Raw genomic sequence first — 288,358 nt, 5'->3', positions numbered from 1 at the left:
CAGCTGTACCTCCAGGTTACTTATGCTTTGGACCATCTCTTAGAAAATTATTTGGAAAATAAGGTCCCGATCTGAAAGAAAAAAAATGAGGAGTAATGTCCCAAAGCCAAAAAGTGAAGGGAAGAAGATTCACCTCTGGAATGTTAATTTTGAAGAAGGACTGGGAGGCAGGGATTGCCATCAGTTCCTAAGCTGTGTTGAAGTCTCTTTCCTGTTACATCAACCCGTTCCACCTGATGATGCATAGAGGGCATGTTGCAGACCCCATCAGTAAGAGAAATCTGTCTGGTGGGGTCCAGGAGTTGGGCCTTCTCTGCAGTGGCTCCCGCCCTCTGGAACATCTTGCCCCTGGAGGTGAGGCTCACCCCATCGCTCCTGGCCTTCCCGAGGAATTTGAAAACCTGGCTTTGGACGTAAAAGGATTGGAAATGGCTGCATTCTTGGAATATCAAGATCAAAGACAAGATTTAAGCCTCAAGGAATGGAAGGTCCTTGAAGATGACTTGGACTTTACAAGGCAAGTCAAGGATTGCAAGAAGAAAGCCTTGTGTGTAACAGTGAGATATATAAATCCCTTAGTTTACTTTGAAGTGGGTTAACGGTTTAATTGTATTTATTAGGGTGGTCTTTTAAAAGTTTAGACAGATGTTTCTGCTTTTGGGATAATAAATTTACCTTGGGTAAAAGGATATTAATAAGTTTATTGTTTAAATATGTAATGGTGGAGATATAATGTTTAACTATATAAATGCTTTGGTTAGGAGTAAAATTGAAATGAAAAAGGATAATATTTGTTTATCTGTCTATTAAGGGGGGAATTTTTTTTTATGTTATAAAAATAGTTTTGTGTGTGTGTATGTGTACATATGTATGTATGTATTTATGTATGTATATGTGTGTGTGTGTGTGTGTGTGTGTGTGTATCCATCCATCCATCCACCCATTTATTTCAAGGGAAAAATAGTGTTTTAGAGGAAATGTTATATTGAAAAGGGAAATGTTTTATAGAAGTAATGTTCATTCCAGTGTGAACTAGGGTAAGAGACTGAAATTGACTTATTTATATCTTTGTTGTAGAAAGTCGGAAGTTAGTATGCATGTATTATGTAGTATGTAGTAGTCTTATTTTGTATTTTCACGCTTTTTAGTTCCTTTTTTCTCTTGTAGTATACTTTACCTAATTTCTTGTAGTTTTATGTATTTGTTGAAGAACTTAGTTAAGCTTTATTAAAGGAGAAGTGTTTCAAAGGAAGAAAGGTAATGTGTGTATTTTTAAAAAGAATCCAGAATGTGAAAGGGAATGGTTTTTTATAGGATACTTGTGAGGGATATGAGGTTTGTTTTGTGTGAACTTAGGGGAAAATCATTTAGGGTGATGTTGCCTTTTGAAGGGAATAACACTGGAGAACTTAAATACAAAAAAATTAGGATTCAGAGGTGATTTGGGAAAAATTATTGCCTTCCTATGAAAAGTGTTTTGCTGCAGTTGGGTATGCAAGATGTACAGTATGTTTATCTCCTACCTGTCCCAGTCTGCTTTTTTTCAGAACAAGTGTTCTGTTTCGATAATAAATGTTTGCCCAAACCACATGGCAGCCATTTCGTGACTCCACATGCCTGCACTGCAGCCATATTGTCATTCCCTCTCCTCCACACCCAATTCTATAGCAGATATTTCTCAAAGCTCCATACATGGTCATCGGCTACAAAAAGTTAATGTCCCCTACCAAATGTGATCCTGATGTTAACTAATCTGGCTAAAATGCCTTAGGTTTTCAATAATGGACTAGAAATTCTCTCACAAGAGTGCTATAGAACACTGATCCCATCTCAGTGAATAAATGAATTGCACCATAATAAAAAAGCAGCATTGCCAATGGCAGCGGTCTGTTAGGTCACTGCAGTGGAAAATTGCTTCTTTTTCCATGTATCCTGGGACAATGCACTGCTTCCTGAGTCAACCATGTCCGCACCTGGAATGCTTTGGCCTCTATTCTATACAGTGCTGGGTGGGTTTAGAAATAAAAACCTGACAAGTTCACAGCCTGAGGTGGAATTGCTGTTTTATCACTCAGTCCTTGCCTCAGCGCATCTGTCTTTGAAAATAATCCAGATCATCTTCCCAGCTTGCTCTTTTCTTTTTGTCTCAATAGGTTCTTTTTCATGCCTTGTTAGCACAATTTCAGCCGGTTTGAAGAATGCTTTGAAGGGCAGGCTGGCCACGGGAACCTACATGGCTACCCTCTGATGTTAATCCCAGCTTTATGTTTCTACATGACATTATTGTGGCCAGACTGGTGATCTCTCATCACCTGGCAGGCACCATGACTGAGCACGTGACTCCATCAATAATGCTGAGATTCCTGCAGTTTTTCTTTCAGTTCATGGTTGAGAAGTTTAAGGGGATAGATGGGGTAAGAGGTTACTTGTTTGTCATTTTTCCAGTGCTATGCTGGCTGGAAGATTATGGGGGCTGGGGTCTTAACACACTTAGCATTCACTGGAGGAGTCAGATTTACATATCCAAAGTTCCAGTAAATCCAAAAGAAAGATTCTTGTCTTCTTGCAGTTGGAGAAAAAAAAGAAGACTATTTTTGGATAAACTCATTTATACAAGATAAATTAACATGAGCATTTGCAATATTTTTTCTCTCTCTCTGTTTAACATGGGCCCAATTAAGTGCTCCGTAATTGACTGGAGGAACAGAATTGTTCTGATCAGCAGTGGTAATAATTGGTCAAGTAAAAACTTTTTTTTAATCATTTAGGTCTTGTTAAAATTCTTGGCTTCAGCAAAGGATCGTTACCTTGTCGTGGTGCTGGAGCTTGAGCACCTCAATGATGCCATGAGCTAAACTGTGAAGGGCCACCCAAGACGGGAAGGTCATGACAGAGAGGTCAGACTAAATGCGATCCCTGGGGAAGGTAATGGCAACCCACCCCAGTATTCTTGCCGTGAAAACTCAATGCATCAGTACAACCAGAGATATGTTGGTATACCATCGGAAGATGAGACCCCCAGGTCGGAAGATGGTCAAAATGCTACTGGGGAGGAACAGAGGATGAGTTCAACTAGCCCCAGACGTGATGACGCAGCTAGCTCAAAGCCGAAAGGACGGCTAGCAGCCGACGGTGCTGATGGTGAACGGCGAATCCGATGTTCTAAGGATCAACACACCATTGGAACCTGGAATGTAAGATCTATGAGCCCGGGCATATTGGATGTGGTTATTGGTGAGATGTCAAGATTAAAGATAGACATTTTGGGCATCAGTGAACTGAAATGGACTGGAATGGGCCACTTCACATCAAATGACCACTAAATCTACTACTGTGGACAAGAGGAGCACAGAAGAAATGGAGTAGCCTTCATAATTAATGGTAAAGTGGCTAAAGCAGTGCTTGGATACAATCCAAAAAACGATAGAATGATCTCAACTCGAATTCAGGGCAAGCCATCTAACATCACAGTGATCCAAATATACACCCCAACCACAGATGCTGAAGAAGCTGAAGTAGAGCAGTTCTATGAGGATCTGCAGCACCTACTGGACAACACGCCTAAAAGAGATGTTATTTTCATCACGGGAGACTGGAATGCTAAGGTGGGCAGTCAAATGACACCTGGAATTACAGGTAAGCATGGCCTGGGAGAACAAAAGGAAACAGGACATAGGCTGATAGAATTTTGCCAAGACAACTCACTCTGCATAACGAACACTCTCTTCCAACAACCTAAGAGACGGCTTTATACATGGCCTTCACCAGATGGACAACACCGAAATCAGATTGACTACATCCTTTGCAGCCAAAGGTGGCAGACATCTGTATAGTCGGTAAAAACAAGACCTGGAGCTGACTGTAGTTCCGATCACGAACTTCTTATTGCACACTTTAGGATCAGACTAAAGAGATTAGGGAAGACCCACAGATCAGCTAGATATGAGCTCACTAATATTCCTAAGGAATATGCAGTGGAGGTGAAGAATCGATTTAAGGGACTGGACTTAGTAGATAGGGTCCCGGAAGAACTAAGGACAGAAGTTTGCAACATTGTTCAGGAGGCGGCAACAAAATACATCCCAAAGAAAGAGAAAACTAAGAAGGCAAAATGGCTGTCTGCTGAGACACTAGAAGTAGCCCAAGAAAGAAGGAAAGCAAAAGGCAACGTGATAGGGGGAGATATGCCCAATTAAATGCAAAATTCCAGAGGTTAGCCAGAAGAGACAAGGAATTATTTTTAAACAAGCAACGCGTGGAAGTGGAAGAAGACAATAGAATAGGAAGGACAAGAGACCTCTTCCAGAAAATTAGAAACATTGGAGGTAAATTCCAGGCCAAAATGGGTATGATCAAAAACAAAGATGGCAAGGACCTAACAGAAGAAGAAGAGATCAAGAAAAGGTGGCAAGAATATACAGAAGACCTGTATAAGAAGGAGAACAATATCGGGGATAGCTTTGACGGTGTGGCCAGTGAACTAGAGCCAGACATCCTGAAGAGTGAGGTTGAATGGACCTTAAGAAGCATTGCTAATAACAAGGCAGCAGGAGATGATGGCATCCCAGCTGAACTGTTCAAAATCATGCAAGATGATGCTGTCAAGGTAATCCATGTTATATGCCAGCAAATTTGGAAAACACAAGAATGGACATCAGACTGGAAAAAATCAACTTATATCCCCATACCAAAAAAGGGGAACACTAAAGAATGTTCAAACTATCGAACAGTGGCACTCATTTCACATGCCAGTAAGTTAATGCTCAAGATCCTGCAAGGTAGACTTCAGCAATTCATGGAGCGAGAATTGCCAGATGTACAAGCTGGGTTTAGAAAAGGCAGAAGAACTAGGGACCAAATTGCCAATATCCACTGGATAATGGAAAAAGCCAGAGAGTTTCAGAAAAACATCTATTTCTCTTTTATTGACTATTCTAAAGCCTTTGACTGTGTGGACCATAACAAATTGTGGCAAGTTCTTAGTGGTATGGGGATACCAAGTCATCTTGTCTGCCTCCTGAAGAATCTGTATAACGACCAAGTAGCAACAGTAAGAACAGACCACGGAACAACGGACTGGTTTAAGATTGGGAAAGGAGTATGGCAGGGCTGTATACTCTCACCCTACCTATTCAACTGGTACACAGAACACATCATGTGACATGCTGGGCTTGAGGAATCCGAGGCTGGAGTTAAAATCGCTGGAAGAAACATTAACAATCTCAGATATGCAGATGGTACCACTTTGATGGCTGAAAGCGAAGAGGAACTGAGGAGCCTTATGATGAAGGTGAAAGAAGAAAGTTCAAAAGCTGGCTTGCAGCTAAACCTCAAAAAAACCAAGATTATGGCAACCAGCTTGATTGATAACTGGCAAATAGAGGGAGAAAATGTAGAAGCAGTGAAAGACTTTGTATTTCTAGGTGCGAAAATTACTGCAGATGCTGACTGCAGTCAGGAAATCAGAAGACGCTTAATCCTTGGGAGAAGAGCAATGACAAATCTCGATAAAATAGTGAAGAGCAGAGACATCACACTGACAACAAAGGTCCGCATAGTTAAAGCAATGCTGTTCCCTGTAGTGACATATGGCTGCGAGAGGGGGACCATAAGGAAGGCTGAGAGAAGGAAGATCGATGCTTTTGAACTGTGGTGTTGGAGGAAAATTCTGAGAGTGCCTTGGACTGCAAGAAGATCCAACCAGTCCATCCTCCAGGAAATAAAGCCAGACTGCTCACTTGAGGGAATGATATTAAAGGCAAGACTGAAAAACTTTGGCCACATAATGAGAAGACAGGACACCCTGGAGAAGATGCTGATGCTAGGGAGAGTGGAGGGCAAAAGGAAGAGGGGCCGACTAAGGGCAAGGTGGATGGATGATATTCTAGGGGTACGGACTCATCCCTGGGGGAGCTGGGGGTGTTGATGACTGACAGGAAGCTCTGGTATGGGCTGGTCCATGAAGTCACGAAGAGTCAGAAGCAACTGAACGAATAAACAACAACAAAATTCTTGGACATTGGCCCAACTTCATTTAAGCACTCTAGGCCCATTCCAGTCTCAATTGTATCAAGAAACATGATTTTGCTTTTTCTGTCTGGCCCTAGGACAACACAAATCATTCTACTTCAAGATTATGAATGATCACCATTTGTTTATTTGGCAAGCTTCCGCTATCCTGAACAACTGCACAAACAGAAAGGTTGAATGGGTGGCATTTTCTGTATCATTGTATCTAATTATCAGAAAGCCATAGTTCCTGTTGTATTTTACCTCTCAAGTCTTCATTGATTATGTTGGCCTTGAAATCCAAGACCATTCTCAACTTTTCCCATAAGAAGTGGCAGGCCTTTAAATGTTTCAGTGCTGAATATAAACTCAATAAAATTATTTGCAGCATTGGATATTTCTATTTTGCAGGTCAGTAGATCTAATTTACATCCTTTCAGATGTCCAAATCTAAAGCTTCCATCATCTTTTGCTATTGACTGTGCTGGCTAGGACTGGTGATGATTATAGCTCAAATTGAATGGATTCAGTTTATAGAATACAGCTTTAAACAGATGATAGAAGGAGAAGATGGCTGAGAGATGATGGAATATATATTTTTTCTGAATTACTTTAGGATACGGAGCAACTAAGCAAACCTCGGATGAAAGCTTGAAGCTCAGCAATACCTGAAAAGTCATAGTTCCCCACCCTTAAATAAGTCATAGAATAGGCACATAGAAATCAAGCTGTATTTCAGGCTGGAGAACAACATATCTATCAATATGAATCAGGGGTGTCCACAGGGTGTGGTCAAAAAAGCTAAGGTGGTGGCTTCAATGGTGCAATCAAAGCTCTCCTGTTTTTATGTTCACTGGGCAGAGCTTTGCACAATCATGGTTACCTTCTTGACTTTTGTGACCACACCCTGTGGACACCCCTGATCTCTATTTTTCATTTTTCCAATTTTTTAAAATACAATTCCTTCTATTTCCCATTCAGTTTCAAAAATGCCTCCCAATTTTTATATTTTAATGTATTTTTCCTAAGATTACTCATTTTTCTATTAACTATTTCCTTTATGATCATTCATTATTTCCAATGAATACTTACTTTTTAATTTAAACTTTCCTAACATATGCCTTTTTGTATGCTTTTTGTAAACAATGGGACACTTGTATCATAAAACTGAGAGAAAAGCTAATTTTGAAAATTGCTATCTTGTATTTCCCACATTGATCTAGAAGTGTGAAATTGGCTCAATTTCTGTTACATTGCAAACTGAATAAATTTCTCTCCCCTTTCTACTTACAGCTATTTACAATTTGGAGTCCCCCTCATACATTGTCCTTGGGGAATCCTGTTCCAAGAAGCATCCAGTTATTCCTATCCTCTATGTCCTCTCATTTAGCCAGTTTCCTATCCATGGAAAGACTTCTTCTCTTACCCACAACTAAGCCTTAATTAGAGACTTTGTCAACAGCGTTTTGAAAGCCCAAAGACAGTTTCACCTGGATCATCTCTTATCTTCTTGCCTGCTCACACAGTGAAATAATATATGCTGTTCCCTGCCTCTCTCATCCTCTCTTGGCATGGCAGGTGGCAAATGGGATAGAAAAGGGTGGGGGAATGTCTACAGGACTTGCTAGTAGAATGCCCTCTTGGTCCTGGACAATGGCATTGGGGCCAGGGTGGCAGGGCAGTATGTTTCACAGCCCCTCCTTAGTCTAGGAGGTGGGCAGTGGTGGCATGGCTGAGCAAGGGTTGGCCATCTGCTAGGCTGATAGCCACAGACCCTTGGTTGCAATGGCCTGTGTGTCAGGGGCAGGCACCCAGTCCAGCAGGGCCCAGGTCAGCATCCCTCAGTGATAGCTGCTGGAGCAGAACATCTTTCTCTCACAATCCTGAATCTCTACAGCATTTGCCATCCTTGCTTGCAATGCCACCCCCCCCCCCAAAGCTTCAGCCAAGGGTTTGCTGTGTGCACCATTAAGTGTACAATCTACCTCTACTTTGGTCAGCTTTCAAAAGAACTTTTCAACTTATCTCTGCTTTTCAACCTTTTCTGCATAGGAATTTTGTGATTCTTAGTCTGTCTCATGGTTTTTGTAAGATTCCTTTGTACATGCATGCTGTTTATTCTAATTCTAATACATTGTTTCTGTTGTTACCTGCTGTGGGCTGGCTTTGCTGGGAGTTGTATGGTATACACATTTGCTAAATAAATATAAATCAATGTCCTGTCCCACCATTTTGCCATTGCTGCCTGGCCTTGTGCATTCAGGCTGTGCAGGGAATAAGGCAGGAGCTTTTATTGTTGTTGGCCCAATCAGGAATGGTGCAGGTGCAAGGGGCTGGCAGTGGCAGCAGACAGGAGATCACTGTGGTCATCAGACAGCAGGGAAGGAGGGATGGTTGGGAAATGTCAAGGCCCCTGAATAGGGGGGAACCACTTTTCTGGCAGCCAACGCACCCCCTTACCAGCTCAGCTTCTTAGGAAATAACTAACTGTAAACACGGAGGGCCTTGGGATCTTGAAAAGTGCCTGTAGATGAAGCATTCTGCAGTTCTGCAGATCCTATTTCCTGACTCTGAACCCTGCACACCACACACATTTACATACACTTATAACTAAACCATGGTTTTCAAAGAACTTTCTAAAAGCAGTAGCTATGGAAGTAGGCTCAAAGGGTATGAAGGAGTGGTTCCTCTGACATCTTTTAGTTTAAGCATTGTTTCAAATCCTAATCTGGCAATGAAAACTGGCTCCTTCCTTCTTTGTCTTGAAGGGTGTGGCAGGCAATCCTCCCCCCCCCTTTTTTTTTTAACACTCAGTGTATACAGCACCCTTTGGATCCATTTGTCTTGACTTCTGGGCAAGATTAGTAACTCTAATAAACAATTCCAGGGATTCTAGTCTTAAACTGCAGCATTTACTATATTATGACAAAAGAGTAGAAAGAAACAAAATTTGGACAGCTGGTGCAATAAGCCATGTGACCTGTTCTTAATAACCTCATGAGTGCTGCTGACTTGATACCAAATTATCTTCTTTCTTCCTTTTTAATTTGCTCATTACCTTAAAAACTGGCTTCACAATAGCATAAGCCTCATTGACTTGACTGCTCTCCTTACTCACTTCCAAGTCTGGATCCGTGCAGGTTTTGTTGCTTAGGAAACACAATAGACAGACCGACCAGAGATGTCTATTCTGTCAAGAGAAAAGCACAATAACATTTCATGTAACTTCTACTGACAGTGACAGCCTCAAACCTGAAGGGGATTGAGGGCAAAGAACTAATTTTGCAATGGGATGATATCCAGTTTTTCTATTATTATGCTAGGTCAGAAGATCTCTCTTTGTCAAAGCTGGCTTTGGTCCTGGTGAAAAGAGCTGGATAAAGATGTGCAGAAAGAAACAGTGATGATTTTTACAAACCGAGAAAGAATGAGAGAAAGGCGAGTTAACACAGGCAGGGGTAATGGAAAAATGAAAAGGTATGTCATTATTTCTACACTCCACAAGAGAGCTTGCCAACTCATGCAAGGTTGCTTTGGGGTCACTTTTAAAGAGATTGTTAAATAAAAATCTAACTCAGCTACGTTATTGCTATATTTACACATATATGTTTCTGTATGTATTTATATCTTATATAAATTTTAAATATTTTTATATTTTATATTATTTTATATTTATATGATGTACTTGTTTTTATGATTTTAATCTCTTGTTATTTTAACTGCATTGTAAACCGCCCAGAGTCGCTTGCGAGATGGGCGGTGCAGATATGTGAGAAATAAAATAAAATAAATAAATGTGATCAATCAATCTATCTATCATCTATCCATCCATCCATCCATCCATCCATCACCTAACTCGCTTTTTAAAAGTGAAGTATTTTATGCTCTGGCCAGTTATGCCTTTTAAGTAGTTATAATAGTCTTTCCCATGTTGAATTCCCAGGACAGCTTTCATGCTGGTCAGATACTGATGAGTATTAGCATTCTTCTTAAATGGTATTCTTGCTCAGACCAACCTTGAGCTGAGACCAAACCTTCTCCAACTTGGTGCCCTCCAGGTCTGTTAGGCTATTTTCCTCCAAATTCTAGCCAACAAGATAGTTGAAAGGCCAGCATTTCTGGAGGGCATCAGTTTGGAGAAGGTTTATCTGAACAGCTTAGATCTGTCCCAATTCTCTCTCAAACAAAACAATGAGCCCTACTTACCTAGTCTATAGTATGCTGATTAGGAATTCTGGCAGACATCTGAAGGGTTCGAAGTGAGAAAGACTGGTTAAAACACCCCTTCCTTCACCCACACTATCATTTGTCCAGATCAGCATCTGGAAACAGATCAGATATTAGTGATAGGCCCTTTTAAAATGAAAAAGTAGTAATCCTGTATCCCAAAATAACACAGCTATGGAACTATGGGCAAGAAATATATTGTGGATAGGATGCACAGCATGTGGGGGGTGGTCTTAATTGTTTTGCTTAGAAGCATTACTTTTGTTGAATCTGTTCAGCCTCTGGGATCTTGTGGAAGGCAAGCAATAACTTTCTATCTCTGGGCTATTGGCTTAAGATAAAGGAAAAAAGCTCACTGGGTATTTGGGCCAGCCATTCTTTCTCAGACCCACCTGCTCCACAGGATTTCTGAAAGGAGAAAGGAGTGCTATGGACACAGCCTTAGGTGTGGAAAGGAAAGATGGGAAAGAAATCTAACAAGTAAATAAATTTCAAAATGATGGAAGCCACAAAAATGTAGTTTAGGCTATGATGATTTTGACAGCTAATTTACCAAAATTCTTCAGGCAAGTCATGTATTTGCCATCAGAATGCATCAAGGAAAGTATGGTCTATCAATCATTTTCTCAATGTATTCCAGAGGGAAAAAAACCCAACGTACTGAGAAGGATTGGACAGCAGGAACGGAAGCATGCTGGCTCCCAAAGAAGTACACAAGAAAAAGAGCTGGGAAATTTGCCATCTAAACCTTAAGAAGATACAGAGCAGATATTTTCCACGGCTAACAAACATCAATATTAGAAACTTGTCCTTTTTTACTTTTCTTTTTTAAAACAACAGTCTTATCTCTAAAAGCTAATATTTGGTGATGGAGTTCTGCTGTTCACTAATAAAGGTCAAGCTTTTTCCTTTGCTGGGAAAAACCATTAACCTTTTTTCTCCGATAGAAATGTATTAGGTAGGAAAGAATGCAGATGATGCTCCATTGGAAATGATAGAACAGCTATTTTAAATGTATGTGTTCAAGCCAAAGGCTTATTTTCTACTTTTGGGAAACAATGATTCACCTTCCAGTCTAGTTTCCAGGTACTGTTTCTAGAAAGGATCCCCTGTCCCTCAGCTTTCTTTGCAGTTAAAACCCCAGGAATACAGATAGTCCTCATTTAGCAAACACAATTGGGACTGGCAACTTGGTCATTAAGCAAAGAGGTTGCTAAGTGAAACTGCAACTGTTCTTATGATCTTACTTCAGCTTTCCTTTGCTTTACAGACCCACAAAGGTCATAAATAAGAGGGTTGGTTGCAAAGTTACTTTTTTCATCACCATCATGACAGCAAACAGTCTCTATCCAAGGCAGTTGCTAAATGAGGTCTACCTGTATGAATAGGCACAATGGCCAGTAGACATTTTTCCCCACAGATCTATTCATCATCTTATACAACTTCTCTGTGCAAAATTTGTATACTGTCTTTAATATGACAGTATTGTTTAATCAACTATTGGATTCATGTTCTATATTCACGTAGTAGGTTACTATTTAATATATAGCTATATACAGTTCCCTGGCACTGCTCCTAATACGAGACTGTAGCAGACTCTTTCCTGTATTAGTATTCATATTAGCAGGAAAGGAGAGATAATCTGTAGACTGGATTGTTCGTATGGGTAATAATTCATTGTATAATGGAAACTTTTTATTGTATCAGGAATTTTTTTTTCTGGAGGGTGACTGGTGCGTCTGCAAGTTCAGCTGTATGCCACACTCTTTCATCTTGCACCATCCTTACCTGAAACTGGTGGAGTATCTTATTATCACATGATAATCCTAGACAAAGCCGACATCAGACTGAATAAAATATCTTGTCTCTCCAAGAGGCTAATACAGTGAAATCCAGGACCTAAAAGAATTGAAATTTGCAGATGGGAGTTTGAAACATTAACACTGCTTTTTCTCCAGATTATTTGTAAAAGGATGAAACATTTACATGCAACAGGTGTGAGAACATAGATTTCGTAGTATCCAATTGTCAAGAAATTTCTGTCTGTCCCTTCTTTTTAGACAGAAACAGAAATCCTTTCTTCATCAGATGAACCATATAAGAGTTTTGTTTTGTTTTGTTTTCTGTTCCAGTGACAGATCATCTCTGCCAAAGAACTTTCACTGGAACAGAAGCACCTTTAAAACAAGCTGTTAAGGACAAACAAAATATTGGTTCTCCTTAGATGTATAGTGTAATGCCTTCTACAGAACAAAACTTTCACAGTTCTTTTCCCTAGTCTAAGATGACTGTATCTAGCCATGTCCATGAACTAAGTCAACCAATTATAACTAGAGGTGAGTTACACAAACACTATATATTATCTCAAGTGGCAGAGTCAACCATCTCTGAAAGAAAGTTGGTTGACTTTGCTACTTAAGATAAAATAAACTGAGAATAGAATTAAGGCTCTAAATCCCTCTGAAATAACAAGCCCTAACACTATCCTAAATGTTTGCTTAACACTGGATTCTATAGTAGCAGTCCCAGTAAGCTTGGAAGATATTAATGTAAAAAAAAACTGTGGGGGTAGCATGAGGAAAGAGAAACTGTTCTCTATTACTAATTTCTTGAGCTAGAAACAAGCCATGATCCCATGCTGACCTGTTAAACAGCAGTGGTCCTGTGCTCCCCTTTGATCACTTCTTCAATCCAAAATTTGTGCCATGAGCACATTCCCCATTCTGGAAATCAATTCAGAATTTTAAAAACATCAAAGCCCCTTAGTTGACTGGTTTGCCAGCCATGACTGTTCTTTTTCCTCCAACCCATCCACCACCCTTCACTTCTCCATTGCTATCCCTGCCTCCTTTTCTGATTTGACTGGTGGTCCAAATGAGTCAGTATTCAAAAGAGCATTGAAAATACACACAGAAATGCTTTGGGACTAATATATACAATCAGAACATGAGGGTGGTGTAGTGGTGAAGACACCATTCTTTGTCTCCTGTCAGAAATGATGTGTCTCAAGGCCCCTCTTGTAATTTTCCCAATCTCCTACTCTTTCCTCTTGTTTTAATTGGAAAACACTGGTTTGCTTGTAGTCCTAGGGGGAAAAAAAGCAGCAAACACTTCATGCATTTCAAAGAGCTGTTGTCAAAGTAACTGTGCTATAATCTAGGTGGGTTCATTTATCTGTATTCTCCACTTGAAAAACTACTGTTGAAAAGGATTTTCAGGGTATAAAATTAGCTAACGTTATTCCTCCCCTTGCTGCTACTCAACCAATTGCACTCCCTCCAACCTCTTGGTGAAGCCTCAATGCTGAGAAGCTTGATGATAGGCCTGCTTTTGGCCTTTTCGGCAGCCTACAGTGTGTATGATTAATGAGCAGCCTCTGGCAGAAACAGCTTATCTTGAGAAGGCACAAAGGCAGTCAGTAAGCAGGCATGAAAAGTGCACGTTTTTCACCCACAGCCCTTCTGCTGCGCAGAGAAGTAGAAGGCAGACATTTTTCATGCCTCTACCATGGGACACAACAGCACATCTGCAATCTGAAAAGGCCTCTTCTCACTGAGCTTGAGGAAGAGTTTTCAAATGCAAGGGGAGATTCAACAGTCACCTTGGGAATGCAAATAGAGGAAACTGGAAAGCAAACTTGCCTTGTGCATTTCCAGATCTACAGTCTGCAAAGGATAGTGTACAGAAGAATCAAAATCAGATTAGAAACCCAATAAAATTGCATGTGGCAGCAGGAGATGACTGGTTGAAATCAGAGTAGTTAGGAATTGGGTGAAGTCTAAATCAGTTCTGTATGAAAATGAAAGCCACTTTCACTATATAACACAAACACAGTTAAGAGGAGAATGGATGCTTCCACATACAATGTAACCTCACAAATTCTTGAGGGATACTGGTACATTGGAAAGCCACTACAAAAGATACCATTGTCATATCAGCCACAACATTCTGCCTCTATCTTTGGAATATAAAATCCTTATTCTGTTCAATTATAAACCAAAGGAACATGAAATCTTCAAAATGAATTAATATATTGGGATAGGATTCTAAAAGAGACTTTGATCTTGACATTGAGCTTTACTATGAGTGTTCATGGAGATTAGGGCAAGCAAAATTTTGGAAAACCTGTTGCTACTTATTAGAAAGATTGATGGATATGTGGAGTTCTAGTGAGGAATAACATAGGAGACCATGGAAGACATAATATCTGAGTGCAAAATGCCTATTCTCCCCTTCTCTGGGAAGATTGGATACTATGGATTAGTGATTTGTGAATCTGGGACAGTATCAATGGGTATACTGTATAATGATAGGGTATTTAGAACAAATGAGTTATATTTTCCTGAAAATACTACTCCATGGGAATTATAGTTGCAATCTCTCCTTTCTAGAACAATTATCACCAGAAATTGAAAATATTGGATATTCATGCAAGCATTAGTAACAACTCCAACCTGGGAACTATGTGATTCATGACTAGACTAGACTATACATATCCTGTCTATTCTCTCTCTTCAAAGAGAACACGAGTGGGCAACTTTCTCATGTCCAGAAGCTGTACTTTATTTCTGGTTTATTATTTTGGCCTTTGATTGCTGTAGAAGTGTGTATCACAGTGGCATCATTGTGTCCTATGATATAGTCAGAACCTGGGATGGGCCACAAATACAGTATTTAACCTTTTTGTTTGTTTCCTTTGAGTAGGCAAATTTTGTCCATTAGGTCTGGTGGAAGTCTGACACAACCATTTTGAGTGTTTTTAATTTTAAAAATATGTAAAATCATACAACTGAAAATAAGTTTTTCCATCAAATATCAGCAGTGCTGTCTGAAGAGACATGTGGGGTGGAATGGGGAGATCACGCATATAGAGCAGCCTGAGGCAAACTGTGTTATGCAGTTGTCTGAACTGACAGCAATCTGTTTCTACAGAAACTGTGCAGAACAACCAGAGATTAAAGTGATGTTTTTACAAATCCCTAAACAAAGCTACATTAATTTGTTAATTTCCAGCATGGGAATTACACTCTCTTTACAGGAAAACTAGAAACACACAAGAGAGGAGCAATGCTGATAAAAGAAGTAAAAGTATCATTGCAACCTGCATACACATGCATGCACATACAACAATATAATGGATATGTCTATATACATACCACACATGCTAGGGCTGTCAAAATACATAGTCCCTGTCCCCAGGGCTTACAAATGGTAATAAAATTTCCAATCCTTCCCTGTTTGGACTTTACTTATATTTTAATTTCTATTATTTAATGTCAGCAAGCTGTTTTTAATAAAGATAAGTGGCTTGCCTTAAATGTGATTAATGAACACTATGGTTAATGTAACTTCTTGACTGACTGAAATTGTCAAGCAAGATTAAGGGATACACCCATCATATCCTACATTCTTGTCAGACTCAACTTTTTAAGCAAAACATATTTGGGATGCTAATAAAAAATAATTGAACTCATTAATATTTTACTTTTTTTTTTGCGGCTGTACCCTATTCTTTCTCCTGGTCATCTACAGACTGACCATTAGCTCCTCAACTGTCATTAATTTGTTGCTTGAAGTCACAAGGGCCCTCAATTTTCATACACACAAAAGGCTATAATTAGTCTGGAGAAGTGGAAGATGTGAGTGCAAAGGTTATCCTTCATCTTCTTCTCCCCATTTCTTTTTGTCCAAAGTAAAAATGAGAATAAATTTATTTTTAATGCATAAATGGAAGCAAGTCTGCTACTATGCAGAAGCTGCTACAATACTGTTTAATAAATTTCATCTGACTTTTTAAAGGAATGGAAAAATCTAAACATTATTTCACTCTACTTTATTCCCTTCCCCTTCTAGTCATCTTGCTTTTTCAATGCACTGTACAAGAGGAAGCAGGCCTAGCTGTTGATATTCTGCAGCACAAATATATTACTAAAGACCATTATTGAACTAATGTTTAGACAAAAAATATTCAATAGATCACTGAATCTCCCTACAGCTGTTGTATCAGCAGGTGGCCAACCTTATCAGGACTTGGAAGCTAAGCAGGACTGGGCCTGCTTGGTACCTGGATATAAGATCTGTATAGAATCCCAAGCCTGTAGTAGAGTGACAGAAATATGCAAGAACTGTTACCCAGACAAAAGGGATGAAATGTTTTTTAAGCCCCAAGAAATGGGATAATATTCAGAAGTGACTCAGGCAGATGCCTCCCTAATTCACTGAAGTATAAAAGAGGAAGGGGAGGACCAGCACAATCAGACTTGCAAGATTCTGTTTTTATAGACAATCTCAATAAAATAAGTTTTAGCCTTCCCATGGAGTTTATTTCCTGGTCTGGTCTACCTAGTGGGGTTGGCATCAGTCTTATAAATCTGATTGTGCTGTACCTCCTCCCCCTTATTATGCTCCTGGGAATCAGGGCAGCATCTGTCTAAGCCACTGCCAAATGTTATCTCTTTTCTCCTTTTCAGCCCCTTTTGCCTAGATAGCAGTTCTTAAATGTTTCTGTCAAGGTTAGAGTTAGGGTTAGTGAGGCTTCTTACAAAAGATAACTAGAATCACATTTCATTAAAAAAAGGGGTGGGTGGGAGAGAAAGGATGTAAACTTTCCTTTTTAACTTGAGTAGTTCCATGGCAAACTATTAATGGTGGCAATACAGAGCTGTGAAAACAACAGACACCATTTCAGAAGGGCTTCTTGTAGAAAGATATATCAGAAAATATGAGACTCTGAGCAGGCCAGGTCTCTTACCTAAGATACACAAGCATTGGATTTGTAAAAGAAAATACTCACTAGGGACAATAAATTAGATAACTTCATATGCAGTTTAAAAAAAGTAATCTTATATAATATTTCTAGCTAAACTTGTTATCTGTGCCTGATATTAAAATCCCTCCTTGCTTCCATGGATTGTCTTCCCAACTTCATGTAGATTTCCCTTTACCAGAGGCTCAGGAAGGATCTTTCCTAATCCCAATATCCAACTTCTTGCTCTTCTCCTTCCCTCCCAGATTGCTGCCAGTAGTTTCCAAAGAACAAAATCTTTTCTACCTGGAGAGGAATCTAGGGGATCTGTTCTTTGGCTGTGGACTAAAACAACCTTCAAGAAGTTCCTGCTTGCAACAGAGGGATGTATATTCTCTGTCTGGGGAATACCAGCCAACACTGTGAATGCCAGGTGGCACCACAACTTATGCATACAAGAAGTTCTTGCTTATTGACATGGGAGAATTTGTGTGAAGCTAGGCTGAACAAGGGCAAAGGAGAAGTATAATTCTTTTGTGCATTATTTGCCTTGTTGTTAGGGGAGGTTGCTGTAATCCATACATGGATTATAAAAATGATACCAGCAATTGCTTCATTTCCATCTACTTTTCCCCAACCTTGGTAACAATAAAAGCCCTCACTATGCGGAATACTTCTACATAAGTTTGATCAGGTAAGTGCAACCTATGGCCCACTATGTTATGTTATGTTGCTAAACTGCATTTCTCAGCCTCTCCAGAAGCATGGCCATTGAACAAGAATACTAGATGGTAGCTCAGCAATTACGATATTTATTTCCAACTATAGTCTTGGTACAGGGGAATTACCAACTGTAAAATTACTCACACTAGAACTCATATAGAATTATAAATTTATGCACAGCTTGATTAAATGTTGCAATAGGTAAGAGTGGCATTGGTTGTTTTGCTGTTCACAAAGGGTTTTTTTTTACCCTCACAACAGCTGGATTCACAAGATTTGCTTCTGTACATCCATAATTTTTATGAGAAATCCTTTCCTCTAGACATTTGTAATTATATACCCATTTTAAAAGCTCAGGTCAGATACAACAATGGAAGAAAGAAAGAAAGAAAGAAAGAAAGAAAGAAAGAAAGAAAGAAAGAAAGAAAGAAAGAAAGAAAGAAAGAAAAAAAGAAAGAAGGAAGGAAGGAAGGAAGGAAGGAAGGAAGGAAGGAAGGAAGGAAGGAAGGAAGGAAGGAAGGAAGGAAAGAAAGCATTAACTGCTAACCAAGCAGCTGGCTTCTTGTTCCCACAGTTCTAAGAATGATGACCTCACAGTCAAAAACAGTCTGTAAAACTTAAATATTACCCATTTATATTACAAGTAGAATACCATTTTCAAGAAGTAGGTTTCCTTTGAAAAGTAGTTGAAGACTATAGTTTCTACACTATTAGTACTCCCAATGTCATTGTTACTTTCAACTGCTCAAATGTCAGAGTGAATTTAGACAGGTTGTACTCAATTGTGTCCATCCACCAAAACAAGAGATGCTCCTGGCACATCAGATACCACCTCCTCATGCCAATCCCAGACTGCTGTTGAGAGTGGTGACCCCCAGAACAGATTTAGTGGGTTGTGGGATATTGGGGGTGGAGTAGGGGGTGGGAGTGAGAGATGAAGCACAAAGGAAAGCTTCCATGAGTGGGCAGAACTTAGAAGTCATTGGACGTAACCCATGGTTATTTATAACAGAAAAAAATATATAAACATTTTCTCTGACATTTTTTAATCCAGAAACTTATTCATAGACATGGGTCAGATTTATAGCCTCAAACATAACCTTTTTCCACCCAGCAGTTTCAGATATTTTGAATCACCAAGGACTCAATCAAAATACAATTTCTGTGTAAAAGACTGGTGGGTGAAAGTTAGAAAAAGATGAATCATTCATATCATAAATGGTTGTATAAGTTGACTTTTGTAGGAAAGAGCACATAAATACATGAGGAAGCCATGGCCCTTCAGTTCTCCTCCCTGAGGGAAAGGATGCTGTTTGTTAAAGGATGAGATTAAAACACATTTTTCTGTGAATCCAATTTCTGCTTTTCCCCCCTACACATTCTTGCATAGAATTATACAGTAGTGCTGCAGATTGCCCTAGCTTAGACAGATCACCACCAGAAAAACCTTTGGCTGGAAATTCCATTCAGAGTTGTAAATAGAACTATTATGGGAATTTTGTAAAGGAAAGTACCTACAAATTAAATGGAATGGAATGCTCTTGAAAACAGTATGTTTTCCATATTGTTCAGCTTTCTAAATAATGTTTGGATTCTGTGTGACCTGTCTTTATGCACCTGATGAAGTTACGCACTGGTGAAATTTATGGCTTTAGTGAACTATAAGGCAAAACTTCGCATGCCTTCTCTAATCTAAGCTACTCATCTGAACATCCCCAAATACTAACATGGTTTATTTAGATCCAGAATGTGAAATATTAATGCAATGCATTTTAGTACTGGAGTGTATCATGAGTAAGGATGGCGAGCAGGGGGCTCCCATCCAGACTGTCAAGCGCATGCGTAGCACTGATGAATTGTTCAGCCATTCAAAGAGACACAGATCGGGACCGCCTTAACCCCTGGGGGTTATATGTCTGGGTTTTTCCCACGTTTCTTCAGTTTGTTAGGATTCCTGTTAAGTACTAGCAATAAATATTAGAGACCAGTTCATTGTCTCAGTGTGTTTCCTGGTTGTTAGGACAGAGTGTCTGCTGTGATGCCCCAGATACAAGCATGCCAGTGACCCCCTTTTCTGACTTTTTAAAATCTATCTAATATAATAATTAAAAGAAAAAATAACTGTAAAGTATCATGCTGTAAAGCAAAGTGCCAGCAATATTAGCAACTTTATTCTTAAAAATAAAAATCTGCATCCTCAGGAACCTAAGAAACACAAATAGCGCTGGTTCTAATTCCAGCCATCCCACTGTTCCCAGAACTTAGTTTACCATGTGGTAGGGTTAAAGAATGGTAGGTTAATTGACGTCCATGAATGCTGATCACTAAACATGTTACAAATCCCATGAAATTAGGATCCATAAGGAACTTTATAATTACTAGAATGAACATCCACATAAGTTAAACAACACCCTTTTCTTGCAATAAGTGGCAGATACTGTTGGCAGAGTGCTAGAAAGCATTTGGCCCAGGAGAGATCAGAAAAGTCACACACCAGGCATTTCTATAAAAAAAAAATTTATTTACGGAAAACAAACATATTTAAAGGCTTTTTGCTGAGAGGAGAAATTTCTCAGCTGCATACTCTCTGCAAGCCTACACAGAAGGGAAACTGAAACTAAAACAAGTCCAGGCAAGTTCTTCCCCCCAGGTACAAAAATTAACATCCTAAAAGGGGACAATTAAATTCAACCTCTTCACCCAGCCAAAATGGTTAGTTATCATAGTAACCTTAATCTGTAGTAGAAAACATATTAACACTCCCCTTTTTATACTACAGAATAAGATGCAAACCAATTTGCTTTGTTAACTCTTTGTGTCTTGGTACAGCAAGAGGTTTGGTTAAAATATCAGCAATCATGTCTTTTGATCCACAATATTTCAACATCATTTCTCCTTTGCTTATCATATCTTTGATATATTGATATCTAATATCGATATGTTTTGTCCTATTTTTGCAGGCTTCAGTTTTTGCCATAGAAATGCAAGCTTGATTATCCTCATAAACAGTTATAGGCTGGTTCACTTCCATGCCTATGTCTTTTAACAAATGTTTAAACCATATAACCTCATTACAGGTTTGTGTCAGAGAATAAAACTCTGCTTCTGCAGTGGAAAGAGCAACAAGTGTTTGCTTTCTAGAATGCCAGCCTAAGCTAGACCCAGCAAATTGAATTAAAATCCCAGAAGTGGATTTCCTGTCACTGACATCTGCTCCCCAATCAGAATTGGCAAAAGCCTGCAATTTCTCGGTTCCAGAGGCATTTAGTTTCAGGCAATAATTCTTTGTTCCTTGCAAATACCTCATTAACCTCTTCAATGCTGCTTTTCCAATAGATGTAGGCTTCTCTATCTGTCTACTTAAAATGGCCACAGAATTTGAGATATCTGGGTGATTTGCAATGTACAGTAAACTTCCAATTGTAGATCTATATTTCTCTGCCTCAGTTAATTGAGTTTCTCCTATATCTTTCTGAAAATCTGTTGTCATCGGAGTAGAGACTGGTTTACAGTCTTGCATATTAAAATCCTCTAGGAGCTTTTGAATTTTACTACGTTGGTTTAACAGAAAGCTACCATCCTTCTTCCTGTGTATTTCCAAACCTAGGTAATTTGTAACAGTTCCAAGGCTTTTTAATGTGAAATGGCTTTTCATGCAGGCTTCAAAATCAAGCCTTTGTTTTTCTGTTGATGTGAACAGCAGCAAATGATGATTTTCTGATGATGTGAACATAAATGCACAGATACATACAGCCTTGTTTGTCTTTCTTCATATATACACATGGATCTGCTTTTCCTTTTTCAAAACCAAAATTCTGCAGTTTTTCATCTAATTTTTGGTTCCAGGATCTAGCAGCTTGTTTTAACCCATAGATTGACTTCTGCAGTTCACAGACTAGATTCTCCCCTTTTTCATAGCCAGGGGGTTGCTGCATGTATAATTTGTGGTCTAAATCACCATAGAGAAATGCAGTTTGAATGTCATAGTGGTGAACTGACATTCCTTTCAGTGCAGCAATTTTTAACAGTAATCTAATTGATTCACCTTTAGTAACTGGTGCAAAAGTCTTGTCAAAGTCTAAATCTTTCCTTTGAGTGAACCCTTTTGCAACCAACCTTGCTTTATATTTTTGGATTTTGCCATCAGCATCCCTTTTCAGTTTGAAAACCCACCTACAGCCTAGACAGCATTCATTGGGAGGTAGATTTACCAGTTTCCATGTTTTATTTTCTTTCAAGGATGCTAACTCCTGTTGCATGGCAGAATGCCAATTTTGTGCAATCTCAGGTGGTAAAGCATTCACTTGTTCTAAAGACTCAGGTTCCGTGAATATGTGAAAAGCCTTTACTGTTTCAGCCTGAAAACGTGATGGAGGAACGCCTTTATTACTTCTCTGAGATCTGCGAGGTAATACAGGGCTTAAATTTGGACTCCTATCACTTTCCTGAGAAGCTTCTGTCTCATCAGACAGATCTTCAGTTTGCTTTTCTGGTTTAATGTCCTCATCGGGCAAAAGATCACCATCAGCAAGTCTTTGCTGTTCTCTTGTGGTGGTCAGATCAACTGGAGAGCTAGAGTTTAATCTCCCCCAGTTTTGTTCAGCAAAAGAAGCGCTTGTGCTAATTATTAATTTCTCTCCCATTATGAACCTGTAGTTCCTTTGGCTTTGTTCATAGCCAACAAAAATGGCTTTCTTTGTTGTGGGGCCTACTTTCCTTCTCTGTTGTTTTGGAATATGAACCCAAGCAGTGTTACCAAACACTCTAAGATGGTTTACCTTTGGTTTCGCACCATAAAACAAATGGAATGGAGTGTCCTGAATCACAGAGTTATACAATCTGTTTTGTACATAACAGGCAGTAGATATTGCCTCTCCCCAATACTTAAAAGATAAATGTGAATCTTTAAGTATGCATTCCATCACATTGTGCAAGGTTCTGCCCTTTCTTTCAGCAACACCATTTTGCTGAGGGGTGTAAGGGTTAGAAAGAATTTGTTCTATCCCCTTTTCTGCTAGGAACCTTTTGAATTTGTGAGAAAGGTACTCTCCTTCTCTATCACATAAATTTCTCAAATGCCTCATCTTTATGTTTTAAGATGTAGATAAATGTGTATCTTGAGAAATCATCAATGATGGTCATTGCATACCTTGCTTGTCCAAGACTTGGAGCAAAAGGACCAATAATGTCAGAGTGTACAATTTCCAAAGGTCTAGTTGTAACTCTGTCACTGTGCTTACTCACAGGAGCTTTTAGTGTTTTGTATTCTTTGCAAACTACACAATCTAAGTATTTGTCACAGGGTTTTATCTTTAGGTCAGCACACAACTGTGGCATTTGTGCTATCTACTTGAAATTAGCATGACCAAATCTCCTGTGCATCAGGTGTACACATTGGTCATGATATGGCGTGTTGCCAACTGCAGCCTTGCAGCTTGGCTTCCTTGCATTTTGCACAATGTACAAGGAGTCTTTTAATATACCAGTAGCACACAATTTTCCATGTTTACGTATCTCAAAACCATTTTTCTTAAATGTTATGACATACCCTGTTGTAGCCAATTGTGCCACAGATAAAAGGTTTGATTGTAAATTTGGCACATACAACACACCTTTTACAGTTTCTCCCAAGCAGGATAAATACAAGTCACCTTGTCCCATAATTTTGGTCACAGACCCATCAGCCTAAGATACACTTTGTCTTTCAGTTTTAGACAGTGACACGAAAGAGCTTTTACAATTACATAAATGACAATTGCCCCCAGAATGTAACACCCATACATCAGAATTACCCTTCTCAGCAACCTGTGCAATTTGGCTTGTCTGAAGAGCCTTCTTCTGTGTTGCCCTTGTGTTCTTCTTCTCTGTCTTTCTACTCTTGGGTCTCGCACAGTCTTTCTGCAAATGTCCAGCTGAACCTCAGGTGAAGCATCGCTGGCTGGCTAGCGCTGTAGCCTCAGCTTCCTTTCCCTTCTTTTCCTTCGTTTTCTGGTACTGCAGCTTTCCAGAAGAGATGGGGGGGGGATCTTTCCTCTCTCTTCTCCCATTCAGCGAATAAGCGCTGTGTAACATACGATGGGGTGAGGTCTACTTCAGGCATAGCCTCCAGGGTCCAAATCAGCGTGTCCCACATTTCATTCAGTGAGGGCAGGAGGATATAGGATTTTGTGAGAGGTGTAAATTCCATTCCTCTCTCCTGAAACTCAACGAACAGCTGCCGAATATAATGCAGGTGCTCAGGAAGGCTATCTCCTTCTGCAAGGTAGGCTTTGTACAGCTTTTTTGTCAGGGTAACTTTACTCCCTGCTGTTGCCTTTACATACAAGTCTCTCAGAGCGTCCCAATGTTGCTTTGCAGACTGCATACCTCACACGTGGACTAGCTGATTGTCCTCAACTCCCAGGATAATGGTGGCTCTAGCCCACTCATCCTGTCTAAGCCATTCAGCACTGGGATTTTGGGGGGTTTGCTCACCAATTGGCAGCCAAAGATTCTCTCTGCGAAGATACATCTCAATCTTCAGGGCCCAATTCAAATAGTTGGTCTCTGATAGGTGCTCCAGAGGCCTCACGGAGGGCTGGGAGGTAGCCATGGCTTCTTCCTTCTTTTGCAAGTCACCTCAGCTGGCTTCTTTGGCCTGTAGACCAGCAGTTGCTGGAAAATCTCCAGGTGGCTCCAAAGAAAATCTTCACAGGTCTTTGCTACCTGCCTTTAAATTGTGCATGAGGTGTGGAGCTGATCTCTCTATTCTCTCTGGGGTTTTACTGGGCTTACTAGGTTTACTGGGCTGCTTACTGGGCCCATAACCTGTTGGCAGAGTGCTGGAAAGCATTTGGCCCAGGAGAGATCAGAAAAGTCACACACCAGGCATTTCTATAAAAAATAATTTTATTTACAGAAAACAAACATATTTAAAGGCTTTTTGCTGAGAGGAGAGATTTCTCAGCTGCATACTCTCTGCAAGCCTACACAGAAGGGAAACTGAAACTAAAACAAGTCCAGGCAAGTTCTTCTCCTTAGGCAATGCAACAATTAACACATGAAAAGGGGACAATTAAATTCAACCTCTTCACCTGGCCAAAATGATTAGTTACCATAGTAACCTTAATCTGTAGTAGAAAACATATTAACAGATACTGCTTAAATGGGTAGCCTTTTCATTAGCAAGACCCTTGCATTCAGTCTAATAATCAGTCGTGTAAGCCTGCAATTCTATCCTCACCTACTTGGAACTAAGCTTCACTGAATTCAGTAGTCTTCTGGGTGGAACATGGAACCTTGTTGAAAATAAAATTAAAATGGATTTGCCAAGGAAGCTTATTTCCTACAGAGTACTTTCTAAGATGGTACCTTTCCCGTGGTAGCATTTTCCCTTGGCCACCCTTACCAGTTTCCGTTTACTCATATCAAACTCATGGATGAAATTGCTTTGGGGTGCCACTGAAACTTGTTGCAACAGGAGAATCAATGTTCGCTAGTCGAAGGGTTGCATCAGACATTGTATGGCATGTCAAGGACCACATTTCAAAAGTGAACAGAGCTTGGACTCATTTTGGGAAAGCTGAGGAAGAGCTGAAGGGATGAAAAGGGGTACCTTCTGCTTTAAGGCACCCCAGAATATGAAAAAAAAGTCCCAATCTTTTAGCCCCATCTATTCTAGGGGCCATAAAATGAATGCCAATTGGCTGCAGATTCTGCACACTTATCTTAGGATAATTATTTTTGCAAGAAGAGACTATATAAGCCTTAGGAATAATTTTTGTCTATTGCAATGACTAATTTTTTTTGCCAAGGTTATCATACCACCTTCAGTTCTTTTTCTTTCCAATATAAGCAAATGCAAATGATTACTTAATTAGATAATGCATGAAACCATTCAAACAATGATAAGCTACTGGGAGTATAAACTGCTTGCTATGAGATAGGATGGCACGGTGGTGCTGACATAACCAAATTAGAATTGCAGGCCATAAACTAGAGTATTCGTGTATAATTTCTTATGCCCTCTTGACTCTGTTTTCGTTTAGGTTGCTCTCTTCAAGTTGGATACAAGCACTAATAATAATAATAATTCAAATTTAATAGTAATGATCATGGTTAATAATTGGAATAGCTCAATAGCATAGCAGAATAAAGGCTCATTTCCTCAAGTATATACAATATATCAAGCATTTAGTATATCAACAGCTCAGCAACAACAGGAGGCAAATAATTAACTGCAGACTGTAAAAAATCTCAGCACTCCCTATAAGCATCTGCATGCAGTTAAGTCCAACACCACTGAGAAGTTATATTAATATCAATTAAGCAGCATTAACAGCTTTCTACTCCATTTGCAGCAACACAAGTTTGAGATGGTTTCCAGAGATGTTTTCAGAACTGATGAAATAACCCTCACCTCTGTATATATCTCTGACACAGGGCCGAAGGTCCTTTTAGAATTATTAAGCATGCGTATCCTTTTTTCCTGCTTGCCTTAGGATTTGCATGACAGACATATGGAAACATTTTGGCCAGCCCAAAAATCTAGGAGAACATGTTTGGTTTCCTCATCCCTTCCAAAGATGGCCAGCCCTAATCAAAAGAGAGATGAGAGATAAGGACTAAAGTGCCAAAGAAGGCTTCATGTTACTAGAGAAGGCAGAAGATCTAGATTAAACAGCAATAAGAATTCTGAATAGTTTTTTTTAAAAAAATGTCTATATAGGTGGTCCTTGTTTAGCGACTGCCTCATTTAGTGACCATTTGCAGTTACAGTGGTGATGAAAAGGTAACTTTGTGACCAATCCTCACATTTATGACCTTTGCAGGTTTGTAAAGCCAAGGAAAGCTGAAGTAAGATCATAAACACAGTCGTGATTTCTCTTAATGACTGCTTTGCTTAATAACCAAGTTGTTGGTCCTAATTGTGGTCCCTAAACGAGGACTACCTGTATGTGCTGTTCTTAGTACAGGATATGAATACAGATGATACATGGTGCCCAGGTTTGTATAAAATATGCAGGGCCTAAGTTCATCAAGCTGTGACCAAAGCTTCCTTGATCACATGCCCTCATACCTCAGTTAGGTGGCTATGGAAATTTTTAATTAACTTTTTTTCCCTGTGGTTTTAGTCTCTTCTGCCTAATGGCAGTATTGATATTTGTGTTCATGTTCATGTTGTTATTATTGTTGGACAGGATCCTAGGGACTGTGAGCTTGGCCACTTGTGTGTTGAATCCATCATCCCTCCTGGCTAGTAAAACTCTCCCAGGAGGTGATGTGTAGGTGGGTACTGGTAGTGACTAATGCATCTCTGGAGGAGGGAATTGTGCCCCAGCCTTTTAAAGAGGCTGTGGTTTGCCCCGTCCTTAAGAAGCCATCGCTGGACCCACCCTGATGGACAGTTTTCAACCTGTCTCCCACCTTCCCTTTTTGGGGAAGGTTGTTGAGAAGGTGGTCATGCTGAAGCTCCAGAGAATCCTGGATGAAACAGATTATCTGGACCCCTTTCAGTCAGGATTCAGTCCTGGATATTGGTCGCACTTTTCAGTGATCTCTGGCAGGAGTGGGATGGAGGGTGTGTGACCATCCTGGCTCTACTTGACCTCTCAGCAGCTTTCGATACCATTGACCATGGTATCCTTCTGGAGCAGCTTTGGGGGTTGGGGGTGGGGGGCACTGTGTTGTCCTGGTTTACCTCCTTCCTCCGAGGCCAATTCCAGTTGGTGTTGATCAGGGGTGAGTGGTCCTGCCCACGGACCTGGTCCCATCCCCCTGCTTTGTGGGATGCCTCAGGGTTCAGTGTTCTCTCCACTCCTGTTTAACATCTACATGAAGCTGCTGGGTGAGATCATCTGTCACCATGGGGTGAGATATCAGTATGCTGATGATACCCAGTTGTACATCTCTGCCATGGTGAGTTAAATGATGCTGCAGCTGCCCTCTCCCAGTGCCTGGAGGCTGTTGAGGTCTGGATGGGGAGCAAGAGGTTGAAGTTGAACCCCAGCAAGCCAGAATGGCTGCGGGTTTGGGGCTCTTTGGTTTCCAGAGAATTACCATCTTCAGTCATGGATGGGGTTGCACTGCCCCAGACAGACCCTGTGCATAACCTGGGGGTTCTCCTGGACTCATGACTCCTGCTCAAAGAGCAGGTGGCAGTCGTAGCCAGGAGAGCCTTTGTACAACTGCATGTTGTGTGCCAGCTATGCCCATTCCTGGACCAACAGGCCCTTCTCATAGTCACCAATGCCCTAGTGACCTCCTGTTTGGACTATTGTAATGCTCTGTACATGGGGCTGCCCTTGAAAAGTATCCAGAAGCTTCAGTTGGTTCAAAATGCAGTGGCCCACATAGTTTTGCACAATCCTAGACTTACCCATGTGTCACCTCTTTTGCAGGAGCTGCATTGGTTGCCGATTTGCTTCTGGGTCCAATTCAAGGTGCTGGTTATCACCTTTAAAGCCCTACATGGCTTGGGGCCAGGTTATTTGCAGGACCACCTTTCCCCAGTTACATCCACCCCACCCACCAGAGCGGGGAGGCAAGGCATGTTGCGGGTCCCTTCAGTTAGGGAGGTACATCTAGTGGGACCAAGGAAAAGAACCTTCTCTGTAGTGGCTCCCTCCCTTTGGAACATCAGTCCCCCAGATATAAGATTGGCCCCCTCCTTGCTCCTGTTCTGGAAGGCCCTGAAGACGTGGGTCTGTCAATGGGTCTGGGGATCCCAAGCTTCAGAGCCAATCAAGTGGCTGGTATGAATGTGTTTGCTGCCGCTGGTGTGTGTGTGTGTGTGTATTACATTTTTATGGTTTTGAATTCTGTAAGCCACCCAAGTCACCATGTGTGAGTTCGGCAGCCTTATAAATCTGTTTAATAAATAAAATAAATAAAAATAAAATTGTTGCTGTAGCTGTCATTGTTACCTTCTGTATTAGTTATATTTTAAACCAGTATTTTCACTTCTACCTTTAGTTTTTAAAGTGTTTGTAAGGAGCCCTGGGAATTTCTCTGTAAATTAAAGCTAAAGTAAAGAATTGCTTCTGCATTTGCACCTAAAGAAATAATAGGAATCATAGAATGGAATCAGTAATTGAATGGAAAGGAAATTGGCGATCAGCCACTCCAACCCCTTCATTACAGGAAGCCATCATCATAGCATCACCAACAAATAGCAATACAGCCTCTGCTTAAGCATCTCCAGCAAAGGAGAAGCCACCACCTGCAAGGCAGTCCACTCCATTGCTGAACAGCTCTTCCCTTTAGAAGAGTCTTCTTGATGTCCAGCCAAAATTGACTTCCTTCTGATTTAAAGCCATTGTTGCTTCTAGAGCCACTCTGAACAATTCTGTCCTGTCTTCTGTAGACAGCCCTTCGGGTATTTGAAAACAGCTATCACATCTTCCTGTAGTTTTTCAGGCTCAACATACCCAATTTCTTTAACCATTTTGACTAAGTGTTTCTTACGGGCCTCTTAACACCTCGCTTTCTTCTATCTAGAAACACTCCAATTAGTAAATGTTCTTCCAAAACGGCTACCAAGACTTCAAGTTTCTTTTCTCGTATGCTTCTGCCCAGTGTGCTCTAAGCCATTCCTACCAAAATCAGAGACTTTACTATTGCCCCTGTTCAAATTCATCTTGTTGATTTCAGCCCATTGTTCCAGTTGGTCAAGATCCTCCAAAATTTAGATACTGTCCTGAAAGTAGTTGTGCCATCTGTAAATTTTATAATGATATTTTATAAAGCTTCATCCAAGTTATTTATAAATATGTTGACCAATACTCCACTCAACATTTCCAGCTTGATGCAGAGACATGGACATACACTTGTTAGTTGCAGGTGTTCAACCAGTTCTCTATCTAATCAAATGGTAGAATAATGGAGCTCTCATTTTGCCATCTTCTTCAGTAGGATTTCCTGGGAGACTTTTTCAAATATTTTGCTGAAATCAAGATACACTGTTTCTACCACATTCCCACTGTCAACTAAACTTGTCACTACAGAAAAGGAGATCTTGATAAGCCATGCTGACTTCTTCCAAGCTGTGCATTCTTTTCTTAAAGCTCACATTAAAAAAAACTAACTGCTTAATAATCTGTTCTAAAGTTTAGCCAAGTATTGACCTCAAGCTGGACAATCTTGTAGTTACCTATGTCTTCTTTTTCCCATATTTGAAGATAGGAAGAATATTTGACTTTCTGCGAACCACTGATACTAAGCCCTCTGTGTTTTCTTGAAGATCACAGAAAGAGACTCTAAGAGATAGGTCCTCAATCCCTCCCTCTCTCCCTCCTTCCCTCTCTCCCTCCCTCTTTCTTTCCTTTTTAAAAAAAAAAAATACTAACATTAGCTTCAAGGGAAGGTAAAAGCCATTTTGTTGCTCTTAGCTTCCCTTAGGACCCTAAATCTCTTTTGTGCTTTAGCCCTTACTACTTTCTTCCTGTCTTTATTAGCCACTAGCTGGTATGCCTCTTTGGTAATTACATCCATCTTCCATTTCCTGTACATGTTGCTTTTAACTTTTGATTAGTTGAAAACTTCATATGCGTCCACAATCATCTCCCTAGCTGACCCTCATCTCTTTTGAATGTTATGTAAATTATTTACCCACCATTTACACACCATTCAAAAGAGACAATAAAAAAGCTAAGAGGAAAACAAAAAGACCGGAACACATCCTCTCCAGCAACCAATGCCCAGTTAAGCGGGGATCAACACCAGACAAACAATTAGGCAGAAAACAATAATCAAGAACCTTCCAAGGAGAAAACCACACCAACATGGCAGGGCAAGCTACTGTATATAAACAGGGAGCAAACCCCACACTCACCAGCACTGAAGATGTTGCCTAGTCAGGCAATGAAATGTCTGCAAGGAAACAACCAAGCTCAGAGAGCACCAAGGACTCCACAGTTCAACCTTGAGTTGCATATATTCTCTGCTATTGGAAGATGAAGTATATATGTTGTTTTTGCCCCCTCCATACCAATATGTTTATAGGCCAGGCAAACCTTTAGCTTAAAAATACTCTAGTTCAAGCCCTTACCCCCCCCCAAAAGAACACTATTTAGAGCCCACAATAGTAATTAATCCAAACATCAAATCTGTTCCTAGCTTCTGCTAATAGAGAGATGGCACTTTTCAGTCTTGTTTTATGTACACAGAGAGAGGGTAATAGGTTGAATTACATTTTAAAAGTGAACTTTTTACCCACAGCTTCCCTGTCCTCACCAATGGCCTAAAAATCCACAAAAAGTATAAACTGGACATAACTGAACATTCAGAGTGCTACCACCAAAATTAAAGAGTCATTGTTGAGATGGGCAGTGGAAAAATGTGATAGATGATGATAGATAGATAGATAGATAGATAGATAGATGATAGATAGATAGATAGATAGATAGATAGATAGATAGATAGATAGATAGATAGATAGATAGATAGATATAGAGAAAGATGGAAAGATAAGAAAGAAAGAAAGAAAGAAAGAAAGAAAGAAAGAAAGAAAGAAAGAAAGAAAGAAAGAAAGAAAGAAAGAAAGTACAACTGAATCCCAAAGACTTTGTTAGCCCCCTTGGCAGGTGGTTAAGGGATGCTATAAAGCACCCTGACATCACACAAGAGACCCAAGCATTCTCCTTTCTTTCTTCCCTTTCTAAAAGTGGTACAGCCAACTTTGCTTAGGGCATTTTGGTAATACTCTATAATTGCATCTTCAGACTTTTCACTGTGATTAAATAGATTGAAGTGTCACTTTGTGCAATTTAAAAGAACCCTAGCCTTTGATTTTAAAAAGATACTTAATGAAGGGGCTGTAAATGTTCCTTACGAAAGCTCTCATTTGATTTACTAGCAATCAATAGCCCATCTTTCCAGAACATCCACCACATCAAAGTTTGTGGACCCCTTGACTGATAGGTAATCTAGCCTGAAAGATTATATCGATTGTTAGCAGCTCGCCAGACGTACCTTGCAGCAGTCATTGGTATGGGATGATCAGCTTCTTGTTTAGGATGTGCATTGTTATACAGGGACCATACATCAGGCCCAGTATGCAAGTGAGATCTTTTAATGAAACAGTATGGAAAAACTACATGTCCCAGAGTAAATATGGACCCTGAAGATGGTAGCCACAGACACTCTGGGTTTGAATTTTATTGAGGAATCACAGAACAAAAGCACGTTAGTGGCAAATGGCAGGGAGGGAAAGAAACAACACTGGGGAAATAGCCTTTAATGGGGAAATAGTGTTTAAGTAGTACTGAGGGAAGAGCCAGGAACAGTCCCTTGGGGGCTAACAGCAGCCTGCCCAGCACAGTTTTAGGGGAGAAAGCAGGTCCATGCTTGCTTTTTAATAAACATTTTGCCATGCGGAGGCAGAAGGAACATGAGTTTTATAAAAATGGGGGAGCTGCACAGGCCTTAGCATTCGGAATCAGAAATTCTGAGGAAAAGGACAAAGGGGAATTAAGAAGTCAGTCTGTATATGGTCTAATAGGCAGAGGAGAAGGGAGAGAAGCCTCTGCCTGTTTCATGGTTTCACTGGGCTGAAATCCAGTCTGTTAAGGAGACTAAACTTGCCAGGAGAGAGAAAACTCAGAGCTGCTGCAAGTTCCCTTGAGTGACTTGAGCTAAAGATGGAAAGAAGGTCTCAAAACGAAGTGGTTGTGTGTGGCTGGGTGTTTCCCCTTCTGGCTGGCTGGCTGAAAAGTCAGGGTTTTGATATTGTGTTGGTCCAATGAATATTATTATTCAGAGGGACAGCTGAGGTCATCCCTTCACCCAAGTACCCAAGATTTCCCAGTCTTGGGTCTCCTTGTAATATTACCCCTTCCTCTTAAATTCAAGGTGGCCAGCACTGATTGGATTTGTAATCCAGTCAGCCTTCCAATGAGGCCCTGTAATGCTTGCTCCATCTGCCCCAAATGGAGGTTTTATCTGATCAGCAACACTGAGCAATAGGCCACATTTATAAAGGGGAAGAATTAGAGAAGTAGAAGTGGTCTCTGCAGAAATACCATCTCTTTTCGAATGACTGTTGTGCTAGAAATGCTTTGTAGTGCAGAATTGGGATTTAGGAGATGAGAAGCTCTCAGGATCAGATGAAGGGCAGGTTTCTGATCCAGCTGGGAACTTCATTTCAATATATTACAATATAAAATGGGAATATAAACATGGAATCATTGGTGAGTTTGATCTTTTGAAAACTCTCATATATTACTGTCTTCTAAATCAACATACTGCCTTGAGGGAGTTGCTCATCTATGCAGCATTAGGAAATTCCTCTAAGTAATCAAGTTGATATTGCAGTTATATTGCATCAAGCAAGCTAAGTCTGCTGTTTAGAGAGGATGGGGAAAATCAACCTCCTAACTCATTTCTAACCATATAATTAGTCTTCAGGAACACTTTTCTTGCAAACAAGGCTTAGAGTTCTCAGGGGGACAACCAAGGCTGAAAGGAAATAATGAGGCTAAAATGGTCCTCATGCTAGAATACTTATTCTCCCATATCTCCATGGGATGTCCAGGTCTTAATAATAGCCCACATGCACTTGTTTTATATCTAGCTGTGTGATATGGCTGCAAATCAGCAACAGCCACTTGCACTTGAATGCGGAGACAGCTGGGAGCAGCTTCTGAAGAAGCCGCAGAAGCCTTTTACAAACAGCCAGAGCCATCCACAAAGGTTGTGTGTGTGGCATTGTGCATGCAATGTTCAACAGGGAAGGGCTTTGATCTTTATGACCACCATTTGCAACTCCCATCAAGCATGTGGCTGCTATTACAATTTGAAAGCAAGCACCTAAGTTGCAATATACCTCTTTTGTAGGCTATCCAGAGACCAATGGACCACAAAGCCTCTACCTTACGAAGTGGTAGCATTTCAAAAGTACTTTTTTCAAAGGAAAAAAAAATGAAAATCCCAATTACCTCTTAGCATAGACATCAGATTAATTTCATATCTGCAGTACATGCTTAAGCTGCTCCCACCCTGGCTGGACTTTAAGCCAGTTTAAGAAAACTCTGTCTAGACTGAGATGCTTCAGCAATAATTTGCCAAGTGTTCAGTCTGGACTACTGACTACTGTATCCTCTCCCTGGGAACTTCCCCTGCTGCTCTGCCCTCTCAACTTTCCATGCAAAGGAATCAATTACCAATCATTTTCCTTTCAGTGTGCAGGTCTTATTAGACATATATACTTTTATATATGTAAATACATACATATACATATATACACACATGCACAATTAAATTTATATGCACAAAGTTCAAGCATCAAAATGCACATGTATGCAATCAAAACAACCTGCTTAAAATAAAAAATCCTTTCTTGCATTTTCTCATATTTGGCTCAGTACGGTCTGCCATAGAAACACCTTAGTAGGGTTTGTGTGTGTGTGTCTTCAGGTTAGTGCTGACTCCTGGTGACTGCCTGGACTATCCCTGCAGTTTTGTTGGTAGTGGTTATAACCTTTGTCCGATATGCAGACCATTACTGGTTTGAAACCAGCAGAAATACTTTTTAATTGCCATTTTATTTTCCCTGCTTCATTTTTTCACCCAAGCCAGTTTACCAGTGGACTTAGAATTTTTATAAAATCCCAGTGGAAAAGTAGGTAGCCAGGGAAAGAAAATCAGTAATGTTAAAAAGTTCTAGATTTTGGACCAGTAATCCTCTGCATGTCAGTTAAGTATTATAACCCTTGTGCTATTCTAACACCACTGGCAACAGTAGCCATAGCAGAGACTACACTCAGGATGTGATCACTGACTCAGGTAAGGGGGTGCTCCTGTCTCTGTAAAGTAGCTAATCAAAGGGCAGGCTTAAATACCACAGGCAAACCAGACAGCAACATTTGAGTCTGTGGAAGCCAGACTACTTCTATACTACTTTAGAGTAGAACAGGCAGAGATTGCATTGATGATGGACTGGGGGTGACAAAAGGACAACATCATCTGTTTCTGCCCTCTAGAAACTGTTAGTGGCTCATATTCATAATGTGTCAACCTGGCAGTGTAGGTATACCTTAGGACAGTGAAAACACAATTTCAAATCTACATTTACCATTAGGTTCACTGGACCAATTGCTGTCTTTTAGTCTAACCAAATTCATAGGAGGATAAACTTGTGTGGAAAAGAAGAATGCATACATCCTAGGGATTCTGGAAAAAAGGCAGGATACAAATGAATGAATGAAGTAAATACAGCTGCTGAGACATCCTTCTCCTGTCGAGTCCTTGGTGCTCTCTGAGCTTGGTTGTTTCCTTGCAGATGTTTCATTATCTGACTGGGTAACATCTAGGAAACCCAGCTATAGACACCCCCACCAATACTGGCAGGGCAAGCTACTGTATATAAACAGGGAGCAAACCCCACACTGGCTAGCACTGATGATGTTACTTAGTTGGGTAATGAAACATCTGCAAGAAAACAACCAAGCTAAGAGAGCACAAAGGACTCCACAGTTCAACCATGAGCTACATGTATGCTCTTCTATTGGAACATTCTTCTCCATTTCTGCCCCTGCAAATGCAATATCAGCTCAGCTTTAAAAAAAATCAAATTCACTGTGACTAAATTCTAACTCAACCAGAAAAAAGAGCATGAACCCAGAGTGATTACTGTGCAATCAAGCAAAACAACAAAAAACTTATTTCCTAATTCCCTTTTCCATTACAGTGTTTTCCACAAATTATTTAACTGTAAAGTCATGATTAAAAACATTTCTTGCCCTGATGTATGGCAAATGCTAAAAAAGGTAAGAATGGAAAATTTCTGTATTCATAATAAAAGCTTGATTCTGACAGTGCTGAAATGTTAATAATGGCCAAAGTTACAATCAGCTTTAGGTAATCTATGGTAAAATATATTTGTTGTTTATTCGTTTAGTCGCTTCCGACTCTTCATGACTTCATGGACCAGCCCACGCCAGAGCTTCCTGTCGGTCGTCAACACCCCCAGCTCCCCCAGGGACGAGTCCGTCACCTCTAGAATATCATCCATCCATCTTGCCCTTGGTCGGCCCCTCTTCCTTTTGCCTTCCACTCTCCCTAGCATCAGCATCTTCTCCAGGGTGTCCTGTCTTCTCATTATGTGGCCAAAGTATTTCAGTTTTGCCTTTAATACCATTCCCTCAAGTGAGCAGTCTGGCTTTATTTCCTGGAGGATGGACTGATTGGATCTTCTTGCAGTCCAAGGCACTCTCAGAATTTTCCTCCAACACCACAGTTCAAAAGCAGATAAAATATATGGCGAGTCAGAAATGAGAAAAAAGAATAGATGTTTCTTCAATGTTTTTGTATAAATAAGATTTGTTTATTTGTTTGTAAGTTGATCCTGAATGAAGTAGTGTACAACTGGAACAACTGTCTACCAAATATGAAATGCCCTTCAGATACTTGAATACAATTGTCATGTCTCTCCACAGCTTTCTTTCTCCTGACTATACGTATCTAATGATTCTAGATGTTCCTTGTACATTTTTCGTTCAACAGACTCCTTACTTTGATTTCTCTCATCTGGAAACGTTCCAGTTTGTTAATGACCTTCCTAAACTGCAGTGCCCAGAACTGAATGCAATATTCTATATGTGGTCTGTCCAGTAAGAACAGAGAAGACCAATGATTTCTCCTGTTCTCAAAATTATACTTCTGATGAAGCAGCCTAGGATTGCATTTGCTTCTTTTTGATGCTGCATCACACTGTTGGCTCAAATTCAACTGTGATCATCAGGGCACCCAGTTCCCCCCCCCTACATATATCCTGCCTAGTATGGTATGTCTTTTATGTTTTTCCTACTGAAATGAAGGGCTTTGCTTTTGTCTCTGTTGAAATTTATCTTTCAGACTATTGATCCAGTTTGTCAAATTCTTTCTGAATCTTAATATTGTCCTCTAAAGCTATCCTCCCTACTTCTGTGTCATCTGCAGATTTGATAATTGCATTTCAGAATCGCTCATCCAAATCATGTACAAAATGTATAAATAAGTTGAATGACATAGGACCCAGAATGGAGCTATTTTGTTGTTTATTCGTTCAGTCGCTTCTGACTCTTCATGACTTCATGGACCAGCCCACGCCAGAGCTTCCTGTCGGTCGTCAACACCCCCAGCTGCCCCAAGGACTAGTCCGTCACCTCTAGAATATCATCCATCCATCTTGCCCTTGCTCAGCCCCTCTTCCTTTTGCCCTCCACTCTCCCTAGCATCAGCATCTTCTCCAGGGTGTCCTGTCTTCTCATTATGTGGCCAAAGTACTTCAGTGAATGGAGCCATGCAGTATTGAATACTTCCAATTTAGATACAGTGCCACTGATGTACACTTGCTGGGCATGATTGTATCTATCAAGTGGTAGTCCACATTTTGTCATCTTTTATTCTAGAATACCATGGAAGACCATCAGATACTGAATACCCTATGTTCATCCCATTCCCACAATCAATTTAACTGGTTATGAGAGAGAGAGAGAGAGAGACAGATCAGGCTTTCTTGGCATGACTTGTTCTTAATAACTCCATGCTAGCTCCTGTCAAACAATACAATTCTTTTCTAAATACTCACAAACGGACTGCTTATCAATCTAGTATAAACACCAGTTGATCAAGTCTGCAGTTACAAGGGTCCTCTTTTTTCTCCTATTTGAAAATAGGAAGAATGTTTCCCTTTTTCCAGACTTCTAGCAGTACATCTGTCTTCTATCATTTCCCAAAGAACACAGAAAGGGGCTCTGAGATCACATCCCAAGATCCTCCAAGATTCTTGGATGTAATCACTCTGGTCCTGGGTGATCCCTAACCAACTCTTTCCTAACTTTAGGTTATCACTCCTTCGTTTTAATTATTATGTTTGGGTCCCTTTAAATGTAGTTCGTTTCTGAAGCAAAGTAGGAGTTGAGGAATTCTGCTCTCTATCCATCATCTGTTACCATCTTACAATTACCTTGAAGCAATGGACCCACCCTTTCCTTTATTTCCTCCCTTTTAGTAATGAAGAGTGCCTTTTGATGCTTTTCGCTTCTTTGTGAGCTACATTCCTTTGTGCCTTACCCCTTCTGACTCTCTTTCTGCAGACACTAGCTAGTTGCTGGTATGCTTCTTTGCTGATTACACTCCTCTTTCATTTTCTTTATATGCCTCTTTTAACTCCTAGCTCCTGGGCTGCAACTGGGGGGGGGGGACTGGGGCATGTGCCCTGGGCGCCGCGCTGGTGGGGTGCCAAAATGAGTGCTGGGGGGTGCCAAAATGGGCACGGTATCCATGTTTGTCCTGGGTGACACAGACCCTAGTTGCGGCCCAGCCTAGCTCTGTCGTAAGCTCCTAATGCATTCATGATAGTTCCTAAGTTGACCTCCATTTTAATTCTCATTAGAACAGTCACTGTTTTACAGTACTTTCATGTGGAGTCCTCGGTGCTCTCTGAACTTGGTTGTTTACCTCAGATGTTTCATTGCCCGACCAGGCAACATCTTCAGTGCTAGAAGGGAGTGGAGTTCGCTCTCTGTTCATATACAGTAGCTTGCCCTGACAGTGTTGGTGGGGGTGTTGTTCTCTCCTTGGTAGTTCCTTGATTAGGCTGTTGTTTGCTGCTTGCTTGCTTGACTTAATAGTTCCTTGATTAGGGTATTGTGTACTGCTTGATTGTTCATCTGGTGTTAATCCTAGAGTTAATCTTTGCATATCTGGGTGTTGATTGCTGGCAGGGAGGTGTTCTGGTCTTTCGGCTTTTCTATTGTCTCTTTTGAATGGTATGTAAATGTTGTTTACCTCTACGTGCCTGTTGATGGCTGACTTGTCTGAGTGCCAGGCTTCCAGGAATTCCCTAGCATTTTTGGATTTAGCTTGGTCTAGGATGCTGACAGTTTCCCAGTTGAAACTGTGGTTGAGTCTGTCCATGTTTTGGGAGATTAAGGAGTTTTCATTGTGTCTTCTGACTGCTAGTTGGTGTTCATGGGTGCGCTCTGCTAGTCTCCTGCCTGTCTGTCCTACACAGTGGCTGCTACAGTCCTTACACTGTATGTTGTAGATGACTCCTGTTTTTTTCTTCTTGGGCTACTGGGTCTTTTGGGTTACTTAGGATGTTTTGGAGGGCTTTAGTTGGTTTGTGTGCTATGGTGATGCTGTGTGGTTGTAATAGTCTGTTGGTTGTTTCTGAGATGTTTCTAATGTATGGCAGTGTTATCCTTTTCATGGCTTGTGTTGGTTGTGCTGTAGTGGGTTGAGTGGTCAGGAACTTTTTGATAAAGTTGAGAGGGTATCCATTTTGTTGGAAAATGTTGTATAGGTGGTCTGTTTTCTTTTTCTGGTGTTCTGGGTTGCTGCAGTGCGTTTGTGCTCATCTGAATAATGATCTTGCACAGCTCCTCTTGTTAGAGTTTGGGTTGTTGCTTTGATACTGGAGCACTTGGTTAGTGTGGGTAGCTTTCTGGTAGACTTATGTTTCTAACTTGCCATCATTCCCTCTGCTGATGAGGATATCCAGGAAGGGTAGTGTGTTGTTTAATTCTTCCCTTGTGAATTTTATACCTCTGAAGAATTAGTTGGTCGTTTTGTGTGTCTTTGCAAGTTATTCCTTTTGTATTATGATGAAGGTGTCGTCTACATACTGGATCCATACTTTTGGTTGTATGTGCGAGAGTGCTATAGTTTCTAGATGCTGCATTACGGTCTCTGCTCTGAGTCTTGAGAGTGGTGATCCCATGGGTGTTCCTCTGATTTGTTGATATGGTGTCCATCAAATTGAAAGTAGGTGGTGAGGCTCCCACACTTCAGTGGATGCCCCAACACTCCTCTCACGCTTCTGTGGACACCCCATAGCCATGTATTAACAATGGTTAGTACTCATATGATCTGAAACCAGGCTGCAAGCAAATCCCATTAACACTAACCATAATCTGGTTGGTTGTGCATGAAGAAAAAAGATTAGAAGTGGATGGGCTACTGACAGCTGCCAATTCTCAAATCATGATTTTGTAATTGGGCACCTGAATTCACTGAATGTCTGGAATTGATTTAACCAACAGCCCTGTGAACTAGTAAGAGCTGTTCCAATATAATGAATGCCAGTTTCTTTAAAGAACCTGGATACTATAGAAGAACTGCAACTATAGAGGAAATGTGCTGATCAATTGGAGAGTGAAAGGTTCTTTACTCTCTTCTAGCCATCCATATACAGTATACTGTATATGACAACTCCAGCATGGTTACAGTTATGTTGCAAAGGAGCTATGTCCAGATGGGAGTCAGTTTTCATTATTGGGCTTTCTTCATCTAAACATGTATCATTTTATTATGGTGGTGGAAAGGCTGCAGGGGACAACACTAGGAAAAGCAGCCCATCTTCCTGTCCTCATTAGAAGATCATTTGTTACCGTAGCTGTTGCTGTATCCTCACCAGCAATTTGCAGGGGACTAGGGATTGATGCTGTTAGGCTCCATTCTTTAAGGGCAAAAAGACAGCTGCACAAGGATTAAGCCTATGAATTGCCATTACTGAGTAAAGTATGTCTTGGTCTGCCAAGAGACCACTAATCTAAACAAAAGTTAGAAGGAGATTAAAGGCTCGCTTACGTGAGAGACAGAGCATCCAGGCATATGTGAATGATTTTTTTAAAAAAATATTATTACTATACTGGCTGCCTTTCCCCATTTGTAAAAAAAAAAAGGTTAAGAGATTTTTCAAAAATGAGCTGCAATTCTTCAGCTTTGCCCTAGCAAAAAATGTCAACAAAAGGGATGAGGGGGAGGAAAGCACAGAGGAGAACTCTAAATGCGTCATTATTGGCAACTGTTTACTGGTGTAAATAGACCAGTTGGAATATAGCCAATACCTACTTTGAATACAATTACGAAGGGTGTAATTAGAAATGGAGTGTACATAATGGAGACGGTGCATTCTCAGAAAATGTTGGAGATATCCAACAGATACACTAGTGAATTATGATAATTCCCTTCCCTTTAGGACATGTCTATTGTAGCAGCTTAGTTTTATTTACAAGATCTTAAATGGTTTTGAAGTAACTGCTCTCAAAGTGGTGTACAAAAAAATTCTATAAAGCTTCTTTAAATTACATGTGACAGTGATAATTCCTATAATTATTCCAACGGAAACATCATTAAGCAAAGTATAGAAATAACTTTCTCACAGTATCTGCTGTTGGACAGAACAGATTGTTCTGGAAAGAGGCATATTAGATTACAAACAAAGGCTGGAAGGCCACCTCTAAAGGTTTCTAAATAGACACTGGGGGGAGAGGGAGAGGGCGAGAGACCCATGCACAGGCCTTTTAGGGCGTGTACAATTGACACAAACAGAAGCAAGCCTTGAAGGAGAATCATACGGTGGATGGGACTATTTAGGCCATTGACTCAGTGCCAGAAATTAAGCATTCCTGACTGATAGCTGTCGAGCCTTTGCTTGAACACATCCAATGAAAGGGACCTCACTACCTCTCTGGGAATAGGTTCCATTGTCAATCTGCTCTGACTGTTACAAAGGGTTCCTCCCCACCCCCCGCAACAATTGAACTCTGTCTTCTTCTAACATGTATTCATTATTCTGTGTCTTTCACCATTAAGGTTAGAGAGCACATCTTGATCTTGCAGGTATTTGAAGAATGTGATCATATCAGTCTTCTCTTCTCTAGGCTAAACATGCCTAGCTCCTTCAAACTGTAGGATTTAGTTTCTAGTCCTTGTTTAACTTTTTTTTGAAGCTGCTCCACTTTCTCTGAACACTTTTTCAAGTATGCTGCCCAGAATTGGATACAAGGTAGGGTCTAACCAGTGTAGAATAAAGTTTTCCTTCTCATTATTTGGAAATGATTTCTGAAGGTGCAGCTTAAGATAGCATTTTCCCCTTTTTCTTTTTGCAGCCTCTTCACATTGCTGATTCATATTTAGTTTGCATTCAATCACTATCCCAAGATCACAATACATTGACTAAGCCAGGTATTCCTTATTTTATACCTGTGCATTTGCTTTCTATTTTGTAAGCAGAGAAATTTGTATCTTCATTAAGTATCATTGTATTATTTTCAGTCCTTTTCTCTGACCTATTGTCAGACTTCATGCCAGGCTTGGCAATAAATCTTGAGTCTCCAGACACTTAACTTCATATTCAGAGCCTTGCTTACAGCAGAAGTTTATAGATACTACATGGCTAAATAAATTTTAGACAAGACAGAAATCATACATAAGCATCAATCAATCTCTCTCTCACCTTTCTACCATGATCCAGGGTTTAAATCATAGGCCTTTTCAAGTCAACAGATATGCGGCCATTCTCTCCTTGGCCTTGAGATTGGGAGCCATCGCCAAATGGGTTCTGGTTAGTTTGGTAACCGGATAAGGTTAGTCTGATATAAGACTAGATGACCGGATAATAAGGTTCCTGCATTAATAGTTTCAGCTCTTGCAGCTGTCAAGAGAGTTTTGAATTTCTAAATTTCTGGAGCATTAGCTATCTCTCCCAATTTGTCGTATACATATTTGATAAACACATTTTTTCACATCTTCATTCAGTGAATCAATTAAAATGTTGAAGAGAGCTTAGAATTGAATCTTGTGACATACCACTCTGCCCGTCTCCAGTTTTATGAGGGATGGTTTTCAAGCCAATTAGGTATTAATTGCTACCATTTAATTGCTACCTGTGGGCTGGATCCTTGCCCTCCTGGCTCCTTTCAGCAACTGGAAGGGGGATAGTTCCCTGAGTCCAGGAGATTGTTAATGTATCACTGTGAATGGAAACATTGTTGGCTGCCTCAAAGGAGGTTGTGGTGCACACCCTCCCTAAGAGGCTCTCCCTGGATCCAAATGTGTTAGATAGGTACTACCCCATCTCCAACCTTCCTTTTCTAGTAAAGATTGTTTGCCCAGGTTTGGCTGGTGCATTAGTGGTGGCTTTAGCTGGGGTGAGAGAACCTTGTTAGTGTGACCTTGCTAGAATCCACCCACTTGGATTGCTGCAATGTACTCTATGTGGGCCTACCATTAAGGACTTCAGCTGGTTCAAGTTACAGTGGATGGATTCACCCATTAGAATCAACTCAACCAATTCACTCTTGCTGGGAAAAGCAGCTGGAAGTTCCCCACTTCTGGGAGATGTGGGGAAATAAGGCTTGGAGGCACTGCTTCCCAGTAGCAACTCTGGGCCTCTGGAATGACCTCTCACTAAAGGTCACTGAGTTAACCTTGACCTTAACTGCCTTCCAGTAGGAGCTAGAAACGGAGCTCTTCTGGAGAGTGGTTGGGAGAAAATGCCAGGATTTGAGTTTATTTTATATGTTTTAGGTCTTTTCTATTTTCCATTCTGAACCATGGATGTTTTAATTGTTTTAGTACTCCTGTAACGTTAAAAGAATTCTGTGGGACTGCAACAGGCTGTAAATATACTAATAAAATTAAATTAAAGGAATAATTGTCCTGCCATCAAGCCTTACTCAACTACTTTGGTAATCAGAATGCCATTTTGCCAAATCCTTTGCTGGAATCAAGAGATATAATGTCTAAAGCATTTTCATAATCTATTAATAAATTACATTGTTATCTTTCAGTTATCTGGAACTTCATTCATACTCTTACGATACTTCAAATATCATAATAAAACTTGGGATAAACAATCAGCTAGTTACTTTTGTGCCCTACAATGCAAGTCACCTGACCACAGATACTTAATCTCATTCAGAGTAAATGGGTATATCCTAAATATGTTTCTATCAATCTCAATTTCCAATCCAGTAACTTCATTCCATTCTTCACAATTTGACAAAATAATTACATTCTTTTTTGGAGAAAGATAAACCAAAATAGGAACTGAACAGCTCTGCCTTTTCTTTGTTATCTGTTAGGATTTAGTCTTCACTGAGTAGTGGGAATAGTGTTTTTCCTGTTATTTTAAACTCACCTTAAGCCCTTAGCTTTCCTGACATCCACTGTTTAGTTCCAGGCTACATGTATCTGCTCTCCCTTGGTGACTTGGTCCCATTTCCATTCCTCCCCACCCCCCATTCCTTTCCAGTTCCTTACTAAGGTTTTTTTGGAGCCATAGCATCGAGATGCTCTCCTCAGCAGTGCAAATTCATTCAGTTGGATTTTGGAGCAGGAGTGCATAGTTTTAACATTCAGTGCTATTCTTTCTCCCTTTCTATTCCTACTGTTATTTTTTTAAAAACAAATTGTATCCTTCACCTGTTGTATTCCAATCATAGGATTCACCTCACCAAGTTTCTTTTATACTATTAAATCATATTTGCCTTTCATCGTTGTTCATGTTGTTCATGTTGTTTATTTCCCATATTATTTATTTCATGTTGTTTATTATCAGGTCATGTTGTTTATTTCCCATATTCTGAGCAAGAACGTACAGAAAACAAAGGCCATGAACTTTATAAGACAATATTTTCCCTCATTTTTCACTGTTTTAATAAGGCCCCATTATAGCAACACTCTGGACGTCCTTCTACAGCACATAAGAGTATTTGTCTCCACCAACCACAGGATTCAGTTTAAGCCTCTTAATCAGACTTGCCATCTTTTAACTAACACATTTTTACCAGTCCTTCTGAGATGCAGCACATCTTGTGCCAGATGTGGAAGATACACTGGGAACAAGAGTTTCCCAGGGCAGGAATGTTGAGAACATCAAAAATGAACTGCCCCCTAGCATTAAACATGAAAAGTGCATAGCTGGATTTCCTTTAAGAGGCAGGAAGGTTGGGAGGAAAAGATTTCTAGTTTAAACTTAAGTGAATATAAGGAGCTAAAACTAATGGATGACCTGACCCAGTGGTTTCATGTAGGTATTAAACAGGAAGGGTGAAAGCATTGAGCCCTGAGGCATCCCACAAATGAGGGACCATGGAAATAACCTCTCCCTTCATCAATACCCAACCCACCTCATAGAGTTGTTCTTGTGGGGAAAATAGGAGGCAGGAAGATTATGTATGTTCACCACCTTGAGTTGATGGATGGATGGATGGTGATACTGACTGGAACCTACCATAGAGAAAGGAGGAGAGCCACCACAACATGGTGCCTCCCATTACCACACCCGATAGCTGGTCCAGAAAGATACCATGGTAGATAGTATTGAAAGCCACTGAGAGATCAAGGATGCACTATCCCATCTCAGCTCCACCAAAGGTCATCAACAAGCAGGACCAATGCTGTCTCTATACTGTGTCCTGGTCTGAAACCTGAATGAAATGGCTCTTCATCTTTATTCAATAGTGCTTTAGGCATTTCTTCTGGCATTTCATCTGCTGGAGCTCCTCAGAAAACTGAGGTGCACAGGAAGGGGCCACGTAGGAACATTCTGGTCCAAGACCTCCAAGTCACACCAATTCCAGGCTGCACCCAAGGACTCAGCTGAACTGAGGAAAGGGTGGTCCCTCTGGCTTTCCTCAAGAGGCCATCACTGAGCCAACTCTTTGCACAATTAGCATCCTATCTAATTATCAAAAGTGACTGCAATAACTGAATCTTGCAAGTCTGATTGTGCTGTACCTCCTTCCCCTTTATTATACTTCTATGAATTAGGAAGGTGTCTGTTTGAGCCACTTCTGCATATTTTCTGTCTGTTCTGGACTGTCATGCGCTGCCTGCCTCTGAATAATGCACAGACACTGGTTCGATGGATCAGGCTCTGGTTTATTCACAGCGCAGTTACAGCGTCGGAAGAAAAAAGCTGAGAGTGACAGGAGCGCGCCGGTGCGGGGTTTAAATACCCCGCGCCGGTCAGCGCCCCCTCACTCGCGGTCACGTCACCCCCCTTTGTCCCATACGTTGCCCTGCCGGTGGGTGAGGGGTTGTGAGGCCCCGCTGGCGTTCCGGGATCGCCCATCATCGGGTTTTCTATTCATCCGGTGATTGCTGTCAGCTGGGCGATCTCCGTTGTATTGGCGCTGATGGCTTGGGTGTGCTCCGTGATCCGTTTAGTTATTGTTTGTTGGCCGTTAGTCGTTGTGAGTTGATGGCTACTTATCTTGAGCCCCTTCTCCTATTTCCTTGCTATTGTCATGTGTGCCATTGCGCTGATGACTTCAGCTCAACGGCACTCATGACATACTGCCCCCTGTCCGAATAGTGCTCCCCCCCGGTTTTCTGGTTTTTTTTTTTCGAAATTCCCGCCGGAGTAGTTGTCGCCCCTCCCTTTGCTCCTCCCTCTACCACGTGCCTTCCCAGGGTGTGTCCATAGTGCGCATGCCCGGGTCACGTCCTGGCGTGCGCATGCTCCAGCCACACCCTGTTTGTTTGGCTCAGTTCGGCGAGGAGAGAGGCGTGGCTGGTCGGGTGCTTATCAGCTCCAGGTAGGACCCTTCTTTTTTTTATTTAAAGTGCGTCGCCTTTGTTATAGCTCCTGGGCGTTGCCCCCAGGTTGCCCTGTTGACTTGCTTGCCACTCCCCCGCGGCCGGGGGGCAGGGGGAGGGTGCTGGCGAACGCTTGTCACCGCCTCGTGGGCCCGGGGCGGGGGGAGTGAGTCCCGGGGGGGGGAGGTCCACCCAAGTCGCGGGCTTGGGGGGGCCCTTTCCCTTGGGGCACGGGAGGCGGGGGGGGCCTGTGGGGGTTTTTTTTTTGCAGGGGACGGCTTGCTGACCTTGGTTGTGGCTTGTCGGGGTATGCCCGGTGAAATGCTCTGGTCAGGTCAGGCGCGTTAACGTTGTGCGCCGCCACCCATTCCGGGTGGGGGAAGTGTTTCCACCTGACCAGATAGTGTAGAGTTCCTCGTTGCTTGCGGGAGTCGAGTATGTCCCTTATCTCGAAGTGGTGTTGCCCGTCGATCATCACCAGTGAGGGCTGTGGTGTGCTTGGGTGCCATCGAGAGGTGGTTGCCGGTTTCAGGAGGCTGGTGTGGAACACCGGGTGGAGTCTCCGTAGGTTGTGTGGCAGGTCCAAGCGTATTGCTACCGGGTTCACTATTTGGGTGACTCGGAACGGCCCGATGTACTTAGGCCCCAGTTTTTTCGAGGGTTGGGGTGACTTTAGGAACTTGGTGGATAGGTAGGCCATATCCCCCGCTTGGAACGTCGGTTGTTGGCGCCGGTGCTTGTCGGCCTGCTCTTTGTAGGCTGCCTGTGCATCCTTCAGCGCCGCCGTGATTATTGGCCATGATTCTGCGATCTTCTGTCCCCAGTCGCTAGCGTTCACCTGGGGTTCCGGGGGTTGAGGTAGCTCCGGTATGGGGACGAAGTCGCACCCCGAGACTACTTCGAACGGAGTTTTCCCCGTGCTCGTGTGGACGGCGTTGTTGTATGCGACTTCGGCGAACGGGAGCAGTTCAGCCCAGTCGTCTTGGTGATAGTTAGTATATGATCGTATGAATTGCTCTAAGGTGGCATTAAGAACCTCTGTGGCTCCGTCCGTCTGGGGGTGCCAGGCCGTAGATAGGGCCTGTTGGGTCCCCGTCAGCTTTAGGAAGGCCCGCCAGAATTAGGAGGTGAACTGTGTGCCCCTGTCGGTCACCACACGTGCGGGACATCCGTGTAGCCTGTACACGTGGATGAGGAAGAGTTTGGCTAGCTGTTGTGCGGATGGGACCAACGTGCAGGGGATGAAGTGGGCCTGCTTTGAGAAGTAGTCCTTCACCACCCAAATGGCCGTTTTCTTCTGGCTGGGTGGGAGGTCCACTATAAAATCCATAGAGATTTCCTCCCATGGGCGGGAGGGTTCTGCCACCCGTTGTAATAGCCCCGCGGGTTTGCCTGGTGCCCGTTTGGCCCTAGCGCACGTTGGGCAGGACGCTACGTATGCTTTTACGTCTCGCCTGAGTGCGGGCCACCAGAATTGACGCCGTGTTAGGTGTAGGGTCTTGAGGAACCCAAAGTGTCCCGCTTGTTTGGCGTCGTGTGACCTATGCAAGATCGCCTGGCGTTGCGAGTCCGGGACATAGATTCTGCCTTCCCCCCATGCCAGGTCCTGTGCCATCGTTACCTTGTCGGGGTTTGCCAGGAACCAGGGGTCAGTTTTGAGGGCGGCGGCGAGGTCCGTGCGCATTCCCCTTGGTAGTTGCGGTTGGCTTCTTCTGGTCGCAGGTTTTCCCGCCGTCGGCTGCGCCGTAGAGTCGAGCTGCCTCCGAGCGCTGCTTCGGGTGGTCACGGCCATCCCCAGTTGCGAGGCGGATAGGACCGTCCCAATGGTGTCTGGGGTGGGCTCTTCGTCTTGGGGCAGTCGGGAGAGGGCGTCGGCCAGGAAGTTCTTTTTGCCCGGCATGAACTTCAGCTGGAAATTAAAGCGGCTGAAGAATTGGGCCCATCGGACCTGTTTTGGGCTAAGGCGTCTGGGCGTTCGTAGGGCCTCGAGGTTCCGGTGGTCGGTCCAGACCTCGAATGGTTGGGTGGCTCCCTCGAGTAGGTGTCGCCATGTCTCTAGCGCCGATTTTACCGCGAAGGCTTCTTTCTCCCAGACGTGCCATCGCCTTTCTGTCTCGGAGAACTTCCTTGACAGGTAGGCGCATGGTTTCAGGAGTCCCGTGGGGTCCTTTTGGAGCAGGATGGCCCCCAGGGAGAAGTCTGAGGCGTCGGCTTGTACCACGAACGGCCGTTCTGGGTCCGGGTGCGCGAGGATTGGCTCCGTGGTGAACAGCGCTTTCAGCTTGTTGAATGCGGTCTGGCACGCGGGAGTCCAATTCAACACTGTGCCCGGGTTCTTGGCGCGTCGGGTGTCCCCCACCCCTTTGGTTTTGAGGAGGTCCGTTAGGGGGAGGGCTATCTCTGCGAACCCCCGGGCGAATGACCTGTAAAAATTCACGAATCCGAGGAAGCTCTGGAGTTGGCGTCTGTTGCGGGGGCGCTCCCAGTTTAGCACCGCCTCGACTTTTGCGGGGTCCATTTCTATGCCGTCCCTGGAGATTCGGTACCCCAGGTAGTCTAGGCGCGCTTTGTGAAACTCGCACTTTGTAGGCTTGGCATAGAGCTGCGCCCCTCTGAGCTTGTCGAGGACTTGCCTGACTAGGGTCACATGTTCCTCGTGCGTTTTTGTGTAAATAAGGACGTCGTCGATGTAGACCAGGACCCCTTTGAACAGATGTTCATGCAGTACCTCATTGATGAGCTGCATGAACACCCCAGGGGCCCCCGCGAGTCCGAAGGGCAGCACTTTGTACTGGAAGGCGCCTAGGGGGCAGTTGAACGCAGTCTTCCATTCGTCCCCCTCCCTGATTCGGATGCGATAGTACGCCTCGCGAAGGTCCAATTTGGAAAAGACTTTGCCCGTGGACAGGTGGGCGAGCATGTCCTTCACCAGGGGTAAGGGGTATTTGTTGGACAGGGAAGCCGCGTTTAGGCCCCGGTAGTCGGTGCAGAGCCGTAGGGTGCCGTCTTTCTTCTCCCGGAATAAGACGGGGGCTCCGACCGGTGAGCATGCTGGCTCTATGAATCCCCTGTCTAGGTTTTTATCGATGAACTCCCGGAGGGTTGCCATCTCCTTCGGGGTCATCGAGTAGATTTTCGGTCTAGGTAAGGGGACGTCGGGCAGCAGGTCGATCCGGCAATCCGTCTTGTGGTGGGGGGGTAGTTGGTCAGCTTCCGCCTCTCCGAAGACCTCGGAGAAGTCGGCGTATTGTTCCGGTAGGTCTGCTGTGGTAGCGGCGTTGTCCTGTGTAGTCGCCTCCGCTCGTCCTACAGTGGGGTTGGTTCTGCCCGCTGGAACTGGTGCCCGATACTCGCCGTCGCCGAATGTGAAGGTGCGGGTCTCCCAGTTGATGCGCGGGTTGTTTGTCGCGAGCCATGGCATCCCCAGGACTGCAATGGGCCGTCCGATGTGAGTGACGACGAACGATGTGCGTTCGGTGTGAGTGCCCATTTGCAGGGTGACCGGCTCGGTTTGCAGCGTGGCTGGTTTCCCTCCCGCTGTAGAGCCGTCCAGCTGGTGGAATGCCAACGGCGTGGGGAGGGGGAAGCAGCGGAGGTCGAGTTTGGCGACTAGGTCGGGGTGGATGAGGTTTTTTGAGCACCCCGAGTCCACTAGTGCCGCGGCCGTGGTGGCTCCGTTGCCGGCAGAGAGTTTGATTGCCGCCATTATTACGGGGCTTTCATCGTTCCGTCAAGGTGGTCCGTGCTGCTGTCCCACCGCCTGCCTCGCAACGCGTTTCAGGGCAGGCGGGGAGCTTTTCCCGCCGGCTGGTCGGGGTCTACGTTATCCTCTTCCCCCCAGTAGGCGTCCCAGCCTTCCTCTGGTGTCGCTGTGGCCACGGTCATTCGGCGGTGAGGGGGCGGCCCCAGGTTGGGTGGTTTGGGGCTAATTTTCGGGGTGGGTTTAGGCGCACTGGTCGGCGGTCGGTTGGCGAAGCAATCCACCGTCTTGTGCCCTAGTTTGCCACACTTCCCGCAGGGCTCCCGATTGAATTTCTTTTTTGGGTATATGGGGCCGGCCATCCCCACGTGTGGTGCGGGTACCTTTTTGCCGGCATAGTTTGTGTCTTCCGTGGTTGTCATGAGGAAGGTGCGGTGCGCGTGTTTGGCTTTCCCCGCGAGGTGGATCCACCCGTGTAGCGTTTCTGGGTCGTCGCGGTAGAGGGCCCATTGGAGAACGTCGCGATTGAGCCCCCTTTTGAACATTTCCAGCAGGGTGGTCTCGGACCAGTCGCTGACCTTCCCCGCGAGGGCTTTGAACTCCAGGGCGTAGTCTGGGACCGTGCGTGTGCCCTGTTTAAGTCTTTGGAGTGCGCTTTTCGCCCTTACTTTGGCTAGGGGGTCTTCGAAGTAGTTTTTCATCTCATTGATGAAGGCAGGGAAGGTGGCGAGGGCGGGGGAGCTGGACTCGTACAGTTGGACGTACCAGTCCGCCGCCCTGTCTTGTAGTTTGATCGCCACGGCGGCGATCTTGTCGGCTTCGGAGTCGTAGGAGTGTCCGTGCCTCCCCATGAACTCCCTGGCGTTCGTTACGAAGAACGAGAGTTTCGTGGGGTTCCCATCGAAGAAGATGGGGAAGTCCTTTGGGGCCCGGGCGTTTTGCGTGGCCCTGCCTCTCGCTTCCCGGCCTGTGGTGTCGTCCGCCTGGGCCGTCTGCTGACCCTCCGCTGGCCCGTGGGGGTTCGGTGCTTCGCTCGGGGTGTGGGCCTGTGCGGGGACGTCGTTGGGTGGCGCGGGGGGCATAAGCGACTGGAGCATGGTCCGGAGTTCCGTCAGTTGGGCCCGCATGGCCGCGAGTTCAGCTCGTGCCTCCTCGTCCACGGCCCGCGCCGCCGCTGGGGCCGGTTCCGTCGGTGCGTCGGCGGGGGTGGGTTGCCGGCGGGGTTCATCCTCCCTCTGCCGCTGGTCCGCTTCCTCCGCCGTCTGCTGGGTGTCTCCATCGTCCTCCTCCGTGTTGACCGCCGTTGGGCTGTCGCTCCACGCCCGTTGCTGGGGTGCGATGTGGGGCGCGGGGTCCTCCGCTGGTTTCGGAAGGCATGTTGCTCCCTCCCGCGGTCGGGTTGCCTCCGTCGCCATCTCCCCTTGGGGTTGGAGCTGAGGCTCGGGTCGGGTGGGGTGGGCGTCCATGGCTCCGGGAGTCCGCGGTGCCTCTGGCCTTGGTCGGTCCTCCTCTGTCTCTTGCCGTGCGGCTCGCCCTCCTTGCCCGCGTCGCTCCGGCTTCATCTTGCTGGTCTTCTCGCCGTCTATTCCTCCCGCGGCTCGTTGTCGTCCGGTGGGGCTCGGCGAGGCTGAGTTTATGACTCTCAGCTTTATGTCATGCGCTGCCTGCCTCTGAATAATGCACAGACACTGGTTCGATGGATCAGGCTCTGGTTTATTCACAGCGCAGTTACAGCGTCGGAAGAAAAAAGCTGAGAGTGACAGGAGCGCGCCGGTGCGGGGTTTAAATACCCCGCGCCGGTCAGCGCCCCCTCACTCGCGGTCACGTCACCCCCCTTTGTCCCATACGTTGCCCTGCCGGTGGGTGAGGGGTTGTGAGGCCCCGCTGGCGTTCCGGGATCGCCCATCATCGGGTTTTCTATTCATCCGGTGATTGCTGTCAGCTGGGCGATCTCCGTTGTATTGGCGCTGATGGCTTGGGTGTGCTCCGTGATCCGTTTAGTTATTGTTTGTTGGCCGTTAGTCGTTGTGAGTTGATGGCTACTTATCTTGAGCCCCTTCTCCTATTTCCTTGCTATTGTCATGTGTGCCATTGCGCTGATGACTTCAGCTCAACGGCACTCATGACATGGACTTAAGATATGTTTCCCTGCTTGTTGCTTTGGTAATGGAGCCTGCATATCTCTATCAAGGTTATCTTCCTTAATCTCTACACCACATGGCAAATTGAAGTCCTTAAGAATACAGCCTTGGGGTCTGCTAAACTACCCAGGGAAAGAATCCAGCAGCTTAAGCAGGGATGATACCTTGGGGTACAGCAGCAACAATCCCATCTGTTTCCTAAGGCCTAACTTCAACTAGAGAATCTCACAGCTGGTTATCTGTGGAACATTACCTCTGAGAGCCTGCAATGACTCACAGAGAATGGTGGCCACCCCACTGCCTCTCCCCTGCAGTTCCAATGGATGCAAAATCCAAAACCTGAGTGGAATATTTCTGAGAGGGAGACACACCGCTGTGAGCCCACCCAGTTCTGTTATACATGCCAGGTCAGCACCTTCAGTAAGATCCTGGGTGAGAGTGGATTTATATGAATCTAATCGCCTGCTATCTGAAATGCATACCGAGAGCCATATATCAGGATCTCTCTCTAACAGCATCTCCAAGTGCAGCCTGCCTTCAGACTCTCACCATGCCTACCCCTGCCCATCACAATCTCTATGGTATTGCCTGCCCTCCCACCTCCCTCTGATTCCCTCGCATTCCCAGTTCCCCACTCACTGGCTGATTCAAGATTTTCTATTCTTCTGTATTTCTTAATTTATCTTTACTTCAAATATAATGAAGGTCTATTAGCGTTCATTGACAGTAGGCTAAACGTCTACCCTGCATCCAAGACAACTATATTATAAGCAACATTTATTTTACTTTTTAAATGGGATGTTCTGCTACATAATTACTCAGTATTCTTTCAGCACTCTGCTTACGTTCAGGAACATATACTCTAACAAGGGCTCTTGATTAATTCAAACCTCTAACAGGAAACGGAAATATACAATTAGAAAAAGGGATTTATTTTAAGAGTCCAAATCCAAGTATTTCAACAGAAATATACATATATACAGCTTAAAGACAATGTATTGTATTGTAGAAAGGACATGATTGAATGAGCACAAACTGAATTCAAATAAAACAGTACCTTAGAATCACACAAAACATTACTTTAAATACACAATTAACTGCTACGCCTTTTTGCCTTTACTCAAAAACCATCATGCATCTCCAATCCAGATGAAACTCCCCCAAAAGAAAGAAAGAAACACCTTTAACTTTTGTTGCTAATTCAGTGCCAGTTCAAATCAAATAGCTGGGGCCTGAAATTTGCATTACTGAAGACCTTAACAAATTAGACATCTTTGGCAATTACAATGTCAGGGCGTAGGCTCCTGAGCTGGATTGGTCACAAAGGTGGGCAATGGATTAAAATGCCCATTCTGTGCTCCCAATAAGGACTACGACTCCTATACTTATGTTTGGGTAAAACAAAACAAAAAACTTGCTGCGTTGCTTTTAAAATCATTTGATTCTTATTTCACTGATTTAAAGCTACATGAATAATGTCCAAGCACTAATAATTCTAAAAGCTGATTCACACCATTTCAAAAAGGCATGTGGGCTGCATGCACCAACAGTAAAGATAAATGATATGGTATGTATGAGAGGTGCATGTTTCTAAATATATAGGGAGAAGTGCTGGTATCTACCTCCACCTCATACTTACAATTCAAATAATGGAGTATATGTAGCAAATAAGCATGCTATGTAAGGAATGAATCAATCCTATGAATCAATCCTATGATTTTTCAACAAGGAAATGCTATCAAGATACCATTTTCTGTAAGACGTTTCAGTCTCATAGTATGAAAGGTATTCCCCAATACGTCTAATAAGCTTTAGCTCTGCAAATTGATATATAAATTCCAAGGCACTCTGAATATCTCTCAAAGAGATTTGTACATCTATCAAAACAGGTAGACCAAATGAGCCACCAAATTGTCAAATTATACCTATGCACGACAGAGTGCTAAAATCTGGTTCACTCAACTTCTAAGATACACATACTAATTACAAAAGAGTACAAGGCAGACGTTCTCATTCTTCACTATTAGGAAGAAAGCTGAAATGAAGCACCTTGTGATAAGCAGATGAATAAGAATATGAGAGCCTTGTGCCATCAGGCTGTAGGGCTATGTAGTCTCATGTTCTGGATCATAGAACAGAATGATTTGGGGAATCTCATACCTGGACTAGGAGGAGATAGCCTCCAGTACATTAGGCACGCCGACTACGATTCAGGAGAAAATAGATGACCACCAATAAAAGCAGGTATTGATAGCCTGACCCTCCATGAATCTGTCCAATCCCCTTTTAAAGCCATCCAAATTGGCTGCCATTACTCAACTGCTAGCAGCAAACTCCACAGTTTAACTATCAGTTGTATAAAAGAGTAATTCCTTCTTTGGATCCTAAATCGCCCTGCATTTTGTGTCAATGAATGAGTTCTAACACAGAGTGAAGGAGAAAACTTTTCTCCAATCACGTTACCTATGTTATGGACGATTTTGTAGACTTCTGTACTGTTTCCCTTATCCTCCTTCATTTCAAGCTATAGTTTCTCCTTGCTGGGGAGCGGCTCCAGCCCCAAATAATTTCAGTTGTTCTTTTTGCACCTTTTCTATCTCTGTATCATTTTAAAGTGCTGTGAGCAGAACCACAGACAATATTCCAAGTGTAATCACAACACAGATGTATATAAGGACATTATCAGCAATTCTGCTTCAATTCCCTTTCTAATGATTTCAAACACGGAATTCCTTTTTTTCTTTTTTAACAGCAGCTGCATACTGGGTTGGCATCTTCATTGAATTGTCCACCATGACTCTAAGATCTATTTCCTAGTCAGTGACTGTCAGCTCAAGTTCCATTAATGTTTAGGTGGCTTAAAATCCTTTTTACCCCCACCCATGAAAAATTATGTTAATTTTTCTTACTGAAGTAATAATAGTTTACTTCATAGCAGAGTCTGTGATTTAAACACAAAACAGGTTAAACTGTGCACATGATATTTCCCGTGACTCTTCGGGGCTTCATTTTTCTGTTGAGAGCATGGACTTCCAGATGCCATCAGCAACACAGTCAATACTTGCATAATGCAAGCTTCATTTACTATTATTGTTATATACACTCTTACAGTCATAAATAAGAAATTTAAAAAGCACACAGAGCTCATTTGAAACACTGGCATGTATCGAGGCACATGTGTCTATATTTGATTTCAATACATGAATTCCAGTAAATACCTGATATGCTTTAACAGCATGTTATGATGGAGAGCAAGTGAAAATGAACTGACGTTCTCAATTGTTCCAACCATTTCACAATTCAGTAGTTAAATCTAGCATGACTGAGGCCACTGGCACCTTCTCTTGCTCATTCTCCCTTGAAATGATTGAGGGAAGTTGTTTAATGTGAGTTCACATAGCTCTTGTTCCTTTCATAATAGCACTTGCAATCATCAAGTAGAAAGAAGCCAAATGACTTGGGACTTCTTAATTTCAGTACAAGTTCCAGCAGACATCCATAAAAATGTGCATAAATGTTTACAGTTCTCAGACAGAAACTGAGTTGATCAGAGAGTCATTTTGCTCAGCTGTAATTTCACACAGTGTACTGTGATACTCCATACTAGCAAAAAGGCTTCTTGATGGACCGCTGTCCACAATCTCTGGACCTCTTGCCTCTGTAGCATCTGTGCTTACCACACTTCCAGTTCGAGAACGATATGGAGGGAGGCCTAAATGATTCTGGGATCCTGTTTCTGAGGAATATGGAGGTGGAGGAAGATCAAACCATGGGGGTCTGCTGCAAAATATAAATTAGATGCCAAGTTACTGGATGCATGAAATAAACTGCATTTGAATTTTGCTTCACCAAGCTATAAAGGCAGAGATGGACCCCCATACCACACATGCTGTCCACCATCCCATTTGTGATACCTAGAAGGCCATTTTGGAGGAGTTTAAGAATGGAAATGGGATTATTTTGCCTTTCAGATGCTTCAAATCCTTGGAAATCCAGGGAAAAAAAGGCTCAGCTAATCCTATAACACCACTACTCTTCCAGTAACAGGCCTACTTTGGTACCATCCCCACAGATCCCCACTATTATTAAACTGCAATTTTTAGTGTGACTGGAAGAGAAAAATAATGTGCGTGTTAAATTTTAGGAATTTTACTTTTTGATGTGCAGTCCCTGGCACACTACTTCAAGGCCAACTGCAGCTCTCAGCTCAGGGAAATCGCACATACCCCTGAGTGAGGTTGTTCAAGCTAAACAAGGTTAGACATGCTTATGATTTGGATGAGAGACCCACAGGAAATCCAAGGGCTGTTAACTAGATTAAAGAGAAGAAAAACACATCAGAAGGTGGCAAGGCAATCTTGGGGCCAAGAAAACCACAAAGGCTTCCTCAGGAAGCAACCAAGAGTCAGGGTCCTTGAGGGATATTCTGGTATTTCACAAACGTACTATAATTGTTTATACTTATGTGTTATTGTAGAAGACGTTGGTCTTACCTTGCACTAGAAAGAATAAGGAGGAGTGGAGCAATCCTGTTTAAAAGTATTGTGTCTACCCTTATCTCACAAAATATACTTAGAATGGCTTCTCCCCATATGAAAACATAAAATGATTTGTGTTTTTTGCAACAGATGGCATGGGACCAGAAAACATTTTATTCAGTACAATGCTGATTGTTCTTCCTACACGCAGGGTTGCAATGATATAGAATTGGACTGCGGGACCAAATTGAGGACATATTAGAAGTTGATCAGCATTACAAAAGCTGCAGCCACCCATCCCCATAATCACCACTGAAATCAATAAAAATCTTAGTAACAAAGCCAAGAAATTAATGGACTGGCTTCATAAGTTAAAAACAAAAATAAAAAACCTACAGCTTAGTTCCCACAACTGACTGCAGACAAATAATATTGAATTAGTATCTTTGATGAAAGAGACTTCTCATTGATTTTCTAATGCTACATGTTAAAATCTTGGGGAGTGAAATCAAATTTTTTAGAATGCATAAATGCATCAGTCAATCATGAACTATTAATTGCCATAGTTTAGGATTTATCCCAACCCAACCCGTTTGAGGGGGGGAGACAATATAAATGGATTTTTAATTTTCCTCAATGAATCCGGATCCTTCTCCCAAGGTTAGTATTCTATATTAGGAATGCTACATATTTCTTAAAGTACAGACTTAATATATCGTTACTAAGAAATACATCTGGTTGTCCCTAAAGTGGAAATTGTGATCAGTTTGTAAGAATCTCGTGAACATTAAGTGATGCCATTAATGGTGAAGTGAATTTGTTTTTAAGTATTTATGCTATGGTGATAAAGCAGTTCCCAGGCAGTACCAATGAAGTGCAGAAATGCCCACTTTATGTGGCATTGGAGGGTAAACTTTGAAAGCAGGTATGTATGTGTTTTCCTCCTCCCTCCAGGTTCAGGCACCCATGGCAATAATAGCTCAACATTCTGCATAATTTTTAAAAAATAGTGTTTGCTTAGGACTCTGTTCTTCACTATCCTGGAAGTACTATACCTACCTGCCTCAGATTTTTTTAAAGATAGCAGCAAACACAAGTGAAAAGTGATCTTCTCATGGGCTGCAAATGGCATAGTGTTGGCTCAAGTGCATCTTGAGTAATGAACCAAAGGGACCATTAATTGAAAATGGCCTCTACACTGAATAAACCCCAATTCATTTTGATGAGTCAAATCAGTAAGTATGACCAAAGATGTTGTTGTTGTTTATTTGTTTAGTCGCTTCCGACTCTTCGTGACTTCATGGACCAGCCCACGCCAGAACTTCCTGTCGGTTGTCAACACTCCCAGCTCCCCCAGGTACGAGTCCATCACCTCTAGAATATCATCCATCCACCTTGCCCTTGGTCGGCCCCTCTTCCTTTTGCCTTCCACTCTCCCTAGCATCAGCATATTCTCCAGGCTGTCCTGTCTTCTCATTATGTGGCCAAAGTATTTCAGTCTTGCCTTTAATATCATTCCCTCAAGTGAGCAGTCTGGCTTTATTTCCTGGAGGATGGACTGGTTTGATCTTCTTGCAGTCCAAGGCACTCTCAGAATTTTCCTCCAACACCACAGTTCCAAAGCATCGATCTTCCTTCTCTCAGCCTTCCTTATGGTCCAGCTCTCGCAGCCATATGTTACTACAGGGAACACCATTGCTTTAACTATGCGGGCCTTTGTTGTCAGTGTGATGTCTCTGCTCTTCACTATTTTATCAAGATTTGTCATTGCTCTTCTCCCAAGGATTAAGCGTCTTCTGATTTCCTGACTGCAGTCAGCATCTGCAGTAATCTTCGCACCTAGAAATACAAAGTCTTTCACTGCTTCTACATTTTCTCCCTCTATTTGCCAGTTATCAATCAAGCTGGTTGCCATAATCTTGGTTTTTTTGAGGTTTAGCTGCAAGCCAGCTTTTGCACTTTCTTCTTTCACCTTCATCATAAGGCTCCTCAGTTCCTCTTCGCTTTCAGCCATCAAAGTGGTATCATCTGCATATCTGAGATTGTTAATGTTTCTTCCAGCGATTTTAACTCCAGCCTTGGATTCCTCAAGCCCAGCTTGTCGCATGACGTGTTCTGCATACAAGTTGAATAGGTAGGGTAAGAGTATACAGCCCTGCCGTACTCCTTTCCCAATCTTAAACCAGTCTGTTGTTCCGTGGTCTGTTCTTACTATTGCTACTTGGTCGTTATACAGATTCTTCAGGAGGCAGACAAGATGACTTGGTATCCCCATACCACTAAGAACTTGCCACAATTTGTTATGGTCCACACAGTCAAAGGCTTTAGAATAGTCAATAAAAGAGAAATAGATGTTTTTCTGAAACTCCCTGGCTTTTTCCATTATCCAGCGGATATTGGCAATTTGGTCTCTAGTTCCTCTGCCTTTTCTAAACCCAGCTTGTACATCTGGCAATTCTCGCTCCATGAATTGCTGAAGTCTACCTTGCAGGATCTTGAGCATTACCTTACTGGCATGTGAAATGAGTGCCACTGTTCGATAGTTTGAACATTCTTTGTTGTTGTTTATTCGTTTAGTCGCTTCCGACTCTTCGTGACTTCATGGACCAGCCCACGCCAGAGCTTCCTGTCGGTCGTCAACACCACCAGCTCCCCCAGGGACGAGTCCGTCACCTCTAGAATATCATCCATCCATCTTGCCCTTGGTCGGCCCCTCTTCCTTTTGCCTTCCACTCTCCCTAGCATCAGCATCTTCTCCAGGGTGTCCTGTCTTCTCATTATGTGGCCAAAGTATTTCAGTTTTGCCTTTAATATCATTCCCTCAAGTGAGCAGTCTGGCTTTATTTCCTGGAGGATGGACTGGTTTGATCTTCTTGCAGTCCAAGTCACTCTCAGAATTTTCCTCCAACACCACAGTTCAAAAGCATCGATCTTCCTTCGCTCAGCCTTCCTTATGGTCCAGCTCTCGCAGCCATATGTTACTACAGGGAACACCATTGCTTTAACTATGCGGGCCTTTGTTGTCAGTGTGATGTCTCTGCTCTTAACTATTTTATCGAGATTTGTCATTGCTCTTCTTCCAAGGATTAAGCGTCTTCTGATTTCCTGACTGCAGTCAGCATCTGCAGTAATCTTTGCACCTAGGAATACAAAGTCTTTCACTGCTTCTACATTTTCTCCATCTATTTGCCAGTTATCAATCAAGCTGGTTGCCATAATCTTGGTTTTTTTGAGGTTTAGCTGCAAACCAGCTTTTGCACTTTCTTCTTTCACCTTCATCATAAGGCTCCTCAGTTCCTCTTCACTTTCAGCCATCAAAGTGGTATCATCTGCATATTTGAGATTGTTAATGTTTCTTCCAGCGATTTTAACTCCAGCCTTGGATTCCTCAAGGCCAGCTTGTCGCATGATGTGTTCTGCATACAAGTTGAATAGGTAGGGTGAGAGTATACAGCCCTGCCGTACTCCTTTCCCAATCTTAAACCAGTCTGTTGTTCCGTGGTCTGTTCTTACTGTTGCTACTTGGTCGTTATACAGATTCTTCAGGAGGCATACAAGATGACTTGGTATCCCCATACCACTAAGAACTTGCCACAATTTGTTATGGTCCACACAGTCAAAGGCTTTAGAATAGTCAATAAAACAGAAATAGATGTTTTTCTGAAACTCCCTGGCTTTTTCCATTATCCAGCGGATATTGGCAATTTGGTCTCTAGTTCCTCTGCCTTTTCTAAACCCAACTTGTACGTCTGGCAATTCTCGCTCCATGAACTGCTGAAGTCTACCTTGCAGGATCTTGAGCATTACCTTACTGGCATGTGAAATGAGTGCCACTGTTCGATAGTTTGAACATTCTTTAGTGTTTCCCTTTTTTGGTATGGGGATATAAGTTGATTTTTTCCAGTCTGATGGCCATTCTTGTGTTTTCCAAATTTGCTGGCATATAGCATGCATTACCTTGACAGCATCATCTTGCAAGATTTTGAACAGTTCAGCTGGGATGCCGTCGTCTCCTGTTGCCTTGTTATTAGCAATGCTTCTTAAGGCCCACTCAACCTCACTCTTCAGGATGTCTGGCTCTAGCTCACCGACCACACTGTCAAAGCTATCCCCGATATTGTTATCCTTCCTATACAGGTCTTCTGTATATTCTTGCCACCTTTTCTTGATCTCTTCTTCTTCTGTTAGGTCCTTGCCATCTTTGTTTTTGACCATGCCCATTTTTGCCTGGAATTTACCTCCAATGTTTCTAATTTTCTGGAAGAGGTCTCTTGTCCTTCCTATTCTATTGTCTTCTTCCACTTCCGCGCATTGCTTGTTTAAAAATAATTCCTTATCTCTTCTGGCTAACCTCTGGAATTTTGCATTTAATTGGGCATATCTCCCCCTATCACTGTTGCCTTTTGCTTTCCTTCTTTCTTGGGCTACTTCTAGTGTCTCAGCAGACAGCCATTTTGCCTTCTTGGTTTTCTCTTTCTTTGGGATGTATTTTGTTGCCGCCTCCTGAACAATGCTGCCAACTTCTGTCCAGAGTTCTTCCGGGACCCTATCTACTAAGTCCAGTCCCTTAAATCTATTCTTCACCTCCACTGCATATTCCTTAGGAATATTCGTGAGCTCATATCTAGCTGATCTGTGGGTCTTCCCTAATCTCTTTAGTCTGATCCTAAATTGTGCAAGAAGAAGTTCGTGATCTGAACTACAGTCAGCTCCAGGCCTTGTTTTTACCGACTGTACAGATGTCCGCCACCTTTGGCTGCAAAGGATGTAATCAATCTGATTTCGGTGTTGTCCATCTGGTGAAGTCCATGTATAAAGCCGTCTCTTAGGTTGTTGGAAGAGAGTGTTTGTTATGCAGAGTGAATTGTCTTGGCAAAATTCTATCAGCCTGTGTCCTGCTTCATTTTGTTCTCCCAGGCCATACTTACCTGTAATTCGAGGTGTCATTTGACTGCCCACCTTAGCATTCCAGTCTCCTGTGATGAAAATAACATCTCTTTTAGGCGTGTTGTCCAGTAGGTGCTGCAGATCCTCATAGAACTGCTCTACTTCAGCTTCTTCAGCATTTGTGGTTGGGGCGTATATTTGGATCACTGTGATGTTAGATGGCTTGCCCTGAATTCGAATTGAGATCATTCTATCATTTTTTGGGTTGTATCCAAGCACTGCTTTAGCCACTTTACTATTAATTATGAAGGCTACTCCATTTCTTCTGTGGTCCTCTTGTCCGCAGTAGTAGATCTGGTGGTCATTTGATGTGAAGTGGCCCATTCCAGTCCATTTCAGTTCACTGACGCCCAGAATGTCTATCTTTAATCTTGACATCTCACCAATAACCACATCCAATTTGCCCTGGCTCATAGATCTTACATTCCAGGTTCCGATGGTGTGTTGATCCTTAGAACATCGGATTCGCCGTTCACCACCAGCACCGTCGGCCGCTAGCCGTCCTTTCGGCTTTGAGCTAGCTGCGTCATCACGTCTGGGGCTAGTTGAGCTCATCCTCTGTTCCTCCCCAGTAGCATTTTGACCATCTTCCGACCTGGGGGTCTCATCTTCCGATGGTATACCGACATATCTCTGGTTGTACTGATCCATTTAGTTTTCACGGCAAGAATACTGAGGTGGGTTGCCATTACCTTCCCCAGGGATCGCATTTAGTCTGACCTCTCTGTCATGACCTTCCCGTCTTGGGTGGCCCTTCACGGTTTAGCTCATGGCATCATTGAGGTGCTCAAGCTCCAGCACCACGACAAGGTAACGATCCTTTGCTGAAGGAACATTCTTTAGTGTTCCCCTTTTTTGGTATGGGGATATGTTGATTGTTTCCAGTCTGATGGCCATTCTTGTGTTTTCCAAATTTGCTGGCATATAGCGTGCATTACCTTGACAGCCTCATCTTGCAAGATTTTGAACAGTTCAGCTGGGATGCCGTCGTCTCCTGCTGCCTTGTTATTAGCAATGCTTCTTAAGGCCCATTCAACCTCACTCTTCAGGATGTCTGGCTCTAGCTCACTGACCACACCGGCAAAGCTATCCCCAATATTGTTATCCTTCCTATATAGGTCTTCTGTATATTCTTGCCACCTTTTCTTGATCTCTTCTTCTTCTGTTAGGTCCTTGCCATCTTTATTTTTGATCATACCCATTTTGGCCTGGAATTTACCTCCAATGTTTCTAATTTTCTGGAAGAGGTCTCTTGTCCTTCCTGTTCTATTGTCTTCTTCCACTTCTGTGGATTGCTTGTTTAAAAATAATTCCTTATCTCTTCTGGCTAACCTCTGGAATTTTGCATTTAATTGGGCATATCTCCCCCTATCACTGTTGCCTTTTGCTTTCCTTCTTTCTTGGGCTTCTAGTGTCCCAGCAGACAGCCATTTTGCCTTCTTGGTTTTCTCTTTCTTTGGGATGTATTTTGTTGCCGCCTCCTGAACAATGTTGCAAACTTGTCCATAGTTCTTCTGGGACCCTATCTACTAAATCTAGTCCCTTAAATCTATTCTTCACCTCCACTGCATTTTTCTTAGGGATATTAGTGAGCTGATATCTAGCTGATCTGTGGGTCTTCCCTAATCTCTTTAGTCTGATCCTAAATTGTGCAATAAGAAGTTCATGATCTGAACTACAGTCAGCTCCAGGTCTTGTTTTTACCGACTGTATAGATGTCCGCCACCTTTGGCTGTGAAGGATGTAGTCAATCTGATTTCGGTGTTGTCCATCTGGTGAAGTCCATGTATAAAGCCATCTCTTAGGTTGTTGGAAGAGAGTGTTTGTTATGCAGAGTGAGTTTTCTTGGCAAAATTCTATCAGCCTATGTCCTGCTTCATTTTGTTCTCCCAGGCCATGCTTACCTGTAATTCCAGGTGTCATTTGACTGCCCACCTTAGCATTCCAGTCTCCCGTGATGAAAATAACATCTCTTTTAGGCGTGTTGTCCAGTAGGTGCTGCAGATCCTCATAGAACTGCTCTACTTCAGCTTCTTCAGCATCTGTGGTTGGGGCGTATATTTGGATCATTGTGATGTTAGATACTTGCCCTGAATTCGAATTGAGATCATTCTGTCGTTTTTTGGATTGTATCCAAGCACTGCTTTAGCCACTTTACTATTAATTATGAAGGCTACTCCATTTCTTCTGTGGTCCTCTTGTCCACAGTAGTAGATCTGGTGGTCATTTGATGTGAAGTGGCCCATTCCAGTCCATTTCAGTTCACTGACGCCCAAAATGTCTATCTTTAATCTTGACATCTCACCAATAACCACATCCAATTTGCCCTGGCTCATAGATCTTACATTCCAGGTTCCAATGGTGTGTTGATCCTTAGAACATCGGATTCGTCGTTCACCACCAGCACCGTCGGCTGCTAGCCGTCCTTTCGGTTTTGAGCTAGCTGCGTCATCACGTCTGGGGCTAGTTGAACTCATCCTCTGTTCCTCCCCAGTAGCATTTTGACCATCTTCCAACCTGGGGGTCTCATCTTCCGATGGTATACCGACATATCTCTGGTTGTACTGATCCATTGAGTTTTCACGGCAAGAATACTGGGGTGGGTTGCCATTACCTTCCCCAGGGATCGCATTTAGTCTGACCTCTCTGTCATGACCTTCCTGTCTTGGGTGGCCCTTCACGGTTTAGCTCATGGCATCATTGAGGTGCTCAAGCTCCAGCACCACGACAAGGTAACAATCCTTTGCTGAAGGACCAAATGATGACCTCTATGTATTTCCACGGCACACTTCAATTCTGAAAGAATCATTTTGGAAATCAGAGTACTCTGCCAGCAGAACTTTAAAGTGGATTTCTGTATTGAGTAGGAAGTTATGCTCAGTGGCAAAATGGTCCCTTCCAATTCTGATTCTGTGAAAACCGAAGTCCAAATTGTAGCAACTGTGACTTGCCTTAATGATAGTAAATAGCCAGTCAGGATATCTGGGTCTAAATACTGACATAAACATCAGTTTATGAGGCATCACCCGAGCAAAATCAATGCTAATGAAGCAAGGGTGGTGAAACTGTTAAGGAAAATTATCATGAACAAGATGCATTGGGTGTACACAAAGCACAACAAAGGGTTGAAAACACAGGTGATACTCCACTGGTTACACTACTGCATATACCTTTGATCTAGCACAGCTTCTGAATAAGATGGTGGTGAATCTAAATCTGGCGGCCTATGGTAGCCCTGGTTAGACATATACTGGACCCCATTGTTAACATTGTAGGTGACATTGCACTGATGCGGATGATCAAGGACGACAAGTCGAGACAGGAGGACAGGATGCTGCAGTCGATGTACGGGAAGTGTCACAAGGTTGTTGCGTTTTCGCTGATGGTGCAAAATCAGGGCAAGGAGGGCTACTACCAGCACAAAAATAGCAGAGCTGCCGATGATGGCATAGGTAATGCTGGGATAGAAGATCAGCTGAGGCTCTGTAGTCACATAATTCTGACTGCTGTCAGATTCTGCAAATGAGAAGAAAGGAGAAAGATACAATTAATCCCCGAGAATAAGATGCTGCACTTCTTTTCTGCGGATGTCTTCTCTGCTAATTTAACACTGATTGGCAGGCTTTTCATCAAGCTTTGCTCTTTCTTTAGAAAGTGTGGAAAATTAGCTTCTCAAAAACAAAATGAGTATCAGCTAACTTAAACTGCATATTTCTTCCAGCCTGTCTCGGACGTTTCTATTTGGAACTGACACTCTGACTATGGAGGAAAAGGAAGCTTAATACAAACACAAGACTTCTTTCCTTTATTGATGTTTGTGATTTAGCTTTGTGTAAATGGTAGAATGTAGAAAGTCACATCCAGTTCCATGCTCTAAGATTCAGGCAAGAATTCAAATCATATGCATCTCGTTGCATTGCTGATTTACAGAAACCACAAGACCATTTATCTATCACTTGCCTATTGTATAATTTCTTAACCCAGTTGCCTGGAGGTGACTCTTCATAATAAGTACAGGCAATCAAACGATCAACTATTCATATTTCTGCATTATATATTGGTTCTGATTATGCAGTAACAAGCTATTATCATCTTCCCCAGAAGAAATGATATGTTGCATTGTAAAAACAATACAAAACCTGAAAACTTCAACTTATTAAAAAATTAGAGGGTTTTATTTTATTTCATAGAAAATAACTATGGATGATTTACTTTTTTTTTTGCACTATAGTGTAGTGAGGCAGGAAGAACGCCAGGCTGCCGATTTATTTTATTAAAGCCCTTTTGATATGCTGATAAGCAACAGGTTGCAGGGTATAGATCATGCAGTTGACAGCAGGTAATAAAGAGAAATCTGGACACATCTATGATAATGTAAACATTGAAAATGGTGTCCTGAGATTCAGCAAACATATATCCTAAAGCCAAAATCTACCTTCCTTCTCAGTTTGGACATTTCAGCACTGCAACACATTACATGTTAAATGCAAGCTGCCTATTCTATGACACTTAAAAAAAAAAGATCCAAGTCAGAGAAAATAATAGATTTTAAACTACTCTGTTAATTACATCCAAATATCTCTATTTAGATAATGCCTGGCTTGCCAGCTAAGAAAGAAAGGAAGAAGAGGACAATTAAGGAACATAAGTCATAGATTGTTCCACTGTACTTGAAGTCATGTTAACCATAGTCACTGAAGTTTTGAAGTATTATTCCTGAAAAATGTCCTAACTCCTACAGACCAGGCTGAGGCCCTCTGAAAGAAACCAGCAACTCCTGATCTCAATGTCCTCCTTTGACATAAAATGATTTTAAGTAAAGAAACTTTAGTGTGCAGTTCATCTCAGCATCTCCATTGGGCTCACTGCTTATAATCCCAGTAGCATGTTACATCTGAAAATGGGGAAAGGAAAGGAAAGGAGACTTGTAATCATATTTATGAACAGGACCAGCTTAGTCAGCAAAGTTTAGGGCAGGAGAATAGGAATCATGTCTACAATGGCTGAATGCATGAGACTAAGAACAGAGCCTACAATTACACAGCTCTTCCCCCATGACTTAGACCAACACCAACAATTTGACAAAATTAATCTTTCCTGGTGGAGACTCAAGTATGATGACCAAGAATATTGCTACTGTCAGAATCAGCAGCAATGAACATTTGATAAGCAGTATACATGATAGACATGAGTAAGCCAAGTTGAATAATGGACTGAGCGTAGTAATTATATCAGGAAGGCCTACGTTTAAATTCTTGTTTGGCCATGAAGAACAGTGAGTGACCCTGAGACAGTCCTAACCTACCACACTGAGTCATGGTGAAAAAAGAAAGGAAGGAAGTAACTATAAATGCAGCTCAAACTTTAAAGCATGGGATACATACACATAATACACAACGTAGCAGATTTTTTTGATAGGCATAGTCAAAGTGATTAAGAACATCAGAATTGCAAAAAAGAATATATACTGTCCAAATACCCTGAATCTGTATAAAATTAGATTCTTACAACTTAGAAAACCAAAGAAATCCCCTCTATTGATGTTTTGTCTCCTAGGAATAGGGTGTGAACATAGAAAATAAATGCACACTGCTTATAATTCTACTATATGCAACCTGCAGCTTTCCTTTTTGTCATAACCTGTCATGAGTGGCGTTGAGCTAAAGTCATCAGCGCAATGGCACACATGACAATGGCAAGGAAATAGGTGAAGGGGTGCAAGATAAGTAGCCATCAACCCACAACGACTAACGGCCAACAAACAATAACTAAACGGATCACGGAGCACACCCAAGCCATCAGCGCCAATACAACGGGGATCGCCCAGCTGAAAGCAATCAGCAGAGGAATGGAAAACCTGATGATGGGCGATCCCGGAAACCCTCACCCATTGGCAGGGCAACGTATTGGACAAAGGGGGGTGACGTGACCGCGAGTGAGGGGGCGCTGACCGGCGCGGGGTATTTAAACCCCGCACCGGCGCGCTCCTGTCACTCTCAGCTTTTTTCTACCAACGCTGTACCTGCCCTGCAAATAAATCAGAGCCTGATCCACGAACCAGTGTCTGAGTGTTATTCAGAGGCAGGCAGCGCATGACATAAAGCTGAGAGTCACAAACTCAGCCTCGCCGAGCCCCACCGGACGACAACGAGCCGCGGGAGGAGTAGACGGCGAGAAGACCAGCAAGATGAGGCCGGAGCGGCGCGGGCAAGGAGGGCGAGCCGCGCGGCAAGAGACAGAGGAGGACCGACCAAGGCCAGAGGCACCGCGGACTCCCGGAGCCATGGACGCCCACCCCACCCGACCCGAGCCTCAGCTCCAACCCCAAGGGGAGATGGCGACGGAGGCAACCCGACCGCGGGAGGGAGCAGCACGACTTCCGAAACCAGCGGAGGACCCCGCGCCCCACATCGCACCCCAGCAACGGGCGTGGAGCGACAGCCCAACGGCGGTCAACACGGAGGAGGACGACGGAGACACCCAGCAGACGGCGGAGGAAGCGGACCCGCGGCAGAGGGACGATGAACCCCGCCGGCAACCCACCCCCGAGGACGCGCCAACGGAACCGGCCCCAGCGGCGGCGCGGGCTGTGGACGAGGAGGCACGAGCTGAACCCGCGGCCATGCGGGCTCAACTGACGGAACTCCGGACCATGCTCCAGTCGCTTATGCCCCCCGCGCCACCCAACGACGTCCCCGCACAGGCCCACACCCCGAGCGAAGCACCGAACCCACACGGGCCAGCGGAGGGTCAGCAGACGGCACAGGCGGCCGACACCACACCCCGGGAAGCGAGAGGCGGGGCCGCACAAAACGCCCGGGCCCCAAAGGACTTCCCCATCTTCTTCGATGGGACGCCCACAAAACTCTCGTTTTTCGTTACGAACGCTAGGGAGTTCATGGGGAGGCACGGACACTCCTATGACTCCGAGGCCGACAAGATCGCCGCCGTGGCGATCAAACTCCAAGACAGGGCGGCGGACTGGTACGTCCAACTGTACGAGTCCAGCTCCCCCGCCCTCGCCACCTTCCCTGCTTTCATCAATGAGATGAAAAACTACTTCGAAGACCCCCTAGCCAAAGTAAGGGCGAAAAGCGCACTCCAAAGACTTAAACAGGGCACACGCACGGTCCCTGACTACGCCCTGGAGTTCAAAGCCCTCGCGGGGAAGGTCAGCGACTGGTCCGAGACCACCCTGCTGGAAATGTTCAAAAGGGGGCTCAACCGCGACGTTCTCCAATGGGCCCTCTACCGCGACGACCCAGAAACGCTACACGGGTGGATCCACCTCGCGGGGAAAGCCGAACACGCGCACCGCACCTTCCTCATGACAACCACGGAAGACACAAACTATGCCGGGGAAAAGGTACCCGCACCACACGGGGGCATGGGCGGCCCCATATACCCAAAAAAGAAGTTCAACCGGGAGCCCTGCGGGAGGTGTGGCAAATTAGGGCACAAGACGGTGGATTGCTTCGCCAACCAATCGCCGACCAGCGCGCCCAAACCCACCCCGAAAATTAGCCCCAAACCACCCAACCTGGGGCCGCCCCCTCACCGCCGAATGACCGTGGCCACAGCGACACCAGAGGAGGGCTGGGACGCTTACTGGGGGGAAGAGGACAACGCAGACCCCGACCAGCCGGCGGGAAATGCCCCCCGCCTGCCCTGAAACGCGTGGCGAGGCAGGCGGTGGGACAACAGCGCGGACCACCTCGACGAAACAACGAAAGCCCCGTAATAATGGCAGCAATTAAACTCTCTGCCGGCAACGGAGCCACCACGGCCGCGGCACTAGTGGACTCTGGGTGCTCAAAAAACCTCATCCACCCCGACCTAGTCGCCAAACTCGACCTCCGCTGCTTCCCCCTCCCCACGCCGCTGGCATTCCACCAGCTGGACGGCTCTACAGCGGGAGGGAAACCAGCCACGCTACAAACCGAGCCGGTCACCCTGCAAATGGGCACTCACACCGAGCGCACATCGTTCGTAGTCACGCACATCGGACGGCCCATTGCAGTCCTGGGGATGCCATGGCTCGCGACAAACAACCCGCGCATCAACTGGGAGACCCGCACCTTCACATTCGGCGACGGCGAGTATCGAGAACCAGTTCCAGCGGGCAGAACCAACCCCACGGTAGGACAAGCGGAGGCGACCACACAAGACAACGCCGCTACCACAGCAGACCTACCAGAACAATACGCCGACTTCTCCGAGGTCTTCGGAGAGGCAGAAGCTGACCAACTACCCCCCCACCGCAAGACGGATTGCCGGATCGACCTACTGCCCGACGTCCCCTTACCTAGACCAAAGATCTATTCGATGACCCCGAAGGAGATGGCAACCCTCCGGGAGTTCATCGATAAAAACCTAGACAGGGGATTCATAGAGCCAGCATGCTCACCGGTCGGAGCCCCCGTCTTATTCCGGGAGAAGAAAGACGGGACCCTACGGCTCTGCACCGACTACCGGGGCCTAAACGCGGCTTCCCTGTCCAACAAATACCCCTTACCCCTGGTGAAGGACATGCTCGCCCACCTGTCCACGGGCAAAGTCTTTTCCAAACTGGACCTTCGCGAGGCGTACTATCGCATCCGAATCAGGGAGGGGGACGAATGGAAGACGGCGTTCAACTGCCCCCTAGGCGCCTTCCAGTACAAAGTACTGCCCTTCGGACTCGCGGGGGCCCCTGGGGTGTTCATGCAGCTCATCAATGAGGTACTGCATGAACATCTGTTCAAAGGTGTCCTGGTCTACATCTACGACGTCCTTATTTACACAAAAACGCACGAGGAACATGTGACCCTAGTCAGGCAAGTCCTCGACAAGCTCAGAAGGGCGCAGCTCTATGCCAAGCCTACAAAGTGCGAGTTTCACAAAGAGCGCCTAGACTATCTGGGGTACCGAATCTCCGGGGACGGCATCGAAATGGACCCCGCAAAAGTCGAAGCGGTGCTAAACTGGGAGCGGCCCCGCAACAGACGCCAACTCCAGAGCTTCCTCGGATTCGCGAATTTTTACAGGTCATTCGCCCGGGGGTTCGCTGAGATAGCCCTCCCCTTAACGGACCTCCTCAAAACCAAAGGGGTGGGGGACACCCGACGCGCCAAGAACCCAGGCACAGTGCTGAATTGGACTCCCGCGTGCCAGACCGCATTCAACAAGCTGAAAGCGCTGTTCACTACGGAGCCAATCCTCGCGCACCCGGACCCAGAACGGCCGTTCGTGGTCCAAGCCGACGCCTCAGACTTCTCCCTGGGAGCCATCCTGCTACAGAAAGACCCCACGGGACTCCTGAAACCATGCGCCTACCTGTCAAGGAAGTTCTCCGAGACAGAGAGGCGATGGCACGTCTGGGAGAAAGAAGCCTTCGCGGTGAAATCGGCACTAGAGACATGGCGACACCTACTCGAGGGAGCCACCCAACCATTCGAGGTCTGGACTGACCACCGGAACCTCGAGGCCCTACGAACGCCTAGACGCCTTAGCCCAAAACAGGTCCGATGGGCCCAATTCTTCAGCCGCTTTAATTTCCAGCTGAAGTTCATGCCGGGCAAAAAGAACTTCCTGGCCGACGCCCTCTCCCGACTGCCCCAAGACGAAGAGCCCGCCCCAGACACCATTGGGACGGTCCTATCCGCCTCGCAACTGGGGATGGCCGTGACCACCCGAAGCGGCGCGCGGAGGCAGCTCGACTCTACAGCGCAGCCGACGGCGGGACAACCGGCGACTGGAAGAAGCCAACCGCAACTACCAGGGGGAATGCGCACGGACCTCGCCGCCGCCCTCAAAACCGACCCCTGGTTCCTGGCAAACCCCAACAAGGTAACGATGGCACAGGACCTGGCATGGGGGGAAGGCAGAATCTACGTCCCGGACTCGCAACGCCAGGCGATCTTGCATAGGTCACACGACGCCAAGCAAGCGGGACACTTTGGGTTCCTCAAGACCCTACACCTAACACGGCGTCAATTCTGGTGGCCCGCGCTCAGGCGAGACGTAAAAACCTACGTGGCGTCCTGCCCAACGTGCGCTAGGGCCAAACGGGCACCAGGCAAACCCGCGGGGCTATTGCAACGGGTGGCAGAACCCTCCCGCCCATGGGAGGAAATCTCTATGGATTTTATAGTGGACCTCCCACCCAGCCAGAAGAAAACGGCCATTTGGGTGGTGAAGGACTACTTCTCAAAGCAGGCCCACTTCATCCCCTGCACGTCGGTCCCATCCTCACAACAGCTAGCCAAACTCTTCCTCATCCACGTGTACAGGCTACACGGATGTCCCGCACGTGTGGTGACCGACAGGGGCACACAGTTCACCTCCAAATTCTGGCGGGCCTTCCTGAAGCTGACAGGGACCCAACAGGCCCTATCTACGGCTTGGCACCCCCAGACGGACGGAGCCACAGAGGTTCTTAATGCCACCTTAGAGCAATTCATACGATCATATACTAACTACCACCAAGACGACTGGGCTGAACTGCTCCCGTTCGCCGAAGTCGCATACAACAACGCCGTCCACACGAGCACGGGGAAAACTCCGTTCGAAGTAGTCTCGGGGCGCGACTTCGTCCCCATACCGGAGCTACCTCAACCCCCGGAACCCCAGGTGGACGCTAGCGACTGGGGACGGAAGATCGCGGAAGCATGGCCAGTAATCACGGCGGCGCTGAAGGAGGCACAGGCAGCCTACAAAGAGCAGGCCGACAAGCACCGGCGCCAACAACCGACGTTCCAGGCGGGGGATATGGCCTATCTATCCACCAAGTTCCTAAAGTCAACCCAACCCTCGAAAAAACTGGGGCCTAAGTACATCGGGCCGTTCCGAGTCACGCAAATAGTGAACCCGGTAGCAATGCGCTTGGACCTGCCACACAACCTCCGGAGACTCCACCCGGTGTTCCACACCAGCCTCCTGAAACCGGCAACCACCTCCCGATGGCACCCAAGCACGCCACAGCCCGCACCGGTGATGATCGACGGGCAACACCACTTCGAGATAAGGGACATTCTCGACTCCCGCAAGCAACGAGGAACTCTACACTATCTGGTCAGGTGGAAACACTTCCCCCACCCGGAATGGGTGGCGGCGCACAACGTTAACGCGCCTGACCTGACCAGAGCATTTCACCGGGCATACCCCGACAAACCACAACCAAGGTCAGCAAACCAACCCCCCCCCCGCAGGCCCCCCCCGCCTCCTGTGCCCCAAGGGAAAGGGCCCCCCCAAGCCCGCGACTTGGGTGGACCTCCCCCCCCCGGGACTCACTCCCCCCGCCCCGGGCCCACGGGGTGGTGACAAACGTTCGCCAGCACCCTCCCCCCGCCCCCCGGCCGCGGGGGAGTGGCAAGCAAGTCAACAGGGCAACCTGGGGGCAACGCCCAGGAGACACAACAAAGGCGACGCACTTTAAATAAGAAAAAAGAAGGGCCCTACCTGGAGCTGAGAAGCACCCGACCAGCCACGCCTCTCTCCTCGCCGAACTGAGCCAAACAAACAGGGTGTGGCTGGAGCATGCGCACGCCAGGTCAGGACCCGAGCATGCGCACCATGGACACACCCTGGGAAGGCACGTGGTAGAGGGAGGAGCAAAGGGAGGGGCGACAACTACTCCGGCGGGAACTTTGAAAAAAAAAAAAAAAGTGGCGTTTTGACAGCTCCACGGGAAAAACCCAGAAAACCGGGGGGGAACACTATTCGGAAAGGGGGCAGTATGTCATGAGTGCCGTTGAGCTAAAGTCATCAGCGCAATGGCACACATGACAATGGCAAGGAAATAGGTGAAGGGGTGCAAGATAAGTAGCCATCAACCCACAACGACTAACGGCCAACAAACAATAACTAAACGGATCACGGAGCACACCCAAGCCATCAGCGCCAATACAACGGGGATCGCCCAGCTGAAAGCAATCAGCAGAGGAATGGAAAACCTGATGATGGGCGATCCCGGAAACCCTCACCCACTGGCAGGGCAACGTATTGGACAAAGGGGGGTGACGTGACCGCGAGCGAGGGGGCGCTGACCGGCGCGGGGTATTTAAACCCCGCACCGGCGCGCTCCTGTCACTCTCAGCTTTTTTCTACCAACGCTGTACCTGCCCTGCAAATAAATCAGAGCCTGATCCACGAACCAGTGTCTGAGTGTTATTCAGAGGCAGGCAGCGCATGACATAACCCTTTTCAGGAAGAGGAAGAGCAGGACCACATGTGAGTTGTTCCCTGCTAGCTGCTTGTGCTGGATGGTGGCAATTGTATATAGCACACTATAACAGGAGATGGATTTAAAGTAGGGCTATCATGTCTGGGCTGCAAAAATCCAGATACCTCTTTGCTACCATCTCATGGTCATCTAGATTTTTGCAGCTCAGGCCTGGTAGCCTTCATTTAAAGGCTTACACTATTTTATTTTGATACCAAAGGTAATTTTAGAAAAAAAATAGCTTTTTAGTTCTGTTCTGGTAATTTTTAGCAGATGTTTGTACAGCACAGACCAAACCACAGAATTAAGTTTCCTGGTAATACAAGTGAAGCAACCTTCTGTGAAGAGCCAAATATGACATGGGGAGATTAAAAAATAAAGCAAGTAAAGTTATTCAACAGCTAAAAGTGTGAGCAAGTTGAATTAACTCAAATATATGCCACTCCCACTCTTGTTCATTTTTTTAAAAAATGGCTTAATAGCACTAGGTAGAATTAATTCATCAAGAACATGTTTCCCTATTAAACTCCATTACTGAAAATATGCTGAGTATGCAAACCAAATAAGAATAAAAATATGGAAAAGTAGCCTGCAGATAATTAACATTGAACAGAAGGCTGGCAATCAAAAACTTTAGAGGGTGTACCCTAATGTTTATTAACCATGAACACTATCTTAGAGTTAATGCAAATGTCTAGGACCGACTATATTAAACCACTTAGATTCTGGAACTGGAAAGACCATTACTTCGTCTCTCTCAATCTTGTGCAGCAGTCCAGCTGTTCCATACATCATCAGGGCTAAAAGCTTTTGAAACACATCATTAGAATAGGCATGTGCAGTTTTAATGAAGAGAAGTAACTGTCTCCAACAGAAGAGAACCACTTTAATAACATATTTACATTCGAAGAGGATATAAAATGTGATGCTTAGAAGGTTACAGAAGATGATGAAAATTGAATGGCTAAGACTGCTGATTAGCACACTTAAAATGTGATCTGATATGTGTAAAGTTCAGCATGGCCCTATAACGTTCCACCAGACAGCAATATCCAAAATCTACAACTTTGTGCTTAGCAGTAGGTAGAAGTCATTGTTAGTCAATATAAGAATCCTAAAACAAATCCTCATCAACTATCAGTGGCCACTGATGAAAAAAATCTGTGGAAAAACAATCGGGTTTATACTTTGAAGATATCATCTGGGCCCTTTGTTCCATGTTTGAGGCAGGGGACTATACAATTAAAACATTCAGAAGCAGCCTTTCTTCTTACCATGTACAATGTTTCCAAGTTACGAACTCTAATTCACAAGAGCAAAGTGAATTGTTGTACAGCTCATTTTGGCAATTGCTTAGCACTGCAGGATGATTGCATACTAACTCATCAGATAAAGACCCAGAACTTCACCTCTCACCTTCTCTCCTTTTTATTTCTCACAATGCTGTATAATTATCTTGAGCACCTCTTCTGTCCTAGTTTCAGTGCCCCCCCCAAAAAAGGGTGGGGGGGATCAACTTGAGAAAATAAGCTAAGATCACATGAATATTAAGCTGCAGTTTTAGAATTAATCTTATGAACTGTAAAAGCTTTTGATAAGTTGGCCACAATGCATAAAATACTTTAATGCGTTTAAATCTTGTTTCCTGTCAAGGATTGTATGCCCTTTAGGACAATCACTGGGGACTATATACCAATGATGGGTTGTGATGGAAGTATACGGTGGGTAGAATCGGAGCCAAAAATGTCTGAAATCTCTTTTCTTTCTTTTTTTGACATGTTCTTCCCTCTTTCCAAGCAACAGAATGCCAGGAAATAGATGGAAAATTTCTTATCAGGGGTCTGACATGATCTCTTATAGAAGACCTTTGAAATTAGGTCAATAGCCTCTTGTGATCCAAAGACTGCAGGTTGCTTGCCCCTGGCTTAACTGATTGATCAACACAAAAAATATTGTTAGGCGGCTAAGGCCAAGGCAGCAGTATCATCAGGACAGGCCATGCAATCATCTTAACTCTCCATAGTTGCACTTCAAAAGAAGTTCATCCTGGTTTTATGCCGCAGCATCCATAACAAGTCATGAGGCGTTGAGGGTTTTGAAGAGGCTTAAGAGATGTCTAGAGTGCCGCTGGAGGAAGACAAAGACTGAATCCAACCAAACACAAACTAGAGCCACTATTATGGCCTACCTTGTGGTGGTAAGAGCAGTGAAACATCAGTATTTCTCCGCTCTTATTGCATCCGCAGAATGCCGCCCGACAGCCCTGTTTAAGATCACACATACAGGGCCATGTGGAAGAGTTTTCTGAGCATCTGCAGGATAAAATCACTCGGATCCATTCCACGCTGGACTCCAAGCGTGAAGCAGGGTCTGTGGAGATGCCGAAGGAACGTTCTTGCCCTCTTATCTGGGAACAGTTCAATCCAATAAATTGTCATTTAGATCCATGCCCCTCCTGGCTGGTGAAGGCAGCTTGGGAGGTGACATGAGGCTGGGTCCAAGCAATGGTAAATACATCCTTGAGAAAGGGTGTGTTCCCGTCTGCCTTTAAGGAGGTGCTGGTGCACCCCCTCAAGAAGCCATCATTGGACCCAACTATGCTGGACAACTTTCGTCCAGTCTCCCACCTCCCCTTTTGGGGGAAGGTGGTTGAGAATGCATAGATGAAACGGATTATCTGGACCCCTTCCAGTCAGGTTTCAGGCCCGGTTATGGGATAGAAACTGCATTGGTCACACTTATGTATGATCTCTGGTGGGAGTGGGATGGAGGTAGTGCATCCACCCTTGCTCTTCTTGACTCTCAGTGGCTTTCGATACCATTGACCATGGTATCCTTTTGGGTCAGCTCAGGAAGTTGTGGGTGGGCAGTGTGGTTTTGCGCTGGTTCGCCTCCTTCTTCCAGGGCTGGTCCCAATTGGTGGTGATAGGGAGCGAAAGATCTGACCCTCGACCCCTCCACTGTGGGGTGCCACAGGGTTCGGCCCACTCTCCTCTCTTATTCAACATCTACACGAAACCACTGGGTGAGATTATCCGTCACCACGGGATGAGCTATCATCAGTATGCTGATGATACCCGATTATACATGTCCATCCCAGATGAGGTAAGTGATGCGGTGACTGCCCTTTCTTGGTGCCTGGGGGCTGTGGGGGTCTGGATGGGGAACAACAGGCTTCAGCTGAACCATGGTAAGATGGAGTGGCTGTGGGTTGACGGCACCTCTGCCTCTGGGAATTTGTCATCTTTAGTTCTGGATGGGGTTGCACTGCCCCAGACAGACTCAGCCCGTAACTTGGGGGTTCTCCTGGACTCACAACTCCTGCTTGAAAAGCAGGTGGCAGTCGTGGCCAGGAGGGCCTTTGCTCAACTTCGGGTTGTGTGCCAGTTACGCCCGTTCCTGGAGAAGCCCTCCAAACAGTTACTCATGCCCTGGTCATCTCCCAGATAGACTACTGCAATGCGCTCTACATGGGGCTACCCTTGAAAAGTATCTGGAAGCTTCAGCTGGTCCAGAATGAAGCCGCATGGGCTATTCTTGGTGCCCCTAGATCGGCACATATAACACCTTTGCTGCGCGAGCTGCACTGGGTGCCAGTTTGCTTCCAGGTCCAATTCAAGGTGTTGGTTATCACCTTTAAAGCCCTACATGGCATGGGGCCATATTACCTGAGGGACCGTCTCATCCCCATAACATCAACCCACCCCACCTGATCGTGCAGAAAGGGCATGTTACGGACCCCGTCTGTAAGAGAAGTTCATCTGGTGGGGTCCAGAAAGCGGGCCTTCTCTACAGTGGCCCCCACCTTTTGGAACATCTTGCTCCCAGAAGTGAGGCAGGTCCCTTCACTCCCAACCTTCCAGAAGGCCCTGAAGACTTGGTTCTGCCATCTTGCTTGGGGTGGGAAGGGGGGTTGCCATTCTTGGGGGTGGCTTGCACCTCAGAGCCCCGCCTACCAGATTGGAATCTTTAGAGCCAGTTGGATTTTATATTTATTTATATTGTATTTTATATTTGTAACTTGTTTTTATTTTTATGGGATTTTAACGTTTATTGTTATATTAGTTTTATTGTAAACCACCCAGAGTCCCTCTTTTGGGGGAGATAGGTGGCAACAAAATTTGAATAATAAATAAATAAATAAGTAAATAACATCAAAATGACAACATAGAATCATGAGGTCATCAGGCAAATAACACAATTCCCTAATTGCATTATAATGTCTGACACAAGTACATAAGTCATCTATTTGTGCAATGACATAATGACACACTTGTCATTTGCTCCTCCCTGCCATGACAATTATAATGTGTACGTCTGTGGCCAGAGGCTGAAGTTAGTCCAAATTCTGCATGAACACTTTTTTAATATAGATAATCCAGAAAATGCCATGATTAATTAAGGAATTATAATTAGTTTTCTCAGGTCCATATAGCTGTCTACTGAGATGCACAGATGGCTGTAATAGCTTTACAAATGACATAGTTCTTATCTGGAGAATGCTGATATACAAATTCAGCAGTGTGCAGGGGCTTTCTTGCTGTCACTCTGAAAAAAGGTAGCCCTTAAAAATGTAAACAGGGACCCCCAAACATTTGTCTGACATGCAAAACTAATACTGTGCAACAGATACAGAAGTGAGACAAACATCTGTACAGGAAATTCAATGGGTGGAGGGTGGGTAAGAGTTAATCTTGCCCATCCACCAGCTTTTACCAGTAAATATTTACTCCCTCAATTATTTAACCCATATATCCTCCAGCAAGGAAGCCTGGCAGAGATCATGAGAATACTGGGAGAGTCAGCAGGCAACAGAAGGTTTTATTATTTCCTATCTGCTGAATATGCCCCCATCCCTATCCCCAGCCCTTATCCCTTCAGCAAATGCAGCTTGGAAATACATATTCGTGAAAATGATAATAGGTCTATACCCGCCCTAGAAATCTTCTGCCCTGGAAGCATAACACTTCATGTCCCATAGATACTTTGAGTGCTGGTATTATCTAGAAAAAGCAATTTAAATAACAGAAAGATATCATGTTAGTACTACAAACTATTGGTTTACACTGGAGGAAAGGCAGAATGCTAATAAGACTCAGTACTGTCCAGGAGTTTAATGAGTTTGTGAGTCAAGATGCACTTGGAAAAAAAATATGCTAGCTTAAGCGTGAATTAGATGTACAGTGTAAAGTGTATTTTAATCCACTTCTAAAATGTAGCGTAATCACAGAAAACTGCATATCTTCTAAGGTCTATTTTGAAAAATCTGCTAGTACAACATCTAGCACCTCATAAAAATTGCTTTAATGATTGTCATTCTTTTAAAGAAATGCTCAGAGGAAAAGATAGTCAGATAAGCAGCTGATACAGTTTCATTCTCTTAAAAGATAGTGTCTGAATGATTTAAAATACTATAGATTTCTGTGACCAAGGTTGAAAACTCAGACTACAAAGCAAAAACAAAATAGGAATTGGTAACAAAAATGAGCAGGCCCTCAGAATTGCTGAGAGAAGTCACCCAGAGTTTGCGTCATGCCATACAGAGAGTCCATAGTTTACCTCTTCTTCTGCTGTAGTATACCAAAACAGTTGCAGAAATCCTAAAAAGGTATCTGGAGGCATTTTAGGATTCGTGATAATACAAATTGAAGTCTAATCCAGATAAGATAGAGGTACTAGAAAAGACCCTTCATAGAGTGTTCCCTTGTTGTGGTGAAGGGATTTGAGCATCCCAGTGATACTATAACCTATACTACTGGGAGTGTCCACTCCCAGAAGGGTCACCCATGATGGACAGGTCATAGAAAGGGATCAGGCTAAATAAATTGCATTGAAGAATGAAATGGCAAGAATATCAAACTGACATTCACAATCAGGATGATGTCAACATGATACTGGAAAATGAGTCCCCAACGTCAGAAGATATCCAATGAGGTACCTGGGAAAGTAGATGGGAAAAGTAGAGAGTAAGTATGAATAGCCCTGATGCTTCTGATGTGGCCAGGTCAAAGCCAAAAGAATATCCAACTGCTGATGTGACAGGAAAGGCAGACATTTGATGTGTGGAATGCCAGAACCATTAACCAAGGCAAATATGATCTAATCATAGCAGAAATGTCAAAAATGAACACTGATATTCTGGAAATCAGTGAACTGAAATGGACTGGAATGGATCATTTCATATCAGAGGAGCATCAGATCTGCTGTGGACAATAATGGTCAATCATGTTCTGTGAACAAGAAAATCATAGGAGAAATGGAGTAGCTATTATGATTTTATTTAATCAATGATCAATATTCAGTATATAAACAGTAATTAAAAGTATCAAAGTCAGTGCTTGGATACAACCCTGCCCCCATGATAGAATGAACTCAATTTGCATCCAAGGCAGGCCAATAAGTATTACAGTGATTTAACCACAGATGCAGAGGAAGTGAAAGCTGAAGAATTCTACAGCAACTTGCAACACTTTGTTGATCCAACACAGACATCATTAAGGATAAAATAAAGAAAAATATTGCAATATGCAAAAAACAGGAGACAAAACAGCTGTCTGCTGATATGCTGAAAAAAAGCAGAAAGCAAGAGTCCACAGAAATAGAAGAACATTTGCCAAACTAAAAACTAAGTTCCAGAGAAGAGCAAGAAGAGACACAGACTTATATTTATATACAGTATGCAAGGAAACTGCGTATAATCAACAAGGGCAAGTCATTTATTTAAGAAACTTACATAAATCAAGGGAACATTATATGGGCACTCTAAAAGACAAAGGTGGCAAAGGTCTACTAGACAAAAGAGTTACAAAGGAGAATTGGTGAGAACATACAGAAAACTGTACAAAAAGATTCCTAAATCAAGTATGCATTTGAAGATACGATCACTGAACTAGAGCCAGACATTCTGGAAAGTGAAGTTAAATAGGTCCTAAAAATATTGCTAACAATAAAGCTGCAGAAGTTGATAAAATACCAGCCAGGCTCTTTAAAGCCTTGAGAAAATATGCAGTTAAAATGTTATTTACTGTCTTTAAGCAGGTATGGAAAAATAGTGTTGCCCAAAGAAAGAGCAGCTGATATTCTAATTCCAAAAAGGGCATTTCTAAAGAATGCTCAAACTACTGAGCAATTACACATTCTAGTAAGAAAATGTCCAAGATTTTACTATCAACTTCAAAATACTTTGAATGACAATTGCCAAAGTTACAAGCTCGATTCAAGAGAGGCAACGGGTCCAAAATCACATTACTAGTAACTGCTGGATTAATAGAAAAGGTATGAGAGGCACCTTGAAAGTCTATTTTGCTCGATTGATTATACTAAGGTTTTTTTCTAGACTACAACAAATTGTGGATAGCCCTTAATCACCTGGAAGTACCAGGCCACCTCATTTATAAGAGTTAGGATGGAATACAGAACAACTAAATGGTTCAAAACAGTGAAATATGTGCCAAAGTTGTATACTATCACCTTGTTTATTTAATTTACATGAAAAAATATATCATGAGAAATGAGAAGGAATAGAAATTGGAATTTAAATTGCGGAGAGAAGCATCAACAACCTCAAGTTGTATTGGCGATATGACTTTGTAAGAATGTAAGAATGCAATACGTAAGAAATTTCTTGTTGAAGGTGAAGGAGAAGGCAAGAGTCATTAAAGACCCCTTGATTGTAAAAATGGAAGGGTATTAAAAGAGAGGTTGATAGAAGACAAAGTGGCTATAGACTATCCCTGATGATACAAGCAGGAACTTACATGAATTCAAAGAAGCAGTTGCTGACAGGCAAACCTAGTGAAATGATACACAAATTGGAAATGACTAACAACTGAACAGCAACTGTGAGATAAATCTGCAGATCAGAATGAAGTGTGCAGCTAGGCCTGAATGAAACTTCACTCCTTTGAAAGATCAAGTTCACAGTCTGAATATTCTCCTGATCTGTGTTATCAATAGAAGGGCAGATGACATTGCTTAAGGACTCCCACTTCCCTAGACATTGCTTAAGGACTCCCACTTTCCCTCATATGAAAGAGCCAGGGCTCAGGGAACTCCCACTATTGTTTAGTGGGTTAGATAACTTTTCTTTCTGCCAATCAGCATAAGGCTAGAGAAATTTTTTAATGTGCATTGTAAGATCTAGCGCTATCATACATTGTTGAAGACAAAGCAGGCACATGATTAGGAAAAAATTGTTCAGTATCCCCAGCTTGGATGAGAATACGCCACACGATATAAGGTTATTTTATTAAATCTGTTTAACAAAATAAATAAATGATTGTGTTTGCGGCTGCCAAAGGGAGTGGGAGGCTGATGGGTTTTTGTATGTGGATTTTAATTCTGTAAGCCACCAGGAGTCACCATATGTGAGTTGGGTGGCCATATAAATTTGTTTAACAAACAAACAAACAAACCAATAAAAGTCAAAAATATTCAGGCAACTGGAGAATATTGCATATGACATACAGTATCTCTGTAATATGCAATATGGGAGTTCTAACTCCCATGCCATTGGTAGGTAATGGAGCACATTCTGTCCTGACAAGTTAAATAATAAGGATAGATGTAATTTTGGATGTTCTGGGTAGAATGGCCATTCCATTTTAAGAAGAGCAATTGTGTTGTGGACAAATTTGTCCGAGTTGTGGGCAGATCAGCTGATATTCACGGAACCCCAACTGAGCAACAGGTGGTCTCAGGTCTTCTACCTATTCTCCGCCTATTTTCTCCATGGTCCTGGGACACTGATTCAGGCCCAGGAGCTCATTTGGAGGCATGAGTGCTAGTGAAAAATTATAGGCAAGAAAAAAATGGTCAGTATGGAAGAAAGAGCACATGAGTCCTGGGATCTTTAAATCCTTTTATTTATTCAAACCTTCAAAATGAATATTATTCTACACAGATAATCATAGCAATCATGGCACCATAGGTTTTGTGGCTTTCTCTATTAAAGAACCTCTAAAGCTGCTTCATTGATGTAAATCAGCATTTTTATAGAAACTCCTATTTTGAAAACCAAGGAGGCCCTTTAGTGGAAATAAGTCCTTAGTCTTGGCAGGATTGTCTGCTCAGATTCTCTTCTGCCCAGGGACTATACTGCTACTAAAAATCTTGACTGCTAGGTTGCATACTACTGACAGTACAGAAAACAGATTTTTGTAATTTATTATCTCCCATCTTTTGTAATATAAAATTAGCTATCCACAGAGAATGAAGCTATCTATCTACCTACCTACCTATCACTGAGTTACAAATATCTCATATCTCATATTAAAACCTTGCAAACAGTTTTCAAATGCCTGACACATGAGATGCATGGAATCATAACTAAATATTAAACCAAGAAACTATGAAAATTGCACAAGTATGCACAGCTCATCTTTATGATCACATTACATAACTGATTGTTTCAGAGCACATTTGTGCACTTAAATCAGTTTCTTCCCTGAGATGAGGTGGGTGACAACTGAGTAGAAAGAACATTTGGAACAGTGAGGTCTTCTGCAGAATTTTGTTTGCTCACTTGATACTTATACCTTAAGACTATTAGAGAATTACACTGTGGGTTTTCAATACTTTTTTGCTGTTAGGTTCACCTGCTGCTTTTAAATACAACTTTTTTCATTTTTATTTTTTGTTCTCTATATTGTAAACATTCCTGAAAATATTTATTATGAAGGTTAGTTACAAAGACTGATAAAATAAAATAAATTAAATTAAACCATGCTAGTCAATCTATTAACATTATTTTCTTCTTAAATTATTTTAAAATCAAGATAGGTTTGGGTAAAAACAGGCATAGGATGTACTCTCCAGTTCTAATACTGAAAAACTTCTGCTGAGAGCACATGCTAAGAAACATCTCTGTAATTTTCTGAGTCACTGCTTAACAGGAGAAGTTTAACAGGTACATATCTTAGTCCACTTTAAAATTAAATTAATGAAAAACCACTTAATTCAAGAGTAGTATGTAGTAAAGCTCCTGTATTGCAATCCAATTAGTCAGGTAATACTAACCCCTGTCCTGCCTGCTTATGAATCCCAGATGTACTTACAATTGTCAAGCTGAAGGAAAAAATGCTAACTCTTGCTTCTGATATTAAGGAATTCGTATTATTGTTCCACCTTGCTACATAAGCAATATAACTGTACAGGGATGCACACTTTTAAGACAATGACATAATTCAGAATCCTTCTAGGTAGTGCCAGTGCCCTTAACTACTGAAAGCCATCTCTGTTTCTACTGGAAAATCAATTACTTTGAACCCTGCCAAAAGGCTGCACTATCTAACTAACCTTCTTTAACTTGTCACCCTGGCTTAGGATGGTTTTGTTTGTTACTTAGTATTTCTGGTCACGTACATGAGAATGGATGCTGCTGGAAAGATTAGCAGCAAAGTCACTCAGGCTCCTGCTATGCTGGCATACCCAAATAAGTAATGCAAACTGTAGATGCTGCTAATATTACTGTATCAGCATGAGTTTTTATGAAAGTCTGAGCAGCAGAGCAGATGTGCCATTAACTTTTCACTATGTGTGTGCTGAAGTATAATTATGCACTGATAGCAAACCCCCTTTTCTCTAAAAGATTATCATTTATCAGTTTGCTAATTAAGTGTATAAATGAAATATTAGAAAAATCACCAACATTTAATATATCTTCAACCAGCAAAAGAGGAGGATTCTGTATCAGATCAGGTTCAAAATGCCTTCTGTTTAAACAGTAAAGGAAGTATTTCTATAAGCTTATCTCACTGCCAAGTTCATTAGACCTCTTATACTCAGTTGGCAATTCCATAAATTTTAAAACTTTACAAGCAAATCATAGGCACATAAAAATACTTGCCTTTGGAAATGATATGTAAAGATAACTTGGAATTCTTTTATAGATGGATTCAGTGAAGCATCCCTGGCAGTAAATCAAGATATTACAATACCTGGGAGTCTATCCAAGTTTTGTATTCCCCATTTCACATATATGTTGCAATGAAAATGCAGTCTCACTTCAGTGAGTTTTTAGAGGAATAAATTAAGCAAAAGATTGTTTTAATTACAGAATGGAGAAAACAGCTTCACTTGGCAGGAAGTTTATTTTTATTCTTCATTGCTGACACTGAAAAGTTGATTGAAGTGAATATATCAAAGTTTGTTCCCTTGCAGGGAAATGCTTGCTTGCTTGCTTGCCATAAAACGTACTTGACATCATGAAGGCAAAGTGCTGAGTCAGGTGGATCTTTGATTCAGACCCCAGTCCTTTTTGTGTGTGTGATCTCAAGGGAAATAATTACCACACATGCAATAGACCTGTAAAATCTATGGCCCTCACAAGCTGAATTCTGTGGATGGGTTCCCACATTTAATAGGCCTTAACTTGTAGGAATATGGTTGGTTGAATGAAACACAATAGGTTGGGTTCAAACAACACACTAAGCCAATGTTTCTCAACCTTAGCAACTTTAAGATGTGTGGACTTCAATTCCCAGAATTCCCCAGCCAGCCATGGTGGCTGGGGATTTCTGGGAGTTAAAGTCCACCCATCTTCAAATTGCTGAGGTTGAGAAACACTGCCCTAGATCATTAGTTAGCAATTCATTTATTGCTTTGTTGTTGTTTATTCGTTTAGTCGCTTCCGACTCTTCGTGACTTCATGGACCAGCCCACGCCAGAGCTTCCTGTCGGTCGTCAACATCCCCAGCTCCCCCAGGGACGAGTCCGTCACCTCTAGAATATCATCCATCCATCTTGCCCTTGGTCGGCCCCTCTTCCTTTTGCCTTCCACTCTCCCTAGCATCAGCATCTTCTCCAGGGTGTCCTGTCTTCTCATTATGTGGCCAAAGTATTTCAGTTTTGCCTTTAATATCATTCCCTCAAGTGAGCAGTCTGGCTTTATTTCCTGGAGGATGGACTGGTTTGATCTTCTTGCAGTCCAAGGCACTCTCAGAATTTTCCTCCAACACCACAGTTCAAAAGCATCGATCTTCCTTCGCTCAGCCTTCCTTATGGTCCAGCTCTCGCAGCCATATGTTACTACAGGGAACACCATTGCTTTAACTATGCGGGCCTTTGTTGTCAGTGTGATGTCTCTGCTCTTAACTATTTTATCGAGATTTGTCATTGCTCTTCTCCCAAGGATTAAGCGTCTTCTGATTTCCTGACTGCAGTCAGCATCTGCAGTAATCTTTGCACCTAGGAATACAAAGTCTTTCACTGCTTCTACATTTTCTCCCTCTATTTGCCAGTTATCAATCAAGCTGGTTGCCATAATCTTGGTTTTTTTGAGGTTTAGCTGCAAGCCAGCTTTTGCACTTTCTTCTTTCACCTTCATCATAAGGCTCCTCAGTTCCTCTTCACTTTCAGCCATCAAAGTGGTATCATCTGCATATCTGAGATTGTTAATGTTTCTTCCAGAGATTTTAACTCCAGCCTTGGATTCCTCAAGACCTTGTCGCATGATGTGTTCTGCATACAAGTTGAATAGGTAGGGTGAGAGTATACAGCCCTGCCGTACTCCTTTCCCAATCTTAAACCAGTCCGTTGTTCCGTGGTCTGTTCTTACTGTTGCTACTTGGTCGTTATACAGATTCTTCAGGAGGCATACAAGATGACTTGGTATCCCCATACCACTAAGAACTTGCCACAATTTGTTATGGTCCACACAGTCAAAGGCTTTAGAATAGTCAATAAAACAGAAATAGATGTTTTTCTGAAACTCCCTGGCTTTTTCCATTATCCAGCGGATATTGGCAATTTGGTCTCTAGTTCCTCTGCCTTTTCTAAACCCAGCCTGTACATCTGGCAATTCTCGCTCCATGAACTGCTGAAGTCTACCTTGCAGGATCTTGAGCATTACCTTACTGGCATGTGAAATGAGTGCCACTGTTCGATAGTTTGAACATTCTTTAGTGTTTCCCTTTTTTGGTATGGGGATATAAGTTGATTTTTTCCAATCTGATGGCCATTCTTGTGTTTTCCAAATTTGCTGGCATATAGCATGCATTACCTTGACAGCATCATCTTGCAAGATTTTGAACAGTTCAGCTGGGATGCCGTCGTCTCCTGCTGCCTTGTTATTAGCAATGCTTCTTAAGGCCCACTCAACCTCACTCTTCAGGATGTCTGGCTCTAGCTCACTGACCACACCGTCAAAGCTATCCCCGATATTGTTATCCTTCCTATACAGGTCTTCTGTATATTCTTGCCACTTTTTCTTGATCTCTTCTTCTTCTGTTAGGTCCTTGCCATCTTTGTTTTTGATCATACCCATTTTTGCCTGGAATTTACCTCCAATGTTTCTAATTTTCTGGAAGAGGTCTCTTGTCCTTCCTATTCTATTGTCTTCTTCCACTTCCGTGCATTGCTTGTTTAAAAATAATTCCTTATCTCTTCTGGCTAACCTCTGGAATTTTGCATTTAATTGGGCATATCTCCCCCTATCGCTGTTGCCTTTTGCTTTCCTTCTTTCTTGGGCTACTTCTAGTGTCTCAGCAGACAGCCATTTTGCCTTCTTGGTTTTCTCTTTCTTTGGGATGTATTTTGTTGCCGCCTCCTGAACAATGCTGCCAACTTCTGTCCAGAGTTCTTCCGGGACCCTATCTACTAAGTCCAGTCCCTTAAATCTATTCTTCACCTCCACTGCATATTCCTGAGGAATATTCGTGAGCTCATATCTAGCTGATCTGTGGGTCTTCCCTAATCTCTTTAGTCTGATCCTAAATTGTGCAAGAAGAAGTTCATGGTCTGAACTACAGTCAGCTCCAGGCCTAGTTTTTACCGACTGTACAGATGTCCGCCACCTTTGGCTGCAAAGGATGTAATCAATCTGATTTCGGTGTTGTCCATCTGGTGAAGTCCATGTGTAAAGCCGTCTCTTAGGTTGTTGGAAGAGAGTGTTTGTTATGCAGAGTGAATTGTCTTGGCAAAATTCTATCAGCCTATGTCCTGCTTCGTTTTGTTCTCCCAGGCCATACTTACCTGTAATTCCAGGTGTCATTTGACTGCCCACCTTAGCATTCCAGTCTCCTGTGATGAAAATAACATCTCTTTTAGGTGTGTTGTCCAGTAGGTGCTGCAGATCCTCATAGAACTGCTCTACTTCAGCTTCTTCAGCATTTGTGGTTGGGGCGTATATTTGGATCACTGTGATGTTAGATGGCTTGCCCTGAATTCGAATTGAGATCATTCTGTCGTTTTTGGGGTTGTATCCAAGCACTGCTTTAGCCACTTTACTATTAATTATGAAGGCTACTCCATTTCTTCTGTGGTCCTCTTGTCCACAGTAGTAGATCTGGTGGTCATTTGATGTGAAGTGGCCCATTCCAGTCCATTTCAGTTCACTGACGCCCAGAATGTCTATCTTTAATCTTGACATCTCACCAATAACTACATCCAATTTGCCCTGGCTCATAGATCTTACATTCCAGGTTCCAATGGTGTGTTGATCCTTAGAACATCGGATTCGCCGTTCACCACCAGCACCGTCGGCCGCTAGCCGTCCTTTCGGCTTTGAGCTAGCTGCGTCATCACGACTGGGGCTAGTTGAGCTCATCCTCTGTTCCTCCCCAGTAGCATTTTGACCATCTTCCGACCTGGGGGTCTCATCTTCCGATGGTATACCGACATATCTCTGGTTGAAGCAATATAACCTGCCTAAAACTGCTGAATGGCAATATATTCAATCAAAGCAATTGTGATGTTCCCAATTTGGATCTAATGCATTGGCAGCCTCAGAAATTCCTATGATTCTGAATATATTAAAGTTCTTTTTTTTCAGAGACTAAAGCCACAATTCAGTTTTATTGAAAATTGAAGAACCTTACAAAAATAAACTGTGATCATTTATAAGAAATCTGGAATACAGAATTGAAATATCCTAACAAGTCAATAGTTTTAAGTGTTTTTTTAAAATGTTAATTAGGTTTCTTACAAACTTAAGAGGATGCCAAGCCAGCAAATAAATAAATAAACAAATAAATATGGTTTTTTTCTTGAGGTTTACTGGACTCCTCAGAGGATACTTAAAATGTTATGTACCTTTCTATTTTGGAGATGTGATATAATAAGTTCAAAGGCACTTTAACATGTGATTCAGTCATGTCCTCAGGTTGTTCCTGGTCAGATATTCTTAACTTTGTTAATAAGGTTTTAGTAAGGGCAGGGAGTTAATAATTAAACATTTTAATGTATTGTTACATTTTTTCCCTAAAATTTTAAATATATCCATATATGAAGTATGTTGAATTTATGATGCTAGGATTGCTGCAAAAAATATTGTTATATGCTCTTAGAAATACACTTGTAATCCAGACCCCCCCTCCAAATTTTGTGTATCTGAGGTTTAATTTGTTGTTTAAAAATTGAGTGGTATTATCTTAAAACCACATACAGTATAATTGTTTGCTTATTTTCTTTATTTACTACTGTATTTATTTTATTTTTGTATTAAAACATACAACTCTCCCCACCACCAGCATATTTTTGCTAAGAAAACTACATGGATGTGTTTATGAAGTCACCAGGAGTCAAGCTTGACTTGAAGGAGACTAGAAAACGGGAGAAAAGTTTTATATTTTAAAAGTTATACAAGCTATATATGAAAATGCTAATCCGAGACAGATCCTCTTAGACAGGGTGTGTACAAACCTATTTATTTTGTGAAACATAAGGACCTCTACTGAAGCCATATTTAAACCATTGAAAAATGGCTGGTGCTTGGTAGACTATGCTGAAAAGCAGTTTTGCTTCTAAAGCTGTGCAAATCTTTGTTGAATCAATTCAATACATCTCATGACCAACACAGAGGCATCTCAAGTACTGAAATCACACTGTCTTACTCATTCCCACAAAATGCAGTGATGCAACAGCTCAAAGCAACATCTGCAGCTAGTTTGCTGTGATGATGTCTGAACAGAATTCCCTGTTTAAGGTGCTGCGAAGTTTGAGATCCTCGTCAGGACTGTGAAGTCACCTTTACCAAAGACTTGCACAGCTGAATTGCACAGTTGCAAAATCTCTATGATATCAAATGACAACAGGTGCAGACAAAAGCCACTACCAAGCACCAACAGAACCCCAGGATGAATGCACCCATTTCCCACATTCAATTCCTGGTAGACAGTGCAATACCATTCTTGGAACAGAGCAACCATTCACTCCTACTTAAGAATTCCTTGCCACTTTCCTTTTATCTGATTGTTCCCTAGGCAGCATCTCTTCCCTCTGTTCCCCAAGGTCACCCTCAGGTTCCATCACAATATAATTTAATATATTGAAGCCAATACAAGAAGGAGAATTATATTCTGGATTAATTCATTTGTAAAATTCTCCAAAACCAAATTCTTGAGAAGTTATTACACATGAGCTAAAAAACCAGCACACTGCAACAGGTTAATTATTCAACTAGAGATACAAATAACAGACACCAGAGAAACAGTGATACCAACTGACTGACAAAAATATTGATTCTGTGTGAGTTTTTCTATCATATAAAACTCATATAACAAATTCAGATCTAGTCCAAAATTAACTCCAAGTACTTGGATTTGAGCAACTACACTACATATATCTGTTGGTATATTGGTATACCAGTGTACCAATACACTGGTAGTGTATTGATGGCATAATTTACTAAGACTTCAGATAAAATTTCTACAAGCGTTTAAGTATGCATACACACACACACACACACACACACTCCATCGCTTCTGGCCTTGGATAAATGGGCAATCACAACAATACATATTTCTTGCCAATTATTAAATAAGTAACTTTTCCATTCATTTCACTTACATACAAACAGAATACTTAAAAATATATGTACCAGAAATGTAAAGTAAGCTATTTAATTTTGAAAGCACTCCTACAAAGAAACCAGGTATTATAGTATAAGAACAGAGCAGGGCTCAGGAAATGATTTATAGCCCTAGGGAACACTTTTGTGGAAAAGGGAACATGAAAAGTCATTTTCATATCTTGGCCCAGAGTTTATTTTCCTGAAAATTTCATAATAATTTAAAGGAGATTAGAACAATGACGACAAAAAAAAAAAGCCTCCAAAACTAAGCCAGCTAAAAGTTTAATTAAGCACAATTGCTTGCTGTGCCTGCCTTTCCAAGCTACCTCATGCATATTCATCACTATAATTACAGTAGTAAAATAAATTAAAAAAACACCACAACTAATTATGCCAAACTCCTCATTTTCTATGCATGTCTGGATTTTTTTTACATAATTAATACTAAAATTAATTGCAAGTTAGTTAATTTTTGCACTTTGTCCTTCCACATTTATTTAAATTTTGGGTTTTCTTCTCAAGTCAGACACAGGGGTTTACCCAAGAAAAACACTGAACGCTAAAATGTGTTCTAATTACAATAGTACAATACATGCTGTGTTCTAAACTTCAGCTCCTTGGATTAGTGTTTGCCATATTAAGTATATTATTGATAACCCATGATGTTTAATATTCCATCTCCAGTGGCACTCTTCTTTTTAAGTGACAAAATAGCAATGAATGCACTGGGCAGCTCAAACTGGAATCCTTATTATAGCTTCCTCCAACTTATTCCTTCCAGGTATTAGCTGGGAATTCTAAAGTATCTGGAAGACACTAGAGTGAAAAGACTAAATCATTAGGATCTTGCTACACACTATTTTTTTTAACTTCTAGATCTTAAAAAAAAAAGAATCAATAAAGGAAGTTGCTCCATTTCTACTAATCCATTTTTAAGATACACGGAGACTATGAGAGTTGGCAGATTTTTAAAATACAGTACATGTACACTTTATCTACAATTCATTCAACTCCAAAGTTTGCATATTCCATCACTTGCAATGAAGTATAACTTTTTACCTATTTTGTATCTTTCAGTCACAAGATGCAACAGTTACCTGAGCAGGCAAGTCACATCAGCAAATCTGCAGTAACATATATTAGTTGGGAAAAATCTAACCCCAATACCATTAGAATCTCTGAGTCATTTAAATGAACCACTTACAATTACATTTGTGGCCCATTATTAAAGTGGAGTTGCACAAACTGACTGTGGTGACATGAAAAAATGAGATGCAAAGCAAACACCAATTCTTCATCTTTAATAAAGATGCAGTGCATATAGATTTACATATTAAATGTAAATAGATAAATTAGCAAACTGGCTTGTTAACTGTTATACATAATACAAAATGAGGTGCACTTTTTAAAAACAACAGTTACAAAATTCTTCTCTGGGTATGTCCTTTAAAGTTACAGTTCAGAATAGTTTTGTTCATTTGAATTATGGGAAATTCTGATTTCTCTATTTGCAGCACACTGCACTATGTCCCACATTAGAGAGCCTCGTGTGGAGCAGAGTGCTAGGCAGCAGTACTGCAGCCAAAACTCTCCCCATGACCTGGGTTCGATCCCAGAGGAAACTGGATTCTCGGGTAGTCGACTCAGCCTTCCATCCTTCCAAGGTTGGTAAAATGAGCACCCAGCTTGCTGGGGAAGGTGATGACTGGGGAAGGCAATGGCAAACCACCCCACTACAGTGTGCCAATAAACTGTCACGAAAGCAGCGTCCCCCCCCAAAGGGTCAGACGTGACTTGGTGCTTGCACAGGGGACCTTTCACGCACTATGTCCCACATTATTCTTAAGGGTCTACCACACTGAGGAGTACATTTTCAGGAATTTCAGGGAGTGAAAAAGTTAAGAGAGAAAGTCCTGTTTTATGTAAATAAACTGGTATGGTAATTCAAGGAAAGTTAGCATCAAAACTTCATATTTCTATGCATAGAGAAGGCCATTTTAGTGGTTCTCTCAACCAACAATTGTATCTGCTGCCTTCACACTCTGTCAGCTTCTACACACCACTGTGTAAGTTGGAGATGAAGTCTGAAACATAGAATCTCCTCTACTTGCATAGTGTCCTATCAGACTAAGAGGCAGCCACGCAGATTAAACATTAAACATAAAAAATACTCTTTATTAAATAACTATTTACAATAAATAAGTCCTTAGAATCAAGAAGGAACTGGTTTCAGTCAGGACCAACTGGGCAGCAACAAGGAAACTGGCAAGATTGCAGGAGGAGACAGCAGCAAGGGAGCAGAGCAGGATTCTCTGATGGAGGCTGGAAGGCTGAGAGAAGCTGGAGCATGTGGTGCTACTGGGACTGGAATCGATTGACCTTGAACTGGAACACCACTCAAACTAGGCTGGCACCAGAACACTGGGCGAGGCTGGGCAGAACCCTCTGGATACATCTTGGTTCTGTTGACCAGACTGAACTGGACTCAATGACTTGGGCTGGACTGGATACTCAGAACTGGATACTTGGAACAAGGATGAGAACTTGAAGCAAGGCTAGACTCGGCTGGAGGCACAAGACTAGGTTGAACACTCTGGACTAGGAACTTGGAGCAAGGCTGCGAACTTGTAGCAAGACTAGACTTGGCTGGAGGCACTGGGCTGGGCTGGATAGTCTGGACTACAAACTTGAAGCAAGGCTGAGGACTCGGAACAAGGCTGGACTCGGTTGAAGATTCCTGACGAGGCTGGAAGCTAGGCACAAGACAAGACTGTACTGGAAGTTCTGGACTAGGCAAGGGACTCGAGGCACAGCAGGACTGGACCACAGGATCTTGACAAGGTTGCAAACCTGGTTCACAACAGGATAGGTGTGAAAGTCCTCAGCAGTGTCGTGCAACAGAGGCATGGCTAGACTGGGCTGGAGAGCCAAGGCGAGGCTGGAGATCAAAGGCACAACGAAGCTGTGCTGGAGACTTTGGGCTAAGCTGGGAGCTAGAAACATTGCAAGGCTGGACTGAAGACTTGGGGCAAGGCTGCAGACTTGAAGCATGATGAGACTGGACTGAAGACTCTGGACATGGCTGGAACCTCGAAGCAGGACTGGAAACTTGCCTGGAACACGCACAAGGACCAAGGCTGGTTGCGAGGCTGAGATTGCTGGGTCTGGCAAGAAGATCCTCGGTGGCAGCAGAAGCAGGATTCAAGTCCTCTTTGGTGGAAAATGCTGGCGCTGATTCCTCTTCGGTAACAGACACTGTTTCCAATGCAGGTAAGGACTCTTCTGTGGAAGCTGTGGGCTTGAAGGATCGGTTATAGGATCGATTGTCTCCAACAGCTTGCTCTTCGCGTGTCTGCCTTTTATGCAGATCCTTCGCATGCCTATTCCCTTCTGTGGGCAATCGGGCTGCCTTCTCCTTCATACACTTTTCTGCCTGTTGTTAGTGCGTGCTGATTGGAGGATTCAAATCCTCCTCCGAAGATTGGCCAATCAGCATCTGTGAATCTTCCCGTGCTGCTGACTCATCTCTGGGTTTCGCTTTCCCGGTTTCAGTCTGGTAAATTTCTATTTCCTCCTCTGACTCAGAAAGAGTTTTGTTTTCTGAGTCAGAGGCTGGCTGGAATCTCACACATAGCTTATCTCCATATTTACAGACTTTCACAAACTAATTGAAGCATGGAACAAACTCTAGGCTTTCCACTTTAGACTCAAGATACAAACAGAGCAAGCAGCAAAAAGAAGTTGAATATGCTGGGCCATACAAACAAGAACTCCCAGAGACCTTTTCAGACTTTCTCAGTTCTAGTTCTGTTCTGAATAGAACTGAGAAAGTCTGAATAGAACTAGAACTGAAAAAGTCTGAAAATGTCCCCAGGAGTTCTTGTTTGTATGGCCCGGCATATTGACACATGTGGGACTGAAAACTGAATACAGTTGCCATGTCAAGTGAAAACAGCATTGGATCCAAAACCCACTGGAACTGACACTATTTGCTGAATTTCTTTCTCTATCCCTACCCTTCATTTCCACACAATGCCTCCCAATCCAAAGTACAGAATCCTAAAGTGGGAAAAATAAGGGACTTAAAATATTTAATTACTTTTAATTCACAGTGAGTAGAAACCTCTGAGTTTTGCTTATTCAAATTTAAACGCACAGCAGTATGATCTGGATTAGGATTGTATCCCCCAATCCTTTCTCAGACATGACCTGCACTGAGATGCAACTCCACCTTATCCTGATGACAACTAGATAGCTTTATTCTGATGTTTCAGACACGTTTTCTCATGTCAACAGAGACCAAGATCAACTGCAAGTATTTGGTTAAACTTTACAACCTTGATTTATTTCCTGTCTACCTCCAACATTTTAGTACACAAATTTTCATAGGCTAATGACAAATTTTAAACACCTTTCAGCATAACCACATAAATGCCATGGTAATCCAGTAATGCAGTATCTGCTTGCTGACGTATTCAAATATAGCTGTTACTCAGCCCGCGGTAAGCAACAGCAGAACATGTAGGTATACACACACACGCACACACAGACACACACAGAGTAGAGTCTGGTTGTATAATCACCTCTCTTGCTCCTTCCTGCTATTATATTTTAGAAACATCCTGAACTGTTATACTGTCTAGACAGTAAACAAAGAACAACATACATAATAATGCTTCATTGTCAACAACTTTTAACTAGTTGCTCCTAGGAGAATTTATCAGTAAATCAGTTTGAAAAACATGCCTACAAAGCAAGAGTAGTGGATGGGCTCCCTCCTTTGTATACAGTAGTTGAAAATACAGAACACTTCATTTGTTTTTATCATCAGAACACTGACTTAATCCAGAAGGAAAATGCACTAGAAAGCTGATGATTTGAGTGTATTCCTTACCTTTTAAAAACTTTGTTGCACATACTAAGCAGTTACTATCACAATAACTATAGTATTTAATGATATAATTTTATTGTTTACTCATAAACTCTGTAAATTCCATTTGAAAGTTAACATTAGTCACATTATACAATGAATGAAACTGCAAGACTGATTCTCACTCAAGTTCCTACCATAAATCCAAGGAAGGTGGCCTACAGGAATGCAATCTGGAAGTATGATTCCCAGAGTCAACCCATTATCCATGGGCTATATTACTTCAATTACAATGCTAATGCTAATGCTAATATCTTGTTCTTCCAAGTTGCAAACATTATAATATTCCTTTGCCAAATGTTAGTTTGGAATGATCTATGATTCCATTTGTCATATATTGGGTATTAAAATGGGATCTGTACAGTACTGACAATTACTTCAAAGAGAAAACTTTACTGGCAGAACTTGAAAGAACCTACAGTAAATGTGATTAGGTAAAAGTAAAGGTTTCCCTTGACATTAAGTCCAGTCGTGTCCAACTCTAGGGGGCGGTGCTCATCTCTGTTTCAAAGCCGAAGAGCCGGCGTTTGTCCGTAGACAGTTCCGTGGTCATGTGGCCGGCATGACTACACGGAACGCCGTTACCTGCCCGCCGAAGCGGTACCTATTAATCTACTCACATTGGCATGTTTTCGAACTGCTAGGTTGGCAGGAGCTGGGACTAGCAACGGGAGCTCACCCTGTCATGTGGATTCGAACCGCTGACCTTCCGATCGGCAAGCTCAGCAGCTCAGCGGTTTAACCCGCAGTGCCACCGCATCCCTAATGTGATTACCTGAATACAATTTTTCCAAGAACATAAAATAATGAGTTTACTCAGAAAAAAAAAAATTGAAACACCTTTTTGCTTTCCTTATATTTTCTTAGGGTCTTTCTCATCAGAGTGGCTGCTACTGGCAAATGCAAATAATATATAATATATAATTGACCTGAGTGGGCTAAAGAACCATTACTCTCCACTGCCTAGTGCTGTTGGGAACGGAAGAGCTTGAAAACCTGGTTCTGCTGGCTCGCCTGGGGTGGGAGGGGCAACAGTTCTTCTTGGGGGTGGCTGGCACTGTAGACTCTCCACAGTGAGTAAGATCTTCGCTCCTTGGATTTTGTACCTATTTTATTCTTATTTATTGGTTTGTTTATACTATAATTTATATTTTTATGGTTTTAATTGTTGATTTTCCTGTAAACCGCCCAGAGTCCCCCTTTTTGAGGGAGATGGGTGGTAATAGAAATTTGAAAAACAAATAAATAGTTGAACAACATCTAGAATGGAGCAGATTGCTTACCTTGTCCCTGAGCTAGAAGATTTATCTTCCCAACTGCTCCCACAGACTGTGTTAAATTTTATTTTAATAATAGGAGAGACTAAAAGATAGCAGGCAGAGAGAGGTATTCCTGGGCATTCCTAATATGGGCGGACATCATTAGTAGGGCTGAACTGAATAGTTTACTCTTTGTAATACATTCAGTAGCAGCAAAAAGCCACAACTCTCTTGTTCATTCTTCAACTGGCACTCTATTTGTCTATCCATAGAGAATAATGCTGACCAAGAACGTATTTCCCTTAATTTCATTTGGATGGCTCTTAAGGCACTTGCATAGCCCTATCTACGTCACCATGCAGCAACACTACCAGTTGGATAAATTACTATTTCTTAGAACTTACTTTATTTATAGCTTGCTAAACCAACAGAAATAGGCATATGTTAAAAGTGAAAGCACACCATCTTCTCCAAGAGATGTTATTACAAATCTAAGCAGATAGAGAATTGATAGTGGAAGGTTAGTACTGCAAATTCTTCAGACACAATGAATGCATTATCTGCTTGGACCTCATCCCTATTAAATCAAGGTTTATTACAAATTATGCCATTTTTGTCCATGGCAAATTATGTAAACTGATGCAGATCACAGATTTAGTTTTAATGGACATTCCCTCCACTCCACAGTCCGTTAAATCAAGATTTTATTGTGTTAGTATTAGACATTCTGTCAGCTGAATAGAAAACTAGGGTTTCCTGTTTTTCTTCTTACTACTCTTATTCTCTCCCATAGTACCCTCATCACAAGTATTTCCAATGGTGATGGCATCTAGTAGTGAAAATAGCTTTTAGAAACCCATATATTCATCTGTGTTTACCCCATTATCTTGAAAAAATAGGATTTCCATCTGGGAGATGTCAGCGTCTGAATAAATTTTCCACTGGACAAGCCTTTACATGGAACATGAGCTGCGAAGATTCCATTCAGAATATAACATCTTGCCTGTAATTTGATAGCTTCCTGTCTTCCTTCACAATGGATGATGTTTTTTAATGTCCTCTTACTAGAATTAATATAAACTCCTTTCATGAGTTATATAACTTGATAGATATTATTCTGGGGTAAATATTAAGTAAACTATATTAAACAGTCATGTGCATATAAAATTAAATCACAGGTCATTGACACAAAGTCAGTTAAGGCACAACACAAAGCAAGCATAAATCTGTAGGAAGCACTATGAATACTCCCCAGCGTCACTCTGAAGTTTGGGATGGAAGAAAAATAATTGATTTCTTTCACTTTTCACTGGTTTTCACATCTGTGCATTGTGAGCACCAATGTAAACCTTTCAGTTCTGTGATGTGACTTTCTATTTAAAATAGAGAAAGAGAAAGATATGGCGCACAGTACAAATATATGTCATATTAATATACAAAATGTATCATATCAGGGAAAATTGACTGGGAAAAATGTATATAATATACAGTATATTAGGAAATGCAAATGAATACTAAATTCCTGAGGAAATTTTTCAAAAATACACAGTCTGCTAGAGGAATTAAGACAGAAAGAATGTAAGTTTAGAAGAAAAACTATTAGAAACTAAAATAGTTTTGTTCTTCTCTGTCTGAAGCCTAAAGGAACACAGATATAAATATTTACTCCCCTCATGCATAGTGTCACAACTATTTATTATTTGGCTGATATTTTGAGAATCTTATTATAATATTTAGTGGTTTTGTTCTAAATCTGGCTTTAATATAATCCTAACCAATGTATCAGGATTCCTCGAATATGATAAATAAATATGATAAATATGATAAATCAATCAATCAATCAGTGAACTGTGGAATATTTCAAATGATCAGTAAGATTCATATTAAAAATAATTGCACTATTTAAAATCCCAGGTCTTTGGGATTTTAAATAACTGTTACTAAGCAGTTCTAGAAATTTGCTGCGTTTGCTGAAATGGCTTTGGAAGTTTTAAAATTCAAGTAAGTAATGTTCTTTTTTTAATGGAAATATTTTAGCAGGAAATTATGACAATATCTGAACTGTAAATAATGAAACTGTTAGGGATAATATAGTTTTCTGACTGAAGAAAACTTATTTGATACTTTATAGTATCAAATATAGAACATTTATATTTCTGAACTGAACTTTTTAAAAAGTTTTATTTTTATTTTATCCCCACTAAAAAAAGCTGCTTCTTAAAATGTTCTTATTTTTTGCATCCAGCAATCTTGAGTAGACATTCTAATGGAAAGCACAGGAAGAAACTAGGCTTATAAAGAAATCAGCTGTTATACTAAAGATTCCAAAATTATTTCATAAAAAAAGAAGCTCTATAGTAAGCCCACATACATAACATTTTAAGTTAAAATATGTCATATGTCAGAGGTCCTGGTTTAAATAATTCCACATATTATTTCTCACTCTTTTGATTGATAGATAAAAATTTCCAATTTTATTTTGTTCATGTAAGAAACTCATTGGCAGTACTACTTATCATAATCATTGCTCTCTCATCTTTAACAATCACTTAATGTAACCAAGAATGTGGCTTATACATGATCTGCTTTCAAGACTTTGCATTGCTACTTGAAAAATGAACACACATGGACCTTAAAATAGTCTATTATAATCTTATCTCCATTAATACCTATTGTACATAAAGGAAATTTTGATAGGCTGAAGTTTTACACCCATTATGTTTACAATTCTGCCATTGGGTTATACTGGATCTATTAAATTCTGAAAGCATTTCTGAAAGAGAGTAGACTAAAGCAATCTTATGTACATGATCCTAGAGATTTTAAGAAAAAATAATGGAATATCTGAGCCCTATTATCTGGAAGGAGTTTGAGCTGCTTGATCCTGAGGAAGCAGACAGAGTCCTTGTAGCTGTGAGCTTGACCACCTGTGTTCTGGATCCACACCCCTCCTGGTTGGTTAAGGCCTCCCAGGAAGTGGCATATGGCTGGGCCCAAGCAGTGGTTAACGTCTCTTTGCAGAAGGGGGTGGTTCTGCCTGTTATTCTATTAGTGTTAATATTAATTTTAGCTATCCATTTAAACACCAACAGAATCCTCCAAGTAGCTTTTTTGGAGAAAGAGTTTTTCCTTAAATTTTACAGAGGTATATCTTCATACATACCTACCATGCTCTTCACTTTTGGAGTAAGCAATGCTACTTAGAGTGCAGAAAAGGTGTAAAAAAAAGGAAGCCAAAGGAATGAATGGAATGACATAAAAAGATGGAAGACAGTGAAAACTAGTTTAGACCAGCACTATTCAGTGAGTATTTCCATACCTTTCTATCCTTGCAAATCTTTCTTCCTCCTACCATGTCCACAGACCCCTTCTATGCACTGCCTTTTGTTCTTTAGACTTCTCACTTTTTAGCTCCATCCAACCACAATCTTCTTGGTTTTTCTTTTCTTCTCAATTAATTCATTCTACCTTCACATATTTGTTTTGCAATTTGGTTCATTTTTATTGACCAATACACCGTAAATACCTTTTGTATCAAGTCAACATTCATTCAGTACCCATATATTGCTGACTCTATGTCTTCTTGTTTAGCCACATATCCTTAAGTATCCCATTGGTACTGTTTACTGTGGCCATGAACTCTCAAGCTTCCTCCAACCCTCTGCCTAGGGAAGGCAGGTTGAGGTTCTCTAATATTGTAACTCCACTACCAACCTGGCCATAGCATTCCGCAACTCAGACTATGCAGCAAGAAAGCTGGCACAGTTGCAGTAATCCAAATTGATCCCTACAGGCCAACCTTATCAACAGGATCTCACACCCAGTTATATGTGGGGCAGCACTTCTGAAAGTCACTGGAATCTCTTGGATGACATCAGCCATCCCACCATCCCTGCTCAAGGTTCATAGCAGATGCCACAATTGAAACTCTAGTGTGAAAGCCTAGTTCAGGCCCCAATCTAATACTGGCCACCAAGCAAGACTGTTTCCTTCAGAATGACAGTTGGTCTCCAACCACCATGAGAATTTTGTTCTTTAATTTACTTTTTTATCTTCTTTAATCTTCTTTCTACTCTTCTGAACTCTCCAGAATTGTTCATCAGGACACCTTATCCTGCTGTTACTGGAGAATTAGTATCACTGGTGGATAAATTTGGTTATAGTTTCATCACCAAAGTTTTTTTTTTTTTTAACTGTATGGCATAGCAGTTCGCTGTTCATGCTGCTTTTTCTTGCTGGGAAATCCTTGTAAGGTCCAGCAGCCAGATTTAGCTGTGACAAGTCATGTTGCTTGGGGTGCATCACGAGGAGGCTAGTCTACATTGCACCAAGTTGGGCTGAGATACTGGCCCAAGGTCATCCAGCCAGCTTTCATGCCTAAGGCGGGACTGGAACTCAAGACTCCTGGTTTCTAGCCCAGAACCTTAATCACTAGACCAAACTGGCTCTCATCACCAAAGTAATAGTATTTATTGGTCCAATTTAGATAATTCACATGGTATCAGTGTATCCTGACAAGCTTTAGATAATTAACAGTCTTATCTGCGTGGGGTGTGTAGATGTGTGTATGAGTCAAAACAGACATTTTGTTTAGTTTATTCTCATCTCCTAAAAGTAGGGTGACTATTATCTATTCTTGGCAACAGGAATCAGCCCATTTAATTTTCTCTATGAGCCAAGTTTAATGACATAGTTAAATTGTTTAAACAGTGATGGTCTTTTAACCACATTTCTTTCTCATTTCCGTCTTCCTTTTATAAATGATTAGAGTGTGTTAGGGCTTCTTAAGCTTGGAATATTATGAAGTGGCATATTAGATGGGTTTATGCTGTCTCTAGTCTTTTTAAAAGTGGTTTTGATTTTAGAACCTTTGAAAAAATAGAAAGTCACTCTATGGTGGAACCGTTTACTTGGGATGACTAGCACTGACTAAATTGGAAGATACTATATAGCAGACTTCTTCAATTGGAGACCCTCCAGTTATGCTGGGGTGGCAGTTTGCATGAATAATTATGATCATACATACCATGCATATTACTTGTAGAGTTGTTGGTAATGCCTCTTTGATTACAGTTTGCCTTATAGATGGCCAGAGGAAGTGAAAGGAGAGATGTTAGCCAGCCTAGGAGATGGGGAAAGTTAATGTTAAGGTTCTGATTTATTAAGGACTGTGGTTAAAATTAATCTCACCTACACATGAGGGCTCATTTTTACCGAGAGTGGCCATCTTAGAATTATAGTGCAGTTGAGATTTTTCTCTTGCTGTTAGTTTTATTTGCATTGGAGCTATAGGAATGTTGAGGTTAGGATTCGAGTTACTGAGTGTTCTGTTAAAATTAATGTCATGATAAGCATTAGAATGTATTTTTATGGTTAGTGTTAGTATAGGATTTATATTAAATTGAGATTTACATTTGGGGTTATGATCGTAGTATATGTTAGCGTTGGAGATACGGGGGTTTTAAGAGCTAGGACTAAGTTCCTTGAAGATTCTGATTAAAATCAAAATCCTAGTAAGTATTAGGGTGTATCTTTATGATTAGTGGTTGTCTTAGCCTGATGTTATAGCTGAAATTTTTGTTTCGTGTTAGTTTTATGATATATATTTTCATTTGTGATATGGGGAAGTTAGAGTTAGGTTTCTGGTTCCTTGCTTAAGATTAACGTCATGATAGGTATGAGGGTGCACTGCTATGGTTAGTGGTTGTTTGGAAGTGTACTGCAGTTGAGATTTTTCACTTGGTGTTAGTCTGAGTGTACATATGGAGAAGTTAGGTTTAAGTTTCTAGTTCCTCAAGCACTCTGGTTAAAATTAATGCCAGTAGGAAGGGTAAATTCTATGGTCAGTGTTAGCATTATATTTACATAGGTTATGATTAATATTAATTGTAGTGGTAATTATATACCCTAAAGTACCACCATATTATACAACTATAATACGGTTATATTATAATCCTAATATAAATATAACATATAGTATTTCCATTGAAGATATGGGGAAGGTAGTATTAGAGCTCCAACTCCTTGAGGACACTTGTTAAAATGTATGTCTATATAAGTATGAGAATGTGATGCAGCATTTTATATCGTGTCTGGAAACTAATCAGAATTTAGTACTGCTTTTAGAAGTCATTCTAAATAATCTTTATTTCATTCTTAGAAATCACTAGCTTGCAGTTTTTGAAAGGCTTTTCAAACTTAACTAAGCATCTTACAATGTATATATACATCAAAATATTCATGGCATGGATTCACAATGCTCATCATCATCGTCATCATCCTCATCCTCCATATACTGCTTAGAATTCCTCACTGGTTCCTCTGTGTTGCTTTAACGCTGGAATATGGAAAAGCTTTAAAGCAGCAAATCATAATTACTCTAAATGCAAATTCACTGCACAGAAGTATGGAAATGAGTTAGTGATTTATTCTTTGCCAGCTACTATAAAACTCAATAATTGTACAGTCCTGTTGTTTCCACTTGGCCTTTTCAGATAAGAAAATTATGTACTGAAGGTAACTTTTCTGACTCCATTAGTTTTGATTTTTCAGCTTGACTAATAACTTGCTTGAAAGAAGGATATAAAATTGCACAAATGCATTTTTAAGGGTGAGGCTGCTTATCACCTTCTAAAGCTTTGTTGCAAAAGCTGAAGATTTTCAAAAGATTTTCAACTGAATAGCTTCATCCTGTGTTTATTACAAAAGATACATGGAATATTATATAAACAAAAGACCCTCTATTACTAAATATGCTTTTCTAAAATAATGAAGTATAGAAATCATCAGAAAGCACTTGTAGATCATACTAAATTCAGCACGTCACTAAAGCCTTAAGGTGTAAAAGAAGCCCATCTGCTCTTTTTCAGCCAAGATATCATCTTCTGTCACTGCCAGCTGATGCTCTTCAATTTTATGCAGTTGAGTTATTAATTCTGTCAGTAGAAAATGAAGCTATGATTTGCAGAAAACTTCCAAATGTCTGAGAAAAATATCCAATATAAATCTTAATACTTCCTGTAATTTTCCTATGCAATTATAATTCTGCTTTTGCTTATTATTGGTGCTAAAGTTTGTACTGGCACAGAGAAAATATATTCAAAAACCATTTTCCTCATTTTAATGTCTGTTTCATCTTTAAAAATCCTGATGCCCTCCTCTTCCCTCGTTACCAAGGCTTATTTGCTGCTACAGCTTTTGTTTCTGATAAGGTGTAACACCATGTAAATAAGACTTAGCTTTTCTTTTATGCTGTACAGCCATATTCCCTAATCTGGTACCCTCCAACCATGCTGAACTTCAGCTCTCATTCTGGAGGGAACCACGGTGAACACAGCTGCTATATCACCTGATCTGTCTGTCTGTCTGTCTGTCTGTGTCTGTCTTATGCCTCGTGTGGTAGGCAGCAGTATTGCAACTGAAACTCTCTCCACGACCGGAGTTCGATCCCAGCAGAAGCTGGATTCTTGGGTAGCTGGCTCAGGTCAACTCAGCATTCCATCTTTCTGAGGTCAGTAAAATGAGTACCCAGCTTGCTGGGGAAGGCGACAACTGGGGAAGGCAATGGCAAACCACTCCGCTATAGTCTGCCAAGAAAGGAGAGCCAGTTTGGTCTAGTGGTTAAGGCACCAGGCTAGAAACCAGGAAACTGTGAGTTCTAGTCCCGCCTTAGGCATGAAAGCAGGCTGGGTGACCTTGGGCCAGTCACTCTCTCTCAGCCCAACCCACCTCACAGGGTTGCTGTTGTGGGGAAAATAGGAGGAGGAAGGAGTATTAGGTATGTTTGCCACCTTGAGTTATTTGTAAAAATAATAAAAGGCAGGAGAGAAAATAAAATAAATAAATGTCACGAAAGTGGCATCCTCCCAAAGGGTCAGACATGACTCAGTGCTTGCACAGGGGACCTTTCACCACCTTTCACACATCTACCTACCTACCTACCTACCTATTTCTAGGAAGATCATGATGAAATCTCTTTACACCTCTAATTCTAATACCAAGCCACCAGTGCCAGAGCATGGACTCTGCACTTTTAATCTGATAACTACAAAACAATGCTTTTTTCCCCTTTAATCAGCATTCTTCTCCCATGCCAAATGTACATTGTTTTGTTGTCTCATGTGGTTAGAATCTTCTGTTTAAAATGTAGCAACAAACCGGCTGCTTTCTTAGCTCTTTTATTTCAAAGACTGGAACTGTAAGCTTCCATTTGTGATTCTGAACTTAAAGGACACTTGTAAATTAGATTGTTTTTTCACACTCTCTCAATCTGCCTTAAGGAGAATATATTACAGAAACCTTTTCTAGGATATGATTGTTCAAGATTTTCCTTCAAAAGTTATGAAAACCAAAAAAAAAAAAAGGCAAGCAGTAGAAATGTAACTTATTTGTGTCTTTATTTACTTGGAGTATAAAATAAAGCAAGTGTTTTTGCATTATGATTCAATCATTTTCACTATCTGTACAGCTGTGAACTGAATATACACCATTTTGATAAGGCAAAAGGGAAGCACATATTCATGTATTTCACAGAAAAGAAATGAAAATGCAGAATTATTTCTGGTACACACTGGATAACTGAGAAAGCCAAAGAATACCAAAAAGAAGTCACTATGTGCTCCATTGATTACAGAAAGGCCTTTGTGTTGATCATGTCAAGCTGCAGAATATGCTCAGAAAAATGGGATTTCACTGTATTCATGCAATACCTATATACAGGTCAGGAAGCCACAGTACAGACAGAACATGGCAAAACACATTGGCTCCAGACAAGACTGTGTACTCTCCCCTCGTTTATTCAGTTGAGCATGGTTTTAAAGCTGGAGGAAGAAACATCAATAGCCTGCACTATGCTGATGACTCTTCTGTGACAGCAGAAAATGCAAAGATCTGAAAAATCTTTTAATAAAAGTCAAAGAACAAGTGAAAAATAGGACAAAAATTAAATATAAAGAAGACCAAACTGATGACAACAGTGACAACAACCAGCCCTAGAACTGACAATGAAGATACTGAAGTGGTAGATAGCTTCTGCTTGTTAGAATCAACCATCAACAGGAAAGGAATAAGCAGTCAAGAAGTACCTTGCAGACTAGCACTTGGTAGAGTAGCCACGAAGGCCTTGGAAGAGACGTTCAGATGTCATGATATGTCTATATTTACAAAGATCAGAATAGTGCATGCAGTGGTATTTCCTGTGATACTGTCATGCGCTGCCTACTACTGAGTAAAACACAGACACTAATTCAGGGAAGATCAGGTTCTGGTTTATTTCAGCATAGTGCATAGCTAGAAAAAGCTGAGAGTGAAGGGAGCGCGCCGGTACAGGGTTTAAATAGCCCGCGCCGGTCAGCACCCCCACCACCTTGGGTTGTCTCATCCCCCCAAGTCCTGTATGCTTCGTTGCCGGTAGGTGAGGGGTCGCGGGGCCCCTGCTGGTGCCCCGAGCTTCGCTCATAATCGTTTTCTTCCTCCGGCCGGTGATTGCTTTCAGCTGGGCGATATCCTTTGCGTTCCTGCTGACAGCTTCAGGTGTGCCTCGTGATCCGCCCTGTCTTTGTCGCCCTTTCTTCCCCCTTTGTGTTCTCTTGATCGGTTTTTCCGGCCGGGGTCATTCCCTTCTCCTCGGGGTCTGTGTCTGTGGTTGTGCGTGTTTTGCTTATCTTTTAATCCCTTACTCTTGTTTCTGTGGTATTGTTATGTGTGCCGTTGTGCTGATGCATTCAGCTCAACGGTGCTCATGACAGATACTTTATGGGAACAAAAGTTGGATTTTGAAGAAACAAGATAAAAAGAATGGATAGCCAAGAAAGCAAACAAATGGATCATCGAACAAATTAACTCAGAGTTCTCACTCAAGGCACAAATGACCAGACATTATTTTCTTTAATATTTACTTGACTTCTCACCATCTGCGCTTTATTTTCTTTTTTCAAATATTTTTATTAAAGGAATATTTTACAAAGATTTAAAAAACTACAGAAACATAGAAGATGAAATAGAAAAACAAAGAAATAATAAAAGGGTAAAAGAAAAAGTGAAGGATAACAAAAAAAGAAAGAAAAGGAAGGTATCTAAAGAAGCAACTTCCAATCTTCTTTGCAGCAGTTACAGACACAGCAACTACCCTCTCTACCCGCCCATATTACATATCATAGTTCCCTTCTTCCCATAAACAAACCTTTTAAGTCAATAAGTCCCAAAATCAACAATTCATTTTTATCCATTTTCAGCAAAAAGTCTATAAAAGGCTTCCTGCAGTTATTTTCTTTGGAATCTAGTCATTCATTCATTCATTCATTCATTCATTCATTCATTATGCCTTACCTCTTCCCAATCTTTCTATTCAACTGCTCAGTCTGCTCTTGAGAAGAAGGCACATTCACAGAATTATTTTGTTCCTCTCTTCCCAAGAGAGAAGAAACAAGCCATAAAATTGCAGTAAACTATAGCTCCTAGTTAATGGCAGCTTAGCAAAAGATAATGATTGTATGTTCCTAAATAAGCCAGCATATGAAATCAGTATGCAAAGTTGGCTTGCATACCCTGGCTTGTTTGCAAGCCATTAACCATTGTTTCTCTATAATAAACTCATTTCCATCTGTGTCAATGAAAAGCACACTAACAGTGTGCCTATGTCTGAAATCCATTTGTATCTTAGCTTAATAGGCTAAGACTGATCATCCATATTAGCTGAAGGACATTGTAAACTTCTCAATGAATGGACATTGTAAACTCTTAGCTGGAAGGATTAGACCTGTGCTATTGATCTCAGTGAAAAACCTATTTAAGCTGGATGATAATGAAAAATTGTCATGTCTTTAATTATTAAAATCTGTGCCATAATACTGATACTGTAATATGATACTGATATTACAGACAGTATTCATAATACTGTTAAATCTGCAAAACATTGATTGAAAGTCCAGTTCCGAACTAAAATTCATAGGACACCTTGACCAAATCACAAGCTGGAGCTTCAGTTCCCCAGTGTGAACTTATAGGTTATGAATATTTTGTTTTTTAAAAAATCCAGATTTAAAAGTATTATGGAAATTAATTTTAACTTGGTTATTTATAAATAGGCATCATCCATAAAATATCATGACAAGGCTTCTTTATACTTAGTCTCACAGGAATAGTATTTTTATATTGTACAAGAAAAGACATACTAAAAATACACAAGTAAAACTATACTTGAAGGTTAAAGTTACATTCAAAGTTTGTAATATGGTTCAAAAACTGTAAAAAAAATGGCCACAATAAATAGCATAACAAGTATTCTGCCATCCCAAACATCACATATAAAGTCAAAAACTAAAGATGTCTTTAGAAATACTTCATTCTGTTTTCTGCAAGTGGTAGTCATCTATCTATGCTATATGAGAGAGGGTTGAAAGACACAAACAGAATATAAAGGACATCCTATCATTTCCATACATAATCCTAGCCTGGGAATCACATAAAATTCATTGGGTGTTTATATAAGATAACTCTTTAAGATACACAGAAGTATTACAACTTTCATAACCAGAGGCATTGACATTTATCTTCATAGAAGGATGATTACATCAACATCAGTTTGACTGGTTTATGTATGGAATTTTCAGCACCTCTGGTGGTTTCCCATTTGGTCCATTAATTTCAAAGTAGGATCAAGGGATTTTTTTAAAAAAAAAGTATCTGAAAGTTATACTTCTAACAGTACTGTGCTCTCACCACAGACAGCATGCTACATGAAAATACAGTTTTAAGCCTAGCATACAAAATACCTATAATCTGTTGAAACTTCAAATTCTCTGATGGTAGGGATTTCCCCAGTAAGTTGTAGACCTAAAATGGTTAGCTCAGTTATTGCAATGCAACCATATACTGTAAGTGTAGTCTTTGTCTCTTTCTGAGTTAAAGAGACTGAAAAGAATCAATTAATAAGCAGAAATGTTTACTGCCTATGACTTAAATAGGAGTAACACATCTAGTATTTTCATGAATGCTTTTCCCTCCCACTCTTGCTCCCAAAAAGTACACTTTAAGGAATACATACTGTAAGCTTCCATTCAGATTCAAAAGGTGCCTTCCTTCAATTCCCAGTGGATGGTAGCTACATGATTACTGATATACTATTTTAGTTCTGAACTAATGCTTTCCACTAATCCCATTTCTTTGAAAGAGTAGGAAAACCACAGAAATTCTGGCTACAGTTTGAGTCTCCGTTTGCTCTCCTTCTGTGCCAGGGAAAACTTGGGAATAGAACAGTCTGATAGGAGGTTGGTGACTCAGGAACATCATTTCTACGAGGAGGAAAAAAAATTCAGAGCCAGCTTCTACGTCAAGTACTTGTACCCAGTGCTAGCTGGGATGGATGGATAAAAAGAAAGAAAACATCACAGCTTTTCTAGTTGCTCCCAGTTATTATATGACAATCAGGCAGAGATAATTTAGTAGAGATACATGTACTTATTAAATAAGTTATTCAATCCTTGTAAAAGATTTGCGTTTATAACTGATCACTGAAAGGATACGCAAATATGAAAACCCATGATTTCCACAAAACATTTATACCTTGCCCTTCGCTGAAGGGCTGCCTAAATAGATAATCATATAGTACCTGTTCTGAAATTTATACAGGTAGTCCTCACTTACCAAATGCCTCATTTAGCGACCATTCAAAGTTATGACATGTAAAAAAAACAGCTTTGCACCCAATCTTTGCATTTATGACTATTGCATGACTATTGACTTTGCATTTATGACTATTGCCATGTGGTCTCTTGCTTAATGACCATGGCACTTAGCAACAGAGTTGCTGGTCCCAATTGTGGTCGGTAAGTGAGGATTGCCTGTAAACTAAAAAGCCAACGCCAAAAAAGGGGGAAAAAAGGGAGGGCTATAAAAAGAAGCAAAGTAACAGTGTCCTCAGTTCTTAACGTTTGCTCATTCCAACAGTAATCAGCAATGTTTCAGCTTCTCTATAATAAGCCACCAGAAATTTGTGAGATTAAAGTAAGAATGCCAACATCTTGTGAGATTTGAAGATCATTTCAAATTTGTTCCTTAATACAGGCACTTGCACCAGGCTCTTCCTATAATGCTCTTGTCAACACCAATGATTCCTGGGCCACAGACTGGGAACAATTGTTCTAAAGCCTATGGCAGAATGAACAGAAAATTTTAAAAATGAGGTTTATAATTTACTAAGCCCATTCATCTTCTACGGAGAGTAAAGATCTACTGAAGCTATTCATAATACCTTACTGTTGATAGAAGAACATCATCTATGCTTTGTTTTTTGTCCTTTGCATTTATTTTCTGACTTTCCAAGTTTTAATAACTTCTGCAAATCAGAACTGTTAATGTCAATAGTGCAGTAACAAATAATGCTTCCTACTGCCACTGTTCATATTTCTTTCACCAGAAGATTACTTCTAGTCCCAACAGTCTTTTTTTGCCTTTCCTCTCTTCAGTTTTCTATAATTAAAGCTTTTCTTTCAAGCCTGAAATTACTGGAATGATATTTTCATTTTTTACAACTTACTATGCCTCAGTGTCATTAAAGGAAGTCATCTGTATAAACACTGTCAACAACAAAATCCTTAAGTGTATTAGATTAAGAAGCATGACACAGACAACAGGAAGCCAAATCTTAGTGATGTAATGGACAAACAACATGTCAAGAAATCAGAACTTTTCTTTCTTTGTACAGAAATAATGATTTAGGTTGTTTTAATATCTCAAATAACACATACTGTATTTTAATGCCTCTTGATATGATTAGGTGATTGTGATTTTAATTTTTGCCATTTGTTGCCAGTTATACAGCACATAAAAGATACTCCCAAGCACAAATATAAGGTTTTCTACAACCAATTTGAGTACAAAACATTTTACTTTCTATGAGGAATAAGGGACTTCTATTATTATCCCCCAAAGGGAACAAACACAGCCTGATTTTATCCTCCAGGACGTAATCTGATTTTTATGTCTTGCTAATATAGAGCATGCCTTGCTATGCTGACAATAAGAAAAAAACCCCTCAAAAATCCATATTTGGGCAATATATTGACTAGGTATAATGATGCTGCAGTAGTTAGTTGAGGAGATTTAGCGGTGTGTACTTCTTTTCCCACAATGAGTACAGCATATTTGTTGATTTCTCTGTACATATAGGATTCACTGTAGATTTTCTAAGTTTCATTAAGGACCTGGTAATCCCCTTCAAGTTTTGGATGTTTTATGTTTATATAACCTAGTATGATGTAAGACAGAGATCATATTTATTTAGATGCATCTCAATGACAACCACCTGGAGGGAGGGGGGGAATAGGTGAAGGCAAGCTGAAATGTCCTTGGCTGCTGCTCAAGAGATAAGGAGTTACAGATTGTAAACACAGCACTAATATGCAACTATATCATCAAAATATCAAAGGGTATGATTAATGAGCATTTAAAAGTATAAAAGCTAGCAGAACACCACAATACAAATGAATTACAATGTAGACCTAGACTTCCATATATAGAAGACCTAGGCTTCTATATACAGAAAAAATCACCAGCAATTCAACTATATAATCTCTGAAAAAAATTTTAAATTTTAAAAAGTTGTTACACTTTCTAAAAAAAAAGAGATAGCGAAAACCAATCACAGCTCCAAAGCATGCAGTATCACTTCTGCAGTTATTCATATCCATCTGCTAGCACAATGCTAACCAAAAAGTGTTCATATGTGGCATTAAAATCATATGTAACTCTTCCTAAAGAGAATTCCAAATCAAGAGTGTTTGCTGCTCCATTTATTTTGATTTATCTATCAAATTTGTCACTGCCCATCTCCTTCCACCAGAGAGACTCTGGGCAGTTTACAAAAATAATCAATAAAACAATAAATATACAATGAATTTACAATATATAAAAATACAATATTTACAACAATTACGAATAAACAATAATTATAGATAGAGTCCAAATGGCAGATAATAACTCAGTCCTTGTATGTGATGAGCACACTAGGCACTAATCATCCCTAAACATGATGACTCCCCTCCCCGCCCCAAGCCAGGTGGCAGAGCCAGGTCTTCAAATTCCTCCCGGAAGGCCAGGAGTAATGGGGCTAACCTCACCTCCAGGGGCAAGATGTTCCAGAGGGTGGGAGCTCCTGCAGGGAAGGCCCACCTCCTGGACCCTGCCAGATGGAATTCTCTTACCGACAGAGTCTGCAACATGCCCTCTCTGCATGATCAGGTGGGACGGGTTGACGTAACGGGGAAGAGGTGGTCCCTCAGGTAACCTGGCCCCATGCCATGTAGGGCTTTAAAGGTGATAACCAACACCTTGAATTGGACCCGAAAGCAAACTGGTACCCAGTGCAGCTTGCAGAGCAAAGGTGTTACATGTGCCCTTCTAGGGGCACCAAAGATAGCCTGCGCGGCTGCATTCTGGACCAGCTGTAGCTTCTGGATACTCTTCAAGGGTAGCCCCATGTATAGCACATTGCAATAGTCTATATGGGAGATAACAAGGGCATGAGTGACTGTTTGAAGGGCCTCCCAATCCAGGAAGGGGCGTAACTGGTGCACAACACAAAGCAAAGGCCCTCCTGGCCACCCGCTCTTTGAGCAGCAGCCATGAATCCAAGAGGACCCCCAGATTACACACCAGGTCTGTCTGGGGCAGTGCAACCCCATCCAGAACTAAAGATGACAAAGTCCTGGATACAGAAGAGCAATTAACCCACAGCCATTCTGTCTTACCAGCTGTTCCCCATCCAGGCCCCTACAGCCCCCAGGCACCGAGAAAGAGCAGCCACCGCATCACTTACCTCACCCGGGATGGAGACATATAACTAAGTATCATCAGCATATTGATGATACCTCATCCCGTGGTGATGGATGATCTCACCCAGTGGTTTCATGTAGATGTTGAATAAGAGAGGGGTCGAGTGTCAGATCTCTCACTTCCTATCACCACCGATTGGGACTGGCCCTGGAGGAAGGAGGCGAACCAGTGCAAAACCACACCGCCCACCCCCAACTCCCTGAGCCGACCCAAAAGGTTACCATGGTATCGAAAGCTGCTGAGAGGTCAAGAAGAGCAAGGATGGATGCACTACCCCCATCTCACTCCCACCAGAGATCATCCATAAGTGTGACCAATGCAGTTTCCATACCATATCTGGGCCTGAAATCTGACTGAAAGGGGTCTTGATAATCCGTTTCATCCAGAACCCTCTGGAGCTGCAACGCCACCACTTTCTCAACCACTTTCCCCAAAAAGGAGAGGTGGGAGACTGGACGAATATTATTCAGTACAGTAGGGTCCAGCGATGGTTTCTTGAGGAGGGGGTGTACCAGCGCCTCCTTAAAGGCAGTTGGAAACACCTCCTCCCGCAAGGATGTATTAACTATCGCCTGGACCCAACCACATGTCACCTCCCAAGCTGTTTTCACTAGCCAGGAGGGACATGGGTCTAGATGGCAAGCGGTGGCATTCACAGTCCAGAGGATCCTGTCTGCTTCCTCGTGTCCAACAGGATCAAACTGTTCCCAGATAACTAGGTAAGAGAGCTCCCTTGGTATCTCCACCGATCATGCTTCATGCTTGGTGTCTAACTTGGCACGAATCTGAGCAATTTTATCCTGCAGATGCTTAGAAAACTCCTCTGCATAGCCCTGTAGGTAGGTCAATGGTCCCACCTCCCCAAGAAGGGAACAAGTGATTTTAAACAGGGCCGTTGGGCAGCATTCTGCAGACACGATAAGAGCAGAGAAGTATTGATGCTTCGCTGCTCTTATCACCTCAAGGTAGGCTTTAATAGTGGCTCTAACCAGTGTTTGGTTGGATTTGGTCTTTGTCTTCCTCCAGAGGTGCTCTGGACATCTCTTAACCATCTTCAGAACCCTCAGCTCCTCTGTAAACTACGGGGAATGTCAGGTTCAATGTAGCAAGAGAGGCCACACAGGCGTAATCCTGTTCAAGGCCCCGGCTACCTCCCTATTCCAGGCAGCAGCCAGGGCCTCTTCTGGACGATGCAGCAGATCCTCGGGTACAACCCCCAGCTCCCTCTGAAACCCTGCCGGGTCCATCAGTTGCCGGGAGTGGACCAATCGAATGGGTCCAGCCTCCCTGTGGGGGTGGGGGTGGTGACACAAGAGAATCTCAGGGCCACCAGTGTGATCTGACCATGACAAGGGGGACAGCTGTAACTCTCCCCTCAGATCACATTGCCACTGCTCTGACAAGAAAACCAAATCTGGGGTGAGGCCACTGTCTCAAGTCGGGTCCCAAATAATCTGGGACAGGCCCATGGCTGCCATGGTAGCCATGAACTCCCGCAAGCCCCAGGGATGGCAGATTGAAGTCCCCCAAAACTGTAAGTCTGGGGAACTCCACTGCCAACCCCGAGATGGCCTCCAGCAGCTCAGGCAGGGAGGTTGCTATGCAGCAGGGAGGCTGGTACAGTAGCAACACTCCCAACTGTTCTCGGGAACACAACTTGAAAAACAGAGTCTCACAGCTGGCCATTCATGGAGCAGAGCCCCTGAAGGCCACTAGAGACTCTCGGATGACAACCGCCACCCCTCCTCCCCTGCCCTGGCATCTTGGCTGGTGCCATACCATAAACCCAGCTGGGCACATTTCCGAAAGGGGCACCCCTCATTTGGGGCCTAGCCAGGTCTCGGTGATACACGCCAGGTCTGCCCTCTCCTCAGTGACCAAATCACATATGAGGGGGGCTTTGTTGTTGACTGACCTGGCATTAAGCAGCAGCAGTTGGAGATCAGGGCCTGGGTGTGAGTGCAGAGGGCCAGAACATGTCACTGGTAACAACACCGGGGGCATCTTCCTTGAAGATGGCCCGCCCTCTGGCTCCCACCACAGCATCCCCTGCCCATCACCACCTCAATGATGTAGCCCACACTACAGCCTCCAGAGACTCCAAATCCATTTGCCCCCAATTCTGGACCTCTGGAGTCCCTGGTTCGAAATAGGGCTTCCTCCATCCACTCATACATCTTTATACATACACAATTACCCACACGGCAATGGCAGGTCCTCCAGCTCACCAGATCATGTTTCTCGGTGCCATCAGGACCTAGCCATCACCAACCCATTCACTATGTCCCCCGCTCGGCCCCTCTCACTAGTCAGCAGGGGTGCATCCCATTCACTCCCTCTCACCTCCTGTCTCTCACTCAGGAGGTGAGTGTCCACCCTCATCTTCACACACTTGTGGACTCTCCCCTCATCTCTCACTCCCAGGAGAGAGTCCCTCATTCACACTGGAGAGGCCCCAGCAGCTCTCCACCATCTCTAGGCAGGTTGGAAGGGGATGACCAAGTTCTTCATTTCCAGCCCATTTCCTTGCCACTATGGCCTGTCACACTGAGGTCCACTGTACCACCTGGGTCCCCTGTGCTCTTACAGTCCATAGCACCACTGAAATTACTTGCCCCATCGCTTTGTCCAAGGGCTCTGGCTCATCACTTATTTGTCCAAATCTGTCACGCTGGGCACCCCCGGGCCTGTCGCATTTGCCTGGCTGGTCCTCCCAAGCCAGTCCACCAGTTCGCCATGGCCACTGATCTGCTGCCCTGCCAAACCACTCCGCCAGGCCTGCCTTCCAAGGCTGATCCTCTGGTCTGCCATGCCACTGCTCTGCAGTGCCGCCAAACCACTCCCCATGCCTCCAGGCTGGTCCCCCAAAGCCAGTCCACCAGTCTGTGCTACTGGTCTGCTGCGCCGCTAAGCTGTTCCACCTGGCTGGCCCTCCAAGGCTGGTCTGCTGGCTTGCCACGCCGTTGGCCTGCTGTACCCCGAAACCACTCCACTGCACCTCCAAGCTTCCAAGAGCCTCTGTGTCACCAAGCAGCCGTGCCTCCAGGCCTCCAGGCATCTCTGCGCTGCCAAGCACCTCCATGCTGCCAAGCAACCACACCATTCCAGGCCCACTGCTCCAGGGGTCAAGCTTCCCAGACTCCTCACACCTCTGAGATCCTCCGGGTCCTGCCACACCACAGGCACGCTGCCAAACCCTCAGGGCTCGCCACACCGCAGGAGCTTGCCACGCCTCAGGGTCCCGCCCAGACCCACTGCACTCCATTGCTCTGTCTAGGGGGCTCCATCAGGTACAAGGGCCGGAGATCCTAAGAAATCTCCCTCCAAAACCCCAGTTAACAGTGAGGCTGGGGAGAGGTTCAAAGCCAGGAGACTCACCTTAGAGCAGCGGAAGCAGCCAGCGTCTGCTCTCAGTCGCCATCTTGGAAATCAAGTTTTATCCAATATTCAGCTCTACCAAACATAAATGATACAGCAAGATGCAGTGATCTGCCAGAAAGCAGCAGAACTTCTGCAATCATCCATATCCATATCTATCTGCTAGTGCAAAGCTAACCAAAAAGTGATCTGCTCATATGTGGCATTAAAATCATATGTAACTCCTCCTAAAGAGAATTCCAAATCAAGAGTGTTTGCTGCTACATGCAGAGATAGAAATTAACTGGAACAGAACCTCACTTTATGCTTCTTTCTCAGGAGATCTTCATCAAACTTGATCATGCTAAACTTTATCATCTGGTGAGTGATCGTGAAAACTGCAGTCAGGGGTGCTATCTAACTTCTTCAGCCCACGTTTTGTACCAGTTGTTAAATGTTTGGAAAAGCAAGGGATGGAAGAAGGCTGGATGTCTCTGTCCCCTCCTGCCAACTCACACAAGCCTGCATGTGTTTTCCCATTTATCAGTAATTCTTCATCAGTAAGACACAGGATCTTAAAATCACCAAGTACATTTGATTGTTACCTTCTTCAGTGATTCTCCCTTGCCCAGAGGTCTCCCTGCACAACTTCAGGGGTGACAAGGAATTCTGTTCCTGTCATGTTCATCGTTCCAATGTTACCGCTGCATCGTAACGTTTCGCATGTCATTTGGCTGATGCGTGTTTCATTTGGGAGGGGAGGAGGATTCTATCTCGTGGGATTGTTATATGTTGGCAGCTGGATTGGAATGTATTTGGGTTATCTCGTGTGTTCAAGGTTTCTTTCCCAGGACATCAGCAGAAACGGTTACCAGCACCTGGGGGGGGGGGAGTTTGCAACGGCTGGGCGAGGGGATTACGTTTGTGCCAAGGGTTTTTAGTTTGTATTTGGCGCGCTTTTGTTCATTCTCAGCTTTCTCTGTATTTGCATACTATTCTTTAATAAACCAGATATCATTAAGTTCCTGCTTGTGAGTCTGAGTCTATTAGGGTAGGCAATCCTTACAGTTCCTCTGGTTATACTTTATAAGCATCTGCCCTTTCTTTTCCAAACTAGGCAGCTGCTACATCACAGCCTGATAACCCGTAGGTGTCAAAGCTGGAATATAAGAGGAACATGGACATGCACTGCTGCTTCCCAGGACATTTTTGGGTCTGGAGAGCCCTTTTGGTGCTTCACATAGTCCAATCCATCTCATCAAAATACGTTCCATCTCAAATCCCTCCCTCACAAGATGGGTGGTGGTAATAGGGAAGGAATGGGAAAGGCAAGGGGAATATCCTAGGGCAGAGAGAGCGAGCTATAAAAAATTGGGTCTATCTTCATTGTAACTGGGAGTTGTAAGAAAAAGTTGATATGATTTGGGCAAGTATAGGGATAGTCCAATAAGCTTTGCAACCAGCTTTTTTAGATGGTCCATCCAGAAATCCAGATTGTCTCCAATAGCAATGCAGGGGGTGGGGATGGGATCCCTGGCAATTTCTGTTAGCCATTTCTTTGTAGGGTACCTTGCTAACATCCAGTTGCTTCTTGAAGACTGTTATACTGCTTGGAGTTCTCTGAGAAATTGGAAGGCCTCCAGAATGAGGGAGTATGGGGACGTGTTGGTCAGGAGGACAAGCGGTAGCAGTATGAGCATGAAATATGAATAGAAGACAAATTGTCTTTGGAAGCTGATGGCAGAGAAATAGCACTAACAAACAAGCAAGCAAAGTGAATTATTATCAGCTACAGGCAAAAGTTCAGTCCGTTATCATGCTGATAATATTTACATAGCAACAAAGGTATTCCAGGATGGCATTTGTCTCCACTGTTTTTCTATCACATTGTGGGTGATGCATCAAGGAAAAAAAGCTCTCCAAAAATGGCCAGTGAATTGAACTAAATTCTCAGAAATTAAATTATTACACATGCATATCTTTGAACAAAAAAGGGACACTTGGGATCTTGATAGTAGTAAAAGGGTTATGAAGCAAAAGTCTAAGATAAAAGCCTGTTGAACATCATAATGCTTCTTGAAAAGACTAAGACTCTTTTCTTAGAATGAAGAAAAGATTCTAAGACTCTTTTCTTAGAATGAAGATGAATAAAGGCCTGGTGTGACCTGCAAATGAGAAATGATGTGGAATAGAAATGGACAAATCACAGAAAACGTAGCACATCTTGAGGGTCTGGAAGATTTCCAAGACAATGGATTTACCTTGACAAGATCCATCTGGATTCCTTCAAGTAGTCCAAACAATCCAAGACAGGAAGATCATTAATATAGAAATATAGTAATATAGAAATACAGTAACCCAAATAATCCAAGACAGGAAGATCTAAGAAAGAATTTTCCAGTTTAGCACACAGTTTGTGCTGACAAAGCCACTCTAGCATTGCCCAAATCTCTTCAGTGTGGGTAGCTGGAACTTCAGAGTTTATATTTATATTTATAAAAAATATGGGGAATTTTCTGGTGATGAGGAAGGGCAAGTAAATCCTTTCTGCAAATTGTCATATAGGATCTATTTTAGACAGGCCAATTCAATTTCAGATAAGGGATAGTGTCATTTAGTAGGAATGTATAGCACAGTCACAAAATCAGAGGGGTGGCAAGATTTGTGCCTCTTCTTTCCTTAAAACATCAGCATAAAGAGACCATTTGGCAGATAAGTAAAGCACCTACTCATCCTTGAGGAGCAGAGGAGAGTCTTCAAGCCCTGCAAGTCATATTTTTAGCAAGTCTGAGAGTTAAGTGTTAGGGCATTCTTGGCCCAGTGAATTAATTAATTTATTCAAATTTTTGCCAGCGCTCATCTTCCCCAAGATGTAGGTTATGAATTTGAAACCAACCCATCATTCAATACTGCAGAAAAATACAAAGAAGTCAAATAAAGTTGCAGAGATTCTTGATGGTCACAAATGGTGAGTAGCAGAAAGTTTATGCCCTTATAAACTGGTTCAAAATGCAATAGATTACCATCAGTGGCTTCCACCTTTACTGAGGGTTCTACTGGCTGAGTGGGCAAAACATATCTGCAGGCAATGGGAGACACTGTGAAGTTGCCTGTGGTACCAGAGTCTATTAGGAACCAAGTGTATATTGCAAAGTTCATTTGAATCTGAAAAATATCAGGAATGACCAAATGTTTTTGTGATGCTCCTCACTCTGAGTCCCTTAAGGGGGAGAGACTCATTTATAGGGGCATGCAAAACTGCCCAAGCCACCACATTTTGCAACAGATGCAGCTTCTGGGTACTCCTCAAGAACAGCCCCCTTTATTTATTTATAAGATGTGTATGGCCACCCATCTTAAACACAACTCTGGGTGGCTCACAACAACAACAAAATGCAGTAACCATAAAACCATAAAACAAAAACAAAAACTCGGCACATCAATCACACCCTTGGGATGCCCTACAACCAGCTCCAGATATCCTCATTCTATCCCAGTGCCTAGGTAAAAAGCCAGGTCTTGATGGCCTTCCAAAAGGGGGGGGGGCTGCCAAATCACTGGGGGGAGGGTGTTTCATAAGGTAGAGGCAGCTATGGAAAAGGCGTACTTCTGAGGTCCCAGTAGGTGGCAATATTTCAGGGAAGGGACCAGGAGTGTGCCTACCCTATCCAACTTTACCAGATGGATAGATATTTACTAGATGGGCAGATACTTTCAGACAGAGGTGGTCCTGCAAATAAGCTGGCCCCATGCCATGTAGGGCTTTAAAAGTGATAACCAGCACTTTGAATTGCACCCAGAAGGAAACTGGGAGCCAGTGCAGCTCACACACAGAGGTGTAACATGGGGAAACCTAGGAATATCAAATACTGTGTGCGTCATTGCATTCTGGACCAGTTGTAGCTTCTCAGTGGTTTTCAAGGGCAGAGCCATGTAAACTGTATTGCGTAATCCAAATGGGAAGTGACTAAGGTGTGAGTCACTGTGAGCAAGTCCTCTTAAGACAAATCTGTGCAAAGCCCCCCCTAGCCACGGCTGCCACCTGCTCATTGAGAAGGAGCTGTGAGTCCAGGAAAATTGGGCACCATCTCAGTCCAGGGAAGTGCAAACCTGTCCAGATTCAAAGATGACAAATCACCAGACGCTGAGGGGCCCAAACCCCAAAGCCACTCTATCTTGCCAGGGTTGAGTCAAAGTCAGTTCTTCCCCATCCAGACCCTTACAGCCTCCAGGCACTTGGTCAGCACCACAACCCCATGTAGAGTGCATTACAGTAGTCCATTCGGGAGATGACCAGGACCTGAGTGACTAAGAGTAAAGCCTCCTGATTCAGGAACGGGCACAACTGGTACACAACGTGAATTTGTGTAAACTCCTTAAGCAGGAGTCATGAGTCCAGAAGGACATCCAGATTGTACTGTCTGGGGCAGTGCCACATCATCCATCACCTAAGATGGTAAATTTCCAGATCCAGAAGGCCCATAACCCAAAGCCTCTTGTTCCCCATCCAAACCCTACAGTTTCAGACACCAAGACAGGGCATCAACAGCATCGCTTAATTCGCCAAGGGAGGAGATGTACAGCTGGGTATCATCCCATCGTGACAGATGACTTCACCCAGCAACTTCATGTAGATGTTAAACAGGAGTAGAGAGATTACTGAATGTGGTACAGTACCCCACATAGTAGGGGCAGAGGGTAGGACCTCTCGTTCCCAATCAACACCAACTGGAACTGGTGACTTCTGTGTGAGTCATGGCTGACTGAAGATGTCTCAGAACAGCAGAGACAAGAACTGCTGTGAAGAACAAAGGACCAGCAGGTAGACCGGTCCTTTGGAATCTCTCCGGAGAAGGGAGAGATCGCCCACAAGTGCTCTGAATGGCAGCTCCTCATGAGGGGACCATAAAACAGCAGTCTCCATTAATTTGAGTGCCAGGAGCCAAGGGAGATGACATCTTTGCTCTCAGCAGCAGTGAAGCCTTTAATAAAGACACTAAGCCAACTAAACTCATTTTCTAATCACATTCAGAAATATTCAATTTAACTACTTTATGGATATTAGAGAGAGCTTAATTTGACACCTGATGAGTTTTATCTTCTTTTTTGGATTTAAGGAATTTTAAACAAAGACTTAGAGCCTCATGTGGCGCAGAGTGGTAGGTGGCAGTATTGCAACCAAAAACTCTCCCCACGACCCAAGTTTGATCCCAGTGGAAGCTGGATTCTTGGGTAGCCGGCTCAGGTTGACTCAGACTTCCATCCTTCCGTGGTCAGTAAAATGAGTACCCAGCTTGCTGGGGAAGGTGATGACTGGGGAAGGCAATGGCAAACCATCCTGCTATAGTCTGCCAAGAAAACGTCGCAAAAGCGGCATCCCCCCAAAGGGTCAGACATGGTGCTTGCACAGGGGACCTTTCACCTTTTTTTTCACTTAAACAAAGACTTAAGAGTTTAAAATAGTATACAATTTGCAAAAAGAAAAAGAAAAATGACTTAAGAAAGTTTTAAACAGACCAGGAGACCAAAGAGTTTATTGGTTATTTTTGTTGTAAGATTTGAAAAACAAGTATATAATTAAGTAATATACTCCTGGGAAACAACTGAAATGGAACTAAACTGATGTTAGGAACTGAGGCTTGATGAAGGTTGCAAATGGACACTAGAGGGAACTAAAGACCAGGCAGAAAAGAGTTAAAATGGCTATAGCTTTTACCGGTCTCAAAGAATCCTTTAAAAATGGAATGAGATATTAATAACTAATATCTCAGAAATGATACAGATTTCAATGGATAAGCATTTAGAAGGTGATGAGAAAAATTTTAAAAAACAACTCTTACCTGACACAGACATTAAAGAATTTGAAGGCATAGAAGACAAAAAAATTGAGATTACCAAAATGGGAATACAAAAGACAAATCAAGAAAACATTGTGACAAGAAATCCTGGATGATGCCTCTTTATGGAATTTACAAAGTAGTCATTCTCTCTCAGCCCAACTCACCTTACAGGGTTGTTGTTGTGGGCAAAATAGGAGGAGGAAGGAATATTAAGTATGTTCACCACCTTGAGTAAGGCGGGATAAAAAATCTAAAAAAAAATAGGGCTAGATGTAAGATGACAATTTGTGGATTGCACATAGATAAAAGTTAGGTTATGAGAAGAGTTTTTTTTTAATTTGTAATTTTAAAAGAGGGTGAAAAGTTATTACATTAGCTTATGCTCGGTGTGATGAAGGTTGGAAATCACTTCTTTATTATTGTCGTTTCTTTTTTCTTTCTTTTCCATGCACCTTTTGAACATTTCTTTTACTTTTCTTTTTCCTTCTAGTTTAGTTTGTATTAGTTTTTACAATGTTTTCTGAATCAGACTTCCCGTGGGATCATGGTGGACTGAAGAGCTTTGCCCGTGAGCTCTGCAGGCAAAACTGGCATTGTGGCAGTTTTTTTGGGCTCAGGCTGGTCTCTCCTCCAGATGGCGAGTTGCAGCCAGGAGATCATAAACAGCATTCACAATCACCATCCAATACTAAGGAGGGCTGAGAGTATGCTATTGTCTCCCTGTTATTATTTTTGTGCTAATTTTGAAGATTTTAGCTTTTTTCCCTACACGCTGAATCTGCCGTTCTGAACTTTTACTTTCCTGCCCCTACTTTCTCTGGGGAACTGTCTGCTATCTTATCTTAACTCAGTTTGGAAATTTTCCATTACCTTTTACTTTTGCTGGTTAAGTATATAGGGAGCACTATAACTTACTGCCTCAGACATGGAGGATTTTAACCAGGCTTTTTCTGACCTTAGTGGAGATATTGAAGCAGATATTAAGCAGATTCTTTCTGATTCCTGCCAAGTTATTATGCAAGATATCCAGAGCATTGTGGAAAATATGTGGTCTAAAATGTGCCATCTGGTTGGGAATGTTGTGGATGAAACTGAAGAATCTAACAGCTATGGAAATGTCTCTAAGAGCGAGATTTGGGCTTCTGCTGAAATCCTGGATGAAATTGACAATGCTGAATTGAAGAACTTAAAGGGAGAAATTGAGCTGCAAGACATGAGTGAACTTGACTTTCTGATGGAATGTCATAGAAAAGAAGAGGTTATTATATATGGGAGGTTTTTTGAAGAGAAGTCTGTGTTTGTGAGGAGAGCAGTTGGGCTGTTTGATTTATTTAAGAAAATAGCTCTATGCTTATTATGGGGATATGTAAATGTCTTGGTCTATTTTGAAGTGGGCTAAGGGACCAAAAATATTTATTTGGATGGTCTTTTAGCTTTGGATGATTTTACTTATCATTAATGATTGGGATTATGATTATTAAGGTTTTTTAAAATTAATATTAATTCATGTTTCTTGTATTATTAATTATAATGGCAGACAATTTACCTGCTTTTTTATTTTTGATCTTTATCATAGTAGACAGGAATGTATAGAATAGCAGTAGGAAGGGAATAATTAAGTAATTGTTATTTTAGGGGGGGAGTTGGTTAGGTGATTTTTATATATATATATTTTATTATAAGGGGAGGGAGCAATGGTACTTACTGATTTTTATAATGTGCTAAGGGATTGACTTGTAGAAATAATGTGATTTTGGTTTAATATAGAGTAAGGAATTGATTATGGAAATTGCTGTATATCCTTGATGTTTAAAGTTGGAAGTCACTTCTCTTTGTAATCTATTTAAAAAATTTCTCTTGTGTTTTCACACTTTTTTTGTGTAGTTGTTTTTCTGTATCTTTTATCTTTTTCTGAAATTTAATAAAATTCTTTAACAAAAGTTTTTACGATGTTTTCTAAAAACTTCAATACAATTATTGGAACTGGCCTCGGAGGAAGGAAGAGAACCAGCTCAATACAATGCCACCCACTCCCAGCCCCCAAAGTTGGTCCAGAAGAATATTATGGTTGATGGTATCAAAGGCCACCGAGAGGTCAAGCAGAACAAGGAAAGATGTACTACCCCCATCCTGCTCCCACAAGAGGTCATCCAAAAGTGCAACCGATGTTGTTTCCATTCTACATCCAAGCCTGAAACCCAACTGAAAGGGGTCCAGATAATCTGCATAATCCAGGATCCTCTGAAGCTGCTGCATGACCACCTTCTCAACAACCTTCCCTAAAAAAAGAAAGTTGAATACTGGACAGTATTCCAAAGTTTGTCCAGTATGGTGGGGTCTAGTGATGGCTTCTTGAGGAGGGGGTGAACCTTGTCTCTTTAAGGGGCGGAGGATCAACATTAGAAAAAAATAATAATAATAATGTTTTATCTAATGTTTAAACAGACTCATGTTCATATGTATTCCACTTGGAAGTCATAGGGAGGACACTCAGACACACATGGGGGAAATAAAGTTTAAGTCTCATTTCTTCTATCTTTCTGTTTCTCACTTGCATGCTCCCTATACACAAACCTGTTTCATCATATATATATCTCCAGGGACTTCCTGAAAAATGTGGTTTTGGAAAAGCCTTTTGCAATTAGTAACTGTGCTGGACCTAATTAAAGCCACCAGGTTGCCAGCTCCTTTCCCTAATCATCACAAAAGGCAAGTCCATGCTCATTTGGGTAAACGATTAACATATTTTCCAATATTTTTTGCTGGTACTTGGAAATATTTCCTTGCTGAAAATAGCCATGAAAGTAATAGTGATAACCTCCTTTTGCAAAACATACGTTCCCTCTTATTCTTAATCAGCCAGGATTTCACACTTTCCTACTCTAAGATTACACAGCTCATAGAAACGAACTTCTCATACAACGGATTGTGTCTATGGGGACTATTTTAATCATCAGATCTTGCTCTCACACTTTGGTGGGATCACTGTAAATGACCAAGAAACCTTCCTAACTGATTATAGAAAGAGAAGAGTTGAATAAATCAACCACTTCCTTAATCTCTCTCTTCAGCCATTAAAATATTTTTCTATTCACTAGAGGCATCCTGTGTTCAGTAGATGAAGACCACCTAATGAGACTTAGCTATTTCAAGCACTTTACTTAAGAGGAGAGATGACAAGTTTTTCAGTAACTAAGACAGGAGAAAGAGAAACTTTTTAGACCATGCTAAGCCTACTTGTGGATGAATGAAAAATGAAGAAATGAATGAAGACCAGGTAAAAGAAAATGCTTTTAAGGATGTTTTAGATGTGTATTCTAATGAGACCACATACACAAAGAGAAATATGCTACAGATAAGCAGCATTTGAACAAAACATTTTTTTTTAAATGTCAACACAAAATAAAATGTCCTCTCTTTTCCAGACAGCATTCATCAGCATAACCAGGGGCACTAGAGTTTGGCAGGACTGTAATTGTATATGAATTTCCAATCATTTCCAATCAATACGTGCTGCAGTTTTCAAATAATAATTAGCAAAAGTATTAAAAAGGAAGACATTGCTAAGGTTCTGCTATATATTCTAAGAAAAATATGACAAAATTCAAATGCATTTGTGAGGAGATTTTCAATCAGCAAAATTCTCCTTTCATGCTGGAGCAGCTAATGGCATCTATGAGGCTCATCCCTTCATTTTTAAAATGTATTCATTAATCTTTCATAGCAACCAGTCTATGAATTCAGGTAATTTATACTTAGTTGTTCTGAATACTTCCAGTCAAAGAAACAGTTTTAAGACTTACCCAAAAGAAAAGGCAATCAGTAAAGGGTGGTGTTAACATATGCATAAGACACAAAAGGTGCAGGGAAATAAGTGATGAAAAGCACAGAAGCATCAGTAGACAGAAAGAACTGCTTAAAAAGCATTTTATACTTTTTTACTGCAAGGCAAAGATCACTTTTCCACGGACCTAGTTACTCTGGGGAGCCTTAAAATCCCAGCAAAAATAATTTTGCTGGCTTTTTCCCAGCGATTTTCTGAGTGAGTTGTGAAGTGAAAAGAAACGATAAGTGTGGCAAATCCCTATAGAAATTTTCCTAGCACCAGCTATTAAATTGTGGCAAGATAATTTAGGAACTCTTGAATTGTGTACTCTCTAGTCTTACAGTAACCAAATTTGTTCTGAACTGCAGTCTGAGTCTTCCTGAAGAGTTCTTCCTGAACTTCCTGAAACCAATTAAGGCTTAGTGCAATGTGTAAATCCTTTGTCTCAGGATATAGTGGTTTAAATTTAATTAAGATGGAAGAAATTAAAAACAATGTTTGAGACAGTCCTTGAATCCTAGAATAGGTACCTTAAGAAACTTAGCACAGATATCTGAGAGTAAAGGAAGCACAATTTGTTTATGGATACCATAGCAGTCAATTCAGAATAATGGATATTTCGATTAATTTTCCAGTGCAGCCACATTATCAGATTTCTTTGAATTAGAGTGGATCTACTAAACAGACTATGATGACAAAGACTAATTATTCAGGAATTAGTAGTAGTCATTTTACTTTCAGTTATTATTCAAAAGTCAGTACATCAATCAATCAATCAATCAATCTTGTCCTAGGAGAAAAAACATTTTATACAGCAGGATGAGAAAGAGATCACAAGAAAAATGAAGTAAAATGTTATAAAGGAAAGAAATTGTTCTACCTGCTCAGTATAAAGAAAGCTAGACTTCAAATGTTTATAAAACAAAACTTAAAGACCCAACAAAGCTCTCTCTGTTTCAATCTTTTCAAAGTAGCTTGTTTCTCTTTCAGACACCATTTTAAATAGTTATCCAATACACTGAAAACAAGACAAGATTTATTTTAAGAAACCAAGAAGTAGATAGCGACTGAGCTTAAATCTAACCTTAGCAATGCCCAAGAGTAATTAGCCTTTTTCTCAGAGACTCAAAGTTCAGTGTCTTATTAAATTCCCAATGCCATTCATGTTTTCTTTACAATGCCCATGTTGATAAATTGGCACATGCATCCTTATATAACGAAGAAATTAAATATATTATATAAAGTTACATTACCTTAAAGAATAAGTTCACAGTTTGGGGGCAATCCTGGACACAGCTCTATGATGGAGGCCTAAAGTGCCTAGCTGGACTGTATCTGGATATAAATATAGCATCTATCTGTGATTCTTTAAAGCAACTGAAACTGACTCTGATGCTCATTGGAGACAATTTTATGGCATTCGTCCTGTCCCCTTTTTTTACCGAGCCAACAATATTGATGCTTTTCAAGCATCTTAAATTTTGTTGTTGCTGTTGTTGTTTCATGTTGGCATTCCTTAACTCTTCAACTCCCACTAACATCTGTGTTTTACTAGATTAGGTTTACTTGTCATGTTGGCTTTCTAGTTTATAAACTGATTGAAATTCTATAAAAATAAAGCAATATATTATTTTTAATAATAACTGATAATTGTTGTTAGTTGCCGTTGAGTCATTTACGACTCACGGCGACCCTATGCATAGCAGAACGAAATGCTGTTCAGTCTTGCACCATATGCCTGACTGTTCCAATGTTTGCATCCATTGTTGCGGTAATTGTATCACTACATCACATTGAAGGTCTTCCTCTTTTCCGCTGGCTCTCGACTTTACCAAACATGATGTCCTTTTCAAGCAATCAGTCTTATGCCTGAAGTATGAGAGTCTAAGCCTAGTTATATTTGTCTCTAGGGAACATTCTGGTTATATTTCTTCTAAAACTGATTTGTTTGCTCTTCTAGCAGTCCATGGTATTTTCAATAATCTTTGCCAACACAATTCAAATGCATCAATTCTTCTTCTATCTTCCTTTTTTAATGTCCAACTTTCACAGGCATATGTGGCAATTGAGAAGACCATGGCATGAATCAGACACACCTTTGCTTTTAAATTGACATCTTTACTTCTGAAAACTTTAGATAGGTCTTTGATGGCAGATTTCCCCAGCACAATACGTCATTTGATTTCATGGTTACTACTTCCCTTGGCATTGATCATTGATCCGAGTAGAATAAAATCATTGATAACTTCAATTTCTTCTCCATTTATTGTGACATTGTTTATTGGTCCATTTGTATCTTTGTCTTCTTCACATTCAGGTGTAGTCCGTATTGTTGACTACAATCTTTGAACTTCATCAGCACGTACTTCAAGTCTTCTTCTCTTCCAGCAAGCAAAGTTGTATCATCTGCATATTGCAGGTTGTTAATGAGTCTTCCACCAATTCTGATACCCCGTTCCTCTTAGTACATTCCTGCTTCTCAAATTATTTGTTCAGCATACACACTGAATAAGTCACGTGAAAGTATATAACTTTGCCGCACACCTTTTTCAATCTTGAACCACTTGGTATCACCATTTTCTGTTCTAACGACTGCCTCTTGATCCGTGTACAGGTTTAACTGATAATTAGTACAACTTAATTCAAACTTCAATTAACTTCAGTTAAGGAAGCTGGAGAAGACAGTAGATTCCTCTACAAGAACAGGGCTAAAAAGTTTTTAAGCCATAGTTTGCCTTGCCTTGTTCTAAAGAAAAAACAAAGTAAGACCAATTCTGTCATGTTCACTGTTTCAATGTGCACTGTACATCGTAACCTTTCACATGCCATGGTGCTGACGTGCGTTTATGGTGGGAGGGAGCTGCTGTGAAACATTGTGCCAAGCTCTGTATCTGTGGAATGTGTTTGGGTTATGTGGTCTACTCAAGGACTTTTCCCGCGGACCATCAGGAGCCATTAGGAGCACCTGGGATTGTGAGCCTGGGACGATTCTACGGGGGGAGGGATCTCGTTTGTACCGAGGGTTTTTTAGTTTGCATTTGGTGCGCTTTTTCCATTCTCAGCTTTCTTTGTGATCCTGCATACTATTCTTTAATAAATCAGATATCTTTATGAACCTGTTCATGAGTCTGGTGTTTTAGGATAGGCAATCATTACATAAAGCTGAGAATCACCAAAGTTGTACCGTTAGCTCCGGCCAAGTCTAGTTTCTTGTGAGGGAAAACAGTTAACGATGAGCAAAGCCAAACCCATGACCGGGAGACTCGAGGAGCCAACTAGCTTGATGCCCAAGTCAACGGTCAGGAGCAAAGAACGGAGCCTCACCCCAGAACCTTCAGCTTCCCAGCAGCCTTTGAATTCCAGCCCGGAGGGAGAGGGATCCGAAGAGGGGAGAGCACCAAAGCAACCGGCACCCAGCAAATCGCTCGCAGAGTTAATCACCCGGGATGAAATGGGAGAACCCCAGCCAGGGATGTCTCAGGCGTCCTGGAAGGAGGTATCTCAAACCCCTGAAAGGCTAAGAGTGGTAGAGGCCAAATTAGAATCGATGGAGTTCATGCTAAAAGCCCTGTCTCTGTCATGGGGGGGGGGCAGTCAAGGCGCGAAGGAGATTCCAGCTCCACGTAATCATCCTCCATCCCCTCACCCGGACCACCAACAGAGCAGGGCCGGAGATGAAGTCGGGATGATTCTCCACCCTGCAGAGCCCGTCCATCACTGTCCCCACCCCGAGACAGGAGAACTACTGTAACCTGGGGCCCAACCACTCAAACAGCAGCTAATTCAGCTCCAACAGGAGTGGGGGTGAAAGACTTTTCTGTCAAGTTTGACGGGGATCCAACTAAGTTGTCTTTCTTCTTCACTAATGCAAAAAATTATATGAAACAGTTTGGACCCTGTTTCCCTTCCGAAGAGGCTAAAATAGCTGCCATTGCCACCAAGCTGAAGGGACGAGCGGCTGATTGGTATGTTCAATTAAGCAAGGCTAGCTCCCCGGAGCTTGAGGATTTCGAGGAATTTATGTGGGCGTTAAAGCTGCACTTTGAAGATCCGCTAGCCAAAGCAAGAGCTAAAAGGGCACTGAAAGATCTTACCCAGGGCCAACTGTCTGTAGCTGAATATGCCCTGGAGTTTAAGGCTTTAGCTGGGAAAATTACCGATTGGTTCCAGTCTACTTTAATAGAACGGTTCAAAGAGGGACTCAATAGGGATGTCCTGTGTTGGGCGTTGTGCAGAGACGACCCAGAGACATTGTATGAATGGATCTGTCTGGCCGGCAAGGCTGAGCATGCCCAGCATACCTACATGCAAACCAAGTGACTGGAAAGGCAACCAGCCACCATGAGGGGACCCCAAAGTGACGCAACTGCTGCCCCGCCAGGCTACAGAGCCTGGGAAGAGGAGAGAGATCGGCGCTATGCGAAGGGTCAGTGTCTCCGATGCAGAAAGGAAGGACACCGAGCAGCTGATTGCCCAAAAGTCAAGGCCGGAGACCGGGCAGGCAAATTGCCGACCAAATTGCCGCCTCATCGCGGCGGATGACGGCAGCCAAGGGGGTGGCCGATGCCGAAGAAGTACCCTGCTTCTCGGGAGAGGTTGAAGATGACTCTAAGGAACCGGCGGGCAACGCCAGCCACCTGCCTTGAAAAGCCCCTGCAGGCAGGTGGAGGAGGATGGGCGCGAAAATGCCATGGTGAGTGCTGACTGTCCAACTCTAGCAGTAAAAGTGAAATTGGGCTCCCGCACAAAGACTACAGAGGCTTTAGTTGACTCTGGGTGTTCCAGGTGTCTGATTCACCCTGATCTGGTTGCTGCTCTGGACCTGCCTAGCTTTCCCCTCCAGCAGCCTTTGATCTTTACAGTTGGATGGTTCAATGGTGGGGGGGGGGGCGCGGCGGCAACCCATTTCACTGGAACTGTTGCGATGCAAATAGGCAGCCACCGTGAATCTTTAAAATTTGTAGTGGCCCCTGTTGGCAATCCCTTGGCAATTCTAGGGATTCCCTGGTTGACCTATTGAAACCCATATATAAACTGGGAACACAGAACTCTGACTTTTAAAGATGGGTTTTACCAAGCCCCTACAGCGGACAGAGCTTCACGTGTGGGGGTTGGAAGGGCTGCAATTGCCACGCCATGCAATTGCTAGCTTGACACATTTAGAAGGCTTGTCAGATCGATACCAAGGCTTTGCAGATGTCTTTGGGGAAATGGAAGTGGATCAGCTACCCCTCCATCGAAAAACTGACTGTGCAATAGAGTTGGTTCCCAATGCTCAATTGCCCAAGCCGAAAATTTATCCAATGACTCAGAAAGAGCTTGAGGCATTGCGGGACTTTATTGACAAAAACCTGTCAAGGGGGTTTATTGAACCTGCAAATTCCCCAGTTGGGGCCCCTGTGCTTTTCCGGGAAAAGAAGGATGGCACGCTTAGACTTTGTACGGACTATCGGGGGTTAAATTCCACCTTTGTCCGCAACAAATATCCTCTGCCTCTAATGAAAGACATGTTAGCCGATTTGTCCAAGGGCAAGACTTTTTCCAAGCTCGACCTTCGTGAAGCCTATTTTTGCAACTGCATACAAGATGGAGACGAATGGAAAACTGCTTTTAATTGCCCATTGGGTTCATTTCAGTAGAAAGTCCTCCCTTTTGGGTTAGCAGGGGCGCCCGGGGTCTTCATGCAATTGATTAATGACGTGTTACATGATCATTTGTATAAAAGGGTCCTGGTTTATTTAGACGATGTTCTCATTTACACTGAAACCAAGGAGGAACACAAATGACTCCTCAAACAGGTGTTAAGTAAGCTTAGAGATGCCAAACTCTATGCCAAGCTTTCCAAATGTGAATTTCACAAAACCCAACTTGACTATCTAGGCTATAGGGTATCTGACAAAGGCATTGAGATGGACCCTGAAAAAATTCAGGCGATTTTAAGTTGGGAACGTCCCCGCACCCGGAGGCAATTACAAAGTTTTTTAGGGTTCAGTAATTACTATCAACAGTTTATCCAGGGGTTTGCTGAGATTGCTTTGCCCCTTACTTACTACGTACCAAGGGTTTGGGAGAGACACGCAAGGTGAAAAATCCTGGGGCAGTGCTGAATTGGACACCTGAATGCCAGGCAGCATTCGAAAAGTTAAAAACCCTTTTCACTGCTAAGCCCATTTTACAGCACCCCGATTCTGACCACCCCTTTGTGGTCCAGGTTGATGCTTCTGACTTCTCAATTGGGGCTATATTGTTACAGAAAGATTCTGAAAATCACTTAAAGCACTGCGCTTATCTGTCCAGAAAATTTTCTGAAACGGAACGCCGGTGGCATGTTTGGGAAAAGGAGGCTTTTGCTGTAAAAGCCGCCTTGGAAGCCTGGCGTCACCTCCTGGAAGGCGCTAAATGCCCTTTCGAGGTTTGGACCGATCACAGGAATTTGGAAGCCCTCCGCACCCCCCGGCGTCTTAGTCCTAAACAAATTTGCTGGGCTCAATTTTTCAGTCGCTTTGACTTCCAGTTAAAATTTATTCCAGGAAAGAAAAACTTTCTGGCCGATGCTTTGTCACGTTTGCCTCAGGACTCTGACCATGTGGCTGATATAGTTGGGACTGTTCTCACTGAACCACAACTGGGCTTGGTTGCCGTCACCCGGAGCCAGACCCATGCGCAGGCAACCCCGCCCCCAGCTCCATCTGGGAAGCGGAAAATGCAAGTTCCTTGTCAGTTACAGGAGGACTTTCTCCAGGCACTGAAATCTGACACTTGGTTGCTAGCTAATAGAGACAATGTTTCCTTTGAAAACGGTCTGGTGCAGGTGGAACACCGCCTTTATGTGCCTGAAGCTTTGAGGGCTGATATCTTGCAGCACTCCCATGATGACAAACTTGCTGGACACTGGTTTTGTCAAAACCTTGCATTTGGTTCACCGTCAATTCTGGTGGCCAACTTTAAGACGTGATGTGAAAGACTATGTTGCTTCCTGTCCTGTTTGTGCCATGTCAAAGCGGAAAGGGGGTAAGCCACAGGGGCTCCTGCAGCCAGTAGCCAGCCCATCCCGTCCCTGGGAGGAGATTTCTATGGACTTTATTGTGGACCTGCCTCCCAGTGAGAAAAAAACTGTCATTTGGGTTGTAAAGGATTTTTTCTCCAATCAAGCCCATTTCATTCCGTGTGCGTCCATCCCGTCGGCCCCACAATTGGCCTGCCTCTTTCTCATCCACATCTACCGTCTCCACGGTAGCCCCTGTCATGAGTGCCGTTGAGCTGAAGCCATCAGCGCAATGGCACACATGGCAATAGCAAGGAAACAGGAGAAGGGGCTCAAGATAAGTAGCCATCAACTCACAACGACTAACGGCCAACAAACAATAGCTAAACGGATCACGGAGCACACCCAAGCCATCAGCGCTAATACAACGGAGATCGCCCAGCTGACAGCAATCACCGGATGAATAGAAAAACCCGATGATGGGCGATCCCGGAACGCCAGCGGGGCCTCGCAACCCCTCACTCACCGGCAGGGCAACTTATTGGACAAAGGGGGGTGACGTGACCGCGCGTGAGGGGGCGCTGACCGGCGCGGGGTATTTAAACCCCGCACTGGCGCGCTCCTGTCACTCTCAGCTTTTTTCCCGACGCTGTACCTGCGCTGTGAATAAACCAGAGCCTGATCCACCGAACCAGTGTCTGAGCATTATTCAACGGTAGGCAGCGCATGACATAAAGCTGAGAGTCATAAACTCAGCCTCGCCGAGCCCCACCGGATGACAACAAGCCGCGGGAGGAATAGACGGCGAGAAGACCAGCAAGATGAAGCCGGAGCGACGCGGGCAAGGAGGGCGAGCCGCACGGCAAGAAACAGAGGAGGACCGACCGAGGCCAGAGGCACCACGGACTCCCGGAGCCATGGATGCCCACCCCACCCGACCCGAGCCGCAGCTCCAACCCCAAGGGGAGATGGCGACGGAGGCAACCCGACCGCGGGAGGGAGCAACATACCTTCCGAAACCAGCAGAGGACCCCGCGCCCCACATCGCACCCCAGCAACAGACGTGGAGCGACAGCCCAACGGCGGTCAGCACGGAGGAGGACGATGGAGACACCCAGCAGACGGTGGAGCAAGCGGACCAACGGCAGAGGGAGGATGAACCCCGCCGGCAACCCACCCCCGCCGACACACCGACGGAACCGGCCCCAGCGGCGGCGCGGACCGTGGACGAGGAGGCACGAGCTGAACTCGCGGCCATGCGGGCCCAACTGACGGAACTCCGGACCATGCTCCAGTCACTTATGCCCCCCGCGCCACCCAACGACGTCCCCGCACAGGCCCACACCCCGAGCGAAGCACCGAACCCCCACGGGCCAGCGGAAGGTCAGCAGACGGCCCAGGCGGACGACACCACAGGCCGGGAAGAGAGAGGAAGGGCCGCGCAAAACGCCCGGGCCCCAAAGGACTTCCCCATCTTCTTCGATGGGAACCCCACGAAACTGTCGTTCTTCATAACGAACGCCAGGGAGTTCATGGGGAGGCACGGACACTCCTACGACTCCGAAGCCGACAAGATCGCCGCCGTGGCGATCAAATTACAAGACAGGGCGGCGGACTGGTACGTCCAACTGTACGAGTCCAGCTCCCCCGCCCTCGCCAACTTCCCTGCCTTCATCAATGAGATGAAAACCTACTTCGAAGACCCCCTAGCCAAAGTGAGGGCGAAAAGCGCACTCCAAAGACTTAAACAGGGCACACGCACTGTCCCAGACTACGCCCTGGAGTTCAAAGCCCTCGCGGGGAAGGTCAGCGACTGGTCCGAGACCACCCTGCTGGAAATGTTCAAAAGGGGGCTCAATCGTGACGTTCTCCAATGGGCCCTCTACCGCGACGACCCAGAAACGCTACACGGGTGGATCCACCTCGCGGGGAAGGCTGAACACGCGCACCGCACCTTCCTCATGACAACCACGGAAGACACAAACTATGCCTGCAAAAAGGTACCCGCACCACACGTGGGGATGGCCGGCCCCATATACCCAAAAAAGAAATTCAATCGGGAGCCCTGCGGGAAGTGTGGCAAACTAGGGCACAAGATGGTGGATTGCTTCGCCAACCGACCGCCGACCAGTGCGCCTAAACCCACCCCGAAAATTATCCCCAAACCACCCAACCTGGGGCCGCCCCCTCACCGCCGAATGACCGTGGCCACAGCGACACCAGAGGAAGGCTGGGACGCCTACTGGGGGGAAGAGGATAACGTAGACCCCGACCAGCCGGCGGGAAAAGCTCCCCGCCTGCCCTGAAATGCGTTGCGTGGCAGGCGGTGGGACAGCAGCGCGGACCACCTCGACGGAACGACGAAAGCCCCGTAATAATGGCGGCAATCAAACTCTCTGCCGGCAATGGAGCCACCACGGCCGCGGCACTAGTGGACTCGGGGTGCTCAAAAAACCTCATCCACCCCGACCTAGTCGCCAAACTCGACCTCCGCTGCTTCCCCCTCCCCACGCCATTGGCATTCCACCAGCTGGACGGCTCTACAGCGGGAGGGAAACCAGCCACGCTGCAAACCGAGCCGGTCACCCTGCAAATGGGCACTCACACCGAACGCACATCGTTCGTCGTCACTCACATCGGACGGCCCATTGCAGTCCTGGGGATGCCATGGCTCGCGACAAACAACCCGCGCATCAACTGGGAGACCCGCACCTTCACATTCGGCGACGGCGAGTATCGGGCACCAGTTCCAGCGGGCAGAACCAACCCCACTGTAGGACGAGCGGGGGCGACTACACAGGACAACGCCGCTACCATAGCAGACCTACCGGAACAATACGCCGACTTCTCCGAGGTCTTCGGAGAGGCGGAAGCTGACCAACTACCCCCCCACCGCAAGGCGGATTGCCGGATCGACCTGCTGCCCGATGTCCCCTTACCTAGACCAAAGATCTACTCAATGACCCCGAAGGAGATGGCAACCCTCCGGGAGTTCATCGATAAAAACCTAGAGAGGGGATTCATAGAGCCAGCATGCTCACCGGTCGGAGCCCCCGTCTTATTCCGGGAGAAGAAAGACGGCACCCTACGGCTCTGCACCGACTACCGGGGCCTAAACGCGGCTTCCCTGTCCAACAAATACCCCTTACCCCTGGTGAAGGACATGCTCGCCCACCTGTCCACGGGCAAAGTCTTTTCCAAATTGGACCTTCGCGAGGCGTACTATCGCATCCAAATCAGGGAGGGGGACAAATGGAAGACTGCGTTCAACTGCCCCCTAGGCGCCTTCCAGTACAAAGTGCTGCCCTTCGGACTCGCGGGGGCCCCTGGGGTGTTCATGCAGCTCATCAATGAGGTACTGCATGAACATCTGTTCAAAGGGGTCCTGGTCTACATCGACGACGTCCTTATTTACACAAAAACGCACGAGGAACATGTGAACCTAGTTAGGCAAGTCCTCGACAAGCTCAGAAGGGCGCAGCTCTATGCCAAGCCTACAAAGTGCGAGTTTCACAAAGAGCGCCTAGACTACCTGGGGTACCGAATCTCCGGGGACGGCATAGAAATGGACCCCGCAAAAGGCGAGGCGGTGCTAAACTGGGAGCGCCCCTGCAACAGACGCCAACTCCAGAGCTTCCTCGGCTTCGCGAATTTTTACAGGTCATTCGCCCGGGGGTTCGCAGAGATAGCCCTCCCCCTAACGGACCTCCTCAAAACCAAAGGGGTGGGGGACACCCGACGCGCCAAGAACCCGGCACAGTGTTGAATTGGACTCCCGCGTGCCAGACCGCATTCAACAAGCTGAAAGCGCTGTTCAACACGGAGCCAATCCTCGCGCACCCGGACCCAGAACGGCCGTTCGTGGTCCAAGCCGACGCCTCAGACTTCTCCCTGGGGGCCATCCTACTCCAAAAGAACCCCACGGGACTCCTGAAACCATGCGCCTACCTGTCAAGGAAGTTCTCCGAGACAGAAAGGCGATGGCACGTCTGGGAGAAAGAAGCCTTCGCGGTAAAATCGGCGCTAGAAACATGGCGACACCTACTCGAGGGAGCCACCCAACCATTCGAGGTCTGGACCGATCACCGGAACCTCGAGGCCCTACGAACGCCCAGACGCCTTAGCCCAAAACAGGTCCGATGGGCCCAATTCTTCAGCCGCTTTAATTTCCAGCTGAAGTTCATGCCGGGCAAAAAGAACTTCCTGGCCGACGCCCTCTCCCGACTGCCCCAAGACGAAGAGCCCGCCCCAGACACCATTGGGACGGTCCTATCCGCCTCGCAACTGGGGATGGCCGTGACCACCCGAAGCGGCGCTCGGAGGCAGCTCGACTCTACGGCGCAGCCGACGGCGGGACAACCTGCGACCAGACGAAGCCAACCGCAACTACCAGGGGGAATGCGCACGGACCTCGCCGCCGCCCTCAAAACCGACCCCTGGTTCCTGGCAAACCCCGACAAGGTAACGATGGCACAGGACCTGGCATGGGGGGAAGGCAGAATCTATGTCCCGGACTCGCAACGCCAAGCGATCTTGCATAGGTCACATGACGCCAAACAAGCGGGACACTTTGGGTTCCTCAAGACCCTACACCTAACACGGCGTCAATTCTGGTGGCCCGCGCTCAGGCGAGACGTAAAAGCATACGTAGCGTCCTGCCCAACGTGCGCTAGGGCCAAACAGGCACCAGGCAAACCCGCGGGGCTATTACAACGGGTGGCAGAACCCTCCCGCCCATGGGAGGAAATCTCTATGGATTTTATAGTGGACCTCCCACCCAGCCAGAAGAAAACGGCCATTTGGGTGGTGAAGGATTACTTCTCAAAGCAGGCCCACTTCATCCCCTGCACGTCGGTCCCATCCGCACAACAAATAGCCAAACTCTTCCTCATCCACGTGTACAGGCTACACGGATGTCCTGCACGTGTGGTGACTGACAGGGGCACACAGTTCACCTCCAAATTCTGGCGGGCCTTCCTAAAGCTGACGGGGACCCAACAGGCCCTATCCACTTCCTGGCACCCCCAGACGGACGGAGCCACAGAGGTCCTCAATGCCACCTTAGAGCAATTCATACGCTCATATACTAACTATCACCAAGACGACTGGGCGGAACTGCTCCCGTTCGCCGAAGTCGCATACAACAACGCCGTCCACACGAGCACGGGGAAAACTCCGTTCGAGGTAGTCTCGGGGCGCGACTTCGTCCCCATACCGGAGCTACCTCAACCCCCAGAACCCCAGGTGGACACTAGCGACTGGGGACGGAAGATTGCGGAATCATGGCCAATAATCACGGCGGCGCTGAAGGATGCACAGGCAGCCTACAAAGAGCAGGCCGACAAGCACCGGCGCCAACAACCGACGTTCCAAGCGGGGGATATGGTCTACCTATCCACCAAATTCCTAAAGTCACCCCAACCCTCGAAAAAACTGGGGCCTAAGTACATCGGGCCGTTCCGAGTCACCCAAATAGTGAACCCGGTAGCAATACGCTTGGACCTGCCACACAACCTACGGAGACTCCACCCGGTGTTCCACACCAGCCTCCTGAAACCGGCAACCACCTCTCGATGGCACCCAAGCACGCCACAGCCCTCACCGGTGATGATCGACGGGCAACATCACTTTGAGATAAGGGACATACTCGACTCCCGCAAGCAACGAGGAACTCTACACTATTTGGTCAGGTGGAAATACTTCCCCCACCCGGAATGGGTGGCGGCGCACAACATTAATGCGCCTGACCTGACCCGGGCATTTCACCGGGCATACCCCAAGCCACAACCAAGGTTAGCAAGCCGTCCCCTGCAAACCCCCCCCCGCGGCCCCCCCGCCTACCGTGCCCCAAGGGAAAGGGCCCCCCCAAGCCCGCGACTTGGGTGAACCTCCCCCCCCCGGGACTCACTCCCCCCGCCCCGGGCCCACGAGGCAGTGACAAGCGTTCGCCAGCACCCTCCCCCCGCCCCCGGCCACGGGGGAGCGGCAAGCAAGTCAACAGGGCAACCTGGGGGCAACGCCCAGGAGCACAAATAACAAAGGCGACGCACTTTAAATAAAAAAGAAGGGCCCTACCTGGAGCTGATAAGCACCCGACCAGCCACGCCTCTCTCCTCGCCGAACTGAGCCAAACAAACAGGGTGTGGCTGGAGCATGCGCACGCCAGGGCGTGACCCGGGCATGCGCACTAAGGACACACCCTGGGAAGACACGTGGTAGAGGGAGGAGCAAAGGGAGGGGCGACAACTACTCCGGCGGGAATTTAAAAAAAAAAAAAAAAAAAAGTGCCGTTTGACAGCTCCACCGAGAAAAAGGAAAAAACCAGAAAACCGGGGGGGAGCACTATTCGGACAGGGGGCAGTATGTCATGAGTGCCGTTGAGCTGAAGCCATCAGCGCAATGGCACACATGACAATAGTAAGGAAACAGGAGAAGGGGCTCAAGATAAGTAGCCATCAACTCACAACGACTAACGGCCAACAAACAATAGCTAAACGGATCACGGAGCACACCCAAGCCATCAGCGCTAATACAACGGAGATCGCCCAGCTGACAGCAATCACCGGATGAATAGAAAAACCCGATGATGGGCGATCCCGGAACGCCAGCGGGGCCTCGCAACCCCTCACCCACCGGCAGGGCAACGTATTGGACAAAGGGGGGTGACGTGACCGCGAGTGAGGGGGCGCTGACCGGCGCGGGGTATTTAAACCCCGCACCGGCGCGCTCCTGTCACTCTCAGCTTTTTTCCCGACGCTGTACCTGCGCTGTGAATAAACCAGAGCCTGATCCACCGAACCAGTGTCTGAGCATTATTCAACGGTAGGCAGCGCATGACAGCCCCTCCCATTTGATCAGCAACCACGGGACACAGTTCACTTCCCAGTTTTGGAGATCATTTTTAAAATTGATTGGCACCAAACAGGCATTGTCCACATCGTTGAATCCTGAGACTGACGGATCTACGGAGGTTTTGAACTCTACCCTTGAACAATTCCTAAGGGCATACATAAATTACCATCAAGACAACTGGGTTGACTTGTTGCCCTTTGCTGAGGTGGCTTACAGCAATGCTGTCCATCAGAGCACTGGGCATACCCCTTTTCGTGAGGTTTCTGATCATGACTTTGTTCCCATCCCTGAGCTGCCACAAACAACTCCCCAGTCCTGTTCTGCCTCTGACTGGGCTGCTCAGCTGGCTGATTCCTGGCCAGTAATTCAGCAGGCTTTGGCTGATGCCCAGTCTGCTTACAAATTCCAGGCTGATAAATGCAGTTCTATGCAACATGATTTCAATATTGGGGATCAGGTTTATCTCTCTACCAAATTTATAAAGTCCCCACAGCCATCGAAAAAGCTTGCTCCCAAATTCATTGGTCTTTTCCCTATTGTTGGCATTGTCAATCCGGTTACTGTTAAGTTGGATTTGCCTCACAATTTGAAATTTTTGCACCCTGTTTTCCATTGCAGCCTGCTCAAGCCTGTCCACCAATCTTCTCAATGGCATCCTCACCCTCCTCCTCCTGCTCCGATCATGATTGACGGGCAACAACACTTTGAAGTCAAGGTGGTCATTGATTCTCGCAAGCTTCGGGGCTCCCTCCAGTATCTGATTCGCTGGAAACACTTTCCTCATCCTGAATGGGTGCCTGCTCGCCACATTAATGCTCCTGATTTAGTTAACCATTTCCACTTAGCTCACCCTTTGAAGCCTGCCGCTTAGACTTTTCTTTCTTTTGGGGGGGCGGTATGTCACGTTCACTGTTTCAATGTGCACTGTACATCGTAACCTTTCACATGCCATGGTGCTGATGTGCGTTTATGGTGGGAGGGAGCTGCTGTGAAACATTGTGCCAAGCTCTGTATCTGTGGAATGTGTTTGGGTTATGTGGCCTACTCAAGGACTTTTCCCGCGGACCATCAGGAGCCGTTAGGAGCACCTAGGATTGTGAGCCTGGCACGATTCTATGGGGGGAGGGATCTCGTTTGTACCGAGGGTTTTTTAGTTTGCATTTGGTGCGCTTTTTCCATTCTCAGCTTTCTTTGTGATCCTGCATACTATTCTTTAATAAATCAGATATCTTTATGAACCTGTTCATGAGTCTGATGGTGTTTTAGGATAGGCAATCATTACAAATTCCTAGTTTTGCTTGTTGCAGCCAACTTGGCCTGCTAGAGATTTATTGTATAAGTCAGCCTTTCTCAACTTTTTGACCCTGGAGGAACCCTTGAAATATTGTTCAGGCCTTGGGGGACCCCTGCACATTCAAGCTCAAATATAGGCCAGAAGTTACAAAATTATTACATTTGTTTCATGTGTAGGCCAGTATATATGCATTAGCAGGGTTCTTAAACTAAAATAAAGAATGAAACTTAGCTCTTTAATGTGAAGTTGCCTGAATTTGAAATATTTTTTTAAAAATAAATTGTGATCTCCCAGGGAACCCCTAGTGACTTCTTGTGGAACCCTGGTATAAGTGATATATTGCACTTTAAAACACAGTGAGTCTGCTGATCCTCCTACTCATGAGAAAGGATGACCCTTCCCAAAATTGCCTTAGCAAGCTTTACGAGAACCTGTAAGGTATGTTACTTAAACTGAAATTGAACAGGGGACTTCAAGTTTGCACTCCTTTGTGCTGTGTTATTTAAAGAGAAGCAGAAACTATCCTAATAGAATTTCAAGCTGTCTAGCCTTGCAGAAAAGATCAGCTTACATTTTTTTCAAGAATTAAGGTAGGAAAACATAGAAGCAGAGATTTGACTGGAAGGCGGAGAAAAAGGTCTTAACAAAGCACCCAGCCTTCAGTTCTGTGCCAAACTGCATGAGATGCACAAATGAGAGGCAGGCATTGTGCCAACTCTACTGCCCACCCATACTCTTCATATATTGAAGTCCTATTTTTATAAAAGTCTGTGCATCTACACTTGAATGTACACCTAGACATTTTTTTCCTGTAGAATACAGACTGTGTGCACAAGATATATAAGATACAGGATCATTAGTAGAACTATCTGGGTCCCAAGGCAAACCTCTCCAATGGGTACTCAATAATGAGAGAGCTCAGGTGCTGATTCATACTGCACATACTGACTTTTTTGTATTCTTTGGCTTTCTCAATTATCCAGAGTGCATCAGCAATGTCTTGTGTTTCTTAGACTTTTCTAAAGCCAGCTTGAACATCTGGCATCTCTTTTTCCATGTAGGGCTCTAATATGCATTGTTTTACTAGCATGTGAAATTAAAGATATTATACAATAGTTTGCACGCTCTGTTATATAGGGTTTTTTTGGGGGGGGGGTTTTACACTAGAACCTTCAGTCAATTTTAACCATTCTCATTAGTTATACTTAGGGGTAAATCGGGTTAATCCACACAAGCATGTCTTTAAAAAAATGAGATATATTAAAATCAGGGATTGGCACACTTGAACATTTAAGAGCAAGTTGCAAATTCTTTTATAAAATATCTGCCATGTGGTAAAGTCTGCCTGTTAACAGAATGGCTGGTGGGGTAGACATAGTTAGTCACAACTAATCCATTTACCAGATGGAAATTGGTGAAGTTCCTCTGTATCCCTTCTAATCATAATCTCTCTGAGACTTTTTTTTTAACGAGTTCAGATACTTTTGTTCTTTTCTGCCCTGGTGGATATACTTCCAAGCAAAACACTAGCTGAACACTATTTTTGTTCTCTAAAAATGCCTATATATCCTATGAAGGGCTCAGAGGCATTTCAGCAAATAAAAAATATGCTAGAGGCAGTACAAGCCTTTATTTATAAATAAAAGAATCAGTTAAAATTCTATTTTTTCAGCTGGAGAAGAGAACCTGGAAGACTCCAAGTAAGTTATGTGCAGATAATGGGTGCTGATTAGCAAAGAAATGAACATTAATCACCATCCACTCATCTATATGTAGAAGAAAAATAAAAGGGAAAGATCTTGCAGTAAAATCAGAGGCTCTCACCTTTACACCTTCATGTTCATAGTTTCATTGCCATGGCTGATATGATAAATTGTTGTTGTTTATTCGTTTAGTCTCTTCCAACTCTTCATGACTTCATGGACCAGCCCACGCCAGAGCTTCCTGTCGGTCAACACCCCCGGCTCCCCCAGGGATGAATCCATCACCTCTAGAATATCATCTATCCACCTTGCCCTTGGTCGGCCCCTCTTCCTTTTGCCCTCCACTCCCCCTAGCATCAGCATCTTCTGCAGTGTGTCCTGTCATCTCATGATGTGGCCAAAGTTTTTCAGTTTTGCCTTTAATATCATTCCCTCAAGTGAGCAGTCTGGCTTTATTTCCTGGAGGATGGACTGGTTTGATCTTCCTGCAGTCCAAGGCACTCTCAGAATTTTCCTCCAACACCACAGTTCCAAAGCATCAATCTTCCTTCTCTCAGCCTTCCTTATGGTCCAGCTCTCACAGCCATATGTTACTACAGGGAACACCATTGCTTTAACTATGTGGACCTTTGTTGTCAGTGTGATGTCTCTGCTCTTAACTATTTTTTCGAGATTTGTCATTGCTCTTCTCCCAAGGATTAAGCGTCTTCTGATTTCCTGACTGCAGTCAGCATCTGCAGTAATCTTCGCACCTAGGAATACAAAGTCTTTCACTGCTTCTACATTTTCTCCCTCTATTTGCCAGTTATCAATCAAGCTGGTTGCCATAATCTTGGTTTTTCTGAGGTTTAGCTGCAAGCCAGCTTTTGCACTTGCTTCTTTCACCTTCATCATAAGGCTCCTCAGTTCCTCTTCGCTTTCAGCCATCAAAGTGGTATCATCTGCATATCTGAGATTGTTAATGTTTCTTCCAGCGATTTTAATTCCAGCCTTGGATTCCTCAAGCCTAGCACGTCGCATGATGTGTTCTGTGTACCAGTTGAATAGGTAGGGTGAGAGTATACAGCCCTGCCATACTCCTTTCCCAATCTTAAACCAGTCCGTTGTTCCGTGGTCTGTTCTTACTGTTGCTACTTGGTCGTTATACAGATTCTTCAGGAGGCAGACAAGATGACTTGGTATCCCCATACCACTAAGAACTTGCCACAATTTGTTATGGTCCACACAGTCAAAGGCTTTAGAATAGTCAATGAAACAGAAATAGATGTTTTTCTGAAACTCCCTGGCTTTTTCCATTATCCAGCGGATATTGGCAATTTGGTCCCTAGTTCCTCTGCCTTTTCTAAACCCAGCTTGTACATCTGGCAATTCTTGCTCCATGAATTGCTGAAGTCTACTTTGCAGGATCTTGAGCATTACCTTACTGGCATGTGAAATGAGTGCCACTGTTCAATAGTTTGAACATTCTTTTGTGTTTCCCTTTTTTGGTATGGGGATATAAGTTGATTTTTTCCGATCTGATGGCCATTCTTGTGTTTTCCAAATTTGCTGGCATATAGCATGCATTACCTTGACAGCATCATCTTGCAAGATTTTGAACAGTTCAGCTGGGATGCCATCGTCTCCTGCTGCCTTGTTATTAGCAATGCTTCTTAAGGCCCATTCAACCTCACTCTTCAGGACGTCTGGCTCTAGCTCACTGACCACATCGTCAAAGCTATCCCCAATATTGTTATCCTTCCTATACAGGTCTTCTGTATGTTCTTGCTACCTTTTCTTGATCTCTTCTTCTGTTAGGTCCTTGCCATCTTTGTTTTTGATCATACCCATTTTTGCCTGGAATTTACCTCCGATGTTTCTAATTTTCTGGAAGAGGTCTCTTGTCCTTCCTATTCTATTGTCTTCTTCCACTTCCACGCATTGCTTGTTTAAAAATCATTCCTTATCTCTTCTGGCTAACCTCTGGAATTTTGCATTTAATTAGGCATATCTCCCCCTATCACTGTTGCCTTTTGCTTTCCTTCTTTCTTGGGCTACTTCTAGTGTCTCAGCAGACAGCCATTTTGCCTTCTTGGTTTTCTCTTTCTTTGGGATGTATTTTGTTGCCGCCTCCTGAACAATGTTGCGAACTTCTGTCCATAGTTCTTCCGGGACCCTATCTATTAAGTCCAGTCCCTTAAATCTATTCCTCACCTCCACTGCATATTCCTTAGGAATGTTAGTGAGCTCATATCTAGCTGATCTGTGGGTCTTCCCTAATCTCTTTAGTCTGATCCTAAATTATGCAAGAAGAAGTTCATGATCAGAACTACAGTTAGCTCCAGGTCTTGTTTTTACCGACTGTATAGATGTCCGCCACCTTTGGATGCAAAGGATGTAATCAATCTGATTTTGGTGTTGTCCATCTGGTGAAATCCATGTATAAAGCCGTCTCTTAGGTTGTTGGAAGAGAGTGTTTGTTATGCAGAGTGAGTAGTCTTGGCAAAATTCTATCAGCCTATGTCCTGCTTCATTTTGTTCTCCCTGGCCATGCTTACCTGTAATTCCAGGTGTCATTTGACTGCCCACCTTAGCATTCCAGTCTCCCATGATGAAAATAATATCTCTTTTAGGCATGTTGTCCAGTAGGTGCTGCAGATCCTCATAGAACTGCTCTACTTCAGCTTCTTCAGCATCTGTGGTTGGGGCATATATTTGAATCACTGTGATGTTAGATGGCTTGCCCTGAATTCGAATTGAGATCATTCTATCATTTTTTGGATTGTATTCAAGCACTGCTTTAGCCACTTTACTATTAATTAGGAAGGCTACTCCATTTCTTCTGTGGTCCTTTTGTCCACAGTAATAGATCTAGTGGTCATTTGATGTGAAGTGGCCCATTCCAGTCCATTTCAGTTCACTGATGTCCAAAATGTCTATCTTTAATCTTGACATCTCACCAATAACCACATCCAATTTGCCCTGGCTCATAGATCTTACATTCCAGGTTCCAATGGTGTGTTGATCCTTAGAACATCGGATTCGCCATTCATCACCAGCCTCGGCCGGTAGCCGTCCTTTCGGCTTTGAGCTAGCTGTGTCATCACATCTGGGGCTAGTTGAACTCATCCTCTGTTCCTCCCCAGTAGCATTTTGACCATCTTCTGACCTGGGGGTCTCATCTTCCGATGGTATACCGACATATCTCTGGTTGTACTGATCCATTGAGTTTTCACGGCAAAAATACTGGGGTGGGTTGCCATTACCTTCCCCAGGGATCGCATTTAGTCTGACCTCTCTGTCATGACCTTCCCGTCTTGGGTGACCCTTCACGATTTAGCTCATGGCATCATTGAGGTGCTCAAGCTCCAGCACCACGACAAGGTAACGATCCTTTGCTGAAGGATATGATAAATAACTGGGAGTAAAAGGGGAAACATAGTAGCTTTATAGCATTGGTTACAAGATTCTCTCTGGAAGAAAACAAGGTCTCTTCCAGAGAGAAATTTGTAGTGTTAGCTGATAGGTTGTTCTGATTCCTATGGGTGGTTCATATTACAACCCAAAGAACATCAGTTAGTAGAATAATAATAATATCTAAAATATATTTAAAATAAATCAATAAAGAATAGATGGAGGTTAGAATGTACTTTCAATAGAATGTATATACAGTAGACTCTCAGTTAGCTGGCACCCCTGGGGATTGGTAGATAAACATAGTTTCTGGTTGCTTGAGAGTTACTATTAAATTTTATTTAAAGTATTATTTATTTGATTTTTTTGCCGGTTTCTTGAGAGCAAGTTCCACTTGCTTGAGAGTGAGCTCCGGTTGCGTGAGAGTGAGTTCTGGTTAAATGAGAGTCTACTGTATTTTGCACAAGAGTTTAACCTATTTAATTACTTCAAATTGTTTCAAACAAGTTGGAATACTCCTACAAAATGCAAGAGATTACATTAACTGTAGCTGTATTAATGAATATATCAATATGTTTAGCATGGATATTTTGAGGGAGAGGGGCAGTGACAACATTTGAAATTTAAATAAATAAATAATATTGGTATTCTCTGGCAAGAACAGAGAAACTACCATTAAAGAAGAGCAGGGAAACTAGTACTATAGCAGCTGTAAAGACCATTATCCTAATCAATTATTTGAATAACAAGAGAGAACATTATTTTCTCAGCACAGATACAAATACAGGGTTAAGCTAAGCTGATTCTTCTAGACTATGACTTTTTTTTTCACAACTTCAGAGTAAACACACAGGCCTCCCTACCAGGTAAGGACTACTACTCCTGGGAAGGGAAGATTTATATTTTCTCACCAGCCATTTCTCTCCCCAAGTTCAAATCTGCCTGACAGATTTTTTTTAAAAAAAGGACCTTTAATTGGTTGTGTGTGGAAGGAGGGGCACATCTTGTGGAATCTGAATTACAGCTATGCCTATGGAGTTAAAAAAGAAAGTCAGGGTTTGTTAAGAACTTGAAACATGAATTCCAAAAAGTGGGCTTGGTAATCATTTCAGTCCCTCTCTGAAGCAAGTCAAGAACATGCTGCTTACAGAGCCTCTATTGTCAATCCACAGAAAAGGACAAGTTAAGGGAGTTCTTCAAGTCATCTAAGGAAATCCATGCACTGATTTCTAAGGACCCTATTTTTTCCTTATAAATAACGGTATCAGGTACTCACAAATTTATAAACCCTAATTCCATTCTACCATACAATGCAACTGAAAGCACTCAGAAGGATTGCGAGTCTTAAGGTTTTGGTTGCACTTTGCAGCTTGTTGAAAAATCAGCTGCAACTAGATTTTATGATAAACATTGGCCTGATATTAGGTAAGCAAGCCTTGGAATTGTGCACATCTTTCTTCCTATCACCCTCTATGCAACTCAGAAATTAATTCCATCTATTGTTATTTTAGACCAATAGAGTGCTAATATTATTATTTTAGGTTGGTTTGTTTCAATAAACTATAGTTAATAGTAATCATAGTTTGGTTGAGTTTGGAGATAATTTAACCAGTATTTCATTAAAATTGAACTGAAACTTACTGATCTTTGCCTTATAATAATATCAAAGGAAAAGATGGGAGCGTGCAAGACTTAACCTCATGCATGTAATAAGAGATCAGCATTATATAAAAATGCTGCCATTGCCTTCAATTTCTTAGACAATCTAAGACTCTGGATTTTTTCTTTATATACTATCATGCCTAGTCCTCAGATGTTAACAAACGGATAATTAGAAAATAAGAAGAGACCCCTTGAATCAGGCCAAGGTAAGTACGCATGTATAATGGAATAATCCAACTCAGATGGACTAGATGAGAAGATACGCCTTTTCAGAAGCTTCCAATTCTGGCCAGAATATGCAGGATGATGGCTGGTTTCATTCTAATACAGAATTAAAAGAAACAGGAATGTCCTCAAATTAGAACCTTAGGATCCAATTTGAGAAGTGGAGCAAAGTTCAGAATACTTCAGTAGGAAAGCTTGCTTTTGAAATATGGCATACACATTTTACAAATAATTAAGCTGGAATGCTGGAATGGACCAAGTTAAGAAAAACACTAAGTGTAAATACATCTCAACAATTCAGTTACATGGTTGGAAATTCAACATTTTTTTCTGATACTCTAATTTTGGATTATTTTGCCTTTAGAGTCCTAGTTTCCTTCTGGAGTCCTATTTTTCCCTCTCTCAATTTGCGTAATTTTCCTACTTTTTCCTACAATGTATTTTTTAACTATAAAACCCAGCAGAGGTAGTGGGTCCTTTCCAACAGCATCCAATTCTAGCTGCTTTTGGGAAGTCCTCAAGCAAGACATGAGAAAAGCTCTCTCTAGCTATTGTGGCTAACCAGAGGCTATATTCCTTTGCTGACATCTACTCATCATCTGGATTTTTACAGCCCGTATCTGGTAGCTTTACAACCCTGTCAAAATTGCACAACAATCATCTTATCTCTAACTTTCCCTTTTGGGGGAACATTATTGAGATAGTGGTGGGGATGCAGTTGAGTAGAGGGCTCTGGATACAAATTATCTGGATCCTTGGCAATCTGGGCTTGGGTCTGGGCATGGAATGGAAACCATATTCATCACTTCCATTGTTGACCTATGGGGGAGCTTAGATAGAGGTGGCATATTCATTCTAGTCCTCCTAGATCTTTCAGCATCTTTCAATATTGTTAAGCACGGTATGCTTCTGGATCACAAGGAGGGTTGGGAGTCAGAAGCATGGTGTTATGGTGGTTTTGCTCCTACCTGACAAGGTGGATCCATAATAAGACACATCTTATTATGGAGTGTCTCAGGGTTCATTCCTGTTCTACATAAAACCTCTGGCAGAGATTATCTGCCATTTTGGGGTGAAGTATTATTAATATGATGATGATATTCATAATACATCTCCATCCAGTGCTTGGAGGCTGTCAGAGTTTGGATGGGGAAAAACAGGCTCAGACTCAACACGAAGAAGATGGAATGGCTGTTGAATCAGAGGCTGATTCCTGGACCATACCATATTGGTGGTACAGTCTGGTGGTGACCAGACAGAGAAGGGTCGCAATCAGTCGGTCCTCCTGGACTCATGGCTCCTGCTTAAAGAGCAGGTGTACGCTTGGCTAGGAGGGATTTTCACAACTTTGGCTGGTACAGCAATTATGGCCTTACTTGGAAGAGGATGTTCAAATGGATGAAGACAATCACTCATGCCCTTATCATCTAGGTTTGTGAGCATAATTTGAAGTGCTGGTCATTACTTACAAAGTCCTATATGGATATGGGTCTTAGGGACCACCTTCCCCCAGTATTTTCTGCCCTTCCTACCTAGACAACTAGGGAGCAGATGGTAAGGGTCCCCTGCCTACCAGGTGGTACACTGAGAGGTTGCCCAATGTTGGATGTCCTCTGTAGCAGCTCCCCTTCTCTGGAATTGCTTGCCTTCTGAAACACGGATGGCCCCACCCTCACAGCCTTCCAGAAGCAGAGGAAAATGCAGCATTTCTAGAAGGTCTTTGGGATTAATTGTAAACACAGACACAATTTGATAGTTTGTTAGCTATTTATTCTTAGAACTATTTTAATTCTAATTTTGTACCCTGTTCTTAATGTATAAATTCTGTATGCTGCCTTAAGTCCAGCTGGTTTTAGGTAGTCAAACAAAATTAACTAACTAAATAAATAAATCCCATACCAGTTCCTATAATTTGCTCTAAAAATTCAAAAAAAATTTCTTCCCAATGCTTCTTAACATGCTCCTGCATTGTTAACATAACAAAGCTGTATGAGGATCTTATATTTGTAATTTATTTCCTGATAAGTGCTATAGAACTGCAGTCTTACAGGGTGAGGGAGACAAGGTCACCTAACCAGCCCAAGCAGAGGTGCCATATACTACCCTTTCTTCCAAACACAATAGGCAGTACAGCATTCTACTTTACAGCATTTTACTTGCAAAGCCATTGCTCTCCACATCCCCAACCATAATAGAATTTAATTGGATTTTAATTGAGTTTTCAAGGTAATTTATTCTTTTTAACAAAGCTGAAAAAATGTTATGAAGTAAGATTTGACCTAGTAAATAAGTTACTAGAGTCAGTGAAACAACAATAGCACTTTGTACAGGAAACCAACAGCAGCTATTCAGTTTTATTTGGTGTGGAATCTGGTGCAATGAATAGTCTGAACTTACAAGCCCACATGGATGCCTTCACCTCTCAGCATGCTATTTTAAAAGGCTCTCTTCTATGAAGAACAATGGCTCCTTCAGTTTTGTGCTCTGTGGAATAATATCCTGCTAGCTACAGTAGCCGGTTTTGTGGTATGGATCTTTGCCACCTGCATCTTGATTCAGGCCACAAAACTTATTTTCTTCAAAGGAAAGATATGTTAATTCTTTCAGAAAAGGTGTATGTGTAGACATAACCTTCTTTAAAAATGTTTGAAAGCACCTAAGGATGAATCAGGTGTCAATAAAATGTATATACTATATACTTCAGTGAAAGGAATAATAAACGTTATGAGCAAATTATTATTGGCAATTAATAATACCACTTAAGGCATTCAATTCTACTTTATGTAATTTTGTTTAAAATTTATTAAATTGCATATAGCAATTCTAAGGATACAAAAAATATCAATGACAGGGTCACAATAGACATAATGCAGCTGTGATGACAGCAATAAATAGTTTAGGACTCATGGGGGCACCATTATGTAATGATACATTATTTATCAAATGCTCCAAAATAATTTTCATAAATTTCAAAATAGCAAAAATCTCATGAGATCTTGATATACTTGGAGACACACACACACAGAGACACACAGACACACATATATAGGCACATTTATAGCTCAAGGGATTTTGGAAAAATGGTCAACATCTAAAGGTATTGTGTGTGTGTGTGTGTTCATGGGAGGTAAAATGCCAGCTTCTGACATGGTGTAATGCAACAGGAAACCTTTCCAATTTTCCTGTGTTATATAAGAGATGCTATTTGGGCACAAGGATGAGCAGTGTCCTAAGAATGAACAGAACAGAATCCAACAGAAGTGACAAGCCATTTGGATATTCAGGTCATCTCTGGAAACAAATCAGCACTTCTCTTTAACTTCTTGACCAAGCTGATAATTATGAAACCTAAGAAAAGAATCCTTCTCTTGGAAGATTAAGCCGAAATAAGAAATGAGACTATAATGGAGCAACACTTTCCTTTTTTAATTCAAAAGTTTATTTATTCATATTGATTTATATAACTGCTCACCCATCTTATAACTGTAAACAGTTCCATCTGAATCCTACAACAAAACTTTCAAATCAAGCAAGAGTAGGCAATTTCTAAAAATGAATGCACGTTGGTGTGCTTCTCCTTAAAGGCTCAAACTGTAAAATACTTGTATAATGGTGCATTGAATGTTTTTTAATTACTAACTCATCAAATGTGCTATTTAAGTGCCTCCCAGAATTGTATCTGCTTCACATTTTGTAGCAATGTCCCTAAAAACAATGAATTCACTTAAAACACAAACATTTTATTGTGGAATAGTGAAACAGACCAGGCAAGATAATAAGTTATAGGAGAAATTACTTCCAGCTGACAAAATTTCTAGAAGCTGCTTCAGGGCACCAGATGTTATAACTATGCTATTTGTTGCTAGTAAAATATGCACAATCACATACTTGCTTTAATTAAGCATTTGGTGTCATTTAATTTGTATCTATCTTAAGCATTTCCTTGTTTTTTATTTAGTCTGTTTTTAACTATTAAGTTCCAGATGTAAGTTGGATTTGGATTAAGGTAAGCACAGTAACTGCAAGTTAAGCTTTAGTTTACAGCCAATGTAAAATAATAAGCCAAGAGTAGACACAATAAAGGGAAACAGCGGAATTGGTTTATAAAGAATCATAAAAGTCTAAGCAATTTCTAACCTTCTGAATGTAAAAAGACTTAAATTGTCCATTTGTGAAGGACTAGACAGGCTGAGTTGGGGGGCAAAATATGTCAAAAGCTATGTCCAGTTTAGAAAAATGAAATTAAGTGTGTGGGCATTTATCTTCCTGATTTTCAATTATATATTGGAATATTTGTTAACCTCCATTTAACACTGGAATCAAACATGTATGGTTATAGAGAAAACATATATGGTTGAACATGTATGGCTATAGAGAAAACTGAAGAGCTATACTTTTGCACTTCTAAAATGTTAGCAAGTGCTTGGCTCTAAATGCAATGGGAATGCTATTGTGTTTCCAGCTGTGAAGGCACTCAAGACATACTGGATAATATTGGGTAAGTATCAAAAATTTGATTCCTCTTCCAATAAGAAATTGATTCTTTGGACTAATCCTTATTTCAAAATGGCGGGGTTTGGGGGCAGGGGGAAGTACACTCTAAAAATGGAACTGTTACTCTTGCTCAACACTTCTGAAAATTTACAAAAAGAATATAATTTGCCAAAAGCAGCTGGTTGTACATTCAGATATAACATTTTTAAGTTTCTCTGTTTGGATCAGATGCATTGGCTGCCTTGGAAACATTTGTGGTTTGGGAGCATTTTAAACTTTTTTTTTTTTTAAGGCTAAACCAATGATTCTGTTTTATTAACTAATACATGAAATTTACACAAGCACACACACAAAATTTTAAAAGGATGCACCTGCAGTTTAGCATCCATTCATACAGTCTACTGCACCAATTGATTCTGATTCTGGTTCTTTACATTATACCTAACAAAATGGATTGAACTTGAGCTGTTTTGGGAAGCTAAGAGACTCTGTTACTACTTGAAATGAACTAAAAAAGGAGCACCTAATCTTTCAATTTTTTCCTCATATGACAGTCTCACCCAGGTCTTGATAATTTCCACATCAAGTTTCATGCTGTTTCATGTTGTTTATTATTCATGTGGGTGAAATATGTACAGGAATGAACTGTCGAACGAGTACAAGTGGCCCCTTTTCTCTTGTTATTAAATTGGCCTGCAGTGCCAAGGACATAGGATTCCTGTCATCTCCATCTGCTAACAGTACCACTGTTTTACTCTGAATTCAAATCTAGAAAATACTACAACTTTAAAAGGCACTGTGAATGTGCATGGGTCTGTCCTGGATTTTGTTTTGGCATTTATTTATTTATTTATTAAATTTCTTTGCTGCCCATCTCGCATACGACAACTCTGGGCGGCTAGTGGTATTAGATTGGGTGGCTAATAGTATTAGATCCAAAATGAATCATAATTTAAAATATAGCACACCAGAGACATAAAAGGCTGCTTTTAATCTGTAGGAACAACAAAATATCCAAACTATGCTGCTTTGAGTGACATTCATATTATATTTGAGTGACATTCATATAACTTAGATCTGTTCACTTCAATGATTCCCATAATAGGTATTATGGAAAATCTCTATGCAACACATTTGTCCAAGCAGAAAAGATGTACTGAAGAAAATACTTTGATCGCTATTCCTCAATGAGAGTGAAAACAGACTATAAACCAGTCTTACTCTCTGTAAGATTTCTGCATTTATTCCTATTCTTTGCTTCCAATTATTTATCAATTATTAATCCATTAGAAGGCCTATCTTCTTATGTTATTATACTTAGTAATCTTTGGCTAATAGGCTTTGATGAAGAATAAGATGGGCAGTAGCAAGGGAGGGAGGGAGGGAGGGAACTGGTATTTGATGGCCAAGATTTAGGATAAAGGAGGTTTTGTACAATCATTATCTCAAGCATTAAGGACAGGGCATGGTCACAGGCAGCTGAACTTGCAAGTGATAGGAGGCAAGAGTATTTCAGATGCAAAACACAGCGTTGATGTCAGAGATATGGAATTTTCAGTGCATTTGTGAAACCAAATTGGAAATGAAAAGTGGAAACACTTACTTAAGCAGATAACATGCCTATCACGTGGTGGCTTTCTACAAAGCCTTATCTGATTTTTTTCTATTAGCAGGAGCCCAGACAGCCTCTGACTCAAATGCCATCACACCTGTATCTTTTAATGGATCATTTATCTCTTCTACCTTACTGAACTGAAACCTTATTATAAACAGAAGGTTGACAGTGGAGATTAGACAGCAGTCTCAGGAGAATGATGAGGTTAATAGCAGTTCCACCAAATTTCAGGAAAAAATGAGCAGAAGAATAAAAAGCTAATCAAGAGGAAAATGCATGGTAATAGAACATGCAAACCAACAATTAATGAGGCTTGCAGACCAACAATGCTACCATTAAACTAATAATAGCTTTATTGAGATATTACCATGCTTCAGCACATTGCAAGCATCATTCAGTTAAGGAACATATAAGCCCAACAATAAAATTAAAATGAGTTCACAATAGCCAAAGGAATTAAAAGAAAGACCAGTTTTTAAGAAACATATAAGAGGATATAGAATCCGACCATAAAAAGTTAAAATAGCATCTTCTTATAGCCTTTATTTGAAAGCTGTTTTAAAAATAATCTATATTTGGCAAAACCTGAGAAGACAGGATGTAGCTATAGAATAAATGATAAGACTAAGGAAACAGTTGCATAATTTTAAAGTATAGCGTGGCATTCTAGGGAAGACAAAGAGAATCCCAAAAGAGATGTGGAGTACAAAAACATTTTAAAGATAAAGCTGGATTTGAAAAAAAAGGAAGTGAAAAATAGAAATGTATAATAGTTTAACTTATCCCCAAAATATGATACCAACTATAAGGACTCTTTCTAAAAAAAACATCTATAGGATGTAATAGGGTTTTTTAATGGAATGAATTATCAAAATATGTCCAAAAATAGTAGAAAATATGGGGTGGTTAATTAATAAAACATCTACTTCTATTAGAGCTTTGAGCTGTGATACATTCTTTTCAGAAGGGTGAAAAGAATGTATCCCATAGGCAGGGTGACAGAAAACAGATTAGAAAGGACATTGTTAATATATCAGAGAAAAACAAGCATGAGAAAAGTGCCATTGAAATGGTAATAGTTCAAGTAACTGTCATTAGTACATTTCTGCAGTAAAAAGTAACAGTAACTCAAAAACACAATAGAGACAGAAACTGGTTTTTCCACAGCAGCTCCACCAATTTTTAAGACATTTGTTGCTAATAATTCCTGGGACCACATTATCATTGTAATTTATTCATAATACAATGGTACTAACCATAAATAGAAACCTAAATTCCTGTACTAACCATTTAAGTCTAAATGTTTCAGTTTTATAACAAATTGTGTTGCCTCCATAAATAATCTATGCTGGGATGAGCAGGGTGGGCATTTCTAAAATACCCGTAAAATTGTCTTTGCAAGGCTAAAATAGCTAGCATATTCCTATATGTAGCCCTGGTTATTATACTGAAAATTATTTAAAAAAACAAACAAAACACATCTTATTTTCTGTCTTCTGTAGTTTCTGCCCATTCTGTACAATCAGGCAGAGTCAGCATGCTCGAGGTCTCATTCATTAAGCTCTGTTATCTGATGGAACCTAGGAAAAATACCTTCTCTGTTGCAGCACCTGTTTTCTGGAACAACATCATCCCAGAGATTTATTTGGCCCCCACCATGACCTTGTTTAAAAGAATTCTTAAAGCATGGTTCGTTGCCCAGGCTTGGTGTTAGAGTTGGTGGTTGACCCCTTATGAGTTACATGGCTCTTTTTAGATATTGTTGGGGGATTTTATCTGGAGGCCTGTTGTTCTTTTGTCAGTATATTTAATTGTTTTAATTATTGTACACCACCTGGGGTCACAATGTAGTCAGGCAGCCTAAATAAATAAAAGCCATGGGGTGCAGGAGAAGATTACTTAATTTATCCTTTATTCTTAAGATTTCAATAATATAAATTTTATTTAATTTAATGAGTTACACAGAGGCTTCTGAAAAAAGCTTCCTTCTTCACCACTGCCCTTATTGTATCAACCTTTGTGTATACATATACTGTAAGTGTATGATTGTCTATATATAAATCACTTGACCTGTATATTCCAACTGTAAAAAAGTTAGACTAGCTAGAATTTTAACTTTTTTAATCCTGTGATGCAGAAAAACAAAATATTTAACCATCAAGTTCAAGATCTTAAAACCAGATATTTCATAAATTAAAAATTTCTTGTAGCTACAAAGTTGTTCTAAAACTTCCAGAGATTTCTGTCCCCAATAAAAGATAGGCAGCAGTTATTTTTCAGAGTGATAGAGAAGAATCCATGTAAATCTGTGCAGTCCTGTATGCTTGTGTGCAAAAATAATAAGACTGCATCTTGCTTGTTCTACAGAGGCTTGGAACAATCAGTTTTGCAGAACAATTTCTGGAGGACAGAATCCTAATCCTGATGTTTTCCTGCCATAGGAGATGCTTAGGTAGTAATCTAGCTCTTTGGCTAAGGATTGTTCTCCATTCCTGGTTATCCGATTTGATAATTTGGAAAGATGAAAACAACTCAGATTATGTCACCAAATCAGCGTTAAACAAATATCCAGCATGGATGCATATAAGATACTGAACTACTAGTACTGTCTACACAGGACTGTTGAAATTTGTTCCAAATGGGAACAATATATGCATGTGTAATAATTTGCACCCAAAATTTGAGCACAAGAAGCCAACTTTGTCCTTTCCCTCCAAATCCATCCCTTTCCATTCTCTCATTTCTTTCTCAACAAGATTTCTGGCCTACGGCTGATACAATTGTGCAATATATATGAAATCCCCAGTTCTTTGCAGGCATTTGCAGACCTATCCAGCACTACAGTATATTACTTCTACAAAACTGAGCTATTCTATTATTCCTGTAAGTCTTGCTCTGATAAGAAGAATATCCTTATACAGCTACCGTTGTTACTATTTTCAAAAGTGTATATATTTTACTTTTTAAAAAGGTGAGCATAAAACCCACTGACCCCAAAACAGTAACAATCATAACCAAAACTTATACAAGGTTACCTTTTCCCTCCAAAGCAATCACCTCATTCTTTAGAAATTGAAAATAATGCAAGAATAGTGCTGGGTAGGTTTTCTTTTGTAGAATTTTATCAGACTTTCCTGGATGTTAGAAGTAAGGGGTTTACAAAATGTTCCAATTTCAAAACATCAATTTCAAGTATTCCAGAGTTGGTCAGCATTCATTGATTATAGGAATTGATAGCTCAAAGGCTTTATGTGATTGGCAAATGCCTGCAAAGAACTGGGGATTTCAATATATATTGTACATTTTTATCAGCAGTAGGCCAGAAATCTTGTTGGGAAAGAAAGACTCACCTGTTCAGAAACCTCTAACTTCTATTTGTTATAACAGAAAAGACTTCACAGTTCCAATCCAGGAACTGTGAAAAAGAAAAAGAAACAAAAATCACCAGCTGCATAATGTTAATTAAGAACAAGCACCTCAGTATGAAAGCCATGTTTTCAATTCCATACTTACCATGAGAATTTCCACAGCTTTCTTCATCACTGTTGTCCTGGCAGTTATTTTGGTTGTCACACATAAAGCTTTTATCAATGCACAGGCCGTTCCTACAGTGAAATCGGTCAGTAGAACACAGCAAAGGATTTGCTGCTGGGGAAACAAAAGCACATTTTATTCAAACTTGCAGTATCCCTTTGACAGCCATCATTCCCAAGAGCAATTCCATACCATTTGTATTTCAAATTTTGAAGAGAGCTTTTTCTTTCCCCTGAATATTGTAGTGCGCCTAGTATCACAGTTTAGAAGCAGATGGACTGTGTCAGGGACAATTTGATTTGGGTTTTGTATTAGTGAATCAAAGATAGAAAATCTCTAAAAGATTTGACCAATGAAATATTTCTGTGAAAAGACAGAAAGTTAATTCGACAGAAAGCAACCTCATAGTTGACCCTAACTCTAACCACAGTTTCTAGGTAACACTGTATCATGGAACAAATGATAAACTTAAAGGCATTAGGACATAAATTCCTTGATTTTTGAACCTCTGGAAAGTGACACAGAAGTTAAAAAAAATACTGAAGAGAGATACTGTGTAAGTGCATACATGTATACGTATGTATAAGAGTATATAAGGAGGAACATGCTGCAATCTCAGGAGCTATTTGACAAGACAGCACACTTCCTTCTTACTTGCACATGGTTCAGACAGACCTGTTAAGAAATTATTTTTCAAGCCTTGTTGTAGAAATGTGTGAGTTGAATGTGTAAATTATGTGCGATGCTAAATCCGTAACCTCTAGAAATGTCTTAAGTTGTATTAGATTGTGATTTAGTAAAAAGAAATGTACTTTTTGTCTCTCAAAATGATTTAAAGGTAAACACAATGGATATAAGACTTCAGAAAGACTTAATGTTCTCAAGGAAGTACTGTATGATGTATACTTAAAAAATTCAAGGTATTTTTGATAACTATTAAACCAGACATATACAAGAGGATTTCTAAATATAGAATAATCTCTTACTGAAGAATGGGAAGCTATGCAATTAAGCATACATCCCAACCAAGAACATATGTAGAGAACCATATATTATTTTCTTCTATACTAGTTTAAGTCTGCTTTAAAACAGTCCAAACAGTAGATTTCTACTATCATTTTCTTTTGTATGTATGCACATATGTATACCACTTTCTCCTAGGGTGGGAGAGCTGTTTGTTTATCTTCAGTGTCAAGATAGCTAATCCTTATTTACAACTGGAACCAATTTCTAAAAAGAAATTTAAAATGTAAATAAAATGCACACCCAGGGGAGGAACATTTATACTTGAATAAGCCAATGCTTGCAAATCCCAGGAAAGTAACTATGTCACTCTGTAGCACTGAAAGAAAGAGGGATGTAGTACTTCAGAAGACCTGTTCAGGGGCTACAAAGATGTGGGTGGTGTGTGCCTTTGAATAAGTCTTGACTCCTAGCAACTGCCTGGACAAGTCCCTGCAGTTTTCTTGGCAAGATTTCCTAAGGGTTTTCCCCTGCCTCCTTCCTAGGGCTGAGAGGGTGGGAGGGGCCAAAGTCACCCAGGCTCACAGTCTCCCAGTTTCTAGCCTGATACTTAACCACTACACCAAACTGGCTCTCTACAAAGATGTGTGCAGCGGTGGTAATCAGCCATTGTCTTCTTCTACTCACTCTTGATCTTAGCAAAGAGCCAGTCTCCAAGCTTATAGTGCAGTTGTCTGTAGCGGTGATCCTACTTCTACATGTAATTGCTTCCACACTGAACAGAATCAATACTTTAAAGCAATTGATCTGTAATGACTCTTTTAAAGACTTTGAGAAATGAGATGTTGAATATGACTAACCAATAACATTCGCCTAGCAATATATACAATTGAAACACTTACTAACAAACTGTATGGCCTGGATGCTTTAGCAGCCTTCATATTACCCACAATTTTAGGATTGTTAAATGATGCAGTCTGGTTCTAAAACAGAATGTCTTGGTCTTACAGAAGCATTCTGAGATTGACGCTACCCCATTACAATTCTGTTGTAAGTGTGGATCTATTTCAAGATCAAAACCCTTTTGGTAAGGTTGGACCATTGCTGGATTCTTCTGGGGGTGAGACTGGAGCCTATGGATTTACATATCTAACTGTACTCACATGTAACAACAGATCAAGCAATCAGCTCCTGAAGCCTGTGCTATTGTGATATCAAGTAAATGTTGGGGATGGAAAGCTTTATTTATTACACTAAATAAAAGAAGTACTGGGCTTTAAAATAATATTTGGACATCAGCATGATCAAAAAGAAATATTTATTGTTTTAAAGAAAAGTTTCAAAAATTAACACTGGATACCTAATTAAACTAGCATAACTTTACACTAGTATATCATCATTACACAGAGCAAGGGGCCATTCCTCCAATTCACTGACTCAACTAATGCTTTTAGTTTCTCAGTAAACATGAAGAGGTTTCAGCTTCACCAAAGCTATAGAGAAAAATACATCTGAATCACATCCAGAAAAAGAAGTTATCTTGTGAAAATAATGGTATTCTAACAGTGTTTGTATGTTTTTGGGATTAAAAATACAATTCCAGCATTAAATGCTGAGAAAGCTGCTTGTTCAGACATCCATACAACCTACAGAAACAATGTAGTATCTCCTTTTCTTCACTTTTTTCCAGCAGGGGAAAAAAAGAGTACATTGGTACTATTTTAAATACTGATTTCAAAAATATTTCATGGAACACTGAAAAAGTAATATCACATCCTTTTATGAAGAAAGAAAAGAAAGGAGATGGAAAGTTTTTCTGTTTTTATCCTCCATTATCTGTCTTATAATATGTCAAATGTGTGATGTTATTTCAAGTTTCAGGAGAAGTGAATTTTCCATCATACAATTATTGTTCTTACATACTGTACATGAAACTGGCATGCCATGCAGACATGATCAAGCAAAAACTGATTCACTACTCAATTTGTTTTTAGGGAGGCAAAACATCCAGTTATAGCAACTGCTATTATTACCAATATTATAGTATTTCAGGCATCATAAAACCTCAACATAATGGACCTTTCGGAGGGAAGAGGCACCTGTTAATCCTGAATATTTGTTAAACCCAAAGCTTCCCCCTCGCACTTTTTTTTAACCTTTCTCTTCTGGGAGCTTCTGTCATGGCCAACTCCAACTCAGAGGACTCTGACACCAAGAAGCCTGCCCTGGGAGAGCCAGATGGAGCTCAGCCTGAGGAAGCTCAGTGTAAGGCCCAGCCCAAGAACAACGAAGAGTCAGTCCATTCCAGCTCTTTATTTGCTCAGAATCTTGCCAGACTAAAGCTACTCTACCTAACCTAAGGGGAAATAACCTGAGAAACTCAGGGGGGGGGGCGCTATCCTGAACCTCGTTTTCCCACCATTGCCTCCCAGACTGTGCCTCCACTTATCTCCTCCACCTCCTTGGAATGTGCTCCCTCCTTCCTGAGAACCAGTGGCATCACTGAAATCCACCACGCTCAGTGAATTGAAGCACCTGAGGCTGATCCACAGAGATCAGAAGCAGCTGTGCCTGTTCTCAGAGGACTGCCCAGTCCTAGAGCATGCCACATGCAATGGGAGCACAGCAATGGCATTTGGCACATCTCCTTGCACATCAGGGGCATTCATCATGGGATGTATCTGAGAGCCACTGCTAGCTTGGTTTCCCTCATTGAAAACAATTGACTGCTGACCCAGACTGAAATCTTGACTCTTGCGTTCCTAAGACACTGTCACCTCAAACCTGGGCCAGCTGATGACCTATCCATGACAGCTTTTGACTTTGGCTGCTGGAAACTGCTTATAGGCAAGCTTCCAAGTGATTGCTAGGTCGACAGGTGGACTGCAAAAAAAAAAAGTTCTTTCTTTTGAGGAAGAAAGGCACAGTGAAGACAGCCATCTATCTTCCTATCTTCCTTCCTTCCTTCCTTCCTTCCTTCCTTCCTTCCTTCCTTCCTTCCATTCATTTATCATATTTCTTCACCACCCATCTCGTGTAGCATAATTACTCTATCAGCACAAAAGTGTTGGCCAGATCAAGATCTAGGATCAGGGAAAGAAATCAGCCACTACTGCCATTGCCCCAGCAGTCCTCCCCATCCACTCACAGCCCACTCAGTCAAGTGATCTAGGTAATACTTTCTTCCCTTTCTCTCATCCCAGCATGGTGTCCACCCAATCTTCCCTGTGCCTTCCTTGCTGCTTCACCTGTGCAATATTTCTGAGGTAGAGAAAAGGTAGAAGATAACTTAATTAATAACAATAATAATTATTCTAAGTTCACTGATGGTATAAACCAGCAGAAATACTCAGGAAATTTTTGGTTTGATCTCTGTCTGGGATTCAGAACTTACGTTTTCTTCACAAATCTATCATTGATCTAAAAGTTAAGGGTGCAGTTCCACAAAACTCAAGGCTACTACGAGATGGCGTATGCGAAAAAATGAAAAGCTGCAAGTTGGGGAGTTCCTAACAAGATATACAGGTAGAATGAGATATGTACGGAAATATTACTGAGGATAGCAAAGGGTTTAAATTCAAAATGGTTTAAGCTCAGATTGCCAATTTTGCACTCAGGACATTTACTTTGAGTTCAAAAGGGTCTGGTTCTATCTTACTAGAAATGTTTTAACTTGAAATAGGTTGCCCTGCTCCTATTCCTGCTCATTTTACAGAAACATCCACAGTACTGTTATTCTTTTGCTACTCACCAAGTTACCAGGCTGCACAGACCAAATTTACATCATCCTACTCTTCTCTGTCTCTATCACAATCATAACTCATAAAGTTGTCAAGCTTTGCACAGCAGCATACAAAATTCACCAGGTACTGATTGCCAGCTACAGTTAATCAGGTTTGACATAAGCCCAACTATTATATTGCTGTCCCTACTTGTTCAGTTTTATAGCTTCTATTGCTCAGCTTAATTTTAATTTTAATTTTTTTCTTAGTATATTATCTCACTATATTTTACTCATTTCTTGAATTTTAACTAACATTTAATTTTAGTTAACCTATAGCTTTTCTCAGTTATTAGTTTTATAGCAGTTTTATAGCTTTTACCTTACCAGCTTTAACTCAATAATCACTGTCCTCACAGATTCTAAACATAGGCAGCTTTAATGTTATAATTGTTAGTTCCACAGTCTCTCGGTTTTTAATTAATTATATTTGTTAACCAATCCCAACCATATGACATTTGGCAGTGCATGCCAGAGTAAAAATGAACCAGATATACAAATAATAATATAATAAATAAAATTGCAACAAAAAATATACATGTATGGAGGAACCCCCATGCACCAAACCAGCTGGAGCGAAAAGTCATTGGAAAAAGGTTTTCACAATCTTTATGAATGAAGGGGTTTTCTTGACCCTCCAGAGGTATATTCCATAGTATGGGGATCACCATAGTAATATTGCTGATCCAAGACAGTACAATGAAGATATCATATTGTACCGTATGAGTTAAAAACTGGTGCCTTGAATGGTCAGAACAGCCTGTTTTGAATTTAGAACAACTGTCTTGGACTTGAAATAGGTTGTGAAATGTTTCACATACCCACTAAAGATCACTGCAGGTCTTGGTTCTTCTTGTTTACTTACAGGAAAAAAATTCCTGTAATTCTCTCCATCAAGTGTTTTTAAGAAAGCAACTCTGCGCTCTCCTGTAGCAAGAGATTGTATCCCAAAAATATTAAATATGACTAAATCACAGTCAAACAGTCTGCCTTTTTTTCCCTTACAGCTGCAATGCACTGTTATTTAGGTCATAGTATCATGAGATCTATTCAGCCACCTGCAAAAGAATAACTTTTATAACTAGCTGCAGGATAGAACATAGCGATGAAAGTATTTCTTTTGTAACTTCCTCCTTATCAGAGAATCAGAGAAGGCTATAGCTGAAAAATTCATGATAGTATGCTAACTTCAGCTTAAGAATTCACTGGAAATAGACAGCTAACAGCTGGGAGCCTTGCTTTCTGTATCAATTCCACATTAAATAATAGGTGTTTTATGCTTCCATCAGTTTTACTAATTCTTGCTATTGTGTTTATTACATATAGAACTTCCTAAAAAGGGATTTCATATTTTTTAATGGGAATTCAGATGCCAAAGTTGTAGTGTTACTCCATCCCATGTGTTAAATGGCTTTCTTTTTACCGGATTCCTGTCAGTGTAGTATAGTGGCTGATACACTGGACTTGGATAGGGGAGAGGGGGATAAAATTCAAATCTTCACTTCAAGCTCACTGGATGACTTTGGACCAGTCATTCCCTGTCCAACCTACCTCACAGGATTATTTCTGTGGGATAAAAATAGGAGACCCCCCCCCCACCGCCAGCCATGTTGAGATCTCAGAGAAAAGATAGAATATAAATGAAATCAATCAATCAAGTCTTCCAACCGAAAGTTTTCAATATTTATCAACCTTAGTGCAACAGTTCTTTTAGATACAGCCTTCAGGCAATGGTACAGATGATGCAAAGGTCAGAAAAGAGCTTTTTCATGCTTGCACTGAATCTGGGAAGCTAAGCAACATATATTATTGAGAAGGTCAAGAAGCAACATAACAGACACATCTTTGCTACATCTTTGCACTTGTAGATATAAGAAATATTAAAACCTAAATAGAGTAAACATAACACAGAATGGCACAAAAACATAATCCTCAAGGAGAGCAACTTGCAACAAGAAGTTTCTTTTTTTTAAAAAAAGTACTTTTCATTAATTATAAATGCTCATTCTGATCTCCACCTGTTACCACCTGCTTTTTCTAATCTTAACTTTCAAAAAAAATCAGTTACAAGTGCCTTATAAACCTGGATCACTATAGTGCATTTTGTAACAAGCTGAAAGAGAGAAATTGCATGTCTAAATTAACTAAATAACTACATAGCCTTCAAGATTCTATGGAACTCTCAAGATTTCACATTCACTAGAGAAAGTTTTCAGATTTTAAAGTGCCACCTTGCATTTGAAATGCAACAACAACAGTTTCTCAATAGCAAAAGCAGGTAACAATTAATATAAGTGATAAATATTTATTGATTAAAAAAGGAAAAATGCTCCTTTAAGGATAGGTAATAAATACTTACTACAATTTTCTTCATCACTGCCATCAGGACAATCTTCAAAACCATTGCATCGGAAACGACCAATGATACAATGAATTCCACTGGCACATGGGAAGAAGGTGGAACCACATTTAGATTTTGCTTTTGCTGGAGAAGAAGAAATGAAAGCTTTACGATTATAAAACACTTCTGTATCAAAATAGTCACAAAACTCTCAGGACTTGTCTACTTGAGAAAACTCAATGGAAACGTTTTACAGTTTGGCCAAGAGTTTGATGTAGTGTTTATTTCTGCTTGGTTGGCCAGTAATGTACAGTTCTGAAAATAGTTATCATTGTAACACAGGGCTAAGCTGTAGTAATGTCGCTATCTTATTATTTCAGATCTTACAAAATTTCCAGGCTAATCTTAGCTCACAGAAGCTAAGCATTCATGCATTACAAGCACTAATTATGAACTGGTTATCAGCAGGCCTTAATCATTCTGATCTCCACACTTGGTACTGCTTTCTGGTAAGCATTAGGAGAATCTAATGTTTCTCTGAATTACACAGATAAGAAAAGATCGTCTGGCAACTATGTAGGAATCCCTGCCAGCTCTATAGATCCAAGAAAAACTGGATGATTGTAGCTGCACACCCAAGTCAGCTAAAAAAAAACCCAACAACCTGGCCATTCAAATTCCCAATGTCTGCCTTTCTCTCACATGGGTGTGTGTGTGAGAGAGAGAGCTTCTAATAAATCCCATGTCTGTCTAGCCAGAAAAACACATTTTGTTTGTTTTGTTTTTACATGTAAAACAACAACATTTAAAATTGTTCACTGTAACATTAATTTTCTATCATACTTTTAGGCTTCTGATTAGCAGTAATTCAAAGATAAAATTTACACAGATCAATTCACAAATACATTGTTCCTTGAACAAGTACACTAAAGAATCACTATTAACAATGTATCTTCCCTGGAAAATGAATTGTCTAAAAGACAATGTTCCGATAGAACAGCATATATGTAGCTAAGGGTTGAATGGTGGAATTGTTCATGCTCTCTGAGCTTGGTTGTTTGCTTGCAGAAATTTCATTACCCGACTAGGTGACATCATCTGTACTAGTGAGTGTGGGGTTTGCTCCCTGTTTATGTATAGTAGCTTGCCCTGTCAGTGCTGGTGGAGGTATGGTTTTCTCTTTGGTAGTTCCTTGATTAGGGTACTGTTTCCAGCTTGTTTGTTTGTCTGGTGTTAATCCCTGCTTATCTGGGTGGTGGCTGCTGGAGAAGATGTGTTCTGGTCTTTGTGTGTCCTTCTTAGCTTTTTTATTGTCTCTTTTTGAACCGTGTGTAAATGTGGTTTATCTCTATGTGTCTATTGATGGTTGATTTGTCTGAGTGCCAAGCTTCCAGGAATTCCCTAGCAATTTTGAATTTAGCTCTGCCTAGGATGCTACCAGCTTCCCAGTTGAAACTATGGTTGAGTCTGTCCATATGTTGTGAGATTAAGGACTTTTCATTGTGTCTTCTGACTGCTAGTTGGTGTTCGTGGATGCGCTCTGCTAGTCTCCTCCCTATCTGTCCTACATAGTGGCTGCTACAGTCCTTACACTGTATGTTGTAGATGACTCCTGTTTTTTCTTCTTGGGCTACTGGGTCTTTTGGGTTACTCAGGATGTTCTGAAGGGATTTGGTTGGTTTATGTAATATGGTGATGCCATATGCTTGTAACAGTCTTTTGGCTGTTTCTGAGATGTTTTTGATGTATGGCACAAGCTTTTTCATGGCTTGTGTTGGTTGTGCTGTAGTGGGTTGAGTTTGTTGTTTATTTGTTCAGTCGCTTCCGACTCTTCGTGACTTCATGGACCAGCCCATGCCAGAGCTTCCTGTTGGTCGTCAACACCCCCAGCTCCTCCAGGGACAAGTCCGTCACCTCTAGAATATCATCCATCCACCTTGCCCTTGGTCGGCCTCTCTTCCTTTTGCCCTCCACTCTCCCTAGCATCAGCATCTTCTCCAGGGTGTCCTGTCTTCTCATTATGTGGCCAAAGTATTTCAGTTTTGCCTTTAATATCATTCCCTCAAGTGAGCAGTCTGGCTTTATTTCCTGGAGGATGGACTGGTTGGATCTTCTTGCAGTCCAAGGCACTCTCAGAATTTTCCTCCAACACCACAGTTCAAAAGCATCTATCTTCCTTCTCTCAGCCTTCCTTATGGTCCAGCTCTCGCAGCCGTATGTTACTACTGGGAATACCATTGCTTTAACAATGCGGACCTTTGTCGTCAGTGTGATGTCTCTGCTCTTGACTATTTTATCAAGATTTGTCATTGCTCTTCTCCCAAGGATTAAATGTCTTCTGATTTCCTGACTGCAGTCAGCATCTGCACTAATCTTCGCACCTAGAAATACAAAGTCTTTCACTGCTTCTACATTTTCTCCATCTATTTGCCAGTTATCAATCAAGCTGGTTGCCATAATCTTGGTTTTTTTGAGGTTTAGCTGCAAGCCAGCTTTTGCACTTTCTTCTTTCACCTTCATCATAAGGCTCCTAGTGGGTTGACCAGATACTTTTTGATAAAGTTGGGGGGGGTATCCATTTTGCTGGAAGATGTTGTATAGGCGGTCTGTTTCCTTTTTCTGGTGTTTTGGGTTGCTGCAGTGTGTTTGTACTCCTCTGAATAATGTTCTTACACATGTTCTTCCAGATACTCTTCAAGGGTAGCCCCATGTAGAGCACATTGCAGTAGTCTATATGGGAGATAACAAGGGCATGAGTGACTGTCTGAAGGGCTTCCCGATACAGGAAAGGGCACAACTGGTGCACAACATGAAGCTGTGCAAACGCCCTTCTGGCCCCAGCTGCCACCTGCTCTTTGAGCAGGAGCTGTGAGTCCATGAGGACCTCCAGATTACACACCGGGTCTGTCTGGGGCAGTGCAACCCCATCCATAACTAAAGATGACAAAGTCCCGGATACGGAGGAACCCATAACCCATAGCCACTCTGTCTTACCAGGGTTCAGCCGAAGCCTGTTGTTCCCCAGACCCCTACAGCCCCCAGGCACTGAGAGAGAGCAGGCACAGCATCACTTACCTCACCTGGGATGGAGATATACAATTGAGTATCATCGGCATACTGATTATACCTCATCCCGTGGTGACGGATGATCTCGCCCAGCTGTTTCATGTAGATGTTAAATAGGAGAGGAGAGAGAACCAAACCCTGCGGCACCCCACAAAGGAGAGGTTGAGGGTCGGATCTCTCCCCCCATATCACCACCGACTGGGGCCGGCCCTGGAGGAAGGAGGTGAACCAGCGCAAAACTACGCCGCCCACCCCCAACTCTCTGAGCCGACCCAAAAGGATACCATGGTCGATGGAATCGAAAGCCGCTGAGAGGTCAAGAAGAGCGAGGATGGATGCACTACCCCCATCCTGCTCTCGCCAGAGAGCATCCATAAGTGCGACCAATGCCATTTCTGTCCCATATCCAGGCCTGAAGCCTGACTGAAAGGGGTCTAGATAATCTGTTTCCTCCAGAATCCTCTGGAGTTGTAATGCCACCACTTTCTCAACCACTTTCCCCAAAAAAGGGAGGTGGGAGACTGGACGAAAATTATCCAGTACAGTAGGGTCCAATGATGGTTTCTTGAGGAGGGGTTGTACCAGCACCTCCTTAAAGGCAGCTGGAAACACCCCCTCCCTCAAGGATGTATTAACCATCGTCTGGACCCAACCACATGTCACCTCCCGAGCTGCTTTCACCAGCCAGGAGGGACATGGATCCAGATGGCAAGTGGTGGCATTTACTGTCCGGAGGATCCTGTCCACTTCCTCAGGTCCAACAGGATCAAACTGTTCCCAGATAACATGGTAAGTACGATCCCTTGGTATCTCCACAGACCCTGCCTCACACTTGGCTTCTACAATGAGTGTTCTATACCAAAATTTGGAGAGGTGGGTCCAAGGACAACTTTAAAGAGACAGAAAATAAGCTATCAACAAATTATTTACTAGTAGTGAAAAATCCTTAAACAAAACACGTTTAAAAGTCTCTTCCAAATGTTAAATAAAACAGAATTATGAATAAGAACATGTCGGTTACATTGAGCTTTGCTTCATTCTCTCTCTCTCTCTCTCTGTGTGTGTATGTGTGTATGTGTGTGTCTAGGCACTGACCCTTAGTGTCTGCAGAGTTATAAACAAATAATTGTTCCGAGAGCAGACAAACCTTCCAAGGCTCTATTCATATATTATCCCTCTTCTTAATCGGTTCATTTCTCCAGGATGGAGTTCAAACATAAATCTCTCCTAGGAGCTGTCCATCCTACTTTTCAGAAACAACCAAAGTGCATGTGCAAAGCAATATTGGGAATAGTAAGTTTATTACTGTTAGCTAATTATAAATCTCAGTAGCAATAAATATATCTGCTGCCTGCTTCAGAAAAAGGCAACAGGATTTCACATTTCATGGGATAAATTATTTATACAGTACATGAATAAGCTTGTAGAGGAGAGAAAGGAATGAAGGTAGTGAGCAGGATCCAGTGGTTCTTACACTGGGGAGAATCCTTATGTTAAAAGCATGGCTGACTTGAAAATGGCTTAAAATTTAAACCCTGGAACACAGACCTATACATAGGCTTTAACTCCTATGTATTTCTGTAGGCAGATCTTCTACATGTAAATGTTTTAATTCTTGTCTGTAAAAAAGAAACTAATTTGAGTCATTCCTGTGAGCTTTCTGCTGAGTCAGCCAGTTCCTGAATAAGGTATCAGAATTTTGAATGCCAAAATTTTCAGCCAATACCTGTAGGAGCATGACAAGGAAATTTTTAGGATGTTCTTAATTACCAATTTATGGACTAATAAAGTAGCAAATAATAAATTAACTAATAAAGTGGCTCACTAATATAAGCAATATGTCAGTATTCTCACCCAGTTATAATGTTCTCATTCAATTCAACTAATAACATGACATCATTTGATGGTTTAGAAACATTTTTTTTAGAGTTCTTGGTAGATAATCAAATCCAATAATGTTCAAAGGCAGCACTCCTCAGCAATCTGAACCTGTCCAGTCTTGAGCTTTGAAATCTGTAACTCAAGAACTCCAGGAGGGATGGAGGATGGAAAAAGTTGCTTTAACAGATATTTTGGACTGGAATCACCATCAGTCCCAGCCAAAACAGGAAGTCATTGTGGGTTTTATAACTATAAACATTTTGAAGGCATGACGCTGTCCGTACTTGCCCTAAGGATTCTGATACATGGCAGCTATACCAGTGGTAGCGACAAAAGTTATGACTGTGCACTAACAGATTTATAACAGCAGGACAGAAGCCATTAGGAGAAATGGGCAATAAAAGCACTTATAACAGAGGGACAGTGTAGCACCGCTTACTGTCTTTGAAGGGGTTTTTGCTAAAGCATATCATATACTAAGGGAATAAAAAGAAAGAGCTGGTTCAGATGCTATTATTATTTAATACATTTTAATTCTACTTCCTATTCAAAAGCATAAAGCAGCAGTTTACAAACTATAAACAATTCAATAATATATTTAAAACAACACACACTGAGGAAAAAAAGAAAAAGAGAAAGAAGAAAAAAAACATGCATTCAATATAAATATACAGAAAGCTTGTAAGGAAAGGATAGATCGATAGGAGAAATCTAAAAGGTGGACTTCCAGTTTCTTAATGCAGATGTTTCAATCTACAACCATAGCTTGTCTATCAATTATCTCCCAAGTTTGAACTGCTTTTTAAGTTAATTCATAAGTAGAAAGTTTGTCTCTTTTTTTATGTATCAGCTGTCTCTGGGTAAATTATGACTAAGTGAAATATCAGAATAAGTAATAGACATACCCCACATATTTCAACAGTAATAAAAGACACTGATGTGGCAGGTGAAGCTCCTAAAAAAATTACTATTTTAACTCCAGATCCATTAGATGTAGCAGAGATGAAGAATATAACTACTTTGGAATTGCTTGAAGCTCTCTTGCATTACAAAGAATATTATACAACTGCTGATTTTAACCACCAGCAACTACCAGCTTTTATTTTAAGCTTTATTCTAAGGTTGGATTCCTTACATAAGAACATGCTGGAGGTAAAAGAAAGGAAAAGGGATTAATCAGGTTGAGATCACACATAAATAATGCTTTATTTATTAAATTTATAGTGGACACATCTAATTCCTTACTGTGCCATATACACTTATATCCATACATACATGAATATAAGTCTATAATGTCAAGCAAGACCAGTCTTTACTGGCATTTATGGAAAAATACACACATGAGATGTTTTCATTATAGTTAGAGTACAAATTGGAGATGAAATCTGTTTATTTAATTGATTTCTGGTACCACTCAATACAAAGGCCTGTTGAACTCAGATTTCAGAGATCCACAATTTTTTATTTTTTTGTATAGTTATCCCAATCAGCCGGCTCTCTGATTGGAAAGATAGAAGAATGATTTTTTTTTGTCACTTATCCCTATATAGACAAAATTATAAGCTGTCTAACTGGCCCTGTCAAGCTTCAAGTCAGGATTTTTTTTTAATCCAGCGATTTTTTGTTTATCCCGTTTCTGAGGGAATTCTTTGATCTGGATGCTGATGATCAGTTTATTTGTCTGGGATCAGAAGAAGAAATGAAATAGCAGTCTGGTTTGAATATATTAATAATATATTTATAATGTTGCTGCTGCTGCATATTTATTTTACTGTTTTGGGAAATTTTCCTTGGAATAACAATGAAATATTTCAAATTGTTTCAAATTAATAGCAATATTAATAGGTGACTGAGTTTTTGATTTATTAATTTATGAGAATAAATTTATTAAAATGAGTATCACTCCAAAATGGATATTTATTCTTTGAAGGATTCTCACATTAATACCTGCCAGTTTAACAGCTTAACAAAAGAGTTTAACAAAAGACTGAGAAAAATGTTATGAGATCAACAGATTTCCAGGGTTTCTTTTTCTAAATCATGACTTCCATATGAAATACCTGTATGGCATTTTAACTTACAAGTTTTTCAGCTTTATCACTGGCCTTCTGTTTGATCGCCATCTTTTCATGGAATTTAACTGATTCTTCTAAAAGACTTTTATGAGAACAATGATATCCTGGCAGATACTTGAATCCTGTTTTTGTAGTCAACTATTTTTCCTATATTTTCCTATATTAAATGCTGCAAGACATATTTGGATAAAGTTGGGAAGGAAGTTCAGTTTTAACCTGTGGTCTTGCAGGAAGAATGACAATATACTGCATCTTGTGAATGACAATATATTTAATTAGAATATCTTAAGACTATACAGTATGGACCAGACATATTATCAGCATCAAGAATTCCTTAATTGTCACTGCAATGGGTTTTGAATGTTTCCAAATCTACAATCTATTTTTATAAACAGATAAAGAATAGTATGAACACTGGTAACCAACAAATTTGGAATGAAGAGTTCCAATATCATTAATAAATGAATCAGTGGATTGGTGCCTTTTAAAGTATCTTAAAAATGAATCTTTTAAACTTAACATACATTTAAGTCAACAAAGTATTATTTTCTAGTGTACTGCACACCACAGTACACTAGAAAATAATACTTTGTTGACTTAAATGCATGTTAAGTTTAAAAGATGTTTAGTAAATGTTGGATGTCTACTTCAGTTTGTTGGCACTGAAAAATGGTGGAAAAGACATTGATGTATATATTTTGTGCTTGCTCTAGAGTTGGTTTTGGTTTAATATTTTTTAAAATTTGTCAATAGGGTGCTGGAAAGAGAAATAAGGTTTAAAGATATTAGTATAAACTATGTACTGAATATTTGGAAGTTACCAGTTTATGAAGATCTCTGGATTTACCATGTTTGGAATGTAGATAAAAATATGGTTTTATGCTGATGGAATGACTGCCATAGCCATTTGAAGTTCTGGATTTGTGTTCCCTCTCCACCTTTGAACTTGTTTTATATAAACACAGAGGAAAGAACTATCAATATATTATTTTGGGTGGGCAAAGTTTAGGTAAAGGTAAAGGTTTCCCTTGACATTAAGTCCAGTCATGTCCGACTCTAGGGGGCGGTGCTCATCTCCGTTTCAAAGCCAAAGAGCCGGCGTTTGTCCGTAGACATTTCCATGATCATGTGGCCAGCATGACTACACGGAACGCCGTTACCTGCCCGCCGAAGCGGTACCTATTAATCTACTCACATTTGCATGTTTTCGAACTGCTAGGTTGGCAGGAGCTGGGACTAGCAACGGGAGCTGAAGGTAAATTGGTGATTCTGGTCCTGTGGTGTTGCTTCTCCTGTGTTGGGCCATCCTCTTGTGTAAAGGCTGTTTGGTTTCTCCAGTAGAGCTCAGAACACTCCTCACTGCACTGGATTGCATATACTACGTTGCTCCTCTTATGTTTCGGTACTGGAGCATAAGAGGAGCAACATAGTATATGCAGTCCAGTGCAGTGAGGAGTGTTCTGAGCTCTACATTTGAGAAACCAAACAGGCTTTACACAAGATGATGGCCCAACACAGGAGAAGAACCACCACAGGACCAGAATCAGCAGTTTACCTTCATCTAAAAGACAAAGGACACTCATTTGAGGACAATAATGTTCACATTTTGGACAGAGAAGATAGGTGGTTTGAGAGAGGGGTTAAGGAATCCATTCATGCCAAAGTGGAAAATCCTTCTCTCACTAGAGGTGGAGGCCTCAGACACAACTTGTCCCCCATTTTTCATGCTGCTCTTTCATTAGTCCCCAGGAAAATTAAGACCACTTCACAAGTTTATCAGGAAGGCCACTCTTAACGATCCACTTGCGGATGAACAAGGGATTTAAGAGTAAGACATCCCAAAGACAATCCACACCTCCACGGCACAATTAACAAGCCACTCAGGTGTAGGGACAATGCAGCCACCCTGGAAGACATATATGGGGTCCCCTTACCAACCTTTTCTCAGACTGAAGAAGCTGCTTGGACAAGCAGTGAAACATTTCAACCAAAAAGAAAGAAATCCAGTTGCCATGGCTCAACCTACAGACAATTCCACCTGGATGAGTGAGAACCTTCATTGGGTATTACACATAGTTTTCCAGCAACGAAGGTAAAGTTTAAAGGGTAAAGTTTCCTTCAAGTGAAGCTCCTAGTTCAGGTATTATAGATTTGAATAAACTGAAGTGCTTCCATCTGAAAATCAAGAGTCCTAAACTGAAAGAATACATCATTATTGCTCAGTATTATAGATGTTGGGGGTGTTTTATTCTCCAAAATATGTTAGAACTCTAGCAATTTTCCAAGACACTTGTTAGAGCAAACACTGAGTGAGAAATCATCAGTGGAAGACAATTATTTAGCAACAGCCATTTGGCAAATAGTTTTGTTATCCAAGTTGCTTCTGTGTAACAAAATCTTCCTTATCCTCTTCTCTACCTGCTTGTCTAAAAATAAATAATTCCAGCAATTCTGCTGGAACATTTGCTGTTGCTAAAGAATTCCCATGAAATCAGCATAAGGTATTGATATATCTTGGTCCTTCAGACACTTATGATCTAGGTAAAGACCCCTTGCATTAAGCTTGTCTCTTAGACTACATGGACCCAGACACACAGTTTTGTTGGCAACAGGATGGGAGTGGTTTGTTAATGCCTTCTTCTAGGATGCTTTTTTTTTAACTCCCCAGCCTAGCATATAATCCTAGTACTCTCTGGTACTTTCCCTTTCCAGCCCAGGTACTGCCATTAACCAAAATTCTGTAGGATCTACTAGTTTAAAAACATCTCATAATACTAAACATCAGCACAATTGCTATAAAAAAGACAGCACATCCATTTTTGCTTTGTGCATTTATTCAGAGATCATCAAATAAATAAGTAAACAAATTAGCTCTGGTAAACACTGGATGCCCTTTAATTAGCAGCAAAACGATAATGGTTGCCTAGATTTCTGCAACCCAGGTATATAGAGTCTTGTTCTACTTTTTTAACTTTTTTCTTTTACAACTACAGTATTATGACTCCTTCTCTAGCACCAGGACAGGGAAGCGACATTCTAAAACAAGCCGTATAAATAAAACTGGCAGTAAGATACTTAAAGTTCAAAGCAGAGGTCATACTAATGTTTTTTAAAAACAACCAAAAGCAGCCTCATAAAGGCCCGTAAGTCTGAGCAAACAGGTCTTTCTCTATGGGTCCTGTAACTTTCCCATATACCATATATACTCGCTTATAAGCCCATCCCCAAATAAGCTGACCCTCAAATTTTTAACCAAAATATTATGAATAATGGGTCACCCACAGATAAGCCAGCCCTCAAATTTTTCATACATTTTAATTTTCACAATTGGCTTATCCATGGGTGGCACATTTTTCATGGTATTTTGATTAAAAATTTGAGGGTCTGTACATCTGCAGATAGGCTTATACATGAGTATATACGGGATATGCAGGTACTTTTAAAAAGATGAGGGAAACCTACCATATATACTTGTGGCTAAAGCCATTCACAGTTAAGCCAAACCCCATTTTGGCGGTGTATTTTGGCACCTAAAATTCTCAGCTTATCTGCGAATATATATGGTAAATTAAAATCAGATGCACAGAAAGCAATTCTTGAAGGATTAAACTTTTAATATGTTTCTATGACACCTAACAAAGGGAGTTATAATTGGTAATATGTGACTTTAAGAAATATTTCCTCAGGGTTGGGGGAGCTGAATACAGATTTTTTTTTTTCTGCATGGTGAAGAAATTAGTCTGCTTCTAGAATCTTTTCTTCTGAATAGATTAAAAACTATGGAAAAGGTTTAAACAGCCTTTTGACTGTCATTTTTTCCCACAAATTCACTGCTTCTTGGGGCTTCTAGGGGTTAAAAAAATGAGCAAAGGGAAAAATACAAATGATTGCGTGTCATGTCTGGTTTAGCCCTAAGCTTCACATCTGCTTCTATCTACTTAACTCTGCTAAAAACAGACTTCTGTTAACTTCAAACATTCCACCCTAATAGCCCAAGTAATTTAAACAAGAGCTGGGGATTTTTTTGTATGCCAGCTGAAAACTCATCCATTCTTTGCCATAATGTTAGGATATCACATTACAGAATTTGGCCTCCTGTCTGTAAAGAAATCATACAGCATAAGGGGGTGTTACAGTCAAATGATCAGCAGCTCTGTCTCTGGAGAGATACATAAAGGGTTGCCTGGAATTTGAAAATTTTCACCTATTAATTTGGTTTTCAAGGATAATACAGATGAACTAAATATGGTAACTTTGGCTCAGATCCCAGAGAATTTTGCCCCCAAATGAGAAACCACTACTTTACCCTTTTTATCCTTTGGTATAACCATTGAGAACAGAATTATGACAGAACTGATAAGAATCTCATGGGAGTAGAAAGTCAAGACAATTTCAGGTACGGTCTAAGTCTATCCTGGTATGTCCTCCTTTTTTCTTAGATGGAAAGAACTATCTCAGACTGAAAATCATAGGCATGTGAGCCACATGACTCAAACAGGGTGCATAAGTATATCCGCCATCCCATCACAACACTCCTGTTCATAATACAAAAAACAATCCTGGCTGCTTGTCCATCCTCTGGTCCTTTATATTTATGCTACCAGTCAGGTGTCCTAGAACAGAAGTTTATTTGGCTTTTAAAATGAGAAATAAAAGATTCCAATATGAACTGAATTTCTGTTGCTCATTTCTCACAGATGCCCAAGCTGAACTGGGAATTCCAAAAGTTACAGTTCCCAGCACATCTGGATGAGAATCAGGTTGAGGATGATTGAATTAGAGTAAGTTTCTCTAAACAATGGTTGCAGCCCTTTGTTTATGGATGTGGGTTTTTTTTCCCTCCCACAAGACTTTTTGTTCCTTTTCTTCACTCTCTGCAGCTTCTGTGACCATAGTAATTTCTTCAGGAAACCTTTTGGAAAAGGTTTTTAAAAAAAATATAGGAAGAGAAAATAGCATAACTCCCAGTTCTGCTAATGAAAGCAATTCTTCCTTTAGGGAAAAGCATCTTAATTTTCACATACAAGTACATATGTACATACACACACAAACACACAGAGAGATTGGTTATTATCCATTATTATTCTGGTATTATTATTCTGCATGGCTATTTCCACCCAAGTCTTATTGACCATCCTGTGTCCAATATGAGCACTGCCCTAGTTCAGAAGGAGTATCATCAAGCCTTTTAAAAAATAAAATAGTGGCAAATATTGCCCAGGTGATATCTGAAATACCTTTCCCACTATAGAAATATCCTGCCATTTTGTATACTTAGTTTTCAAAAATTGAGAAAAGATGGTCTTCTGGGGACAATGCATTTGTTCTCTCAAGTGTACAACTCACATCAGTCTTCAAAATAGTATAGAACTGTCCCTCACTTAGTAAGGCTCATTCCAAAGGCATTATATAAAGTCTCACCCATCACTCAATATGTTTGCTATTGAGCTTAGGATAAGCTTACAATTTTATCTGGGAAGCAAAAAATACTTTTTTTTTTTTTTTTTTAAAAGAACCAAATTTATAGGGTGATGGAGAGGAGAAGAATTACTAGCTTTAAGTGTTAACTTTTTTAGTCTTCATGCTTATGTGTGTTTTAAAGTTTGCCTGGAGTGCACATTCAGTGCAAAAAGACAGTTGTTTTCACCAGTTCTATTACGACTTATTCATGAATTCATCTATATATGGTGGAAAACACAATCTGCTTCCTAAGACTGCAGCACCTGTGAGACTTATTGCATAGTCCAATGCTTGTCAAGTAATCAGGGCCGCAACTGGGGTGGGGGGGCAAGCAGGGCATGTGACCCGGGCACCGCACTGGAGGTGGTGCCAAAATGAGCGCTGGGCGGGGTGCCAAAATGGGTGCGGAATCCATGTTTGCCCCGGGTGACACAGACGCTAGTTGCAGCCCTGCAAGTAATAGTTGGAAACAGCGTTCCTAGCTTCTGTTCTTGCTGAGGAGTCAATCAAATCTACCTTAGTGCCACTTATCTAAAAATGTGAAAAGTTGAAAGGTCCCCTGTGCAAGCACCGAGTAATGTCTGTCCCTTTGGGGGGATGCTGTAATACATGTCAAAGGAATATGATTATTTTAAGCTATTTATAAAATCTTCTAGGAGCTTATACCACACTAAATTCAGTGTAACAGGAATAACCAATTAGTTCACAGACAATAACCTTCTCACTAACAAACCAAACACCATTCTGGGGAAAACAAAACCAAGTGAACAAGCATTTTTTTTTCAGATTTCTGAAAGAAATATTTTTCAAAATGTAATTTTAGAACCCTTCAACATCAAAATGAAAAACTTTGGTGAAAAAAATAATTTTGTTGATTAAGGACAGTGTGTATTAACCGTCATTGCTATTATTATTTACAATAATCAATAGAATCTGGAGGAAGGTCATGTGCCATAGCTGAAAGACTCTCCTTGTATCTTAAAAAGAAGCCATAGGGTACAGACTTTATCATTAACTTCAAAGCCAATTTTATATCACGTTCTGAAAAGATCAATGTTTTGCACATTATGAGCCTGGTTAAGATGTCTGACTGGGGACTGCTTTTTAAAACCTTCAATGTATTTCTACCTGTGATCTGTTGTATACCACCACCATTTTTATAAAGGTTTTCTAGAAAGAGTTGAGTCTAAACATATAAATCCAACATTCACACAAGAGGGTGGCACATGAAGTAGCATCCCTTGTGGTGGCTCTTATCATTTGGTAACAAAAATTATTTTTGTGACTTCAGATCCTGTCAATTATACATAAATAACATAATCCAAGATATTCAGTCTAGGGCAAAAAATAGGACCAGTGTAACATACTGAAAAATCCCTTAATACCTTCTCCAATCATTTACTAACAAATCTTTCATAGATAACTTTGAATTTATCATCTGGTAAAGCACTCTTTCAGAAACAAATTTAAAAACAAAAATGAGAAGTAAATGTCATCAAAGGTGCAGAAGAAACACTGGTGAAAAACAGCCATTTTTGTCTTCAAAATAAACAATGCTTTTAATATAAATCTAATCTCCATGGGAAAAAATCCATGCTTTTTTTGCATATTTGGTTTTTTAAAGAAATATTCTACTAAGATAAACAAAATAATACTTGTTTTCATAATATTTGAAAAATACTTTTTGATTTCAGAAAGCTCCAGGAATATACTACTTTTCTTGTTGCTAGATGATGATGATGATGATCTGAATGTGCATGTTTGGAGTGAAATATCTTCTAATACTATTTTATTTCATTAACTTGAGGTACTGCTGTTCTCTTAGACTTATAAAATAAGCTTTTGTGCGTATGACAGATTTGTAAATAAGTCATTGACCCTAAACACGTCTGTCAGATAAAACAGATGAGAAATGCAAGCAAAAAACAACATTTATTTCTAGGCTGTCTCAATGGCCTCTGGACAGTGAATTGTAAAACAATAGCAATACAATTAAAACAAACAACAAATTTCCAATAAAAACCATCAGCATTATGTATCAAACAGAATTATACTGCTTTATTACAACCCAATCTTCTTTCAGTCTAATCAGCTTGAAAGATAAGGCATGTACAAAGTTAGGTATAACTGCTGGGGGAGGGGGGTTGTCCATAAGCTGATTATTTATACAATTCTTAAATTCCTTAGTTTTCTTTATAATAATCTAGATAGGTAAAACCAACCAGAAACTAAACCAAATCATTCTAGAATTGCTTGGAAATATTCAACGCTGATCTTTGTGGCAGCATAGCATGCCAAAATACTTCCTTCACTAAAAGTCGAAGATTCTCAGTTCCTTCGCTAAAGTGCCTTGAGCTGCTAGAATATTCCCTGGATCTTTATAACAAAGGAATCCCACCATTCATTTCTCATAAAAGAAGTAGTTTAATCTATACTTCTTTACTCTGAGATCTATGCAGAGTTGCAGTTATGATGCACCTTTACCTTAAGGGAAAGTAAAACTCCTATGTTATTTTGCCTTGGCAAATTTCTATTTGTGCTAAAACTGCACTGAGTTAAACACCCTAAGTGCAGTTATTCAGAAGGATGCTTTCTGTCACTTAAGTATGCACATGACTGCAGCCTGAAATCTAGACATGTATTAGACTTTAGTTTTACTATTAAAAAGCCTCTTACAATATTTCTGGATGATAACCATTATCATAACTTAGGCTCCTTGGCTATTACCAGATAATTACAGAGGTTTCTGCTTAAGTAAATTCCCAGATTATTTGAGTAATATTCTTAAAATAAAAGCCACTATTTTTAGGAAGAGAAATGCTTTTTTATTTTTCCTAACAAAATCTTTTCAAATAAGTGTACTCAGTGCCAGGTTTTCCAGAAAATCAGAGATATCCAGAATGTAGACAACACCTTCATCATAATAAAAAAAGGAACAATTAGAGAAAACACATGAAACAATCAACAACATCTTCAAAGCAATAAAATTCACAAGGGAAGAAGAAAACAACAACACACTACCCTTCCTGGATATCCTCAGCAGCAAAGAAAATGACAACAAATTAGAAACACAAGTCTATTGAAAGACAACTCGCACTAACCAAGTGCTCCATTACCAAAGAAACAACCCAACCTCCCACAAGAGGAGCTGTGCAGGAACATTATTCAGACGAGCACAAACACACTGCAGCAACCCAGAACACCAGAAAAACGAAACAGACCACCTATACAACATCTTCCAGCAAAATGGATACCCCCCCCAACTTTAGAAAAAAGTGCCTGACCACTCAACCCACTACAGCACAACCAACACAAGCCATGAAAAGGGTAACACTGCCATACATCAGAAACATCTCAGAAACAACCAACAGACTGTTACAACTACACAGCATCACCGTAGCACACAAACCAACCAAATCCCTCCAAAAGATCCTAAGTAACCCAAAAGACCCAGTAGCCCAAGAAGAAAAAACAGGAGTCATCTACAACATACAGCGCAAGGACTGTAACAGCCACTATGTAAGACAGACAGGCAGGAGACTAGCAGAGCACATCCACGAACACCAACCAGCAGTCAGAAGACACAATGAAAAGTCCTTAATCTCACAACACATGGACAGACTCAACCATAGTTTCAACTGGGAAACTGGTGGCATCTTAGGCAGAGGTAAAATCCAAGAATGCTAGAGAATTCCTGGAAGCTTGGCACTCAGACAAATCAACCATCAATAGACACATAGAGATAAACCACATTTACACACCATTAAAAAGAGACAATAAAAAAAGCTAAGGAGGACACATAAAGACCAGAACACATCTTCTCCAGCAGCCTACACCCAGATAAACAGGGATTAACACCATGCAAACAATCAAGCAGAAAACAATACCCTAATCAAAGAATTACTAAGGAGACAAACAATCAAGGAGACAAATGATGAAGCAGAAAACAATACCCTAAATGGGGGACTACCAAGGAGAAAACCACACCCCTACCAACACCGACAGTACTACTACAACACTACTGTATATAAACAGGGAGCAAACCCCATACTCTCACTCACTAGCACTGATGATGTTACCTAGTCGAGTAATGAAACATCTGCAAGCAAACAACCAAGCTCAGAGAGCACCAAGGACTCCACAGTTCAACATGAGCTACATATATTCTCTTCTACTGAAAACAGAGCTATTTCATGCCTTTATTACTATGAAATCCAGTAACTTTGAACCCCAACATGAGTAAAAGGCAAAATACCATGAGCTACCATCATTGCAAAGTGTTTTGCCAATCACTTTGTCTTTTAGGCCAAATTTAATTTATTTGTATAAGAACCTCTTTTGCCTCTTGCCCGAGAGGAAGCAGAGGATAAAACTGCTCTATCACTAGTTTTACGAAGAATGCACAAGTATACATATTAAGAAATTTTAGTGTCTTTTTGGACACGATATACTGCAATGGGATAGGAACTGCTATTCAATGTATTTTTTCAGCAATACTGAAGTAACCAGGGTATAGTATTTGTCATGAGTAAGGATGGCGAGCAGGGGGCTCCCATCCAGACTGTCAAGCGCATGCGTAGCACTGATGAATTGTTCAGCCATTCAAAGAGACACAGATCGGGACCGCCTTAACCCTTGGGGGTTATATGTCTGGGTTTTTCCCACGCTTCTTCAGTTTGTTAGGATTCCTGTTAAGTACTAGCAATAAATATTAGAGACCAGTTCATTGTCTCAGTGTGTTTCCTGGTTGTTAGGACAGTATTTAGTAGAACATTAAAAGTTTACTGTAAGAAATCTGAAATCTCACTCTTATTGTAAATCCTAAATCCAATAGTCCTCAAGTTACAACAGCTATTGGGACTGGAATTTCCGTCAAGCGATGCAGTCGTAAAGTACAACCATATAACTTAGCAACAGCAATCCCTGTAGTTCCAATTGTCTTTGTTAACTGAATCTCAGTGGTCAGTAGGCGAGGACCTCCCTGCAACTTCTTGCCAGCTTCCCACAACCAAAGTCAGTGGGGAAGCCGTCAGGAAGTTGCAAGACCCAGGCAGCTCACAAGCGGGCTGGCAGGCAGGCAAGTGGCTGATGCGAGGTGGGGGAGGGCACGAGGGGAGGTGCGGGGAAGGTGCAAGGTTCAGGAAGGGTGCTCAGAGATGCGCGGGATAAGCAGTGAGGCTCAGGTATGGTGTGCGGGGATGCACGAGTGGCCAGCACGGTGTGAGCACAGAGGGGCTGGGGAACAGTGTGCAGGTGGGGGAGACTTACCCAACAACTTGTGACCTTCCCTACCAGCTTCCCCCATTGACCTTCTGGGGAAACGGGCAGAGAAGGTCACAAATGGTGATCCTGTAATCATGGGGTGTTGCAACCGGTCGTAAATGCGAGCTAGCTGCCAAGTACCCAAATCATGATCACATGACCTTGGGGGTGCTCGGATGGCCAGAACTCCAAGAACCAGCATAACTCTGAACAGTCCCTGAATGAATGGTTGTAAGTCAAGGACTACCTGTATTACCTAGCTTTCAAGCCTGGATCTTTAAGAACTGCAGGCAAGATCAGGGGTTCCAAATTCACAGCCCATTGATCACCCCTGGCTTTCCAAGTCATTTTCTCTGCTTGCAACAATACTCTGTAGGTCCCGAGCCCAATGCTTGGCAGGGCCATTCCTAGGAGGACTTGGTTTCAAGACCCTTCACCGTCCTCGTTTGTCACTCTCCTCCTTGAACTGTGGGGCTAAGAAAAAAAAATGTTTAAGGACACTACGATATTGGTGTGTGTGTGTGTTGTTTCTCCTGCATGCGTTTTTTCTCCTGTTTCTTGTTGTTCTAATCTGTTTTTAATATTGTATGCCTCCCAGAGTTGGTATGGAATTAGGTGGTTTTACAAATTTGATAAATATTTTTCAACTTGTTAGAGACTTTTGTATCAATATAAAAATTCAGTGCTGCAGCCCTCAGGATAATGAACAAATCTTCATGCGGCTCTCATGACAAAACCCTTGGGCTAGATAAAGAGCAATTTCTATATAGGTGCAATCAATTCATTCCAACCTCCTTGCTATCACATCTTAGCCTCTGCAGAAACATCTTAAAATAAAAAATACCTAGCCCATACAAAATAAACAGGACATGGAGGTCATGATGAAATTTACTGCAGGACAACAAAGCTGTATTTAGTATCTTTACTCATAAAGAGAGAGGAGGAGGGAGGGAGGGAGACACTTGTCTGACTTCAACTAAACAGGAGGAACCTGTTGGTGCTGTGACTCCATTTAAAATATGAAGTTGAGGCAACATAATTTATAATGGCTTCTCCATGTTTCCTCACTTTCCAAGGTGAAACTCTGGAAGGACTGGTTTTGACACAAGGTGGAATATTAACATTTTCAAGAAGGCATGTTAAGTGGATACTTAAACATGAGGTTAAATACAACAGTCCATCAATATGATGGTACTCCAAATGGATATTGTTCTTGTTTAAATTTAAGGTGTTTATATATACTTTGGGACTAATTATTACTGTTTTACAATATAATACATCTGGGGAAGACAAAGGCTTAGAAAAGCATCTAACAACTACATTAAATCAAACTAAACAATTATTTTAGTCGCAGGTATGGCAAATTTTACATCCGTAAATGTTATACTTGGAAGCAGAATTTTAATACTATAACCAAGTTTTCACTTAGTTTATAAGAGTAAAAGGGTGTTTTTTTTTTTGCACATTTACAACTATTAATCTTACCCTGACAACGTTGTGTATTTAATTAGCACAATTTTTAATATATTCTACTCCACCAAATTTCTAAGTAAGCAAAACCTGTTCTGGATGGATACAATACCAGTGGAAGATGTGAATGCTGTTGCCTGTTAGGTGGTTCTTTAAATCAAAAAAGTGAAAGCATTATGCCACAAATCCAGAGGAAACCTTGAAAGTTGTTAGCAAAAGGAATACTGTGCTTTCAACAAAGAGCTGCAAAGCCAGATTACTTTATTATCACAGCAGGATGACTAAAGACAACATGCACTTTACTTTAAGGCAATTTTTTCCTCCCCATACTAAAGATTTGGAAAATGTGTACAAGATTCAAGAATAAAGCAGTTTTTGAGTTCTAAATGTAGAACAACAGAAATATACAGTTCTGGTGAACTTACAGAAATGAATGAAGATGAGCTCCAACGGTGTCCTTTGGAGAACTGCAAAGGCTCTGGCTTTGTGGTAGAGCATACACTTTGTAAATAGTAAGGTCCCATATTCAGTCCAAATATTGTGTTTTGGCTTCTGGCCCTCTGGATTTGCTCCCCCAGTCTCTTTTGCTTCCATCCTCCAGTAGACTATTCTCCTCTGAGAATTACGTAGCATTGTGCTAAATTATTATAATTTCCGTTTTCACTTCCTACCCTGATCTCTTCATGAATCACAGTTAACCAGTTTCATTCCAATGACCCTTTAGATCATCAAGAAGGGTTTATTACATTATTTAAATTTATTAGGTAACTGAATGGGAAAGATAGACAGCAAATTAAGAACTCCACTTTATTTTTTATAACTATTTGAATCTGCATCCTTCCTTTATTTTTCTAATCAATTCAGCTAAATAACTGGACGCTATTTTTGCACTCCCTTTTTCCAAACTGGAGTGGAGAGAGGAAAGAGAGCAAGGATTTTTTTTACTACTTGGGGTGTGACAAACAAGAATCTAATAACAGGAGTTGACAAACTGCCCCAAGAAAACAGGACATACCACAGTCATAAATATGTTTCCACAGCTGTTTACATTGAGACTTAATGCATGAATTAAAGTAATGCTTACAAGTTTAATTTCCTTTTCATCCCTCAGCTTTCAATGTAGACAAAGTACATACACTGGAACATGGCCAGAAACAGCCTCACATATGTGCTGTTGTGCAATTAATACATACTTTTTATTTCTCATATCTCAGCATAAAGAGAACAAATTTATTGTGTGAAAATCATTACATTGATACAACAGTCAAATATTTGATTATACACACACAAACACACAGTGTGACTACTCAAAAACTTATACAGCACTAGTGCTTTTCTATTATTGTTTTTGCCTTTAACACAATTAGATTTCCTGTTGTGAAGGTGAGGAGATTGATGGTTAAGTTTACTCTAGCAAGAACAGTGTGTATATTCTTAGACTTTATTGCTGAATCGGGATATGGCTACATGGATTATTGGATTTACATAGTATTTAAGTAAAAGGTAGCATCATATGTTCCTAAGTGATATCTGTTTGCTCCAATGATCATTTGGGGGGGGGGGATTTATAAACTCACAGTAACTGTCATCAACTGAAAAAGAATCACTTTTCTATTTTCTTCAGTGTATGCTCTAATGTAAATACCATATACACACATGGATAAGCTGAGAATTTTAGGTGACAAAATTCACCCCCAAAATTGGTTTTGGCTTACCCATGGAAGGGCTTATCTGCAAGTATATATAGTAAGTACCCACATTTCCTTTATAAAGAGTCAGTTTGGTGTAGTGGTTAAGGCACTGGGCTAGAAACCGGTGACCATGAGTTTTAGCCCCACTTTAGGCATAAAGCCAGATGGGTGACTTGGGCCAGTCACTCACTCTCAGCCCTAGGAAGAAGGCAATGGCAAAGTACTTCTAAAATCTTCTCAAGAAAACTGCAGAGATTTGTCCAGGCAGACATCAAGAGTTGAAACTGACTTGGAGGCACACCACCACACTCCAAAATAAATAATAATTCCAGTATATACTCGCAGATAAGCCCATCTGTAGATAAGCAGATCCTCAAATTTTTAACCAAAATACCATGAAAAATGTGGGTCTGCTTATTTATTTATCAAATTTTATCACTGCCCATCTCCCCCCCAAAGGAGGGACTCTGGGCAGTTTACAATAAAAACAGAGTTAAAATTCAAGATAATTATAAATATATAGTATATGGACCACTCATGGATAATGTGCTTATCTATGAGTGGCACATTTTTCATGTTGTTTCGGTTAAAAATTCTGGGGTCGGCTTATCCACAGATGGGCTTATCCTCAAGTATATATGGTAGATTGCATCTGGTTTGCAAAGCTTTCTTCTTTACCTTCAGAATAACAAACCTACAGGTGACTGATGACAGGTGGCAGCAGCAGTAACAATATACATGGCACAGATGAAAGTTCCCAAAATCTCAACGGAACACATGTATCCCTACTTAAAAGCAGCCAATCCATTCCGTCATGCATCAACTATTAATTTTCATTTGAATATGTAAAGGATCTTACTGGATATAAGGCCTGCTTGATTTTCAGGTCCCAAGCTTTGTAATAAAGAAATTCTGCCATTCTTATACCTTGCCATGGAGAATGAAGCACAAGACAATTAACCAGTTTTGGCTGGCTGTCCTAATGTGTAAATGCAATAGTCATAAACACAAAGATGAGTGAAACTGGACACTGGGTGTCACTGTTGATTTACAGACACATTTCTGAAAGCACATGGAACTAGCAGAAAAGGTTCTTCCCCCACCCTCCCCAAAGTGTGTGTGTGGGGGGGGGGGTATAATCAGATGTGTCTGGATATTTGTTACAACTTTAAATTTGGCTGTTGTCATGTCAGGCAGTAAGCAAGGATGATGTGCCATACTTTGAAAATCACCATCTGCTGCTCGTTAACTGACAAAAGCAGCAACCTACCAATTCTCTAAGTAGCTGTTGCTCATTAGCCGACAAAAGCCACTTTCCGTGCTCACATATTAGATTATTTTAGACAGATGAAGATTACAGTTGTTGAGGACAGGAGGACTAAATAAAAACTCAAGAGCGGAAAGGGAAATTATATGGCAGCCCAGTCAGAATCCAGCTCCCAGTGAAGTTGATGACAAGACTCACCTACTAAACTTTGTGTGATTTACAGCTGGGGCACTGGAGAAAGAAACCACCTAGTGTTTCATAGTTGTTATTAGCAAACATGGAAAACTGAATAACGTATCAGTATTTCTGAAGAAATGAAACATTTTAAATCTCTTTCCCCAGAGGCTTGACGTTTCCCTCCTTTCATACTCTGATTTTTGTTTGTATGGTGCACATAGACTCATTGAGTTTCTGACAGTTCTGAAGATTGGATCACTTCCTGCCCCCCTTTACTGCCAACTAATAAATTCAGCATGAATGGACAAATGCCTAATTGGCACAGCCAGAATGGACTTCAAAGCAAAAACAGTTCCATCATTCCATTTTCATTTCTTTGAGAATTTGTACATGTTAAAAGTAATTTCCACTCTGTTGTAAAAGACAAACAAAGTGTTCCAAGCCAGGCATTTTCATCTTCCTAAAAACAGTTTTCATAATATATAAACCAGTAATTAGGATTTACACGTTTTCGTGACTTCACTGCTACTTGCAGCCACCTCAAACTTTAAACGGAAAAGATAGGGAAGTCTCTATTTCAGCGGGGACCTGGAGATATTAAGCCAGCTTACATTGGAAGATGGAGAAAGCAGGGAACTATACACCCAATCACAGAAGATGGGTGCTAAACAATACTAGTAGCCACACAGAGACATGGTTTGCTATATCACCTTTGTATTTGGAAAGGAATGTCATGCCTATTGGTTTCTGACAAGCATCTCCTTGGCGTGGGAACAGCATACTGGACAATGGAGACTCTTACAAACTGACATTTCCAGGGTAAAATAACATGATTGTGCATATTTATTGCAAATACGTGAAGGACATATTATTTTATGTGTAAAATCTGAATATTCCTCAAAAATCAATGTATACCATACATTAGAAAGGAATAACTAGCTAGTAAACTTAATTTCATTAGGAATCCTTTTTTCCAGGATTCTGTGAAAACCTTGAATAAGACTTCAAGATTTATCAGTGTTTTTAATAATGTATTTCAAGAGAGAGGTCAGAGTACAAACAAAAAATTAAGTTTATTCAGAACTAAGTCCTAATTACATGATTTACTTCCCATGAGTGAATTTAAAATAAAACTACAGAATTCTGTGTTCTGTATTGTTTAAAGCCACCCAGAGTCACTGTGTGTGAGTTGGGCAGTCTTATAAATCTGTTATATACATACATACATACATACATAAATTCAACTAAAATATCTAGCACAATAACAGAGTACTAAATTTGTACATTTATTTATTTAATTGACTTGTGTGCCACCTCAGTCATAAAAGTGACTCATAGCAGGTGCAGATTTAAATATTTATTCAGTCATATAAATTACTTTTAAAATTAAATTTTCTTAAGAAAGTAAGAAACAAAAAGGAGCTTGTACACTGAATTTTTGATATTTAATGCTATTAAGTATTGCTGCTTGCCAAGACTGTTTTGTAAAACAGATGCATACTGTAGAAAAATATCCAATAGAAGAGAATATATGTAGCCCAGGATTGAACTGTAGAGTCCTTGGTGGTTTCTGAGCTTGGTTGTTGGCTTGCAGACACTTCATTACCCCAATAAGGAACATCATCAGTGCAACTGATGTTACCTAGTTGGGTGACAAAACATCTGCAAGCAAACACCAAGTTCATAGAACATCAAGGATTCCATAGAAAAATATCTCTATACACTAGGCCCAGTTTAGCAGAATAACCCTTATTTTACAGGAGCTGAAGTTCAAGTCCTACATAACTTGGGTCCCTGCTACCTTTGGACCACCTTTTCCAGATTAAATCTGCCTACCCGATACACTTTTTATTAGGAGATACCACCACTGACATTTCTAAGAAAGCTGATAAATCTTCCTCTATTGCAATTGCCATCGGAAGCCAATGGGTTTAAACTTGTTTAGGCCTGGATCATCTGGTTAGTTGGGAAACTGTAAAGATGGTTAGTCAATGTTACTTACCCTCTTCCTATTGCTGTTTACTTAATATAAAAATCATTTATTCTATTTTTAAACATCTTTCACGTTATCACATCCGTTATTTTTCTTAATCCATTTTATTAATTTCACAAAATTTTTTATCCTTTTAAGTCAGTCAGTCAGTCAGTCAGTCAGTCAGTCAGTCAGTCTGTCTGTCTGTCTGTCCGTCCGTCCATCTATCTATCTCTCTGGGAGGGGAGACTGCAGGTCCCTTCCCCTTCCAAGAGAGATGGGGTGTAATATTTTCTGTGGCAGTCCCCTCACCAAATCAGATTAGTCTCCACTCTACTGCTTTTTCTGGAAAATATTGGGGTGGAAGGTTTTTAACTATGGATGGCAGCATACATGGCAGTTGTGGTAGGAATACTGTGTTATTGTGTATTATTGTTTTAATAATATAGGCCACCTAGAGTTTGATTAATCAGGTAGCATACAAGTGTTTGTAATAGATTGCATTATGTTGCTTGTGTAACTTTTGTAGGGTTCAATGAACTGGTTCAGCTAAGGTATCATTCTTGCAAATTAGCAGTGGTGAAAAATGAGGTGATAAGCAGGTTCTGGCCAGTAACTATTGGCACATGCAGGGAGGCAGGGCTAAAGCATTGAGCAGACCATCTCCAGGTGTTTGTCAGTGCTCATAGAGAAATGGGGCTGAGGCAGCAAACGAACTCTAACCCATGAATGTGAGGAGGCCACAGGGGACCTTCTGGTGGACCTCAGACCATATGCTGAGTGCTCTAAAGTTTCAATTTAATTCCTCAGAAATCTTCAAATGATCCTCTTCTTATGACCAAGTCCACTTTATCTGTCAATAGAAAACTGGGTGCCTAAAAGTTTTGAGTTACTATACGTGTTCTAGACATACCCTGACTAGTTAAATTAGAGATGAAGAACTTTTTTTTCCCCCAGGATCCATATTTTTTCCTAAATGTTCATCTCCTGGATTAGGAAATCTCTACTCTATTTTTTCCTCCAGAATTAGGTGCAGAACTTCAGATTCCGAACTAGAAGTAGGATCGTAAAACTGATTGAATGGAAGTGATTATATTGAATACATTGAATCTATTTTCAACAGTGCAGTGTTTAAACTGGTGTCAGTTGGGATTAGGGGATAATGAACATCACTGTGATGGTCAGGTGATACCTCTGAAGTAGTCATTATGGACTGGCCCTGCTGTTAAAAAGAGACAGAGAGAGAGAGAGAAACCATACACAAAGCTGGGCTTTCTTATCTGTGGTACACAGACATGAAATGCTCTTTTCCAGTTGGAGCCCACAACCAGAATATTCATATTTTACAAGTTTTATGGGCATTTGGTATCTTTTATTTATTTTTCCTTCATTTGTTATAAATTGTTATATTATCATTTACACCATTTTCAAAGGCAAATTGAGTCACCCTTCTATATGGAAACAGATTTCATATAAAAAGAAATTAAAGTCTGAAACCCTCCGAAGTTATTCAAACCAGAAACTATAAAAGCAGTCTTCTATGTTTTTCTTCCTTTGTTTCGTTTACCTCCCCTGTCAATGCAGGACAGCAAAGGAAATGAATCACCTGCTCAAGAGTTCTTCCTCCTTAACTCTAGTTTCAAATTTATTCATGAATTATGCTATGCTACTATGCAAAGATAAGGAAATCTGAAAGAACAGGATGATTATCTCTGCATGGGTGAAATAAAAATGACCCAGCTAAAATATTTTAATAATCTAATCCATCTAGGAAAGAAAAGAAAGAACATATAATTCTCCGTGAACATCAGACGACAATCTCAAGATTGAAACTGATGCAACTGAAGAAATCAGCTTCAGGTTTAAAAATATAAAATAAGGTTTTATAGCTATTTAAAATTTTATTGGCAGTTATGGTGTTTTCTCTACCATCAGAATTTCACTGGATCCAGTTTATTCTCAGTGACAAAACAATATCCTGAATGTAGTCTGTGGTCACTGCCAAGCCACTGCTGATTCATTCATAAACAAAACATAAACTCTGTTTGGAACACTTCATTAATTCTCTATTTGCATGGTGGTGATAGCGTGCCATGGAGGAAATAAAAAAAAGTTATATGAAAACAGAGGTAAGAAGTCTCTTGTGTGTGTTTTTTAAATGTATATAAAATGTGTTATTCCACATGACTTCAGGATAAGATTTAGGTTTTGAATACTGTAGCAGAAAGAATGTCAATTTTCAATAAATTTTGGCTAGACTTCATCATCTCAGGCCTCATAATGATAATCCCAGCACAGCTAATTTAAGATACATTTGTGATATGAAAAGGAAATCCCATCTGGTTTTTACTGTTAACGTTTTGGGGAGTTTTATTTTATTTTTCAGGAATTCAGGGCCACACAGATCTAGGCAACAACCATTATATTACAATATAATGCAATTTTATATTCCTGAAATGGAATATAAAAACCAGGACAGAAGCCATAGAGAAAATCTTTGCAAAAATGTATGAAGTTCATTGGAACTATGGCTTCCTTTTTGAAATCAATGGAATCAAACAGTAGGCTTCCCAAATTTAGAAAAGATGTTTCAAAGCATGCAGGGGTATAAACAGTATGTCTGCAATGCTTTAAAAGGCGTATTTTGTAAGGATTTCATGCCTGGCCTCTGCAGCTGCCCCACAATCACCAGAAAGATACAGGCACTTTAAGGAGCACGTCTATGCCCTCTGAAGTTCTTTTCTAGAATTGAACCAGCAGCGCTGCACAGCTATACCAAATACCACACAAATAAATATAGAAGTAGCTGTGTGAAACTATTCAATAATGGGATACCAATAAATTTTTAAATTCAGTTCCATAAGTTGGGGACATAATTATGTTAACAAGATCTAGAACAACAGAATACTGAGGTGCAATTTCACAAGAACATGTCACCTACAGATAACTTTACAGCCTGTGAAGCATATTGTTCAAAACATTCAAACTGAGGTTGAAGGTTTTTTTTAAGTATCAGTATTAATTTATTTATTTTATTTGCCTCCACCCATCTCCTCCCATCAGGGGACTCTGGGTGGTTTACAATAAATAATCAGTTAAAACAACAAACATACAATGTTGTTGTTTATTCGTTTAGTCGCTTCTGACTCTTCGTGACTTCATGGACCAGCCCACACCAGAGCTTCCTGTCGGTCAACACCCCCAAGCTCCCCCAGGGATGAGTCCGTCACCTCTAGAATATCATCCATCCACCTTGCCCTTGGTCGGCCCCTCTTCCTTTTGCCTTCCACTTTTTAGATATAAAAATCAGAGTAAAAATAAAAATCAGAGTAAAATCCAAATGGCAGAAGAATCCTACACAGTCCATACAAGGAAGGAGTGCTCTAAGGTACCAGCCATCCCCATGTGGAACTACTTCCCTCTCTGCCCCAAGGAGGCGGCAGAGCCAGGTCTTCAGGCTTCTCTGGAAGGCCAGGAGCAATATATATGTTTTTCTTATTTAATAAAGAGAATTCATTTCTGATTAAGAGCGACCTAGTAATTATATTAAAGACACGAACTAAATCAGTTGAGACCTGAACCATCAACTAAATGGATTCATGATTTCCTTGCCTTCACAGAAGGAAGGGTGCTTGGATGTATCATCTAAACAGAAAAAGTGACTTTTTATGTCTTGCTCCCTATAATGCATACAGTTTCTAAATCACAATGATTAAGCTAGTAAGTCTGCGAGCTACCCAAAATTATGAGAGCTACCCAGAACTATGTGTCATCAACTTAATTCTGCCTGGTAAGTGGTATTTATTCTTCATATTAAATAAGCCTTTGTAAAGCTTTTCACAAAGTATTTCACCTGCAAGCAAAGCATCTAACTGGATCCACACTGAGAAAGTACAAAGCAGCTGTCAAGTACATCCATGGATGACACTTCATCCAGGATAGCCAGCAAATTGCTCTGCTGGATGATCTGCCCACCCTGTTAAATAATTAAAGCAAGTATAAAAATCTAGGGGAAAAAAATACAGAGACAGGAAACTAATGCAATTTTGTGCATTAATAGAACTTACTACTTATCTATAATAGCTCAGTCAGTACAGTAGATATAAATAAGTGATGGCTGAACTCCCCAGTTTGTAGAATGTGGGACAGGTTCAATCCATGGAAATTAACAAACTAAAAATTGATGTATTTTATCTTTTCTAATTTGAATTGAGAAAATAGCCTGGTTCAAATGTCTACTCAGTCACAAAAATCACAGTGCTTTTGAGTAAGCTGCTCCAGGCAGGTGGTGGTGATTGTGTTGGTAATGTTAACCTACTTTCAGGGCCATTTTCTAGAAAAAGATGGGGAAAATTATGCTTCTAATAAGGAAGGGAACATTCGTTTCAGTTATATAAACAGGAGGCTGTTAAGGTCTGGATGGGAAGGAATAGACTTCGGCTGAACTTAAGCTATTTCTGATTCCAAAGATGGTTCATCTATAGCTTTGGACAGGGTCTATCTCCCCTATGTGGAGCTAGTTCACAGCCTGGGGATTCTCCTGGACTTGCAGCTTGAGTAGCAGGTGAGACCATGCCAAGGCAACTTTTGTATGAATACATCTTATGCACCAATTGAGACCTTCCTGGAGCTGTTACATACAATCACTCATGCCTGTCTCATGACTGTACTACCACAATTCACTGCCTTTGAAAACCATGTGAAGCTTAAACTGGTTTACCATATAATAGCCTGGGTATAGGGATGGCTGCATTTATATTTGCCTATGTAACACTGGATGCCAGTCAGCTTCTGGTGTAATTCAAAGTGCTGCATATCACCTTTGAAGTCCTGTATGGTTTAGGGCCTGGTTATCTCCAAGGCCTGCTCCAAAATGAATCTGCCCAGCCCATAAAATTTGAGAGAGTCCTTGTTGAGGGTCCTGTTACCTAACAACGAGTTTCATCTTCCAGGACCCTGTAGTAAGGCCTTCTCAGTGCACTTCCTGTAGGATAACTTGTCTGTCTCTCTATCATCATTGAGATGCATTTAAATATATACAGTAGGTTTAAGCCTCACTATTCAAAATATGCAAGGTAACAAGCTAAGTAGAGTGTACTCACGGCATTCCTTCTCGTCACTCTCATCAAAGCAGTCTGGCAGCCCGTCACATTGCCAGGCTCCTGGGATACAGCGTCCATTACTGCACATGAAATTTCCAGGAATATTACATTCATTTGTGAAATTATTCCAAGGCAAGAGTTGGCTTTCTGTAAACCAGGAAAGATGAAGTAAAAAGAAGAGGTCAAGTCCACATACGCAGAAATTATTTTCTCATCTGAACCAATATTGCTGGGAGACAAAAACATATATGAAAGGAAGGTAGAAAAGGTAGAAAATAAACATTTAGATCAACCGGTCTGGCCTGAATTAAATCAATATTGTGAAGTTCCCCTTTTTTCTATGCTTTGGAAGCTCTTATTTTCTATTATTCCCAAACTGTATATCTCTGAATTATCTCTGATAATAAAATGATTTGGGAAAATTGAACATCGAAGTTTATATTATGCTTATAGATGCTCCTACAATACAGTAGCTGTCAAGCTCTCAAGAAAAAATGCAGAAAGAAAGATAAATTAAGAAATATGGAATTAAGATTAGGGAGAATACTTTTAAAAACAAAGAGGGATATGTGTCTATTGAAATAATTTTAACATGCAACCTTCTATCTGAAGTAGCAGCTATGGAAGCTTCTTAATCCAAAAAAAGAAAAAAGATTTCAAACTAAATACTCCAAGGAAAAAATAATGCTAACAACCTTTATTCATACTTGATGAGAACAGTTTATTTATTTATGGATTAGCTAAAGCCAATGCTCCAAAAATATCAGGTGTCTAAACAAATAATAATAAGTTTAGTGTTGAAATACTACTAATTCTTGGTCAGAAAGCAGTGAAGGGTATTGTAAAGCAAGCAAGAACATCCTGCCAGATATATAGCATTTGATGAACCAAGATAAATACAAACTACCCTAAAAATCTTTCCTACAATTCCTACAAAAGCTTCACTATTCCCAAATAAAATTTGATCATCAGCCCTTTTCAGGCAATATGTTCATCTTGTTTTGTATACGTGAACAGGTGAGGAGAAATAAACAGCCCCTCCCCACTCCAATTTGTCCTGAAAATATCACTAAAGTGCCAGCCTTCAGGGATGTAACATAACTGCCCATAGTAGGGAGCCTTCATACACACACACACATACACACACAAAATATTCCCTTCGCATCCCTATGGGTGGTATGTGTCTTCCTCAATCTTGGGTCCTCTACCAGAGGCCGGGGAGTTTGAGGGTTCTGCACAGTATCTGAGCTGTTCCTAGCACTGCACTCTTCTGGACAGAGAGCTCTAATGTTGCTCCTGGGATCTGTTGTAGCCACTGTCCCAGCTTAGGAGTCACAGCCCTCCTATCATCACTGGGACCACTTTGGCCTTCACTTTCCACATCCTCTCTAGTTCTTCTTTCAGGCCCTGGTACTTCTCCAGCTTCTCATACTCCTCCTTCCTGATGTTGCTGTCATTTGGCTCTGCTACATCTATCACCACCGCTGTCTTCTGGTCCTTGTCTACTACAATGTTTGGCTGATTGGTCAGTACCTGCCTGTCCATCTGGATCTGGAAATCCACAGGATCTTAGCCCTGTCATTCTCTACGACCTTCTGTGGAATATCCCATTTGGACTAGCCCATACGCTGTGCAGATGTTCCCGTACACAATGCTAGCTACTTGGTTGTGCTGTTCAGTGTATGCTGTTCCTGTCTGCATCTTACATATATACATCATACACACACACACATGAAATTAATCAGGGCATAAATATTTATTAAATCAGCTTTGACTTGGCAAAAAAGGATACATGTTTCATTGTCAAAGCAGAAACAGTGTGTTTAATCAGCAGCCTCTTTCTGTTAAAAGTATGTTTCTCAAAAGGTTTGTATGCAGTGTAATACACATATTTAAGCTATATGCAGTACCACATAAGATGTCTTCCTTCAGCATCTTCCACAACAGTTTCAGGAAGTCTGCCAACTCTCCAAAACAGATTTGGGGCACGCAGAGAAAGAAGGAAGTTCCAATGTGGCAGGGTAGTCTAAAGCAGTGGTTTTAAAACTGTGGTCTGGAGACCCTGTGGGTCCCCGAAACCCTTTCAGGAAGTCCAGGAAGTCAAATAAATAAATATTTTAAAATTTCTCAGTTTTAATTTCTAATACAGTAAATATCAATAGATATAGCCCATACGAAACAAAGCTCTTTGGGGTCCTCAATCATTTTCAAGAATGTAAACGGATCCTGAGACCAAAATGTTTGAAAACCACTGGTCTAAAGGAAGTAATTGGATACAATCCCCATTACGGAACCTGTTTCTAACACAAAGTGTGGACAAGGTTTAAGCAGCCTCCTCTAATATCTACAAGCAGTAGCAGCACACGTAATATCTGTAAACTAAAGTTCATTTTATTATCCCTTCTCAAGACTAAAAAATTCTTCCAAGTCATTTTTTTACATGAAAGCCGCACTATTTCCCCTTAAATGAAAAGCTTATTTAGTTGCAACTCTGAGAGTTTGAAAGCTTGTGCAGACATTATCTTAATGAATAGTATGCAACTTTCAACTCTGGTGAGTATTAAAGCATTTGGTAATACACTATAGCCATATTCATCTCTTTAATTCACTTTTCCTTAGACTTCAGCACTTAACAAATGAACTAAACCTTGGTTTAATCAAAACAGTAATAAGTAGTTTCCAAATTAATGCAAGGTGAAGTTCAAAGAGATCTCCTGTATCCATGTACAAATCTACCTTCTGAACCAGAATGGTGAAAAAACTTCTCTTTTAGTGCCGACACTCCCTAAAGTTTATTTTCATCTTGGTTGCTGCTGAACCAAGTTCATTCCCATAAAGGAAAATAATTCCCATGGGCACCTTGCCCACTGGACTTCATTTTTTAAAAGATTCTTTTATTAAATCAATAGAGTTTGCAGATTTCAAAACACAGCGACCTTATTTAACTGAAGATAAATAAATAGAACTGGCAGGTTGCAAAAAGCTACATGCATCTACTTTACAAATGCATCTTGGCCCTATTTTATCCTCATAGGATGGTTTAGCAAATAAATATGACTGATGTCTGCAACCCAGCACTTTGCAGCCACCAGGCAGAAAAAGAAAAAGTCAAGGAGAAGATGGAGTGGTAGAAACCACCATGAAGGGGTAATAGAGATGGCAGGCAACTTTGCCTTAGATAAGTGTTTTGTGGTCACCCATTTCATAGCATGGAATTGAGGCCAATCCAAAGCAATCATTTAGTTACACTATTCATAACTTGCTCTCTAAATTTCAAATATGTTTGTTGTTGTTGTTTACTAGTTCAGTCACTTCCGATTCTTCATGACTTCATGGACCAGCCAACGCCAGAGCTTCCTGTCGGTCGTCAACACCCCCAGCTCCTCCAGGGACAAGTCCGTCACCTCTAGAATATCACCCATCCACCTTGCCCTTGGTCGGCCCCTCTCCCTTTTGCCTTCCACTCTCCCTAGCATCAGCATATTCTCCAGGGTGTCCTGTCTTCTCATTATGTGGCCAAAGTTTTTCAGTTTTGCCTTTAATATCATTCCCTCAAGTGAGCAGTCTGGCTTGATTTCCTGGAGGATGGACTGGTTTGATCTTCTTGCAGTCCAAGGCACTCTCAGAATTTTCCTCCAACATCACAGTTCCAAAGCATCGATCTTCCTTCTCTCAGCCTTCCTTATGGTCCAGCTCTCGCAGACATATGTTACTATGGGGAGCACCATTGCTTTAACGATGCGGACCTTTGTTGTCAGTGTGATGTCTCTGCTCTTGACTATTTTATCAAGATTTGTCATTGCTCTTCTCCCAAGGATTAAGCATCTTCTGATTTCCTGACTGCAGTCAGCATCTGCAGTAATCTTCGCACCTAGAAATACAAAGTCTTTCACTGCTTCTACATTTTCTCCATCTATTTGCCAGTTATCAGTCAAGCTGGTTGCCATCATCTTGGTTTTTCTGAGGTTTAGCTGCAAGCCAGCTTTTGCACTTTCTTCTTTCACCTTCATCATAAGGCTCCTCAGTTCCTCTTCGCTTTCAGCCATCAAAGTGGTATCATCTGCATATCTGAGATTGTTAATGTTTCTTCCAGAGATTTTAACTCCAGCCTTGGATTCCTCAAGCCCAGCATGTCGCATGATGTGTTCTGCATACAAGTTGAATAGGTAGGGTGAGAGTATATAGCCCTGCCGTACTCCTTTCCCAATCTTAAACCAGTCCGTTGTTCCGTGGTCTGTTCTTACTGTTGCTACTTGGTCGTTATACAGATTCTTCAGGAGGCAGACAAGATGACTTGGTATCCCCATACCACTAAGAACTTGCCACAACTTGTTATGGTCCACACAGTCAAAGGCTTTAGAATAGTCAATAAAACAGAAATAGATGTTTTTCTGAAACTCCCTGGCTTTTTCCATTATCCAGCGGATATTGGCAATTTGGTCCCTAGTTCCTCTGCCTTTTCTAAACCCAGCTTGTACATCTGGCAATTCTCGCTCCATGAGTTGTTGAAGTCTGCCTTGCAGGATCTTGAGCATTACCTTACTGGCATGTGAAATGAGTGCCACTGTTCGATAGTTTGAACATTCTTTAGTGTTTCCCTTTTTTGGTATGGGGATATAAGTTGATTTTTTCCAATCTGATGGCCATTGTGTTTTCCAAATTTGCTGGCATATAGCATGCATTACCTTGACAGCATCATCTTGCAAGATTTTGAACAGTTCAGCTGGGATGCCGTCGTCTCCTGCTGCCTTGTTATTAGCAATGCTTCTTAAGGCCCATTCAACCTCACTCTTCAGGATGTCTGGCTCTAGCTCACTGACCACACCATCAAAGCTATCCCCGATATTGTTACCCTTCCTATATAGGTCTTCTGTATATTCTTGCCACCTTTTCTTGATCTCTACTTCTTCTGTTAGGTCCTTGCCATCTTTGTTTTTGATCAAACCCATTTTGGCCTGGAATTTACCTCCGATATTTCTAATTTTCTGGAAGAGGTCTCTTGTCCTTCCTATTCTATTGCCTTCTTCCACTTCCGCACATTGCTTGTTTAAAAATCATTCCTTATCTCTTCTGGCTAACCTCTGGAATTTTGCATTTAATTGGGCATATCTCCCCCTATCGCTGTTGCCTTTTGCTTTCCTTCTTTCTTGGGCTACTTCTAGTGTCTCAGCAGACAGCCACTTTGCCTTCTTGGTTTTCTCTTTCTTTGGGATGTATTTTGTTGCCGCCTCCTGAACAATGTTGCAAACTTCTGTCCATAGTTCCTCCGGGACCCTATCTACTAAGTCCAGTCCCTTAAATCGATTCTTCACCTCCACTGCATATTCCTTAGGAATATTAGTGAGCTCATATCTAGCTGATCTGTGGGTCTTCCCTAATCTCTTTAGTCTGATCCTAAATTGTGCAAGAAGAAGTTCGTGATCGAAACTACAGTCAGCTCCAGGTCTTGTTTTTACCGACTGTATAGATGTCCACCACCTTTGGCTGCAAAGGATGTAGTCAGTCTGATTTCGGTGTTGTCCATCTGGTGAAGTCCATGTATAAAGCCGTCTCTTAGCTTGTTGGAAGAGAGTGTTTGTTATGCAGAGTGAGTTGACTTGGCAAAATTCTATCAGCCTATGTCCTGCTTCGTTTTGTTCTCCCAGGCCATGCTTATCTGTAATTCCAGGTGTCATTTGACTGCCCACCTTAGCATTCCAGTCTCCCGTGATGAAAATAACGGGAGATGATGAAAATAACATCTCTTTTAGGCGTGTTGTCCAGTAGGTGCTGCAGATCCTCATAGAACTGCTCTACTTCAGCTTCTTCAGCATCTGTGGTTGGGGCGTATATTTGGATCACTGTGATGTTAGATGGCTTGCCCTGAATTCAAATTGAGATCATTCTATCGTTTTTTGGATTGTATCCAAGCACTGCTTTAGCCACTTTACTATTAATTAGGAAGACTACTCCATTTCTTCTGTGGTCCTCTTGTCCACAGTAGTAGATCTGGTGGTCATTTGATGTGAAGTGGCCCATTCCAGTCCATTTCAGTTCACTGACGCCCAAAATGTCTATCTTTAATCTTGACATCTCACCAACAACCACATACAATTTGCCCTGGCTCATAGATCTTACATTCCAGGTTCCAATGGTGTGTTGATCCTTAGAACATCGGATTCGCCGTTCACCACCAGCATCGTCGGCCGCTAGCCGTCCTTTCAGCTTTGAGCTAGCTGCGTCATCACGTCTGGGGCTAGTTGAACTCATCCTCTGTTCCTCCCCAGTAGCATTTTGACCATCTTCCGACCTGGGGGTCTCATCTTCCAATGGTATACCGACATATCTCTGGTTGTACTGATCCATTGAGTTTTCACGGCAAGAATACTGGGGTGGGTTGCCATTACCTTCCCCAGGGATCGCATTTAGTCTGACCTCTCTGTCATGACCTTCCCGTCTTGGGCGGCCCTTCACGGTTTAGCTCATGGCATCATTGAGGTGCTCAAGCTCCAGCACCACGACAAGGTAGCGATCCTTTGCTGAAATTCAAATATGTGCATTAACCCAAAAACATCACCTATCAATTGCTCTATCAGAGGGGCTGCTGAATATGGACTATCATAAGTGTCAAGTTTGTCTCAGTCACATTAATATGATGAATTAAGTTCAATTAATTTACTGAAACTTGTATACATTGTGCAGAAGTCACTATGATACTGGAAGAGTACAGATCTCTTATCGGTCCACTGATTGACTCTGTGCCAGACATAATCACTCAGCCTGACCTACTTCCAAGACTGTTCTGAGAATATACTGGGATAAACTTAAGTGCATTGCACAGAGCTCCTTTAAAGAAGGTCAATATACTGATATAATAAACATATGATTTAATCAAACAGCTCAAACTGTACAGGAATCAAATATATAATAAAGGCATATTATACCTATTTCCATTCATATACCTTGACATATCTCATCCATAGAACTGTTCACTATAGATGATATATGATATATATGATATATGACATATGATATGATATTCATACTCTGTTAATTATTTAGCATCACTGTCAGTCTTCACACAGGCACAGCAGTAAATCCCTACACTCCCCAAACTAACAAGTCATAGGCATCCTTGAGAATATGAGGGCGGGGAGGTGATGAAACCTTTCAGTTCAATTTTATTTACAGCCAAAAGGCCCCAAAACAAGTTACAAATGTCAATCTAAACTTGGCATTAAACAGTTTAACAAATAAAATGTTTAATATTACACAATAGACTTAAAACCTCAACTCACAGATTTGTTACTAAAAGCCTTGTTTTCATAGCCATAGTTAAAATCTGACTGTTGCCTCTGTAATCAAGTAAAATTTTTACATACTCAGAAGTATCTCTTCCTGGTTTGGATTTTAAAATAGGCCAGATAACTTCCTGCCGAAAACTCTTATAGACTTCACAGTACAATAAAATATGATCCACCATTTCAGGATCAGTGCCATTACAGGGACAAAAATCTTAGAGAGATGGGAATTTTTTGAAATCTACCAGGTAGCATATTTGATGGCAATACATTCAATATGGCTTTTGAAAAGGCTATTCTGTATTTATTTATATATGAGCTATTCAAATACTTAGGGTGTTGAAAAATAATCTGTAGTTAAAAGGTGATGAAACACATCCTGCAATGTCATGACACAAACTCCACCCCGTATGTACTTCTGCGGGGAGTCACTGTGCAGTGCACCCTGACTGAGACCAGGTTGTAGTTTGCCTGAAGGATAGGGTTTTGTCAGTTTGTCACCTGCATGAAAAGTATTAAACAGATGGTGAGAGGATTATTGGGTTGACTGAGACATCTATCAGCAAGCATATCTGCCTTCTAGTAAAGATGTATATGGGGTAGATTTATCAGGCAAAGGAGTCTGGGTTGTTTGTGCTTTGTGTTTCCTTGTGTGCTGGAGGTGCTGTAGAGGTATCAAGGAGCAGGGTGATTGAAGTTGCAGGATGAAAGCAGGACAACACAGTTGGAGAGGGGATCCTCGGAGGAAAGAGGAATACGGTGACTGAGGAAGCTGCAGAGCAAGCTGCAGAGCAAGCAGAATTGGACAGGTAACATCTGCACAGCAGACTGCCTGGTGAAAAACATGAAACTACACTGGAAAAAAACAGCAAAATAGCATAACAAAGTGTGGCCAAGGTGTTCTCTTTCCAAGAGGCTCAGGAAAAAAGGTTATTCTCCCTCTCTAGGCTAAGAGCATGAAAGTGAAAGTAAAGCAAATCAGGAGGGGGGTTGGGAGGGTTAACATAGCCAAACAGTGATTAACTTTAATGACAGGGTAGAAAGAAAGGAATGACTGGAACAGTTAAGGAACTGCAAGAAGCTCTGTACATGAATGTACAGTGGATACAAATACTCTACACATCCCTGTTAAAATGCCAGGTTTTTGAGATGTAAAAAAAAACAGACCAAGATAAATCACTTCAGAATTTTTTTTCCACCTTTAATATAACATACAAGCTGTACAATTCAATTGAAAAACAAACTGAAATCTTTTAGGCCAAAAAAATAAAAATAATAAAAAAACTAGAATAACTTGGTTGCATAAGTATGCACACCCTTACACTTTGTTCAACACTTTGTTGAAGCACCTTTTGATTGTATGACAGCATTCAAACTTTTGGAGTAGGAGTCTCTCAGCATGGCACATCTTGCCTTGGGAACCTTTGCCCACACTTCCTTGCAGAAGCGCTCCAAATCTGTCAGATTGCAAGGGCATCTCCTGGGCACAGCCCTCTGCAGGTCACCCCACCGATTTTCAATTGGATTCAGGTCCAGGCTCTGGCTGGGCCATTCCAAAACTTCGATCTTCTTCTGGTGAAGCCATTCTTTTGTTGATTTGGAGGTATCCTTTGGGTCGTTGTCGTGTTGAAAGGTGAAATTCCTCCTCATCTTCAGCATTTTAGCAGAGGCCTGAAGGTTTTCTGCCAAAATTGACTGATACTTGGAACTGTTCATCATTCCCTCCACCTTGACTAAAGCCCCAGTTCCAGCTGAAGAAAATCAGCCCCAAAGCATAAAGCTGCCACCACCATGCTTCACTGTGGGTCTGGTGTACTTTTGGTGATGCACATTGTTGTTTTTGCGCCAAACACTTTCTGGAATTATGGCCAAAACGTTCAAAGAAAAACATCCAAGCCTGGCTACATTTTGCAAAAACCTACATCAAGTCTGACAAAAGCATGTGGGAAAATGGGTTATGGTCTGATGAGACCAAGGTTGAACTTTCTGGCCATAATTCCAAATGTAATGTATATTACATTACTAAGGTAGGACCACTTTATATAAGTGCAAATTACTTACTTTATCTGCACTGTAACAATAAAAGTCACTTTATTTGGCAGAAGAACACTGTCTGGGTATCTGGAAAAGTTCCTTTCCTTTCCCATCATCTGACAAGCACAATGCATGTACAAAGGGTGGACTTTGCATCATGATATCACAATGCACAAAGTTTCAGCATTTTGGCATCATCATGGTGAGGAGCACATGCCTATGAAAGTTTACTCACTTCACCCTGAAAGAGAAGCTGTGTTATTTAAAATAAAGAAGATCTATAGAAAATCTGCCTACGGTCAAACACAAGAATCAAATCCTATATAACTGTCAGCCTCCAAGTTTAAATTCCAGTTTTTTCCCTGCTCTTTCAAATCAATAGACTTTTGGCCATTCTTTTCTCAATCTGGAAAATAGCATGCAATTGCTCAGTGTTAACACTGGCCTGAGTCAGTCCACCTGCCAGCTTCAGCCTTTACAAGCACAATCTAGGACATCTGTTGCAAACAAAAGAATAGCAATTGAAGATTCCCTGAGGACTCACTAATCCCTCTGACTAATTCTAATCCTTCTGTCTGCCACCATTTACACTGATTTTTTATTATACCCAAACCTAAGAAGAGATAATTACAAAAACTAGTCAACAAAAATCAATATAATTCAATTTGTTCAGAGAGCAGAGGGATGTTTCAGCTTTCATCTTAGCATTAACCATGAAATGCTTTGAAGTCCACAATCCAAAACTGAAAAAAACACCACAAAATCTTTGCTTTAATAACCACAGCAAAGGTCACCAAAATGATTGTGTCAAGATTAAATCATTCAGAGGAAGAATGGGGATAGAATTAACTCTGTTTTACCTGCCCACAGAACAGGGAGAACAATCCTGTGGCATCCTAAAGACTAATTAATTTATCAATGAATAAGTTCCTTGAATTATAGGAAGTTTATGCAACTATAAATGTATCAGTTGTTAAATTGCCAAAAATCTCTTGTTTATGGTACAAAGTTTAACATGGCTATCCTTCTGGATAAAGAAATATAATTGATAAAAATAAAATCTCCTTGGAATAGAGCTTGACACGTCCATGTAATTTTCTTGTCAATACAGAAAATTGACTTTTATTACTTGCAGTTCCTTGGCATTTTTTGGCTAACAGAGTTAGTTATTACTTATTAGCACAAGTTACTGGTGTTTCTTCAATTTTAAAACTATTTTCTTCTGAACCACTTAGTGCTTTCACTATTACTTTAACTACAAGTTTTTGTATATTTACGGTTCTTTCCACATAACTAGCGCAATTCATACTGCAGTTCTGTCAATTTAAGTCCATTTGATACTATCAGCTTCAAAGAGAAGTATATTTGTTTAAATTAAAACATTTATGGGGAGGGACTATGCTCATACTACAGGGTTCATTTTTAGTAGAAGATATATTGGATCAGTTTTCTCCAACTTGGTACCCAGCAGATGTGCTGAGACTATAGTTCCCAAAACCTCAAAGCACCATGGATCTTGGCAACATAGCTAAAGGGCTAAACCACAATTGTCTACAACAGTACACAGCATTAGTCCTTCTAATTAAAAAGGGTTTCAGACAATCATTTTAGCAACAGGTTAGAATCTTTCCAGAGAGGAATATGTTTTACCATACAACTTTTAACTGTTTCCTAAAACTTCTTTCCAGAAACTGTGGATTATAGCAAAGTGATTCCCTATTATTGAAAAAAAATATTTCCACCTTGAATTTTTTTCCAAGGTAAGTGAAAACTGTAATAGTTATACCCAGGGAAAACAACTTGTACAGATTGTTTTTTAATTCTGTATGGTTGTTATATAACACTAAGTCATACAGTATTTTGGGTTTGGGGGCTTAACAATGTCATAAAAACTTATTCACTATAGCTTGTAATCCCCCCCATAAAAAAGCCAGACCACATTATTGGTTACATTATGTGTGAGTCCAACCTAATTGATACTTTGCTTCCAATTTACTTTTGCCACAACTTGTAGGGCTGAATAAGCAAAGAAATATTTCTTCAGTCAAAGAAATAAAGAAGACATAAGCTAGAGACTGTTTTATTTCAATACAATCTTTCCTAGTTTTTATTACAATGCATTAACTTTAAGAAAACACAGTTGTAATAACAATACAACAGCTATTTTATGTAAACTGCCTGGATTTTCAGAGTATGCTAGTATTCAAAAACAATAAATGAACAAATACCCTGAGAATTGGTTGAAAAATTAGGTAGTGATATACACACAAACTAACATTGGCTGCATTTATCTGAGAATTATGAGCAAAAGTCCATTAATCAACCTCAACCCATGCCTTAAAACATTTACTATAGGTATGTGATGTAATGCAAATAAAACCAGCAAAAGCAAAGGGGAGGGCAAAGAAAAAAACACCGAAGTATGTTACACCAAGACATAGCATCTACAAAAATAAGACTACAGAATTAGGTGTTTAGGAAGAATTGCCATATCTCAGACTTTAAAAACTCTTACTACTTATACATCTTTGATTATGATGATTTATTAAACTTGTGTGCTGCCTAATGCTCACTGACTGTGATTTATCTGTGATCTCTCTCATCCTAGGGTAAAAGGAGGCTTTTCTGATTGAACTATCTCAGTAACCTGTCAGCCCAGGTGATTCCTGGAAACCACAACAGAATTTAATTTTATAACTTCCTCTGGATTGTGCCATATACCTTTTAGTTGTTTTACTGACTGGTAAATGACTGTTTCAGTATTCCTTAAAAATTGATAAAATATTACAAAGCTTGATCCAGGAACTGGTACATATGCTGAATACCCAATCAAGATTACAAATGGAACCAAGTGTGCCCTCCACTGTGTGAAGAGTCTGTATTTATAAAATCAGCAAGACAGATATAGGAATTATTCGCCACAAAATTTACTGTGATTAATCCCACCAAACATGACACGGCTAGGCTTCACAACTGGATAGTCTTGGTAAAATCCCTAGCTTTAAATTTTATGCTGTCTCCACAACAGCTGTTAGTTCTGCTTGGAAGATATAAAAATAAATATGCAGAGAAAGCTCATGGGGCTTCTTTAATAGCTAAGAGAAAATAGAGAACATGTGTCATCTGAAAAACAAAGTTTGGGTGGAAAATGTACAAGGCACCAAACAAATAAAAGCCAAAATGGTTGGAGAAGTAGGGGAGGTTGAAGATTTCTTTACTAAATCAAAAAACTGGCTCCATGTGGTTTCTTGAAAATAACAGCTCTGCCACACTAGTACATAAAACTGTCATTAAGAGCGACAAATTATATATAAAGGTTTTAAGCATTTGGTGGGGTGGGGGGGAGACTTCCTGATAACAGTGCAGTCCCAGTCCTTGTACTATGAGCCCCTGTAAAGGAATTTAGAGGGGATGGGAAAGAAACAAATGAGACGTTAATGGGGGACTTCCAGAAAAAATGACAGTTTTTAGAAACAGGGAAGTGTGAGAAAGGAACTCAAAATAATCCTACCCTGATTTTGTTTAGTATATGGTGAGGCAGAGAGAAACATGGACAAGCTTTTATTTTTCTATTATTCTATCTTATTACAGTAAAGAGCATTCCTGCCATGCCTGTTTCTTGACCAGGCTTACCTTGAAGGCTGACAGCCTCCTGCTGATCACACAGCATTAAAACTGGGTTTACAGTTCCAAAAGGTGTTACTTTATCCCTATGCTGCTGCTATTTAGAAATACTTCCAAAGAAAGACACTTCAGAAAAGTCTCATTATTCTCAAAAGGGCAATCTGTACTCTCGCTGGAGGGGATTCCAGATTCCCCCCTGATTCCTGGGTTATGGTCGTGCTGGAGAACCATCAGCTTTAGAAAGTTTTAAGACTACAGAGGTTTGCCACCATGGCAAGTACAGAAACATGGAGAAACCATAGTAATTTATTCTCTTTTATGTTTTTGAAGAATGGAAGCAGAGAAACTTGGGAGAGAGAACAAGGCATTCTGTTACTGGCCAACAAATGAGCACTGATTGGTTGATGGTTCTCTATATTGGGCTCCGACTGGGAAGAGCAAACTCTGATTGGTCGGCAGTTCCCTGTGTGCTCTATAAGCAAACAGAAATATAAACATGTGCACATGTATTGCATCCTGATGTCCAAATAGATCAACCTTGCGTACATTTTAAACCGTACTCAGAAGGACTGGAAAACGGAAAATTTGGTCATTTGGAATTATTACTTTCAGAGAAAATATTCAAACAAGTGAGAAGAAATACAGGAATTAATCTCAGCAATTTATCCTACGGACCGCTCATCAGCTGTGATCTTGACCAGAAAAATCAGCTCAGGAAATAAAGCTGTGCTATATGCATTTGTTGATGTACATGAGAAGACATAAACACACAAATGAATGCATATAACTTTTATTAAAACTATTCTGATGGTCAGTAAAATTATGGTAAGATCTTATGTGCCATGCAGGATAATACTGATATTCCCCTGCTATAGTCACAGGCACAAAACATATAGACAAATTTAGCTAGGATAACTCCTCAAATTAAGATCCCCAGACCAGGGAAGGTGAATCCTGATTAAGTCTCAAAGGGGAATTTACATTATAAATAATCCAAAATACATATAAACAGCACATTTTTATTAAACCTGTACTGATAATGACATATCCAAATTATAGCGCCCTCCCATTTGTCACATAGGATCATGCTGTGGAAATGCTTGTGATCAATTCAAGTGCATAATTGTAGCGGTTATAATTAATATTGAGCATACACAAGAAAATCTTTCCTCTTTCTGTATTGACAGAATCTGTGGAACAAAGAGGATACTGGGGAAGTTCCACTATTCTTTTTATAGTAATTACTGTATATAAATATATCATATATGGAAAAAATAAAGTAATACTTAAAGAAAGACATGGGAAATAGCTGTCTCAAGTACTAGACAAAATGACATGTATCTATATCTTAGCATGTCTTGGACATCTATGATAATGAGCAAGAGGATCTACAAAAAGTTTTAGTATCAAATAAGAGAGGTCATCAAAAACTAGCAATGTAATTTCTAAAACTTAAGTTTGATTGGGAGCGCATTCAAGCTAAAAGTATAATTAAAAATTACAGATAGTATTGGCAAAGTAAGTTTTCTACATTCCCAAGAATCTTGGTAGATTTTAAATATATATATATTCAATGCATTTTGTTCTATTTATTGGCTCCATTAATTTCTGTAATGGTTATATGACTGTATTTCAATGTGACTGTGTTTGAGTAGTCTATAAATAAGATCACTTTGGATGGGAAGTTCCTCTATTCAAGCTAGGCAGCTGCCAGCATTTTAGAAAAAGAAGAACCAAAAGCAACAGTATATTCTAACCATGCTAAGGAATAGAAATGAGAAAGAATGAAAAGAGATAATGAATAAATGATAAAAATTACTTTTAGCCAGATACAAAAATATGCATGCTAGGCTATGTTTTAAGATCCATACAGAACTAAAAGCCTAAGTCTATCAGACAAATGGAACCTGGAAAGGAAATAAGATGGAATTATGTGTAAACATTAGCACCCAAGCAGAAACAGGATATGCTTGGGATGTGAAGCTTTACTCAGAAACATATGGCCACTGATCACAACCCTTGTGTATTTCAACTGTCAGGCCTGTGGGCTGCCAACCACAAAGGGCAAAAGAAAAAGGTTTTACAGATCCCTAGATCTGTGGAATTACAGCATATTATAATTAGTGTGGACCTGATCACTGGGGATAAGGAGAGACAACTGAATATTTATGAAAGGCCAGCCCAGAAGCTCTTTGGATTTAAGTAGCATCTCCCATCTTCAAACACAGACAGATTAGGAAATCAAGCTTATTCTGTAGACAATACTTATTTTCCCCACTGTTGCAACACCTCATGATCTTTTTCCAAGTGACTATTGGCCACACTGTACTCGGCTCCAAAGAGGTGTGACAGAACCCATAGTAGCAAATTAATTGCACATTTGCAAAAACATTCAGCGGACAAAGTTGCTCACATCCGTTACAAATTAATTTTACATAGGAGGCATCTCCATTAGTGGAGCTGTCTAGAACGTGTGTTGCTGGCTTTAATTATTTAGTTTTATTCTATTCAATTTTCAGGGTTTTATTAAAGCATTTAATGCAGTGTTTAGATGTTTTTAAGAATGCAGACTTCCTAAGGCAGCTTGCAATACAAAACATATACTCCCATACCAACATAACATTCCTAAAATAATAAATCAGATTTACATATATGTTGAACAAGTTTAAACAAGCTAAATCCAATGCTTACATAAAAAGGCATATATAATTTAACATATACTTTCAGCTGAAAGCTAAAGAAAACAGCAATTGAATGTTTTAAGTTAACTCTCAGTCTTTGAATTGGGCTTGGAAATGCAGCAGCAATATATACTGTTCTACAGGATTTAAATACTATTTGTCAGGGTTCTGCAGTGCTTTGGGTTCAAAATGGAAAAGGTGCTTCAAAGCAGATGGGGCACTCATGTAACATATATCAACAGTTCCTTAAAGCAGCTGCATCTTTTCCCAAGATCATACACATCCACCCTAGACAGCTGAAATTCAGTTCTGATAAAGAGCCATTTGGTTTAAGGAGTTGCCAAGACTACTGAATTTTGATGTTCTCGGACCTTGGTTGTTTTCTTCCAGATGTTTAAATACTAAGCTAGGTGACATCATCAGTCTGAGTTGCCAAGAATTGCTACCACGCATCCTCATCCATGTTCTAAAACACCTTTTCACCTTGTAATCAGAAGCACCGCACAACCCTAATGACCTATCACTCTAATATCAACAAGGACTCAAAGGTGGCTATATTCTATTAAATGAAGCCCAAATAATCTACTGTAAACTACCCTGGTGTAACTACAGTAGTGTTAAATCTACTTAGTAGATTTAATTAGTATTAAGTCTACTATTAGCTAGGATCATTGGACCATTCTTCAACTAGTTCTTCAACTAATCCTGATGTCATGCTCTAGTGTTAGTTCCATACTGAACGTAGTTGATTAAGTTGGAAATGTTACTTGTTAGCAAATCTTTGTTAGATTTTCATGTAATCCAGTCACTCACTACTGTCATGTCCAACTTGGACTCCAAGGAATCTGATGCTGGAAAGCCAGCTTCAGATATGCTGGACAGATGACATCTTCAGGAATTGGTGTGTAATCAACCACCTGAGGATGACTTTGCCAGTACTCGTTCTGAGCAGCTGAGTTGGTAATCAGGTGACAAGGATCCCAATCCCAGGCAGCTATCCAGCCCCTAGATGCACTATGCACTTCAGAGGGCAGAACAGTGCCACATGGCATGCCTAGCAAGAAGAGCTTCATCTCTAATTAATTCCTGCTTTGGGACTGTCTTCTATCAGGGCAACTGCTGGCCAGCTCATCTCCTTTGGGAACCTGGACTCTATGTAGTCAAAACCTTGCAACTTCTGAAACTTTATCACTCTGAACCTGGACCAGCTGATGACCTACCTGTGAATGCTTAAGCCCTCAGACCATGGTTTGAATAAATTCTGGCTGCTGACTTGGTCTTCAAATTGGACTCTTTGCAGACAAGCTTGCTCACATTGCTGAAGAGATAGTGTGGTCCCACTTCTACGCTTGAATGTGAGAAATCTATATGCAAGCATTGTGTAAATATGGCTTGCTCAAAGATTTAAGAATATAAAAATAAGCTTTGTGGCACTGTTGTGCTTGCAAATGAAATAGTAGAGCTGGTTAAACTGTACTGTGCCACAATGTTTTGCAAGCCTCTAACTTCAAGGCATAAAAACACAAAAAGCAAATGTAGAAAGATTGCAAAGAACATTTGTTCCATAACTGACAAATGGTTCAAATAAAAACATGGACATGTGACATTTTTAAGAGTTATTCTCACGATAAATGAAGGATACATTGCAAGGTTCCTAACTAGGGAATGAGCCATTAAGATTCTACAATTACAAATTGAATTCTAAAAGGCACTCAACTATTCCCACAAGTGCTCAGAAAGGTTTTTGCAGTATAAAATCATTAATATTCTATTCCTAACTGTAATTCCTTGTTTTAAAAGCAACTACAATGAACTAGGTAAATGTAGTTTTATCAGTAACTAGTTGCAAAATGCAAGATTAACTGTTGAAACAATACATCTTATTCATTACACTGTATTTTAACAAAATCTCAGCCATAGTCCTTGCTCTGTTTAGATAATGACATATTACATACTTGTATCTTCAAGCCCAGAGTAGTCATCAATTTCAGTGGATTTGTAATAATTACATAAGTCAATCAGCAAAAACCAAAACCAAGGGCTGTAAAGTGATTGGTGTTTTCTGTTAAGTAGATGGCTACACAACTGCAATAGAGTAGATTGCACAAATCTTTCATACTTATTTATTCAAGTAATACTGATTTCTGACAGATCGTAAATTTTGCCTACTGCTCCTCAACCCAAACATTTTTGAGGTACTATATAATTGTCTTTCATTTGCAATTTTTTATAAGAATAAATGAGCACATTTTCAAAATTTCGATTTAACTTATGCTACTTTTCTCTAGGTCAGTGTTTCTTAAAGTGTGGTCCTAGGACCCCTGGAAGTCCCCAAGACCCACTCAGGGGTCTGCAAAATCAAAATTATTTGCTAGCATTTGTTGAAAATTAACATAATATTAAAATGCCATCAAACAATTTTGAGAGGCGATAGAAGCAACGAATGCATCAATTTAAATTTTTAATACAGCAAATATAGATAAAAATAACCCATACCAACAAAAGCCCCCATAATTTTTAAAAGTGGGAAGGGATCTTGAGAGAAAAAAGTTTAAGAAACACTGGTCTAGAATAACTTAGGACATTTTCAATCCATTTTACAGCTACAAGTATATGACTAGGAGGCCTGGAAATATTTTTCCCCTCTCCTTTAGTTTGTTTGCCTGGGGAAAATAGAGAAAACAATTCTACAGCGCATTTCTAGTCCATGTGGAATTATCAGTCACCTTATGAGAGTTGACCCAATACAGAATAAGTAGGTGGTTCCTAAAGAATTAATTCCACAAGTTACAGACTGGAACTACAGAGCATTGGGGAGCTTCTCCAGTTTCCATTGGGAAAACCAGTGTAAAAAATACCATGGCTTGCCACTAAAGTATATATGCTGCTTAAGAACATCAAACCCTTTGTATTGATAAACAGACATCTCAATATATTTGTCTTAAATTCAAATAATGTTATACTATGTTGGAGGAAAAAGAATAAGGTACAAAAGTAAAAGAGAAGTTCTTCTTGCCTTTTTTTTTCTCCAGAAAGAGACAGTACTTGGTACAAGTAACATGCTAAAATTATAGCATTCCAATAAATCATTGTCAGTTGTCTGGAAAATAATACAACTTGTAGTTAGTTTTTGCACACATTGATTCTCTCATTTCTTTAATGTGCTGCATTCGGCATTTTTTTTCCCCAAAATAAAAAGCAACTCAGTTATTTCCTGTATGGATTAGATTTCAATTGTTTTTGCAGCAAATCAATAACAAAAATGAATGGCATTTGCATTTTGTAAATGGAAACAAAACTTATCAAGATATGCTGCAGAAATTATATTGAAAAATATTATATCACATTATTTTCACAGGAATTTAATTTTGCCTTATCTCCTCCATTTACTCATCACAACAGAAACCCTGGCTGAAAGTAAATAATTATCTCCATTACAAAAGAGCTTATACCCAGCTAATGCAGATGGAAAATAAATGTGTACTGTCATCAGAGGCATTTTCCAATGGCAGAGTAAGGAAAAAATAAGAGCAATTTTTATTGTGTGGCACAAGTGACAAATGCAACCCACAAAATGGACACAAAAAAGCTAATAAAGTATATGTAATACATTAATATTGCCTTGCCTTGCTATTTGCAGAATAAAATACACTGGCTTACAATATACAAAGTGAGTTTCAAATTACGTCATTTTAACTGATTGCTCCATTTTGCAATGCAATAACAAGAAGAAAATAAAGGAATGAAGTACATAGGAAAAGGGTGTCAGGCATAACCAACAGTCACTAATAATGTAACTAAATAATGTCTCTCAAGAAGTACAATAAATTGCAGCTGACTTACCATGGGTCTCCATGAAGAACACATAGCATGCAATTATCCTAGACTGTGTAAGTTACTTGTACACACAGTATCAATCCTAAATGTAATTTTCAGTTAATAACTTTACAACTTTTTGGGGGGTGTAAGGCAAATCAAAACAGGGACATTTCTCCACTCTGTGTGTGTGTGTGTGTGTGTGTGTAAAACCATAGATCCTCTTAATGTTTCATCGGTTAAAACCTTTGTCTTCTGTACATATAAAAAGATAATAAAATAAAGCCAAAGGGAACCTAAAAACAAGCAAATTAAACCATTTATATTAAGAAGTTTTAAAATACGAGTTGGTTTTTATGTAACAGCTTCAGGGTTTATATAATACTCTTTCTAAATATTTGAAAAGGTCTACATGTATCTCAATTATACAGCAAACTCCTAAAAGAAGGCCATTAGTAGCAAAACTGGTGACTGACAGATTAAAGAGTTAATGAGTTAATTTTAATTTGTGAGTTATCTAACGTAGCTATTCAAACAAGTAAAATTCAACCAGGTTTTAACCAAAATTAGAACTGTTTTCTCTAGCTGTGTGACTGACTTGATACCATTAGAAATACAAAAATGTTGTTGTGTTTATTATTTTTTATATATATATTTTATATATTATTATTTTTTATTAAAATTTGCATACTAATTAGCAAAGTATCTCAGTGGTTTACAATAAATAAGGCTACATATTTAGGCTGAAAAATCTATAAAACCACCTGATGCCTACAGAAAATGGTCTTCATTGCTGTCTAGTGGTTGTCTGTATTTTTGCATTCCTGATATGGTAGTCCTACAATAAAACCATAATAAACCATTAAAAAAAACCATTAAAAAACAAGTAAAATCTTAAGAGTCTTAAAAATGAATTATTAATAGAAGAGGATGCTATCTTCAGCTTCCTTCAGTCATGTGGGGCACAACTCCAAGAATTTCCCAGCTAGCTTAAAATTCTGAGACATAGTTCACAAAACTGATGGGCAATCAAGTTGATGGAAAGCTAGAATAAGTCTTTTGCATACAGTCATCACTCCTAAGGAGGAAGTGTGTTTATTACACCAAAAATAACTGGGTGTACATCAGGTATATCTGAGGAGGTAGACCAAGTACTTAAAGGAGAGAACAGGAATTAAATCTAATAATTTGTGTCTAAAAGCCAAGAGAATATTCTAAATCCATACTATCAAGGTAGTCTCTCATTTTGGCCTTATTCAGGCGATGAGTATTTCAGCTTTATGGTCTCCTTTCTGGTATATCCTTAAGTGTTATGCCCATATTGGTTAGTTTTAACCACAGTTTAAAGAAGCAACTTGAAATAATATATTATGAAGCTGTTTATAAACCATGGTGGGCCAAAAAGGCATTTAGGGTTCAAACACAATGTTAAAATATGGTTAATTGAAATAGGAAGCCAAAGTTTTTAAACTTCTCACAATACTCAAGCAAAATGGGAAAAATACATGAGTCTAAAGCTTGTGCATGTAACAATACAATTGTGTTCAAACATACTTTTTGCAGTTGAACCAAGTTCTCTATATGCAGCTTGTTTTTGTCTTTCTTGTGCATTAGATTAACTTCCCAAAGGTAAGGACCTTGTTTTTGTAAATGCTAATATTTTTTGACACACTGTCAAATGAACTAGGCAAGATCGTTGCACTAATTATTACAGCAAGTCAAAATACAGAGTTTTGTTTAGGACTTACAAGGAAGACAGTCATTGTACATTATTTGAGCAGGACACTGTCTCAATTTTTAAAAGTGTTTTTTTTCCTAATCTAAGATTCATTAAATTCTGCTTACAATCTATGGCTGATACAGAAGAGCATGATGCATCTATCTCAACATCCTTATTCATCCCAATCTGTTCCCAAGTGCATGATCTTTGTGTTGGGTAACAGAAAACACATTTTATGGAAATAAGTATTCCATTGCTCCAAGTACTCAGCTCAGAATCAGTAATCTGTTTATTAGCAGATGTCTCCTCTTATGCAACATACATCTGAGCTATTAAGGTGTCAAATATAAGAGAATACCAAGCAGTTAAAAAGCTTCTTCCACAAGAGACACTGCATTAATAATTTAGCTATTAATGGACATGCAACCGGAATATTTTTCTTAATGGACAACAGCAGAATCCACATCCTATATATGTGTGCAGCATGCCCTTCTTCTGTCTTCACTTTTCATTTAAAGCAAAAGCATTTACCAGGAAAGCAAATACCGGGGCTTGAAAACCGCAAGGCTTGCACTGTTGAGAGTGACTTAGTTTAAAATAGGAATATGATGAATGTGTGGAGTTTAAAGAATAAACATAATTTGTAAATCCTAGCAGAAAATGATAAATGGTTATAGATTTGCCTATCATCTCTTTAGCCTCATTTAAACAATTTCCTTCTGTTCCAGTGCACACACTCAATAATACATAGTAAAGTTGGAATTTTATATATTTTTTCTTGAATAATCTATATAGATATTTTGACTTGTGAAGTTAACAGCTAGCAAGTTATCTCATCACATTCATATTTTATGTTGACATTTTTCCTGATGAACATCTCAATAAAACGTAGGTGCAGCGCCCAGATAATGAAGATGTAATATTAAACCAGATCTCTATGCAGACGTGATATGGATAAAAATATTCAAAGGCGTTTTAATTATGAACAATTTGACTGTTCTTAGAATCTTAATCTGAAAAGTCAGGAATATGGATGGGGGTTACATCAGTGGTGCTTAAGAAATTGTGAACCCTTTTGAATTTTCAGTATTTCTGCATAAATATGACCTAAATCATGATCAGTTCTCCATATCTGTTCTCATGTAGCTTTGGATCATTTTTCTCAATAAATAAAGGAACAAGTATAATGTTTTTGACTCATTTGTTTAATTGGGTTCTTTTTATGTAGTTTTAGGACTTGTGTAGAAAACAGATCATGTTTTAGATCATATATCATGCACTGAACATTCAAAAGGGTTCACAAACTTTTAAGCATCATTGTATGAATCCAACTGCCTGATTTTCCAAAACAACATGTTTCTTTGAAAAGATATCACTTTCAATAACTGGTATGGATATTGAATTTTTTCTGCATATTGATTTTAACATTTTTGGGTCCTGATGCTGCTATATACATTTTTCCTCAAAATACTTACTAGAGTACAAATTAGCAATTTATTTTTATTTTTAGAAACACTTGTGAAAACACCAATGTTCCACCATCATTAATAATTCTGACTCTTAAATTCTGCAAGGCTGTGAATGAATGAAATAGTTTCTTAATAAGCCAAGCACACAAAACTCCTGAGAAAAATGTGGACAGTTTAACTGCCTTGTGTAATAGACCAAATATATAATGAACTGAATCCAGACTTGCACTTATCAGAGCTCCTCTTTATAGCCTATAAAAAGCTGCTCTAGATAGTTCAAAGACATCCCAAAACACCAAAGAATTTGGCACTGGGAAAATGGAACTCTATCAGGAAGACTTCACTACAGTTTGATTTTTTTTATGTCTTCCCATTCTCAGAATGATTCAGTTCTATGCTATCACTGCTATTATATAACATTTAAGAATCATCTGTAATATTTAAGAGCTTATTCACATTTTTGCTAGTCTTTTAACTCATTGTTGTATTCAATGAAAAATAACATTCTGATTGTATCCAGTGGTGAGAAATTTGGCAGCTACCACATACCGTACGAACTCCTAACATGAAGGAATAAAGTTCTTCATCCTCATTGTTTCATGGCAATCTAAGAGACCCCCAAATACTTTGTTCTATGTTTTACAAGCAGAATGCAGGTGAGCACAGTTACCTTCTAAATCTGGTCCCAGCATTTGTAGTATATTTTATAACCAGAGTATTCTGTAAATTCCAGACTGTCTTGTCTAATTTATGATCAAAACAGAAAATGGTCTGGGAGATAAAAAATGAAACAACACATTATCTAAACACACAATACAGAACAAAGTGTTAAAATAAAGCTCTTGAATTCTGATAATGGAATAGAAGGCAAAACTAGAATTCCTGTTATTTACACCATCTTTATGCTAGTGGTGTGTTATTGTGACCAACCAAACCTTTTGATGCAGGAAAATTTTACAAAGATTTAAAACCAGGAGCTAATTATATTTCTCCCTCCTTAGAATGTCCTTCTCCAACAAAAATGTCAGAGACGTCCAGATGGAAACTGTTAGATGCATCATCTCCATCTACCACATTGTTTCTTTAATAGTGCAAAATAGAGGAGGGTTCACCTGGTGTCCTACTTTCAATCTCTATTCTGCTGCTGTCATGTACATAAAAGGGTTAAAGATGGACAACACACAAAAATAGGGTGAGGTTTACGAAGCAAAACTTTTTTTCACCAGTAGTTAAACATACAAGGATCAGAATTTTACTAAGTGTAGCAATATTTACCAAATTGCACTTGGACATTAAGAAGCCTTTCTGCATGGTGATCTGGAAGGAAATTTACATGCACCAATCATAGATTTAAAAAAAAACAGGGAAAGAAAAAGTGGTGTGTAAATTGCAAAAATCCATATATGGGCTAAAGGAATCAACCAAAATATGGTCTGATAAATTAAATCAAATATGGCAAAACATGGGCTTTGAACAAGAAAATACTGACCCATGCTTAGATACAAGAGTTAAAAATGGAAGACACATGTACATTCTTTGTTATGTTGATGATCTAACTGTACATGCTGAAGACAAAAGAGACAGTTTAGACAAGTAGACAGTTTAAAGAAAGACACTGAAATAAAGCATTTGGAGATATTAGCCGCTACCTCGGAACTTAATTTTTTAAAAAAGGACAAAAGTGGAGCCTTGGGAAGAAGGCCTGGCATGGCCATCAGCTGTCTCACAAAGGGCTAGGCCAGGCACACCTCGTCAGCAGTGGGAGGAAGAAGATGGTGCAGAGCGAGCAGAGCCCAAGGCAGCAGGGTCAGTGGAGCCCAGGACGTCAAGGCCAGGAGAGGGCTGGGGGGAGATAGGCAGGTGGGAGGAGTTGTAAGCCCCTGCAGTTGTAAGTGTGGGCAGGGTATGAAGCACCCAAATTTGGATCACGTGACCATGGGGGCACTCCACTGGTCATAACCTTGGGAACCAGGCATAACTACCATTCATTCAGCACTGCCATAACTTTGAATGGTCGCTGAAAGGTTAAGTGAAGACTACCTGTATACCCAGTAAGAGTATAGGAAGTTGGATCCTGAACATAAGAGGAAAACAAAACAAGTTGGCAAGAAATGAACAGTATCAGACAGCTATAGGAAAGCTATTATATATTACATCTGTGAGTAGACCTGACATAGTCAATGCAATTGGACTACTAAGTAGAAAGATCAGTGAGCCAACATAAGAAGACTAGACAGCAGTAAAAAGAATAGGCAGAGACTTACAAGAACTGTGGACTTTAATTGGAAACTGCCTGTTACTAATAATCCCAAATTTATTGCATATATAGATTTGGACTGGGCTGGAGAGAATTTGGTTAGGAAACCAACTATAGGATACATATTATTTTATGGGGACCCATAAATACTGTGCTGAAGAACAAGCATGCAGAGTACTTGCATGGCTGTGCAAACTATTGCTACAATTTAAAAAAAGAAGAATTGATTCCAACGATGTTATTTGAGGACATGGGATGTATTAGTACTGCAGATACAAAGCAGTCCAGACCCAGTATGAAACACACAGATGTTAAAGTGCACTGTGTAAAGGACACACAAGAAAAGGGGCATAGTAAACTGAAATACTGCCCAACTGATATGATGCAGATGCATGTACCAAGCCATTGCCCAGATACTGCTTTCTCAGTTTGAGAAATGCACTGGGGCTCAGTGGAATGATGCACAATGGTACAAACAATTACAGTGCACAATTCAGTGCACAAAGCTGATAAGAAGTGTGGAAAGGGATACATCATCCCCCTTTATCAAACTGTTTCCTTCATGGTGCAAAATAAAGGGCAGCTCTCCTGGTGTCCTACTTGCCATCTTTTTTTCTGCTGCCCTTATATACATAGTAGAGCTAAAGCCTAGACTCACCAAAAGCGAGTCTTTGAGATTGTCCATGCAAATTACCCACAGTATTGTTTCCAGTGCCTCTGGAAAGTTCTGTGCCTTTTGATATACTGATATACGAATAATGTAGATTCTTGCATGTTGTTTATGTCTCTCTTTCTCTGCTCTTGACTGCCTATTTTCCTGTTTTGCCAGTCAAATGTTTCTGATGTTTGCTGATGTCTAACAAATAAACACAAATCTATATTTTTGCTAGCTGCATTGAGTGATATGTGTGCTTGCTCTGAATGGATACAGGGAATACAGAATGTGTGCTTGGTGTAAAGTAAATTGGAAATTATCCACAGTAATGTTCGAACACAAACAACCTGCAAAAGGTTGGGGGGGATTATCTTCTGGTATAAAATATCAAACATGTCACCCCTTTGCTCCGTGAGCTGCATTGGTTGCCAGTATGCTTCCGGGTCCAATTCAAGGTGTTGGTTATCACCATTAAAGCCCTATACGGCACGGGTCCAGGTTACCTAAGGGACCATTTCCTCCCCATCACATCGGCCCATCCCACCCGGTCGTGCCGAGAGGGCATACTATGGACCCCATCTGCAAGAGAATTCCATCTGGTGGGGTCCAGGAGGCGGGCCTTCTCTGCAATAGCCCCTACCCTTTGGAATATCCTTCCCCCGGAAGTGAGATTGGCTCCCTCCCACCTGGACTTTAGGAAACAGCTAAAGACCTGGTTCTGTAATTATGCCTGGGGCCGGAGAGAGGGTAGCCATTCCTGGGGATTGTTAGTTTCTTAGAAGGACTGTCCTAACAGTCAGAAATCACGCTGAGATGAGGAGTAGGTCTCTAGTGTTTATTACTGCTACATAAAACAAAATCCTAACAAACTGAAGAAGCGTGGGAAAAACCCAGGCATATAAACCCCAAAAGCTAAGGCGGGTCTGATCTGTGTCTCTTTGAATGGCTGCTTAATTCCTCAGTACTACGCATGTGTTTTCCACCCTGGATAGAGGCCCCCTCCTGCTCACCATCAGTACTCATGACAAGGACCCTGCTCTGCCTGCAAATCATAAAGAACTTCCAGCCATCGAGGTTTTTATTATATTTATTTTATTGTGTATTATAGTGTTTTACAGTTTTATATTTTTATTTATGTTTTATTGTAAACCGCCCAGAGTCCCTTTTGGGAGATGGGTGGTGATAAATTTGATTAATTAATTAAATAATTAATTAAGTCACAGAGTATGATTATATTCTTACAAACCAAAAGAGTTTATCTTTAGTTAGTAATAGACATGGCCAGGGGCTGACTGTGAAAAAGATCACAAACTGCTCATGAGCAAGTTCCAAGCCAAGCTAAAGCAGAAGACGAAACCAAATCAGTTTCTATGATACAGTGATAAGCATATACCCATTTTCAAGGAGAACACCAGGAATCACTTTGGAATCCTAAACCTCATTGAGAGGGAATCAGAGGAACTGTGGAATGAAATTAAAGAAGTTGTTAAGGATTAATATGAAAAAAAGACTGCTAAGGGTGAAGAAACAGAGGAAAGTAAACTATATGTCAGGACGAACAGTGGAAGGAATGAGACAAAGCTGTATATTCTTCTCTTATTTATTCAACCCATATGTGGAATATATATTGAGGGAAGCTAGATTGGAAGGTAAGAGTGGTTATGCTGAGACACTATTCTGATAGCTGAAAATGCAAATAATCTGCAAAATCTACTAATGAAAGTCAAGGAGCACAGTAAAAAATGGGACTAAGATTAAATATAAAAAAGACCAAACTAATGACAACAGGAATCACAACCAACCTTAGAATTGACAATGAAGACATCGAAGTGGTGGAAAGCTTCTGCCTTTTAGAATTAACTATCAACAATAAAGGAAGCAGCAGTCAAGTAATATGCCCCAGACTAGCATTTGGCAGTAGCCATTAAGGCCTTGAAAAAGATATTCAGATGCTGGAATGGTTTTATGCCTACAAATGGAAGCAATGGTCTTTCTGTGAAACTCCATGGAAGCAAAAATTGGGCTCTGAAGAAGCAAGTTAGAGTGTTGACGCTTTTGAACTTTGGAATTGGAGAATATTCTTGAGAATAGCATGGATAGCCAAGAAAACAAACAAATGGATCATAGAAGAATTCAATCCAGAGTTCTCAAAGCAAAAATGACCAGGTTCATATTATAATATTTTGGACACATGATGCTAAGACCTATCTTTCTGGAGAAGTCTATAATGCTGGGAAGATGGAAGGCAAGAGAAAAGGAGGACAACCAGCAACAAGATGGATAGACTAAATTACACTGGTAATGAGTACACTGTCAGAAGATCTGAAGGACCAGATTAGAGGCAGATTGCCCTGGAGAAAATCTATCTACTGTATTTGGTCACTAAGACTTAACATTAACTTGATGACACATAATCAAGGGATAGCTCTATATGGAATTTTATTTCAAAACCTCAAGGGCTTTGATCGGCTTTGATCTGTTTCTACTGTACCCTATTATGCCTTTAGCCTCAGCTTCTGAGTAAGAAGATCCCAGAGGTTATATCCAAAATGACTGACTGCTTTCACTGCAGCACCTTCTGTCAATGACTGGGTAGATTCTCTATAGCTCATTATGATCAGACAACTATGCCCACAATAATAAATCATGCACAAGCCAACAAATATTTGCAGATGTTCAGCAAACAACAGCCACATGCATGGTGCACAGCCTGGGAGCTCTTAATACTTGGTCATATTATTTTTCTTTATGCTAACACAACTTTTGTTTTAAAAGAGAATACTGAACTTGGTGGATCATGAAAGACAGTAATAATCTGCATTCCAGACCACGTTAAGAAATCTAATTTGTAGAAGAGGGTTAACAAAATAAAACATATTATTTTCCACAGCTTATTACTCTGACTATAGGATACTATTACATATCATTTCTAAATATTCCACCATACATTGCCAGAGATGTAGAGATCTGGAGTATATCAGAGCAGAAATTGTCACCACGATCTAGTTTGCCAATTATTTTGCAACAGCTGTGCTAAACATTTTGTTCCAGACTAATGTAACAAACATTTTTCTCTGCCCTGAAGCATTCAAAAGTATCTATAAAAGTTACCAACATAAACCAGAAACATATATGCATCCATACCTTAATCCAGGGAAATGTCCACACCTAAAACAAGTCCACACCTAGAACTAGAATGACTGCACTTTGTTTAGTCTCCCAAGCAATCAAATTTTGTAAGTTGTGAAAGTTATAACAACCAGTTGATATAAAACCAGAGCCAGAAGTGCCTGTCTCTCAAAGAGTAGTTCTGCTTCCTTTTAGAATCTGACTTTGCTACAACCTCATGGAGCAGCTATATAGGAGATTACAGAGGAATCTGATATAGTCATCATCTTCATAGTCCTGATGAAGTGGCCCTGACTCCCTTTCTTCCACGTTACAGACTGATGGCTACAAATTTTTATTGGGTCACTGTTACAAAACGTATTGACAGCTGGGGCTGGCAGAAAGCTTCCTTGTCTTCTTCTACCAACAAGGATGCATTTAGTATGTATCTAAAACATTTTTGTTCCTAGACAAAAAAATGGACAATTTTAGAAGTTGTTTTTCAAAGTTGCCTTTAGAAATAACAACACAGAACTTCATTTCAGAATGCCTTAAGGGTGTCAGCTTTTATCTCTTTTTCCTGTGTACTACCATGGCCTTAGTTTTAATGTCTGAGCAAGTTGCTCTTTATGTGTTTAAGAGAAAATACCTAACACTATATATTCACACAAAGACCTTAAACCAACACATCTTGCAAATCTCTTTGGCTGCCAAATAGTACAAATGTATCACTAACATTTGTTTAGGACAAATATCTCTTTTATTTTGTATGATGACATAATGATTTTGTGAATCCTGAAACTCTTTTAAAGTAATTATTTTTTTATTCTTCTAAATATTGAGTTCCTATCTCCTACTTTATTCTTGACTGTGGCAGTCATGGACAGAAATGAAAATCTGCCACCATCACTGAGAGCTTGAACCTCCAACATACAGAATATTAAGGAACTGTAAGAATTGTGGACAGTAACTAATTCAGTAGTTACAAAAGCCAAGCCACATGTCTTGTTAAAAGTGGTAACAATTTAATGACCCTTGACTTGCCAAAAAGGGCAACGTTTATCAAGCGTACAAAGAGGATAAGAATTCTATTTTCATACGTGTTTCATAAACCATGTTGTATTTATCATGACAACTATGACTGCAAATTTAAAGAGCTCTTAGCATTCATAGTGGAAGGTAGACAGTATTTCCACATTCCAGCTATACTTATTAATAATTTGTTGACATATATCACTCCATCCAGTGCATTGTTATTTATACTCCTGCATTTTGTTTACTGGTTATTCCCTGTAATTGGAATAAGCAGAAAGTAGGGCATGTGATCTGAGGTTGGTTTGTGTCTTCAAGTCATTCTTGACTCTTGAAAACTTCCTGGACACATCCTCATAGTTTTCTTGGCAACATTTTGGAAATGGTTTGTTATTGGCTTCTTTCTAGGGTTGAGAGAGGGACTGCCCCAAAGTTACCCAGCTGGCTTTGTGCCCAAGGCAGGACCAGAACTCACAATCTCCTGGTTTCTAGCATGCTGGCTGGGGAATTCTGGGAGTTGAAGCCTACCCAAGTTGCTGAGGTTGAGAAGCACTGCCTTAACCACTACACCAAACTAGCTCCCAGGTAAAATGAGGTTAATTATTACTGTAACCACATTACTCACTGAAAGGAAACTTTATGATTTGCAGCCAAGAAAACAGTTAATAAATTATACAGGCAAGCAAACTCTCTGCTTGACCTGAGTTAGCATTTCAAAATCCTGTCAAAGCAATAAAAGCCAGAGCTTTAATTCTCACATACAGTATGACTCAGCTAATCAGTACCCAATGCAGCAAATATTTCCCTGGCAAAATTGCTTAAAAATTGGAAAGTTAGTACTCAAAGGATAGTGTCCCAAGAGACGTCAGCGCTCCTAACCAACTAAGAGGCCAGAGTGCCCACCAAAGAAATTTATTCCAATTATGAATATTCTAAAAAAAACCTCATCCTAATCAGAGTACATATTCTGCTAGAATTTGTACAGAATTCTATCTCCAATAAAATAATAAGTTTGGCATCTTGGATATCATATATAACTTATTTATTAGATGTATTATCTACTGCAAGCCTAAAAATCTAAGCAGTTTGCAGTAATGAAACATAGAAAATAAAACATTCATAGGAAAAAAAAATAAAATTAGCTCATTGTAAAATCATGAAACCCAAACACCATAGTACAATCATCCAATTTATGTTCCATGCATATAAAGCCCTATGGAACAGTATAAATGCAGCAAACTTATTTAACAAGTTTATCAGATATGTCAAACTAATCACGTGCTTAAGCAAAATATGCAAATAAAACTAATTAACATCACTTTCTCCCTTGTCAAGAGGAAATAGGTTTGAAAAGCTAATCTCGTGCTCTTGATTTTCGTTGCTTTTAACAAAATTTCTAATTACTACAGCCCATGCAGAGTTCAAGTCTTCAGACTTATTATCCACCATTGGTTGAAATACCGAATGCTTAATCAAAGGAATCTCACAAATATACTGTATACGTACATATAAGTTCACATCCACTCTTAAACTGAGGAATGATAAGAAGTTCCTACATATGGACAAGTGCAAACAGGTTTAACACTCTACAGACATTTACCTTATTAAGAAACTAAACAGTTTCACATAAATTTGCTAAGAAATATATATATATATATTTGTTAGCATCAAGAGAAAAACATGGGAAGAGAACCACCATTTCCTGCTGTGAAAATACAAAGACCAAGCAAATACAACTTTCACCTATTTTATTTTTATAGCACAGATTCCAATACCTTCTTCCAGTTGCTCAGTTAATTTGCATTTTATAAATACAACAAGTAGATTGCATCAATGCACATGACAGTATGATTTTGTGAGACTCAAAGTGTGATGGCCCAAGATTTTTTTAATGCAACATTCACATGGATGGTTCTAGTTATCTTTTTATTGAATTGATTTAGCTAAGGGGGCGTTTTTTCCCACCCTGGCACACTGCATGTTGGATTGTTTATGAAATAAATTAAACAAGCACCATACTTTTATTACCTGTTCACTCAGACTCCCTTTATAGGTGGGTAAGGCCCACATAAAGTTCTGATAACATTCAGTGTCAACATTTGCAAAAAAATTCAGAAGATCCCAAAGGGCACTTATTTTTTAAAATGATTATATCTTGCAGAGTTGTGGGAAAGAGAGTTTATCTTCGGAAGAGAAGAAACTATCCCTGTTCCATTTTAGTTTCGTCACTATTCATACATGTTCTATGCCCTTCATTTCACCTGTAACATAAAGTTGCAGGATTTATCCATTGCTATTATTGCCTTTGACACTGACATACAGCCTGTTAATCCAATCCTGAATTCAGAAGCCAACGCACAGCTGTTATAATCATTATGCCATTTAATTTATATTCCAAATTTCTATTTACAGTAAAAGTAAGATAGTAGAAGTCATACAGTAAAATGTTCTGCAAACTTCTGAGATCCTTGGAAACAAGGTAATGTTCCATTATTTTCAATATCTGAAGGGTTCAGCATTTGCAAGACACTGTTCTTCTAAAAGCCGTATGAGAGAAGGCAATCTGTTTTGATTTACACATTCAGCAAAATCATGTGGTTAAAGTTCTTCGGAGCTTGTACTACTTTAGTATTTTCTTTAGTGGAAAGAAATTTATACCACTTAATATTCTGACAACCAAAAACAAGATTATCAGAAAAATCAGTCTGCTAGAAACTTTCTCCTGACAGACTATGCATATATAAATTTCCAATGACTACTCCCACTGCTAAAAGTATTTACCACATTATTTTCTGGACATACTAAAGTTAATGGCTGAAATAAACTAACAACTGCATTCCCTTCTGGGGATCATTATTTCATAAGATGAGGAAAGAAGGGTCAGCAGCAATACATACAAACATTTTCCAACAGTAAGAAAGGTAACTAGTCCAACTTCTATTAACGACAGATGACACTAGTCTGAAAAATTTCCCATGGTCTATTTAAGTTGAAGGTCAGTAGGCAATCTGAGGTACAGCTCTGGTAAAAGTATTTTAAAATTCTGTCTTCTGTTTCAATATATTAGAATGTATTTCAATTTAAGCATAATATAGAAAAATAACCTCTTCTCTTTAAAATATATGTAATTCTAAACTTTTGATACACAGAAGCTACACATCTCAAGCTGAACTGAAAAAGCTATTAGATGCAGTTTTAATACACTGGCTTTACTAATGAAGTACTGTATACATTTGTATACATAATCCTCTTTTCCAAGAGGACACAGGAAAAGTGACCAATGATAAAACAGGAGCCTACAGAACTCTATCAAATGCTAACCAGCCAGCCACGCCACCCAGACAACCCCCCTCACCAACCAGGGGTCGAAAGAATGGAGTGCCCTCCGAGATATACCAGCCAGGCCATCTGCTGGCACAGGGAGGGGCACATGCCTTTGTGGGTGGAAAGGGGGGAATTAGAGGCTTTTTGATTTTAAACTGTAGAATGTGCAGGAAAGAGCTCATTCGCAACTTTGAATGTAAATCAGATGCTTCGCTTCATTAAAACAGTTAAAAGAGCCCAAGCCTCTAGACTGTCATTGAGTGAATGCTTGAACACCCAGGTCCTTACACTCAGTCTCCTAGTTTCTAGCTCAGCACCTTAACCACTAGGCGAAACTGGCTCTGTTGATAGAATATTGTCCCCTAATCTTCCTTGCCTACCAATAACATTTTGAAATCTTTTGTTGTTTTTGAGCAAGATACAATTCCTATTATTCCAATGAGCAGTGTTTGTAGTTTGGCATAACTTTGGTTAGTTTTTAAAAGGAAATCTACAGAAGGTTTTCACTGAGAACCTCTGAAAGAGAGATGGGAAAAAATTAAGGAACCAGGTTTTAAGAGCAAGTGCCAGAATTCAACACAAGATCTTTAGAAAATTTGTCTTGCAAATCAGGTACCTGTAAAGGCAATTTCTTGAGTTACATGTAATATCAATACAATTCTAAATGTATTTAAGTTTAGTCTTACTGATTTCAAACAGAATTTTCATGTCAAAATATTCAAGATCATAAACCTCAGAGTTGAAAAATATTTTAGTTACTAAGGTGGAATGGATTTATATTTTAAAATAAAATGACGAATATTTATAATATTCAAACTGCTTTCATTTGTTTCCTTTTCCCGCAGGACATGTTTTCAACCAGACAAGCAACCTATGTTAGGTAGCATTTACAAATTTGAAACATTTTTTATCCATTATTGATTCAACCACATCTGATATTAAATACAATGTAATGACATGAGAGGAGGATAAAAGCACTGTTTAAGATTCGGCTTTTATTGTGTGATCTGCCTGGTTCATTCAGAATTTTGCAAGGGCTTCAACATTCGTAACCTTTCCATGGTTTCTGACTACTTCTTCCAGCCTTCACTTTCTTATAGAAAATCTTAAGAGGGAAGGACAGAATGGCTGTACATTTTCTTTAACACTGATTGGTAACACTAAGGGTCTTGCAACATGACTGTCTACTGAAAGGGGATATGGTGGTGAGGCAAATGATGACACATGCATCCTATCAGGATACAAGTTCTTTGCTGGAACCTGGCATGATGACATGATGATGTGCGTATCACCACTTTGCTTGTTACAAACCCCACCGCTAAGGTACAGTGCAATTTGCTTGCTTTGGTTACTATACTGTGTTAAGTCAGCTTTTGTGTTTTATAAAATACTTAATCCTTATGGGATGGTGTAAACATTCAACATTGCACTATTTACAGTGAATGAACACATCACACCAAGCATGGTTTGTATGGTTCTGGCTTAGTGTGATGTGTGAACCCAGGCTTTTGTAAACCATGGTAAAATTAATTATAGCTTACAGTGATGTATGAACTCAGTAACTAAGACTATTTTCAGAGATGTAGGGATGTTAGAAAAATAATATTTTCAAACCCTGAAATTTATTTATAGTAAACCAGATGCCACAATAATTTTTTTAGTCTTTTAGATGACACAAGGTTGCTTTCTGCAATGAATTACAATGTGTTACCACAATTAACATTGCAAATTTATTACTGTCAGATCTGATGATTTAAAAGTCTAGTCTTCAGCGTAAGTTAAAAGAGAAGTTTTCACCTAAATGTCAGCTATTCATGCATCCAGAATTAATTAAAATTAATTATACACCTAATACATTGCCCTATTTGCACAAAAAAAAATAAGGAAAGATTTGTTTCTTTTAAAAGCCCAAAGACGCTGCATTTTATTCCCAGACAGCCTTATCCTACCACCAGGATGAATAAAAATTAATATTTTTATTTAAAAACATGGATTATTTTTTATTTAAACTTCATTTTAAAGTTTTCAGTTGGGAATTTTTTATTTAAACAGTACTTTTAAATACTCTTAAAATGCTTTTAAAAACAAATGTAGCTAAAATATATAATCATAAGATTATTATACTCTATTTACTAATATGGAGATGAAAGACGAATTAACAGATTTGGGAACTGACCTCTTTTAAAAATGCAATGGTGAATAAATAATGAATATGAAATGACAGGAAATTTGGGTAAGAAGAAGTCTTACTGGATTTCATTGCAAGGGATGGGAAAAGAATGGAAGATCAAACAAACAGTAAGCACAAGGCATTCTTGCTATTCCGAAGGTCTGAAAAGTAAGTTTCTAGTCCTGAAATGCATGTTTTATTAACTAAAATCCAATTGTGACAGCAGGGATCGTGTTTGGAAATAATGATATGAAGTTCCTATACTTGTGAGAAATACAATTAAGTGAACAAAATGATAATGGTACAACACAGAAATGCAAGGTCAGGCTGCCTGAATAAAATATTGCTTGTTCCTGCTTTGAAGATGCTGAAGGGAGCACGTCTAAGCATGTAGGATCATCAGGTTAGTAAATACTCTTTTATACTCTTTCTTTCCTGGTCACAATTTTTGGATATGTTTCTCAAGTTACTACCTGAAATCATAAGCCTTAACAAAAATGTAGTTGTTGTTATTATGCTACAGTAATTTAACACAGGTAAACAAACAGGTAGATATTGCTTGTATAGGTAGTCCTCGGCTTACAATGGAAATTGGGACCAGAATTGCCATCGCTAAGCGACATGGTCATAAAGTGTGATGTCACATGACTGTGTCACTTAGCAATGGCAATTCCGGCAGTCCCAGTTGCCATTGTTAAGTGACGACCATGTGGGTTGTTAAGTAAGCACCTCACATGACTGCGATGGCTGGAACTGTGAAGACCCATCATAAGTACCATTTGTTCAGCGCCATCACAACTTTGAATGGTTGCTGAACGAATGGTTTCAACTGAGGACTACCTGTACTGTTCTACTTTTATCAGTGTGTACACTCATTACAGTGAAACACTGAATTAAGGACCCCATTTAACAAACCTGGGATGTAATAGACTAAATGTATGTTTAAATTTCACCACTGATCATGAATGGGTAAGTCTGTGGCTTCCAGAATGTGTTTACTGTTACTTCTTCTGCACACGTATCAATCTCAGCATATTGCTGGTGTTTATGCTCTCACGCATACCCTCGCTTTTGAAGCTCTCAGACTGACTCTGCCTTTTGGCAATCTCAGTAGTCAACCACTGCTTCAAAACAGAAAAAGATCTTGGAGACTAGGTGCTTGCAACTCCTCTATTATGGCTAAATAATAAAGTAGCTGAAAAAGGAGGACAAATAAATGTAAGTCAGAAGTCAGACTTGATTGCAACAGTAGACTCAGACACGAACACATACCAACATGTGTTTGTGGAGAGTACAGCAAAAGGAAAAATCCAATACTCACAAAGCAAAAAAAAAAAAAAAGCTGAAGAACTGCATCCAGCAGTATGATGTAGATGCTATCAGTAAGTCTACTGACACGGGGGCAAGAAACATACGAAAATAGTGCAGGAATCAATACTGGAAGCAGCAGCGATGAATTTACATATGCAGAAACATTCTTGTGGTATTATTATAACTAAGATCAGCAGAAGCTAACACCCAACTATATTAATGTAAGTCTGAAAGCCAGCAATGACTGGCTATGACAGGTTTCAGAATGTCCATGGCATTGTGAACAAGCAAACATTTGATGAGTCTTAAGCATGCCAACTGATGAAACCATTTGAGAGGAAATTAAATAAACTCATCAAGAATTAATCCCTGACACTATCCCAATTATACAATGACAACAAGACTGGTTTGATCTGACATTCAGTCCCTGAGAATACTCAGGCATTAAACCATGAAGAATCAATAGCAGGGAGAAAGAACTACAAGGCAGGATTTCATTGTTAAGTCAAGCACCAATGAATTGCACAGATTAACATCGGTCATAATGAGCACATTGCACCATCCAAAAATTGTGAATGTTATCATGCATCAATTGCCAATCATTTATTATAACTTGCAGAAGGCATAGTTTATGCCATCATTTGCTCAAGTTTAGTTCTTCAGTCACCTTGTGCTAGATATTATACCGTTTCAAAATTAGGTAGTGAGAATACAGCCTAAGAACATGAGGGCCCTCTTACATTTGACAGTGCTCTAGCTCATTCACGGGAAAATACATGAGAAATGGAAAATTTAAGTGCATGTTTTTTGTCCCAAAAATACAGTATTGTTCATCCAGCCAACTAAAATACTTTATAGGAAGACATTCTTGTAGGAGGTAATGATTGTGTTGGAGGATGTGTGCAATAAAATGGACTCAGAAGAGGGTTACACACCCTACATAACCTCAGAAACTACAAGTTGAAGTCAGCAGTCTTCAACTTCACTGCAGTTTGGAAAGCAGTTAAAATTAAAACATTGGCAAATGGCTGGAAAAAATGCTCGATGACATGGAAGTGGATCTGCAATTTGAAGAATTTGAAATCAGCAATTTCCACAGACCATAAAGAAAGGTGGCAAAGACAAGCATCTGAGGATGATGTCTTCCAATGGCTGGAGGAGGACAGAGGTGACTGAGGGTATCAAGTGATGACAGGAAGTAAGCTAGCTATAGAGAAAACTGCAGTAAGGAGGAAGAGAGCAACAAGGATGAAGACCTCCAGCCCCAACAAGTTATCAGTGAGGTCACATCTGGATGATATAATATCTTAATCTGAGTCCTCATGTGGTCTTGAAGTCCTGCTTTATTCCTCTAACGTACCTGCTCAACAGGAGATAATCATACAAAAGCAGCATGCTTCCAAAACTAGGCATTTACATGAAGCCAACTGCTAAAAATAAGTGAAGCTGTTCACTTAAGTGACACCCAAACATGTTAAGCAAGCAATACATACATATGCTAACTTCTTTTACTTTTGCTGAGGTGTGCTTAGGCGTGTTAATCCATATGAAAGATTCATATGACTATCCACCCTGCACCTTTTCAACATCATCTTTAGTATCTACCATTTCAAAGTTATCAACGAATTTCCACTTTTATCATCTATGTCAGAAAGATCAGTTTATTTATTTTATTATTTATTTATTTTCTATCCTGCATTTATTATTTTTATAAATAACTGAAGGCAGCGAACATACCTAATACTCCTTCCTCCTCCTCTTTTCCCCACAACAACAACCTTGTGAGGTGAGCTGGGCTGAGAGAGTGACTGGCCCAAGGTCACCCAGCCGGCTTTCAGGCCTAAAATGGGACTAGAACAGTTTATTGCTCATAGCTGCAAAAAGGAAAAAGAAACTCCATCGCGCAGAAAAAAGGCTTTATTTCATCAGCTACCCAAGCAGAAATATCTTCTGGGCATATATATGCATGCTCAGATGATCTCAGAAAGCCACACCAAATTTCTGACTGGCTGCAGCTGCTCCTTGACTTTGAGGAACATTTTCAGAGAGGAGCACTGCTTGAGGAAAGCACTTCATGAAATGATTTACACAGCCCTACTAACAAAATACATACATATACTGTATATGCATCATACTATTTCCTTTTAAGGCAAGCCACATTATGTAAAATACACAGAAGGAGTAAGAAATAGGTAGCAAAGGAAATTAAAGGCATGAAATATACGTAATTAAATTTAGTTTACACCAAAACTGTTTGCTATTCCTGCACACCATATTTACTTCTACCATATCTGTACATTGCTTCATATGCTGCCTTGTGATCTTCAAAATTTTCATCTCTTTCTTTCTGAGGTTCTCATCAACTCTACCCAACCACAACTTTGTTGGCTTTCCCCTTCTTCTTTACCCACTCTTCATTTTTCAAATGTGCTGCGATTCGATCTTCAATCATTTCTTTATCACTAAACTAATTAAATATACTGGTCACTCATTTTCTATTAGTGCACATTCATTCATCACCCATATTTTCTTGAAGTCATCTCTTTTTTTCATCATACATACTTATAATTTCATTCCTACTGTATTCAATTTACTTTGAAGTTTCCCTTGACGTACCACAATATAACCAAGGGGGCAGAAGCACTTGGTTATTTTTTCTTGGTCTTGGATACATTAATTTTCAGATCTATTCTCTTTATTGCATCATATGCTCCATCAAGCATTTGCTGCAAATTATTCAGGTTCCCAATCAGGAACACAGCAAGTATTTTCACATCTCCAACTGACACACCTCTAACCTCTAACAAGCAGTCCTTGTATAGTAAAATGTCTGGACCTTCTTTATATGGAATTAGGATATAAGAGACAAAGTTCAGACTTCACTCCAAATAATCAACACAAATCCTGTGTTTCCAAAGCAGTATGGACAATTGACTAATTTATATTTTTCATTTTGTTAAACATTCAATTCATGCATGTGCTACTACCACCATATAGCTCTCTTATCACATTCAACCTTCAGCAAAGGATCGTTACCTTGTCGTGGTGCTGGAGCTTGAGCACCTCAATGATGCCATGAGCTAAACCGTGAAGGGCCACCCAAGACGGGAAGGTCATGACAGAGAGGTCAGACTAAATGCGATCCCTGGGGAAGGTAATGGCAACCCACCCCAGTATTCTTGCCGTGAAAACTAAATGGATCAGTACAACCAGAGATATGTCGGTATACCATCGGAAGATGAGACCCCCAGGTTGGAAGATGGTCAAAATGCTACTGGGGAGGAACAGAGGATGAGCTCAACTAGCCCCAGACGTGATGACGCAGCTAGCTCAAAGCCGAAAGGATGGCTAGCGGCCGACGGTGCTGGTGGTGAACGGCGAATCCGATGTTCTAAGGATCAACACACCATTGGAACCTGGAATGTAAGATCTATGAGCCAGGGCAAATTGGATGTGGTTATTGGTGAGATGTCAAGATTAAAGATAGACATCCTGGGCGTCAGTGAACTGAAATGGACTGGAATGGGCCACTTCACATCAAATGACCACCAGATCTACTACTGTGGACAAGAGGACCACAGAAGAAATGGAGTAGCCTTCATAATTAATAGTCAAGTGGCTAAAGCAGTGCTTGGATACAACCCAAAAAACGACAGAATGATCTCAATTCGAATTCAGGGCAAGCCATCTAACATCACAGTGATCCAAATATACGCCCCAACCACAAATGCTGAAGAAGCTGAAGTAGAGCAGTTCTATGAGGATCTGCAGCACCTACTGGACAACACGCCTAAGAGAGGTGTTATTCTCATCACGGGAGACTGGAATGCTAAGTTGGGCAGTCAAATGACACCTCGAATTACAGGTAAGTATGGCCTGGGAGAACAAAATGAAGCAGGACATAGGCTGATAGAATTTTGCCAAGACAATTCGCTCTGCATAACAAACACTCTCTTCCAACAACCTAAGAGACGGCTTTATACATGGACTTCACCAGATGGACAACACCGAAATCAGATTGATTACATCCTTTGCAGCCAAAGGTGGCGGACATCTGTACAGTCGGTAAAAACAAGGCCTGGAGCTGACTGTAGTTCAGATCACGAACTTCTTCTTGCACAATTTAGGATCAGACTCAAGAGATTACGGAAGACCCACAGATCAGCTAGATATGAGCTCACTAATATTCCTAAGGAATATGCAGTGGAGGTGAGGAATCGATTTAAGGGACTGGACTTAGTAGATAGGGTCCCGGAAGAATTATGGACAGAAGTTGGCAGCATTGTTCAGGAGGCGGCAACAAAATACATCCCAAAGAAAGAGAAAACCAAGAAGGCAAAATGGCTGTCTGCTGAGACACTAGAAGTAGCCCAAGAAAGAAGGAAAGCAAAAGGCAACAGTGATAGGGGGAGATATGCCCAATTAAATGCAAAATTCCAGAGGTTAGCCAGAAGAGATAAGGAATTATTTTTAAACAAGCAATGCGCGGAAGTGGAAGATGACAATAGAATAGGAAGGACAAGAGACCTCTTCCAGAAAATTAGAAACATTGGAGGTAAATTCCAGGCAAAAATGGGTATGATCAAAAACAAAGATGGCAAGGACCTAACAGAAGAAGAAGAGATCAAGAAAAGGTGGCAAGAATATACAGAAGACCTGTATAGGAAGGATAACAATATCGGAGATAGCTTTGACGGTGTGGTCAGTGAGCTAGAGCCAGACATCCTGAAGAGTGAGGTTGAGTGGGCCTTAAGAAGCATTGCTAATAACAAGGCAGCAGGAGACGACGGCATCCCAGCTGAACTGTTCAAAATCTTGCAAGATGATGCTGTCAAGGTAATGCATGCTATATGCCAGCAAATTTGGAAAACACAAGAATGGCCATCAGATTGGAAAAAATCAACTTATATTCCCATACCAAAAAAGGGAAACACTAAAGAATGTTCAAACTATCGAACAGTGGCACTCATTTCACATGCCAGTAAGGTAATGCTCAAGATCCTGCAAGGTAGACTTCAGCAGTTCATGGAGCGAGAATTGCCAGATGTACAAGCTGGGTTTAGAAAAGGCAGAGGAACTAGAGACCAAATTGCCAATATCCGCTGGATAATGGAAAAAGCCAGGGAGTTTCAGAAAAACATCTATTTCTGTTTTATTGACTATTCTAAAGCGTTTGACTGTGTGGACCATAACAAATTGTGGCAAGTTCTTAGCGGTATGGGGATACCAAGTCATCTTGTCTGCCTCCTGAAGAATCTGTATAACGACCAAGTAGCAACAGTAAGAACAGACCACGGAACAACGGACTGGTTTAAGATTGGGAAAGGAGTACGGCAGGGCTGTATACTCTCACCCTACCTATTCAACTTGTATGCAGAACACATCATGCGACAAGCTGGGCTTGAGGAATCCAAGGCTGGAGTTAAAATTTCTGGAAGAAACATTAACAATCTCAGATATGCAGATGATACCACTTTGATGGCTGAAAGCGAAGAGGAACTGAGGAGCCTTATGATGAAGGTGAAAGAAGAAAGTGCAAAAGCTGGCTTGCAGCTAAACCTCAAAAAAACCAAGATTATGGCAACCAGCTTGATTGATAACTGGCAAATAGAAGGAGAAAATGTAGAAGCAGTGAAAGACTTTGTATTCCTAGGTGCAAAGATTACTGCAGATGCTGACTGCAGTCAGGAAATCAGAAGACGCTTAATCCTTGGGAGAAGAGCAATGACAAATCTCGATAAAATAGTTAAGAGCAGAGACATCACACTGACAACAAAGGCCCGCATAGTTAAAGCAATGGTGTTCCCTGTAGTAACATATGGCTGTGAGAGCTGGACCATAAGGAAGGCTGAGCGAAGGAAGATCGATGCTTTTGAACTGTGGTGTTGGAGGAAAATTCTGAGAGTGCCTTGGACTGCAAGAAGATCCAACCAGTCCATCCTCCAGGAAATAAAGCCAGACTGCTCACTTGAGGGAATGATATTAAAGGCAAAACTGAAATACTTTGGCCACATAATGAGAAGACAGGACACCCTGGAGAAGATGCTGATGCTAGGGAGAGTGGAAGGCAAAAGGAAGAGGGGCCGACCAAGGGCAAGATGGATGGATGATATTCTAGAGGTGACGGACTCATCCCTGGGGGAGCTGGGGGTGTTGACGACCGACAGGAAGCTCTGGCGTGGGCTGGTCCATGAAGTCACGAAGAGTCGGAAGCGACTAAACGAATAAACAACAAATCACATTCAACAACCCACTCTAACTTCATATCATGCAAAACATTTCCAAGTTCATGTCAAATCATATATTTCTCTAAATCAAAAAATGAGCAATAGACTGACTTTCTCACATTCATACATTTCTGAATGACAACAACAGTGTTCTCACAATCATCAGGCATAGATGGAGTTTTCATGTAATCATTAAATAAGACACACAGACACTCCATAAGCAAATCACATACATACTTCGACATTTCTTCAGTAACATGATCTACACCTGCAGCTTTACTATTGTTCAACATTCACAGCATTTATGACTTACTTTTAATCATTTTTTTCTTGAACATTAACATTTATATCATGTTTCCATTCCACTCTCTAACATGTCACTATCATTCCTATATGTATTTCTGAAAAACTTTCATCTCAAATCATTTTGTCATTTTAGTTTAATTCTATTCAGACTCCTTCTTTAGACCTTTTAAAATGTTTATAATGTTTTATTTCCATCACCATTGTTCAGCTTTATCTCCCTCTTTAAAACTTAATGCTCTTTGCTCTTTCTGACTTTATTCTTTGCAATGATCATTTTCTCACTATACACATATATTTCACTCATCCTCATTTTTTGCAGCAATAATTCGCTTATATATTTTTTTCTCATTTACAGCCAGTCACCATTCTCATTCTTTCTTGGATCTCCCAGTCACTTCTTTTCTACATTCTTATCTTGATATCAACCATTCATTCATGTCACCTAATAGAATCATTTTTCTCCTAGATTGCAATCATGCATAATGTTGCACATTTCCCTCAAAACTCTTCCCCTGTTCTTCCTTTATGACAATTCACTGAGATAACATGCGACTGCTACCAATGGAGTCACAACCCAGGTGACACTATTCCTATTTTCTGGTATTTCAGTAATACCTAAGCATAGATCTTCACTTCCATGCATATATTCATCATTCCACAAGATCAGGTCACCTTCATTTAAATATGTACCTTGTTCCTCTTTCTATTAGAGACAGACACATTTTTTTCTTAATTTCATGCATTAGTTCAAATTCTGTACCATTTATTCCTTTAATATTCCAAGTTGTAATCTTCTATAATCCATGGCCTCTACCAGATGGGTGACCTCTATCTACCATCAGGGTTTTAATCAATTGAGGCTTTCACCTAACACTTTTTAGTAAGATAGAGAAGGCACAGACTAGGTTACCAACTTTAGTTGTGCTTGTGTCACATGCAGCATTCTCTGCCAGCAGTAGAACAGTACAAGCAAGTGTGGGAATGTTTGGGGCAGAATGCCCCAAGTGCAACCAAAAGCTAACATGCACACTAGCACTGCTAACCTAGAGACTGCTTGACAAGACAACATACTTTTGCCCTTACCACACCAAGTAGAAGGTACGTGCAATTTACTGACATATTTTGAGGATGAACGCCCCCCCCCAAAATACAAACAGTAAGATACACAGCAATAATTGTGTATTGAAGACAATATCCAATATCTTGGAAACAATGGCTGAACAATTCAAAAAGCAAAAAGCTGTATTACAAAAATACCAAAAACAGCTTGGAGGATTGTGAACTACTATATTTTCATAGTGCTTCTCCAGACTGATTCATGATTTTCTTTCTTTCTGAACCAAAATACAGGAAAACTGGGGGGGGGGGGGATCAAACTTTTTCCAACTAAATTATCACTCACCCATCCTAGGGCAATAAAATCTGATTAGCATAGAAGAAATGTAAGTACATGAAAAGGTGACCTCAGTATTTCTACAGCTGTCCACCTTTCCCAACCATTCCTGTTGGGAAAAAATAAAGAAAGGGGACAAAAAAAGACAAGTGGTAGCAATCACATTAGAGAATTTCTTTTTCCTGGAAAATTTCCAGAACATACTTTAATGCTGTCACTCATTGTTTATTAATGCATATTTTCTTTTATTTACAAAATGCCTAGGAAAAAGTTGTATTTCTAAAGGTAGTATTTAATTGTAACACACATCTTGTCATTTCTATCTTTGTTACCTCTAGGACAGCCTACTCTGAACTGAGTCTGCCCACTCTGTATTTGCAATCCCAAAGGATATACTGCAGATTTCTCCACACATCCAGTGTCACAGGGAAATGGTCTGGAAGGAGTTCTTTTTGGTGAGTATTCCAAGTTTAGGATGGTCCTCTCTAAATTAACCTTAATTAAGGGTGTTAAAACAGTTCTCTTCCATTGAGTTTTTGGGGCATAGAGTCTTATGTAATGGAGTTGCTACTAACATTTTATCCAGTTTTCTTGTTTTTAATTAATGACTTTTTAATTGTCTTTTCTTGATTATTATAATTTGTGATATATTGGATATTACGCATTTGTGAATCATCCAGAATCTTTGATTGGTGGGACATACACCTTTTACAAATGAATAACAAACTATGATTTGACAGAATTCAGCAAAGTAGGAGCAAACCCATGGATTCTAATCCTGATTTTTAAAGAGATTGCTCATCCCATAATTTCCTGATTCAGGCATAGCAGTAAAACATACTTTTAATAAGGAGGCTGTTACAAATTACATTATGAATGTCATGAATAATTGGAATATGCTAGCACAGCATTTATTTACAATCCTCCAAAACACAGTTTGAGAGTTCACTTGCATGCTGCCAAAAATGTGTATAAACAATATAAATAATTGGACTTCAAACAGATTTCCATGGTTACTTTCCTCAATTTCTACAAGATAAACACAAGCATGGAATCTTATATCTGATATCAGTTCCAAAACGTTTAGATTATAGTGTTTTCCAGTGAAACTCCTACTGTTGACAGGTATCTGGAAAAATATTAGCTCTTCCTATATGTATATCCTATCTTTCTCCTAAAAAGCTGAAGGGTGCATACATGGGCCCATCTTTCATTTGATCCTTTGAACAATAACCCTATGAAGTAGGTTTGGCTACCATCAAGTGGGGACTTGAACATGGATTTCTCCAGTTCCAGTCTAATCATTAGGGCACACTGGCTCCCAAGATCATCAGAATAATTATACAAAAGGAAGTGGAAGTTTTCACAGATATTTTGTCAGGATGCTAATACACAGGTTATTGATTTAGACAGGCAAGATCCTGCCCAGAAAGTATTAGTACCTGAATAACTAGACAGCTCTGGAATATCATTTTTGACTTTTATGTTTGGTAAGAATATGAAAAAACAATCAGTTATATGATAATGTTATTTATTATATTTATTATTTTACTAAACTCATATGGTGATCCAATTGCCACTAAGTCTATGGAGCTAGAATATTGGATGCTTCTTGTTATATATATAAAATAACATCGTAACATTCTGGTATAATCCGTGGAAATATTCTTGAGTGGGTGGCTATATAAATTTTAATAATAATAATGAAGATGATGATGATGAAACCCTCTAATTTTGACAATGCTGGGAGGGATACTGGGATTTGTACTCATGATATCAAGTTACAGAAGGCTTAATAAGAGTTTTCCAGTGAGGCCAATTAGCTGCTAACTAATTAATTAACACATTTCAAATCCACTGGATGTCATGCCCCCGGTATGAATAGTTATCAAGGAAGCTGACAATGCAAGCTACTACATGAAACTGACTAGTAAAACATTTAAAACTAGTACAAGGAATTATTTCTCAATGCAGCCTGTAATCAATCTGTGGAATATGTTCCCACAAGATGGGGTGCTACTTGCTAATTTAGATTACCCAAGGGAACTACTATAAAGAAATTCTTAGATGACAACTCATTCAGTGGCTACTATTTTAATGATTGTGTGTGCCTCCAGACATGGCGGGGGGGGGGGAGTCTGTTTATATATACTAGGTGTGTGAGAGCAACCATGGGAGAGGAGATCTACTTTGATCAGCTATTGTGAGCTTCCTAGATGCATCTGCTGGCTAGATGGGCCTTGGCCTGATCCAGCAAGGCTGTTCTCAAGAAAGGAGGCAGGATCAGATAGCACAGAGATTGATTCTGAGGAAATGGGCTATAGAACCAGTGAAGTGAAAGGATCAGATCTTTCTGCTCCTGCTTCTGGAAACTTTGATTTTCTATTGTCCAGTTCACAGCAACACCATACAGAAAGCCAGAGGGCTAAGAAGTACTTAGGTTATGTAGTGAGACACATTGGGCAAGATAGTTTACCCACATAAATGAGCTCCTGCAATTAGAGTTGGTCCGTACAATTGCTTCGCTGGAGGCTGAGAGTTTCCAGTATTTAAGCTCAGTGCAGTACAACACCTCAACAATTTCAGCAATACCCCAAACTCATATATTCTGTGCCTTGTATACAAGCCACAGTAGCCTCTCTGGAAACCCTGGCCCTTTGACTGATTCTGACAAACCTTTTCAACACTGCCATCTGATCTTCAGCAAGAAATGTGAGCTTATATTGAAATTGATCTGGACAGGGACTATGATACTGCTTCCTGCATTCAACTGTGTCTCTGCCAATTCACAACCATGGTCTGTTAACAACTCTGCTAAAGCCTTGTAGCTATAACACCAGTTACAATTATCCCTGTACTGTACACTCATATTAAACTTAGGGGAAAATAAAATTGAACAATATTAAAAATGTCAAATTCTCGTAATCATTCAAAGATTGATCCTTGCGGGTAAAATGGAGATCTTATCCATTTAAACCCTTTCTGTGTGTTCACTGAAAAGTCACAAACAACAACAAAAACCTTAATATTTTAATTCTGTCAGAGTCATTATCTTTGAAAATGTTGCGTTTGTTATTCATCTTTCAAAGATAGAGTTAATTCATGCTCCCAACCATCCAAAGATATTTGTTAACATTGGTTTTTAAATAAACAAATTATATCAACACAAACCTATTAGAAATAAATATGCTCTGTAATCCTTTATTACTTATTAATAAATAATTAGCATTCATTGGTATTCATAATTTTACATTGGAACTTATCAGCACTGTCCAAAATCTCTTTTCCATTACTATGAATATGTTTTGTAAGCTAGAGGATGGAAGCTAGGCATTTAACCCATATTGTACTGATGTACTGTACCTTTCCATATAGGAATAGTCACTATATTGGCAGCTGTAATGAATAAAACATCCCCAAAATATAAAGTATACATGTGAGTTAGAAGACAATGGGGTTAACTAGACTGTTTTGACCAAATCAAATTCTGTTGAGGGGGTTTGACTTTCACAGTATCTACAATGGTGTTTTTTAATTGCAGTTATTCATAGCAAAATAGTGTTTTAGAATGATCACTATGGGAAAAAAATGCATATTGTTATCCTTTAGGTTTAAAAAGTCTATAAAAGCATATTAAAAATTAAAATGAATTCTCCAATACCACTTAAGTAAATGCCAACACTAACATAAAAGTCCGTAATTTCATTTGCATCAGCTTATTGTGCTTAATCCAAACAATAAATTGTTATTTATATGTTCTTTGATTTTAAAAATTAGCTTAAAATATTGTGAAATAAATTAGAATTCATTTGATATTATTTTTAATTGCCAATTATTCAACATTACTAATATTCTGAAATATTAAAAATGAAATCTATGAATAAGTCAGTATCAAGAAAGAAACCAACTCAATAAAAGCTAATGAACAATACAAAAAGCTCTGCTAGTAATATAGTGCACACACAATATAGACAAAAATCTGTTCATAAGTTTAAAAAAAGTTAAAATGGAAAAAAGTTGCCCAGAACTGTTAATAAAAGAAATAAGTTTGGCATAATTTGAGATCTTCAAATGTTAAGGAATGTTTCTCTGTAAATCATTAGTACCCCCCAGTAAGCTTCTTAAGAGAAGTTAAAAGCATTTAAAAAGCAACCTATAGATTTAGATGAAGCGATAATGATGCAAGAAATTATTCATGGTCTATTTTTAATGACACATGTGATGTTTCTGATGCAATGGATCATCAAGTTTTCAATACTAACTTTAGTACTAAAAAAATGTATAGATTATGAAAACCTGAAGTTTCTCTAATTTTTTAATAACTTTGAAGACACTGATGAACATTTTCATGAATTGTTGAATAAAATGAATAAAAATAAATTAGTTAAGACACTTAGTGTAATGTACTATTGAAGTGTTGGACTAGAAATGTGGAGATCCAGATTCTAGTCCACCCTCAGCCATGGAAGCTTATTAGGCGACTTTGAACCAGTCATTCTCTCTCAGCCCAACCTATCTCACTAGGCTGTTGTTGCTGGTGAAAATAGGAAAATTAGTACTCAAATATAAGTGCATACCAAATAAAAGTACTAAATACTACAGTTATTGTAGGATGGAAGAGAACCAGTATAGTGGCTGAAGTTAATAAAAAGGGATATCATTTTTTTTCCCAAAGAATTACTTAATAATTCAGTATTAGTCTGGCAAGCAGAGCAAAAAGCAAAGAGCAAAGTTTATATTCAGTTGCAAAATGATTGCAAAGTCAGACTGTGGGGCTAATGAGTGACAAGTAGCATCATAACAGACTTAAGACTTAAATAGGGGAGATTTAACAGATCAGCAGATTCTTCTGGGGCTGTTTCCTTGGGAAGAACGAACCTAAATAGTTGGTCAATCAATTGGTCTTAAAATACTGATCAATTATTATGTTTATATTAATCACCGTTATATAATAAATAATTTTGCTATACAGTATTTACAATATTCTTTAATAACTTTTGTAGTTACGTTGCCACTTTTCATCATAGCTTCCTAATTTTTATATTCAGGTGGAAACAATGTGGTAAAAAAGAGTTTATTGCTTGTCTGATTTTGAATTCTTCATGTAATTTCATTCAGCATGTAGCAGACAGTGACCATTTAATAATAAATGCCGTGATGAAACAGGACAATACAAACCATAATGATTAGTGACCAATTTAGAAAAGCTACAAAATTATTTATCTCAGCAATAGACCCTCCTTTATGTAATGCATTTAATCAGCTTTAATGTTAATTTATTAGGTCACTACTTTGTTGATAGATCTTGAATCTAGAATTACTAAAAGGGATCTATGGAGAATTGTACTGGCAGTTGTTCCAGAGTGGTGTTGGAACAAAATTTTACTTTACTTTTTAATATTGCTCCCTGCTCAGTTAGCAAAAAAGGAATTTTGAAGACCTTTTTTTTACTTATTTATGCTTCTACTTCACATTCTTTTAATTTCAGAAATCTATCATGGTAACTATTCAGTAACAAGTGATAGGCAGTTAACTTAGTAGGTGATAAAATGAAACATATTTTCAATAAAGTTGAACAGTTGTGCTCAATACCATCAAAATATTATCCTTCCTGATGGAAAAACAAACTTAATGATGCATCATCATGGCAGAAGGCATACTTTAATACAATCTCACATTCTGCTTTCTTCGTTGCTTGTGATCATAACTATATTAAGTCAATTTGTTTCTCATAGAAATGTGCAGTGCTTCAAATTCAAAGGCAAAAAGATACTACAGAGCTCATGGGGACACAAATGTAGCACCTGTCTACAATGCCATGAACCATACACATCTTTTCCAGGAATCATGTTGCAGCTGCAGAAGCAGCTTTGTGATCCCCGGAAAAGGCACAGTTGTTTTACAGTTGTGCCTTTGTGCACTCCATGTACACTGTTGTGCCTCCATGTACTCCACAGCACTGAACCGCCCTAGTTCCAGACCTAAACTGTGAACAGAAAAGCTCTGTGTTCACCAAAGTTAAAGTGAACCAACACAAGTTCCTGGTTTATGAACTGGCCACAATCTTCATTGAGTTCCCCTGCCGCACTGGGCTGGGCTACCTTCCAATCAGGAATTGGTAAGATGTTTGAAGCAGCTGATACACTGCAACCACTTCCCAATCTTTACAAAAGATCCCTCAATCATACAAAGATTTTGGAGAGCTCCAGAGAACTGCAGGAAATGAGAAAAAAACATGGCCCTTGCAACTCTGGATCCATTATATCATCAAAATGTGAGCAAAGTAAATAACCTATCTTTTCTCGATTATAATAACCAGTCATTTAAGCAAGAACTGAGCAGACCAGGCGTGTCCAACCCATGGTTCACTGGCCACATGTGGCCCTGAATAGCAAGTAATGTGGCCACAAAAAATTGTAAACTTTTAACATTATTTTGCTTTTTTTTTTTCGTGAGTTGATCGCGTGGTGCTCAAGCACGGACTGCGTAGGTAGAAACAACGGAATGCTGTGTAGGGGACGGGGCAGTGCAGTGCTAACACCGCCACCACCCGCTACACACATCAGCTTGTGGTGATTTGGCGTTATATATAATATTGCAACCTACCTACCCATGTTCTGTGATGGCAGGCATTTATTGTTATCAAGTAGACATGTAAGTTTTCTTATTTATTAAACTTTGCTTTTGTCAGGATATAGAATGGAGAACCATGCTGAGATCAGAAGATTTAGCTCTAGTGTTTATTGTTCTACTCTACAATACAAAATCCTGCTAAACTGAAAAGGCTCTAGCAAATCCTACTACAAAACCCCGGAAAGCTAAGGAGGTTCTCTTCTGGTCCTCTTGATTGGAAACCAAAGAGATTCAGTACTGTGCTTGCGCTTTTCCCCCTGGAGAGGGCCCCCTCCTCTTCACTAGCAATCTCCATAACAGCTTTGTTTATTTCCCTACCTAACAATTTACGATGGGCTTGTTTTCTTTCTTAAAAATGTATTTATTCCTAAATAAATTTATTTCAGCATGGCTTCAACATCGTTTCAACAGAAAACAGAACCCAAAAAAGAAAATGAAGAAAAGAAAAATTGCAGATGAAGGAAGAGTATTCAATGAAAAATGGACAGATTAGTACTTTTTTGTCAAGACAAATACTAAGGCACTATGCTTAATCTGTATGGAAAATGTGTCAGTTTTCAAAGACTACAATTTGAAAAGGCATTATACAGAAAAACATGCTGCCAAATTTGAAGCGTATCAAGGAATTTGTTGTAAAGACAAATTAGCAGAACTGAAAAAAAATCTGTTGTCTCAACAATTTATTTTTAAAACAGTCACAACTCAAAAGGACTCTATTATAAAGTTATTTGGTAGCAAATCTGATCGCAAAAAATTAAAAACCATTTACCGATGGTGAGTTTATTAAGCAAAGTATGGAAAGTGTGATGTCCACATATAATTTGTCCTGATAAAAAAAGCAATTTTTCTAAAACCAGTTTGTCTCACCAGACTATAGCCAGGTGAACTGAAGAAAGAGGAAAATCTGTTGAAAGAGGTTTGAAGAGTAAACCTGCTAATTTCAAATTTTATGCTTTGCCGATGGATGAAAGTACTGATGCTACAGATACGGCTCAACTTGCCATTTTTATTAGAGGTATTGATAACAAATATGTCACTGAAGAAATGGCTTCTTTGGTGCCATTAAAAGACACAACTAAATCTCTTGATTTGTACAAAACAGTAAAAATGACATTAAAGCGATTTTCTTTAACCACTGTCAACATATCTGGTATATCTACTGATGGCGTCCCGGCAATGGTTGGTAAAAGTGATTACAAAATTGATAGAAGATGCAAGTGCCACCAGCAACTCATGTTTGATGAGGTATCACTGCATTCTACAGTACATTAAGAAAATTTTATTATAAAGATTTTATGATTTACGAAATGAAATCAAGTCGTTTATGGAATCAAAAAGAAAATTTGTGTCAGAACTTGATGAAAAATGGCTCACAGATTTAGCATTTTTGGTGGATTTGACCGTTCATTTAAATGAGTTAAACATGCATCTTCAAGGTGAAAACCAACTTATCACTGCAATGTTTCAAACCAAAACAGCATTTGAAATGAGATATAAAGTATGGCAAGCTCAAGTTATGGAAAATAAATTTATACATTTTAATACATTGGCTAAACACAGTCCTGTGAACAGTGAGAAATATGCAGCCTTGCTTTTCGGTTTGATACAGGAATTTGAGAACAGGTTTCAAGATTTCCAGAAAAATCATCATTTTGGTATATTTTCGACTCCATTTTCAGTCAACATAACTACATTACCTCCCAATTTTCAAATGGAAATGGAATGCATAGCGTTGCAATCAGACATTCAACTCAAAGAAAAATTTGATCATGTCTCTCTGCTGGACTTTGATAAGACCTATCTTCCCAGAGAAAAATATCTCTCGCTTGACAATCACGCCTTATTCATGACATCACTTTTTGGCAGCACGTACATTTGTGAGCAACTATTTTCAGGGATGAAGCACACGAAGAGTAAAATTAGAATTTAAATTTCTGACAAGCACCTTGAAAACTCACTGAGATTTGCAACCACTTTCATTGAACCAGACACTGATGCATGAGTTTCACAAAAACAAGGTCAAATATCCCACTACTTTTATCTTGCCCTTTTTAAAATTTTATAACAAAAACATTAAAAATAAATGAAGTTTTATTACTTATATATATTAACTATTATATATTTTATGTGTGGCCCAAGACAATTCCTCTTCACTCAGCGTGGCCCAGGGAAGCCAAAAGGTTGGACACCCATGGACCAGACAACTGAAAGTGGCTGATACACTTACAAGCGGTAGTAACATGAGATTATTAACATTTTGGTATACAATTTGATCTATAATTATAATTTCAGAAATCAGTGAATATAGTATTGATACCATATTGGACCAATAAAGAGAAATAAACTTTAGGAGCATTAAGTTATTACTTAATTACTATGGAAGTATATCTTTGAAGTAAATCAAAATTAAGAAACATAATAGCATGAAGGTTTGCTGCAGTGATAAATGACATAACAAAAAAGAAATTACTATATATAAAAAACTAACATAAGCACAAAATAAAGACCATTTATATACATGTCAACCCTTTGAGTCCACACAAGGAAACCAAAATCATGAATATTAACTGTAACCTTACAATAAAGGTGGTGTAACAAAATATTGCAAGTCTGAAAGCACTTCCTTCCTCCCCTGCCTTTACGTTCCAGAGGACTAGGGAGGGTCAATTCTGAGACACTTTCTCAAATTACATTTCTGGTTTGGGCTCAGATTTCGTTTGTCAGCCTGTTGTCTAAGCTGCATTTCTTCTTCCTCTCTCTCAAGGTTATTCTCACAGGCCATTACAAGACAAGGCAAGATCAACAGACATGGTGATATTCACATACAGCACAGTTGGTTGATTCATTCTGTACTAACTATGTATAATTACTGCTCAAATAGTAATTCCAGATTCTGAATTTTCTAGCACAAATGTAACACCTAATCAGGAGTAGTACCTAATGAAGATGGTGTTTTAAACACCAATAAAATCAGAGCTATAAAGTTTATTGCCTTGAAATGCAACATTGATAGCTAGAAATAAGTTGTCACTGAATGAGAGAACATGTTTCTGAAAATACTAGTTTTGCACATTTTCATGAAGGAAGAGCCGCTATATTTTAAGCTTCAGGTGACAGTACTATAAAAGTTCAGACTGCTGGGAAATGCTCAGCATTCTATGAAAGGCAATGTTAATACCTCATATAAATCTTCTAAGATGAGTTTATTACTAATTAACTATCAATAAAAGATTTTCTTACTCATGAACCAAAGAACAGTACACACAAAACATGAGTTTTCTTTGAATTAAAATGTTTGTTAGCCTTATTTCTTTCTGTTCAAGCAATAACAGGTTGTAATAATACTTTCAATATAAAATCATAAATTTAAAAAGTTAATTAAAAATAATTCAGTGTTGTATAAAAGAATACAAAGTATAACATTATTGCACCTGAAAATGCTGAAAAGAAATCTAGGCAAGTGTCATGAAAATAGGAACGTTGTCAACTGCTTTGTACCAGCAGAATGTAAACATGCAACAAAAAAGATTTTAAAATCATGTATGTCTTCTTACTAAGTGTGAGAATTGCAATCCCTTGAACATACATATGCTTATAGTCTGGACCTTTAACATCAGAATTTGTGTTTGTCGAATATAAGCATATTAACATTTGAAGTTTATCAAAAACTGTTGTGTGTGGACATTAACAAAAAGTCCAGCTGGTTAGGATCTGAACCGAACTTGATTTTTTTTTTTTTAAAGGCAGCTGTAAATTAAATGGCATCAGTGTAATTTTTCTTTGTTTATTGGCTACATTAAACAAAGTATGCATCAGCAGTCAACATTGCTGCTAAAAATGTAGAATTACTCTTAATTCTTATTTTAATAAGCAGTTCCTAGCTCTGTGTCAAACCCTTCTGTTTGGTATAATTCAAATGCCCTCCTAAATTACTAGGTCATCTCAGGTATCCAGTCCTTGACTCTTAATATGGGTTCCCTGGATAAATGTCAGTGGGGCTTGGGGGCAGTTTTATTGCTTTAAAACTGTAGGATAAAATATTCCTAGTTTGCATTACTGAATCAGTTGTTCAGATTTCTCAGTCTAGAAGCAAATATTTCTTGTACTAGAAATACAAGAAATTTAATATTGGTAAATATCCCATTTCCTCCTGAGGGACCTCACCATCCTTGAGCTGGTAGAAAAGTACATCAGCATAAAATTTGCTGCCCCTACTGGCAATCCCTATCTTGTGATGGTAGCAAATTTGAGTAGCTCAGGGTTGGCATCTTGTATCAATGGATTCCTCAAACTCAGAGAACTCAATGCAATCTGTATCTTGCCACAAAAACAAAGCTAGCAAATGATACTGTCCTTATTTAGACTTATAGGACTGGATAAGGAGAGGGATTGGTCAATTCCCTGGCTTTGTTTCTCTCCCCTCTGACTATGCATTACCAGCCACTAATCATTCTCCTTAATGGGCTTACGGCTAGGGCTGAGAAGGAATTTTAACAGATGACCATTAGTCAAACCTTGTTCTGTTTGTGCACAAGCATTTTGCATGGCACTGTTGAAAATAAGGCCAAATATCAAAAATTCTTTGGGCACAAGTTTAGGCCTTCTTTGGGTTTAGCACTGTTCTAGAAGAGAGCTAAATGCATGTTCAAAAGCAACCCAAACAACTTGCAGGTGCACAGAGTGTTACACAGATTGGTACCATGCAACTACCATTTGACTACCATTGGTAGTCAAATGCTGTTAAGCTAATCCAGGTCCCTGAGATGGGGATCAACTCAGAGATCTAGTGGGAACATAGGGAGACCTTAGTTTGAAAAAACTCTGGATGGTGCTTCAGAGACTGGAGGGGATGGGGCGTTCTTACATCAGACTAAAGTGGCCAGTAGGTGCCAGGGTGATCCCTGACTGCATCACTAACAGAATGGTCAACAAAGCACATCAAATTGTATCCAAGGCAAAAATGTGTCAGGATGCAGAGAAAAATACAACTTTTACACTGTACAACTAAGGACAATGTAAGGCTACTTCAGGTATGGACTGAGGATAAGATGAGCTCATCATCAAAACATATGTCTACTATAGTCAGATGCAAGGAAAGGAAGCTCAGATGTTCTTTGTAGTTAGTCAGAAATTACTTGGCAGAAGTATCCAAACCAATTCTTTAGAAATCAGATTGACCAACCATAACCTGTCTTTTCAAGGCCAAAGAATACACAGTGCTACAGAAATTAAAGTTACTACCAATGAGGCAGAAAAAGAGATGTCCACAGCTTCACAAACACTAATGAAAAGCTGATAGTCCTTAAAGACAGAGCTGCCTAGGGCAGCATGAGCTTTTCACCAAAATAATAGAGGACTGCCAACTGAAGGCCACTAGGATTTAATATAGGTCCATAAGTGTTGAGGGGCAACTGGGGGGTAGGACAAGTCACTTCTGATGGTTTCGATTGCTTAAAAGGGAGAGGGGGAGAGAAAGCTTTCTGCCAAGCATTTATTTATCTATTATGTTTTTTACCATGCAGGAGGTTCATACTTTCTTACAGGGTGGGACTTGGGGGTTGTCAAAACAAACAAACTGGCCTGTCAGAAAAGCCAGAAATTACCAGCTCCTCTAAGAGAAGTCTAATAATAACGTTTCAACCGAAGAGAGCAGCTAGCACTCCTGGCCAAAGAGAGAGAAAGAGAGGCTGCCTTCCATTCTGATCAACCTGCTTCTCAACCTTTGAAGGAAGCTAAGCAATTTTTCTCCGCGCGCAAACACCGAACCAGCAGAGCAATTGCTCCTACGGCTTAGTTCGCAGCGCCATGTAAACACTACCGCGACGCAACCGCCACAAGTAAGCGGCGTTGCCCAGGTTTACCTAGGCGACCCCAACGCGCCCTCCCCGCCCCCTCCGCCGCGAGGGGAAACAAATGCACTCTTGTGTTACAAAGGCAGCCAAGTCTGCGCTTTTTACTTCCCGCTCTCAACCTGAAGAGAAATACAAAGCGGGAAGGGGGCGGGAAAGAAAAGAGGCAGCGTGAAGCAACCTCGCGTCAAAGGCTCCTCCATCCCGCTGCCGAAGGCTTCCCTTCCCCCAGCATCCCCCGGCTCGCCCGCCAGCCCACGCCTCTTCCCCCTTGGAGGAAGCAGCTGCTCTCGCCCGCGTCCGCTCCCTTCGTCCAGCTCGCACTCACCCGCCGAGCCCAGGAACAGCCACAACAGCCACATTGCCGCCAACGCGACAGCCGCCCTGCAAAGTTTGGGGGCTCTCCCGAGAGCCTCCGCCTCTCGGCCCGAGCCCGGCCCAGGCCCAGGCTGCTGTGCTGGAGGAGGAGAAGGAGGAGGGTCAGGGGGAGGCTCCCTTACAGCCAGCCGGACCCTCACGCCCAGCCTGCCGCCGGCGTTCTCTTTCACTCCCTCGCACGCACCCTCCCGGGCGCTTCTTGGCAAGCCAAGTGGCCAGTGCACCGCCCTCGCGACGCCCCGGAGCCCGGGCTGCTGCCGCCTTGCCTGCGGCGCTCCAGTTCTTGCACCCTTACCGGTGTACCTACTCCGCTTGGTAGGAGTCGTTGTGGCGGCTCTCGCCTCCTCGGAGCCCCTTCACTCTGAGTAGGAAGTAGGTCAGAGGAGCGCAGCCGGTGAACTGCATCAACCTCCTATTAAATGCCTCAATCCCCATTAAAGCATCCCAGACAGATTGCTGAACAGGTGGCTCCACTGTCAAACTAATCTTACTTTTCTGACGTTCAAAGGGATCTGCCTTCCTGTAAATTAATTGAGTATGGGGATCTGTCTTAAGTCATTTTAGCCATCTTAGTTATTTGAGTTATCTTAATTATTTCCTCCTTGCCAAGAGATTTCTAGGTTTGTTGTTCTGGCGTCGTTTTTTGTTTTCTGAGCTACCTAGAGTCCTTTGGAGTGGCTGATAAATGCTATTAAATAAATAAAATAATAGAAATCCTGGACACTCAACCTGACTCCCTGAGGAGTCATCAGAAAATTTTCAGGAGTTGCACTTGATCCCACTCTGTGAAGGCCCCCAGGAAGAAGCCTAGGAAGGAGGAAGGTGGGACTAGGCAGGAACAAGTCCATCCTACTCTTTCAGTGCTAGGTGAAAGAGACCTGGCTGAAATAACTATTTCTCTCTATTCTGCATTGGTCAGACTGAACTTAAAATATTTTGTCCAGTGGTATATTTGATCAAGGTTAAAATAGGACTTTCCCCCCCAATGTTCTGGCAACCCTTTATGGACTTTTTGCTGACACCAGGATTGAAAAGTTGATGTTTTATGGATTTGTTTATAGATAAAGGATGGGATAGGGGATGGAGAGGTATGTTTGTAACCTTATAGGGGGTGAAGAGTTATTAAATTTGTTTATACTTGTGATGAAGGTTGGAAGTCACTTCATATATATATATTTCTCTTTATTCTTTTTCTTTTTTCTTGCACTTTTTTTTTTCTATTCTCTTTAGTTTGTATTAGTTTTTACTATTGTAATTAAAATTCTTAATAAAAATTATATTTTAAAAAAGAATATTTTGTCCAGTTCTGAGCATTGCATTTTAGGAAGGGCCATGATAAACACATCCAGAGGAGAGCAACCATGGTGATAAGGGGCCTAGAAGGAGAAAATATTATTTTTAGTTGTTGGTATTGCCTTGGATCTCAAGCAAGAGCAAGCTGGAAGAGTTGCAGGAGTTCTCACAAGTGTCAAGGCAATCCAAAGAGGGCTTGCTCCAGGTTGGGTAAACAGGCCTGGCTTGCATACATATAGGCCACGCTCTCACTTGGTGGGACCCTTGTCAGGCAGTGGGAGCCCTTTCAGATTTTTTTTTTGGTGCCTTCAAGTTTGTTTTTGTCTTCTGGTGACTGCCTGGATAAAGATTTCTTGGCAAGATTTTGAAAGTTGATTCCCATTGCCTCCTTTCTAGGGCTGAGAGAGAGTGACTGGCTCAAGGTCACCCTGCTGGCTTTGTGCCTAAGGCAGGACTAGAACTCACAGTCTTCCAGTGTCGAACCTGGTGCCTCAACCACTATGCCAAACTGGCTCTTTCAGAACACAGTTATGATTTTATTCAGGGAAGGCGTGTCATATAAATTAATGTATCATGTTAGAAGGTCCTGACAGCAAAGTTTGAAAAACTCAGTTGTACATATTTATTAAAAAAAAAAGACTTAGTTTGAGTAAGAATTAATCTATATCAGGCAGGAGAGTGTGAATCCAATGGTGTGGCATCAGCATATTGCCTTTTTCTACTGTTCATCTGATCTAATCTGTCAAAAAGCATACCGGCTCTCATTCACTATTTATCTCTCAATTTATTTTCCTGGTATCTCTTGCTGACAGCCAAGATTAATTTTTTTTCAGTACAATTAATCAGAAAATTCTTGGTGGATTTTCAGTCTTCTTAAGTAGTCAAAATCTTCTATCTCCATTGGTGAGAATATATGCAGTTTATTTTCACAAAATCTGTGTAGATATATGACACATGTTGATCCATTTGAAACAAGGCACAGCTTCCATTGGGATAGGTGGATCCAAGTCATACTGCATGTTCAGGTATAATCATATTTCTTTTAAAATATCAGGAATTGAAGAATTTATTTAAAGTCTAGCAATTAGAGCACTGAATTTGCTTGCAAAGAAGCAGTACTTATGCACAATTTTTCTTTTATACAGTACTTGATAATATAGGAATTTTGCATGTTATGGCAGTATAACTTGTATCACCTGTTTATTGGTAGCACAAATATAACATATAAAATATAGGGAGACTATTGATTTTCAGAGACATTAAGATTAAAAGATTTGGTGTTACTGCCCAGGATAGAAATGTTTATTTTTCTGTCACGATAGGATTTCTAGCTGAACAGGTTTATTTTTTCTGCCCTACCCTGAAGCCCTACACCATGAACAATAATGGCTCAATCATGTCTCCTCCAAAAAACTATCCTTATATATACAGTTTTATTCCCCGATGGAATCACAGAATACATTCAGTGCTTGCATGAAACTGCAGAATAACTTTATTCCAGCCAAGAATGCAATTGTTTCTGTAATAGCCTAAAGCTGCCAACTGATTTTTAAAACTGTCGTCAACTAATCTGCAAAAAAATACTGCTGGGTGCAAGCTGAGTTCTTGTAATTCATTTTTAATATAGTCAACCATGAAGCTTGTGTTCTAGAGATTTATTGATGAGGATTTCATATAATTTGAAAGGATGTTTTCTGTATTATTTTAATATGAAGGGTTTTTTTTCCAAACAGCAGCTTGAGCAAAGCTTTAACCTTCTATCATTAAATTTCAAGTGTATGCAATTAATGTCTACAGCAGCAAACTGCTATTCACTGCAGGATTTAGCATCAAAAGTAAAGATATTCTGATAATTAGGAGGGCTGCTTGAAATAAGTTTACTTGGAAACTTCTGTTAGCAAAAGGGTAGCGTACTTGGACTAGTGTGGTAAGTCTATATTTGTGAGTTTTGGAATTTGCTTTTAATTCCTTTCTCAGTTCTCAAAAGTTTAACAAATAATGTGATTTAGTTATATTACATTTTAAAAGAAAAACCAGTGAAAGGGGGCATTTTTATACATACGTAAGCCAATTTTCCCACATAGTTTCCCACTGGTAGCATTTGTGCCTCTCCAAGATCTTCTTTGTGTCCACATGTTTTCATGCTGTTGGTCAGCAGAATGAATTAGTAGGATTAATACAGCAGTGCAAAAAGGACTGATAGGGAGACAGCTTGGCTGTGGTAATGCTTGGAAACAGATGCTTCCCCACTGATAGGAATTTCCACTTCATCCCACATTACAGCTCCTCATTTTGCCACCTGTGCTAAAATGAACAAAAGAAAGCAGACTCCTATGCACAATGACTGGGTGGGGTAAGCATGGTGCCAGCTGGGGTCCCATTGTTATGCTTGTTAGTCATCTAGAGGGAGCTCAACCCCAGCAACGGATTGGTGGGGTGGTTGCTGGTCACCCTGAATCACTTTACGAGGTTTGGGTAAGGGGTGAATCTGGTCGCCTGTGTGGAAGTGCTCACAGTTCTCATATGCCTCATCTTGCAGTACAGCAATCCTAATCATGCTTTTATATACATTCTATTATTCTAAAATTGCATGTATCTGTTTATAGAATTAATATTCTATCTTTCTACCATTGGAATAGTACATGCAATTAATATCCAGCTTCCATAAATGGTATAACTCTTGCCTCAGAAATTCACTTATTCTCTGGGTTGAACATTTAAATACTTTGGGCTGATTGTGTGATTTTAAATGATTTTAAATGAAGAATCATTTATCAATACTACGAAAGACTTCTTCCATTCTTTTATTTATTTCATTTATTTAATTTTTATCCCACCTTTATTATTTTTATAAATATTTCAAAGAAGACTTTCATCTTGAAGGAAACTGGTAGATTATTATCATTTTAAGAAATCACAGCAACCACTTAACCCTGCCTTAAACCAAAATATGATTGGTTTGGTTCAGCTTAAATTCTTGTATGAACTAGCTATGGTGAGTTTGTAAACTATGAATTATATCTTAATGCAACATGTGAACTCTGTACATGTTAAAGCACATTATTGTTTTAGATGGTTCAGTGTTACTTTTAGCCTCTTAAAGTATGGTAAATCATTATTATATAGTCTTTTAAGTAGTCTAAAGAGCACTACCTCTTTTACAGAATCTGCAGAACTGGGGGCATCCCAGAGTTTGCCAAAGTACAATAATAACTTGCCCTTCCCCACCCCCTAAAAACTTTGAGCCAAATGAAGATTTGTGAACAATGAAGTGGTGTATTCTAGAATATTTTAGAATGTGGTATTCTAGAAGACAGCATGGCTGGCAGATAGTACTGTACGCTGAATAAGCATTCTGTGTTAAAACTTTTATCTTTCAAAATTCACTTGCTTTTACTAAGAATAAATCCATATTGTAAAAAAATAAATGTAATCGCTTGCTCTACTGCAAGTGAATTCATGGATGAAGATTTATATATCTCTGTGTTGTATTTGTTGATGGATGAGCAGAACAGCGGGTCTGTTCTAAGCCTTGCTGACTCATGCTAATCAGGAAAGATGATGTTGCAAGGAAGGGGGGAGATTGTTTTCTCCTCTCATGGAGGGTTTTTCCTTCCTCTGGCTGTAAGCAATGGAGGCAACATGCATTAGGTTAGCTTGATAGAACTATAGGACAGAAGTGGGGAATTGTGTCCTTCTAAAGACTGTTAATCTACAAGTCCTGATAGCTCCAGCCAGCTAAAGGATGCTGAGAGTTCAACAATATATTAAAGGCCACACGTTCTCTACTTCTGCCTAAAGAAGGAGGTCTCAAATTATCATGAGGTCTAGTTCCTTAGCCTGAGAGCTGTCTTTTTTACAGATTTATGCGATGTCTCTAGTAAGTAAAAATATGAATATTATGGTATGCCATTAAAAATAAATTTGTGTGCTTTTTAAATTGAAAACCTTTACACCAAAGCAGAACTCCTTGCTAAGTAAAGTGAATTCACTTTGGCCATGTATTTGGCATTGTTTTTAATTAATAGGCATACCAGCGTTTCATTTTATTACTGGCTTGTTATGTAATATATTTCCCAGGATTATATCTAGGGTGATAGAATCTAGGAAAACCATCCCAGAGCTGTTGTTTTCTCCTTGCTAAGCAGGGTGATCTTTCTTTTGTTCTGTTGCTTTCACCTTGGCTTTCACCTTCTCTTCCCCTTGCCTAGGAGAGATTTCCTTTGCTTAGAGCAGTGTTTCTCGACCTCAGCAACTTTAAGATGGGTGGGCTTCAACTCCCAGAATTCCCCAGCCAGCATGCTGGCTGGGGAGTTCTGGGAGTTGAAGCCCACCCATCTTAAAGTTGCTGAGGTCGAGAAACACTGGCTTAGAAAGACCTTGTTTCTTCACTGTTTTCCCCACTGCTGGCCCAGCGGCTTCCGCCTCCTTCCCACCCTGCAACCAGCCTTTCCTCCCTGCTGTCCCTGCCTGGGAAGCCCAGGGCCCACTAAGGACCACAAGAGCAGCTGTGGACTCCCAGAAGGCACATGAGGCCTCAGAGCACCAACAGAACCAGCCCTGCTGTTGCTGAGAGACCTGCCATGCTGGGCCAAGGCAAGCCACCACAGCTCTTTTCTTCCTGGAATGCTCACAGTGCCCTGCAGCATCCTCAGCACCACAAAAATATTTCTGAGAGCTGCAGAAAATGACTTGGAGGGCCACTTGCATCCCACAGGGTGCAAATTTAGGACCCCTGGTCTAGAGTCCCTTCACACAATCTACCATTGAGCCTTCCTGTGCAAATCCTTCCTCTTACCAAGCTGTTTCATGGGATAGACAGACAGCTGTTTGTCTAATTTTAGCTACTTAATATCTGTGCAGCTCCAGGCAAATCATTTTAAGTTGCTTTGAACTTTATAAGTAGGTGGATGGCCAAGCAGGTGTTTCCACTTAACTGCTGCAACTTGTAATGAACAAAAAAGAAAGTGCACATTTTCCTATTGGATCATGGCTACAGGTACAAAGAAAACTGTCTTCTCTCCACCCCCCACCCCCCAAGCATAAGTCTCCTTTTTAAACATTAATTCTTGTGTACAAGTACATTTCCATCTCTGCTTGCTTCCGCTAAATTGTATAAAGCAGTCCTTTAAAACCGGCCAGTTCAAATACTTTTCATTTCTACCATCTCTGAGGATGAAATAGTCAACCTCTTTTGTTCACCAACAGCATATATTGGACTGGATTAACAATATCACTGTAAAACCTATTTCATGTAATAGTTGGTTCTTGTATTCCTAGCCAAAAAAATAGTAACTAACACTACTTTGACACTTAGGACTAGCGTTCCAGCATTATATTTTATTTATCTATTTTAATGCAGAACCATGTAACTTCAAGTTCTGTAGGTTCAGTAGATCATAGTATTACATAATAATGAAAATAATTTTTGCTTCAACCAATAAAGAGATTTGAATATATCAATATTACAGAAAAAACACTTTTCAAAAAGCAAAGAATTTTCTTATTTTTACTTTTTAAAGTTTCCATGGTCTCTGCCTATTTTCTTTATATTTATATTCTCCCTTGAATCCTATTCTAGGCAAGTGCTAATTTTGTTAATCCTAAAATTGCCTGTTCTGCAATGCTAAGTGTCTGTATAGTATGTGTGCATAAATGAGATTACTACACACTGTGTACTAAGCCATAATGTTGGTTGGCTTTAGCTTCATCTGTTCTATGACTCCTGCCAATTGTGATTTATTCTAGGAACCATGGCTTAGCTCGGACCAAGTCCATGTTAGTGAAAAAAGTGAAGGTACTGTCCTTTAGAGAAAATACATAAATTATTAATGTTTATCATGTATAGCATAATGTTCAATTATTATGAACAATTTAATTATTTGGAAGTGCCCGTTGGGGCAAGTTACATAATATCCTTACTTACAAAATATTTTACTTTCAAGCCAAGTGAAGTATTTTGAGAAGAGGCGTAAGATGGGGAGGGGTCCTTTACCCTAGTCCTACAATGTTTATCCTACATGCTTTCAGAGGACAATCATTCACAAATGAAATGTTTGGGTTGGTTTTTTGTTTTTTAGTTTTTTGGGGGGTGCCTTCAAGTCAGTGTTGACTCCTGGTAACTGCCTGGATAAGTCCCTGCAGTTTTCTTGGTAAGATTTCAGGAATGGTTTGCCATTGCCTCCTTGCTAACGCTGAGAGAGAGTGACTGGCCCAAGGTCTCCCAGCTGGTTTTGTGACTAAGGCAGGACTAGAACTCACAGTCTCCCAGTTTCTAGCCTGGTGTCTTCACCATTACACCAAACCAACCCTTTTTTAATTTACTATTTAAATTTACCCTCCCAATATTTACTTTTATCTCTATGTGGCTCCTGAACATCCTTCCTCCAATGCCCTCCTCTCTTCTTTTCGGCTATGATCGCTAAGCCTTGGTTTATTTAATGACTCAATGATTATTTTATTGACTAAGCCACAATTGACTGGATTTGCACAGCATGCTGAGCCAAAAAGAAACAAACAAATCACATTTTGGTTTGCTTTATGATCCCAGCCTCTGACTTGCTCTCTACCTACACCTCCCAACTGCATCTGCAGTTAATCATATTGGAAGTTCCCCAAGCTTCAATAGACATTACTTAGAAGGGAATTCTACTGATTTATTTTAATTTCCTTTTTGTTTGTTAAAAATCTTAAAAGATTTTTCTTAAATGACCAGGTTACAAATAAGTATGTGTGTGGAAAATGCATAGGTGGTTTATTAGCCTGGAAATGTATTTGGATATCATACCCAGGATCAGGATTGATGAGTACAGAAACTGTAAAGACAAAACCTTATAATAATATATTCCAGCATTTTATAAATGGCTGGCTACCACATAAGTAAGTCTTTGAATTTGGCACTGTGCTTAGCTGTGGGGTTTTGATAGATTCAAAATAGTAACAATAATCCTTTTATTTTAATTATATTACACAAAATGATAAATGGAGCTTCTGAAAAACATCTACAAAATGGACTTCATTAGAATTGATCATGCTAATAACTCTGTCATTTATTACAGTACGAGTGTACATCTGTTTGCCTGCTAAAATTTATATTCATTACGTCTTCCTAAGGTTTTGATTTTCCAACTTTGCTTCCAGCTAGAGTTGTTCCAAAGCTTTAAACAAAATTTAACCCAAAATAATATCAGAGTTAAGCTATTTAGAGAAAGGTGTTCATTAGTAGTCTGAAATTCTGCATGAATATGGTTATTCATGATGGAAATTTAGGTGGGCTTCACATTCACAGGGGTGACCCAATAAACTGTGCTGCTTAAAGGAAAGAGAATTCCAATGTAAACTAGAGATTGGGCGGTCTGATTCTTTTTTTCTTCAACAATGGCTATGGGACAGCATTCTCTATTGAACCTGAAGCAGCCAACTAGCTTAAGAAGCCCAGGGCAGGTAAAGCAGGGTAGGACGCTCCTTTAGTGCCTTGATGTTGTTTCTAAGGATCTATTACTTTTTTATTTATACATTGCATGAAAATGACTACGTATAGGTAAAATGCAACCTTCAAGGCCACTTACCATGACTAGTCCTTCTCAGAGAGGAGTGAAATGGGGTTTTACCTTTATTGTTTAACTTTTATATAAACTCTGGTTGAACGCCTTTTTGTCAAATGGAGATGGTTAAAATGGCTCTATTATCTTTTCTTCTAGAAACTATAGTTGTATTGCCTTTTTATGGAAGTATTTGTTCTTTTTATTACTTCTGTTTTTAATAAATTTCTCTGACAGGTCAGATAAATGTTATATTTCCTTCTTCCTTTCATATTGTAATATTGATATCACATTTAATAAGCCAAATTTTGTGCCATGGCTTGTAAAATTAGGGGACAGATGGTTAAATCTACATAATTAATTGTAGGAGAAATGCTGGCTGTTTAAAATATTTGAACTTTATATTCATATTTTACCATTTTATAATTGTTTGATTATATTTTCTTATGCTGGCCATGGACCATAATAAATGACTGCTAACTGTTTAACCAAGCTTCCTCTAAATCCATCTAATTTATCTATATTTCCTTTAAAGGTCAGCACTCAGAAGATAGCACTTTAGGTGTGATTGGATAGTGCAGAATAAACTGAAATCATTTGTGTGCCTTGGATATTGATTCTATTCATGCATCCAAAAATTTCATGTGCTTTTTTTGCATCTACCTCCCACTAGTGATTCATTTTTAGTTTATGATTTACCATAATTAAAATAGACTTTTTACATACCCAGCCAGATATCCTCTGATACCTATTCATGTGATTATTTATTTTGGCTAATGCAGAATTCTGCATTTGTTGAATTTCATTTTGTTAATTTCAGCCCAGCTTTCCATCCTATAAAGTCATTTTGTATTTTATTCCTATGACTCCACCTTAATTCCCTTTTTCGTGTCACCCACAATATGATAAATTCTTGGAAAAATGCTGATGGATACTGAGTGCAGGAAAGAGTTCTGCAAAAGCCCTCTTAAAACTTCTTTGAATTTGAGTGAATTTGATGAGAAGCTACTAATACACACACTTCAAGTTTTTGTTGTTCTTTATTTGTTTATTTGCTTCTGACTCTTCGTGACTTCATGGACCAGCCCACGCCAGAGCTTCCTGTCGGTCGTCAACACCCCCAGCTCCCCCAGGGATGAGTCCGTCACCTCTAGAATATCATCCATCCACCTTGCCCTTGGTCAGCCCCTCTTCCTTTTGCCCTCCACTCTCCCTAGCATCAGCATCTTCTCCAGGGTGTCCTGTCTTCTCATGATGTGGCCGAAGTATTTCAGTTTTGCCTTTAATATCATTCCCTCAAGTGAGCAGTCTGGCTTTATTTCCTGGAGGATGGACTGGTTGGATCTTCTTGCAGTCCAAGGCACTCTCAGAATTTTCCTCCAACACCACAGTTCAAAAGCATCTATCTTCCTTCTCTCAGCCTTCCTTATGGTCCAGCTCTCGCAGCCATATGTTACTACGGGGAACACCATTGCTTTAACTATGCAGACCTTTGTTGTCAGTGTGATGTCTCTGCTCTTAACTATTTTATCGAGATTTGTCATTGCTCTTCTCCCAAGGATTAACAAATCCATGCTAGATTCAATCAATTACTGCAGTGTTACCAACATGCTTACTGTATAAATTCCTTATTATTTCTTTAATTAGGTTTCCTATGATTAAGGTCAATCTGGCTGATCTGTATTTTTCTAGATCTTTCTTTTCCCCATTGCTGAAGACTGGGACAAGTTTTTGATTTCCTGACCCCTATCAGAAATACCAATGAGGGGATAGAGGAAGAGGGAGGGAGGGAGAGAGAGAGAGAAACAGAGAGATGCAATTCAACTTCATCACCACAACAACAGTATGCTATTTCACCAGGAATATGCTAATATGATGTCCAGTTGCATCCTGAGGTTGTAGGTGCCATTGTTCTCACACCTGAAGAAATATCTTACATTTTTAGGGAGTGAAACTGGATTTTTTAAAAAAAGCTGAAGAAAGTTATACTTACTGCATTTATTTGTTTGTTTTGCCTACTTTCAAGTGCAATTAGGCATAAGAAGAGTCAATGCTACAGTTCTATAGCATTATGTTCAGTGGGCATATTAAAACAATATACACACCTATATCAATTACTCCTTCATCACCCAAGCAATTAATGTATCCCAGCAATCAGGGACATTCACAAAGGGGATGTGTATGTGTCAAAGAGTCAAGATGCCGACTTTATGCAGTTGCAGCTGTCATCTTGCCTTCCTTAAATCCCTTGTTCCACAGACACCCCACCAGCAATCTTTATCGGGAGGGAATTAAGTTAATTCCAGATGTATTATTTTCTATTTTTACTGCAGTGGCATCCAAATTCCTACCCCCACCACCTTTATTTTTCAAAAAAGTAATTCCCTCAGTGTCTGCAGTGTAATCTTGTTACCTTACTTGCAAGTAGTATATCAATTCTCATTGTATTTGTCAATCCACAGATCTTATAAAGAAATCCCAATGTGTGTATGTTCCATAAAAAGTTGATTATTTAAAGTATGCAGCATAGTATAATAATACTGTAGAATAACTTTTTAAAAAATTCCTTTTAGCTATAATTAATATAACTGATATTATTTATTTATTCAAATAAAGCACTTCCTGAGATGGTTTCAGGACTTGGTTAAGAATTGACATGTGGTAGCTCAGATAGCTGAGTTGTGCAGAGCAAAGTGTCAGAGTACCTGCAATATCACCCTTGTTAAATGTCATACTATCTGGAAAAGGTTGTAATACTGGGGAAAGTGGAAGGAAAGAGAAGAAGAGGGTGACTGGCAGCAAGGTGGATGCACTCAGTTAGAGGGGCAATGGGTGCATCTTTGGAAGACATGAAATATGAGACTAGGGATAGATTGCCATGGAGAAAATCTATCTATGTGGTCATTACGAATCAACATTGACTTGATGGCACATAATAAAAAAATGTCATATGGGTAGCAATATATCACAGCAACTCTCTGTTCTGAGGAAATAGCTGCTGTTTACATTTTAGCTGCTCCCATCTTGTGCTCATGCAAGATTGACTCTAAACTGGCTTTATAAAATCCCATATGGATGAGATGCTTTGGCAGTAGCTTGGAAGATATTTGGTCCAGACAGCAGGTTACCACATCCTCTCATTGGATATTCCTCTGCTGCTGTGTCTTGCCAATCACATGCCTCCCTATGGGCAGAGATGGATGGATGGATGGATGGATTTGTGTCTGTATGTGTATATAAAATGTGATAGGCAACAAAATCCTGTGTACCCCTAGATCTAGGTAACTAAAATCTTCACATGATGGATGAATGGGTGCATTTCCTTTCCTCCAAAGTGCAAGTAACATAGCGGTAAGGGTATCCCATGTTAATATCCAGTTGTGAAGACTCCTGGTCCACTCAATCTCATTTTCTCCTTTGAGGCTGAACAATTACAGTAGCTATGCACCCACTGGATTTCCTTTGCTGCATCTCATTTTGTCTACTATGAAAAGGAAGGAGATATGTAATACAAAGGCTCCATTGCAGAGCAATACATGCATAAACTGTACTATTCTTTGTCTCCAAGGTGGACTTGGCAGCTGTAATAAAAAAAGAATAAATTATTTACATAATTATTTATAAACTGCCCAAGTCCATGGAAGTGGGTGGTATACAAATGATTGCATAAACTAACTAACAAATAAATAAATCCCCTATGGGCGTGATTTTTATGAAAGAACCAAAGAAGTCTTATTATTCAGAGGAACTAATCAGAAAGACAGCACATTTGACATGCATTGCTTCCTTCTGAAGGCACTTTTAATTTCTTCTGAAATGAATTACATTTATTTTCAACTTCTGCTCCACACGTTAATATGTACTGCAAATAATTTCAGAATAGTCAGACAATTTTCTACAAAGTACAAGATAATTATAGAATTGCTAATACCTAGACTCACCTCCTAAATAATTACCATATCAATAGGCTCCATTAATATAATGGGCAGTGGGAAAACTAGAAAAACTTTTCCTAGACCAAAATGTAATGAAGACAGGTGATCACAGAGGATCATCTAGCGGTGAAAGAAATCAATACCATGAATGGGCAGATCAATAAATTACTCCTTCAGTTAAAATAGAATATTACTTCAAAAATATCCATTAGTAGAGCTCTTGCCTTACAAATTACATATGGGAGATCAATACCTCTGTATGATAAGCCCTTATAGTAGCTTAGAATCACTGGAGGTTTGTGGTTATTTACAGTCATACTTTATTGCATTTGGATCTTCAAGCAGATGCAGATTTACTGAAGCACACGTTTCTGGCTGAGGAAAAGCTATTAGAGCCTCACAACAAGTCCCTATTTTTAATGCAGCCTAATATTAGAATACTCTTCCCAGCACAAGAGTATAAAAAATTAATGAATCGGTGATGATTGTCTTGGGATATTCTGTGTGCTTATGTCTGCATTTGTGAAAGAACAGGAAACTATAATTGCACAGCAGTTCTAACAGTGTCAATTGGCTGCTTTGCTATTTCCATGGAGGAAAAAGTTTCTGTGGATTTTAGCTTTGGCTGAATATTTCATTTGTCAATTTTTCTGTAACAATATCCCTGGCATCTTGGATATGATACCAGCCTGGTTACGGTTGTGCCTGCCTGTTCATTTAATACCCTTCATTGTGGTGTATAATTGAAAAAGAGAATATGATCTATTCTCAGAATTACAAGGCCAAGTTATACCAGCCAAACACAAAAGCACACATCTTGGGATATTCTACCTGAACAGTCAAAGGTTGGCAGTGAAAAACAGGAAACGCTTGGGAGGGTGCTTGGTGGCTTCATGAGCCTTCAAAGACCCTTGAGGGACAATGGAAAGGAGAGTGTACCCTGAAGAAAAAAACATAGCTCCACCCAGCTGGTCAAGAGAACAGAGATAATTAGAGCGTACACGTTGCTGAAGGCCACCAATATCACACACAAAAACTTGGAAGATCAAAGGGCTCCAGATGGCAGGTTTCTATAAGCTGCAACAAGAATCAGAAGGATTAAAGAAGATGTACACTGATGAACAACTTGCAAGAACGGGCCAAAACGAGCTACATTTTTCTTCCTTCCCTGCTCCTGAGTTAGGGGGAATATATGCACATTACATGTTATTGAGGTTAGGAAAAGCTATTTTAGGCTATGCCCACGTCAAGGGAAAAATAGTATATCTGATTCCTTAAATGAAAAGCTGCCACTTCCCCAGACCAATAAATCTCTGCATATAAAAAAATCATATCAAGAATAAACAGAGTTTAAAGGACCACCTGTGACCCCTGAGCTCTTGAGAATCTCATCTGTTTGCTAAAGAGATTCTAGCTCTCATGTCACAGAGAAGCAAAATTGAACAATATTCCATTTATAAATAACTATTTCTCCATCCGTCAGTCTCTGTGGGTATCAAATCATAGATTTTCAAGGTCCTTCTCTCTCTCTTTTTTTTTTTAGGATGAACAAAATAGATATTTTGAAACATCCTGCTCATTAAAAGTGCTGTGTGAATTATTTTGCTGTATAAACTGCTGAGATTTATATTTTGCTGTTCAGGGATTGCTGGTAAATGCACCAATGAAGTGTTCTTGGAAAGCCCTGGGATGCCTATGGTTTTCAATATAGAAAGTATTTTCCTGTTCTTTTTAAGTATTTGTAAGTAAAAGAAATACTTATAAGTGTTGTAAGTATTTCTAAGTTATACGTATATGCACCACCCACAAGTTCTATATTCATGATCATCATCACCATGTTCATCATTAGAATCATCATCATCATCACTGTAACCTGAAAACAACCATGTGTCTATTCATGGTTCCTTTACTCCAAAATCTTTAACGATTCCTTTCACACTAAACCTGTTCCTCACCTCTTTGAAAGTTGTCTATCTCATCTCCATAGAAGGAGAAACTTTAAACTTTGCTCGCAAATATTAATCCTTCCAAACAACAAAAATGTTATCAATATGTGTTTAAAAAAGAAAGGAAAGGAAAAATGTCTCCAACCCATTCTATTAATTTCTCTGAAGTTAAGCAGAGGATCTAGGTTGCCTTGCAATTTCTTCCCATTCTGTTAAAAAGGTAAAAAAATGCAACTGTTTGCAGGTTTCCCATTACTAGTCATAAGATTCCTGACTCATATATAATTTGAGCCACAAGTTTAACTGAGGGGCTTCTGAAGTGGTCTGAGTCTGAATTGACTCTTTTCTCAATTACTGATTTAGGGCTCCAATGTAATCTTCTGCTTGGGCAACATTCCTTATATATGTTTGTGCTTACACTGCATTTTATTCATGCCTTTGAACTTTGCCTTAGCATCCATTTAGATAAACAGCTGCTCTGAAGTATTATAAATAAACTATTTATTTAGCTAGTTATTTTTCCATTCTACATAATGAAGTGCACATAACTCAAAAGCCTGCTTCCTCCTGCACCAAGAAGCAGACAAGATCACCTTAATAGTCTTCCATTTTCAGACCACAGGGCTTCAGCATAAACAGCTTAGATTGCTTTTATAGAGAAGAAACAGCGTGATGTATAGATCCTCATATTATTTCCCCTGTGAGTTGTACATTTATTTAAGAAACGGGTATGCTCAATAACCAAAACTATTTTTCCCAAGCCACACAGACATTTTACTCTAAGCTTCCCTACAAAGTTTGAAAGTATTGAAGCGCTACTTAACGAACATCCACTAATGCTTCTCACCAAGATCCAAGAATCTGAATTTTTTCCAGGAAGCATAAAACAGCCAGGATGTTATCAGACACTAGCATCACAGTTGAGCTTGCATTAATAAATGCTAATGAAAGCTGGGGAGACGGGCTTTGCAGTTTCTCTAGCGAGGTCAGCCAGCCAGCCTGCCTGCCTACCTCTCTGCCACAGCCAAGGTGAGTTGGTGTAGCCTTATTAATCACTATACCAGATCAAACCTGAGTTTCCTTCTTGTCATCATGTACCAATAGAAGGGGGGATTACGGTCAAGAGAAATCTACTTTATTGCTCTTCATCATTTGAGATGATGTACACACAAGATGTCAAGAAAAGATAAAATGTGAAGGTGGTAGGGAAATGAGCATCCCCTTTATAGGTTCTTTATTTCATTGAAGAAAATGTTAACATGGTAAGTGATTCTAATATAGAAGTGAAGGGTGTTGCTTTTTGCCATACACTGTCCAAAGCAATGCTTCATCCACTCTGCAGGTACTGAAAACCTTTGTTCTGTGTAAATGGGACACAGCATCTCATATCAGCTAGACTCAAGGCTGGACATTTGAGTGGCATGACAGCCCTGGGCTGAAAAAGAATGTCACCAGCCAAAGGAATCTGATTTCAAGGCTAGTAAAATGATATGCCTAATACCAAGCCAGAAGGAAAGGCTGCTGACTTGGATGAGGTCACACAGTCACACCACATTCCTTTTTCACTGCTTCCACTCTTTGATAACTTTCTGAAACCAGTCTCTTGCTCTGTCACTTTTCAGTTGCTCTTCTGACACCATGCATTTCAGAAGCCACGGAAAACTGCCAGCAGCAGAGAATAGTAGTGTGCCATTTGCCATCACTGTTTTCTGCCATCTCACTTATGATAAAATGGTGGCTGATGATCTAGCAGGTAGTGTCTCCCCACAGTGAGGACATGTACCTGACATCTTGTGAGCACAAAAATTTCATAGCAGACTGAAGCTATTGGAGCCCCTGAACCAGAACAAGAGGTCTTTAGAATCAGAGATAAACTGCACCTGAAAGCTTTGATTCTCTCATTGGATAATTTTAAGTAAATCAAATACTTTTCTACATGTCCTATTTCTTGCTGTAAGGGATATTTAAATATAAGATTCTATTACAGCTGCTCCTACCTCTTTCCTTTCATGATCTGTGGCCTCATTTTAAATGCAGGTTTTACAGCTGGGTCCATACAACGATGCTGAGGCTAGTTTCTCAAGCTACACATATTTCCTAAAGAATGTTTGGAATTTGGGGTTAAAACTGGGGGCATGAGTGACAGCAAAAAACCCTGTTTTTATTTTTATCTTTTTCAGACTGGTTCACCAAGCACAACCAAGAACGGCTGCATCTATTCATTTCAGTTTCACCGAACGGCCCTCATGTATCAGTCTTACCTCCGCAAGGGTGAACATTTTGGCTCTGGTTACTTAGAGTCTTGGTCTACGCTATGCTTTGGATTCACTCTCCAAAAGGTACTTCAGAGCTGTGCAGTCCTGTAAAAATGTACAGTTTCCACGATCAAGAGTTTATTGTGTTCAGCTGAGTGGGCACCACCCTCAACAGAAGAGAAGGGAAGAGAGTGCGCACCAAACGAAGTGTCCAGAAACTTTTTATACATTCCTGCACTCTATTGCACACGGGCAATACAATGTGATGTTTCTTATCCGTTTTACTTCTGTCTTTTCCTGATATGGATAAGGTTACTTCCTCCTCCTAAGTCTTATTGCATTCATTCATTCATTCATTCATTTATTATATTTATCATATTTCTTCACTGCCCATCTTGTTTTTTGCTTTGACCTAAAGGCAATTTTTACAGAAGCAAAATTGCTTAATTATTTTTTTTTTTAGAAAAAATCTTTGGCTTCAATTCCAAGGTGCTGCACAAGCATATTAGGGACCTTGCTGGGTAACAGCTATTCTTCTGACTTTGTGAGAATATCAATCTGAAAAGTGTACGCTACTCAGACATTAACTCATGTAATTCAGTGTTTTCTATAGTCCAGAGTTAGTGTAGAGTTCAGTGGCAAGCAATTTAAAGGCAAAACACTGAAGATGTGGCAGAAATATAAAGAAAGAGCCTTTCAGTTCAAGTGCTGTGTTTCAGGGATAGATAAGGTGATGAAATAATGGGTGGATTGGAAAAAATGTAAAGAGCAGTAAGGTAAAAATAATAAATAAATAAACAAAACAAACAAATAAATAAATAAAACAATTTAGCTGTTATAGACAGTTGTCGACCACTGTGATTACATCTCACTAATGGAGGATCCCATGATGTTGGATACACACAGAAGCCTTTGGGATCTTTGGATCAGGTTGTATCCAGGCTTGGCTAAGTACTAAGCCTTTCTCCCACCCCCAACATTGATTGGAATCAACCCCAGAGAAAGGAAGAGAACCACTGTAGAATGGGGTCACCAATCCCCAGCCCACAAAGCCAGCTCAGAAGGATACCATAGTTGACAGTATCTAAAGCCACTGAGAGATCAAGCAGCACAAGGATGGATGCACCCTCTCCATCCTGACTCTGCTGCAGGTCACCTACAAGTGAAACCAAGGTTGTTTCAGTATTACATCCCAGGCTAAAATCTGACTGAAACAGGTCTAGAAAATCCATTTCCTCCAGGGTTCTCATTAACTGCAGAGTGACTACCTTCTCAACAATTTTCCCTAGAAAGGGAAGGTTGGAGACTGGATGATAGTTGTCATAAACCATTGGGTCCATCATTGGGTTATATTGCCACTGATATGTATTAGGCAAATACAATTTTATCTGTATTTTTTTTTTTGTTAAGTATCCCTAAAGTAATAATTACAAAGTAATTGACTTTTCAATAGAATGTTTCCCCACCTATTTAAAAATAAAGTTTTTTCTACAAAGTTAAATATTCACAAGACTCAACATTGAAACCCGATCTATGTCCCAATAAAATATGTCTAGCTGAGTATATGCCAGGAAAGAAAATACCATTTTTGGCTATATGTTGATTCTAGTAATTGTCAGGATCATAATGGAGATACAAAATAATTTTCCAATAAAGCCCATAGAGGTTGATATCCAGTTAAATTCTCATCCCACATAAATACCGAGGATAAAATAAATGCTCAAGGCTATTTTTGAAAGTCTGGTAAATTAAAACCTCCTTCTTCAGGAGATTATCTCAGTTTAGCAAATGAAATCTTTGGTGACCTGTCTTGCCATATAAATTTCCTTAGAAATCTATCAGTCTGAATAAAATACCTATTTGGAATTAACATTGGGATAGCTCTTAAAATATACATCAATCATATTCATTTTATCAGCATTAATCTTACCCCCCAACTTAATAGAATGTTAATCCATCTATTTAATCCATAAAAATGTTATCTATGACATCCGATAGATTAATTTTCACATATTTGAAATATTTTTGGTATATTTAATCCTAAATTTTAATAAATTCTGTGCATATGACAAAACCCAACATCTTACATTGATTTATTAATATATCAGATCCCAAAGGAAGTAAATTAGATTTTCCCAATTAATTTTATAACCTGAATATTTTCCAAATTGTTGAATCACCTGTACCAAGTTAGGCAATGATATAGAACAGTTATTCAGAATTGTCAGGACAACATCAGCACATAAAAAAAGTTTATACTATGAATCCGCCATTGGAATATCAGTGATATAATGAGATAGCCTAACAATGATTGCTAATGGTTCAAGAATTAAGTCAAATAGCAGTGGTGAAAGTGGGCAGCCCTAATGGGTACCACGCTGTAACTCAATTGTTCCATAAATTAAATGATCTGTTGTTATCTTGCTACTGGATGCAAGTAATAAATTGCAATCCATTTAATAAAAGAAAATGGGAAACCATACTTAGACATAATTTGTTTTAGAAAATTAATCTGTACCATGTCAAAGGCTTTTTCAGCATCCAAAGATATTAATACAGCAGAATCCAATATATCTTGAGTTATATCCAAAATAACTACTAATAAACATAAATTATGCTATGCTTGTCTATTTTAAATAAATCCAGACTGAGATGGGTGAATAATACTCAGTAAGACTCTCTGCAATTGCCAAGCCAACAAAACAGTTAATATCCTGGTATCTACCCTAACAAATGATAGGTCTGTTTTTGCTGCTCCTTATTTCTTGGTTTTGCTAATCCTCAGATCATTTTAAAAAAATGTGTGCCACAGCTCATTTATTTATTTAGATATTTTTAAGTCTGGCAGTTTCATATGCTTGGTACACTTTTCCATCATCTGTCCAAGCGGTTTCTTCTCTTCCCTTATTTAAGAATTTATGGAAAACTCCTTTTCCTATCATGATCTGTCTTTTTAAAAAAAAAAAAAAAAAAGCTTGCAGATTGGTCCATCTCTCTTGGATTTTGCATGGCACCTAATACAGAAATAGATACAGTTTAAGTAATAAATGATAGATGAGAAGTCTGTGGAAGCCACTCACTTTTATGGAAATGAATTCATACAGGACTTTAGTTGCTGACAGTTAAAACTGGCTAGTATATTAAAATGGTATCAGCATTATATGATAGTTGCTGAACATCTTGAATCTTTTGTATATGTGATATAAATTATTATTTACAAATAAAAAAATATGCTCTGACAGATAAAAATGGTGAGAATTCAGAAATAAAAGTAGAAAAAATAATGGACACAACTGGCTATCTTGGACAGTGACAGCTAATAAAATCCATCTAATTACAACAGAGAAGCTTTGTAGATCTGCCAACTTGTATCTTTGGGCAATAGAATTACCAATGTTAAGGACAGCCTAATTTCCTGCCAATTTCTGTCCTTCCTGACAGATTTAACTTTCAGTCTAAGAATTTTGTCTGGAGAATCTTAAAATACATATACATTTTTGGAAGATTTTTTAAACAACATCCCAGATAATTTAAATAAGTTTTGTGAGAATTAAATTACTAGAACTTTGCCAAGCAAATAAAAATGGAAAAAGTTTATAAGAGATCAAGGGAGAATCAAGAACATTTAAAACTAGAGCAAAGCTAAACAAAAGGTTGTATTTATTATTTAGCTGACCCCCATTAATACAACTATGACATTCACAGATAGAATGGAATTCTGCCAGGAAGACTTGTCCTAACTTACTTGCAGTCATAACTATCCGCCCCCAAATAAGGTAAAACATAATCATAAAGTTGAAAGAGGACATTAGGTCATCAAGGCAGGAAGGCAATACCAAGTAAGAAGATCCAGAGGTTTCTGGACCTTATAGGTCCTGTAATACCACTATAGGCTTTTTAAAACATATCTAGAGAAGGAGAACTCACCATCTCGCTCAGTAACTGGTTCCACTGTTGAATTGCTGTTACAGTTTTGATTATTATTTTTTTTCCTAAAATTCAGTTCGGCCCTGTCTTACTGTAACTTAAAAGCTACTATTTTGAGTCTTGTACTGTAAGACAAGAATAGGCCTTATCAATTCCTGATAAGCATTCAGGAATTTGAGGAGTCCAATCGTATCTCCTTCTCAAGTCTAAACATTCCCAGTTCTTTCAATGTCTCTTCACAAGACTTAGTTTCTAGGTTCTTGATCATCTTCGTTGCCTTTCTCTGTGTTAGTGTTTTTCTGAATTGTTATTATACTATGACATTCAAAACTGAGCATCTTAATTCATGTGGAGCTTAATCAATGTGTAATACTTAATGTGGTGTCTGATCAATGCAGAATAAAGTGGAATGATTACTTCCAATGATTTGTAAATTATACTTATATTGATGCAGCATCAAATTGCTTTTGTCTGTTTGGCATCCACATGATATTACTAACTGATATTTAGATTGTAATGATGTATTATTCCAAAATCTTTCCATAAGTGCTACTGCCAGCCAGGTATTTCTCATGCTACATCTGTGCTGTTTTCTAAGTGCACAACTTTGTATTTGTCTGTTGAATTTCATTTGGTTATTTTCAGCCCTTTACTCTAGCCTATCAACATTATTTTCAATCTTAATTTTATCTTCCAAGGTATTAGGTTTCCCACCCAATTTTGTGTCAATTTTGTCATTTGATAAGCATTCTCTTTTCTTCTTCTTCCAAGTCATTAATAAAAACATTGAGTATAGAATCTAAGACTGAACCTTGTGGCTTCCTACTTCACTTGACGAGCAGTCTTTGAGTAGAATTTCAGAGGCAGCTATGTCATGCCATGGTGCACATATTTAACTAGCTCCCCAATCAGAATGTCATGGGATATTCTGTGGGTAAACTGTAGACATTTATCTTGATTTCAGCAATGTGCTTGACAATCTATTAAGGAAGCAACCCAATAAAAAAATATGAGATAAGCTTAGTCTGGCAGGACATGTTCTTGACAAATCCACGCTGGCTCCAAGAAATTATTGCATTGCTTTCAAGGTGTTTACAGATTGATCTCTTTATGACTTGCTCTAGAATCTCCTCAGTATCACTATCAGACTGAGTGGTTTGTAGTTTCCCCAGATCCTCTTTTTCCCTTTTGTGGTGAAGATAGAGACAAGGTTTGTTCTCCTTTAGTGCATTTAGCCCTTCACTATTCTCCAGGATTTCTCAGATACAATATCTAAACTTTTGGCCAGATGGTCAGCAAGTTTCTTCAGTATACTTGGATAAAATTCATCTGCCTCTGGAGATTTAAATTCATTCAAAGAGGTATTCCTTGACCACGCTCCTACCAGTCTTAAGTTGGACTACATTCAATGTTTGTTTCCTTAAAATCATGACCTCTACCATTATATGGTCTTTTCCCCATGTTTCTGCTACTTCCACTTCTTTAACTAAGTCTGTAGTAGCTATTATCAAACTAAGGATAGCTTAGTGTGATAATAGCTACTTTTTTAACTCTTTGAAGGAGAAGGTTGTCGGCAAGACAACTCAAGAATTTCCTGGAAGGACCATGCTTGGCAGAGTTGTTTCCCAACAAACACTGGGGTAATTAAAGTCCCCCATTATTACTACTTTATGGTCTTTAAAAATTCTGCAATTTGATTTTGGGAAGATAATCCACATCTTCTTGATTGAGCAAGTAATAGTAGATGTCAATAACAGTATTGCTTTTGTTCATTTTTTTTTTTTACTACTTTGAACTCTCCATAGCATTGCCAATTTTATTCATTTGGATTGCTCAGCAGGAGTGGATGCTATTAACATACAATATAACTTTCCTCCCTCCCTTTCCATTGCTTCTGTTTCATTTGAACAAAGTATATCCTTCAGTTGCACCCTCCCAATTGGACATCATCCCACCAGATATCTGTATACCTATTAAATCATACACACTTGTACTATGAATTCAAACTCATTCTATTTATTTACCACATTCTGAGCATTGGTGTATAGACACAAGAATATGAATTTTATGAGCCATGTTCTTTCTGACTGACTGATTTAATATGTTCCATCACAGCAATACACCCAATTTCTTGTAGAATCTTCATCTGTATCCTGCACAGACTCAGTTTACATCTCCTGGCCAAACTTGCCATGCTTTGGCCAAGCACAATTTTAGGAGTCCTTGTGAAGTGCAGCCTGTCTTGCACATGCAGGCTGTCATCCAGATAATTTAGAGCATGGCCCCAGAAACCAAATCTTTCTGATCAGCACCTTTTGCATAGCCAATTCACTTGCTTTTTTTCTTCCCCTTTCTTGCCTCCTTAATGGACCAGAAAGATGGATGAGACCATCTCAGTTTCAAGTTCTCCAAGTACAAAGATTTCAAAATGTTTCTGAGTTCCAGCTGTAGAAATATCTCTATACTTTTTGCTTCTTGATGTCACTCTTGGGCTTGCTCCTTTGATTCTCTTCCTTATGTAAAGTTGCTTTTTTTTGTCAGCTCCTGCTTATCATTGTTTTGATAAATCTTTATCCTCTCTTATAAAGTGAAATGACTACTTGCTGCTCTGGTCCTGTTACGTTTTATCCAAGTAACACAGAAGCTTGTATTTCTACAAATATAGGCCAGGTCATTTCCAAACAAAAATATGAACATGCCACAAGCATTAAAAGTTATGATTGCAGAGCGTTTTAATTAATCTTCATTTGAGTTTAAGGCATCATCAGTAGAATATCTTTCACTTATTCTTTTTCCCCGTTCAGATTCTCAGGCTAGCCAAGTACCCACTATCAATTGTGGGTGGAGTGGAGTTGTTAGGTACCTTTCCCTTTGAATTCCCTCAATAAACAAGATAATGGTCATTCAATTCAGCAGATGACCTGTATAAATTACTTGCACACATGCACACCCAGTATGCTTATTTCTTGTTGCATTTATTTGTCCAGATATTTCCCAAATGCTCCTAATACTTCCTAGGACAGGAAACTTAAAAGCCACCAAGCCATTTTTTCCCAGATCAGGCCTAGGAGCTGGGAGATAGGGTAAGGAAACACTTCCATAAATGGGGAAAAGTACGTGCTCTACAATGTCTGTTTGTTCTTTTAAAATAAAACAAACTAGCTTTTGCAGCAATTTCAGCTATATTATAGCTAAGACTGGGGCTTAGAGGAATGTGAAGCTGATCCTTGAGCAAAGCAAACACTGCATGTAGGAGTGCTCAGAGTAAAAACACTTGCTTGGAATACCAGCCATAATTTTTCTTTATTAATTGCCTATTTGGTTGACTAGATTTGTAGCATTGTGGTATGGAAAATATTCAACTAGCAGATATGGATGGAATCGGGACAAGACTAATTTTATGTTGACTCTCCAAAGGTCCATCTAAAGATGCCAGGTGCTTGACCAATCTAGAAGAGATCTATGGCCCCAAGAGCTTTCAAATTTCATCCAACTTTTACAAATATAAACTCTTCTGGACTTTAAACCTTTTTGTTTTGTTTCAGGCCTCATGATGCTGATCCATTTGAATACCACTCTTCTTGGCTTTTCTCCTGTCGTAAACCAGATCATAATTATATGTTCAGATTAAGAGTTCACAGACAGCTCACAAAAGAGCCACAGGCAATAGGTCAGATCAATCTAATCTAGGAACAAAATAACAGGGTGCATTACATCCAAACTACAGAGGAGAAGGGATGCTCTAATAAGGCTGTCATGGTTTGTTAACACATTTAATTGCAACAATTTATATGATCTGAACACCATTTTTCTGAATGGTAGCTATATCAGCAAAACTTTCCCAAACAGCTGAGATTTGCATTTGGCAGCCACCTCCAGACAGATCTGATTCTGGGGCTTGAGCTGAAGAATCTCCCTAAGGGAAATAGAAGAAGGTTATAAGAAACGGCACCTGGAAAATAACAAAAAGGATGAGAAAGCATGCCCTTGACTTCATTGTGCACCCAGAAGAAGCAAACAGTGGGATTTATATGAGCATTGACAAAACCATCAGAAATTAGTGAGCTGCTAAAGAAGAGTATTTTTTTGCTGTTAAAACAAAAAACAAAAAAACACTGCTTACCCTAAGCAGGCTGCAGTCCTCCAGTCAATCCCTATTTATTTCTATTAGCTTTGAGCCACAGGCAATTTTGAGAATGATGCCGGTTATATGCATATCTGGATTACCAGGCCAGCTTTGCTGTTGTATTTCACACCAGTCAAAACAATAAGGAATTTTATTTCAACAGTAGTGCTACTCATCTCTTTTTCCTAAGCCTTTAAGCTGAGCCTGATGGATGCCTTCATTATATCTTCCTCTGCTTTCCTAGATTACTTTTACACTTGCACTAGTCAAGCATTGCACAGCAACAAAACAAACATGGATTATAGTATCTGTATAAGCTTGTGCTTTTAATGCTTGTGTTCACATTTACTTGAAATGTGACAGGGCATATGCCATGAATGCTGCATAATAGGCCTTTCAAGAGGAACAGAACTGGAAGAATTTAAAACACCATGCCACAAACTCAGGATATTAAAAAAAAAAATAATAATTATGCAAAGACCTTGCTGAATTAAGATACAGCAGCAAGATTTCATACATGCCTGTCCTTTGCCTCATGGCTCTAATGCTGAGAAGAGCCCACATAATTTCTCAAAGTACCTACATTTACTCTGAATCCATTCACTTTTCATCCCAATTCATTGGTTTATTTATGTAAAATTCTTAAGCAGTAAACACAATGGATTGTCACCATTGTCAACCAGCTACATTTAAACAGAACTGAGATTTCCCAGTACAGCTTCAGGATAGCTAGGGAATTCTGGGACTTGAAGTCTACACATCTTAAAGTTGCCAAGGTTGAGAAACACTGGTTTATTCTATGGTGTGCACTGAGGTCTTAACATCTCATCCAGCACAAGGGAGGAGCCTAGTTATTGTCATACCTTTCCACCTGTTGACTGCATACCTATGAATCGGTGGAGCACTTCCCCTCAGACTCACCTGAGCCATATAGCAAAGGAGGTATGAAAGTAAGGCAAAAGGGAGGGACAGGTAGGGGTGGGAACAGAAAGATTCAGGGGGAAAAAAAGCGTAAAGCAGGAAGAAACAGCAAGAAGTGTATACTGGAAAGGTGATGGCTTCATTTGAGAAGCAAGCTGGGCAGCGGGGGTGTTGAAGTAAAGATTTTAAAAAGGCAGGAAGCAGAAAGTAGCATCTGGATGCAAAGAAACAAAGCAGGACTCTGGGTTTGGTGCAGGAACATCTGCAGGGGTAGGTAAAAAATGTAAGATGGCGGCCGCAACCATCTATTCAAGCTCCCTCTCTTTTTTACCTGTGTGTGTCAAAGCACATAAGAAGGCATAGCTTTGCAGCCATCCATTTTTACTTTTTTATCCCCTCACCCTTCAGGGATACCCCTGTTTGGTGAGAAATTGCATAGGAAAAAGCATTGGAACTCAGCCCAAAAATTGTAGATAGAAAAAAAATTTCTATCTGAGCATTCCAAACTTACTCAGTACAACCTTGTGCCATTTCAGAATTTGTAATATTGCTCTACTCTCTTTTAGTAAAATCTTCCAGGCATGTTTATAGATAAACATATGAAATAATAGCAAATAATATCAAATATATAGTTCAGTCATGCAGGCAGTAATAACTTCAGTCAAAGCAGCATTAGAAAAGAATAAAAGGAAGGCTTCGCTTGTCACAAAGAGAAAAGATTAGAGGTAGTAGAGGTCAGTCTCCAGAGACAAAGAAGGACATTCTAACCTCATGGCCATTACCTCAGTTACAATCTCCCTCGCAGATAGCATGGCAAGGATACCCAGAGGAGAGCCACACCTTGGCAGACAACTCTCTATCTGCCTCACTTTTATGTTGTCAAGAAACAGGGAACAGACAGCACGGTGGGGACCATCCAAATCTTGGAATAAGGTTCCCCCTGAGATTTGGATGGCTCCATTGTGCTGGTGTTTTGAAGGGCCTTGAAGACCTGGCTTCAGCCAGGCCTTTGGCGAGGATAATTGAAGCCCCTTTAGATTGTGTAGGTCTGTTCTTTTTCGTTCCTGTCCAGTTTTGTCATCTTTGCTATCTTCTACTCCTTTGTTTTTATTATGGCACTTTTTTTCTTGCTTTTAATGCTTTTTATCTGTGAACCACCAGAGTCTTGTGATATATAAATTAATTAATAAACAAACAACAAATTATTAACACTGCTGGTTACTATGCATTTCCACAGAATCCAGTCCTTTCTCCATTTTGTGAGAGAGGGTTGTGGTAGGTATTGAACAGTTAGCTTCTAGTTTCAGTTGTTGAGTTGTGACCATCCATGTCCTTAACCCAAGCTCCCATAACAAAAACATTATGCCTTCATTTGGATTTAGAGCCAACAATGCAGCTACAGATGCAAAATGCCCTCCCCTCCATCTATTACCAATATGCCACTCTGCCAAGTCTGTGGCAACTTGAAGAATGGAATGGTATTAGCTGTATCATCTCCATTTCCTATAGCATAAGTTCATTCAGAATGCCATCACTTACAGCAATTGCTTCCAGGCAAAATAATTCCTGTGACCTCCCACTCCTGGCTCGCAGAGTTCCAGGAATCCTGTAATAACATGTCACTCAGGAAACAGACTATTTCTGCTAAATATGTCAGCTGGACTTCTGCAGCTGTTTTCTTCAGATTCTGCCGAGTCTCTTTTTACTAAGCTGGAATGAATTCCCTGAACACTCCCCACTGTGGGATAAGTTGAAGCAGATAACAGCAGATCCATGCCATCAGTGTTAATTCCTCACATACATAACCCTACTTTCTTCCCAGAAAGTCACTTGCCTGAAAAATAGGAAGAGTGGAATAGTTAATAAACTTTTCTCTGAGCTGCTTGGAAAGATCTCAGATTTCATTAGAAAGATCTTATCCAGTTCATCCAGGTGCAGAATATTTGACTTCCAATGACAGGGAGGCCAGGCTATGAAGACTACTATACTACTTTCTATAAGTATCTGGAAAAGCAATTGTCTGCCTTCAAGTGTCTCCACTCTTTAGCACAGTCATTTTCACAATTTTTATGTCTTTAGGGAACTTTTTCCAGATTGACATGTCCGCTTAAGAACATTTGCATGCCACGGAATATTCAACAGGGGAGATTTATGAATGGAAAATTGCTGCATATGGAGTATTGACCATACCTATAAGGCTTCCTAAGTGTTTTGTATGTCCTAGAAAACATTTAATTCTCTCCTGTGACTGGGGCTTTAAAAGATAAGATTGGTAGGCAAATTTTATTTAATGAACAGAAGTTTCCTTTTCTAATTTATGAAATTGACATCCCACCTTTCTTCCAATGGATGATATCCTAAGTAGCTACAAAAATTAAACAACATATTTTAAAGACAAAGGCATAATTTAAGAGCACCTTATAATAAACAAAAGTGCCCTAGACATTCCATACTTTCAGTCAAAATTCATTTACACAATGGAGGACTCCCTAAATAATGCTTTTGTGTGCTGGGGTAAGGATATTTGAGAGGAAGTTCACCAGACCTCGCGGGACGCGGTGGCGCTGCGGGTTAAACCGCTGAGCTGTCGATCGGAAGGTCGGCGGTTCGAAACCGCGCGGCGGGGTGAGCTCCCGTTGTTAATCCCAGCTCCTGCACACCAAGCAGTTCGAAAACATGCAAATGTGAGTAGATTAATTGGTACCGCTTCGGCGGGAAGGTAACGGCGTTCCGTGAGTCATGCTGGCCACATGACCCGGAAGTGTCCTATGGACAACGCCGGCTCCAAGGCTTAGAAACGGAGATGAGCACCGCCCCCTAGAGTCGGACTCGACTGGACTTTACGTCAAGGGAAACCTTTACCTTTACTTCACCAGACCTCACTGATATGGAATTCCAAAAATTAGGAGGAGCTACTCAGAAGTTCCTTCCTTGTATCCCAAGCAGATGAAGTTTCTAATGATAGAAGAGCTGAATTAAGGAAATCTGATCTTAAGGCCTAGAGAGGTTTGTATAAGAGGATATGGTTTTTCAGATAGCCTACTCCTTTTGACAATAAGTGGTGTCAACCACATCCAATATTCCCATTGCAAAACTTCTCAATATTGTTCTACCGAACTGTGAACCTTAGATACACCAAACCTGCTATGGTTTTCTTGGTTTAAGCTTTGACTTAGCACTTTTTCAAAGCTTTAGTAACTGAACAGCACTTAGCCAACCTTAGCCAATCTAAGAAAGCCAAGCAAAGTTGGACCTGGTTAGTAATTCAATGGGAGACCAATAGGAAATAATAGGTTGACTAGTTTGGGAAGTGAAATAAATAAATAATAATCCCACAAGAATAAAGAAAAATAAGTTCTGCACCATTGCCAGGAAAACTACGTAGACGTGTTTATCAAGTCACCAGGAATCAGATTTGATTTGTGGGAGTCTTTGCCTTTTAACCGACCATCTTTAATGTATAAAGTAGTGATATTTTAGTACATGACAAGCTGAACTGAAAGAATTCAAGATCTGAGCAGCAAAACAGATGATCAGTGCCCCACATGTGTCTCTATAAGATCTCTGACAGCTGCCTGATCAACAAATATGTTGGTGTAAACAAAAAGAGTCTTATTTGTGTAGACAATCTGCATATCTGGTACATGACAGAATTATCCATTAGACTCAATGCTGTATAGAATAATAATGCCAGCTAAAGTACTGGCTATACTTACAGATGCATTTCTGAAGATGATAGCACAAAGTATATATTTGTTTTTAAATTTAAGAGCAGCAAGGATCCCCGAAAATTATTCCATCCTGAACTTGGTGTTGTAGAAGCAAATACAGTAAAACACACTATGGGGAAAAATATATATATATATCCATATACTACAAATGGAAGTGTTTTTCTTGACAATATTTTTGGTTCTGTTTTCCATTTTTTGTTTTGTTCACTTTGTACATAATTCACAGATGGTACATCATTTCCCTGACAAGTTTGTCTTTGAGGAGGCCTTGCCTTATTCTTTATGCAAAAGGAAATTAGCAACTTTAGAAAGGTGACAGTTTCTGTGACTAAAATTAGAATACTCTTTTATTTGGCAGAGTTTTGAATTAATTTAAACCATCCTTAAGATCCAGAGATTGGTAAGACCTTTGCTACCATCTCTTGTATTAGAAAGCTAGTATCATTGTCAGTCTAGAAACCAGGAGACCAAGAGCTCTAGTCCTACCTTAGGCACAAAGCCAGCTGGGCAACCTTGGACCAGTCACCCTCTCTCAGCCCTAGGAAGGAGGCAATGGCAAACCACTTCTGAAAAACCTTGCCAAGAAAACTATAGGGATATGTCTAGTCAGTCTCCAAGAATTGGGCACAACTGAATGGATTAAAAAAAACATTGTCTTGATCTGATTTGCCATCAAAGCCATTCACTTTGTCATTCTGCCTTTACTTGTTGTCTTGTTCTTCCTAAACAGAGACCCAAGAGGATGGAGGAAATATTTTCCCCTTCCTTCGTCCCTTTCTTTTTATTGTGTTATCCAGTCAACAGAATGTTGTAGGCAGAGTATTCATGACTGATACTCCTCACATCTGAAAGCAAGTTTAATTTGTTTCTGCTGCTGTAAATCCATTGCTAATTAGAATATTGCATTTGTGCTATATTTAAATTATAATTTTCTAGAGTCAAAGCTGCCTGAGCCTGACTATGATTATGAAACTGTAAAAAGGCCAATCTGTTTATTAGAACATAAGCTTTAAGATGCCACAAGACATTTTGTTGTTTAAAATGTCATCCTGCAGTTTGTAGTAGTAGATGTTTGTCCAAGCTTAGCAATCTTTATTAACTGACATGTTGCCATCTTTATGTTAAACCAGATTAAGGTTCATATACTGTAAGAATCTTGAAAAGACTATGGATTGCCTTTAGGGCTGGATGCCAGGGTATCTGGTTCAAGTGCAGTGGTCTAGTTAATAGTAATATGGTAGTTTAGTACACAAGGTCTAGTGGTTAAGGCAACAGGCTAGAAACCAGGTGACTGAGAGTTCTAGTCCTGCCTGAGGCATGAAAGCCGGCTGGGTGACCTTGGGCCAGTCACTCTCTCTCAGCCCAACTCACCTCACAGGGTTGTTGTTATGGGGAAAATAGGAGGAGGAAGGAGTATTACTGTAGGTATGTTCGCTGCCTTGAGTTTTGTATAAAAATAATAAAGGCGGGATAGAAAATAAAATAAATAAATCAGGGAAAACAGGTTCAAATCCATTCTCAGCTATAAAGCCCACTGGATGATTGCTTCAGTTACTGCTCTCAGCCCAACATATTTCATAAACAGTGGGGAAAAACTGCAGGAGCAAAGACAGGTTGTAAATCTAAAAATAAATAGATGCCCACATATTCACCATGGTGATTTGTCAGCCTTTCATCTCTTTTTCATCTTGTGTTTCACAGGCACTCTAAATTTTCACATTGCAGCACAAAATTAAGAAGCAAAGTTCCATCTTCCTCCTGAATTTTAGGGGGTGGGGTGGGGATTGAGAGAGACAGATTGCCAAAAGGTTATTGCTTTTGAAAGGGACCAACATGGGTTCTAGGTTTGAGTCAAGTGCAAAATCCAGCACAAGCTCTTGCTTTTGTACAAGTTTTCTGTGTGAGAATATAAGCTTTCTAGGAGTGTGTGAATCAGTCTTGATCTGTGGGTATTTCTGAAATGATTTTAAAAGTCAATTTTTAACAATGAATTTCATATGGATTTTTTAAAAAAAAAATGATTTCTTTTTTTAATAGACTTGGTAAAGTCAAATACCTGATTTAATTCAGAGGTAGGTGATTCAGTTCAATGCCTTATGTTGCCTTGGTGATTAGATTTGGAACTGTAAATCTAAATCTATGGAATCACTTTCAAATCAAATCTCTGAATCACATATTCACAAAATCCTAAAGCTTGCTACTAATACATACAAGATAATTTGAAACTTTATATGTGAATAATTTTCTATATCCCTGTTTCCTTGGCTCTGAAACTTCTGTTAAGGCAGGTGCACTTCATCTAACATCCCAACTTCCATCAACCCCAGCCAAAAAGTCAGGGATGATGGCAAAAGTAGCCTAGCAGCATCTATGAAGTGCCTCAAGTGCCCCAGTACAGTAATAAGGCAGTTGGGTGAAGGTGTTTTTCTTTTCAACAAATAACTTTGTTATGAAATCTATTTATTTAATGTATTTATTTATTGAATTTATATAGCTGCCCATCTCAAACCAGTGACTCTGGGCAGCTAACAATAATAAAAACAATAAAACAATAAAAATGATACAAAAAATTAAATATAAATATAGCTGAGAAATCTTTAAAAGCATTGGTGTTACACAACCATGAAACAGGGCCTTTTACACACTCAGGGCCCCAGGCCCGGGCACAAAGCCAGGTCTTCAAGGCCTTCCAGAAAGCCAAAAGGGTCAGGGCCATCCTAATCTCAGGAGAAAGGATGTTCCAGAGAGCAGGCACCACAGCAGAAAAGGCATGCTTCCTGGTCCCTGCCAGCCGATATTCCTTACTGACAGGACCCAGAGCCTGCCCATCCTGCTGGACCAGATTGTATGGGTAGAAACAACTGGGAAAAGACGGTCCCGCAGATAACCTGGTCCCAAGCCATGAAGGGCTTTAAAGGTGACAACCAGCACCTTGAATTGAACCCAGAAACACACCGGCAACCAGTGCAGCTCCTGAAGCAGAGGTGTTACATGTGCCGAGTAGCCGACACTATTTACAACCCAGGCAGCTGCATTCTGTACCAGCTGAAGCTTTCAAATGCTCTTCAAGGGCAGCCCCATGTAGAGCGCATTGTAGTAGTCCAAACGAGGGCATGAGTGACAGTGAGTAGTGCCTCCTGGTCCAGGAAATATCTTAGGATCTCTGTGAAAGATCTATTCTAGAACTGTAAGAGTTCCATTGCATAAGCAGAGATTTAAATTGCTTACTTAAACTATGGGCAGATTAGTCAGCCTATACACTCCCTGACCTCCCACAATGAATGTTGTCATCTGACCTACTCATTCTTTGGCAAGTGCCTGTTTCCAGGCCATCATGCTTCTTTATGGAAGGCATACCTGAAGGACAAGCAACAGGCCACTGTTAACCAATAATGTTCATCTCAAGAAATGCAAAATACAAGGAAGCAAAAGTCTCAAGGCAAGGCTGACATTCAGCATAAGAAGGTCCTTGCTAATAGATCTTCTGCTTACTTCAAGCTCCCTGGCCCTACTGTGCTTCTTTCAGTCCTTTGTCTTCTTAGGTAACTCACTGTATGTTCACTTATGGAGGTATACGGTAAGGAGGAATTTGTAGGAGTGAAGCATACCAGGTGACAGCTCATTCTCCAGTTCCTGGTACATGAGCTACTGACATGTCAGTCCCACAGGCAATGGTCAGTAATCAGTTGCAGGGGGCTGCTGAGAGGTTCTGGCCCCCCAAAAAGGGAGTTCACTGTGACATTGCAAGGTCATTATAGGATGTCAAGGCAATAAGAAATGGAGGGACACTATGCAATCACTCCTATAAATATATGGTAAGGATGCCTTCATGCTATTTGGTCTGAGGAAAGAAGAAAAGTCTCAAGTACTTATACACTGAGGAATGGCAGTCCCACTTATTTCTTTAAAACCCAGAGTTTAAATGTAAGGGTCACATCCTACCAATCCAAATACAATAGGAATGGATGTTTGCCAATTATCACATACAGCAGTCTTTTCCATTAGGCATTTTTAGGGCATGCTGGGTTCATCTCCCACAACATCCAGCATGCTGGCTACAATTTATGGGAGTTGAAGCCAATTTAGTGCTCCCTAAATTGCACGAACTTGCCAGAACTTCCAACAGAAGTCAACAAACCTGGAAAGCTGTCAAAGACTTAGCATCACAATCATAGTTCTTCAAGCTCTAGTCTCTATATGGCCTCTGCATGCACCTGGAAGGCAGGTGAAATGTAGAAGAAAAATATTTAGGGGAGAAACTGTCACCTTGAATGCGAAGTGTACTAAGTGGTAGCTTATCTCTTCAAAGCTGGCAGGGGATGATGATGCAAATTACAGCCCATTTAGAGAGCTGCCCTGCAAGGAAGAATGCAGTCTAGTTTAGCAAGCCAAGGTCAGGAATCCAAAAAAATGCAATAGAAAAAAGTCAGCAAGTATGGTCACAATCCAGTCCAGGTTCAAAAGTCAGAAGCAGTATCATCACTCCAGAAGAGTAAGCACATAGCATAATCAGATCAAGATTTGTTGGTTTATTTATCTATTTAATATGGCTGCCCATCTCAAGTTAATGACTCTGGGCAGCTAACAGTGTTAAAAAATACAAAAAGCAGAAAGACAAAAAACCAAAAACAACACGCATAAAATAGCAGCTGGGGTAAAAACAGATCCGTCCATTACAATTAACATAGCCAATGCATGGGCTCAATTCCACCTCCTGAACTTCAGGACCAGAGACAGAGCCAGGTCTTTAAGCCCTTATGGAAGGCCAAAAGGGTCAGGGCCAATCTGATCTCCAGGGATATGACATTCCAATGGGCAGGCACCACAACAGAAAAGGCTCTCCTCCTGGGCCCTGCCAGATGACCCAATCAGAGTTCAGATTCCCCAGTTACAAGACAAAGCTGTAACCATCATGCCTTCCATATTTTACTGCCTTCTGCTCAGAAGCAGAAGATTCCACTTGAGCTGAGGTTCCCTTGCTTCTCATGAGTCCTTAAGGGAGCGTGATCTTCTTAGAAGAAACATTTATTAATTTATTTATTAGGTATTTATACCACCACAATCATAAAAATCAGCAGTGTGTTTATTCCTGACTCCTTTGCTAAGCTAAGCCAGCTTTGAAATGTAGGACTTCTACACTACATTTTTCTATTTTTATACTCCTTATTTAGCTATTCTTTTGGGCTTGGAAACTGTGGGGCACCTTCAGAAGCAGGTGCCTGAACTGGGTTTCAAAGAGGCAGAAAGAGGTGGCTCTGTCCTCTAGCATGTTTGAGAATATAGGCAAAATATTTCTAGGGGGAGATGGGCGGTAATAGAAGTTTGAAGAATAAATAATATAAATAAAATGTCTTCCATTGCTTCCCTAGGTTTCTCATCCAATTTTCCTTTCACCTCTTCCTTGATAAGGATTTGTCTGCGCAGATCATGAAAAGGGGAAAATTTAAATGAAATTAACCCACAAGTTGATGTTTGGTATTTACAAACCTATGCTGACTGCTGGGTCCATCATCCCAATCTGCCAAATTGTTGTTTCAGGAAGCAAAAGAGGACGTTTGCATCCAGAAACATCTGTAATCACGGAACATTAGTGTCCCTTAGAGTCAGTTCTCTGTCTCTTTTTTTGGAATCATTTTAGATAAAGCCATGGGATTAAGGCTATTCATCAAATCAGCAAATTTGCAAAAATCAATTTCAAAATATTTGTTGGAATGACAGATATTTTTTTTTTTCTTATAGTGTCCACTGACACCGCAGGCTCAAAACTGCAGTGAATATCTTGCATGGTAGGCATGTAAAGTGCTAGAACAGGCTGCCTCACTCTCATTACAGGAACCTGATTTGAAACATATTTATACTGTTTCCCACGAAAAGTTCCGTCACAGCAGTTTACAATTAAAAATTGTATCTACAATTTAAGCAATAAGTTAAAACAATGATTAAAGCACAGATGAAGACATTTTACAAAAAAACACAGTACAAAATACAAAATAAAAACATCAAGATAAATATTAAAACAATAACAGAAGGTAAAATCAGACAGCTGAAGCTTCCAAATGCTTTTCAAGGACAGCCCCATGCAGAGTGCATTGCAATAGTCTAATTGGGATGACTAAGGCATGAGTGACCATGAGCGGTGCCTCGTGATCATCAACTGGCACACAAGATGTATTTGTGCAAAGACCCTCCTGGCTAGGGACAGAAGACCCTCATGGCTCTGAGTGGGAGCCATGAGTCCGGGAGGACACCCAGACTGCACGCCAACTCCATCTGGTTGACTCATTCAGAATCTGGCTATGGAAAATCACCAGATACAGGTGGCCCTAAACCTCATAGCCACTCAGTCTTGTCAGGGTTGAGTCAAACCTGGCTCCCACCATCCAGACCTGCACAGCCTCAAGGTACTGGGAAAGCATTTCAACAGCATCACTTGGCTAGCCCAGGGCAGGAGAGTACAACTGAGTGTCATCAGCATAATGATGAAACCTCACCCCATGCTGATGGATAATCTCACCCAGCAGTTTAGTGTAGTTGATAAATAGGAGTGGGGAAAGAGCTGAGGCTTCTGGCATCCCACACAACAGAGGCCTAGGGCAGGACCACCACCCACCCACTGATATATTACCTATGGTCTGGGTGGAATCCTAAAGAATTCAGGATTTCTCTGCCTTTCAGTCCATTTCATAGCTGGATTCATTCTTGTCCACCTGTTGTGCTGAAAGAGTATCTAAGGAGAGTTTGTAACTACAGTATAATCAGAAAGTTGCTGAGAAAAGTTCTGAAAGCAAAGCAGCAAGGTCAATGCTGAACACTTTCTCAGAGCTACCAAATTGTGACTGCATCTGATAAATGGAAAGTAAGGTCATTTTAAATGCTTTTTTTAAAACTCAGGAAAGTCTCATTAAACTACAACTAATCCATTAAGCTAAAGTCATAGAAAATGAAAAGGTCCTTTCCGGTATTTTATGAGTCATGGTAATAAAAGAGAACCTTTGCTTCAGTGCTTTCTCAATTAATAAATTCAAGCCATTTTTTATTTTTTATTTATTATTTTGCTCAGTGTCTTCTTCCTTTCATTATAAACTCTGCAGCCTGCAGGGAAAAGTATCTTCTAAGTGTAGGGATCGTGTAAATTATCTATTACATATGTGAGAAATCAAAGTAGATCTTCAAAAAAGCTGTACTTTACTTTTCAGAGAAGAAGAGAAAAATCGGTGTAGCTGACTTCTTTGTCGAAGTATTAGCTATGCCACAGCTACATCTTTCTGAACATAGACTCATAACATCATCCAGTCAGTTTCCAAGTCTAGTCCTTTATTCCATAGCATGATCCTGCATGCATTAAAATATCTTTTTTGTTAAGACCCTGCTGGAAGGCAACTGTGATATATTTATTGCCAGTGTGTGTCATTGATTCAAGTAGTTTTAGGCATGCAAAACATTTTAATGATCACTTACACAACTGTGCTTGCTTTATATTAGAGTGGAGAGATTTTTGTAACCCAAGTCTGTGTTCTTTTGTTTGATTTCTTGCAATGTGTTTGGTGATCAAGGGCCACAGGATAGGGCACATCATCACAACAGACACACCAATATGACCATTTTTGTTATTTTGGATGATTCTAAAGAAGGATCTTCTGCTGATTTAGGTATGCAAAACCATCTGAAGGTTTGTCACATCCTCATTCTTTAATTTCTTTCCAAAAACAAACAGAAAATTACATTTGCATGATCTAATGATCTGACAGGATTTCAACAGCATAAGCTTGGGGTACTTGGAGATCAACAAAAGATTTGGGGATTATTTTTGGCTCAGAGATAACCCACGCTTACCTTATATTTTGCATCCTAAGT

The 288,358-nt window shown here is 40.5% G+C and overlaps 1 protein-coding gene across 1 annotated transcript; it reads right to left on the bottom strand.

The window, feature by feature from the left end:
• Positions 1-54,543: 54,543 nt before the first annotated feature.
• Positions 54,544-250,892, bottom strand: LDLRAD3 (low density lipoprotein receptor class A domain containing 3). The gene is made up of 6 exons (XM_063289620.1): positions 250,780-250,892; positions 193,563-193,709; positions 164,158-164,283; positions 157,034-157,168; positions 64,434-64,779; positions 54,544-55,618 (listed from the first exon to the last, which is right to left on the bottom strand). Exons 1-6 carry the CDS (start codon positions 250,811-250,813, stop codon positions 55,366-55,368), a joined length of 1,041 nt encoding a protein of 346 aa, XP_063145690.1. The 5' UTR covers positions 250,814-250,892; the 3' UTR covers positions 54,544-55,365.
• Positions 250,893-288,358: the final 37,466 nt, after the last annotated feature.

This window comes from Candoia aspera, chromosome 1 (genome assembly GCF_035149785.1).
Source record: "Candoia aspera isolate rCanAsp1 chromosome 1, rCanAsp1.hap2, whole genome shotgun sequence".
In the NCBI taxonomy this organism is placed as follows: Eukaryota; Metazoa; Chordata; class Lepidosauria; order Squamata; family Boidae; genus Candoia; species Candoia aspera.
Note: the sequence above shows the minus strand (reverse complement) of the source record. Positions and strands in the feature narration are given on the sequence as shown.

Coding starts and splice junctions, on each gene's coding strand:
- LDLRAD3 (XM_063289620.1), bottom strand. CDS start 250,813: ATGTGGCTGTTGTGGCTGTTCCTGGGCTCGGCGG. Junction 193,710..250,779: donor GCTGTTCCTGGGCTCGGCGG/GTGAGTGCGAGC, acceptor CCTGGTTTACAG/AAAGCCAACTCTTGCCTTGG. Junction 164,284..193,562: donor GAGTGACGAGAAGGAATGCC/GTGAGTACACTC, acceptor CTTCTTCTCCAG/CAAAAGCAAAATCTAAATGT.